The sequence below is a fragment of the Cuculus canorus genome, chromosome 16 (genome assembly GCF_017976375.1).
Source record: "Cuculus canorus isolate bCucCan1 chromosome 16, bCucCan1.pri, whole genome shotgun sequence".
Lineage (NCBI taxonomy): Eukaryota > Metazoa > Chordata > Aves > Cuculiformes > Cuculidae > Cuculus > Cuculus canorus.
Window position 1 is genome coordinate 16,951,679 of NC_071416.1, and position 228,513 is coordinate 17,180,191.

A 228,513-nucleotide genomic window follows, 5' to 3' on the forward strand; every position below is an offset into this window, starting at 1 on the left:
ATTAAAAATACAATTAAAGCATGTCACTTGTCTATACACATTGCATATGTATGCACAGGCATGATCTATTGGTACAATCACAACTTTCTGACTCTGTTGAAATTGCAAAGCTTCATCAGAAAGGAAGAGACAGAGAGCCCTGGCAGTTCTCAGATCTTTAGAGGGTCATTTATTGTTGCAATAAATTTCATTTTTCCATCTGAAGGGTAGAGTCTAAACACTGTAATAAAGTAATATCGAGGTATTTATTTTACTTCATTTTTTCTTCAGCCGAAATGCTAGCAAGGGAGTGTTTTTCAGCTTGGCAGGCAGCCAGCCATTTCTCAGTAAATAATGTGAACCCTGTCCCACAGTGTAAAGCTATACATCTTTTCAAAAATTCAGTCCCCTGCTAGATTCTAAGGAACTTTTGCTTACAAAGTGTGTCTGCAGAAGCTTCTACAGCAAGCAACTTGGCAGAGATTTCTAAACTATAGAAAGTTCTTTCTCCCTCTATCTCTTTTCCCCCCATGAAATGACTTTGTGTATTCTTTCTCCTTGAGGTGCTTTTCCTCAACATAACATAGATAGAAAAAAAAAGCCTTCTATGGCATAGCTAAGGTGTCTCAGGCTTTGCCCTCCAACCAGACTCTGAAATCTGCTCTGTAACATCTAGTGCCAGATTCACTGCTGTATCAAATCAGATGTGCGGTTCATGCAATTGCTCACAGCACCATCAGCAAGACTGTATTAGAACTGTGTACGCTTGGAGTACAGTGTGAGTCTACTACGCATTTCAAATTAAGAATTCTGGTTTAGTTACCAGTGGCTGATGTAAGCAGGCTCTTAAAATGGTGACTGTTGATAAATATCACTGAGATATCTCAAGCTAACAGCTGAGAAAGAGAGGATTAGTGTTTTTAGACAGCAACTGTATAAGGTACAAAGCCAGCCCCCCAATCTTACCTGAACTGAAAGCAGTCAGTGCAAGTGAATGCATCCAAACAGCTGTGTCTTGAACTGGACTGAAAAGCAAAATTCCACATTACAAAGGGATTGCAACTAAAATTAAATCCATTCTAGCTTAAATATAGAAACCAATACAATAAGTTTTGCTTTTACACATATGGAAAGTCAGAACCAAGATGCATAAGCACGCATTGGTAGCAGAAGAAGCTTGATAGCTGTGATACTTGCATCAGCACAGTAACTTGCCTTTATGGATAACACATCAAAGAAGTAACCTAACCTGTGAAAATAGATAATGAGGCTTTTTTTTACCTCTGTATCTTCTGGCACCTCCAAAAAGGAAAAGATTTACAGTCATTACTGTGACTGTACCTACCCCTTGTAGGTACCCAAACGACATCCCTTCAGCAGCCTTCACTCCAGCATTACCCCTTTACACACGCTCACTCACCTGACCCCACAGCACAGTTTGGGCTTTAAAGGCCAAACAAAGCTCAGCTGTTTAGTGGGAGGATTGCATGCTTCCCCTGAGCTGAACACAGGAGAGATTAATTAACCAATGTTTGCAAAGCCTTTTGAAACAGAAAAGTGCTCTAGAAGCTAGATTGTTATTGCAGAACACTTCCTTGTTAGCACTGGCATTATAATCCATTTCCCTTAATGTGTTCTGGATAAGAAGATAGGAAATATGAGATTGCAGTAATCAATTACCGCAGTCATCACAGAACATGGAAAAACTCACAGTTTTGATAGCTGTCTTTACACGGAAAGACTAATCTTGGAGTCAAACAGACAAGTGCCTTATCTTCTGAAATTTAGACACCTGTTTCCTTATGTACTTATTGTATCTTTTGTTGATATTGTTGGGTTTTGGTTTTTTTCCCCCTCCTCTAACAAAGTTGTTTGCTAGCACAAGGCATGGCCATGTGGGGTAGGAACATAACATTTCACTTACCATCCACTGGCATTTTCAGTGGTTGGCACTGTCCATCCATGTTTTTGTTTTCCCAGTAGTGTCAGCACCTCAGTGATATTCCAACTGGTTTCAGATCTGCAGCTTCTGAGATTAATTTGTTTGTTTAGGTAAATAAGCTACACTATATAAATCTAGGCTAGGTCTTGCAACATTTGAAATAGCACATTCATTTTCGTAACCGTTCCTGAGTCATGACTGGCACACAACCAAAATAAAACAACCTCCAGCTTTCCACAGATGATAAAAAGTGGCAACATTCCCACAAATGTGTTTTGTCTTTATAACAAAGCAACTTCTTTATGACTAAGGGTCTAAGGTATGTTTCTGATTAGTTTATTCAATTCTGAGTGTTTTTTTCCACAGGGGACTTAACGTATTTCACATGGAATAAAAAAAGAGTGTTAAAATTCAAACTGTCTTTGCACTCATATGCTGAGTTCCACTTTCATGGTTTTGGCTGGTTCACTTCAGAGAACAGCTTGCTGCAAGATCTGGAACTAAATCAATGGCCCAAATTTGCACTATTTGAATTGTAGGGTTTGTTTTTGCATTTACGCATGTACTTAATTACTGATGCTATTAATGCAACTTGATATGTCTTTATTTGGAAAAGGGCAGTTGGCAAGCACAATCAGATGTGTTGGATTGATTAATGTTAATGGATCTTCTAAGACATTAGGGATTTTAAAAAAATTGATTATTACAGCAAATGCACATCAATACTTTTAACTCTTCTGAAAGCGTCAGCCTAATGGGTCACATTTCACCCAGTTTTGTGTAAAGAAAAGTTGTGGGAAGAAAGTAACAGGGTAAGTAAATGTAACATGCACGTACAATCTCTTGTTGGAGGTGACTTGAAAGCACCCACTAAACCCAAAATTCTTAGTGCAAACACGTAGAGTGGGAATGGCAAGAGATGTTGTTTTCCTAGTTTATTGCTGTGATGAACACCTGCTGCACATGGAAACCACACCAAAATAGCTCGTGAATAGTTTTCTTGAAGTGCCAGACCCTAGTCCCATTGAACTCTCATAATTAGGCACTGCTATCTTTTTTCATGAAGAAAACATAAAGCTTTTCAGGGTGCTCTTTATCATGAACTCTGTGGAAAACTGTTCATTCTCCCTGTCTTTAGTCTCCTGAACTATAATTGCTTGCAGCTTTACCTCTGCACACACTGCCAATCTACTGTTTGACCAATTAGGAAGATCGGCTTACTCTCTAAAAGACTTTCACACAGGATCTTTGTCCATTTTAAGTCATTTGCTATGATACTTGACAAAATATACTGCGTAGTTTGTAAACTTTGTTTTAAGAAACTTCACTGCCAAGTATATGCCACTTAGTATGAAGCAGGAGAAAATACTGTTACAATGGGTAACGATTGGATGCCTATATTCAAAGATGTCATTTACTAGTTCATTTGTCATGGATAAGTAAATTCACAAAATATTATCACTGGTGCACTCAAATATGACTCTCCCAGATGTCACAGATGAAAGAATGCTTCACATGCAAGTTCAACAAGTTGCCCAAGGTCACATACCAGGACAGTAGCAAGCAAAATTACAGAAGAAAATCTCTGCACTGATGGGATGTAGATGGTCTGTCCGAAACTTTCCCTAATCACATCCATGACATACATGGTACTGATAATGTTTACATATAGAATTTGTCATATTTTTAACCTATACCAATAAGCAATAAAAACAGTAACAAGCCAGAGGAAAGAACACCTATTTTAAGAAAAGGTAAGCAGCTGCCTTCACAGTCATCATTTTCCTTTTGAAACAGAAGTCTTCACAGAGAAACCTTCTATTTTGAGACTTAAGGCATATTTTTTTTATACTTAACAGCAGTGGATTGAGACACCACTTACCTGCATAAACTTTTGGATTCTTCCAAGGCTTCTTGTACAACTGAACAAGTTTTTGGTATTTTTACTACTTCAGAGTTGCTTGCCTACGGATTGTTCTAGTTCCAGCTATCCTTTGTTTGACTTCTATACATGATGATGCAAGACCATCCTTTTATGTATATATTCGATACCTAGGAGAATTGGTTTAAGACATTAGATAGAATTTCTATGTATTAATAAAATCAATAACATTCTTAGAGTAGTAAGACAAAACTTTGTAGCGATGGTAGAAACAATAACTCATAAAATTATGATGAGCCTTCATTAGAATATATATGGGAATAACTTAGGCCTGAGAATAGCTTTGTGAGATTAATGGAAGATTCACTAGCTAATTTGTCATTCTAGTAATTATGACTATATATAAATCGTTCCTTAAAAATATCTTATAATGACAAATTCTCCCGTCAGATTTATGGGCATTCTACATGCAGACATGAGGCAAAATTTCATCCATTTGGAATGTCATAAGAAAAATCAGAATAATTTAAAGGAATTCTGAGTATTTTTGAGCTTTTTTGTAATAACAAGATAAATGTCAGCTATGTTGAGATCCTTTAATGCAAAGATAAAGCCGTCCTAGTGGGTAAGAAATGCATCTCATCTTTTAAAGTGTCTGTGTGAAGTAATATATTTTTATACCATTTAGAAGCCATTTTATAACAGCATTGGTATGGAACACAGGTGGCTGACTTTATTTCCAGAAATTATACTTTTTTATAACAAAAGGAAAGGGTCTGTGATTAATTTAGCTGCAAGACTACCCAGCTACAGATAACATACATGTCAATGAGAAAAGATAACCTTAAAATTTGCATAATAATACATCTCATATCCTGCAATCTTGCAAATCATATCTGGCCCATACTCTGATTTTAAACCCATAATTTAAACTGCTCTGTGAGAAATAAGAATCTAACAGTTACACCGAATGACAAAAATGCCTTTAGAACTTGTGTCAACACAAGCAATAAATGCCCGTCTTTTCTTTCCACAGCACGCACCTTCAGACTGTTTTGCTAACTGAAAGTTGTTGAAAGTTGAAAAGAATTTATATAATTTTCTTGACATATCTTCATAAACATATTATCCTGGAACCCGTTGGAATAAAGTTAGGTTCTTGTTCCCTGGATTTTCTGCACAGAATCAGCTGAAAATGTAGGGACCTGATTAAAAAGCATGTTCAGGGGAAGTCTGTAACGAAGGAATTATTAAAAATATCTCTTCTGGTTGATTTCTTCTCTCACAACTCTGAAGGAATGGATGGGGGGGTAAGGGAGAGCAGTAATACCCCGGGAATTGGGGCTTGGGGAATAAACTTGGGGAAAGTTTAGACACACACTGAAAACACCTATATGATTATCACCCGGGGTGCTCGCCTCCCCGCGGGCACCTGCGGCGGGCCCGCCCCCAGCCAGGGGAAACCCTCCCGGGCAGGAATGCCAGAGGCTAAAACTCGAACCCCTTAAACGGTGAAAGGGACTTTTGCCTATTTTGGAGCAGCTCCTCCGCAGGAGGTGTCTAAGAGGCCCAAACACGGATTTTAGCTCCGCTTTACGCCCGTTGAGGCAGGACGGGGCGCGTTTCTCCCCGCACCCCCCGCGCACAGCCCTGGTGGGGGAGCGGCAACGCGGAACTCACCCCAGGCCCCCCGCCGACCTGAGGCGGATCGCACCGCACGCGCGCGGCGCGGCCCCGGGCGGAGCCCTCAGGGGGGAACAGCCCCGGCCCCGCTCCTCGCGGCGAGCGGCGGCGGTGGGCAGGGGATGGGTTAAGCGCTGAGAGCTGCGGGGAGGGGGGCAGCGTCCTCCTGGAGGCGGCAGCGCTTGGAGGAGGCGCCTCGCAACAGATGGTTAAAGCCGGCTCCTCGCCGCAGCACGCTGGCCGGGAGGAGGGCGGGCGGCAGCGGCGCTGGAGCGCTCCCCGCCCGCGGCTTTCGCCCCTCGCCGCCCGGAGCAGGGGCCGCTGCCAGCCCGTCCCCGTGAGTATCGCCGCCGCCCCGCGGGGCAGGGAAGAGGGGAGGGGTGGGGAGGGTGTCCCCCCATGTCCCCCCGTGTCCCCCCGTGTCCCCCCCTGGGGCTGAGCCAGTGCCGGGGAGGCTTTAGCACCGGGGAAAGCCCCGCTGCTGTTCGCCCCAACCCTTCCCCTCAGCCCCGCCGCGCGGTGCGGCTGCCGGTGACTCGGTACCGGGCGGTGGAGCGGGAAAGCTGCGGAGGGGCCGCTCGCGAAGGCTTGGAGCGACAGGCGAGGGGCAGTGGGTGTAAACTGGAGAGGGGCGGGTTTAGACTGGACATAGGGAGGAATCTCTTCACACTGAGGGCGGTCAGACGCTGGCACAGGTTTCCCAGGGAAGTTGCGGCTGCCCCATCCCTGGAGGAGTTCCAGGCCAGGCTGGATGGGCCCTGCGCAGCCTGAGCCGGGGGGTGTCCCTGCCCATGGCAGGGGTGGAACTGGATGGGCTTTAAGGTCCCTTCAGCCCAAACCATGCTATGATCCCATTCCCTGTCTGGGAGCGGGGATGCAGGGAGGGACCTGCACAAGGTCACGCAGCGGGCTGCGCTGGGCGGGGACGCGCTGGGCTGGAGCCTCGGGGTTCGCAGCCTGCGGGGCTCTCCGGGGAGCTCCGCTCTTGGGCAGCGCCCCGGCTGGGTGTGACCCGCGAGGGCAGCGGCTGTGCCGTCCCTCTGCCTTCCTGCAGCTGCCAACGTGAGCGAGTGCATCTGTGCTCTTGCGTTTCTGTGAGTGGTGCGAAGTTCAGGAGATTAAAACCAGAAAATCTGAGTCCAAGTATGATGTTTTCACGCATACCGTGGCAGTAAGTAACGTCTTTGCTGTTAACTGTGAAAAAGCCCCTTAGCTGGTCAGGTGTCAGCTGCATTCCGGCACTGATCTGCAGTGCAATAGCTTTTATGGTCAGTGCATCAGAGATGTAAACCGTGATGGGCCGTGCTTTAGAACTCGGGCACTGGAATATAATGTGGATAAGAGTTCTCCACAGTATGCAATTGGAGTTTCAGCTCTAGATAGATGTATAACAACTCTCTCCTTCCCTCTCCCCACTCCAAATATGACTTTAATGCCTTTATGTACGCATAATCTGCTGTAGTTTGTCCCCACTAGTGTTCAGTTTCATATTGTGTGGAAGTGAAACTGACATGTGTAAGGATGTTGTTTTCATCAAACACATTATGAGTCAGTCTTCTTCATAGGACTTGATCAATCCTGGCATTTCGTGGCGTGTCCTGCACCAGTGTGACTAAAACTTTTAAGTGTGCTGTCCAAAATCTAAGCTGACCTCCCCACTGTCTTTCTCAATTTTATCGTAACTGTTTTGCGTTGTTTTGGGTTGTGAGGAAATGGAATATAAGATAAGTTTAGGAAAACGCTCAAAATATTTGTGTGAGCAGGACAGCTTAATTTTTATTCTGTATTGGGGAGTTCAGGTGAACTCTGGGCTCTCTTCAGCACAAATCCTGGAACTCAAGGCAAGGCTCCTGGCACCGTAGGTCTTTCCTACTGTAGATACTTTGTGGCTTAAATGTGAAGGGGTTTGCTTGTGTTTCTTTTAATCTCATTTGGAAAGTATAGGGTTATTCTCAAAGTATTCAATGGACAATTATTTCATCAATTTTGATATTTGAAAAAAAAAAAAAAGTTTGTTATGCTTGTGTCTTGGCTACGTAACACTTTTTCTTCTGCTTTAGATTTCTTCCATGGCTCTTATTTTGGGTAATTTCTAGCTGAAAGTGTTTGCCCTTGCTGTATAAAACTGTCTTGATTAATCTGGTCTTTCAGTACCTGATCCTCCATCATTTCTTCTAAAGGGATAGGAAAATATCTTGTAGTTTTTCTGCCTAAGTAGCTAATATTACTGTTAATTCATTAAACAATGTTAAGTTGGAATAGGTGATGCTTTGCTGTGGCTCTGTATAACATGTTTTTAAGGAAGTCTGTCTATTCCACTGTGGTGACTTCCTTTCAAACATCTGTTATGAGGATCCCAGCTGAGAAGATTTAGGGCTGTTCCTCTACAAGAATAGAAATTCAGACTGCCTTGGTGATATCAAATTTGCAAATATAACTGGTTTAGATATGAGCAAGAACACTTTCTGTTGTGAATGAGAGAAGTTATGGAATAAAGGAAATACTTTTGCTATGTATCAGGAAACTGAGTGAGGAAAATTCCTTCTATATTTTTGCTATCTGCAAGTCCTGATAATTGTTCCATTATATAGATTTTCTTAGATCTGCTTATAGATTTAATATTTTTCTTCTGGCTTCTGTGTGGTTGAAGTTCTAACAATACGGAGTTCTTTATGCATCCTCTTTGCAGTGTTATCCCTGCATGTTACCCCAGAGTTGTTACTGTCATTCAGTGGAGAGGAAGAACACTGGTCAAAAAGACAGAAGGATGTTTTTGTGGGGGGTTTTTGTCTTGTTTTCACAGCTTTAATATAAGAATCCTAATCAAATACAACTTGCTTCTGTGACTGTGAAAGGAGAAAGAGTATACAGTCTTGGGAATGGCAGTTTGCTTCTAAGGGAAGTTGAAGTACAGAAACCATAAAGCTCAATGCACACCCGAGAACTAAAGGTCTGATCCTTCTCCCACACCAAGTAATTGGTAGGAGTCTTAAAAAATGATAGGTATTAACATCAGCTGATCTTCACAATGCTTTATCGTTCAGTTTCATTTCTTCCTTTTCCACTACGCCCTTTTTGTCTGAGTTAAAAGTAATAACAAATTTATGTTGTGTTGTTATAATATTGCTAATTTGCAGCTGGAGTATGAAGTTATCTTATGCCAAAAGTAATAATGAACTGTATGAATCTTCTCTTTTTATAATGACAAGATCCTGTCATCTGAATTTAAGTCTACAGGAAGTGAACAATGAAGCATTAAATGTCCTTGTCTGTCTTGCCCACTAATAAAAACCTTTGTGCTTTCCTAGTAAGTCATGTACCTGCAATCCCCAGTGACTCTGTAGAGGACTGCTGTGAGAAGTATGAAAGACCATCTTTATTTTTCTCCCAGCAGTGTTTAAATGGACATTCCAATACCTGGTTTTGTGCACAGTATCCTCTTTCTTCTCCTTGTATTTAATCTGGGGAATAAATCTCTTTAATCCTAAAATTACTTCTGATGAATCTAGTTACATCTAGTTTACTGAGCGTAATCTAGGAAATGATATTACTTTATTGGGGAAAAAATGGTTGGTGTAAAAAAAGGAATATGTAAAAATGCCTTTACTTAAAAAACCTAGGGCCTTGCTCTTCCTTGAACTTGTTTCTTTTGCCTAAGTTATCTTAGGGAGGTGAGGAAATAGCTCAAGTATTTGAGAAAGTTGAGATTTTGTGTGTATGCATGAAGCAAGCTGAGAGCTTCTTAAGGTGCAGACTGTTGCTAGATTGTGCTGATTCAGGACCATTATTCTTTAATTACACTGGGATTTGAAATCATTTTAATACTGTAGGCTTCTGTATCTCACTGTGCCAGGCACGTGATGTGTGCCTTGAGCGTCACTTGTTGGGATTATGGGTGTTTAGTTACTCTGGGAGATACAAAGGTCTCAGAGAAAGGTTCATGATAAGGAAAGATTAGTACAAAACTAGATGGGTTACCTGATGGACTGTTTGCTTTCTTTGGCTCAGTCCTCAGTTTAGGGTGTTCTGAAGAAGCTGTTCAAGTTACTTTCTTGTAATGTTGATGTATTTGTGCTAGACAGGGAGTCAAATTCATCACCAATTTTCGCCCTTCCTGTGGTCTTGCAACCAGATGTACAGCTGGTACCTTTCAGTGGAGAAAGAACAAAAGTTTTTTCATGGATAATGTGTGCAGAGACAAATTAATTTAAAAAATGTAACTGAGTTGTGCATAGAGAAGAGTGAAAAGGCATGGCTACTGCTGAAGATAACACTGTGATGTGTTTCCTGCCATCTAATTCATTGGGTAAATCATTGGATCTTGCTGTACATCTAGAAATACCATGATCCACTTGAATTCTTTTCTGACTGCTCCAGATCTTAGCACGCTGATAGAAGTGGAGGTAGCTGTAAGACTGTAGATAAGTGAGTTCCAATTAGTGCTTATAAATCTCTATCAAATGATCTGTCACTAGTCACAATTGTCTGGCAGTCTAACTACAGCATCAAAGCAGTCTTAAAATTTTTTTTTTTTTTTGCATGTGGTATTTGCGTGGGTTATCTTCTCAGTCCTGTCTGCTGGAGAACAGACTTGGAGCCACTCAAGCTTGGTGATGATACAGGACCTTGTAGGTTCACAGTGTGATACTAATGGTGCTAAATTAGCAACATCAGCAATATTAAGTAATTTCCTCATTCATACTGTGACTTTTGTTTGGTAAAAGGATCATTAAGCCTCTGCAAACATCCTGTGTGCAGTAAAAGGTTTTGGGGACTTGACAAATGATAAATGGGAAAATTACAGGTTGTAGGAAGATGCAAATAACATTCTTTGGAAATCTGTCCTCTGGCAAGATAAAGTTTCCCTCTAAGCAATGAAGGATTCATTGTATTCTTTCCACATCCATAAAGAATGCTGGAGACTATTTTACATACTTAATGTATGTCTTGATGTTTCTTCCTTTCTTTCAGACACTACTGTTGAATTGGGATTTGTCCTGGTTTCGTTAAGCAAGTGCTCCAGCAGTGTCCTGTAGAAAAGTGCTGTTGCATTAGTTAATTTCTCCAATAATCTTCTGGATAATTTTGAATGTTGTTGTTATTATTATTAACTGCTTTAGGTCACCTTTTTAATGTTATGTGAGAGTTTAGAGTAGGGGCACAAATAGTAAGTCCCTTTCCATCAGATGACTACATGGAGTACAAACTTGCATGTTAACCGATGAATGCATTTACTGTGGCTTTAGGGGAAGTGTTAATCTAGTTTCCGATGAAACTTGTGACTTTCTTATTCTTCCTGTCTGTAGCTATATAAGGATTTGTAGTGTCAGGTTAGAGTACTAACATCACTGCTTCAGAACATAAAAGCTTCAATAATGTGATGCACTTGTAGGAACTTATTACCGAGTGTGATTCACGAGTAAATTCTCTAGCTTCCGTACCAATGTTACAAAGTGTGACTGAGTAAGGTACTTCAGCCACTGCTCTTCATCTCATTAAAGCTATCGCCAACGTTACTGTGCTATCCAACATTAAAACTGAGTTGTGAATTCATTCTGCTTTTATCTTCTAACATCACTGTAGTTTAAAAAGAACCAGAGAGACTTGATAGTTATTGTCAAAATGACACAAATAGGTTTCAGAGACTTCTAAACATTTTGCCAATCTCTGCAAGAACTCCAGTGATCCCTTATTTTTGAATCATCCCTCTGTAATCAGGTTGTACATTGTTGAGGTGTGAATACGTAATGCTTCCCATATTGTTATTTAGAAAGTGTGGTTACTTGTTAGAACACCATATCCCTACCTAACACTAAGTTCAGCTGAGTTGTGGTTTGAAAATAAATACTTTCCAAGACTTTCCCCATGTATCGGTTACCACTTAATCAAATTTCTCTACAGAGTTCCCTGAATAAGTATTCTTCTGAATCTTTTGATATATTTTAAGTATTTCTGCTCTATGTGTTAATGGAACTCCTTCAGTTGTGAAGGACTTATTTTAGCTTTGTTTCAGACCAAATTCAGTTAGCCCCGATTTCAGAGTGCCACTGCCAGGATACATATATTTATACTGTGGATTCTGTTTGTGTCTCTGGTTACGTGTTCCTGATAAAGAATAGAGGCAGTTGCAACTGAGGTGGCAGAGATGACAGCTACCTGAGATTAGATTCAACATGTTGATTTTATAGCACTTAACAGGTAGTGCAACAGCCAGCCACTTAAGTTGTAGAATTGAACCGTTTTGAAAACAATGAATTAGCAAGGACTTTGCAGAATGGGAAAGTGAGAGCCTCCAGCAGAGTTCTGAGAGGATGGGCTTAGGTGGTATATGTAAAAAAAACCGCCACGCACTCTGTACTCAGACCTTAGAAGTCTCAGGTGACTTGCTAAAGAACTGTGAAAATAATGCACTCTTATTAATATTCTTTGTCTTTTTATATTAGATTACTGCTTACTTGGCAGATGTTCCACGACTGAGAACAGTGTGGCGTGGAGGACACTGCACTAGACGTGTTCAGTCTCCCTCTCTTTGGTATGTGTTCTCTCTACATATCAAAATGTGTTGCATTTATAACAAGCGAGTTATTGGAGATGTATCTCTGAAATAACAATGAGATGCAGGAGTGTGGGGCTGGCATCAGTAGAAACCATTATTATTACAATGCAAAAAAAAAAAAATCAGCTGTTGCATTTCTTTCACTTGAAGGCTTATTTAAAATAACGTTGAACAGGCAATGTGTGAAGCTTTTGCATTCATTAAATAATTACGATGTTAAGGTAAGTGCTATAAATCCAGTGTTCGAGCCCTGAAAGTGTTTTGCCTTATGAGTTTACCTGTAGGAGACTTTCTGCTTCTTCTCAAGGCACTGAAACTTGAATTTCTGCTTTGATTCTGAGGAAGGGGACTGAGTTCCAAGAAACTTCTGAAATTCTCATACCCATTGTTCTGATATAAAAGTATGTGCATTAATGAGGAAGTATGTGCATGTCTTGCATTTCAGCAAGAGTGCTGCTGTGGAGGTTGTCTTAAAATCAGTCGTCTTTCAGTGTGGTCTAGTTTTCTAGAGACTAAAATATTTGCTTCCTGGTGCTAATAAAATTTTTCAATTCAGAAAAGTCTGAACTCCTTCATTAACAGGAAAACTTCATGTATGCTTAAAGACTCTGGGTGAGTTTCAGACTGCTGATTTTATGGGTTCAGAATAGTTGCCAGAAAGATTCCAAGTTCTGCTGGGTACAAATCTTACAATATAAAAGTCTTGAACTTACATCGGATGAAATGGACCTTAAATACATGGGCACCCAAAGGATAAGCATGAGTACCCTCTCTGAAAGGAGTTATTTAGATTTTGTTTTCAAGTGAATATTGGGTAGTATAGTATTGTGGAGGTTCAAAGAAACCCTTGTCATAGGTGAAGCCAACGCTACCAGAGGAAAATTGTGTTTGGTGAAGTTTCTTTCTTTGCAAGAATCCAGCATAGATCCAGTTTTCTCAGTTTCATCCATGAGTAGAGTAATATTTACATTTGGACAGTCAGCTATCTGATTTGCAGCCAAGATGACCTCTGCCCATCAAGTAGTGAGGCGAATTCCATTAGGATTTAGGAACTTCTTGAGCTCTAGGATAGAATTTCCTTGCCTGAAGTCTTCAATTCTGCTGTGCTTTAAGGCAGTAATTTCTGAGCACTGACTGTTTTAAGCCTCATGCTGAACAGCAGGGCCTTTTCCTCCTCTTCCATCACTGATACTTTTACTTGGATTTGTTAGGGCAGGTTCAGAGCCAGCAGCAGAATATGACTGGATTAAGAATGACAGGTGACTGATTTTTGCTTTTTCTATTATTCAAATACTTCTGAAATAATTACCTCTAGGCTGGATGCTTGGCTATTTCCAGTCCCCTGCCTATTCTTGTTTTGCTTTGAGGCAAGAAACAAGGATTTCCCTTGCATAGAGAAATGTCCAGCATAGATCAAATGCAACATCCCCATTTTGGATCTGCTGCCCCAAATCCTGTGTCCTGATTTGCCACAGATACATTGGCGTATCGGGGGAAAGGACAAAAGTGTTGTGTGTTTTGGTGATGCTGTCTGCTAAAAAGTCCAGTTAAGGGGAAGGAGGATATCACCACCATTTTCAATTGTAGTATGTCCCACTGCTATTTTCTGTGTGTTCCACTCTGCCTCCACTGTTGCTTGGATACTCCTGGGAATCTAGCCTTGGATACTCGGATACTGTTTCCCATTTAGCATGTGGATCGCCAGAGATACAGCTGCTCCGCATGGTGCAATTTAACTAAGCTAGCTCCAAATGGGATTCCTTAAGTACTATGTTAGGGACCTGAGCGGAGCGCTGCATTTACATTTTTATGGCAGACGTTGGTGCTAATGTGGTTAAATTACTTTGAGTCAGTTTGGGTATCTCTAAACTGAGCTATGGTCTGCAGAGACAGGTAGTCTGGATTTTCTATATATTCTGCACTATTGGATTTTGCTTTTAAACAGCAGCTTAATGTAGTTTCATACACTAATAAATACATTTGGATATCTGCTTAAATTTGAGGAGAGTTGAAGTATCAATAAAGTTGTATTGATTTCCCTGGAAGCAGAGTGCTCTACAAATTGGACCAATTAGGTGTCTAAATGGAATTTCAGAATTAAGCCATCTTCAAATTAGTATCTTTTTTTCTTTTAATACTGTCCTTGAAGTCTTTTGAATATGATGTCCATAGTGTTCTGAAAAGAAGTAAAACCCTGAGAGGGTATTGACTGGAAACTGGTTGAATAGTAAATTTGTCTTCAGGCAACTAAAAGATAAAATAGGTCTTTTCTGCCACTGTAACAAAACAGAAAACAATATTTTTTTTTTTTGGTGTATAAGGCAGTGTTGCAGTTGTCAACTGTTGACCCTGCCTTTACACTACAGGAATTTTGGAACTGTGAGTGAGCAGTCAAGCAGAAGCCAAGCTGAAGCAACAACTCTGCTGAATGATGGCTCAAAGCAGAAAGAATGTTATTTAATAACTTAAGGCATTGCCTGTAGAAAGGGAAAACAAAGGATTTGCAGTCCGTTCATAATTTTAGTTTCTGAAGGAGGTGTGTGCACATGTGTATGTGTGTGCACTTTACAGGTTTGAAGTTATTTAGAGAACCCAGAGAGGAAACATGGTGAAGCTAAAACTTCCAAGGCTTCCAAAGTTTTCTGTCACTACTGTGGCAGACAAGCTTCGTTACTCCCACACTTTAATTGTATATGTGAACAAATTTAATGGAGACTGTACCTGTTTGGCAAAGGAACTGTGTGTCAAAACTAGAGAAGTTATTAACACTAAATTTGAGCTCTTGATTTACATATTAGCATGTGCTAAGCTGCTTCATCCTTCAACAGCTACCTGTGGCTAAGTGCCATTCTGTGTTGCTAAACAACACAACATAAGCAGCCCTGTAGAGCAGGATTGTTGGTGCTGAGCACCTCACATCCATGCTACGTATTTTGCAGTCTTTTTCTTTATACCAATTCTAGTGTGGTGCTTTCAGCTGAATTTGAATTAACATTTGTAGTGGATTTTAAATCCAAGGTAAATCTTTGAGCTTACTTTCATGCAGAGCATCCCGTTTGTATGCTTTGAGACAGCTGTGCTGCATAAGCCGAAGTGCAGAATGCTGGGGCAGCTGTGAAGGTTGTAGTGCATGGCAGATACATTTTCATCTGAGTTACATAAGAATTTCCATTGGAATAAATCACAGTTTTCACATACGTTATTTTGCACTGAAACCATTTAAGAATAGGCTCTGTTTCTTAAGAGAGCAGCAAAATCGTACCAGACATGCTAACTTGTAGAAGATACTGACTTCTAAAAGAGAAGGCAGCCAATTGATGATGTCATCAATGAAGTGAGCAAAACCATTCCAGAAAAGTTGCATTAAAAATTAGTTATGCTGACAATATGGAGATAGTTTGTTTTAATTTCTTCAGTAGCTTTGAGATGACAACAGCTGTTCAAATGTTGAAAGAGAGAACACCAGAATAACATTTTCCCCTTCCTCTGGTGGTATGGGGCCTTTTCTGCACACAAGGTGACGTGGTTTAAGTAACAAGAATGATCAAATGCCCTGGAAAATGTGACTTATGAGGAACTGAAAACTGGTGCTTAGTCTGGGAAGGACAAGACTGAGGGTGGACATGGATTTTCAGATGCATCAAATATTGTAAAGAGGAAGGGAATAATCTTTTCCTCATTCACTGGAAACAGGACAACAAATAATGACCTTAAATTTCACTAGAAATTAAGACTAAATGGTTAGAAGAGCTGTAGATTTGCAAATACGGAATTTTTTGAAAGAGGTTTGAAACCTGTGGAGATTGAAATGATAGGTAACAAACTGGCCAGAACGGCTCAGTGTAGCTGGGCATGCCTGGGAGCTAGGTGGATTGAACCATTTCCTGAAGAAACCTCTCTAGATCTAATTAGTGATGGGTAATAAAATGTTAATCTGTCTACTGTGAACAGTGATCCATGCTTTTAATTCTTGATATGCAGTGTGCAGTAGAAACAGGGTGCCACTAAAATCTTAAAGGCAGGCAGACCACAGTCGGGGTTCAGTCAAGTGAACTAAGAAGCTGATTCCTTTTTCTGTATCTGACGGATTCCAAACTATTGGAAATTGATTTTGATTTAAAACAAACCTAAACTAAGGTCCACATTTTCCAGCATGCCGATTGCCTTTATTGACATTTTCTTGTCAGCAATATAAGTTTAAGTATCTTGTTGACACTGGTGTCTAACACATATATATCACGAATCCGAAGGAATGTAGAAGTTGGGTGGTGTAGTATTAAGTGAATTTCTGTTATGCTTTTAAATTAAAAAAAGCAACAAAACTGAAATCTGAAGTAAAAGTTGAAAGCTTCATGGGTAAAAGCATTTAAATGGCTTTCAAATGTCTGTTCTCTTGTAAAATGCATTCCAGAAGTTGATTTTAAAAATCCACTCTGCGGATTTGTCTTAGTGACTCAGTTCACTTGACTACTGATTACACATTTATTTTACTTTTATTTGTTGGTGAGAGAGTCTCTGTTAGAATTAGCTAAACCCATTTGCAGATCAAGATTTAAAAATGCTGAACCGTAATATGCCAGTTTCTATAATCTTGAGTTCTCCTACTCACTATCCCTTCCTTATATGCTAAAAGAAAATGATCTGTCTAATTTTGGTTTATTTTGCACAGCACAAACTAAGATTGTTACGTCCGAGTCAATTCTAATGAAATATTTGAGCATGTGTCAGGTTCCCAGAAAATTGTATTGTGTAGTCCAGCACTTCACTATTCTGACAAGCTGAAGAAACGTTTCCAGTAGAGGAATCAATAAGAAGCAATGAATCCATGGGAAGGGGGGGGGGGGGGAGAGGAACAAAGGCCAAAGTATTGTCTTGTATGAATTAGACTTAATTTTTTTGAGTGAACTCAGGTTGCCTCTAGAAAGATTATAACCTAGAATAGCCCCTGACGTTGCAACCCAGTGTTCAACTTGTTTGTTGTATTCGCCTTCTGTGTTTGGCTGACATGTGGAAAGATCAGCAGCTGGGGAAGTAACTTCCCCTGAACCTTTGATCCCAGATTTTGTTGCTGCTGCTCAATCTTGGTAGGAGTTATCTCACTTTCTTGTACAGCAGCCTCAGGAAGAGTAACTGTCAGACTTCTGTAGTTTAAATGTATCTTTAGTGTTGCATGGTGTTCTGAAGGAAATAGTCCAAGTTTACTTGTTCCATTATACTATCTTTTGTTGAAGGAAAAATGTTGAACTTTATATTATCCTCTTTCCTTTGTGAGCAAGTGTTCTGTGGAAACGGCTGATAAACAAGTTACTGCACATGAAGTGAAAACATCTGAAGATGATGTCAACTGTCCTTTGTGATAGGAGTCTTAAATACAGTTCCAAGGTGAAACTATTTACTGCAGATCTGAACTTGTCATTGTATTTCTAAAGTAGGATCTGATCACTAGGTTATTGTAATCCTATTCTTGGCACGTAAGTTGCAGAAAATAATCGGGCTGAGATCAAAATCACTTTCTATACAATGTAGTTCACTACAAGTTCTTCAGAGAAGTCAAGGTTTAGACTTCTACTCCAATAATTTAATTTGCCTTTGCTTCTTTAGGTTAACTTGTCTTGTGTGAAAGTGGTTGGTCTCTTTAAAGGATAGTGAAAGAGATTGGTAGCTCAAAGTGGCTGCCATGGCATCCTGTGTTCATATTTATGTAGTTGAGAATGGGGAAACATTATGCATTTCTGCCTTACTAAACAGGGCAGAATTGTCATGTATTTTATTGGTCTACTTCTAAAATATCTGTTTAAGGATCTCAAAGTAAAAATAGTACTGGGAGCACTGAAGATAAAAAACACTCTGGTCTAATTCAGAATTCTCATTCTCAGGCAGTCGCAAAGATCTGTCAAGCTTAGTGTTTTCTCTCTGGTTGCAGCCAAAAATAGACACTGAAGTGTGTAAGAATGCAAATGTAGAGAGGTATGCTATTGAGAAGTCCCTCTGGCTCAGTGAGCTTTACGAGTTGTACTGTGCAATTAATAAGCCTTGATAGATTTTTCTTTGCCTAGAAATATATTTTTTTAACTAAATTAAATCTGCTTTAGTGTTCTAACAATTTTTGAGCATTTGTGTTTGGATTATTCTTTTCGCGAAGACTCCTGAAGCTTTCTTGTGGAAGGCAGTTTGTGGTTCTGAGCACTTCATTGAGTATGAATCCATAAGGTAGTAAGAAGAAAAGGGAACTGGCCTCAAGATAGTTGAGTAAATGATTAGAATAAGATTGTTCAGAAAACAAGAAGATAGCAGCTGAAAAAGAGGAAATTCTTGATTAGTCAGTAGTGGGAGGTTGAATGATAACATTTTCGGTGAAGGAAGAATCTTAAAGATTCTCTGTGACTTATTTTTTTTTAAAAAAAACTTGCTAACTTAAAACTATATTCCACGTAAACTTTGTATTCAGAAGCAGCAATTAAAATTGTTTGTCTGATGACCTACGATTGTGTTTGATATATTGTGAAGATGATTTTGTTCAAGTTGGAATAACGTAAGGATTCTTTGGCTCTTAGTTGGCAAAGAACTGAAGTAGTGAATAAAGCCTTTTTGTAAACTTCATTTTACAGGTTGATTTACTACTGTGTTGTAAAAAGGTGGCTCAGAAGCATAATATTTAGTTGGCTATAAATTTATTGAGCATTAAACATCATCTGTTGAAGGAGTGGGAAAACCAAACTGTAAACAATGACACTAAAGCAATGACAAGCATATGGTGTGGAAGCCCTGTTGTGTAGGGTGATGATTTGGTTAGTAGAACTTCTGATGTCTAACTGCTATTGCGTTTCACATCTGCTGTAGACACCTTGTGCTGGAGAAATCTTATTTTCCTATGGTTATGAAGCGAGAACATGTAGCGCTGAAGAACTTAGTTCAGTTAAACACTGATTTCACTGATCTTATTGATGTGATTTTCAGCAAGAGAACTGAGCTGCGTTTCTGCAAGAAGTGGAGAAGGAAAATGCTAGGTTTACAAGCTCCTAATGCAGGTGCTACATGTCTCTGAATTCTAGGCAAGCTTCGTACTTGGAAGAAGCATTAAAAAGTTTTACTGTAGAGAACTAAAAGAAAGTAAGTCCTGAAGTTCTAGCGTTGGTTTTATTTATCTATTTATTCCATCTCATCCCATTCCAATACCTTAATATCAACCTACTTAACAACAACAAAGTTAAATCAAGTATGAAATCCATTTTACTGAAGTGCTAGTGTTATTTTGCCTTTGTTCTTTGAGCTGTTTAGCTACAGATTTTTTGAGCTTCTTTATAGTTGTGCAAGATAGAACTAAGTGGTTAAAGAGATGAGTATTTCATTATGAGTCTTTGTTACTTTCTAGCGGTGGAACTTCAAGAAAATCACCCTACAGTGATATAATATGCCTTTGAAACAATAAGCAAACCTCTCTGACATAAAGTAGGGCTGCTGTCTAATTCTGGACTGTTGCGTGACTGCTTTTTTTCTGCAGTGTTTTGTTACTGTATTAGCTGCGCAGGCATTTTGTTCGGCAAACCATTATCTCACATACATACGCAGGCAGGTTTTTTCTCTAGCAAATTGCACCTTTTGCTTTTTGCCTTCCGGTGTATATATCTTGGTGTTCTACCCATGGCCACATGAAGCTTTAAATAGAACTTGCTGTTTGTCTCTCATGAATCATGCATTCATCAGCATGTGTGATACATTATTAATCTTTAATCTGAGGATCCAAGTGTTGTCACGGAAAATGTGCATCTTAGCCTACTTTAATATTACCAAGACATGGGAAAAATACCCAAATCATTCATTACACCTGAATTTCTTATGAATTATTTACATTATAATGGAATTGCTCTGTTAGTATTTTTGAAAGCTTATATACTAGGACACAGGTAGAAAAATAAGGAGGAAGATTAGGTACACAGTTACTTGATTTTAGCATTGTTCTGCCTGTAAGAAACCACCGTGCCATCAGTTAAAGCTCATGCAGTCATGCACCTTTTGATTTTCTGGGTGTGTTGTAAGCAGTGCCAACCGTAGAAGGAGTAAAGATTGTTTGTATTTGGGGAAGCTTCAGTAGAACATGTTATGGTGTACCAAACTGCAATAATGATCCCTGAAGTTAACGTGATCTTTGAGAGCAAATATACGAAAAGAAGTGCTAAAACATACAAAATGATTATAAAACTTCCAAGAAATAGCTTAGACCGTTTCTAATTCTGATCCTTAGTCTAGGTTATTCATACTTTTGTTTGTTTTCTGTGTGTAATTAGTAGTAATAGAAGAGGAGAAAGTGTAAAGAACAGGAGACTGGCTACAAACATGACAGCAGCCAGTTTTAGCGCTCCGAACAGACCAAGCTGGTAGTCTCGTAATTAAACTTGATGCAGCTACAAGTTCCATGATAATTCATGCTGTCTTTATGAACCCTTTTCTTTAGTGGAGACTTTCCTAAGATGATGCAAATATATTGGATACAAAGTGGTCCTAAATGTTTCGTCTGTTTAGTATATTGCCAGTTCTTGCCGGTTTGGGCTGTTGGGCTCCTCCTGTTACAGCTGTTGAGGTATTTTGTTGATAAAATATTGTATAGAGGCAAAATACTTGTGTTACTTAGTTCCTGATCAAACTCTTATTAGAATTTAATGTTTTCAACTGCTTTTCAGCCCATATAATATTTTTTAGGCTCATCGGTTAATCACTTCCTTGTCAGCCCTTTTTGGGGGGAGGAAAGAAAAACCAAAACAAAGTAGACATTTTGCAGTGTTAAATATACTGTACTTGTGTATGTTTGCATACTTTGCATTCAGAATCATTTAGATTTTATGCAGCTCTGTGTATACGCTGTACTTTGTTTCTTCAAAATGATGTGAAATTAGTTAAAAATTGTATGAATCATAATGACAGACTTAGTGCCTTGGTATCCAAGATACGTTAACATGCTGATAAGTTACTTGTTTTCCTGCTGTGAGAACTGGTTGCTGTATTTGATTCTTCAGCTGAATACAAACTAAATTAAATCTGTACTGACCTATATTGTGCTCTAGCTAATGACCCAGTTAACCTCTGGTTAATTTTCTGTCTCCTGGTGTCCTGGGAACAGGGACATGTTTACTTCAGTTGCCACAAACCTTTAGAAATGTGCCACTGGCATTTATTATTCCAGAGCTGTGTGTTTTAATAGAAATTAGCTAATGGGCCATGGGGGTCTGCAGAAGTTGTAGAATGCCAATGAGGAGTTTTCTTTCATTTTTCCTCCACCCTGATTTACATGACTAAGCTTCTAGCTTTTCTTGGTTTTGTTTTTGTTTCTTGAGTATTGATCTGCCTCCTGTGGCGGAAACAAACTATTTGTTTAATGTGCAGGAGGACGTTATTGTTGGCAGCTCCCCAGAGACTCCCCTCTTCTGCACGCTTTAAATTAAACTAGAACCAGTACAGACAGTGGTAGGGAAGTTTGTAACTAATGCAATTTTATTGTTGGATGGCTGTGTTATGCAAATAACCATAAAAATAATAAAAATGGAGATCTTGTCTAAGGGCAGATCTGAATACCACTCTCTCTGATGCAAATAGAGTTCTCTGGCAGCTGGGTGGGCTCAGCAATGAAGCATACATGTATTTTGTAGGAAATGATGTTACGTTAGTACAACAACCAGCAGAGCTAGGTGGAGATGTTATCTACTCCCATTTGTAGTAACAGTCCATATTGTTTGCGTCAGGGATCTGTCAAGTATAGTCCAAAACAGCCTGAACGCTTTCTGACACGTAAAACACCTAGCTTACAGGTTGAGGCCTTGAGAAATGTCTGTTCTAGAGCCAATCCTTTCTACTCGCTCTGTTCCAAGAATTTCTTACTGCAAATTTGCTTTGGAAATGAAATCCTTCCTTTTTGTTTCACCTGCAACAGCAGGAGCAAGAACAGGTAGAAACAGCTCACTGACTGCTGAGCCTTATGCTGTGGTGTAGCTGCTCCGCAGAGAGTGGAGAGCAATAGTTCTACACCCACCCCGAGTCCTGTGTTGGCCAATTAAACAGGTGGGTTTGGAGTGGGGAAGCTTGGGCTGTTCTGCTGAGCTATTGGACGCTCACTCAGACACTTGTTAGTTTGATCTGGGGACTGGTTTTGACCTAAGAATCACTGCATGATGATGATAACTTTAAAAATATGCAACGCTGAGAGGGAGAGGAGAATTTTCCATGAACAGATTCTTGGGAATTGCTCTGTTCAGCCAGGTGGCATAGAGCACCACACAAACATAAGCAGTGTCTGTGCTGTGTGTGCGCCTTGGGTATATTCTGCAATTTTGCTAGCGATCAGCTATGTCCACCAGCTGAGGAGACTGGCATTCTCTTTTTATCTGTCCTCATTTCTTTGTTACCTGTGATAAACGTTAAGTACAGAAAAAAACATTCCTGAGATGACTATGGGGCACTGCAACCCTTCTCCTCGTTGTAAGGGCAAGCTGAAATTGTGACTGTAAAAATAACACTGAAATTGTGGATTGTTGTATCGTTACAATGTGTCTTTGTCCCTAAATTTAAATGATTAGAAAGTGCCCTTTGTTTTCGTGTTTCTTTTGTTTGTTAGTGACAGAGAAAGAAGCAGAATATCAACTCCTGTGTTGTTTTGTTTTTCTTGAAAATTAAGTCTAAACAAAAGGAATTTAAAATTACAAGAGATTAATTCCTTCCCTCTTTGCTGGATGGAGCATCTTGAAAATGAAAACTTTTCCTGTCAGTCATCGGAGAGTACAGGGAATTTGATGTACAAAGGGAGCTACAGTGCCGCACAGCTTAGTCCCTGGTCTTTTCTGTTTATGAGCTTATTCTGTCAGGGTCTGTTAGTTTTGGTATTGTTAGCAGTTTAACAGGATTTCAAACTTGGTGGTGGTCTCCATGGGTGCTTTCCCTATTTCACCTCTAAGTATTCCTACTGCTAGAGGAAAAAAAAAGCAGCTGTGACTGAGACGATTGGAATTACACACAGTGTAATTCCCTTACTCATAAATTTATAAGGGAATTACCTCTTTGGTTAGTGGTTGAGAGGAAATGAATTGTAAGCTTTTGTAAGAGAGGGAATATACTTCTCAAATAGTTCAAATCCTGAGCTCAATGGTATCTCTGTGTTGTGTTCTCACGTGTTTAAAAAGAAATCAATGAAAGAAGTGATTCCTGTGTAATGTATTTCATGTTTTTGTTAATTTGCACAAATCTGCAGTCAGTGCTGTTGAGCCAGTGTAAGAAATACATGTTCAGATTAAAGGCCTAACCTGTGTTCCTTCAAGACCAGGTAAGAAAACATACAGAGTGTTTTATGCTGTGCTCTGGATAGTGTTCTCCTGTGGTCTGTGTTCAGATTAAGCTTTGTGATTAAAAATAGTTTTGCTCTCTTGTTGATGGGGCAATCAATCTGACATCTCGTGTGCATCTATCACAAATGGTTTCTGAATATCTTGCAATGCAATGGCTTGTGATCAACTACCTAAGATTAAAGTGTGGTAGCATAAGAAAAATGAAGGAAAAAGCTAAAACATTTCTAAGAACGCGTTTCAGAAAGAAATTTCAGAAATACTGTTCACAGAGCACGCCTTCTACTGTGAGTCTGTTTGCAAAAAGGAAAAAGGTTTTTGAATTATCACAAGAGTTTTCATATAAAACTTGATGAATATCATAACAAATAATCTCTCTGAACTGCTTTTGTTTGCAGAAACTAAATGAGCCTTCATAGTAGTTTTTATTTCAAATACTTATCTGAACTTTGCAGAGCTTCTGCTCTTGGGTTTGATTTCCTTCTTCAGTGCACCTTTACGCTGACATGTATAGGAAACTTAATCTGACACTGCCTGCAGTGCAGATGCATAAGGAGAATTTAGATACTGCCTGTGTTTGTCTCAAAGGACTGAAAATATTCTGCCTAAGTATTCTGTAGTATAGGTATGGTACTAAGAAGCTCATCTTGCATATTTGTGCCTTGCAAATTATTATCTTTGAAGTGTAAACACCATAAAGGAAAAACGGTACTTTATTTTTGGATTCTCTCTTTATTTAAAGACAAATGTATAAAAACATGATTAAGTTTTGTTCTTGCTACCATGACTGTCAAGGGTCTCTTAATGACATTCATGAATCTGCTTGTTTAGCCTGATGGATATAACTTCAGAAACCTTCCCAGAAGTTAAAATCTAAATTGCCACATACCTCTGGGTGTAAGGAATACAGGATGTTAGTGCTGGCTGTTTGCAGATACTGATTCTGTTACTGTCCCCAAGACTTAAACACCTAGTTAGTGTACTGGAATCTGTTGCTGTTTTCTTTTTAAACAATGTACCTATGACCAATGAAATCAAATACCAAACTTTTGATTACGTTCTACCTTTTTTCCTCTTTAGTCTCTTGGTGTGCCCTAATTATTGTGAGCACGATAACAGTTCATTTGCCAAGTAGTTTTCAACGCAGAGTGCAAAATTCAAATAATACTGTTAAGATGCTTTTTTTCAAGGCAGAATGCTCAAGATATTATGTCCTCTCCAGGTAGTGCAGATGCTCAAGATAACACTGACTAAGGAAACTTATCTCAAGCTAGTGTTTTCCTACACCACAGTGTTGCAAAAGCAATATCTTCCTCAAAATGTTTATAGAAAGAATAAAGCATGACTATGTCAAATTTTGTTGAATTAGTTTCCATAGTTTGTGTGTGTATATATATATAGAAAGAGATTAATTTGATTATTTTTTTCCCTTATCCAACTGGCTTGAAGTCTGTGAATATCCCTCTTCCACCTGACTGTCAGAGTAAAGCTCAGCAAATGGAAAAAGAAGTATATGAAAAAATATTCTTTGTTTAGAAGATGGGTCAGGGGGAGAGGTAGCCATTAAGTCCATGAGTTTAATACCAAGTTTAATTTTTATTCCATATTCTGTTCTTGCCTTGCTATTAATTTGGAGTTACTTGACTGAAGTACAGTTGCACTAGGATACATCAATATGAAAATAAGTCACTTGCTCTCACCTCTTTAGACCATTAGTCTCTGAAGATGTCTTGTTCACCATTCAGGAAAAACATTGGCATTTAGGCAGGTATACTGTATTGTGTTTGTTGTTGCTTGTACCACAAGCCAGTCTATTCCTCTGTGTGTATGTTGCAGGAGTCTTTTTGAGTTTTGTTTTTCACATGTGTTAAAACTCAAGAGGTTTAATGCAGGGAATAAAGCTTTTTTTTTTTTTTGAAAAAAATAAATCAAATTGCGAGTCTTGAATCATCTGTTAAGGATGAATATGCCACACATCCAGCCGCATGAGCTATAGAGGAGCTCTGCTGAAAGGGCTCTGCTATTGAAATGTGTGGCTTTCTAAAGGAATGCCTAGTAGATCCAAGGAGGTGCACTGCTCCCTTGCTGCTGCGTGGTGCTTCTTTTGTTCTCGGAGGCTGTTTCAGATGCAGCTGGTGAATTTTCTGAACAGCATAGGAAAGGAGACTCTGTGATGTACTATAAATGAAAGGTCTGGGAAGCCTTTGCTTTTAGTTCTGTAGGCACTGAGTTGGGATGCTTGAGTGAGCCTCAAGTGAATGTATGCATGTGCTCCTGGCATTTAGCTGAGGCATGCTTAGTGGAGGGGATCGCCTTGTCAGTCTGTGTTGCTCTGGTTGTGGTGGTTTGTCCAAGGGATCCATGTGTTTCAGTTCAATGATATGTGTTACAGAAATTTGGAATTCATTATTTTGAATTTACTGTGAAGTGTTATGAAATGAATGCACAAAGCCTATAAACAATTAAAATGCAAATGCTGATCAATCACTTCTGTGTTGAACTTCAAGTTTGAACTCTGTCTTCTTTATTATGTGTCTTTTTCTGATGTTGGCTGCAAATAGAACACAGAGGTTTCCAGAATTTTATTAAAACGTGGAATCAAACATTTTTAGACTGGTGGCACTGGGAGCTTCCTTAGTGCTCGCTTCAGATATGGCTGTGCCATGCCTAACGTATTAGATACACGCCAATAGAGAGAGAAGAGCTCCACATTCAATATAAATGTAAAAAAGCTTTAGTCGCTGCTGATTATCTGTTGCTTTGCATGAATAACTACAGCAGCTTGCAAATACATAGGATTTGGCAAAGAGGCCAGAATTGCAAATCCTTTGCAATAGCACTGCACTCAGATTAAGTTCCTGTAAAATCTTTCCTCAGTCACTAATTTCGTACTCTAGGGATGGAACCATGAACAGTTCATACCATATAAATCTTGTTTTAATAACAGCTTCCTTGAGCTTTAAAATGTTTTTAGGAACTGTTGCTTTTTGATAAGAAAATAAGTATATAATACCTCTGTAGTAAATATCATAGGTTGTTAGGTGTTTTATTTTTGTAATTGTAGCATTCATGCCAATTTAGAGAATGCTGGGAGAGTAAAACCCAAAACATCTTATTCTAACAGTGCAAATTCTATTTACTGTAGCGTTTATGAGCAAGAATAACACTTAAGGTTGCTTATTAGCATCTGCTTCATCTTTATTTGGAAAATTAAACTTGATTTTGCAACATCTTTTTATATGCAAGAGGAAGAGGATGGAGAATAAGCAGTTTGAAAATTTTACATAAAAATATTACACATCAAAAATTAGTATTTGTCATATGAACCTTCTGCATCCTTTTGTTTGAAGAGGAGATTCTGAGGTGGGATAGGACCCCTGCCCCTGAACTCAGACAGCTGGTGAGGTCTGTTCTGGTGGATCTAGCAGCCACACAGAGGAGGAAGGAAATGTTCCACCTGGTATGTGAGAATGGTAGAACTGAGACTGGAGTTTTTCTTCCCCTCTTTAAACATTTGCCACATCAGTTGGGTATTAGAAGGATATTTGATGCCTGTCACCCAGCAAGTCTTGCTCTCCTCCCATTCCCCTGCCTAGAAGGTCTTGATTTTCCTTTTATGTTCGTTTTGAAGTCAATATTTTCTTGATGATGAAATGTAAATCTTTAGCTAAAAATAGGTGGAAAAGGGGAAAGAATTGGTCATGGAAAACTGGGTTTGTATTTGGTTTTAATGAACAGAAGTAGTAGATTAATTCTTCTGTCCTAGAAATATAGCACTATATTCTTTGTGAGGCAACAAGAGTTTACTGCTGCTGGACATCCAGTTGACCTTGACTTCAGTCAGAGTAAAATCTTGATCTGGCTTCCTCCTTCACTTGTTACAAGGTGAGGAAATGGGACTTTGCAAAGTTTATATTTGACGTTCTTCATGGGTCAGTTGCCTTATGGCTCGATAGTGTAGCCTTTTACTGGTTTTGAATCAGTTTCTTACCTCCTGCTACTTGGACTGGAGGTGTAGATGTGAGAAGGAAAGAGCACTCGAGCTTCTAGTAGTATGTGGCTACTAGGAGAGACTGATGAGGTTATGGGCACCAAACTGGCTCATAATCCTCTGAGATACACGTTGAAGCTTTGAAAAAGTGGCATAATGGAACTGATTAATCTGGACTATCTGTATTTACCATTTCTGAACGATGTTTGATTTAGCCCTTCATCTGTGTTTATGACCTGCTGTCTGCAGCTTTTCTTTTGCTTTCTTGTTTTTCACTGTTGTGCTGCACATTTATTTTAGGAAAACATTCCTTCTAAATCAGCTGAAAAATTGGCTGTAGGCTTCAACTCTCGCTTCTGTGGGCTGTGGGACTGTGATCTGTTTCCTGATGTGGTGCACGGCTGATAAATTTTAATGTTGCTTCTGTTAGCAGATGTTAGATGGGGACGGATCTTGTAGGGAACTAGATGTTGAAGTAGATATGCCATTAATGTTAATGGCTGGGTGTAAATGACTTGTCTGTGAATGAAATCCCTCTCAGTCTGCCTTTATTTATTTACTTGGATTTTAAATAGAAGGATTTTATTTTTTTTTAATTTGTTTAGTCTGAGCATTTAATATTAGGAAGTGATGAGATGTCTAAGAGTGAGGAAATATAGGATGAGACTTTCAGAGAATGTACTTCTTGCTGTTTGTTGCTTTGCTAACAATATTAGGATGATGGGGGAGCTGTGTGGTTTGGCATTTTGGGGGTTTTTTTGTACTTACTGTTCCCCATCCCCCAATATGAAATAATAGACGTGTGGGTTTCACTGCATGTTTATTGCTGGGTAGATCGCTTTGAATTAAAATGCCTTGACTGTATAAAGATTGCCTGACTGCATTTTCTTCAAGCTTTTCTGTTCACTAGGAGTATGAAGTCTAAGGTAATTTTGTGATAACTTCAGAAATGCTCTTCGGCTGTTTGTCTCCTAGCATGGGCTCTACCCGCACCTTTGGTTAAGAACAAAGGTGAAACAGATGAACAGAGAAATGACAGGAAGGAATGCAACTTGTTACAAAGTCAGTAAAAATGTCTGAGCACCTTTGCAGAGTCTGTGTTGTCGGGAGATGCCTGGCAGAGAGTGCGCATACATGGGGTGCCATAAACAAGGTGCATCTGTTTTTATTTATTTATTATTTTGTATCATATGGCTCTTATGCCTCTTTTTTAAAATTGGCATTGCAGGTGCACGCTGTATGTATGGTATAGCATGGCAGCTTAAAGTGTCCAAAATACAAATATGCTTTTAAGGCAATTCCTTTTAAATCTGTTACTTTAAATGGACCCAGTACCAACATTTTTATATATAGACATGGATGTAAATTTAATCTATGTATTCTGCAGATGATGTTACTATGTGTACGTCTGAAAATGCAGTAGACACTTTGATCACTTGATGTGAAATTATGTCTTGCAAAGTTATCGTAAGTATGAATTCATATGTGAGTGTGGCTGGAATGTCTTTAGTCTTAAGCAGTAGCTGTGGTTCAGTTTTGTGCTGCCAAGGCAGCCCCCAACTAAGAAGCAAGAATGTTTCAGTTTTAAGAGATTTCTTTCAACTAGAGATTTACTTTCGCTCCTTACATCCCATGAGTCTGTGACAGTTTTGATTCTGCTTTTTGCTTGTGCTATGTTTAGAATGACTACATAGAAATACAGAGAACTTAGTCTTTAATAAGAACCTATGACATGCTGGTTTCTGTTTTCAACAAAATTCTTAAGAGGAGTAGTGTTTATTTCTTAGTAAAAGCCTGAAGCAAATTCCATCTGTAAATTTGTGATGCCACCTTATAGCAAAGGAAGCAGCACTGGCACGTTTGTGCCAGAAGTCTGTTCTTCTTCATGTTAATTCTTCGTGGGCTTTGAGACCTTGACTAGTGTATGCCGTACATGATAAATTATTAGAGTCAATGAACTCTGCTTCAAATATAAGGTGTGTTTAATTAACTGCATAAAAATGTGAGAGATTAGAGAAGCCACCTTCTTGGACACCAGATCTCTTCAGAATTCCTTCTGAGCATTCTTGTAATGCTATAGAAATTCTTTGAATACTGCTAGTGACAACTAGTAGTAAGGTTTGGAAATGAGATGCACTGAAGTCTACTCTATATATCTTTGCATCTACAAAAGACTTAATGCTTGTGTTGTGCTGTACATACCACCAGAAGTAACAGCTTTCAGTGATTTTATGGTAAACTGAAATCTTACATAGTCCTTCTTGGCTATGCTTCTCTATCTCAGGATAATTTAGACTAGAAGGGGCCTGTGGAGGTTGTTTAATTGAATTCCTTCCAAGAAGGAGATGACTTAAAAATTAAATTGTAATTTATTGCTCCTGTCTCTTGCTTAAATATAGTCTCCTTCCAGGTGAGGTGCTGCTGAAGGACTATTAGGTCTGCCCTATTAATTCTATCCAGTCAGCTGCTGTTATAAAGATGGACATCCCTGGTGTCTTTGATATCTCTTCTGATGCAGAGTGCAAGAGATGCCCAACTGCAATGGAGAGATGCCTTCATTACAAATACACCGCACAGGCTACTAGGGAAAATCCAGAACACTTCCTGACTTTGTGTACAGCACAGTTCTGTGTTCTCTGGAGTCTAGAATATGCTGCAAGTATCATCCACTCGCCAAAGCATGTGCCAAAGAGAATGAGGACAATGTGTCTTATGCGGAGATCTCTGCTATTACAGCTAATTTATTTTTCCAAGGTGATTGTGTTGCGCCTCTAGCAGAGATGGCCCGTGGGATAGCCTAGCGTAGGACAGAGGCAGTTTCTGTGAGTTATTACCCAACCTGAAAAGAGAGAGGAAACTGAACTAAATGCACTATGTGGGGCAAAAAGAGAGAGGTATTTGAGCTCTCTGGCTCGTTGTGACTGGGTGGCAGTTATTTACTGGCTGAGGGGATCACACTGAGTGATCTTGTCATCTGTAACAAGGAAGATGCTTAAGGTGGTTTGGGCTGTCTGAGTCAATGGTAAAGGCTGCAGGCTATTTTGTCTGCTTTGTCCTTGCTTGAACTTATGTCGTCTTTCCCTGATAGCTTGCTATTCTCCTCTGCTAGTGTTGCTTCAGCTTTTACTGGTTTAAGGGAGAGCCTGTTCTTATCGCAACTTTATTTTGTACTTAGCTAATTTAGCCATCAAACATATTTCATCCAGGTGGCTAAAAAAGGAGTTATAGCTGAAAATTGTTGGCAAGGATAAGAGATTAAAGAAGACGAGAATAATGTCTTTTCTATTCAGTTATTCATACAGAAGGGATGTGGTGACTGGAGTGAAGATGGTGGGGGAAGGAATTTGGGCTTTGTACTTTATAGATTGTCCTTACTGGTTCTGATGTGGGGGTCTAGATTATAACTCTGCTCTTCTTTTTAAAATAAAACAGGTTGGTTTGTTTATGGAAATATGTCAATCAAAAGCTACAAATTATCTTTTCTGCCTGGTATTAGGAACTTTGAAGCTAGAATCCCTTTCTTTACTGTTGTTATTTTTTTGGTGTACTCTGTTGCACTTTCCTGTTACCACCATCAGTTCTGAAAGTATTGAAAGTAACTGCCTTTCACTGCAGAGAATACTGTATTCCAAGTGATCCCCAGAACGTTTACAAAAATGTGATTTGTGATGCAGTTCGCTGCCTTCTTTTCTTCAAATGTTATATTGGAGAAGTTAGCACCAGGCTTTTGGGAGCTTTACGTTGGATCTTATAGTATAAGCACATTCCAGTTTAAACTGAAACTTTGCAATAACGATTTAATGACAAACCACAGACAATTTTGTCCTGTACTAAAAATATATCTAATGGTTTTCTGTTTTGGAAGACAAATATCTGCTTAAGTTGTAACGGTTGTTGTTACAACTCATGGAAAATATGATAAACATTTGTTAATGTCCACCAAATAATGTTGAAATTTTTTTGAAAACTAACCTTTTTCTCAAAGCGGTTTTCATAGTAAAAATATATTCCATAATTCCTGTTTATATCAAAATCAATATGCAAAGCATGTGATTAAAAGACAAGCACAGTTGGCATTTGAACATCAGTTTTAATTGAGGCTGTTCCTACATTCTGTACACTTCAAGGAAATTAATTGCAATGTTGCAGTCCCTCAAGAAAAATCAATTATCCCTGCTGATTCTCAGTTTCCATGCTTCCTTCTTAACCCTGTTTTCTGAGAGCCCAGTAGGTTTGGAGAGCCACTTTTTATTTATACGGAGTATTTCATTGCTCTGAGGGGAGGGTGTGGGCACTTCAAAATTTACCAGCTGTTTCAGGTCACTTAAAGCTTAAGCAGTGCTTTGGTTTTGAATGATTTATTTAGTTGGCCTCTCATTGAGTTGTCAGCAGTTTGCAGGGACTGTAACCATGTGAAGAAGAAAATCCTAATTTCTCAGCTTGAGAGAAAGGTGAAGTTGTTTATAGTCAGAGAGAAAAAGGAATTAGTTCATTTTGTGTCTCTTGCCATGTTGGCTTTCCCCAGACGCAGCACTGCATGAAAGGTGGCTGTCAGCCATGCATTTGTGATTAGGGATGGAAAAGTGAAGAAGGGACGAGTGTCTGAGGCTAAAAGAAGGCAGCAGAGATTGGAATAGGATATTTCTGAAAAATGAGAGAATATGCGTGTGCATGTTTTATGCCTCAGGAGAAAACTAGACAGTTATCAGAACTATAAGCAGATATGAACAAGGAGCTGAGCTTTCCCCCAGCTTGAGAATGCAATAGTGTTTGATGTTAAAAAGAAATAACCACAAACTGACTCGTAACTGACTCGTCTGCTATGGCAGTTTGTGACGCTAGGAAGTCTGTTGGATATATGGCACAGTTGCTTCAAAAAAAAAGCAAAACAAAAAACTCAACCAACCAAACAAAAAAAAAACTAAAAAAAAAATATTGAAAATTATTTGATAATAATGCTGAAGTAACTTGGGGCAATCCTCCTCTACATGTGTGGATTGATAATTTCTAGAAATAATAAAAAAAAAAGATGGATGTCATCTGTGTACATTGGCATGCTTTGACTGAACGTGTATTATTAAGGTGAGAAAGGGTATTGGACTGCCACATCTGGCACTTGGAACGAGCAAGACAAGAGCAGGAAGGTGATGATGATCCCACTGACATAATGCTTTTTTAAATGCCTATCCAGAAACTGTTTGCATTTCAATTTGGTGGTGCTGGTCCCAGTGGAAAACAGTAGGTATTGTTGGCATACTTGTAGAATGTAACTCTAGCAATGCTATTGATAGGTTGCATAGTTGCTATTTGTATAAAATTATATTTAATAATGCCAGTGTTCCATAATTGTTATTAATCCAATCAAAAGTCTCTCCAATAAACGTCAGCTTTTCTTGCACCTACAAATGCTTTATAAAAAATCAATCTAGCACTAATAAAGCAGACCATATGCTGGAAAAATACATTTTGGAACCAACCTCTTCACTATCTGTTTACTCGTGCACTCTGGGGGGATCTGAGATTTCTGGACAGTTATCACTTGAGTGCATTGTAACCACAACTAACACGATATGAAAATGTTCAGGCTCTTTTACCCATGGATTTTGCTATAGCCTAATCTTTCCAAACGGGTAGTAAATTTTGTGGATGTTATGTACACGCAGATAATGGTAGAGGCAAATAGTATTTAGAGTCTAGAATGGGTAGAGATCTAATCTGGCAGATACCTATGGTGTGTGTATATAATGCATTTTTTAATAGTAGCAGATTAAAAACAGAGGGTTTTTTTTTTCTTTAGATGTGTTTAAGTTTGTCTTTCTATGCTCATGGTACTTTGATCTCTAAGAATTGTTTCTTATGGATATTTGCAACTTCATATTCAGTGTTTAAAATGATTGGCATTAGTGATACATGCACATCTCTCTTTACAGCTTACTTAAGTTAGGGAATCTGTATTTTAGAGATATATAGAGCTTAGACTTTGCCTATAATTTTTGACAGTTTCAAATATGCAGGCCCAAAAATCAGTTTAGCAAGACTGTTCTGTATTAGGTATGCAAGAGCTGTAATCTTGATTTGCTTTGCTTGCACAAGCTTTCCGTTGGTTCCTGCTATGTATCGTATTCTCTTCTCTTTAATTGCCTGCCTTTTGTTCTTTTTCAGTCTGTTTAATGTTTTTTTTCTGCACAGCTCTGCCCAACATGTACTTTGTAAGCTTACAAAATGCAGATGAGTTTCAAAACTGAGAGGCCTTTAGGCCAGAATTAATTAGTATTTTTGACTTGTAACAGAAAGGTTTACAGCAAATATTATATTCCTTGCAATTATATGCTAACGACAGTGGTAATATATACGATTGCACTCCATCAGAGTGCTGAAAGCTTAGAAGGATGTTTTGGTTTGCCTGTAGGTATCGTGTGAAAGACACCATCAGTCATTATCAGAAACTTGTACTTTGTACGCGTCTCTGCCTGCTTTCTTCTTGTGTAAGAACTGGATGGCATTTCATTCATGAGTTGTTTTTCTTTGTTTTTGTACAAGGTCATAGTTTCTTTGATGACTATAGGTAATAATAGAGGAGACAAAGACAAAACAAAAACCTCAGCTTTACTGAATGATACACGTCGCAGTATACAGAAAGGACAAGGAAAGGGAAATAAACTGGTGTGCAGAAAGACAAATTGAAAACATCACCAATTAAATGTTTTTTTCATCTTTGAAAATAGTCTCATGTCAAGATTATTTTTTTAAGAAAATGCAGTTATCCTCAGGTATGAGTAGTATTTGTTGCACCAGAAACAATTTTTTTAGTAGTATGGCTGAAATAGATTCCTTGAACTAGCCAAAATAGAATCAATGTAAATGATTTTCTTCAGTGTTGCAATGACACAAAAAGAAGCCCAGTCCTGCATGGAAATTCCAATTAGTTTTAATGTAGGTTCCAGGTCAGAGCATTTTCAATAGAAGGAGAATCTAGAGAAAAATATTTACTTTTATAACAAGAGAAAAATAAAGGGTAGCTTTATGGTTTCTAAAGGAAAGCAGTTTTTAAATCCAAATACAGCACAAGCGTCAAGAATTTTCTATATGTAGGCCTGATATGAGCTTCTTTCAGCAGAATGCAGTGAGGAATTTTTTTTCCAGCAGGACTTTTTTGTATAAATAAAAAGAGATCAGAGTTTCATTTCAATATTTATTGAAAACTAAATTCAGGCCTTACAGTGCAGTGGAGAGTATTAGGTTCTGTGTATATAAATAATTGTGCTTACTCCAAGTATTGTGGAGTTACAGAGCGCACATTCTGAAACGTGCACAGAGATGTCTCTAGCTCTTGGCACCAAATTTTGCAGTGCTATGGTTGTATAACACGTGCATCTGTGGAAGTAACGGCTTTGCTAAGGAAATATTTACTTATCATTCTCTTGGCCCTATGTTTAACTGTAGTGTGTGTTAAACTACCATATTCCTGTTCTTAGATAATGGGGTGGTTTTGTTCTGATTAGATGTGCTATTTTCCCTTTACTCTTAATATCCTTCTAAGCTTTTCTTCATTGGTTATTAAGCTTATATATTTGCTCCTGCCTTCTTTTCCAACTCCAAGCATAGTTTTTCTCTCTTCATTCCTCTGTGTCTTCTCCGTCTCAGCCCTCCTGTTCTAAAAAGTGAAGACCAGTGCTTATGCTTGTTACTGTTCCTCTGGGTGCCGGGCTGTGTGCCCAGCTGCTGTTCTTTCCTGACTAGGCTCACAGCCACAGTCTGTCTCTGTTTACTGTCCTCAAACTGGTTCTGCTTTCAAGGAACAGTTTAACCAACACCCTTTGCTTCTTAGGAGTCGGAGGGGGAAAGTGGGAAAGTTTTGAAGTCCCTGCTTGTTGCATCTGTGCTTGAAATTTGCAGAATATCTGACAGGTTAGGATGGGAAAAGAAATTTCTTTCTTCCCTTCCATTCTCCTTAAAGAGTTTTTTAAAGGAATCACTTGATGGAATTATTTCCCAGATGATGATTGTGTTGTATTCCACATACTGAATATAGAAATACATCTATTTCAGTAAATAGTTTAGTTTGTTATATCCATTGCATGTTTGACTCTCTTCTTGCTAGTATAACTGTTTAGATTTGAAGAAAAGTACTTAAGACCTTCCATTAGGATAAATGAAAGAGGATATACTTCCTATATCCAGAAACAGAAGAATCCTATGTTTCTCCTTTCTGTTCTGTTGCTAGTATGCACAAAACCCACTGATAAGTGTTTCTTTCCCTAAGCAGAGGATTGGTGCCCCTTTGACAATGTACCACATCAAACCTTGGGGAAGTTATGCAGGCAAGATGCTGGTGTCTCCATAATTTTTTTTTCTTGAAAGGACAGAAGTATCAGCTGTAAATGTCTCCTTTTGGAAATGGGTGGTTGTGTGGTTCAGGTAAGTGACTTCTTTCAGGGAAAGGATCAAGATAAAAGCTTCGGCTGAACAGTTTTGTGTTAGCCTATTTTGTTGGCCTGTGTGTGTATTAATCAAGTAGTGCAAATGCAGCTTGCAGTTGGGTGTAGTGCTTCTGGTCTAGTTATAATTTGAGGAAATTAGGGTAGAGCTGGCACCAGCGCTGAAGAAGAATGGTGTGTTGCAGAGGGCAGTTTATGAACGGAGAAGAGAAGGGAGTGCTTGGATGTAATAGGCAAATCCACATGTAAATTAGTTCAGTTAATTTAATGGCTTACAAAAGAAGTTGTTTAGCACTTAAGTTCTACTACAAGACATGTAGACAACACTAATGAAAACTACTTAAACCAAGAACTGGCTTTGCAAATGGAACACCATGGTTCAATATATGGTTAAATTCTGTCACATTTCGCATTCCTGAACTCGCTTTGTGAAGGACCTGTTCAACATTAGTATGAATTAGTGAATTTCCTTTATGTCTGGCGTAATGGAAAAGTGGAGTCATATTGAGATGCATCCAAATAACATTCTGCAAAGAAGAAAATGTTAAAAACATCAGGAAGTAATGACTCTAAACCTAGCACTTGGTAATTGTGATAGCCTGGTTATAGCCCACCATACAGAAAGGCAGTGAGCAACCATTCCATTCCAAACGTGGCAAATAATCCTTTACGGTAATAGTAGGAGATAGCGAAGTATGCATATAGAGATGTTATCAGTTCCATCAAGTGTACCTGATTCCTAATTGTAGAGTGAGTTATGAATGCAATAACTGCAACTTAACAATTTTTGTAGTTGTGTGCTTACTGTGTTACTCTTGAGTATTTCCTGGCTTGTAAAATAGGAAAATGTTTGCATGTCTCTTCTCTCTTCCTTGAGGTTTTTCTTTTGTGTGTATAATACTGCTGTGACTTGTTAACGTATGAGTGTTCTGTGATGAAATTCTAGAGTGAAGACATCAACTATATGAGTAACAAGTGAAACTTGATGAGATTTATCTTGGGGTGAATATGTACAGAAAATGATTCAGAATCAAATTTCAAACCTGAAAATATCTTTCATTCATGACCACGAAAATGACAAATATCAGATTTGTCACATCTCACTTATCTCTATGCAAACTAATCACAGTGGATATGAAGGGAAGTATGCATTTAATTACTTCTTTAAGTGAAGCCTTCTGTAAAAGGTAGCTTGTAATCTCAAAATTATCCAGCTGCTGGAAGGTGTTTGCTTACTTGCCAGAGAATCCCTAATGACACAAATAAAAATGGTCAAGGGTTCTACCAGAAAAACCAAGTTTGGGTTCCAAATTTTGCATCCATTACTCTGGTGAGAAGATTTAATCAAAACTTATCAAAGTTATAAAAGTTAGTAGCTTATTTCCCCTTGATCATAAACGTGCTCTGCATACACAGTCTAGTCTGCTCTACAGAATCTGTCTTTGGAGCTAATACGCCATACAGAGTAGTTCTGGGGCAATCAACTGCAGCAGCTCATTTACTGGCTGTTGAATATTTCATATTTTCTCAAGTCTTAGCCACATATATAAACTTTATTTCTTGAATTCCATAGAGAGGACGTTTAACTGTGGCCACGCAGAATGAGGTACAGTTTTACTTGAATTAAAGAAAGATACCTTGGAAAAGAAAACAAAACAACCAATTTAGACTTGCCAACAAACACAATAAACCTATGTTCCCTTGGGGGGGCGGGGAAAGGGGGTACTGCTGTTTTACTGGAAAGGCCTTCATAATCTTCCTTGTTTTCAGAATTATGTGGGACTTGGCTGTAGAAATGTTGACAACTCTGTGAATTTCATGGTATTTCAGTAAAGCTTGGGGTTTATCCGTTTGGTTCTCCTGTGGCCTTCCGTTTCATCACTTCAGCAGAATTGTAAAGAAGGTGAAGGACAGCAAGTGTTTCTCAGTGCTGGATGAATCCCGACTTTCCGATGTTATAAATTTCCAATAAAAAGTTTATCTGAAAGGGAAAAAAAAATATGCTGCTTAATAATCTGGACTACAGCATTTTTACTAGACACAGCTTTGAACTGTGGTGCCACGGATGGGAAAAGTAGGATTCCTGAGATACCTGGCTGGTTGGTAACTTAAGATGGCACGGCAGGAAGCAGGAATTACTTTTCTTCCATAATCAAGGAGGGAGTGCTCTTCAAACCAGCTAGAAGGCAGAGGTCTTGTGACAGATATTTCAATTGCTTTAGTCTATAGCATCAAAAAGCTGTGTTGATTCTGGATCACAAGGAAACTGATAGAATGTGTTTGAAGTTGGGCTGTTTTGGCACCAATCTGCCACAGCACTGAAGTCTTGAATGAATGTTGCAATTTTGACAGGAGTGCTATAAATTACTAATCTGTAGCAGCAGTATATTTCACATGATGAAGGGCCACATAAGCAACAATTCTTTGGTATTTCCATTTTGTAATGCTTCCCCTTCCTCCTCACCAGGACTATGGAGATGACAGTGGGCAAGCAGGTAATGAAATGCTCGCAGGTTGTCTAGGAGGTGACTTATGTGTTTTTATTTATTTGTTTTGGTGTGGTATTTTTAATTTGATTACTTCAGACCAAGATATCAAGCAAAATTAGTAAATTCTGGTTCAGGTTGTCTTATCTCAGAGTCATCTGAAAGTTGGTGGGAAGGACAGCCGTTCAGTGCTATTAGAGCTACAGAAATGCAGGAGATCTGGGTATTTGTAATTCAAAGCAACATTTTTGGAGACTGATGTCAATGTGGGCTGTGAAACTGAAAAAAAAATATTGCCGAATGAATGCAGAATTAGGGCAGCATGCTTGAATTTGAATTTTCTGTGTGCTCAAGAGGATGGTAAATCTTTTTCACGAAGATTACTATGGCCCTGTGCTGTGGTCAGTAAAATATACAAGAATCTTAATCCACAATAGAAACCAGTTTTCCAGGAAAATAGGAAGTATGTAAAGGATGTACACCTTCTTTTGTGTGCATCTAAAAGATAAATGTGTTTAAGGGGATGCGTGTGGATATTTACAGATACATTTATACTTTGAAATACTTTCTAAAGATATTAATATTTCCTTCCGCCTTTCTTCTATGATTAGTGGAAGAGGCTTCACCTCTTAATGCTTTCAAGGACTGTTGTGAACTCTGTCAGTCTCTGAAAGGAAATTAAGATCCATGTCTCTGCCTGCCTACATGTCTGCCAAGCTATTTCGGCATACTCCCTTCCTGAGTAATGAATTGGCAGTAAGTTCTTTAGTGCTGTTGAGGCATACAAGATGACTAACCAGTAGCTGAAAAAAGAAGCCTTGTGAATGACAAGGCATTCTTCATGTATTGCACTTGGACTCCATTTCTTTGGTGTTTGAGGAGCACAGAGTAATATCTTGCTCTTTTTAATAGCTGAGGCATAAGAATTATTTTGTTGTTTGGGTTTTTTTTTTGCCTTAAATTGCCACCACAAAATAGATGACAATCCAATCATGCCTGTCTGAAATATTCCATTCCTAATTCTTGGTACTTGGTGAACTCAAGCTCTCCAGTATTCTGAGTTATGGTGCTGCTTCTGGACTAAACTGGCAGTATAATCCTTAACCGCCACAGTAATCCAGGAAGGCATAGCTGTAATGTACACTGAAAATTTATAGTTAACGCTATAACTACTGTGGCACTGTTCTTGGTGTCTGCTCCGTCTCCAGCCTTGGTATATTCCCTTGGTGATGTTTCTTACACTTGTCAGCACTCTGAGGGTATTTGGCCAGTGTTTTCTGGCTTAGTGTATCTAGTGTAAGCTACTAACTGTCCTTGAAGCTAGAAAAAGTGAGGTACTTGTAATTCTTGTACCAGTGTGTAGCTTTTGCACACCTGGAGGAGAAACAGGAGTGAAAGTGAGAAGTACAAAGGTTTACCTTTAAGTCAAGGAGGACAGATGGTTGTGGAAGAGGATTGTTTCCAGGTTACAGGAGGTCACTGTGCAAGAAGTGCACGGCAGGTTTGAATAGGAAAGAGTGTGTGTTTAGCTTCAGTTAATTATATGGGTAATTTGTTCTTATTATAACTTTTAGAAGTTTTAATGTTTAAAATTTCCTATAACTACAGTCTGGCTGTGATGCCTCAGAAAGAAGATAATGGCAGACCCACTGTTTTCTCCCCTAGTACATGCCTGAAAATAGCCACTTAGAATGGTAGGAAAGGAATGACAAAAAAATAGTTTACATTTTGGCAAAACAGAGTGATGGAGTACCTCCTCAGAACATTTCAAATGCATTTGATGTTCTTTTCCAGGTAAATAATACAACTTTCATGTAGTAGTTTTTCCAGTCTCTGTTATTAGATGCACTGTTACTCACCTTTCCTATCAAAATTTTTTTTTAGTTTAGGAATGGATACTTGTTGTGATCAATTTAAATACAACGGGCTTCAGTTCTGGTTACAGTCTGTGATGCCTCTTCTGTAATGTTTGGAAGTAGAGTCTAAAACCTTAAATTGAAAATTTCCCTTTGATGCTAAAGTACCTTTTCATACCTCTTCAAAGATGCAAAAGAAAGCAGCTTTCTAAAGGCTTGTGAAACAAGAGGAGGCTTAGCACTGAACTTAATTACATTAACACTCTTTGAATGTTAATAGTTGCAGCCCTCAGATGTCACCTATCCTGTGATCAAGAATATTGCTGAGAATAAAGATCACAGGAAGCCTCATTTTCATTATGAACTGTTTAATTTTTTTATCTTTATTTAGTTTATGTATCTTAATGAATACAGACAAATTTAGTTAATAAATTGTTTCATCTCCTTCTAAATTACCATTAGGAAAAGTTCTTGTTTTCTTCTGGAATGATTTAGCCTCCTTAGCTTGTATACAATAGATTATGTGCAACTTTCTCAGCTAAGTCCTTTCCTTTCCCCAAAACAGTTATTAATCTGAGATGACTACTTTTTCATCTTGTCCTAGACTAGCTGCAGTTTCTGTAGATAAGACCAGTGACATGCAGTATGAAAAATATTAGCTCTTGTGGATCGTGGGCAACATTTGCTTTTATCAGACATGTCTCAGACACGGCAATGACCAGATAGTCTTGCTTACTTGGAAATAAAATACCAAAAAGTAGAAATACCTACTCTTCTTAGCTTTCCACTTCTGAATTTTCTTCCATGTACACTGCTGAGTCAAAGGATGTGTACGTACAATGTGTTCCTTAGGGTGTTTTGGATGTGGATTTGGTAGTTCATAATAATTTGGAAATTACTTAGGTGAGTGTTTCTCCTGGTGTAAAGGCTGTATATCTCTTTTGTTTGGTTGGTTTCTAGCTCCCATTATTTGTATGGTTATAAGAATTCTAGAATTTCAAGACTTAAGGCTAAATATACATCCCGCCAAGTTTTCCAAATGATATTCAGATGTCACGTCCATACCCTTATGCTTCTGTACTGGAAGGTTTGAAAACTCTTATCTATTGTAGGAGGAAGATCTATTTGGAAAGTCATGCTTATACCTGCATTGAGATGTGAGCTATATGTACAAGTTAAGAACAGGCATCATGGGGACAGAAGGAGAATACGCGTAGCCGCTTCATTTTGTTTGCCACTACTCTTTCAGATACTGCATTATGGTTCAGTGCGAATGGTCGAGAGCTCCAGAAGAGGAATCAGACTTTGACCCCTGAGCTGAAGAGTCTACAGATAATAAAAAATGGGAAAACAGTGGCAAAGCTCACATACTATCTCCACGGGTACAGTGTGGCACAGAAATTAGCTATATGATATTCCATTTTAGGGGAAGTTCACGGAAGAGTGGGGAATCTTGGATTTTGCAAGTAGAGTCATCAAATCTGTAAGAAGTGGGACACTGTATTAATTTTGCCAGATTACAATGCCATCCATCTTGATACCAAAATGATACTATAGCATGCATTGAGACAGCTACGAACACTGTGTCATTCTGAGTCAGTCTTGATTCTCTGAGGTACCTTAGCTTTTCTTCTGATGCTGAGGGATTAATGATAGCCTTGAGAATGTCCTGAGAGAAAGGAAGATGAAAGATTTATAATTGTTCCATAAAAATGCAGTTCGACAAGTTTGTGAGAATCTCTGAGTACCTGTAAACAAATGCATTTGGGTTTATCATATTTCTGAGAAAGCAGGGCTTTTCCCCTGCCTGCCTTCTAGTCTCCGTTTCCAAAATGTCACCTTGTGAGGCGTGAAGGCTGACCTCTGCTGCTTGATTATTTTTCTGCTGACAGTTTTGCATGTTACCTTTTAAATCTCTTGTGGATTTGAAGTGTGGGATCCAGAGTTATAACAATATGATTTACTTCATGCTAACTGTATTTGCTAAGTGTGCAGAAACTTGAAATGCTACAGGAATCTGTGCAAAAGCTACTTGTGTTTCTTAAGACCCGTAAAGTGATAGCCAGAGCTTCCTTGCTTATGACTGAAATTTTCTTGTGACAAGCCCAGTTCTCTCTCAGGATATGGAAGAGATGGTAACTTACCTGTGGGGTTTGCCTCACTATCATGCAGTAAGTGCTTGCTGTTGGACCTAAAATTCTCTTCTGGCATTAATGCAGCTGGGCTTTTATTATCAAATTAAACTAGTATTTTCACTGTCAAGGTGTAAAACCTTCACACCTTTTTTTCTTGGGGATCATAATGCTCTGTGTAAATCAATTCTGATCATGAATGGCGTCCTGCTCTGAGAAGTTTAAAGATGTAGGTGCCACCTGGGCAAGACAATGGAAAATCGGTTTATCAGACTGTTTATGCTTAGAATACTGTGATCTGCATCATGCCCGGCAATTTTTTTAATGAAATTTATTTATAAAATGCTATAAGATGCTCTTCTCCTGTACCTCTCACTCTGCAAGTCAGTCTTGCTGCTAGATCTCAGACTCGGGAAAGGATGTTACGCAAATGACCATTACGAATAGGATTGTTACAACGCCTTGGGCTTAAATATTGGTCCTCATGGTAAATCCAGATGACAGATCAGTGTAATTAATATGATAGCTGAGCTCTTGGCCAGGTTGGAGTCTTTAAAGCATGTCCTATTTAAAGATCAGTTCATTTACCTTTTATTGGAGCAGGGAAGCAAACATCTGTGCTGCTTTTTTACTAATTACCTCTGATGTTTCTGTTTAGACAAGCTGTTTGTGTTCCCTCTCTTCTCTACCTCTTGATTTCTCTCTTGCATTTGGAGATATCTCTCTTATCTTTGTCGCTCCTTTCTTACTGTTTTCTGAATACTTTAAGATTCAATTTGGTGTATTTTATATTTCTGCATTTTGCGCTCTTTCCACCCTTCATCCAGTTAATCTGCAATTCGTTTTAAGCAACAACCAACCACTTTTCTGTGATGTTGATGTGAAAGGGTAAACGTACATAAGGCCGTAGAGGGGACCAGTGGGTGGATGTAACTGTCTGAGGGGGTTGTGCCGTCGCCAGTCTGAAGATTTGGCCACTCTTTTTTTTTCATGTTTAGAAGTGTTCTGTGACTGGAAGTCCTCACAGAAGGAGGAAAGGAAGCTGTCTTATTCAGAAGTAACTAAATATGCTGCTCAGTATGGGTTTGGTCTGTAGTTGCAAAATTATTCCAGTGATCTTGGGTTTGGTTTGTTTTTTTATGTTTCACATAGTAGTAGCATGTATCTATAAAGGAGAAACATGCCTGAATTAATAGTAGGGAATTTGGATTTTTTTGAGCACAATTATTGCTGTTGTGTGCCTCTACCCTTTGTACCGAGGACTTTTGGCATAGAAATTTTTCTGTTATGCTCAGTCATAGGGCATGACTGAGAAATTACTTAAAATATTGATTAATTTGGTTTTAGTGTCAATTTCAGGATTGTGTAATTTTGTTTCAACTGACTGTGTGGTGTTAGCAATGCATCCTTGTTGCCAAGTGTCTTTTATGGCATTGTATAAAACAAATCTCTTGCCTAGTGTGCAGTATAAACATTTGTGTGCAGATTTTTGGTTTGGTTAACGTTTTTAAATGAATCCTGTCGTGTGGTCATAAGAATTGAACATCTTACTCTCTCTCTACTATTTAAAACAAAAAAGTCTTCTACTGCAAGTAGTGGAATAAAGATGAACAAACTGTGCTTTTCAAAACTTATAGGTTCTGCTGTGAATGTTTTGCACAGATTGAGTAGTGACCGAGGAAGTAATTGCATGGCCTTTGAGCCTGGTTGTACTTAAGTATATGGGTAATAAGAAACACTGCAGAAGCTCTCTAATTAAAATAAAATTATTTACAACAGCAGCAGCTGCTGTTGTAGTGGCTGCAAACTTCCTTATAGCTGTTCCAATCTTAGGAATTTGGAGCATGGAGGATTTAGCTTTCCTACAATTCAGGCTTTTGGCGGTAACGGGGAGTTTATGCTCAATGCTTCAGGAGTTAAAGAACTGCAACAAAGCAGATTTAAGGGGCTTTTTTAGGTTTCAGGGTTTTTTTTTCTTACATAAAGCAGGGTTAGGCATTTTCTTTGGCTGACATACTTATTGCTGTTCCTGGTACGATACAGCAAGAGAGGAAGAAAAAACGCTTAGCAGTTCACATGTGAGCTACTATAGAAACCTATTATAAGCTTAATTCTGAATTGTAGAGAGACACCAGTCTGCTGACCTTGTTATTGTGTGTGGCTTTCAGTAGAACTACATCTTCATTAAGATTATTTCTTCCACTGTCCTAGGAATCTGGCTTTGTCTGCCTTTTTAAGAGGGAGTTTTAATGGAAAGCAGTGGTTTATTTGGCTCTCATCCTTGACTTTCTTCAGCCAATAATGTTGATAGCAAGAGTTACTGAGTTACTCATGGAGAAATGCGCTGCTCCTGCATGCGCAGATTCAGTTTCATTATTCTTGTGGCTGCTCCTTTACTGTGTTAAAGCAGAGTGTGTGGGCCTCAAAAGCTGCAACTTGTGCTCACTGGAAAATTAAGCTCAAATGGGTGGGGGAGTGCAAACTGGTTATCACCAAAGAGAGGCTGGTGAAAGGGGTATGAATGTCTTGATGCGAGAGTTGCAATTTTGGATTTAAACTGAGTATGAATGAGTGTCAACTGTTTTAACAGCTGAGGTTCTGCTGTAGTTAAATACTTAAATGTGCACCACTCCCTTTTGAAGTTAATTTTATGCTTGTGAAGTTGAGCACTCAAGTTTTTGTTTAATTTAATCCCTTGCACAAATATATTATCGTTTTATGTGGTCATGTCATAAAGGTTTATTTTGGTTTCCCTCATTCGATATGCAAGATAGACGGACCTTACTGCATCGCATAACTATAGTGCTTTCTTTCTACTCCCTTGCTGTCTGGCTTATCAGTCACTGTACAATGGTGAACCTAAATGCAGAATTATTAACTACTTTGATTCTTTTACAGTGACTATCAACATAATATCTAGATACTTTGTGATTATTGGACTAATTTCAAATTGGGTATCATTACTGCCACAGCTTCAGACAAGGGGAAGATAGGCTTGACACAATTTAGATTAGATTTTTGTGATTGTCTTAGGAATATGGGAGATTGATTTATCTAGACGACTTTGCATTTTATGGCATATCACAGCATAATTCTCATAAGCATATCTCTGGCTTCATTTGCAGTTTTGCAAATGTACAATGCTTCCAAGATGCACAGTTAAATGCCCAGGAAATGATGGCCATTGTAATCTAAGCTGTCAAGTGTGGATAAGTATTACTTCAAGTAATTTCTCAAGATGTACAACTGAAGTCATCAATAGCTAAATGTTAATGTTCTCATTTACAGTTAAACATGCTCTTTGTGGTGGAGGATTGTTTTGTTACTGCTTGTGATTTTTTCATTCTGTTTTGTTTGATTTTGCAGTCATGTGGAAGACTGCAGGCCATTCTGAAAGAAGAGTAATAAGAACTCGATGATCTCAAAGGTCTTTTCCAACCTAGGGGTTCTATGATTCTGTGAACCTTCAGGTTCATGCCATTGTGAGCTACTTCAAGAGTGTAGTAAGTGCTGTGGCAACTGCTTGTCATCCTCTGCATATGAGCCTGCTGTGTGAAAGCCTCGAGGTGCATCTTACCAGCAACCTGAGTTTCTTGCCAACAGAAAGGAGGCTTGAGCAGCTGAGGGCTTCTAGGTTTGCTTTCAAGTTTCAGAAAGAGGTATTCAGACGTAGTTAAAGGACCTCAAATTCTGTTCCACCCTACCTGTTTCTATCACCCTTTCATCTTTCTGCCATTAACAGCAAATGAGTGCCTCAGCTCAAACAGAAGAGAGGAAACAGGTTAAAGGAATGTGAAGTATTGGTTCTGTGCCAATAAATTTAAGGAGCATTTTAGATGAGTTCGGGGGCTAAGTATAAGAATATAGTTCACTAGAGACTAGTTAAGGATGTGTACTATTTCAAAGATTCATTAGTAGGCACTTGGAAGTTGAATGATGATAGATGCATTGCAAGCAACAATAGATTTCAGTTTTCATTCTGTCTTTCATTCAGTGATCCTCTATATTAAAAAAACACTATTTAAAGAGAAAGGATGCATTGAGGGTGACTGGGACAAATTACGTTCTCTGTGATGCTTCTTCTACAAGTGAATTTATTTAGTTAACAGGGTGCATATTTGTTGCATAAGAATTATGGTTATTGCTGTGCTTGAGAGCAATTATTTTGATGTTTTTGTATCCTATGAAATATAACAGTAGCACAAATAGCAAATTGTCCTGCATGTTTAGTCCAATTCGGTTACAACACTGAACCCAGGCAGGGTGGAGTAACATCCCAGTAATCTGCAATAGCATTATGTTTTGGTCAACTTCAAATACCGTGTAAACAGTTTGCTTCTGAGACAGCAGGCAGATTGGCCATTTGACGTTCTGTTCATGGATTTCTAATCCTGTTGATGTTGAACCTTTCATCTTGGGAAAGAAGAACTATGATCTTGTCCAAAACTGACATTTGTGTTTATTTTTTTCAATGGGTTTTGACTCACTGAGGGTAGGAAATATTCTAATACGGTGTGAGAATCTACGAGGTAATTTGCGTTACTTGTACTGTGCATAGTTAGCTGTTGGTTGTAGGGTATCTGAATGTTCTGTGTCCTTTGGAAGAAGAGTGTGTGCTTGAGGAGGATGGTTAGGGAGACTAGGGTGTCACGTGCTGAGCCAAGAAGGTATTTGGCTTTGGAGGAGAAGCAGAAGCAACTGGGATGTGGAACTTTATGGTTTTGACAAGGTGGATTGAAGGTAATAAGTGATGACAGTAAAAACAGAGGGACTGAACTTTACAGGGCTGTGGATCAAAGCTTAGCCATACTAAGTGAAACCCTGGAATATGATTTGTGAAGCATCCCTACTATTGGCAAGGGGATGAACTGAATAAAAATCTAATAGAGGGCAAACACAATTCACAGTTATGCCCTTCTTTTTCGGCTGTCAGTATAGCTGAGTAGAGATTAGTAATCTTTTTTTTTTCTGTGTGATTTTTGTACCCGTGAGCTTTGCAAGCGTGTTCTAATAAAAAGCTTAAGTTCGTCTTATGCATTGTCTCAGGCTTTAGGCAAGGAACTAGAGTGTTTATGCTGCAATCTAATAATACCTCAAAGGTAGTTATTCATATATTTCTGAGAATTTTTCTGTAGCAGTGCAGGCCTTGCCCTGTTAAAGAAGTGCAGAACCTCTGTCTTTGCTAATTTTAAATGAATTTTTACCTTTCAGAGTATCTGAGTATCTCCGTAAAAGACTGTCTGTGAAGCTGTAATTAATCCTCAAAGCCCTGCTGGTGAAGTCCACTCTGCTCCAGAACATAAAAATGAGCTGTTTGTTACCTGTAAAGTCATGACTTGTTTCCTTGAACAGTAATTGATGTCAATTGTAGATGATGTTTGTGAACTTGAAATTGTATCGTTTATCTGCTAGGGGCCTTGAGAGTGTAATCTTCTAACTCAGTCACGGGGGTATAGATTACATCTGTAGTGCAAGAATTGTCTAGGGACATAAATTACAGCAATTAAAATTAGCTAGAGGAGAGAGAATGATACATTATTAATTGGCATAGTCATTAAAGGACTGCAAAGAACCTAAAAGAGGTACCATGTCAATACTCAAGCACTAAAATTGGCAGGCGGTGTGCAGAGACCAATGACTGTATGCAAAGCCTAAGGTCGTTAAGACAGGCAATTATGTGGAATTTTATGACTGCAGGTTAAGATCATTCCAACATACTAACAATATGTTGAAATGGAGGTTTTTTTGAGAATGATAATACTCAAGTGACTGTTCTTCAGAGTGGAGGTGTGTGATTAATGTCTACCTAAAGAATGTGTAGCATTTTATTTTAAAGACGTTGGAACCAACACAGAATTATAAGGAACCCCATCAGCAATTTGGTGAATTTAAGCAGAAAATGGACATTTTTCAGCATTAAATATAATAACCTGAGCTCATCTAAAGAAAAATAAATCTTGGCACACTGAAAGATGAAGATTTAATTAAGAGTCTCTTTATACTACAGAAACAAAGTCTTGCCTGTCTGATGTTGAGAAATATGGCAATCTGAGTAAGAGGCTCATGGTAATGCAGCTGTATATCGGCTACTTAATTATTCATAAACCATCTTGTCAGTGAATTTCAGTGATTTACCTGTCTTAGCTAATTTGCCTTATTAGAAGTACTGCTTGTTTTATAAAATAGTTCATTTGTGGTGCAATAAATGCTGAAAAGGAAGTGTCTTTTATGAGAGAGAAGATTTAATAATTGATTTGCAAAGCAAAGTAAACTTTAAGTTCTGGAGGTGTTAGGACAGCTATGTATTTGTTTTGACAGCTATTGGAAGAATGTGTGTCTGCTGGGCAGAGAGTTAAAACTCCAAAGCAAACATCTGTTTTTTCTCATGTAAGGGGTCCTTGGAAAGTTTCGGCTTTTCAAAACTTACCAATGCTTTCCTATTCTGCTTGCTAAGTATTCAGGTTTCTGATTCATCTCACTGTCTCCCCTAAAGTTTAAGCACTGAATGTGATTAGCTTTGCTGTGGAGATGCCGAACTGAATGGCTTCTGTTGATTCAGAGAAGCTGAGTAGTGTCAGAGTTCAGTTACTGTGCTTTCAGGAAGGCCTCCTGTTGCCAAAATGAGCTTTCTTTTTTCATTTTCCAAGCTGCATGCCAGGGTCTGCATCAGCGAATAACTGGGCTCAAGAAAAGCATGTATGTATAGCCCCTGGAAAAGCCATACGAATGTACAGCTACCTCTTCTCTAAAAGCAGACACTTGCACATTAGTTGCACCGTTAGTAAGTTAGGGGGCTCTGTTTGCCTATATTAGATATAATATAGGTGTTATGTATTTGCTTAAATAAATCGTTTTGACAAGTTAGTGTCCTTTTGGGCACTGAGAACCAGATATGCCATGACTCTGGCTGTTGAGTCTTTGAGCTGTGGTTAAGAGCTAGCATGCAAGACAGCCTTTTTCCTGTTATCTCTGAGGTTATCCCTGTGTTCAGTGTAGTAGAAGAGTTGACTTATTCCAAGCATAATGATTTAGCACTACCACACTGAAATGTGTCTGCTCTGTTATACCCAGCACTTAATTATTTTGCCTTTAGATACTTTGCTTAAGTGTTACATCCTCAAGATTCAGCACTGGTTTGATTTAACTGCTTAGTAGTCAGAGCAGGTATCGTATGACATAGTGTACTTCATCGGTTCTATTCTCTTGGGTGTTTCTATGATTCAATACATGATGCCAACCAGGAACTGTGGAATTCAAGGTCTTTGGTGTCTAAGTAACTAACAAGCTTCCATTATTCCATTCCTGGCTTCCATTAATTTGGCTACTGCTCTTTTCAGACTTCTGGGCTGTGTGGGGAACTCATTGCTGGAAGCTACAATCATGTCAATCATTAGGATTGAACCAGAATGGTGAATGCTCATTTTAAGTCATATAGGCAAATAGGTTTGGCTCTTGTGTTCAAACTGTTCAATGTTGAATGAAAGAAGTTAAGGAGATAAGCAACAAGGAAACAAACAATTAAGTTAGCAAATTTTGAAGAGTTTGTCTGGAGCATGGCAGTTCCGGAGGCTCAGTGAAGCCCTATTTGCACGTTCAGCCACTGTGTAGAGATTGGCCATGTAGCATAATGATGTGTTTAAAAAAAAAAAAAAGTGATGGTGACAGGCTGGTTGCCATAGGACAGCAAACAACAAACCATAAACCTAGCTGCTTTTGTTTGCTTAAAGAAGCATATTTCTATTCCTAGGTATGAGTTCACCACCTTTCCCTCTAGCAGGCAGTAGTGTGCCAGTCTGGGAGAACCTGGGTGTTGTCTTGGGATCATGAAGATAATCACTGATGTGCATAACCAGTGGTTGCAAATGTTTTCAGCAGCAGAAATGCTGGGCAGTTTCTGTCATCTGAGCCTAGTTTATCAGAGTGTGGTCACAAAGCCGTTGTCAGAAGCCTTGGCTGTGCTCAGGAGGCCATTGACAGCTTTGCATAGCTGAGGTTCCACGTCCATCCTGTATGTCACTGATATAGCAGTGGTCTAGTCACACAGAAAAAGGAAACGTGCCCACTGCCTCGGTGACATTCCACCCTGCTCATTTGCCTTAGATTTTCTGCAGTGCAACATAAAATTAATTCAAGCAAACAAAAACAAACAAAAGGTTTTGCTATTTATGTATTCTGAAAAAAAAAATACAGAATAGCAGTCCAGATTAAACAGGGTTTACTGAGATTTACTGCTGCTCATTAGTGTGAGCACTGAGCATTTTACTTTGACTTATTCAAATTATTAAATAAAATAGGGAAATAATTGTGCTGTTATTGCAGTGCAGTGTACACTACAACATCTGACTGCAATAAAATGACACTGCTTTGCCACATAGTATCAGAAAATTAGTTACTGTAAGCATTGTCTCAGTCTGCTTCTGGGGCTGTTCTTGCTGTCCGTGGTGAACCGAAAATCATGCAGAACATGAATTGATAGGAGTATTAAGATGAAGACGTTTTTATTGAAAAAGTGAAACACGTGAATATTAGAAATGTCCTCTAGTGATTAGTGAGAAACATTTATATTTATGTTCCTTTTTTTAACTGAGGGCAAGAGAGGAATAATGAAAAATTACACAGAACTTTGTCTTTTCACAGTCAGTATTTGATGAACAGTGTCCTTTTGATCAGATTGCATACAGCTGGGGAGCCAGTTACTACTTCTCTGCCATTTGCTCCAAACTCCTGTGTTGATGTTGGTCACAGTGTTCCTTCAAGCAATGTGACTATCTAGACAAATTAAGGGAGCTCATGAAATTACTTGATTGAAGTAAGGTTGCAAGGTGATGCTGAACTTTTGTGATGCCTGTCAGAATGGTTGCTTATCACAGAGACGGGGCACCATATGTCTCTATTTGAGTAAACAGGAGGCCTGCTGCTCAGAATTGCTGTGAATAATGATCATACTTAAGAAGAAAGAGATATCAAATCAAGTCTTCGTATGATAAACGAAACATCTTTGAAAGTATGATTCTGATAATTATAGAATGCTATCTTACAGTTCTCTTGACAACAGACCACAGGAAATAGAATACATAGCCTTGTTGCTGAAGGAACAGGTAATGTCTCCTGCAATTATATTGCTTGCTCTGCCTGAGCTTGTAAGAGCTTTGCAATATGTGAAGGTCACTTTGGACTTTTTGTGGTAGTTTGACATTATTGAATTTGGGGTAAGTTTGTACCATTGCTGTCGAGGAAAAAATAGTTAAGAAAAAAAATTCTAATTGTACAGTTAAAGTGAGCATGCTGTACATGAATTGGAGTGTATGAAGAATAGTATTTCCTAAATTTGATTGCTTTCACTTTATATTTTTACTTTCCTTTCTGCAAGAGTTTTGATTTAAGAACCTGTAAATCTTACTGATGTTCGTGGGTTAGTATATATATAAAGTTATATACCATAACTTTATTTTCCTGTGTTTTAAAGTTCCATAGCAATGCGGCAGATTGTGAGAAACTGGTAGTGCAAGGAATCTGTAGGTATAACTGGGCGAGGCTTTAAGAGTCTACAGGTGATTTGGGTGTATGGTACAGTATTGATATATTCTATTTCAAGTTTATTCCAGAGGAACATCTTTTCTTGAGAGTACCTTTTGCCAGACATAGGAAAATCTGGCCAGGCAAGTTACCCCACGCTGTTTGCACATCTGTAGGCTTATGCATACTACATTTAAAGATTTATCATTATTGATTTCCTTACTTGAGCTTCTTGTGTCATTTATCACATTTAAAAGATCAACTTCGCTTTCATAAACAGTTAGTCGATGATCTCCATTCAATTAAAAGAGCCAGGGATCAGTAGTTCCCCTGCAGCAGTGCGACCTTTCATACCAGAACTACTTTTCCTGAATTCTTTGAGCCAGATTAAAGTCATGCCATAGATGATACACCTTGTGCGTTCCCATTTCCCATGACAAAATAAGTTCTACTAGAAAGCTTGCAGTGGCCTTTGACAAAGTATATTATTTTACTCATCACTTGGAGATACTTGAGTGGTCGCTGGTTTGTCGCTGCAGGCCAACCATGGCTTACAGTTGCTGACAGGTGAGTGGGGCAGTGGGGATTACATGACTGAGACTTCGTGGGTGCAAAGCAGTGACTTCCACTTCTTGCCTGTAACAGGAAGTAATATTCTCAGCCTTAAGAGGAGGTATTTTTATTAATGTACTTTTATATACTAACACTGGTTGCTGTACCGTTCTCCCCTGCTCCATTTATGGCCATTAGGTATCAAAGATGTAAGATCTGAACTAGTGAGGTGCTCAACAAAGAGGGGAGTTTCACTGGACCGTGCATTTTGGTCTCAAGAACATCTTTTGCCAGTATGTTACACATTTTAATAGCGCCATATGAGGAAAAAACATTTTGTCCTAAACATGTTGTTTGATAATTTCATTCAGTGTCCTCTGGATCTTATAGGACTAACAGCATGATGATATCAAGGACCACAAAAAAAAAAAGATGCTGGGAATTTCAGAAAAGAGCAATAGGAGCTTTAGCTCTTTTATTGAAGTTCACAAATCCTCTCACTTTTGTTTTTTCCTCTCTGAGGGGAGAGCATATATTTAACAGAGTTCTACAAGAAGATGGGCAATACTTACCGCTATCTTATGTATATTTTTTAATCTCTTTTCTAAAATATGAAACCGGCATTACCACAACATTGATATGGAGTTGATAACTGTACTTGTTTATTGCATAATTTGCTAGGTATCGTAGCAGAATTTGAAGAGTTTATCGGCACTTGTTATTCAAGGTACAAGTGGAGTTTCTTCGGCTTTCTTAAAAATCTGTTTTCTGGTGAGCAGAAAATAAGCCAGTTATCAAAATATTACCTGGTGTGTTATTCATTCTGCATGCTTGCTAGTAGGGTGCTTCGTGACGGTCTGTTTGATTAAAGTTTTATAAGCAACTGAGAATATACTTCAGCCAAGTTATATTATCTGACACTTCTGTAGCAAAACATGGCTTTGCATTTTTCTTTTTGTGGGAATTTGAAGTTGTAGATCTTCCTGCTTCTCGGTCTCCTCTTTCCCAGGAATGTGTTTTGCTAGGCAGAGGAGTGCTGTGTACTCTGTGGTCTCCTAGGGGTACCTACGATAACTTTCAGTTTATTATAACTTGCTTTCTTTGACTCTTAATTTCATTTCATCGTAACTTGGCACATTGTTTAGCTGCTGTTTCCCAAGGTCTGCAGCTCCCCTGCCCTGGTCGTGTCACTTTTGATTAAGCAGTCACAAAGCCCTTTGCCCAGCTTCTAAAGGGTAAAAGTCAAAAATCAATAGTGTGCCAGTCCTCCCCAAGTGCAGTAGCAGTCAGAGGTAAATGAATGATTAAACATGATGAATAACAGTGTAATGGAAGACGCAAAGTAGGGAAAAGTGCTCACTTTAGCCTAAACTCGGAGATTTATTGCTGAGTACTACAAATAATGGATTCATCAATCTTCCAAGGACTAAAAAAGGCATCTGCTGCAACCAGTTTAAAATGCAGTGAAAGAAATCTTCCCTCCTCTTCATTGCCTGTTGTGGTCCAGTTATTCTTCGGTATCAAATTTGTGCTGCACAAGGAAATCGGTATGTAAACGTAGTTAAAATTGGTTGCTTCTTGTACAGTTTAAAGTTGTTAGGACTCTTTGGCAGAGAAGAAAAAAATAGCCTATATCAATTAATATTAATATGAGTACAAGGATGCTGATATTCAAATATTTAAATGATGCCAAATGACTGATATGAATTAGTTTTGTAAGATTGGACTGAGATGGTAATTATACTTGCCCAAACAGGGGGAAAAAAAAGAAGAAAAAAAATTTTCAAGGTTATTAGGCTAAGAAAATTTAGAGCTCCTGTGGGATAGGGGGAATAATTTAATGATAGATGCTCAACAGTGCTTAGTGTTTCTAAGTTAATTCTTCTGTTGGCTATTGACAAGGGAGAAAACTAGCTAGAGATAAGCATTCTTTATGTTGCTCACCAAAGAGGAGGAAGAAATACAGGAATTGTGTGTGTCAGTATTGCATAATTAGAAAAGGTTTTCTGCATGTTTGTAGCTGTGGCTGCTCAGACTTAGAAGTAATCTATACTGAAAAAGAGAACTTCGCAGGACAGCCCTGCTCCTGCAGGAAACAGTGCAATGGATTTCAGTTGAAATCCTTCATTTTAAGAGGTTTACATTTGCAGCGTGGCAGAGTAATGTCTAAGGTATCTTCATGGCATCCCTACATACTGAAGTACGTCTGCATTTCTAAACGTGTGTGGGTGTGAACACACTCAAGGAAGAACAGAAATCTTTTCCTGGGGCAAAAACAATAGCAGGAAGTCCCTAAGGACTGTGAGGTGGAGCGCAGGGCAGCATTTCCATAAGTGTAGGGCTGTAGCCACCTCTTTATGTGAAGAAATCTCTTCTGGCAAACTGAAGATTTCCGAAGGCTTTTCATTCAGTGCAGTGTGAAGCTTCTATTTTTAATTTCTGTCTTTGAATAAACTAAGACTGAGTGCTGGGACTTGTTCTGACTTCAGTATGAGAAGCTTTGGGTAACTTCAACTATTTTGAATTCAAGAACTGATCATTATCTTAGTTTTCAGTACCAACTTCTTGCAGAGTTACACTCTAGATGCTTAAATTCATCCTGTATTTTTTAAGGGATGCAGCAATGCTGTTCAGGGTTTCATTATCACCATCGTATCTCTTGTGTATGCTTCCTTGCTTCTTCCCTGTAAAAAATGCTTTTCTTCACTCCTTATGTTTCTCATGACCTACTGTGACCTATTGCACTCTCCTTGCCAGAAGTACTTGCATGGAATCCACTTATCTTATACGTATGTATGTTTTCCATAACTATATGGGATCCATTTAACGTATATAGATCTTTTCTGTGTGACTCGTGTCTTCTCCATGGAACTCGAGAGATGCTGTACATTTCATTTTGTCTAGTGGCTCTGGTGTTTAATTCATTGGCACAGTGTGGTCAGCAAACTGGTGCAGAATGGCCTACAGCCACCTTGGGCCCCTAGACCCCCTGCCCAATGATTCTTCTCAGCAGTCTGGCAACAACCTCTTTTCATTTCTTACACATAATTTGCCATGGGGTCTGGTATTGATCTTGTAGTCCCATTAAAATCAGCTATTTTAAATTTAACCCTTTTTCCTTGGAAGAACAGAACTTGTATCCTGAGGTGTTTCCCAATTACTGTCAAGCAGTTAATCCACTCTTTTTTCTTTAACATTCTTGACTGAACTACAGTGCAAGAAATAAAAAGGGGCTTTCTTGAAGAGCTTGCAAAAGCACCGTCAGCAATGGTATTCTATCAGTGAAGAGAAAGAAGGCAGCGCAAACGAAGGCTATGACTGCTTTGCTTCCCAATCCTGCTGAGTAGGGAGTTATCTGTGATCCTGAGCAGTTCATTTTTGTTTGATATGATCGGTCAGGCTGCATCATTAAATTCCTGGGCCCATTTGAATGGGAGCTGCACTGTATTAAATTTTATTGCATGCAGTCTGTTGTTGCTTGTTGGCTTTCATTCTCTGCTTGATTCTTTCTCATCTTCTCTGCTTTTTTGCTGCCTTCTAATCTGTTTTAGGGGAAGGGATCTAACCACATGCATTTACTTATTGTCTATACAGACAGTTTAGATTTATTTGATCCATCTTAATTATTCCTGTCTTTCTGCCACTTTGGAACATAGCTGGGACAAATATGTTCTGGCAGATGCATTCTTGGGCTGACCTCTGTCAGTGAACAAACACCAGGATATTCCTGGTGTAAGATTATTTTTTTTAAAAGAAGTTAAAGCCAAATTTAGATTTCTAAGCTTGGGAGATGAAACTTACACTACAGCAGGATATGCATCTCGTCGCTTTTCCCTCATAGCGTAGCATTAGGAGGTGGATCAGTGTTGGTGCTAAGGGCTCTGAGAAAATGGCCCATGCCTCAGCTCAGGCCGTTGGATTTTCTGCCTTCAGCAGTGAAATAAATTGCCAGCTGGACTTCTCTCAACCATTTTGTCCTTCAACCTTCATTCATTTTAGTGAGTACTGACTTCTTATATGATCTTCAACCACTTTTCCTCTGATGTGAAGAGTGAGTAGAGAACTCTTTCTCCCCATTCCATGTGGTACCTCCCCTCTAGGCCTCACTGCGGCAGAGGAGAAGACGGAAAGGCATGGGGCTAAATCAAAGGGCCATGGACACTGCCAGGATATGGACTTTTAAGTTGGACATATAGAATTTCTCAAGTGTCTCGAGAACTGTAGCCCTGTGAGGTTTAACGTGGATGTGAAGATTCTCACAGAAAAAGCAGTTCCCTAAAACAAAGGTAACCCTTGTGACATTGGGCCCTGCAAAGACAGACCAGTGCTGCCAAGCAAGTGACGATCCAAATTGGACAGCAGATTCTGTCTTCCTATCATAAGAAAAGTTTCTGTGGCACTTCTCACAGCAGCTCTTTCAGTGTTCTCTGCCACAAATATCCCTTTTCATAAATGCTTGGACCCTTGTGAGCCCCCATGTTGGGATATAACAGAACAGTCCAACTTGCACTTTACAGACCCTCACTTGGAGGACTCAAGAGTCTGACCAGGCAAAAGGCATGTGTCTGCGTGTCTCCTCTCGATGGGTTTGCTCTGTATTAGAGTGCTTCAGGCAATCTGCACCCAAGTGAAACGCATATGAACTGTCTTCATTCCTGTTGCAGCTGAATCATCAAGGGATCAGACATAAATAGGAAAGCATTTCTTGTGTTTTAAAGTGGCTCTAATTTGTTGGGGCTTGGGTGAAGAGCATCTTGTCTGAAATTAGCCAGAGAGAACCCTGCACACAGCCGTGAGGGGGTACAACCCTGCACAGTTTTTCTTGGAGGGCTGTCAGTGCCTTGAGAGAAACTCTTTAAAACACCATCTTCTCTTTCAAGCATTATACAAGAAAAGGTTTGATTCAAACTCTGAGGATCTCATAATAGCTAAATGAAGATTTATAGTTAAAAAAATTATTAAAAATATTCATTAGATTTTGCATTCCAAGTTTGAGAAACAGGAAAAATGTTTTTTCTTTTCCTGAAGGTCACACACTGATTCAGTATGTCAGATGTGGGGAGAGAGGATGTCACACTGCAAAGAAAAGCATGCTCATCTCTGCCAGCAGCTCTGTATTGTGGGAATGTGTCTCTGTTCTGAGATATGATGTACTAGAAGGGAAAGAGACCTTTATCACCTTCATCCTGATGCTGCTTCCACCCCTTTTCACGCATCTGAATTCAGAGGGATACAGGGAAGTTCAGGGAAGCATTAGCTAGAAATGGAGGCAGAGCTTAGCCCTCACTGTCAAAGGCAGCGATGTGTGTTGCTCGTCCCTGTTCATCAGTCTGAGCATTGTGATGAAACCACCATTTTACAGGGGGGTCATTCTTGATATCTAGTGACTATGGTAAATAGTAGCAATAACAACTGGGTCTTATTAACCTTCTCTGTTATGAAAAATTGCAAATAAACAATTGAACATCTTGGAAACATGAAAATAGATTTTCCTTGTGTTCCTTGGGCAAACACGCATTTAAGACTTGGGTGTTGGCAGGTCAACTTACTCTAATCATAGATAAATTGTACCAAACATTATGATTATCATTACTTGTGAAAGGTGAATTTGATTCTTCCCTCTGAGCAGAAAGTATATTATGGCTTCTGTCTGCATAAAAGTTGCTTGACAGCAACTTTTTATCTCCTCAAGATAAGCTTGTTATATGCATATTGGGAAATAGTATCCACATCATGTTAGAACCATGACAGTTTGTTTGGAAGGCTTGGCTTCGTGAAATCTCATGGTAACCGTGCCAATCTTATCCTGTTCATATTGCTCCTTTCAAAATTACTCGTGGTCTTGGAATTGCTGCAAGGAAGATATTAAAATCACACAACAGGTGGCATACAGGACATCCTGGAAATTTATTACAAAGTATGAAACTAATTTCCTTCCTCGAAGTCCCCTAGTGGCATTCCAGGGAAAAGCATGAGATGTGATGATTTGGAAAGCAAGGTAAAAATACATCTGTGCTGGCATTGTTAGTGTGGGAAGTTGCTACTGGATCAGTTCTGGCATTGTTCTAAACAGTCTAAACTTCTGGTTCTCTATGAGTAGTATTGCTGTACACAAGAGGATGTTCTAGCAGCAAACTTATTAGATAAGAAAATACTGATTCTTTGAACATTGCAATTCAGCTCATCTGGAATAAAACTTCTGGAACTTCTGATAGACAAGGATCTTGTATTCATGTTCTCCATAGAGCAGAATGAGCAATTGATCTGTTTATGCTGTTCTGTCTTTCTAGGCAATAACATTTTATTTACTCAATATCTGTTTATTTATCTCACCTTACTAGAAGATTCTCACTCTGTGGACTCTTTATGAGCCAATTTCATTTTAGTTCATAATATTATTTTACTGATTTGCACTCATTTTCAGAACGAGGAAGAGTGCTACAGTTCCAAGCTGGATGCCTTCTGCAATTGAGTGTCAACTGCATCTTCACTACTGTTTGTCTCGGGAGCTGCTTCGGCACTTCCTAGTGTTCAGCCAACATCTTTCAGTGCTGACCTCAGCTGCATTAAAAACATGTTGGAACGGACATTGCTTCAGAAATCCTTAACAATGACAGCACCTTTTCAGAAATGCAGTATCCATTAATCACATAGTGGACGTTATTCCAGCGCCGAAAACTAGGAGAGGATGACCATACGTCTTCAGTGTTGCTTATCTGTCAGTGTCAGTGCACCAACATCAGCGGGTTTTGTTCAATATGCAACAGCAGGAATCTGTATCAGGAGGGGAGACTGTTCTAGGAATCTTCGTTACTCTGATGGTTATTCTCAAAGTTAGCTTGTCAAGTCTCTTATTTATTTTTAAAAATACCGTAGGGGTTCTTATTCTTTGAACATTATTTAGTGAATGTACAATTCATGTTAAGATCTTTTTTTTTAATCTTCTGAAGCCTTAAATAATGAAGAAAAATCATTTTAACGTGCACCTATTGACTTTCCAGCTACTACCAAATGACTTGAAATAAATAAATCATGAAAACAGCCGGATACTTCACAGACAAAAATGTGCATTGATGAGGAATGAAGGAGTTGATTCAGTTAGGGTAGCAGTGAATGCTGTTGGAAATGACAGGTATGTGCAAAAATGCAAGGCTGGCATATCAGACCCCACTCTAACAAATACCAGTTAAAACGGTATTAGAAATGGGTTGAAATCTTTTTAAAAGGGCATTTGAAATGAGTTTCTCTGTTTGCAGGTGCATTACTCCTTACCTCTGTTAGGAATTTTTTTGTGGTATTTTCTCTTCTAAATTATAAATTTATAAATCACAAGAGCCAAAAGAGGCTGTATTTTAATTAAGGCTTCAGGATTGTAAGTCCCACAGAAACAAATAAAAAGATGCAGCCCGTGCCCCATCTAATTTGATTAAACAATAAGCGCGAGGCCAGAGGATGAAGTATAGGTTGAATTATCCACTTTCTGTGTGGCTTTCTACATAAACCAGTCCCCTAACAAAGCTTTCTCTGTGTATTTTCTTTAAAGGTAACAAGACTCCTGATTATAAATGTACCGAGAAAATAAGGAAATAGTCAATATATAAAATGAATTTGCTATCTAAGTCAGAGTACAGACAACCGTCTGTCATGTAGGGCTTCGTAGGTGCCTCATAATGCCAGTATATGTAATATGTCTGGTTTTATGCCTGCTCACAGCAGCATGGTTTACAGCAGTATAAACAGATTAGTATCTTTTCTCTAAAATATCTGGCATGTATTCTCTGTACAGATCCCTAGAGTGCCTGATAAATATGCAATATCAGGCTCGTTTCTTTCAAGCAGCATTGGCGCTTACTCTGTGCTTCTTTGAATTAAAAAGCATTCCTCCTCTAGCTATTTAAGAAAAAATGACCTCAAAAAAACTTTTTTTTTTTTAAAAAACACATTTCTTAAATATATAAACCTGGCTCTTTTCTGACTTGTCCCTCTTATCCTTTCTTTTCTATTTCTTTTAGAAATGAGCAGTTTTGCTAAAGGGTTCAGTTCTTCTGTGCTGGAATTTTCCAAGATAGAGTATTGCAGAATATCTTGCATATAAACTTTGGCTCATTTATTGAGCTTGTCAGGGCATATTTCCTTTGAAAGCTCAAAAGAATCTTGTAGATGCCATACTTTCCACTAAGATAGTGCAGTATGCGGAGATATTTGTTCCTGGAGAGGTTCACAGGATGAGCTATGAATCACTTTTTAATTTCACAAGAAATGTACAGGGATTCTAGAGAATTTTTGAATTCTGCTTTGCATCAGTTGACACGCACCCCCGTATATGCTAGCATTAAGCTGCTTCTAAAGTAGGAAGTGCATTTGCAACCTATGTCTATATCTAGCTGTCCACCTACCTAAGGCAAAAAGGTCAGGATGGGGCTCTGAGCAATGTGAACTGCTTAAATATGTCGCTGCTCACTGCAGGGGGGCCTGGACTAGATGACCATCACGGTCCCTTGCAATCCAAACCATCCTGTGATTCTATAATTCTATGAAAAACCTTGGGCTCTAAAAACTCAAAGTTGTATCTTGTGACCTAAATGTACAGCAGTAGTAACTGAAAAAGGAAAAAAAAAAAATGCTACAGACGTGTAGCGGATATGCTTCCTTCTGTTACAGCAAAAAACTCTGCATGCCTGGCATCTTATCCAGTTGAGAATCATTAATGAAGTGACACAACAGCATACTACTTACCAAGTATAACCCAGCTGTACTTTCTGCCATTTAAAATAATAGCATGACCCTATCTACTTGGTCATGCTCTTCAGTTAGGATTGTCTGAGGAACCTGCATGGGTAAACCCGGATGTATTTGGTGCACAAGTGGGAAAAAGATAAATACAAGTAGACCTCTCTCTAAAGTGATGCTAAACAAAGTGTGTTGCTGTGCTCAATGCACGCAGCTGCCGTAACTGTTAGGATGGCCATCACTGTGACATCTCTCTATTCATGGAAGTTTAGGTGAACGGATTCCTGCATGCACTTGAGCTTTGCATGCTAAGCTCTACAGAGCTCAGAATAAAATAGTAATTACAGCCTTACTATTTGATTTCTGTTACGTGTTGAAAGTACCTTCTAGCATGATTTCTGCTTTTCAGGTGCTCCTTTCTTTGGAAATTAAGTGGTTGGGCCTTTTTTTCAAGCAGACGTGCAAGCAGCATCAAAGGTTTGAAATTTGCTTAGTTTTGAAGTATAATGCATACGAACGTGGAGGAAATCTTGTATTCTAGGAATTAGCTATGTGGTTCATTTAAAACTGTTTTATATTCATGTATAGCTCTAAAGAAAAGCACGTTTATAAAGGGCAGCAGCACTTAGGATGGCACATAGGTTTTCATATTAAATGGGTGACAATCAACTATTCAGAAACTGTAAGCTAGTGTTTCCCAAACTGCTGTAATTTGAAGGTCTGACTGGAAGAAAATGAGCTTACACAATGTGGGCTCTGTGTAGAATACTTTTTTTTTTCCTTCATTTTTTTTAAGGTGAAAGTTCATGGGTTCAGCATGCTCTGGGTGTTTGCAGTGTACCAGATATGCTGGGCAACTGTAGACGGAGAAAAGAATTGAAGAATTAGAATAGAAGGGGAAATGTGAAAGTACCTAACTAAATATGGATAAATGCTACTCAAGGCATTCTGATAAGGCCTTCGCTTTGACAGATAAAGATGAGAGAACGTCAGAGGAAGCAGAGTTGATATGAGCTTTGTGCTGCAAACAGACAGTGCAGCAATTTTGGATGTACTGTAAATTTATGACTTGTCTAGAAATCTGGAGCAAACGTGTTGGAAAGATGAGATCATTTTTCAGATCCCAGAACAGAGCAAGCCTGGTATTCATCAGGTTTGCTGACCTTAGGTGACTCAATTTTAGGAATGGCTTTCTTGAAGCACTGAAACCATTCTGTTTCTGTTTGGTTCTTACACCATTCAGATCAGCGTGATGTCTTTGTATGTTGCAGTATGCTGTCATGTAAGTAAGAGTTGTCCTTTGGGTTAATTCTTTTGTTCATTCTCAGTTTAGGCAGAGAAGTGACTGTGCAATGCAATCCTTGGTTTCAGTAGGTTTGTCTTTTTGATTTAAAGATACATCGGTTGAGATTTTTGTTATTAAAAAAAAGAAGTTTGATGTGCACTTTGTTCTTACTGGAGGTGAGGTTTGATTTATTTTTTTTTACCAGGGAAAGATTTTGTCAGAAAAAAACAAGAGGATATGGGAATTCTTGAACCGTGTTCCCTGTTGCTCTTCATGTGTACGTTTGTTTATGTTGGTATGTGTGTAAAATGAGCATTATGTGTGTAAAATTTGCATTACGTGCAAATGTTTTGTGCCCTGTTACTAAGCTGCTCAAAGCTGAGGTTTAATATTGCTGCTTTCTGATGAATCACACTGACTCTGGACAGGTGACCACCTTTTTACCCTGGTCACAAGAATACCGGAACTTGTAACTAGGTTTCTTCGCTAACCGGTAAACAAGCAGAAATGTGTAATTTCTGAGCATGAGTTTGAAATTGTCGAACTTGAAAGCCTAAGGTTAGTCGCCACTGCCAGTGTTTGTTTATAGGTTTGAGCTAGTTTGCTGAGGACCAGAATTTCAGAATTTTGAGATTCTGAATATTTGTCTCTGGGTTTGGGTTTTTTTTTTTACTGTTTGCCCCTGAAATTATTAATAAAGACACTGAATACTACTTACGAACTTCTAATCTTTAGCAGTGCTTCTTTAAAAACTTCACTGACAGAAGAAGATGGTAAGTCTCTAGATGCCTCTATATAATACTGTTGTATTGGCAAGATGACATCAGGTGGGCAGAGATATTTTATGAATGTCTTCTGCTATGCATGAAGTGTGTGAAGAAATACTGGCAGCAACATAAGCAGATGTAAACCAAGATGACACTTCATCATTCCATTCGTTTTCTTTTAAGTGCATTCCAAGTAGTCTAAAACCGTTGAGTGTGTATTTGATACTGTTTATTTCCCTAACCTCTTCCTTTCATAGAAGATCTTTAGTCATACATGTTATTTCAGTTGACTGAATTAAGGAAGATGGTTAACTGGAGGGAGGAAACTTGGGCTGCTAAATACTACTTCTACCTTCTTATCTAGATATAGTTGACCCCTCTGTCTAGGAATATTTATTTCTTTTTCTAGCCCACTTTTCCTGTTGCAATTGCTTGCCTTTAGTATTAGAACATCCTGTTTTCCCACTGCTTATAGACCAGCTGTGGACATGGGTCCAGTATCAGATAGTCAGACTGCAACCCAAAGAGTTTCTGAATTATGGGAAAATAGATGTGATAAGGAGGAAAAGTGAGATGAACAGCAGTGCTCATCGTGGTAGTATAAAATATCTTACATTGCAAGTCTAATTTTTTTAAGGAAGCTTTCAGAGAGGGAGGTGAAAGCAGTTTGACTTCTATCTGTTTAGTGTATTACTAATGGCTATCAACTTTGAAAATGATGTGTTACAATTATGTTTCTCAGATTTGCTGGTTGCTTTTGACTGTATTCAAAATTAATTCAGGGAGTACTAGGATAACAAGGTGCCTTTTGTGGCCGTAAGCATATGAAGCAATAATCTAAAGTCATAATAAGCAAACCCATATCTTCCTACTTGAAGATGCTCGCTGAGGTACCCACTGGGGCTCCATTCAGTTCCTCAGCATTAGTTACTTAATAGTCTGCTTGACCTTTGTGGTGAGGCATCGTCAAACTGTTCCCACGTGTATTACTAAGTCAGAGGAGGTAAAGAAAAGTATTAATAAAGTCATAAATATAAAAAGTGCTGGAGAGTATTTACAAGCTTTTGAGGATGCATCACTGTTGATTTATGGAGTTATTAAAATTTAATAGTTGCTAAGTGCATAGGGACTTTGTCCAAATTTTTGATAACCATTTCTTCATTGACATCAAGATAGTGTGAGACCTGAGCGCTGCCTGTGTTTGTCATGTAGCTTCATATGTGTTGAATATTGAATTGCAGCATTGTCTGAGTATCAGCATGTACAAAAGTATGTGCAAATGCAAGCTTCAAATTATACACATTTTAATTGTTCTTGGAGAATTCATAATGGTGTATTTACTGATGATTTATCTGTTATAGTTTAGTCTTTTTAACTTAAGAACTGCTGCAAAGCTATTCAAATCACTTAGGGTTTATTTTTAGAGCTGTAGGTCAGCAAGAGAACTTACAATGCTCTGTTACAGCAGAGAGAGTGGTATTATGCTTCATTGTAGCTACCAACATCAATCTCATACGCAGCTAATATTATGCCCCTAGGAATAGCTATCCTTACTGTAATCCTTAAATTTTACAGTAATGTGTCAGAATGGGGATAAAATACACCAATGCTTAAATTGCAGAAGGATTCATCATCATATAAATGCAGATGTAGAATGATCTGTAAGTCTATTTTTAAATGTTTTAGGTTGTAAGAATTAAAGAGGTTGGTTATTTTAATCTCACCCAAGTGCTGCTAAACTTTATAAAGATGTACACTGCCTCAGACCAGTGTGGTTAGACCATTTATATGATGATCCCTATTTCAGCAGAAGTGGTGTGGGAGAAAGCAGTGAGATAACAGATTGTTTATGTCACAGAGCTGACATGGAAGAGGGTCAGTCAGGGGCTGACGTGTGTCTTAAGTAAAAGCAAAAGCTGCTAGACAACATGAGGTTTAAAAATCCAATTGCAGCTAATAGTATCCGTATCTGCGCTGGAACTATTTGCTGCAGTATTTGATTGTTTCTTTCCATTAAACTGATCGAGCTACTAAGAAACTTAATCTTCCAACTTACCTTAGTTCATCACTGGGGCAAGTCTAATGAATTCTTCCCCAAATTTGTTTTTGTCAGACTCAACAGTGAGAGGATAAGGAGATCAGCACATTGCAAACTGAAGGAAGAGAAATATGAGCTGTAAAATTTTTGAGAAAGCTTGTTATGAGATTACTGTTGTCAAAGGCCCAAGGAGCTTCTGCCTGGTAATACAGCCTGCTAAACAGAGTTTGTCTCTTTGCCTTGTGTTAGATCTGATAAGCAACTGTTAACAGCCACACTCCTTAGCTCTGTTTTAAAGCAAGGAGATATTTGCAGATTGCATTTGTGATCGTTAAGATTAGATCTGTGCACTACTGGATTATCTGGAACTATAAACGAGATTTAGGTCTATCTTTTTGCTAGATTGAACCAAGTTGATGATTTATTCTGGTGAACTACAGGAGAAGCCATACCTGATCCAGCACAGTGTCTCTCAGGATGAAGGTATCCCAACAATATTTTTTTAACGTGTTTGAACTAACAGAATGGCTTGAAGTCAGCCCTCTTGTTACTGGTTTGATCCATCCAAGCCATCCTGAAATTCAGCGTAGTTTTTTTTTAACCATGGGTCCAGCTGCCAAGTGCTTTCTGTCTCTCAAGTTATTTGTACCTCTAGATTTGTCAGCCACGTGCTCACAAGTGGGAATGTGTGTGGAAGATCAGAGCTTGCAAAGATTGTTGAGAAGGGGAGGAAAGAAAATATGTGCTGCTCCAATAAAAAGATTCTAGTCTAAGAAAGAGGTGTTTTGAAAAGTCAAAACAAGCTCTTGAGGTTTCTCTGATGTTGAGATTTGATCACAGGGTGAAAACTGATGAGCAGTGCTTTCTAATTTCAGATACTAGTAGCAGTGGTGGAGTCTCTTGATGATTTGGATAATGTGCATGACACGTGTCACCATCCTCGAGGCAGTTTGTTGTTAGGTACAAACTAGTAAAGTGAGTGTTTCTGTTTTAACCTTAACACCAATTGGTGTATGGGCCTGTGTGTTGCATAGGAAGGTGGTTGTTGCGTTGGACATTTTATCCCACCGTTCCACTTGTCCTTTTCCCTCTCCCCTTTCCTCTGCTCCCTAGAAACCTACGTGCACATTGCTCATGGCAGTAAGTGTTGGAGTATACCTGTAGCTGATGCTCAACAGATGCCTGTGCACACACAAATGTACCCTGTTTGCCCTGTAGGCTTCTCCAGAGCATAGGGCAGTTCTCATAGGCTTGCTCCTCCGCAGCATTATTTGGTTGAGAACTGCCTCTAGCCCTCCGCTCTTGCTCTAGGGAGCTCAGTGGATGCCAGCCCAGAGTATAACTGCCTGAGACCTGCTTCACAACACTAATCCAAAAGGCCCTCCGTGCACTGGAGTACCCAGGAGCGCTGTTAGCACAGCATAGCTGGCATGATCTGATGAGTGTATAGAAACCGGTAAGCAAAGCAAATGATGACATATTATGTAGCCTAAAGATTGACTCTGTGGAGCCCCAGAGGTTCATGGGTTTCAAATTGGAAACCACCAGCCTAGTAAATAGAAGTGTTTTGGAGCCCAGGATATCTGTTGCTAGATGGATCACTGACCTGTTGAATTGACTCTGAGTAAGTCACTTTGCCTTTCTACAGCTCAGTTTCTCAATCAATATAACAAATATCCCATACCTAATTTGTAAAATCCTTTGAGATCTAATTATGAAAAAGAGTAGGTAAGAAGCAAAGTAGTTGTTAGAGAATGTAAAATATGTGAAGCCAGCTGAGCTAAGAATCTTAACAGACTTATAACTTTCATATTTTCATCTATTATAGAAAAAGCCAAAGATAGTCAAGTTAAATTAAACTGCAGGATGACCTTGCATCTGCCCCACTCTGCTGTGTGATAATGTAGCATCCTGATGCAGATGGCATCTCACTGTTCTGCAGTGTCAGCCAAAGAATGGGCTTAGGGTTTGGATTGCAGAAAATCAAATACAGTGGGGAAATGTCTGGCCATTCACACCTCATATTCCGATCTGGCAGTCTACAATAGCACCTCTGGAATAGTTTTCCTATCTTTTTTCTGCAGAATTTCTTTTGAAGCACCTGGATTCATCCAGGCAATTCTGCATGGGCTTGTTCTGGATAATTGGTATGCACGGTTTGTATGCTGATATAGGTTGGATTTACACTGAGCTGCAAAGGAAGAAGCTCAGCCCAAAACTCTCGTTCTAAACTGAAATTCCTGATCAGAAATCCATGTCTTAGAGCAGGGTGTAAGAAAACAAAACAAAAACCAGCCACTAAACAAAGCCCCACCAAACCAGCTCTAGAATGATACCAACCTTGGTGATCTGAATTCCAAATCTGAACTTTTTTTTTTTTTTAGGTGTATGGAATTGGCTGGTTTTTAGGAAAAGCTGCAAAGGTTTGTTTAGGCATATCTATAGCAGTTGGGATAAAAAAGGGGAATTATCAAGTGAAGGGAGGAACAGACGCAGGAGTTACCTGGGAGGCGAAGGTTCCAACCTTAACATTTTTTTCTTTAAGCATTGGAGCTGAATGTATCAAATGAATGTGTATAATTCATCTCTATGCTCTTCAGCCTGATTTTGACAAATTGCTGACCAAAATTTAAGAATGCTTTCAAAATGCTATTTTTTTTGCATATATTATTTTTAAACAGAACTATTTCCATATTTTGAAAGATTATCAGGTTGCTTTTGCTTTTGACTGTTTGGAATAGATTACCTATCTATCTAGATAAAAAAATGAAGTAAAAATAAATGTGGGGGGGTTTGAGACAGTACTTTATCCTAATTGTTAGTGAAAAGTCTTTCATGGTCTTTGGAGGGCGTAAAAAAAATATGTTGAAAGATGGGGTCAAGGAGATGAAATATTACTTATAACTTCTTAGCATTCAGTTTTAATGTGTTTCAAATAAAGATGACTTTTAAGAGATATTACTGTCCATAAAAAATTAACAAGTTTTCCACTGTTAGCATTTGAAGTGTTATCAGCTTCCTTCTGGCAGAGGACACACTGCTTTAAGTTTCAAACACCTACTAATTCATGCAGCATTTAAAAGCAAGCATTCTAAACAGGTGCTACGTGATACAGCTCATTTTGATTTTCACATGATGAGCCTGAGACTGGGATATTATTTGCATATATTTCTCCTTTTTCCGTCTCTTAGATACTGGAACCACAATGTTTTTGAAGATTTTTATGCCCATGATAGTTTTTAAAATTTTAAAATTGCCCTGGGCACTTTGCAGGTTTTAATCATAAAACTGGGACTCTTAAATAGATTCTTCTTTAACAAGTGCGTCACGGTGCTTTTGGTGAAGTATTTTTCTGTTCACTTACAATACTTTCTTCTTGGTAAAGTATTCTAGGCTGTTTCAGTTACTTTTGTGTTAAACTCATGCAAGTCAGAACAAAATTTAGTCTGTGATCTTGAGTGCATTTAGAAATATTCAAGCCAAAAATTTGCTGGTGAGAATAAATTCCACCTTGGAATTACATATCGCTACAGCCAGAGCTCTTTGGATAAAACATTCCACTTCACAAAAGATTTTGGCATTTAAGTTCACTCAGCTGCAAATTAAGCCTGAAGTCTGTCTTGACTTATTTCTTTGACAGTAAACAAAATTAAAACTTTTCACACTAAGTATTGGTTGGAGCTTTACCACCATTCATACTTGAAGGACAGTAGTTACGTTATTTGGTTCTACCACAGTAATTACTAAAATCAGCATGATGGTTTGACACCTACCTCGAGGAGCTTTTTGCTGATACTACATAGTTTTATTCAGAAAAACCTATGAGTCAAATGTGCAAAAACAAATTTTGAGTTTAAAATCTCATTTTAACTAGTTGCTCTGTATCTCCACTTTACATATCAACTTCTCAGTGTCTGGTAAGAACTTCTTCCAACTAAGAGCATCCAGTCTTGTCTTGAAAAACGGTCTCTTCAATTTCTGAGGAAATGCACTCAAATGTTCTCATGTCAGACACTCCTGTCTGGCAGGGGAGGTGGTTGATCTCTGTCACACTTTGGGACTAGCAAGGTTGTCAAGAATTATTACTGTAATCAACCATGAGAGCGATGAGGCACACAACTAGCGGAAAGCAAACGCAAGTGCAAAAAAGATTGCATTACCAAACATTGAGCATGTTCAGCTATGATTTTGGGCCTAAGGAAATCTACGTAAAACCTCATAACTGTTTCCTGTAGGTGCAGACCACTTCTGATCAATCAGTTTACTCCATTTTAGGTGCGTAAAGGAGACTTACTACATCAGTAAGATATCTGACCTATAATTTGTTCACTAGTATTGTAGAAGCTTTGCAGTGATAGAAATATAGACCATGCTTCAAGTGCGGTTGGTAATAAAATTCTCTGAATATCAGGATCAGCCATAATTTTCAACGAGTGATTGAAATCAGAAATAATACATATTCAAAGCCAGAAAGGGCAGCTGTCATGTTGGAAAATAAATAAATAAATAAGAGGTATGTCTAGAGGGACCAATCGGGCTCAATTTGTTCTTTGCCTAATATAGCTGTAGCCAGCAATGTTCCTACAATGGTGATGAGTTAGGGGTTTTTAAACGGCAAATAGAGAAGGCTGCCTCTTGTGAATCTAGAGAAAATGACACGGAGCTAAGTATTTTTCTGAAATGAAAAGAGAAATTATGATTACAAATAATAACTCAAAGTGACAGCATTGAATAGCAGAGGGCCTCAATTGGATCTTGTAATGTGCTGTGTGCTGTATGCATGAAGAAAACATAGATATAAATCACCTGGCATGAGTACTTCTGTTATAAAAAGAAACTAAAAGTTTGAAAGGAAGATAATTAAGTAGAAGACCAGGATGTTAGTCAGATTTCAGAATTGGAATCTTTTCTCTCGTTACATGAAGTATGAAAGAAGAATCTAATTGCACAGGACTCTGAACACAGACAGTAGCTGAAGACTTATTTTTAGTGCTTTAGACAACTCTATAATCAGCCTGAAATTTTTGAAAGATGAATAAAAATCAGATTCATTTACACAAATGTATTAAAAAAACTTAATACAAAAGATGAAAAGAGGAAGAAAAGGAGTTATAAGGCACATCTGACATCACTTAGTCAGTGGATGTTAATAGTAGGGTATTGTAGTCACTATCTAGGTTTTCTTGCACACAGAAATCTTGTCACTCCCTTATAGGAGATGGTAAACTCTACAGGTTGGGAAGTGATGCCAAAGGTAGAATCAACTCTATTTTTAGCTTTCTGGAAGCAAAAGTAAAGCATTCTTCACCAGGGGTGGGATGTGTTTCTGTTTCAGTATTTTTTTCATTGTCTTGAATGAAGCAGAAAGTATTTGGATGGCTTTGGCATCCTTTGGACATTGCATAAATAATTTCTGCCTTTGGTATATAGAGAGAAAATTGTACTTGTGGGTTAGTAATTAAAAAGCAACCTTTTTTGCAAGATAATAATTTATAAATTAAGAACATAACATATGCATTAAATCTTTCAAATGCCTGCACAGTACCTCTGCTTAGAGTAATGAAACTACCCTAACACTATCAAAGCTGCATATCTACTTGCTGATAGATCTCCATAGTGCCCAGAGGAAATAACCTGCATAACCAGATGCACACAATGACCTTATAGAAAGCAAGTCACGAAAGCCCCAACGTCCATGCAGGTGATCAATAGGTGCAAGATGCCAGTGACTGGCAGATAAACTTTTGTCATGAAGTAACCCCTCTATTTCTGAATCAGTCCTGGCCCTCAAAGGACATATACAAAGCACCTTCAAAAGATATGCCTCAAAATTAACATCTGTGACTTTGTTAAAAGGTAAAAGTGATAGACTTGTTAGAGATAACTGGTTTTATAGGTATTATAATCTTAACCTCTCTTCTGATTTTTTTTCTGTATCTCCCACTTCAATAATCTGTGTTTTTCAGGAGATGAGTAATTTTGTTTTAACAGATTGAGCTATATCTCCTCTTTACAAGCAAGGCTTCCTTGTGTCAGAGACACAAGCTACTTTTCTTTCAGGTGGCTTGATTAACACAAAAGTTAAACTCAGAGCAGTTCAGCTTTGAAGACTGCTGCTTCTGTTCCAGACCTGAAGAAGTGCTTGCTGTGCTTGTGGCCATGTCTGTTCCTTCCCATGAGTAGCAGCTGATCTGTTAACAAGTATTGCATCCCACTGTAAGCTTCACCTCACTTGTGCTGTTGAGGCAACCAAACAAGATGACTTTGCTTTCTTTGGCATGCTGGCCATTGTTTAATTTGTTCTCCTGAAAATTTAAATTGTGCATTTGAAGTTCAGTTTGGAAAATCTAAATATTCACTCAGATTCAGATATCTGTATTACTGTGAAAAGTATTTAAGGCAGAGAAGAACTGTTTAACAGTAATAATTAGAAGACATAAAGAAAATCAGTAAGCTGTAACTTTCCAAATGGAGATGAAGTCTAGTTACATCCCTTTGGACTTTGTTCCTACAGAATGGATGTTTATAAATGAAGGTAATTCTGCTGCAGGTGCAGCAAATTCACGTGAACCTAAAAACTGTTAAACCAAACCTTTTTATGGCGAGAAGTACATAACATGCGCTGTGTTCCTGCTCCAGTCTGGGAGCTGTTCAGAGACAGGATGTGAAGGTCCTATGCCCTATGTTCTGGGGCATTAGAGTGCTCTTCTGTGCATGGAAATAGTGTGGTCACACGGATAGATCCTTGACAAACGTTAAATGCACAGTGGGCCACAGAATAGAGTGGATGTTGTAGTGTTATATTAAGGTGAGGCCTACTGCTCTGTCTATTCCTTATCAGTTCATTATACCTTTTTCTGTTCCAATACTTTCAAATCAAGAGCGCGGTTGTTATTGCATGGGTGTAGATAATTAGACTATTTTATGGTTGCACACGTTTATATTTTCATAGGAATTATTTAAATAAGGCAATGGCTATTGACTCCACTAAGAGAAATTCTAGTGAAAGTGAATATAATGGTCTTTCACATTTTGCATCGCATCCCAACTTGTGCTGAGGTTGCAGCTAACCCTTAGTTAAACAATGCATTCGGTTGTCCCATTGCTCCATAGCCTCACATTTTCAACATCCAAGGATTGGAATATGAGGAAGCCTGGGCTCCCTACTAAAATGTGCTGGAAACCTACAAGAGAAACTAGATCAGGATGTGGAAAAAAAAAAATCTGAATTGTTTATGGAAAGAAAAATTCTTTATTAAAATAAATTATTAAATCATTCATCGCTTACAAGCAGCTGTTCTACAGGTAGTTTACAGATGGGGGAAAAGGAGGGCTGCTTTTTTCACTGCTGGTCTCTTTTTGTCTTTATACGGGCTGTGACCTGCAATGGTTCACTGAATTTATGTTCTCCAGATTGGTCTTCAGATGCATCTTTTAGCCTTAATAATATCAATGCTCAGAACATGTGTATTAATTTCGTAAGTGAACTTCAGGATCGTTCTAACGACGTTTTCTTATGAATATTTGGCTTTCCAGGAAAGATTGGGATTGAGTTTGTTGTCCAAATAGATAAGCTATCACTTTTATCAGTGCACGGGAGTGTAACTTTTGCTATTGTTACAACTTCGCTGTCATCTTTGCTGCTTCAGTATTTTGCCAAGTTGCATTCACTGTTGTGAGTTATGATCAAAATTAATTTGATTTATCTTAAACTAGAATTATATTATCTTGACACATTGTAAACTTGTAGTTGGATCTGAATTCCTACAGTATACTGTACTTAAATCTTCTTTTTCATGCTGAAGAGTATCTTCCATTTCTTTGCTTAGCATTTGGATCAAGCAAGCAAGGTGAAGTTTTCCCTTCTCCTTTGCTTCTTTTCGCTGTATTCCCCTTTTCCACTTTCTCCCATAATGTGAGCTTTCAGTAAATACAAATTCAACTTGACTTTTAAAGATAAGAGTGGAGCAATTGCCCACAAAATCACATTGAGCTGGCATCTGTGATATAAACACACGCGCTGTGAGGAACCAAGGAGCGGAGCATGTTGTGGTGTTAGGGCTTCCATTCTGGTTTGTTGTTGAAGCAGTATTTACACGTTATGCAGCTGAAATGCAGTTGTTTAGAGAAGTGAAAACTTAAACTCTCTACTGCATCGTGTCTCTGACCGTGTAATTACTATGACTCTGAACTGGTTACTGTAACAAGTTACACTGAGGAACAGGTCAGACTCATGTTCTGTTGCTGGCTTCAATTCTAGGTCTTTAAAGATGCTCAGAGCATGTGTGTATGCATTAAAAATTACAAAAGTAGAGAGGATGAAATCAAAATGACTGATGGTTTAAGAGGTTTACTGTGAAGATAAAGATTAAGAAGTCTGCAGAAGAGTTAGAAGGCATTGTCTGAAGTATGTAAAATGTGAAAGCCAGCCCTTTTCTATTTCATGTAACGTGAGAAGAGAGCGACATTTGAGCTCTGAAAGCACAATATATTTGGCAACAGTGAAAAAGTCATGCCTTGCACAGCATGTTGCCTATCTTCTATTTTTGGAGTGGGATTTTAATGACTTGGGACTCTCTGGCCGTCTTCTTGTTTCCCAGAAGCTGCTCTCTGTAGGGCTGACAGTCTGCTCTCCCTGCAGCGCTCCGGGGGGACACACAGTTCCCCAGGAGTGCTTGGTACACCCTGAAGGTTCAGCTGTTATCTCAGAACCCATGACAAGTTAACGGTGAGGATTCCCCTCTGTCTGCCAGCTGGATCAAAGTGCTTCCCCTTTATGTGCAGATCCAGTTTAGCCAAGAGTCCAACATGCACTGTACAGTACATTTTTCTGTCCCACACTACTTGAAAGTAAAATGGGTGGAGAAACTGTAGATGAAATTTTTTGAGGGATTTATGTGCCTAACAATGCAGATAGATGTGTGATGATATTCAGTGCCTGTTTTCTCCTAATCTCAATAGTCATATCCCATGATTTGTTTAGACAAAGTAATTAGGTAATAGGCAACATTTGTTATTTGAGGTACAGTAAAATAGCTCCAAGATGAGAGTAAAATAACTCCAAGATGCTTGAGAACCATCTGAAATTTTGGTGGTGATACACACTGAGAAAGCTCTGTTGTGGGAGCAAAAGTGAGTGATCTTGCTTCTTCATTTTATGTTTTGAACTCTTAATCAGTTGTGATGATCCACTTACACCAATGGAATCCTTTTCCATTAAGTAAATGCAAAGAAGTTGTTTAATTTAAAAAATAGATAACTCCCCATTGCACCAGTTAGGCTTTCAGACCTTCTTGTTTTACCAGTAATTTCACCTAATTTTGTTGCCCCAGACTTCAAATAAACCACAGCGGTTTAAATACATCTCTATCTCTTGAAACTTTGGCAATAGGAAAACCAGCTGAAATCACTGAACTGCTTTAACTTTGGAAGCTGTTCACCAAGTGTGCATAATGGTTGTTATCCATCCAGATTTGTAACAGTGCCAGAACAAGTTCTTTTGAAATGCATGCGATGGAACCCGCATTCTCTTTAGGAGGAAGCACCTTTCACTTTGCAGGGTTGCCTCAGACCGGGGGGTATGTTATCCTCTTAATGCACTTGCATAACTGCCATTAGCATTGATGGAAATTACATGCACTTGCTGTGAGGTGAATCCACCCTTTTGTTGAAATGAGAGATGTATTGCGACAGATTTTCCAGTGATGTTAAATCAAATTTAGATTGCTATACTAATGTCACTAACACTAGTTTTAGTATCTTTGTTGCTTGTAGTTTATATTAATGAAAATTCACAATGCAGCTTTATATTAGTTTGTGTGTTACTTGTAATGGAAACCCCATTTACAGTGTTCTATAAATTACATTTTAAACTGGGGAGCTGGTCCATTTCCTTCTCCAATGTAAAATGAGGACCGCTGTATAGCAAACTTTGTATTTTCCTTTTGCCTTGTTAGGTATTGTTTGCAATCCCTTTAGAGATGGTTTGTAGAAGCTGTGTAGCGCTAACTGTTGCCCTGTGGTTAGGACAGAGGAATGCTGGGTTCCTGGTCGTGTTCCTGACCTTGTTGCTGGAAGTCTGTCTGGCTCTGAGTGACTCAGCAGCCTTACCTGACTAGTTCATGTCTAAAATGGGCAGAATCAGGACATCGTGGCTCACAGGTGTGTTGTAAAAATTAATTGTCAGGAAATTGTTTTATTGTGAGATGATACTCACTAGCAAAAGGCCAACTGTTATCCTGGAAAGCAATATAACAATTTTATCAAAATGTTAGCCAGAACTAGCTGCTGTCTTACGCACAGCTTTTGTACCAGTGTAGCTCCCTGGTAGGGAGCGGTTTATTTATACCAACACAGTTATGCTGTTGCAGCCCCTAGTGTGGGCGCAGTTGTACTGACGTGGAGTGCTCTTGTTCTTTATTCCTGTCTGTCCAGGAGCACTCTTGGTACCTTAGTAGTGACATATTTGTGTTGGGAGGAGCTGTGCCACTTCAGTTTTTGCTGATTTAGGGTCAAATCTATGTGTAGCCAAGAATGCAGCCAACAATGAAATAAGATTCATCATGATTAGCCTTTTCCAGCAAAGTCCAAATTGGGTCACTGCAGGCAAAGCTTGTTTTAAAGCAAAAATTCAAACATATCTTAGATGGAACAGAAGAGTGTGTGGTTGTATACATATATATATAATCTTGCATTGTTTTTCAAAATATTTACTTCTGCAACTCTGTAGTTCTTTCTGTAAGTCTCTTCTGCGTTTTGGTTTTGGTTTTTTTTTTTCCTTAAGACTACAGCTGGCTATTTTCTTGTAACTTTTTCAGGAACCATCAAGTGTATATTTTGACTTGAGTAGGGATATGGTAGAATCTTCTTTTTCTGATTTGTTTCTTACTGCTCCTCTCCCATTGATTGTTGTTCTTGCACAGGGAAAATATATCCTGTCCATTTTGACCACATAAACAATTTTCACTGTAGCATCATTTTATGATAAAAATAGTGGCATAAAGTTCTTTTTTATTCTCAGATGTACATTTTCTAATGCGTATTTTAAAGATATAGATTAAAACTAAAGAACTTACAGGTCCACTGGAGTTTGTGAGCTATGGCCTCCTCTGTGGATAATTCAGCGCTGGGTGTGACAGAGTCAGGAGCCTGAGGTGACCTGGGGGATGTGTGACATGGGCAGCAGGGGAATGCTGGAAGAAAATGTTATACTTTAATATCTTTTTAATGTATTAATGGAGCAGTATATTTGAAAAATAGGTGTTGAAGATGTTCTTAAAGAATCTGCTGAAGATATTACATGTTAAGATATTAACGCTGTTAGGTTCCAGGAGTGCAGAGTAACTTGGTCTAAGCAGCGTAGGCAGCAATTGATGTAAATACATTCCCTACCTCTAAGACCTTGATGAAGCTTTTCTTAATTACTAATGAATATTGGATCCTTTGATATCAGCTGCAGGGATGGAATGGGATCGGTGTCACCACCACTGGGCTCTCTGTGGGGCCAAGGCAGCACCCAGACCCGCAGTGCCACGGGCACGGCCGCCCCCTCGAATTCTGGCAGATACAACAATCATAGTCTTAGGTCACAAAAGACCTTTAAGATCAAGTCCACCTGTACCTGTCCACTACTCTATCATAACCTAAGCACTTCATCTACCCTTCTTTCAAATATCTCCAGAGTTGGAGACTCCACCACCTCCCTGGTTAGCCAATGCCTGAGAAACCTTTTGGTGAAGAATTTTTTCCTGATGTCCAATCTGAACCTGCTCTGCTGCAGCTTGAGGCCGTTCCCTCTTGTCCTGAACAAGGATATAAGAAAGATATATTATAAAGATATAAGATATAAAAATATAAGGAAGGATATATTATAAAGATATAAGGATATAAGAAAGGATATATTATAAAATATAAGAAAGAAGCATAACATAGCATAGCATAACATAATTCTGGGCCTCTCACTACAAATAGGGTGTTGAGGCTCTGGAGCGTGTCCAGAGAAGAGCAACAAAGCTGGTGAGGGGGCTGGAGAACAAGGGTTACGAGGAGCGGCTGAGAGAGCTGGGGTTGTTTAGCCTGGAGAAGAGGAGGCTGAGGGGAGACCTTATTGCTCTCTACAACTGCCTGAAAGGAGGTTGTGGAGAGGAGGGAGCTGGGCTCTTCTCCCAAGTGACAGGGGACAGGACAAGGGGGAATGGCCTCAAGCTGCGCCAGGGGAGAGTCAGACTGGATATCAAGAAAAGATTTTTCACTGAAAGGTTCATCAGGCACTGGAACCCCAGGGAAGTGGTTGAGTTCCCCATCCCTGTAAGTATTTAAAAGACGGGTAGATGAGGTGCTCAGGGACATGGTTTAGTGGCAGATAGGGGTGGTTGGACTCGATGATCCAAGAGGTCTTTTCCAAACTAACGATTCTGTGAGTCTATAACGCTCTCCGCAGTCGCGGACGCACAGCCGCCTCCTCCCGGCGGGCGCTCCCCTCCCTCGCGGCGCTGGTGGAACAGGTTTCCCCCCCGCGCGCGGCGGGGCATTGCGTCAGTGGGGGAGGATCCTCGAGGTAAATGAACTTTTTAAACGGGAAAAGGAGAAGAAGGGAGAGAGGAGGAAGGAGAAGGGGGGGCAGCACCCGCCCCGACGCTTCCTCTGAGCGCTCTTCGGCCGCCGCTCGAGGATGCGGCTCTGCGCGGGGCTGAGCGCCGGGGCGCGGTGAGTGCGCGGGCGCTGCCGCAGCTGCTGCTGCAGAGGAGACGGGCGCGGCTGCGACCGAGCGAGTGAAGGGGGCTCGGGCGGGGGGATGCGGGGCCGGGGCGGCTGACCCCGGGGGAGCCCCGGAGCCGCCGCACGGCGCGGGAGCCCCGGCTGAGAGCGGGACGGGGGGATCCCCCGGCTGAGAGCGGGATGGGGGGGTTCCCCCGGCAGCCCCGGCTGAGAGCGGGATGGGGGGGATCCCCCCGGCAGCCCCGGCTGAGAGCGGGATGGGGGGGATCCCCCCGGCAGCCCCGTCTGAGAGCGGGATGGGGGGGGGATCCCCCCGGCAGCCCCGGCTGAGAGCGGGATGGGGGGGATCCCCCCGGCAGCCCCGGCTGAGAGCGGGATGGGGGGGATCCCCCCGGCAGCCCCGGCTGAGAGCGGGATGGGGGGGGATCCCCCCGGCAGCCCCGGCTGAGAGCGGGATGGGGGGGGATCCCCCCGGCAGCCCCGGCTGAGAGCGGGATGGGGGGATCCCCCGGCAGCCCCGGCTGAGAGCGGGATGGGGGGGATCCCCCCGGCAGCCCCGGCTGAGAGCGGGATGGGGGGATCCCCCGGCAGCCCCGGCTGAGAGCGGGATGGGGGGGATCCCCCCGGCAGCCCCGGCTGAGAGCGGGATGGGGGGATCCCCCCGGCAGCCCCGGCTGATAACGGGGATGCGGCCCCGCGGAGAAGAGTTTTCAAAGGCAAATGATGCCATAGCACTTAGCTTCTCATTTAGCTAATTACCCTGCGCATCCGCGTAATGTGTGTGTGAATGTCTATATCTGTTTGTGCATGTATATATATATATATACACGGCGTGATTTCTTTTTGCTATACGTGGCTAAAAGCGTATCTGTACTCGCTCGAGTGTATCTGTGTAATGGTTAACTGTTCTTGCTCACTTTTCTATCCTGTGGCACTTGAGATCATTCTTTTCTGGGGTTTTCAGAAGTGAAAGTCTGTGGTCATTACTGTACTTAATACAAGTTAATGTAATTATCCTTAAAGTCAAAGACTGCATCATTATTATTTATAGAATAGAATCATTAGGGTTGGAAAAGATCTCTAAGATCATCCAGTCCAGCTGTAAAATACATGAGGATAATAAGTATTATAGGGAAATAATTATTAATCTCTTTCAAGTTGTTATTGGGTTATCATTGCATGTGGTGTAGAAAAGTATGTTTATTGTTGTGGATTTAGGGGATCCAAATAGCAGTTTAACCGCTCTGAGAGCTACCTCATTTTGTGTGTATTACTGGGAAGATCTAATAATACGTGTAAGCAGTGAGCAGAAAGAATAGTGTGGATTCATGGAAAGTATATTGTGCTGTTCAGAACATTTATTAAAGTATCAAGTTCTAGGGAAAACTATAACTAGTTTATGATTCAGTTTTATTTAAAATAGACTTACAAAATAAGGAAGAGAGTCTCTCTTGCAAGTAAGCTTCCTTGTGAGAAATACTTAGTTTTGGTATGGAGCAGCACACCTGAATAGTAATTGAGAGCTCTGATAAGTTTGGAAGCTCTGTTCTGACTTCTGAAAAAGCTATAGATACTTACAAATAAAAATACTTTAGCTATAGTTTGTGTAGGTAGATCAGCACAGCTGTCATCTTCAAGACTCACATTTAGCACTGGGGGGTTGATTTTTGTACTTGCTTTTAAATTTTTGACTGCCTAGGGAGAAAAAATCGGAAAGTATAAAACTATAAGAAAACACAGCATGTTGCTAGATTACAGCAGTAGCATTGATACCAGCCTTCCCCCACGAACCCTGTTTGATTGTAAACAAGATTCTTCCCAGTCCACATATAAAAACGTGTTTATCTCTTACAAACAAAATTTAATGGTTTCCAATGACGGTTGACAGCTTCAGTGAAAAGGGAGTTATCGTAACCAAGCTGGGATGTGTGGGAGTGACTCAAGAGTTAAAAGAACAGCAGCACTGCTGAATCCATTTTACTGGCAAAGTGGCTTTAATTGGGTTGGTTGCTAGGGAATAGATCCAGCACCATGCATTTCAGTGAATTTGAGCACTGGACCAATGGCACACCTAAGCCTGCTTAAATGATACACCTGGCATTGGTTCCATCCCTGTCGAGAGCAGGTGTGCACTGCATTTTGCTGGCCAGTTCTCCCTTATTGTGCAGTCCCACTGTGTGGCTGACACACTGTTACCCTGTTCGTGGTGGCTGATGGACAAGTCAAACTTGCTGTACCAATTTTGTATTTAGTGTTTTGCAGTATGATTATTTTTAAAAAGAATCAGTTAATCTAAACATAACTAGGAACACCTTCCTGGAGTAGGCTTGAAGCAGGATGAGTTTATGTATTTGATACAACAAATATTTTATTTCATGCTTGTAGCTTTTCTGTTATAGGATGAGCCAGGCACTACTCTTGATTTTATGGGAATAATTTCATTATTTGGACTTGAGCGCAGCTGCACTGACCCCTTGCGTGGGACGGTTGTGCTAGGACTTGCACTAGGAAGGTTGGGAGTGCCAGTGTGTGCAGCCCACTGTCTGTTAAGAGTTGTGCACACAGTGCCTGTTACATCTGTGCCAAGCAGTACTAATCAATAGCATGTTAAAAATACCATCTGGGCTAGAACTGACACTGGTCATCCCTGTGCGTTCTGCATGTGCTGCAGCTGAATTGACGTTAATTGTTGAGGGCAGTATTAAAAAGAAGCCTTTCCTTGGTGTAAATGCTACTTGGGAACAGAACTTGGCTCTGTTCTTTTAAAAAATAGAATAAATGTACTGAAGATTGGCTTTATCTCTTCCACATTTATAATGTGACTTACTGTAATGTTCTGTGTTGCCACACAGGAGAATTAAGTTTGGCTCTATTCTCATTCCCCATACTAGCAGGCATTAAGAACAAAAAGAGGCAGCTGTGTCTAATTCAGGCTATGAAGGGAGTCGGGGAGTTGTTAAACTCCACCGTAAACTGTAGAAAATAAGAGGACCAGACTTTCTCTAAAGCAGCTTACTAGGAGGTTTCCTAGGTTTAATAAAGCTCCACTAGATGCCCCAGCTGAAGAACATTTCATAAATCTCTGATAGCAGTTTCCTGCGTATAAAACAGGAGTGGCCAGGCTTGTCAAGTTCATATGTGTAATCTGGGAGAAAATAAGAGGCATACCTAATTCTCATGAGAGCCACCACAGATTAAGCATCTTTAGCAGTGGAGGATGGTCTGTAGTGGGCCATCTGCACCACTCAGATCAAAATGCTTCGTTGGAGAGGGTGCTCTATTAAGAGTGAAGGCAGATTGGGGCACTGCTGTGGAACTCTTCCTGCTTTATCTATGAGTTGCAGATTAGACTTGTTGACAGAAATAGGGAAAGACCTGTTAATAGAGACTTTATGTCATATTTCTTCCCTGAAGTTCACTGATGACTAGGGGTTAAAAAAAAAAAAAAATCAATCTATATTTGACCACTGGCAATCCGTGTGAGAGACTCCTCTGTTGCTATTCTGAGAACTATTTAAAGCTGGGTTTTAGATTTTACTGCATATATACTGTTAGTTGTGGCATGTCTGTCTTTAATGAATACATACTTCCAGAAACAGGTTATTTTCTAAAATTGCTTTAATTTTCTTACCTAGTTATTGGTATGAGGTTTGCACATAATTACATACTTTGAGTTGGTTCCCACCAGTGCTCACCCTGATAATAATAGGAACGTAGCACATCAGAATAGTTGAAAAATCCTAATTGAGGAGGTGGTTGAGAAAGAGATAACAGGTTTGGTAGAAGATGCCTGTTGTACTTGACATAGAATTCTCTTCTCCACCCGCAGCATCCTCTCAGAGATAACTAGTTCTTTTAACCATGAATATGCAAGTGTGGATAAAAAAATACTGTGGAATAGCAGTTAATGTACATCCTCAAACACGCTGAGCATTTTATGGATAGTAAGCAGCACACTGATTTGGGTTCAGCTTCTGCTTTTAGACAGAATGGAGTGAGTGAGGGGCAATAAGCTGTGAGGAAAAGAGACTGAGAGGAGAGAGGCAATGAGGTCATGAAGTTACTTCCATGCATTTGTTTAAAAGAAGTCGGAAAAGTGCAAGGAAGACTGTTGTGTGCACAGCACTACAGTGACTGTAGTTATGAGCAGATCTAACGAGAACAGACAGCCTTCTAAGTGCTACAAGAAATGTCAGCAGGTGCTATTATTCCGAGAAATGATTGGCTAGTATAGAGCAGAAAAAACTCCACGTTGACTTTTAGACCTTCAGAAAAATGTTGTGTGTAATGAAAGCCCCTGTGATGTCAGGTTGGGTGTTTTTTTTAAACAGAGGTATGTATAAAGTAATTTCTGAAGAGCAGAAGCCTTTTCTCTACCTCCTCCCCCAAAGAGCTGGTGTCCAGGAATATGTGCGTGCTAAACTAACTTTTCTTTTTCCCTTCCCTTTTGAAACAGATCCAGATTTGCCTCTCGAGCCGCTTTTGACTACTGTGGACAGTAGCAACACATTGAATCTGACATGATTCTTCCCAGTTGTACTGCTTCAGGTGGAATTCTGAGTGCAAGGAATGAAAATCGATAGGACTTGTTGATGTTCCTTCTGCTATAGCCTGGCAAATCTTTGAGCAGCAGCAGAGGTACTAAAGCTGTATCTGTAAAATTAGGAAGTTGTACTTTTCTCTTTCCCTACCCGTTGGAACAAGTGCTAGGATATTTAAAGTCAATTTTTGTTTCTATGAAAAAGGTTAATTTCACATACCTGTGAAACTCACTGGAGACACCAGTGAGGAAGATGGATTTTTCATTTCCTCAAAACCCTATTAGTATACATTTTTGGAAAGCAGCCTTAATAAATATTGCATCATACTATAGCTGCGTATCTGTTCACTTCAATATGTATTTTTTTAAATAAGCATAGAAGCCGAGTACAATTTTTCAGACCAGTGGTTTTGCTATTGCATGAGAACTTTCTTAATCAAAGTTTATCTCAAAGAACAGACGCTGACAGAGATGAAGTAATAATGTGACTATGAAATAATCTGCTGGAGGAAATATGGTTTTCCCAAGAGCGTTTAGGGACAGAATAGCTGGTGTATTTCTTTGGGTAAGCCACACTGGGCTAGATTCTTTCTACTTGGGCATTTCTGGTCTTTACAAAAAGCAGATAGTCTCCCTTGTGTCATTTTTAATTGATTTTTCACTGCGTTGGCGCCAGTCCAGGAAAAGGCAGGCAGCAAGTAGGGAATTCATCAAAAACTGACTCATTGATCACTGGATCTGATGAAATAATTAGTACTTGATATTTTCAATGCAGTTCATGCTGTTATTTTGACTTCTGAAAGCAAGAGAAAATCCCTTTATACCAAGAGATCACAGAGCGAAACTGTGGTTTCAAAAATCCTTCAGCATGCTTATTCATTTTTTGGGATCTCCTTGTAGGATTTGCTAAGATTTTTTTATTGGCTCAAAATCAGAAGCAGTACGAGTTAAATGTGCTCTGTTTTGCAAACAAGTCAATTTTGGGGCATTGTATTTATGCTGGAGAGAAGTCACAGGCAGTGCAAATCATCTTGGTGCATCCATTCCCAAAGATTTGCTCTAATGGGCCTTCAGAGGTGTTCATTAATAATAATGATAGTTAAAAAAAAATCTTGGAAACCAACAGAAATGCTGACGGTCTATCACACTGACATCAAAGCTGTAGTAGACTTCAAACAGTATCATACCATAGTTCCAAGATCCGAGCAGCTCTGCTCTCTAATGAAATTTGTAAGATAAATCAGTGTGTAACAAGTCTTCTGTCTGAGGTTTCTCTATGAATTTGCAAGTGTGTTGTTAACTCAGTAAATTTTAACATAATCCTGTTTAAAAATATACATAGACATAGAGTTTTTTCTTCAATATCTGCATTTTTGATGTGACAAACAGAAATATCATCTAAAAACATCCCAGAACCATAAGGAAGAAGATTGCTTTTTATATGCATCAAAGCAAAAGTAAGAGTTTGATACCTTGCTAAATCCTTGAACTTGCTGCCAAATTTGAGAATATAGTGACATTTTTTGCCTAAGTTGATAATGGCTTATGAACTGTGAATTTTTCAAGTTTCTGCTCCTAGCTGGCACTGGGAAAACATTCAGTTGCATTGTTGGTTTTTTGGGTTTGTTATTTTTCCTCAGTAGTTAGATTATTTAAAGTATTTTGCTTTTTACTTCTTTGGAGAGAACCTTGCTGTTGCTTGGCGAGGCAGGGAGATCAAGGTACAAATAAATACTTGTTTCCCTCTCCCTTATAGGAGACCTGCAAACAAAAAAAGAAATAGAAGCCGTTAACACACTGTGTTCGGAGAGAACACTAAATCACCACAATATGGCACAGCATAGTATTGTCCTTGGATTATTCATGATGACTGTTTTATCACTGTTGGATGGAAGTTCAGCTTTCCTGTTAAATCAGCGTCTGAAGGGAAGATTTCAAAGAGACCGTAGAAATATCCGCCCAAACATCATCCTTGTTCTTACTGATGATCAGGATGTAGAACTTGGTAAGAACCCAACATAAAGAGTATTTTAGCTAATGAGTATGGTACTGCTTTTCCTTGAAGCTAGCTTCTTGTGTTCAAAATAATTTTCTTTTCAGTGTGAAAAATGATAGGAAGAACAAGTAACAAAAGTTTAAACATACCTTTATGTAGAAAATATTTTCCATCTGCATACAATTCAAAGACAGCAAAAGTTAGGCTCAACCTAAAATGCCAGACTTCCTGTTTCTGTGGAAATGTGAGATTCCTGCTTATCTGTCTTCATCTCCACACCTAAACTGTGCTTCTGGCAATTGCAAGTATGACCTAGGAAGCTACATGCCAAAGCAGTAGGTTTGAATTCATAAGTGGTGTTAATAACCATGTAATTACCCAATTTTTTGTGTAATTGCAGACATTCATTGCATATATACTTTTAATTACTTAAACGTTACCTAACGTAGTCCTGCTATGCTTGGTATTGTCCATTTAGATGCAGAGTTAGCTGCTGAACAAAATCATTTAGTATGAAAAGATTCTGCTGTGTTATTCAATGCTATGTTAATTGTTATAGAGAGGAGGTTAAGATTGCACACATGCTTTGCCTAATGATTTGGAATAATGAATTAACTGGCAGAGTCTGGGGTTTGTTCTGTTACCTGAACAAGCTTATGTTTAGCAAATGTTGTCTGTACTTAGAAGTGATTAACATGAACCAGTTCATATTAATAAATTTGCATTAGAAATATGCTTTTAAGTGAGTATGAAGCCTGGATCATCTGAAAGACGAAAGCTTGTATGTGTGTGTTCTAGTGGTTGGTTTTTTTTACAGGTACTGCACTGAATTTCTAGCATGGATGGGAAAAATTAGCTAACAGACCTCACAGAAGAAACAATGCAATAGTAAAGTTAATCAACTTGTATTACTTATACACTTCCTCGTCTAGTTGAGAAGTTAATCACAGCAACACAGCAGTATTCTTACAGATGCTTCCTTTTTATAAGTATTACTGTGTGTCTGCAACGTCATAGATGTCACATTCTTCTCAAAGGCGTCGAGAAAGCCTGCTATGGCTGTAACGTACCAAACACAAATGTAATTCAAGGCAGTAGGATTAGAAGATTTGTCTTTTTTTTTCCTTTAAATGCTTATTTGGATCACAAATAAAGTCATCTCAATAATGTATATCCAAAAGAACCTAAGTGTGCATTATCTTGAAACCTCAGGAGGTGGTTCTAAAAAATTTATCATCTGCTATTTTATGCCAGCCTGCTTGTTTCTGATGCAATTGTCCTTTGGACAGTATATTTCTTTACTCTGATAATCTGATGCTTTCCAATTTCAAGCATAATGGGCACGTGTCCACACAGATTAGGATCTAAGTAAGGAAAATGCATTTAAGGAAGCAGAGATTTTTATATTTGTCATTTACCACTAATGGCTTTATGAGACCAAATATTTGTTTGAATTAATTTTTATTCTTGTCTACTGTCTGGTGAGCTGTCCAAGTTAATCAAAATTGCCATTTGTGGGGTTTGTGGTTAATGCATTTAAGAAAGACGAAAGCAAGTTGTGAATTACAAATAAAAGCTAAAGCTATGAAAGTCTAGCAAAGAAAACTGCACACAAGTAAGATTTCAGTTATTTTTAAGAATATTTTGTAACAGATGTTGCAGGTGTCATTGTTCTTTTGTGGCTACTTTTGAGACAAAAGGGAAGACAACACAATCTATTTATTTGTTTATTTATTTATTTTAATTTGTGCTAGTGTTAGTCATGAGTTTTACTTGGGAAACCAGACCTCAGCCTTATATTGAACAAAGCCAGAAAGTGATGAGGGGCTGACGAAAAGGAAGCAGAATCCCCAGGTCAAAGGAGAACTAGTGTAAATTGTAGTGGATACAAACAGGAGAAGACAAAGAGAACACCAAGAACTACTGAAACATACACACGCAGTTGACTGTCTAATCAGGAGAGTTGTACTGTGAAGCATAATATAAAGAAGAGGAAAATACGGATGAGGAGAAAGAATTAATTAGAAACAAAGACTTTTTTTTTCCCCCAATACAGCCATGTAAGTCCAAGTTAGTATAATGCTGGTGTCCCCTTTGTGATGGACTTTGCATCTCCAGTTTAATTAGGTTTGCCTACCATATTGCTGTGGTTTAACAAACCAGCTTATTTCATTATCTTGTAGTTGGAGAAAGATCTGATTATTTAGAAAATATTTCAGCTGTGTTAGAGGAATCTGACTAGATGTGATTTGTATGTTCCTACATCTTCCACTGAAAAAGTACAAAAGTAATGTGGAAGGTAATTTTTCCTAGTTATCATACTTGGAGATAAAGGGCCTTAGAGCTTCTTTAGAATTAAGTGTGAGGAAAAAAGGAAATGAAGATGTGAAAGGGGTATCTAGTGAGACTCAAATAGAATAAAAATAGAAGGCTTGAGGGGGCAGTTAATTAACATTCTGGGTTTCAGTTAACTTATCGGTGTATGGAGACCACTCCTTAAATCGTGCTTCCAAGCAGACTAAGTCACTTGAGACATGTTACAAGTTCTTCAATAGCTGAAGCTCCCTAAAATGTAAATTCTCATCTCTGACAACAAAACACAACTAATGAGTAAGTCAGTATTATTTCATGAATGACTAGTATATTTTCTCCACTAATATTAATAAAAATATTGGCGTTATCTCCGAAGTGAACTGTGATGACACACTAAGCAAAGTTATGGGTAACACACAAATTTCAAGTGGAATTTCAATGTACGTTTTGCTTCACTTTGTTCAGTGAGCAGCTTGAATGCATCAAATTGATTCAACTTTCATATTTTCACAGTAGTCCAATGGATATTTTATTAAAGTAGTTTAGGAATTTCACATTTAACTACTAAATCATTTTTATTTATTATCAGTGGTTTATAGAGGGGTCACAAAACACTTTGTGAATTGAATATTGACACTTCAAAGCATGACTCCCTTTGGTACATCCACTAATGAAAACCCATAATGTTTTCCAGCTCAAAAGGTGATTTGGTCAGGTTTCCACTTGCTGATTAACAAATAACTAATCTTCTGCCACAGAAAGATCAATTTCTACTTTTGCTTACAATTCCATGTTTGTATTGGAGCCAAGCTGAAGAAAATAAGTGTTGGCTGGCTGGTTTAATGCTGTTTAAAATATTTAAAGCTGGCCTATTTAAGATTGTACAGAAGAGTGTGCTACATTTTTACCTTCCACTGATCTGTCAGCCTGTGTTAGTTCTCGGGCTGGGGAAGCAGATTAGATCATATGCTTTTGTATTAAAGACTGTTGATATATAGGGCCTTGTCATTACAGCAGTTTTATTAAAGGAGGTTACTGTCCCCAAGGGGAGTCTTAACATGTACCATTATTTATGTACAGATGTCTCTGTCATTTAAAAGGGGTTGTTAAATTGTATTTTAATATTGGGATGACAAAACATTCTTCGTGTCTGCCTGTTTATGCTTGGCCTAGCTCATGTGACAACACAGAGGAAACCTCAGGCTCACAAAATGTATAACGGACTGTTGTAATTGTTAATTGCGTTGTTAGAGCCTTTGAGTGCTAACACTTGCCTCACAGTTATCGAAACAAAAAATCTTGCTTTCTTCAGAAACTTTATTTTTCTATATGAAGTTTAGCAAATTCTAAAGGGAGAGTCCAATGTCCTGTCTTGGTTCTTGTCACAAAGTGGTGTGACAGAGATGTGCTTCGACCTGCAAAATGCACAAACAGATATTTTTTTAGGTATTTCTTTTTTATATTCATTCCAACAAAATGATCTCAACAAAACTAATGCCATGGCACTTTTTGAGTGAAATGACCCATCACTAGCAATTAACCTTCCCTCATGGCGCCAGAGAGTCAAGATTTCGTATCTGGCTTATGACCGTTTTCCCTCTAGCTTTTGACTCCTGGTTATATCAATGTGCCCTGTATCAAATCAACTTACTGTTGCAATTTCATAATGAAATGTCTCCCTAAAGAGCTAAGAAGAAATCTAAACCCATTGTTGTTGGAAACAACATACAGTTTGTGCCAGATGGTTGCACGATGCATTAAGGCTGAACTATTAATCCAAGCTTGGGTAGTTAGCCCCAACTCTACTCCAGCCTGAACCCATACCTTCATTTCTATGTTGTCTACTGGCTTTCCCTGCTCATAACAAGAAGGAAGGATTGGTGTTAGAAAGGCTTACTTTCTTTTGCAAGGTGACACTGATGACAGGTATCATTGCAAGTTCTCTGGAAAATGGAAATTCTCCCTATGAAGTATAACTCACTCCGATGCAGAAGCTAAATGTCTTTTTCTTCTGATCCTTGGTGTTCCTCCATGTAGGAGGAACTCTGGTATGGATTCAGATTTAGCTAGGTGAATGTCTGTTGCAAAGATCCAGTTCTTGCCCAAAGCCTTGTCTTAAATAGGAAATGTAAAAGCCATTTGGCAACAATGTGGCTTTTAGTAATAGTTGACAAAAATCCATTACTCCAGTTCATCCAGCACCCTGCCAGTTAAACTTCCGTGTTTGTTTTTAAGGTAATGGTTATAAACTACATGGTATTATCTGTTCCAAGCAGTCATCTAAAAATCTGATTATGCAGAACCAAGCCTAAGAAAATTTAGAGAGTTTTAAGTAACACTTATCAAAATGGATCGAGATAGAAATCAGCGGACTGGTTATGAAAATTATTTTGAGGGCTTTACTTTTTCTTTGGTTCAGTGGAAGTTCTAGAGATTAATACCTGCTAATACCTCACATTAGGAAAAAGAACATTTTGTCTAGAGAACGACTGTAGCAGACTGTGCTTCAGCAGAGGCTTGGGTTTAGTAATCTCCAGATATCTCTTCCAGCCTCAATGGGTCTGTCATTCAGTGATTACATCCCTCAGACTTTTGCAGAAGGCGGAAACAGAAGGCAGTGAGTGCATCAGATATCTTCTGAAACCAGGGATTCAACAACACTTAAGGAGTATGCAAACTTTACGGTCAGGGTTGCTGCACAAAGTGAATTTCACCCTCAGGCCACATTGTCTCAGCCTAATTGTTGCTGGTTCTTGCCTTCAGCTATGGAACAGTACTGGTGGCTCCAGAAAGGCTGTAGATAGTTACAGCAGTAAATCTTGAGGTTGTACAGAGAGAAATCAAAAAGCATTGTGATCTTTGTCAACAGGTTTGAGTTAAATCTTAGGTTAGGAATTAAGTATCTGCTCCTTCTTAAAACAATGGGAGAGCTTTGCTAGCAGGGAGAGAGTAATGTCTTTGGGTTTGGGTTACAGTGCCCTTACTACTTGTGCTTCATTCTAATCTCTGATGTAACACATGAGCTCTTAGTTAGCTCTTGTGACTGAAACAACAAAATAATTCTGTGATGGTTTTCTTCTTCCAGGTTCTATGCAAGTGATGAATAAAACAAGGCGCATCATGGAACATGGAGGTGCTCATTTCATCAATGCCTTTGTGACGACACCCATGTGCTGCCCATCTCGCTCCTCTATTCTTACAGGGAAGTACGTCCACAACCACAACACTTACACTAACAATGAGAACTGTTCTTCTCCATCCTGGCAGGCTCAGCATGAAATACGTACTTTTGCGGTGTACCTCAACAACACGGGATACAGGACAGGTGAGATGAAGGCTGACTCTGTCTGGAAGCTTCCTTAGATTTATTAATGGAGGTTAATGTATAGCATATTTTTATTTGTTCTTGTCATGGATTGCACCAGTGCAGAATGCCAGAGCTTCAGAAGCTGGAAGGATAAAAGAATGTTCATGCCTGACTCAAAGGCATAGCGCATGTAGAACACTTAAGGTGCACGGAACAGACAAGAAAGATGCTATGGAAAGGAACTAGTGATTAGAATTTTTCATAAAACAGATACATTAATCAAACTAAGAACACAAGATAAGGAACTGCTTCTTCTGCGCATTGGGGCAGATCTGTCAGCCAGGTTGTTTTTTCTAGGTAATCCATTCTCAGAAAGGTGTTTGAGATGAGTGAATACTTGAGGGGAAAATTGGCAAGATCAAATGTGCTCCTGAGAAACAAGTGATCCTCTTTGCATGCAGTGCTCCTTAGGAACAACTGTCCTGTAAAACGGAGTTCAGCTAATGCATTGCATGTGTTTCACACCTATTTCCTATTTGCATTCCCCCGACATGAGATTTTGAGGTTCAGGTCCTTGCGTGTTGCAGTGCTTTTGTTGCATTTCTTGCTAACGTCTTTCGTCGTGATGAGGAACAGACATAAACCTGATTCTGTTTGTCTTCTTTATAGTAGACATGCTACAGTATTGTAGTACAGTTATTATTGATAGTGTGCATTTTTTCTTTGAATTTTTAGCATTTCAGGCTTCCAGAAAGCAGTATGAATCTCAAATAACTCTAACGAGATCGTTATTTTCTTTCTCACTATTCATGTGAGGTTTACATGTTATTGCTGCAATGTCTTGGTCTTAAGACAAATAGGCAATTTCCTTGTTTTGTTTTTCTAAAATAAAGACATGAATTATCTGGAAAGAAATAAATTAGGGGAAGTGCACCTACCTTATTAATTGGTTGCTGTTTCCCTCCACTTATCATTCCTGGCACAAGTAGCAATGATCTTATGAATTCCACACCAAGGTTAATGGTTTATTCTTCATAGATTATTTGTCTTGTGTTTACCGGCATTTGTGTATTTTAACAATTTTTATATTCAATGACTCTATTTCAATCACCTGCAACTTCTACTGATTTGTGCAGCTGTTGCAAGTGTCCAGGTATTCGTATGTCATATATTTTTACGTTACCATTGTTTAAACTTAGACCCGAGATATTAGTGAATCTACATGTCATGTTCAGTCTCTTAATTTGCAAACTGTATTTATTGGAACACACAGAAACAGTACTTTTACAAACACGAAGATCCTTGTCCAGGTAGTTAAATATGATATGATATTATACAAATTTAAATGGAAATTCCAATCACTGGAGGCTGGTGTTCATTTCTGATCTCCTGTTAAAGTCTTGAGTTATCCGCTAGAAAGGAGGTCAGCAATAAGAAGGTATTTTTTTACCTTTTTTTTTCTAAAGATGGGATCAGAATTACCTGCTTCGGAAACAACAGGAAATTGCACTTTAGAACGCTCTTCAGTCAGTTTCTCAAGTTTCAAAAGTAACCTGCTAAGGAGATTGCTTCTGAATACAGTTTCTCTGAACTGGGGAATCCTCCTTGGACATGCCTGCAGTGAACAAAGGAAGATCTGGAAAGCACAGGAGTTCATTTGTAGAGTGGTTTATTATTTTGTGAGGTCCACGGTAGCTCTGGTTTGCCCTGCAAACATACAGTGTAGCTTGTTGATCCTTTTATTCTTTTTAAAAGAAGGAGAAGAAAAAGAGGCTGTGTGGAATAAAGCTTTCTGAGGCCTGCTTTTATATATTTAAGTTCACAACCTTGGAGTGAGAAAGTATTGTTTTGGAAGGGAGTTTGGGTTTTTTTTAAATTCATAAGCCAGGCCCTTCTCTCTGTTTTTCTTTCTCTTTTCTCTTTTGTTTAAACTTGAAGGAAGAAATTGTACTCTTATTCCACTTAACCTTCCCTATGTTTTTCTTTTCTACTGCTCGTTTCACATCTCCTTGCCCTCTTTTCTACTCATTGTGATCTCCCTGCAGTCTGTCCTGTTGCAAAAGATGATTCTGCTGGCATTCTTTTAGCATTGTATTATTTTCCCTGTGGTGGTGGCATTTGTGGTTTAGATCTACACAGACATGTGCTGCTGCTGATACCTTTGGGAAACGTGCTGCTGGTGCACAGGCAGGAGGGAGCTGTGTGGTGCAGGTTTCTCTTGCACAAGTTGCAATTTAAAAATATGATAGGAGATGGAAAAGGTGCCACTTTCCTGTAAGTGTCTCTCAGTTTCAGCCTGGGTTGTCAGTTTTACGATTTTGAACTTTGGGACTTCAGAAGGTTTGGTAGCTTTGTTAGGCACCAAACTTGGCAAAGTGGAGATGGAAGGAAGATTCTGAGCTCAAGGGAAGCTCTGTCCTCGGCTTAAACAGTCAGGATTTTGACCATGATGCATAGGGCTCACTGTCATGTGGATGAATTAAACTAAATATGACAATGAAAAGGATAGATTTTCCTTCTACAATGGAAACCATCGAGGCAGTAGGTGTTACAGGTATATCTTCCACTGCATTAACCTGTCTCTCAATCTAAAGAATGCCAGTGGGACTGAAAAGACTGAAAGCGACCAAAAGACTGTGTTCTCATTACATGGTCACTACACATAGGCAACAAGTTCCTATTCTCAGTATGTTAAGCAGCCAGTCCAATTTTGAAGAGCTTTCCTCATTGTTGTCCTACTACATATTGTGGGAAATTAGGCAAGAAGGACAATTTATGTAAATAAAGTCAACTGATGAATTAATCTTTAGAAAAGTCAGTGTAAGCAAGATCTGAATCATCACTCATTTAAAATAGTGGATGCTAGTACTTCAGCTTGGAGCAGAAGGTGATTAGAATGGAGAAGAAACAAAGCGATCTTGTGACAGCCATTTCTGAATGTCAGGGAATTTCTCTGCCAGAGATTCCTGTGTCAACATTTACAGAAAAAAGGTTCTGTTTTCTGTGAACATACACATCTCTTTCTGTGAGACAGCTTTTAAAATGCACAGTGCATTGTTGCATGCTTGGTCCTGCGGCAACAAATGCCAAGACATTTTATTGGAATACAGATTTAAACTTTCCGTTAGACATTACTTAATGAGAAAAGCTTCTCTTTTCCATTTGCCTGGCTGGCTGAATGGTTAGGTCTTAAAATTGGTGACTGGTTCCAGAATATTTTGTCAGCCTTATCTGCAGGCAGGAAATGAAAAGACATGTTTATCTTATTAAATTCAACAGAATTAGGCATTGTGGGCCAAATTCAGCCTGGCAGAAGGACACTTTTGCTTCAGTGAACCTTCTGAGATAGTTCTGTTAATTTATGTTAGGGCTTAACGCGGCTCAGTGTGCAGCAAATGAAGGACGCAGTTTGGCTAAATCACCACCCTTGTCCCTGTTGAGCAGGGACCCTATAGTACAGCAAACTCTCTTCAGTTAAATGAACCCATGAACACAGGAAAAAGCTACTTCTTGTTTGGTAATATGTCAGTGTCTTACTCTTCCGAGTCCATACCTGAATTATGCCAAGAATTTATAAATGCCATTTTGCACCAGTCGTGTATTTTGAACCTAGAGAAAAGTCGTAGGAGGTCCATTTATGCTATTACAAAAGATTTCATGGGAATAAAAATAATAATCATTCTTAGTGCTTTCACAGGACTTTACAATAATTAACTAATGAATTCATTAGAATTCAGTGACAATCTTCCATTTCCTCCCATTAATATTAGGCTAAGAAGATACAGTGGCTGACTGCATTAAAATAATTATTTTTCCACTGACATTTTAAAGTGATTTTAACATTAAATTGTAAAAAAGAGGAGAAAGGCTATTGGCAAATGTTTATTAAAGGACAAATGGACCTGAAAGGTGTGTAACCAGATTTTAATATGTAGGTACATGCCAGGAGAAAAATTCTCAGGTGGTAAGTTCACTGCTGTAGAATTTGCACTCCACAGTAATTGCTATTTTTAATTACAGAAATATTTAAAAACTTAACTGAAGTTGATCTCTGCGTGTAATTGCTTGGTAAGGAATAACTGGTGTCCTAAAGAGTCAAAGGGTAGGCAGAAGTAGAGACAGAATAGTGAAGTACTCCAAGGTTGCATTGTAGGTGAAGAGAAACACTAAGGGGAGGTGCAAGTTTTGGTTCACGTCCCAGCGCCTCAGCCTCTCTGCCACGCTGCACTTCACTCTGTCGTGTTATGTGCACATAAGGAAAAAACTTAGCCAGTCAGAATAAGCGTCCTGTTTGCAGGACAGATAACTTGGGCAGTGGACGAAGAGCTGTAGGCCATTTTTTAAAATGATAACCAAGTGATTTTAGAGTCAGACTTAATTTTTAGAAGGGATTTGCACTATTAGGAACTGAAGTGTTACGCTATTCACCTCCAAGACATCTACATGACTGTTCAAAACTGGATATCAGATTTCTGCATTATTTATTTTGAAAGTAAATTAGTTTCCTTAGACCTATTGCTCTCTCTATAGAAATATTTTCTTAGTAAGGTCTGTCAAATTATATCTGTTAGATGGTTTGAGACCATTAGGCTTGAAAATGGTGTGAAAGAAAGATTCAGCATAGTGGCCATATCATGAAAGGTGTTATTGCAAAAGGAATCCAAGGAGCTGTTCTGGAAAGGACGTAAGAAGAGTCCTGATGAATAGCCCAAATCCACTGACTCTGTCCCTGTTACTGCTTCTGGCGGGCTCAGTCTGTGGCAGTGAATTACTGAGCTGGAATATGCTGCAGAAACTCAGGAGAATGACGTTTGTGAACAAAAGATAGTTCTGGGTTTCCTGCTGTGTGCACACGTGTGCGTGTGTCTGTGTGTCTGTCTCTGTGCCTCCGTGTGTGTCCTAAAGACTTTTTTTACTTCCAGCCTTAACTTCACTTCTATACTATAAGTTGGTTTCAAGTCAAATGTGTATGTATCTTTTCCTTCTGTTTCTATGAATTTAGTTCTGCACCGGTAATTTCACTTTAACCGTATTATAATGTGTGGTAACTTAAAATGAGAACACATTAAGTAAAGTGTGGTCTCCTGGGGATTGCGCAGTGAGGTAGAAGTGAAACTTGTCGGTACAGTTACTGTTTCTTCACCTGTCTTTGGCATGTACCTTTATGTTATTTAATGCACATTTTAACTATGCTGGAGAGGAATAGATACACTTCTGGGAATAACTCATTGAGTGAAATCCGGAAGATAGCCTGCAATCCAGTAAAACTTTCCTGGGAGTCTGAAATGAAGTCATCCACAACTACAGAAATAAGCCTGTGCCTGTGGCTCCCTGATTTCCAGTTGTATAGCGTTTCCTTCTTATCTACTCTCTCATTTCTTCCCCTAAAACTATCTGTTTTAAACATAGAATGTTGTAGACTGTGAAAAGCACCTTATCTTTTCTTTCCCCGTACTATAGCGTACACTTCTGCGAGGATGCCAGTTCTAGCATTTAAAGCGTGATGGCTTTGTCATACTGATTCATTGTTTCAAGCAAGGAGTAATTCATAGCTTGATATTTCTTCAGGAATAGGATTATTGTTTCACAGCATTCAGAATAGCTAAAAGCTAAACAGAATATTTGCACATTATGAAAAAATTTGTAAAATGTTTGTTAGTTTAGATTTGTAGGATGGCAGTACTTAAAAGACCCTGTTAACTTATGGAGTTTTTCCTCTTCCAGTGCCATTTGTGTTCAATATTCGATAACTTATCAGCCAAAAATAAGGAGAGGTTGCTGCCTCCTCACTCCAGGTTGAGATTTTGTTTACCAGGCTAGCTAGATACCTTCTGGTATCTTCTTGCATTCTTTTTCCTTTGCCTTTCTGTAATGTTTGGTGGTGGTAGACATTTTTTAAAAACAGCAAATTTAACTTAGTGAGGTAATTTACGGAATAAAAGTTTCCTAAGTTGTCTTTCCTATATGCTTTAAAGCATGAGTCTTCTATGTGACCCACGCGGTTATGTAGTTGTCGTGTACTGCAGTGATACGTGGGTTAGTGGGCACTGGAAAGGTGTAGTGATTCGACAGTTCCAAGGCACAATAATAAGCTGCACCTCATCTTTTAGTGAAATGCATAAGCGAGAAAAGTGGTTATTTCAAAGACTCACCAATGTCTACAGTATAAAATTTGCAGATAGACTCTGGTTCCGGTTTCTAGAAGTTGAATTCCAGTTTCTTTGAACTGGAGCACTCTCATGTGTCTCTGTGTGTTTCAGTAGCCTGAGCACTGCCCTGACACCTTTATCATGTCTTCCACGTTAGAAATGAGAGCACTTCCTGTCCTCATGTTACACGGTTTTGAGATGGATGCTTTTCAGGACTGTGTGGTGACTGGTTATTGCCAAAAAAATGTGTCAAATGTGGGTTTTTTTTTGTCTGAAGTAGAAGGTAAATGTACAGGTAATAAACTACTGTAGAACCTAGATTTCTTTCCTTTCAGTGAATATCTTGTTGGAAGGAATTCTGTGGTTATATTGAACCAGGATTGTACTTTTTTTCTAATTGAATTCAGTATGACTTTATTGCTTTTATTTGTGAACTAATACTTTTAGCAGTGTTATTCCAAGTTTATTGCTAGTTGAAAAAAAAAAACAAAAAACAACAGCTTTGCTAAAATACAGCAAATATTTCTTCTTGCACAGCATTTCTCAGTAGCTCCCTGAAACTTGGCGATCAGGTTTTCTTCAAATCCTATAGACAAAATGGCTCTAAGTGAAATTCTGTTGGAGTTGGCCCAAGTAGCACGGCGCTTAGACTTTGGTATTTTAGTAGCGATTCAGCATTAAGCTAGATAAGCTTTTGCTTAGACTATTCTTTATTAGAAAGGGTCTGAGAATCTGCTGGTGGGGAGGTGGGGAGGTTTTGGGGGTTTGTGTGTGGAGAAGGAAATGTTGGATAAATCTAAAGGTTAAGATTCTTCTGTGACCATGATACATAAAAAGGAGGAGTGATACTTCTGGTAAATTTTTAAATAAAATGTCTCCTTGTGGTGATAGTTTTGACATTGGGAAACAGTTTGTGGAAAACCTGAATAGTCAGGGTTAGCCATCAAGGAATATGAACACCGACGAGCTGTGGTGTAGAGTAGAGCTCTAAACACAGAGCCAGCCAGCACTCCCGAGTTCTTGTGTGCTGCCCAGTAGAGGAGATGATGCTGTTGCAATACACTAAGTCATCTTTCCCGAATTGTAGTACAAACTGATAACACAAGGGTTACCAATTCTACATTTTTTCCTTTTAACTACCAGAGGGTCTGTGTGAGAGGGATGTTCGGAAAAATATTTGTGCCTTACAATTCTAGTTGTGTTTAAACTTCTTTAAGCTGTGCCATAGGCATTAGTGAAAGGGGGCTTTGGCTCCAATTCCACTGGGAATTTACTCACCTGAAAAGGGCAAGCAAGACTTGGCTCCCCATCAGCATTCTTCTGTTTGATTCCTCGTCGACCATTTCAAAATATTTGGTTTGAGCCCTTTTGTTTTATTTGGCTTCATCTACTCCCCTTCAATTCCCCTAATTCATTAAATAGATCCTGGCACTGATCCTTGGCCACAACTGAGGAATGTGCAATGCAAATTCCGGAAGAGGAACAAAGGTGTCATAAAGATTACTGTGCGTTGCCTTTGTCCTGCTAGGTATCAGACTAGTCCCCTGGCATAACAAGAAAGCCTGTAGGCTATTCTAACTGCAGTGGTTACCAGTTACTGTACAACATGGGTTTTACAACTATTATGTTTCATGAATTTTAATGATAAATTTTATTCCAGTTAGAGAGAAGAGCTGTGCATGTAAAGGCTCTTTCCTTTAGTACTGCCCTTTTTATGTTGCTGGGATGGTGAATGGAGCATGTGATCTTTTAAGAAAATTTTGTGATATCAGTGTACTCTAGACTAGAGAAAAATTGGGCTACCATGTGCTGTAGACAAAAATAAAATGTGCGTGTGTCGATGCATCTGCGCTTCCTTCCGTAGTCTACCTGATTAAGAATTTCAGTTAACTCATCATTTCAAGGACAGTTGCAGGTGTACAAAAGAAATAGCAGAAAAAGTAGTCAAAGCCCTGTCTTCCTTAGCATCCTGAAACTTAAGCCTCGCTTTTCTTCCTTAAAGCACTCAAACCTTTAGGCACTCACTGTGTTTTATGCAACTTATTAGATGTACTGCAGTTACTGAGGGTATTAATGCTAATGCTGTATCTCCTAATCTTTGCAGTTGTGTTGTATTTCCTGTTATTACTAAAGGTACCAACTGGGGCCACTTTATTCAAGTGACTTCGGCACTTACAAGTTACTGATTTTTGGAAAAACTGGTCCGTTGTTTTGATACCTAGTGGGAAGTGACAGTCCCTTGAAAAGTCGTACCCATGAAACCAAATTTAATGCTAAATTACAGGATTTTATCTCAGAACCCCCATGCTTCTGCTGTAAATCCGTCCATTCCACTGGGCTTAATCCATTGTACATTGTCAGTTTAAGAATATATGATGTGAATGCAAAGCTGACTTGATCTTTGGCTTGCTGCTTGTTACACGCGTACTTAACCACGCCGATAGTGCTTTCTCATCTGCTTTCCTCTGATTGTCTCTTAGAGGACAAAAAGTACTGAAAGCAATTTTTGCTAGACATACAGCAGAAATAGGATCAGAAATGCACACAGGTGCACCCTGCCCCAGTCCAAAACTAGAGGATCAAATGGTACTAATTGTTCAACTTTGAGCTGGGAAAAAGTAGTACTGGATACAGAGGTAAAAGGTTTTAGGGGGAATAAAAAAATCTGAGTAACTAAGACTTGCAGCTTGAAATGTAACAGAAAACCAGTGTTTTAAGTAAGTCTTTAAAGGACTTTAACCTGCATACAATTCATGTTAAAATGTAGAGAGTTAGTAGCTTAAAACATGAGTTTAACTTTGCAGTCATGGTGGTAAGTGCAGCTTAATGGGGTGCTAGTAGGTGGGTATAGTTAAGTAACATGAAGGATATGAAGAGAAGACTCCAGGAGAAGGAATGTGTGGTATAAATACTGGGCTTACTGTCCAAGAGTCATAGAAAGCTGAATTTTACTTTTTCTCACCTTCAGGATTTATTATGAGAGCATGGATATTTACAAATGTATCCCAGGCTAATACAGGTTGGAAGGGACACTAGGAGGTCTGTTTTCCACCACCTGCTCAAAGCCTGCTCCAGACCATGTTGCTGAGGGCATTATCCAGTCTAGTCTGCAAAAAAACCCACAAGGATTGGAGTTGCACAGTCTTTCTGAGCAACCTATTTCACTCTTGGACTCTTCTCTGTGAAGAAGCCTTTCTTTACATGTAGGCTGAGCCTCACTTGTTTCACCACCATGAAGAGCCTAGCTTTATCTCCACAATAATCTCCTTGCAGGTGAAAAAGTCATTGGGTCCCCCTGCAGCCAAGCTATCATTCTCCACAGGGTATATTTTTCTACTGCATAGCCTGAATTGGCTTTATATATAGCAAGAGCTTTATTTTTCACTGCTTCCCAACAGAATGTAATGTATCACTGTCAGGAAGTTATTACCAGTACTCCTCTCATGCATTCCTTTCTTGATTTCATCTTTTTACTTTAATTAAAATGAGCATGAATGATTAATATGACCGTATTCTTGAACAGATTTCTAGTGGAATGGGTGTGTGATCTTGGCCAGTAGTTAACAGAACTGTGTCTGAACAGATGACTGACAGGGTTACCATCAGAGCTACCAAATCGAGGAAACTGAACAAACAAATTCTTATCTTCTGGCAATTTTATGCTGGTGAATCTCTGTTGACCTCCACAGTGTTACTGGTTTTCATTTGAGAATTGTAAAATGTCCGTTATATCCAACTCCCGATCTTGGGCAGTCTGTATGGAACATAAAGGGATGAATTATCCCCTGCATCACTTTATTGTTGCATCCTGAATTATCTTAGTTTTCAGTTTAATGCAAAGTTTGGTGAATATCCTTTGTAGATGCATTTTAGTTGTGTTAAGAATTTTTAAGTAGATAAGGGGAAAACAATTGGCATTTAAAAAAAGGGGGGGGGAAGCTCATCAAACTTGTAGGGTTTGGTAGATGATCTAGGTAGATGATAGAACTAGCTTGAACGTTTCCAGTGGTGGCCAGTGTTGCCTTGATGTCTGTTCTTTTGATTGTGCTGTTAGACTAGATTTGACAACATGCAAGGTCTGCTTTTTAAGCAACAAGCTGTGGCCTTGATGTATCTGCAGTTGTGTTACCTTCAGAGCAGACCTTTGTATTAATTAATAGCAAAGGGAAAATTCTTTTGCGTGCTATTTTTTTTCCTTACAGGAAGAGTTTAAAAAAACAAAACCTCTTGTAAAAATTCCACTCTGTACCAAAGAATTTTCTAGGTGCTTGTCATTGAAGGGCAAGACGCTGAAAACAGAGCCTTAGAAGGTAATGAGCCGCTGCGGAAGTGGTAACAGTGTACAAAGGCCTCAATTCCTGTCTATCCTGTTTTCTGGTCTTAGGAGGAACTATGTTGTATAGTATTGAAAGCAAAGTAAAATTACATTCTTAATGCATTTATTAAAAGCAGCCACTTGGATGTTTTTTAATCATCATTTCATAGACTGGCTATAGGAACATGGCTGAGCATATCAATCAGCAGCCTCTGTGGATGTTTATTAATGAAATCTTGCAGTGGTTTGAAATTGGCTGTACCAACGACACGTGTGCTGTAGTGAGCAGCTGTCTCTGGTGATGGACTAATCTGGTGAGGGGAAGAATTGTATTAGAGAGAATTTTTACAATCCAAAATCAAAATCTTTCACCACAATCAAGAGAGATTTATTGTAACCCAATATTTTGTGTTGCAGAAGAGTGACTTTTAAAAATTCTTGACTAACAAGTTTTTAAACAGCTGAGAAGGAAGGGAAAAAGAAATATATGTGAAATGGAAGACTGGAAACAGCAGACAAAGTTATTTAAAGCACTTTGACATCCATGAAAGATTATAAAGACATCCTGAATTTACAATGGGGGATATGCAAAAGGTGCTGGAAGGAACTTCCGCCAGTCTTTCCTTGAATGCCTCTGCAGAATAACAATGAAGTAATTCTTTACAGAATGCCTCTTTCCTGAGTTCTTCAGCTGGCTCAGCCAAAGGTTTTGGGAATGGATTGGTTCCCGTGAGCTGAAATGCCAAATATGTCTCTGTTTGGATATAATATGTTGAATGGGGGACAAAAGGCTTTGGGCTGCCTGGTCCTTACCTACTCATGTAGGCAGCACTCAGTGTTCCAGTCCTGTGCTCTTTGTTACTGGGACAAAAAAAAGGCATGCATCCGTGTTGTTCTGTTATTCATAACTGCTGTGAGTTGCCTTTCATTCTTTAAAAATCAGAAGTTGTTCATAAAGCAAAATCATTTGGGAAAGTGCATATACTGTATGAATGCAGTCCCTGAGTAACATGGAAGTTATCACCCAGAGTGCAGCAGAAATTTGATTTGTTTTACTTGGTTAAAGAAGACATCATGAGGTAGTTTAGGGCAGTGAAACAAATTCTTTTCTGCGCTATGCTTGTCAGTCACTTGACGCTTTTTTAAGTGGCTCAACTGTAAAACGGCGTAAGACCTTACCTGCTTTTGCAAAATATTTTGAAAACACAGTGTAATTTTAAGGAATTTATTATGTTCCAACAGATGTTGCCTCCTCATCTTCAGTGATGTAAATCTTAATTTTGTCAGCACTTTTACCTCTCTCAAACAGTTCAAAAAATCTCTAACATTCACTTTCTCTTGACTCACCTTACACATTAATTGAATACGTTTAAATCTATTGAGAAGGAGGATTCAAAATATGCTTTTTCATTCTGCCTAAGCAGTGGTGCTGAATTGGGTCTTATGAACATTCAGTGTACAATGTACTTCATGTAATGTAATCTAATTCCATTCCACTGTATTATTGTGTTGCTAATACCATGTTTCCCATTTTTTTTAGAAAAGAAAAACACTGTCAGGGAATGATATGGAGCTCTCTCACATGCTCAGTTTCTCACTGCGTCTGTTTTTTTGAGAGATATTCAGGCTACTACAAATAGACGTAAATCCATGGACTGCAGTGAGGCTGGTCCTTCTTACATCGGCTGAAAGTCTCTTCTGCTCATGCCACAGTATTGTTCCTTGCATTTATATAAGTACAAGAAGGTGCAGGATCACACACTTTAGCTGCAAGCTTAAAGAAAAATATTTAAGAACCTGGGAACTGTGAATTGTGTGCTCAAATCTTGTAGGTTATGCGGCAAGGTTTAATCTAAATCTGAGAACATAATCTTAGATGTTCTGTTGTCCTTACAGAAGCACAGACATTCACTGATAGATGGCCAGTGTGAGATGCTGCAGACACTGGGTGCCTCTGGATTAAAAATATTCCTAATTACAAGTGGAACAAGTGTAAAGATCTTTGTGCTAATCACTATGGTAATGCTAAATGGTATTGCTGGACTATTTAAAATTTGAGAGCTGAGCTCTGATAATGAAATTAGATGCTGAATTGCAGTGCAGTCTGCAGACCCAAGAGCCGTATTTTGCCTTTAAGCTTTAAAAAACCTAGCTAGATGAATGGAGTCTTCCAGTATAATTTATCCTGTAATTGCATAGTGATGATACATAAAGTAATGCTGAAAAATATGTTCCTTTAAATTATTTAGATTTTTACTGGAATAGTGTGAAAGCATCATTGGGTACATCATGCGCTTTAGAGAATTTGTGTTCTTCTCGTAGAAATCTAATATTTTTCATTTTCTAGGAAAAAAAATTGTTTCTGTACAGTTGTGGCTTACAGAGCAAGGCTAGCACATACACAGCTCTGCTGGGAGGATGGCTCAAATGCCTACCCTGTCTGTAAGAATCTTTGTATTTATTCTGCGCTTGTTCTGCCAGACAGGCTGCTACTTCATTTCTTCTATACAGCAAGTTTAAAATCTCATCATATATATGATCTTCATTTATCATCGTTTCTCCCGAGCCAGCCTCCTGTTAGTGACTTCACTGCTTCTGCCAGTTCCTTAGGTGGAGATGGCTTAAGTGGGTGTAACCCAAATGAAAAAAGTAGCTAAATTGGGTGATTCAGAGTAGGATGAGGTCATGTGGCTGGCGCTATTTTAAGCATTCTCTGTTTTGTTCATCTGACTCTGAATGTATCGGGCACTAAAGAAAATATAATGGTAATTGTGGTCCGGTTTCTCTCACACGTAGTCAGGCTGTAAATGAAAAGATCCCCATTATGGAGCTCTGGAATAAAGAAACACAGGCAAACTTAGTAAAATGAAGAAAACAAAGCTCCTCTCAAACAAGACAGAAAGGGAAGAATATGGTTAAATATGGTGTCTTTGAAGTGTTTCTGTTATGCCTTCTTACTATGCTTCTGCTTTCTCTACCCCTAGCCTTCTTTGGAAAGTACCTTAACGAATACAATGGCTCCTATGTGCCTCCTGGTTGGAAAGAATGGGTTGGGTTACTTAAAAACTCCCGATTTTACAACTACACGCTCTGTAGAAATGGAGTGAAGGAGAAGCATGGATATGACTACTCCAGGGTAGGTCCCCTTGATTTGTTTCTGTTTTATTAGCAGTTGGACATGACTGCAAGAAAGCTGTGCTTTATGGTTTCAGTCTAACAAAAGGATTCTTTTTGTACTTGAACACTGCTATGTGTAACATTTGCTGCCACCCAATAGGCGTTGGATTTGGACTTTTCTTTATCTTCCATTCCGGGAGGGTCATGTTACTGCAAACATTGTTAGCAGCAATGGAAACAAACAAAATGTCCTGAGACTGTGTTAGGTGTTAAGAGCTGAAGATGTGAAAGTGGATTTAAATGCTGCGTGGTAACTATTTCTGTGCTTTGTACTTTAATTATTGTGTGCTGAATCTGATTGTCATCTATCCCCCTGGAACAGAACTGACTCCAGTGGAGTTACACAAGCATAAATGAGATAAGAATCAAGTTCCCTCCAGCTAGACTCATCTTTGTTAGTTTAAGGAACTCGTTTCACAGCCATAATATGATGGAGAATTCATAATATCTTGGTATATCTTAAGATAATTCTGAATGAGTAGAGAATTTAACTATTGAATTTATATCTCTGTGCATTCTTAGAGGGACATGTGTTTCCTAATATCCTTGCAACGATGTTATACCCTGGCCAGACTTACTGAAATGCTTGATAATTGTTGTCAAATGCAGTGCCATTCTTTTCCTCATCTAGCACAAGTTCTAGCTTAAACAGTTAACTGTTTGCAGTCAGGAGTATGTTTCTCTCAGCCAGAGGTATTATTACCTTTCAAAAGGAACCAGCTTTTGTGAATTCCTAAAATGGCCTGAATTGTCTGTGAAGGGTGATGATAGATGTCTGCATACACAGCAGTAGTTTAGGTAGTGTAGAACTTAGGAAGCTGATGCACTCTGCAGTGGTAAATATTTGTAAGGTATGTTTGCTTAACAGGGATTCGGTTCTTTTCCTCTTATTGAGCGTAAATCTTGCCTCCATCTTTATGTTTCATTAGCAGCATGTTCACAGTCAGTTTTTCCTTTCAAAGGTTGATTTCTGTGTGATTTCCCCCTCCCCCTCCTCTATTTGCTATTTTTAATTGAATGTACTCTGTGTTGAAGGAGAAAACTTAACAGGCTTCTAGGGATTCCTTTTCTGTCACCAGCCGCTAAGGGGAACGGGCAACTGATATATAGGATTATTTGTCTTTTATTTTCCTTCTGGTCTATGTAGAATTAGAGAGCTAATCTTTATATCTGTGCACCAACAATGTTATGATTGGAATATATCTTACATGAAATGTCAGGCAAGTGATTTCCTAGGGCACTGTTCCCCATTGTACCAAGCAGCCAACAGGAAACGTTACGTTCCAGAATCCCCAGCTCTGTTCTGTGTATGCAATACTTGGAAGTGTTTAGGTTTTCATTTAGTTTAGTTTTTCTTACTGAGTTTGGTAATAAGAGAATGTCTGATGAAAATACAGATGTTTTGATAATTCTCGTGTTCTTGCGTAATACACAGCTCTGGTAATAAACAGCTGATGTGTGCAGAGCAATGGCACTTCTTGGTGGTGACACTGAAGTTCAAATGAACAAACGGAAGCCAAAATACAAAACTGCTTCTTTTTCTGTCCTTCCATTTTTGTTGCTGGAAACTTAATTTTACATAAATGGACAATATAATCAGATTATTTTTAAGCCCTATCTACCTGATATAGTTAACGTGACTTACGTGCCAGTGAAAAAAACAGAAAGAAACATTACTGATTCTGTCCCCCAAAGTGACTGCTAAGCACTTATCCTCTGAAAATCGGATCACTGCAAATTCTTTCAGATTTTTTAACAGGATATATTCTACTTAATTTTTCTTTTTGGTTGTGTCAACTTTCAAGGCTGAATTTTTAGTTTTGTATACATTCACAGTCTACTACAGCATCCACAGTCTGGAGCTTTTAAACAAAAGAAATCCATTAAGGGAAACGTTTCTGTTCAGTCTTTTGGCCTGGTAAGCGCTGGATTTGCAGGGTTAAATTTGAATTATTTTCGCTGTCACCAAGTGACATCATCCATCTTCAAAATGAAATTTGAAAACTATGCTGTTGTAATGGCTAAAACAAAGATGATTTACACACTTAAGAGTGAAGAGCCAGCTGAAAGAACAGGTGCGTTTGAGGAAAATGGCATTGCTTTTGCTTCAGTTTTCTCAGCTAGGAGTACAGTCTTGGGTGCTTAAAGTATGTGCAGAAGTCAGTTTTGCTTTGGTCTCCCTCCCCCTGCTTATGCCTGTGAACGGAGTGCCTTCCATTAACTTCGATGGAATTACAGCTGTTTTCATGGGTGAAGTTCTTCTCTCAATATCAGTCAATCGTGGCAGTTACCCAACAGATTTGCTTCATGTTGGGACCAACATGTAAAATAAATGGAGACTTTGCCACCTTGTTCTGGGATACACAGGAAATAACTCGTGGAATGTAAATACAGTCAATATATTGTAGAAGGCTTCCTTTGGTGAATGATAAGCTGACTTCTCAGATCAAGGCCGTGCAGTGGTAAAGAGGAGCAAGTGGCTCAGCCATGGGCAGAAAGCTGTACTTACAAGGAGATGCAATCCATTATATAGCTCACCTTGTACTTGTTCACTTGACCAAAGGCAGATGTTATGTCTGATTTTACCTTCAGCTGTGACATGGCAGTTATTGTTATGTTTTTAAAGGTGCGGTTTCATCTCCTGCTCATGTTTGAGGGATATTTATATTTTCAGCATTTCATGATGCAGCCTAAGAGGGAACAAGGCTTGTCTTTAAAAACACCATCTTCAATCCACACAGCTCCAGCAGCTCTCAGAAGAATGCTAATGATAGTTCTTAGAACACAGAGTGCCTTCCAAGGGAAGTTTTCTAAATTCTCAGCAATTAATTTGATACAGCCCTATCTCTTACTGATTGTCACTGTGACTGTACTATTGAATGAAAGTTTTGGTCCAATTAGCCCGGCATCTTCTAGCTTTAGTGACTTCTGATTCAAAGGGAGGTTAAGAAAAACGAACAGCAAGCCATTCAGATTTTCAAAGCACTTTTATGATGTAAGGTCAGACTATACACCTTGAAGATATTGACACCAAAAAAATAGAAATTGACCTATAATTTTCTGGGTTTTTATTAATACCTGGTCATTGTATTTAGTATTCTGATCTTCATAATGTAATTGCGCGCTCTGGGAAGAAAGAGTCCTATTTGATCTTCTTTAATGTCATTCATTTCTGAGAGGAAGCTGTTGCTTTTCATATTTCTAGGCGGTGAAGAAAAAATGATTTGGTTTTAATTTCTGAAGTTTTAACATCTGTAACGTCCTCCTCCTCCTATTCTAAGTGAAGTCGCTTCTTTTTTCCTATTTCTTATGATACCTCAGACCTCCCTTCCCATCTCAACCCCCAGCTTGAAATTATTTTTCAATTATCTTATTATACTTTTACTTCTACTTGCAGGATTATCTAACTGATCTGATTACCAATGACAGTATTACCTTCTTCAGAATCTCAAAGAAGATGTATCCTCACAGGCCTGTACTGATGGTCCTCAGCCATGCTGCTCCTCACGGCCCTGAAGATTCAGCCCCTCAGTACTCGCATCTCTTTCCTAATGCCTCACAGCACATGTAAGGAAACATAAAATCCTTTCATTTCCAGATTCAGGAGAACAGAAGTCCTGGGTACCTCTGGGGGGGACAGTGTTTGCTTCATAACACTCTTGGCATGAGTTTGTCACAAATATCTAAGAAGAATTTCAATATTTTTTATTTTTTTTTTCCTCTTCAGACTAGTACAAGTACCTTGAGAATGGTTACTGCATCTAGAACTCGGAGTTGTAGTTTGCTGAGATAAATGGAGAGGTTCATGTTGAATTCATTGAACATTATTACCACTTATTTGGGAAGTAAAACGCTGTTTTCTTTTGAGCAGGGGGATCAAAAGCAGATTCTTGGGCTTTAATCTGTTCAAGGGGAGAAACTCTATCCTCCTGTCCTGTTCAAGGGGAGAAACTCTATCCTCCTGTTAGATATAAACTGTATTGTTTTATGAGTATTACAAAAAGATCAAATAGCATGCAATAATTATTACCCATTTCATATACAGAAAGAAAGGAAATACATGTCTGCATCACCAAATTAGACAAGCTGCTTCTGCGTGAGCTGCTATGTCAGTACAATGTGTTGAACGGGTCCCAGAAGCAGTATCACCTGGTTCCTCAGTTAACCTGTTCATTACCTCCATGATGAGAAGGTTCTTGTTTACCGCACAGAAAATTTACAGGTACAGCTCTGTAATCCTGCATTACAGGCAGCTCCTTGCGTGCTGATAAAATGAATCGTTCTCCCAAATCTCTTTTTGGCACAACTGAAAACATTCCAATATTTTTCTAATCACTGGTTTCATGCCTTCATTGGTGATCAGTGTTTTTAACTTTCTTCCTATGTGACCTTTTAAATTTGTTTTCAAGGAGAATTCTGTTTTATTTTCAATTTGTGAAGGAACAGGAAACTGGTGGAAAAATCAATCGGTAGGTGAAGCTGCCCAGGACTGGTCCAAAATCCAGTGAAATCCATTTGAACTTTTTTACTTTATTTTAAATTTAAATAGGGTCTGAGGGAAAAAGCTTCCTTTGTTCTGTTGTCTAGGTATTGCTCAACTTAAAAAATGTATTTCCTTATTTTGTGCTGTGCTACCAGAGAGAATCTGTGTCCTAGATCTACAGCAATGCAGTGTTTTATGTTTACTTGCTGTCTTATGCTCATTTATTTTCTTTGAAATGAAAATTTTAGAAATGCCAAATGAGCAACTCCTCATAGTTTACACTCGGTATTGACTTCATTCTTATTAGAAGTTTCCTTGGAAAGCATTCGGAGCTCAGATGATAATCATTTATCAAGCAACATTCTGCAGCAGTTTAATTATGCTAGGCAAATGGAAGAGAATAGAAGGATTTGAGGAAGGCCAGCAATGAAAAATATAAACTACACCTGTTTCTCTTTTGCTCATAGTGTAGATTTTATTTCTCACACAGACTAGCTTTATCTTCATTGTTATAAAGTAGTTACGCAAAACTGGTTTTAATTGTAGGTGACTTCTAACAATGACAACAATCACCCAGGAAGTGTCACTTCATGGAAACAAGTTTTGTTTGTTAAGAAACAAATTATTTTAGTAGATTAAGGAACTGTCCTTTTCTTTTGTACATGAACACAAAGTAGGATTTCATGTACATCTTGTGCAAAGAAATTGCTAGTCTTATTACAAACAATTTTCCCGACAGTATTTAATAATAATCCGTTAGGCTTTTCATTGGCCTGGGATTGTCTCAATACAAAAACACAGAACATGTATCTTTCTCTCACTGTACGTACAGATTAATTCTCTATTTTCTATTTTTCCCTTGTTACCACATTCCAGGGAATCCTGCAGTGATGGATAAATCCATCAATGACAAAAGGGTGTAGGCAGTTCTCACTGGTTTTTATTATGTGGGTAGAGTAGGGAAGGATCAGAACCCAGGTAGAACACTTCTTAAGAACTGCCCTAAAGCAATAAGCAACTCCCTGAATGAAGCTTTTGCCCAGTCCTGCAACCAGAAGGCAGCACACCTCATAGCATGTCTCTGCCTCTTCTGAGGCAACGCTGACATGGTACAAGCAGATCCTTGAGGTGCATCCACAAAGCAAGGTGAAGGAGTGACTGTAACGCTTACATTCCTGACGTACATACTGCTTTGTGTATCATTGCTCATGATAGCTAGAAGTTCGAGGCATGGTTTTAGTATAGGCTGACATGAGAGTATATCTTTGCTTGAGAACTCTGGTGTGTACTTCTGTTGCTGATTTACACTGTTGTCCTCTTCCTTCTGTTATTATACGTGTTAGCTGGTATGGCCATTCCTACCTGTGCTGCAGTCTCTCTCCATCTCAGTCTGTAGAGCTCCTTTTTGTATGCATATGCAGTCTTTTCTTGTTGGAAAATTACTCACATCAACCAGTGTTCACAAGGCAAATCCCTAGGCTACGTGGCTGGTTTTCCTTTTTTACTGCCTGTCCTGATGGCTGCAGAGAATGCAACAGCTGGGCAGTTTAACAGTGATCAGAAATGTTATTTCTATTGAGGGTATGTTTTACCATACATCATCTTCAAGGTCAAATGCAATCAGACTGGGACTTATCTTCTGAGGATATTTGAAGAGGTTATCTTAACCAACTTCTAGGAATGTTATATTTCTGTGTTTTTCCCATAAGACAGACAAATCTGTTAAGTGTAAGAGGGTTAAATTTGTAGTAATCAAAGAAAATGACGGGCTTTGGTTGGATTAAACAGCAGGAGGTTTCAAATCAGCCAGGAAATCACAAAGTAAGCTGAAAAGGAGTTTGCCAAGCATTTTTTATTCATTCTGGGCATCACATAGCAACAGTTTCCATAACTGTCAGCATTTTCAAAGGAGCAATGTCATTATTGCAGCCACAATAACATTCTGAAATTCAAGAGGCTATTAACAACACAGAGAGAATAAACACCAGCCCTTTCCTCCCTATATGAAGAAACCTCCATTTGCCACCTACGTGCGTTTTTCAGATAGCATCTAATGGAGTCTTCCGGCATAAAACATTTCACTGTCAGGTTATTAATTTTATATTTATATTAAAATTCTTAAAATTACCTGTCATGTTAAAAAATACATTATATACTCAGTATTTCAAGAAGTTTCAGCTTTTATTACTATTATTTATCTTAATAATTTACCTACATATTTGCCAAATAGGAGCTGAATTTATCAGGAAATTGTGTGTTAGGAAGAAGAAAATAACTGAATAGCTGCAATTTTTTTTCCTGTGTTACTGAGTTGACTTGCACATTCACATAGATGGAGTTTATTGCTTTGAATGAAAAAAGGGAAACCTCAACAAATCAGTTGGGATAAGTAGGTTTTAATACTTCGGAGAATGCAGGTGTGATGTGCTCACATGCACTTTGATACCTCCAGGTAGGGTGCCCGTGCTCCTCCGGGTACATGAGTGTGAAAGTATTCCAGCAGCCAGTTGTGTTGTATGGTAGAACCTTTTCAGCAAGCTCTGGAGTTATTGTTTAATAGCTTGCACAGCCTTAGTAGTTGGTGCTGATGGTGGGCAGAGTGAAAGCAGAGCAATTACATGAGCAGGAACTCTGTAGTGCATGCTTCATCCACGTCCTACTTGTGGAGTTAGGCTTCTGAGGCTGGTCTCTTGGTCTTGGAATGTATCCATGTTAGTCTGAAGACACTGCAAAACCGATGTATATTTACTCTTTTAATAGATCTTATTCCCCACAGGCTTGTGTAAGACTTCCATGCTAAGTCTATTATTTTCTTGTGCACTTCAGAAAGTGCCAATCAAATAGAAATTAATAGTATATGTTACTATAACTTTTTTCACACTGCTACATCATTCTGGTGTTGTCTCTGTTCCTTAGCACTCCCAGTTATAACTATGCTCCAAACCCAGACAAGCACTGGATAATGAGGTATACGGGTCCCATGAAACCTATACACATGGAGTTCACTAACATGCTACAGAGGAAGCGCCTTCAAACCCTGATGTCTGTGGACGACTCTATGGAGATGGTGAGATTTGTAGTGACGATTTTTTTGGCTAAACAAGTGCTTGTTTCTTGAGCTAAGCTCCAAGCTGTGCTGTATATGAAGATTGTGGGGAAAGAAGGAGAGGGAGGGCCGTGTCAGTTTTTCCATAGTGTGTAATCCTCTCACCTCTGAGAGATTTTCTCTCTCTGTGCAGTTTCTAGGGATCCCCATCGCCTAAAGACAGGTACTGTGAGTTGGGTGGTGTAAGTGAGCTGATTTGTTGCCACAGAGGTGCTACTGATTAAAGGGAAGGGATCACCTGAAAAAATATGTATCGGAAATTCTAAAAATGCGTCATGAAAAGTCACCCTACAACCTGTTGGAAATACAGACCTAACTGTGGGTCTGCTTTGATCCTGTGACACTGACTTTCTGAGAGAACAATAGTGGCAAAAAAGTGATGCTACAGGAGTCCTAACTGGAATAATCCATTTATATTTATAAAAGTAAATAAATATATAGGTAGATTTTTTTTCTTGATTAAATCTCCATACTGTAACAATGAAACCTTTTAGTGCAAGCTGGGTGTCTTGAGCAGAAACACCTGAATTTGCTAAAAGCGAGGCTGAAAAAGAATGAATTTCCAGTTGTAATAAGGCAGATATAAGGGTGTTGCAATTTATTGCTGATCTCTTGGCATTCATAGTCAAAAAAAAGGTAGAATATAAAATAAGAATTATCCTGTAAGGCAAAGATGAAATTATCTGGATGGCTTTGCACCAACTTGTTAGTAATGTCTTGCAGTTACTGGTTCAGGCAAGTATGATCTCTGCTTCATATTAATGAACCTGTTTAGATGGATCAGATACCAGCATTAGGGAAGTTTGGCTATTTTACTACACTATTTTGATTTTCTATTTAGTAAAATGGTTTCACTTTGGGTGATTTGCTGCAGGCAGAATTAGTTGTGTTGTTTTTCAGTTGTAATCACCAAGTTAGCTTGATCTTTTCTACTGAATGATAGGCATCTAATAGTCTTTCAAAATTAAAAAAAAAAACCAAAACCCAAAGAACCCCTCTTAAAAAAAAAAAAAAAAAAAAACCCCACTCAAACCAAACCAGCAACAGCAGAGTTTGTCTTCTGTTCTGGCATGTTCTGGATCTATGTGAGGCACCACCTTTGTACCTTTGCAAGTGAAAATATCACATAAAAATTGATCTTTGGTGCTCAAGTTCGTGCATTTCACATAAAGATTCTCATGTAAATCCATAGAAGCAACTACAAACAGATTTAAAACCTCTGTTAATTCTCCATGTTACTTATCCAGCTAGTGAGAGAGTATGACTGACTGATATTTATCTGGAAGAAAAATTTGTGAATATTCTGCATAATGGGGACTCAATTTTTGGCAAGGCAAACTCGTTGGGTGTGCTCAAATAGGTGTGAGATTCAAAATGCTGTCATTTTATTAAAATTGTTTGCTGCAGGAAAAAGATAAAGGTGGAGAGAACTTCAAAAATGCTTATCACCTTGAAACTTTTATCTCTGTTACCATATGTATTTAGTACTATCTCAACATGTCTCATGCAAAATACTGATAGGAAGCACTTCGGAAAATGTGGCATGCTAATGAGTTTACTTTAGGAGAGAAAACAGAAGTTTGCCTTGTAATAGCCTCATTATTCAGATAGTAAAATTATTATGTGGTTATGGATTATTCAGAATGGTTCACTGTGATAACTCAGTGCCATTCTGAACACTATTTATTTATTTATATATTACACATAAGCAGAAAATTATATCCAATATTCTACATATAGTACTCCTCAGTAGAATGAATTTCATATTTTGGTTTGCTTTTTTTCAGGTTTACAATACGTTGGTTGAAACAGGTGAACTGGACAATACGTATATCATATACACAGCAGATCATGGTTATCATATTGGACAGTTTGGGCTGGTGAAAGGGAAGTCTATGCCATATGAGTTTGATATCAGAGTTCCTTTCTACATCCGGGGTCCAAACGTGGAGGCTGGGTCCTTGTAAGTTCTCGATGTGTCTGTGTGTGCGTATGTAGTAACTAAAAATAATTCTTTACGTTGACATCTTCAGTCGTATTGACCTGGAGTCCAGCTGGAGGCACGAAGGCATCCTGGCTGACTCCTGCTCATCTTTGACGGAAAAATGTCTCCTCAGAAAGCAGAACTGATCGCATGTGCTGGTATAATATAGTCAAGGGCTTATGCCATTGTCTTTCTGCTTGTATAGGTGTGCACCACAAGCCACTGTGCTTTTGTGGACCTAGCTGAAAAAGCTGCTTTGAAATATGTCCAATCTAGGAAATGCTTATTTGCCTTCTTTTGAGGGGTGCAAATAGTACGCATAACTAACTGCCACAGTAGATAATTATTGCTGAACATTAAACTGAAACAAATGACCCGACTTTATGAAGAAGAATGTATGTAATAGTTGATATATTATCATCCACAACAGATGCTTTTCGGTTCATCCTTTGAGATTGTTTGGTTAGGGCTGTTTGTCGGATGCACGCAAGCATGCAGAATATGACTGTTAATTAAAATGGTAGCTCTGACCAGCTAAGAAGTTATGTAAATACGCTCCCTAAGCAATTATTTTGATAGCAAATATGTGCACTTAAGTAATGATTTTGGACAGAGTGCCATAATTTGCTGCCTTTTATTTGTATTAATGTGCGTGTTTTAGCATAATTAACACACACACAGTCTTCGACACACTTTTTCTTTACTGCAGAGGAACAGATATAGTGTGTAACACAGCAGCAAATAGTTATAAAAAAATTTCATTCCATTTGCTGGTTACGTTCACTGATTCACATTATCAGTAGGCACAAAAATGTTGAGTTCTGTAGATATTGCTCTGTGTGTCTAATTTATTTACAGCAGTTACGCATATGAAATAATATTACTTCTCTAAAAAGCAGGAGAGGGATTCTTTTGGTGGAATTAAAAATATTACCACAGCACTGAAAGAACTTTGTCTGCAGCAGCACAGAGTTTCAAATGAGTTGGGTTGGCCTTCTAAGAACGTGCCTTCTTTCTCTTTGACTGCAGTTTTTGGTCTTACTGGAGATGCAATGCTAATATCACCCAAGTGGATTGAGCTAGTTTTTCTGCAATGTGCAGTGCTAGCGACCAGCCACCTCATGTCTGCTCTAGTTCAGGGATCTCTACACCCACACATACGTAAAAGCTGTGAAACCTTCCCACTGGATTTTATTTTTCAGTGGCTTCTGAAAATGTAAAAAATATTTCTATTAGAATCAGAGGAGTCAGCCTGGCAGAGTCCAGCAGAACAGAGCCCGTCACAGTACAGCAAATGGGGAGAACAGGACAAAACACCTTGGAGAGGAAATACATCAGATAATAAATAGATCCTCCCTTTCAGCCCGATTTTCTTTAAATGGTAGAACTTCTATCATCTGTGTTTTGCATGAACCTTATGTTTTTCCTGCAGAGTAATTGTCATGGCTCCCTTTTGATACCAATGAAGATTTAATAGCAGTCACTGTAGCAAGTCATTACTAAGCTCTCATTTCTATTACCAAATATGCTACACCACAATTATTAGTAATTAAAATCAAATTAGGTACATCAATTTAATTCATCATCCATGCTCTTGTCAGTGCCTGTTTGCTCGCTCGCGCAAAAATGTAGTAATTTTTCAATGGTGTCTCATTAATTAATGTGAATTTAGCAGCTTGCTTCTGTCCTCTATTTTGAGCTAGAATTCTGCACTGACATGTACAGCAGCCCATCTGGTCCCATCCTTCCTTTGTGCCTGCAGATCATAGCCCAGTCGTTCTTTCTGTTCAGTGCTGTAGAACGCTGGCTGTATGCTCGCTTCCTTTTTTTCCTCCACTTTTAAGAAACTGAGTGCCTATCTTGTTTGATTTTTTTTTAAAAGGCAAGAAACAGTGCACAGCTGATAAACAGTGTGTTTATGTGTAATATTGTGAGTAATTAAACAACACTGTCATAGACATTTGAAACAAGTTTGTACAGTTCAGTATAAACTGACACACTTCTGCAAAACCAGACCCAGAGTAAAACCACATCGCATGGTCAAAGATTTGGGCATTTGTTTAGCTACTGAATAACGGGCTGAGCAACTGGATCTCTGATCCATAAACTTGGTTATATTTAGCTGTTGCCGTTCAAGGGGTTTGGGTATAGAAGTTGTCAGTATTCCTCTGGAGTTGATGCCGATGTTTTAAAGAAAGTGAGTTTAAATTCAAATATTGTCCTGTTTATTGTGGTGGCTGAAGAGCATATGCCACTACTCTGCTAAGTAGCAGGATATGCCTGTTTCAAAGTGTTTGCAGAATGCATAACTGTACACTTGGGAGAACTGGTATTATTTCAACTAAAGCTGTGCTTTTATTTTCTCTTGGTTTTTTTTCCTCTCCATAACTGCTTCCTCTCTGCTTTTTTTTTCCCGATCCCTTTCCTTTTCCTGTCTCTCACTCTACAATAACAATAACTTTGTTATTTACTGTAGTATCTACCAATTTATTTCTCCTGGTGTTCCCTTCATAACATGTGTGCTGTGATATGAGCTGAGGCACTAGTTTCTATCCCATAATTTGAAACAGATCGAGCATGTGCTATCTGCCAAATCTACTTTTTAATAGTCATCAGCATATTGGATAGACATTTTTATTCTATAAATCACCCAAGGAGTTTTTTCCAATGCTTTCTCATGTTGTGAGAGACTTTTGAACCCTCTTTTGCGTTAATAAACTAACTTTGCTTTATGAACTCCTTTGCTTTCTCAAAAATACTCTGTGCTAAAGTTTTAAATCTTCATATTAGTCCTTCCTTGAGGTTATGCAACTTTATCTGTATTTTACATTTTCATTCCCTTCATGGAAAGGAATTGGCCTGTGTCCTCTTTTCTTCTTTGCAGATCTCACAAAATAAGCTTTTTCAGATCCCTGGTCTCTGTGGAAGAGCTGGAGTTGCTTGGTATCGTTGCATAGACTTTAAACCAGGTTCTCATATATGTTTTTTCAGGAATCCTCACATTGTGTTGAATATTGATCTTGCACCTACAATTCTAGATATCGCTGGACTGGATATTCCATCTGATATGGATGGCAAATCCATTCTAAAGCTTCTGGATTCTGAGAGACCAGTGAATAGGTAAGACATGGAAATGTGTGTGTAAACATGCTTGTGTTTGTACAGGAGACTGAGCAAGTGTTCAGCAACATGCAGCAAATTTGAAGGAAAATATAATGAAATTACTATCTATATGAGTACATCATTCACTGGGAACCGAAAGACCTACTTGCCAATATGTGACTGACTTATTTTCATTTTGTCAGGTTCATGTACTTGCTATATGGCATCTGGATATACTAAATATAATCTGTGTAGTAGTGAGTGGGCTACACATGAATATCATTAGCTATTGAATTTATAACTTTTAAATGTGTCTGTGCTATCATTTGTAGCAAAGCATTTGGTATTGAATAAATTGTAGAATAATTGAGTTGAAAGGGTTGGTTGTGTATCAGACTGTAATATAAAGACAGGCTAGCACTCAGAATTGCAGTGATTATGTGAGACCTCCCATCAATACTTTAATTGGAAAAAGACTGAGAAAGAAAATTAGACTGGATGCTTGCTGGAGAAAATCAGCGGAGAAAAAGGAGGAGGGAGATTTGCTTTACAAGTAGTTGGGTGGAGGGAGAGGAGGACAGGAGCAGCTGCTTTAGAGTCAGATACTTTGGGGGTAGCATGCAGGTTAAGAGCCCAAACTAGAGTCAGGAAATCCTGATTTAATTTGCGATCCTTTGTGATCAAGGACAATTCAGTTAATCCCCTGCGCCTTAAACATGCTTATGTTGAAATGGCTTTACTGTGTGAATCTGATGTGGATTTTGTCCTTGTGAGAACAAAATCTGTCTTATATTTGTTCATGATTTGCAGCAAAGAGACATATGTGCCTGCTTTGTAAAGCTGGATGTCCCCTTGTGCAGTTATTTGTAATGTTTTTCATCTGAATTGGGGGTGGGAGAGAAAACTGGGGCATGACTTGATTACTGTGTTTGTGGGAATTGCTTCTTCCTCTCCTCACTTCCTCCTAGGTTCCATTTAAAGAAAAAGATGAAGGTGTGGAGAGACTCATTCCTAGTGGAAAGAGGGTAAGGAAAGTGTTAATCGCAAAGCCCGGTCTTCTTAAATAGAGGGATACTGAATAGCTAAAGCCAAAGCAGCACTCTGCCACAGACCTAAAGCCTTTTAGCCGTGCCAGCAGGGACACGGCTGCAGTGTGCCTGATGGCAGTGATTGTGTGATAGGAGGAAATGTATGGCCTTTGCCTGCAGCCTGCGTAAATGTGCTGCTGGCGTGGGGGAAGGGGAGTTTTACTTGGACTGAGAGATGGAAAGGCATCCCAGTGCTTTCAGCTGCTGCCCCCACCCTCCTGCTTGTATCATTGGAGTATGAGAACCCCTCTCTGTGTGTGCATCCATCCCTTCTCTGCCTCAGTACACAGCACAGGCCATGAAGGTTTCGCAAAGTGCAGCCCTGTAGAGTGAGGAGGGTATGATCTGTTCGTATCAACCGTTGTTACTGCCTGCCAATCAGACATGGAACACGGTCATGATTTTGTATGGTTTTGTACGCTTCCTGAAAGCATGATATGAATAACTTGTGTTATCGGAGATGATGGTAAGTGCTAGTTTCTACTGGACTATTAAGTTTTGGCCACCAGTTCTGCTGTGGACTTGGCAGATAACTTTCTTCTCTGAGGCTTTTCAGCGCACTTTTCAGCGTATTGTTATTAACATTGATGCAAAAAGAAAGCTTTATTTTTTTTCCAGTAAACTTCTGCATAAGAGGGAGAACGAGAAGGTAGATGCCCAAGAAGAAAACTTTCTACCAAAATACCAGCGTGTGAAAGACCTCTGTCAGCGAGCTGAGTATCAAACGGCTTGTGAACAGCTTGGCCAGGTACGGCATTGTACCCCTGACTGAAAGCAAGCAGTTGTAGTTGGTCTAAGCTTAACACCTTTACTGTGACAGTGTCCTTCCCCTTGTCACTGATGCCATCTGTAGCTTTTGCTCAAAGCTGCATTACAGCATTTATGAGATTGACTGTCAGTCAGGAAATTGCTGATTCAAGTGCCTCTGCATTGATTCCTGACTATTGCTAAGAGAACTGCCTACGCTGTTTTAAAATTTTATTCCCTAAATAGAATGTGGTTGGGATTCATTAGTAACAAGAAGCCACTATAAACTTAATGGATTGGCCTCCTCCAAATACCTATAGCTCCCTTTAAATTCTTAATTTAACTTGTTTTGTTGTTATTATTTGGAATTATGTATAATAATGGGAAACTAACATTCTGTGGAGTCAATACATTCCTCTTCTTAACAAAAACATGCCGTGAAAACAGACGTGCAATTATGACTGTGGGCAGTCTGTATGTATGTGGGCACAAAGCTCATTGATTGTGTGTCATTTCTCTTGTTGTTACATAACTGTGTTGGGCAGATAGGAAAAAATGTTCACTTTAGATCCAAGTTACATAGAAGTAGTTCAGGAAAAAAAAAATAGACTAATATCAATACCTGGTCTCAGCGCAGAAGGTTTTGTAAATATACTGCAGCAGTGTGAAGGCATAGCAAAGCTGTCTCCAGCATTTCCACCCCTGAGGAGATTTCCCTACTCTTGAGGGAATTCTGATCCTCTGGAAACATTGCAAACATTGACTTTGTGCCATTGCTTTCTTATCCAGGTGCCAGTCAGAGTGTACCCCCTTCCAAGGACTGTAACACATTCTGCCCATGGGCGTGTGGACAAAGGGTTGAAAATGGATGGGTCCACATGCTGATGTGTCTGTTATTAGACTGGCATTACCTGGTATCCTGGTAGCTGAGAGAACTGTTGGAATAGGTCAATCTGTGGAATATGACCACTCTTGTAGACATGATCTGAATGGCTGTAGTCAGTAATGGGCTACGCTGACCACAGTAGTTAATTCTCTACTGTCAGAGGCCATTGCGCCTGCTTCTCGCTCTACCCATCAGGTAGTTCAGTGCACCTGTGAAATAAGTCCATTGTTCCTTAGGTGTTTGTATCCAATTTATATGTATAAGCATTTTCCAGATGCTTTTTTCCTCCCGTGGCTTCTTTGCCAGATTTAGTATAGAGAGAGATTATAATGTCCTGTTCTTCCTAGAAATACTGAACTTGAAGTGTTTTGTGAAGTAGTTTATTGTCATCACATGTCTGGAGCTGAAATTTTGGATGGGTGGACACAAGCCATTGCATTTTGGATTTGTGGTGTTCTTTGAGAAACTGGGGGAAAAGTCATTGTTTCAGTACAAGATCATCCAGTAAGTAGTTTGGGGAAATAACAGCTTTTCTTTTTCCATCGGTATTTTCCCTTCGGGAGATGTTTCAACTTCTTCCTTTTATCTTCATCTTCCCAATTATTTTGAACATTTTTGTAAGAACAGAGGGGAAGAGAGACTTTGCAACTTCATGTTGTCGCTGGAGCTGTCTCTTTGCATAAGGTAGCTTAGCTACATTCAGGCTTTCTTACTCTAATTACCACATGTCTCAGTTATGGAAGAAAGGGGAAAGGCCCTGTATTGTCTACACACAATTGCAGACTTATGTTTTTTTCCCATGGATAATAAAATGTCTTTGACATCTGTAAGAAGTGGGCATAAAATGTCAACTCCGTACTCAGAATTGCCAATAAATTCCAAAGTGAAGGTGTGCTAATAAGAGCTGTGCGTGCTGCATCTTCATTGTCAGGAGACAGAGAAGAGAAGAACTGTTTTGAGCAGTTCAGTCAGACATAATTGGAAGTGATAGGATGAAATTGAGCAAAAAAGAAATTTAAGTTGGACATCAGGAAAAATTGCCTAACAATCAAGTCAATTAGAGTCTGGGAAGGGCTCTCAAGGGAGTCTCAATCCATCTAACCCCTGCTCTGGAGAATATGTCCTAGCAGTCTGTCTAGACAGCAGAAATCATGGGAGATGAATGTGCTTATTTGAGGATAAATTATGTCTAAATATGGGTGCACCGAAAAGTCTTTTCAGAGTGAAGCAAGACTAACTTCTCAAATGACGAATGGGTGTTGTCTGTTTGCTGGTGCTGTTCACATCTCTGCATAGTAAGTAGAATGAGCCCAAATGGCAAACATACCACTGCCTTGGGGGAGTTTATGGGATGCGGATACAGCGGTTCTTTAGCAGATGGCTCCTGCTCCTGCAGGACACTTTATTATTTTGCATTTGACAGAATCTGGAGTGTTCAGTGCAAAAGGTGAATTTTCACATCCTGATGCAAGGATGAAGAGAACTCTGGGTCAGAATTAGGTGAAAGCTCACTAAAGTCATCAGGACTCTTTCTTTTGACCTAAACAAGTTTTGGGACCCACTATTCCATGCACAGGGAAGTCTAAGCAGTGCCTGGGAATCTAAAGTGTGGACAGGAGTTGAGAAGCACAAATGCAGGACAAAGCCTCAGAAGGGGAGTGAATGAGAGGAGACAAGGACAGAGCTTAGAGTAAAGGAGAGGTAAAGAAAGCTTTGAATGTGCGATGGAGAATTTAAAATCCCACTTTGTGAGCGTGCAAGTTTGTGAATACTGTTCTATCACCACAAAATGCTCTTCCTTTGCAAATCTCTGTCACCCTCCTTGACCTATAATCGTTTTGATAAGAGAGCACCAGGCTCATGGAGATGAGGCTATTCATGCCGTTTAAAACCTTGTTTCAGAGTCCATTATGTGGGATTTTTTTGGCAACACTAATATATGTAAATTCTTCTGAGTGCAATGGGAATCTGTGTGTTGCCATGTTTTCTTTTTCAGTTAGTAGGGTTTGGTTGGTGTTAGTTATTTGCATCCAACAAAGGGTGACTGTAGGCTCAGATGAAAGAGCAGCTCAGCATTTTTATTCAAGGATTTAAAAGAGATGAGCTCTTTCTTCCCGCATGAAATAAAAAACATTTATCCTAGTACCTAATGGCTTCCACACAATTTTTTCCCTTCGGTGTAGTTCGGCCTTTCATTCTAAACTGGCTGGTGAGTGGAAGCTGACCCACTTTTGTCTGGCGGCCTGCATTAATGTGCTTTTGTGAAAGCCAATTATGATATCAGCATTTACTCTGTAGAGTATTCCCAGCAACTCCACAGTATCATAACAACAGCTGCACAAAATCTCCTTCTAAGTCATTTGCCAACTTTGTGCACGTTTGTTAAACGTGCAATACTTCAGCGCTGCTGTTAGCTGCAGGGAACCGACGCTATACCTGGGGGAAAAAAATATGAAATATTAATTTTGTCTTTATCAGGGCCTGGCATAGTGCAACAACATTGCTAACTTGTGAAGGAGAAATATTTGTCTGAATTCACATGATTTACTTTTCAAATCCTATTTCTTTTCGAAGCTCTGTTTATGTACAAATCTGACACAAATAGCACTACAAAATATTGTTTATGACATTTTTTTTTACCAGAAGACATTCAACATACAAAAATTTTGACTGTTTTGCCTTTAGATGTTCTGTAAACGTAAGGTAATGATAAGCAGTCTTCCCTTTGATTGCTTTGTCCTGTACCAGGTGCATGAAGGGCTCTTCTCTTTTGTTACTGGCGTGAAGGTATCATAAGCAAAAGTATATCACCTACTCGATTGGTCCCCCCAGTTCTGTGACATAGCACCGCATCGCAGTGGTGATAACTATTCTGATTAATGTGTGCTTTCCCTTAGCAGTTCCCAAGTGGTACCTCTAGATTGTATTCCTGCCACCATAATCATCATGAGCCATTTCCTAATGCCAAGGGTGGAGCAGGATAAAAAAATTACTTTCATTTTCTCCTTTTCTTCTAAGCTTGAACTCATGTTAGCGTTAGCCGGACATAAGAAACCCAAGTCGGGGGGGGGTGGGGTGATTTCTTTAAAAACAGAGGGGAAAAGTTTTGATCTGTGTATCTTTTGTGGCTCTCTGGTTCTTTTGTACCTAGCAGAGATATCCTGAGGTTACTAAAGAATTTAGGCTCTGTTGATAAGTGAGGCATAGCAAGCCAGCTAGAATCCAGATAATTTTAATAGTTCTTTAGGCAGATCTTTGGAGTTCCTGGATTCCAGTGCAAGCTGCACGGGCTCAGCAGCTTTCAGAATCTGGTTCTTAATCTGTGATTGCGACAAGAAATGACTTGTTGATAACTTCATACATTAAAAATTTTATCAGCCCCGCAACCTGCTAACATATAGGAGGCAACAACCCATGAAAATTAAAGTCATGATTTATTAAGAGCTGTTATTCAAGGACAGTATTCCTTATCAGGAATTATAATTAACAGAACTGGTTTCCTGGTTTAGCCAAAAGTAACCTGTAACGATTTCCAGAGGCTATTTTACCTATGGGGTTTTTTTGCTTGTTCTTGCTTCACAAAACCAAGAAATTTGCATCTCTTGTTAACTGAGATTTTTAAACTCCTTGCCATAGCAGTAGTGAATGTGGCGAGTAGCTTGCCAAAGTCAATACTAACATTTAATAGTCATGCTAAACTTTTCAAATATTGTGAGATGAGTAGCAGTGTAGTTCAGAAGACATCGAGCTGGAGGTCGGGAGACTGGCTTCAATCTCACACTGTTACAGGCTCCATGCGGGACCTCTGGTTTTCCTCCACCACCACTGTAATTTCTGCTTCATCTGTGCTCACTCCTTAGCTTCTGCAGTACCTAATACAGCAGCTGGGACCATCTCATACCACAATCCAATTATTGTATTAATAATGAATTATGCAATTGTGATCTTAAATTTAGCTGAATACCTGATTTTTATGTTTGCATGCTAGTTGATGGTCCCATCTGCCTCAGTGCAGCTCCAGTCTGGGGCATTAAAAAGCCGTCCAAATTTTCTGTCAATAAATCGTTCATCCGTCTTATAGTTCTGAGGTTTGAGTGATGCGTAGCATGTGACAACTGAAATTGAGCTGAGAGCCCAGCGCTCTGAATCTCAAAAAATCATGACCCAGAATAATGAAATAATGTCCAGCTGGAATGAAGACCAGGCACTGCTATTTATATACTGATGAGATGAAATAGAGGAAACTGTTTATCCTTTGCCAATGGATAAATTGGAAGAAGGTACAGAGGGAGGAAGAAAATCCCAACGAAAATTCTTAAAAGATTAAGAAAATAATACCAGTTGGGAAGAACTAGGGAACTGGACATGTTTAGTCAAAAAGCAGCTGAGGAGAGAGGAATCTGTCTGCGTGAGTCTAAGAGATGCTATACAGAACACACGAGCCGTTTCTTTTCGGTCAACAAGAACAGAGAAGTAGTAAGAACAGAGACAAACAGTGGGAGATCCAGGTTGACTGTCTCCTGAAACCTGTTATGCCTGAGCAGCAGGACAAGCCACCACCTAAGCAGCAGACCTACCGCTTGTAGAGAAGGGGCTTGCGGCTCTCTGGATTTTGCTGTTCTCTCAATAAAAAAAAAAACCAAAACAAAACACAAGGAGTGAAACAAAGCAAAGGAGAAGAACTAGCTAAACTAACTGTTTCATACTGGTTAAACTGTAACTGTACTGTTTCATACAACTAACTACCCATAGCTGAATTTAGACGGGAAGTTGGGATATTTCTGGGCATTAAATCAGTTTGTGTCTAGCTCACCAGCCAGTGTGGCAGCAAGGGTGAGGTTCAGAAAGCCCCCGCATAAACTACAGAAGATGGATATTGCTGAAGTGTTTTTGACGGGTTGCTGGCAGGGACAGGGTCTTTATTATCCTGCAGAAACTTTGATTCCTAGAGCCTATATTCCTAAAACTGTTAGGGAGTGAGCTTTGCTGGCAGCCAACTGATCAGACAGTTTCACTTTTCACTTCTCTGTAAAAGGAAATGGAATCTCTTTCGCTTAACAAAAAGAGGAGCTGATGAGACACAGCATGAGGATTTAAGGCTCAGCTCTGAAAGCTGTATGTTTCCACTGGAACCTTTTCTTAGCAAGGCTGGTGTGATCAGCCCTTTTCCCCCAAAGAAAACAATGGCAATTGAGAGAGTTTCACTGAGGGGAATGAGTGAATTGGAATCACAAATCCTACGGGGAAGGTCATGGCTATTTGTTTCTGATTGGGGCCTCAAGTAATGACTTTGAATTAACATCTGTGATTGCCATAGCAGTAAGATGTTCATGCACAGTAATGCAAAAAACATTTCATGGTGATGGGGGCTGTGAAGGAAATAATGGGGTTTTGACACCCAGAAAAATCCAACATGTCTTTTTCTGCTAAGGGGTCATTTGCATGTTCAAGGTGAATAGTGGTACTGGAGGGAAACAGGGCTTCTGTTCAGTGAACAGCTGCTGCTGCTGAGATTCATGTTTCGTAGATACTGAAATCCTGATTTACACTTGTTGATACACAGAGCAGGTAGTTTGGGCTGAAGGGGGGAATAGACGTTACAAACTGTCTTCTCTTAACCTTTGCAGTGTACCTTTGAACAAGGTCTCTGTTCAGTAACACTGATTTCTCCGTTAAACTAAAGCCCAGACTCCTCTGCTTTGCACACAAACAACTGGATAGCATGTGTTGTGCTGTGGGAGGTCGGGCAGAGGATGGAGTAGAAGTGTTAGAACAAGCCCAACACAGTAGGTGGCAGGAAGCACGAGCACAGCAGCTTTCTTGGCCTGCCTGAAGATGGTGGGAAACCTCCAGCTGGAACAGCTTTAATGATTAAATGAGGTGTCTGGAAAGTTTTTCACAACGTGAGCTTGATAGAGTTCAGGACGTGTTGCAGAAGCCATTTATTTGATGGCTTGAGTAGCTGTTCTGCAAGACTTTGCAGGAAGAAAGAGAGGTTCTTCCTTTGGAATTTTGATATGAGCTGGCATGAACTTCGCGGGGGAGTCTGGATTTTCCACTGACAGTTTATTTTTAAACTGCACTACCTCTCAGGGCGTAGCTCTTGTGAGATATTACAAGCTGTAGAACTTGACTTAGCAGCACATCTTTTGGCCTAATGAAAAGAAGTCATGAAAAGTTGGGGGCAAGTGATGAACTAAGGGCACTTTGTTTTCTGGGCTGGTTGAGTTAATCCACTACTTATGTGTAATTACGTTTTGCTACTGGATTGTTATCATTTGTAACTGCATGCCAAAGTATCTCTGGGGCACTGTGGAGTTCTTCATATATGGATTTAATTATTCAAGTGATTGCCTTTTCTAAAATATTTTAGTTGCTTCCAGGGGTTGACACGGGTTTCTGCATGATGGTATGTTGTGCACTAAATAAGATGCCAGAATTCACAGTGTTCCAAGCTTCTTGACTGTCAGACAGGCGGTTTGCAGTTCCCATACAGTTACTGCCCTTTTCCCCTTAGTTTAAAAGCATCCCGTGGAAATGACTACAACTAATATAGCTGTGATATTGACCTGAAGGATTTGTGTTTGTACTTAAAAGCAGACCAAGGGTAAGTTGTTGAATCCAAGACGCATTCATACAAATGCCTATATCTGGTTTGGAGGAAAAAAGTAAAAGCTTGGGACTTTTGAGTTGGTGGGGTTTTTGCCCTCCACGTGTGTTCAGCGTGTGCTTCTAAGGTCATTTAGGTAGTTCTGCACTGCAGTCATTCAGCAGTGGACCTGTTAATGCATACAATGTGCCCTTCCAGCAAAGCTGCTAAGATGTTTTCACTGTAGCATACAGCTGCCTCAGAAAGAATTAAACTGCACCAAAATCAGGGGATTTTTTTCCAGTTCACCTGGAGGGGAAAAATGAGCATCATTTTCTTGATGGGAGATGAAAGAAATAGAGAAAAAACATATTTGGGCCGTACATGAGAGCATTTATTTAGAGTAGTTCTCATCATGGCATTTAACTTGCCTTCTGTTGAATCTTCATTTTTCATGTATCAGACACCCACAGCATAGAGCTCTACTAAACAGAAAATGCAGTTTGTTCATGTATTTCAAAAATAAGATTCAGATGAATTGAAATGGGAAACAGCAACGAAAACATTTTTATATCTTTTTTTCATTGTTAAAGAAACTGTTGCTTGTTCTAGTGAAATAAGTTTTACTTATTTATTTACTTATTTATTTACTTACCTCAGTGTGTACATCGACCAAAGTTAGGCATTTACAAAAATAATTTTTAAAAAAGAGTCAGCAATTTATTCTTCAAAGGATACTTTTATTCTCCAGCCCATCTAGGTCAGTGTGTCTTGCTTTACAGATGAAGACAGGCAGAGCTGTCTGGTTCAAATGTCTGGCTGTCAGTACCTCTCATTGATTTCCTGTGATTCCTTATGCTGGAAGTTAAACCAGGTTTATCTGCGTCAGTCCAAGACTTGGATCAAACAGGAGGTTGGACACAATATCTACACTTAAAAATTAATTATAGCTCAGGAGACCTGGCATCCCATCTTCTGAGGAAATCAGTAAACACACCATAAAACTCTGATCGTTTCAAATGAGAGATCCCCCCTGGACTGTCACTGGCCAGTTCACTTCTGACTCCTGTTAAATTCTGTATAATAAAAGCCCAGTGATACTGTTTTTTCTTACTTTACTGTCAGGCAAACAATGGAGTGAATTTCAATAGAAAAATGTAGGCTTTGTTGTCCCAGCCTGGGCACTGCTCTCTGTGGGAATTGCAGGGACTGAATCTCCCTCGTAGAGCTGCAGGCTGCTGTAAAATGTCATCTCACTTGGGAGCTGTTGCTGTTTTTCCTTCTGTTCTTCTATTTGGAAAATTGTCAATATTCCAGTGAGTCCTGAGGCACAGACACTCAGGGGTTTTGTAACAGGGGAAAAAGAGGAACACTTCTCAAGACTCAGCAAAAGCTGAAGTGTTTCCTAGAGTCTCTATCTAAAGCAGCAGCAAGTGCTGCTGTGAGGGTGTTTATGCATCTGGAAGCCGAGCGCCGTAGCTAGTCGTGCGTTGGTAAATAAAGGAGTAGGTGAAATCATTTTGTGATGTATCTAGGAAGTGGGTAAAACTCCTGTGCCAGGTTGAAGGTGGCTAAGCTCCCTTGCCCTTGGCACAGCTCTGACAGCAGCACAAAGGAAGCTGTGAGCAAGTTACTTCAGGTTTTGAGTAACAGAAGGAGATTAGAGATGAAACATTCCCTGGTTTGGATGGGGGGGGGAGGGCATTCTTACTGCACATCCAGTGCCGCTCACCATTGCTAGTCAAGCCCCAGGGTGTTGAATGGGAAAAGCTATTAAGAGAAACACTCAAGATGGAGATAAGCTTGTCTGACTGCAGACTTCCGTAGCTGATCCAGGCCTACCGACCATTTGAAAGGTCAGTGAAGAGAAATAGGCACTTCTGCAAGGCAATGATTTTCTTGTCTAACTTATATGGCCACCTTAGGATGAAGGGAATTATACCCTGGAAGTGACTGCTCCTGTTCTTTGACTAGACTAGAACAAGTCCAGATAACCAGTCAGATAACCAGATAAAGGTCAGACCTTTACAATAAAGGAATCCGCAACCTGGATAAAGTCATGCCACCATCGGGTACTTCAGCTAGGAAAGAGGAGAGTCCTGTGAAGTAGAGTAGGGGATGGGGCTGAGATTATAGGCAGGCCTGGAGCTTGGCACTGTTTTACCGGTGTGGTAGTGGCGTAGATTCCTGCCAGCCTGATAAAACACGCTGGTAGGTGAAGATTCATTTTAATCCTGTGGATAAGGCTTTGAACATTCTTAGTTTATGCTACAGTAATGCTTCTGAAAGTTGGCACGTGTCACCTGCACGGTTTTAGCTGTAGTATTGATTTTCTTAAGAAATTTCTGTTGTTCTGCCTTCAAGAAACAAAATCAGAAGCAAATGCAAGAGTGTTCCAAAGAGTTCCTGATTTGTCTGGAAATGGAAGATTACAAAATGTCTGTTTTGGTAGTGGGTGGTAGATGAGCCCCAGCTTACTACCACGAGGAATCTCCGAGATCTGTGAAACTGGCCATAAGACAAAGCACAGTCGGAATAGGGGTTTAATGACCAAATTTTTCTTCCAGAAATGGCAGTGTGTAGAAGACGCCAGTGGAAAGCTCAAGCTACACAAATGCAAGGGGATGGCGAACCTGGCAGCTGCAGGCAGCAGCAAAGGCACCTCCAATATTTTGCCCAACTATTACAACAGGAATAGTGAAGGCTGCAATTGTGAAGAGAACGAATACAAACTCAGCCACATTGGACGGAGAAAGAAACTCTTCTCCAAGAAAAGTAAGTGAACCCACTGCATCTTCTGTCTCTGCCTTAGAAAACTTTTCTGATTTTGTTTGCTAACGCACGGAATTGTCCTGATATTCATGTGCATTGAATGCTGTCAGCATATTTACTGTGTATCTAACTGTGAAACAGTGTGCCTAGTGTTGGGCAATCAGATTTGAAAATATCTCTGTCTGGAGGAGGAGGAGCGTTGATACAAAATAGGGTTCTATGTTTGTCTTTCAAAACTGGGAAATGCAGTGCACAGACTGAAGCAGCAAGTAGCAGCACATCCTTACATGGGTCATGAAACATGAGCAGTGTTTTACAGCAGTTACTCCAATTTTCAGCAGGCACTGCAATGTTTGGAGCCGTTACTGCAGTAATTTATTTTTAATAAGGATGCTTATTCTTTGTTACAGAAGCTGTTTGCTTCTAACGTCCCTTCCTTGTGCTCAGTCAGCGGAGAAAAGGATGACTTTTAACCAGAGATCACGTCCAAAGGGGATGACTATGTTCCTAGTTTCCTTGGCACAGATCAGGTGCTTTTTCAGAAACCCATTCCACTGGCTCTGTATTAAACCTTAGTCAGACTAACATCTATATTTGAAGTACATACTCTAATTATAGATTAAAGAGGCAAACGGAGCACAGAATTATTATTCACTTGTAATGTTTCTTTCGTCTCACTCTACAAATACAGAGCCTTAATTATTTAGCAGATTAGTCTTTCTGTATAATGACCTGGCACAAGCTTCAAACAGAGAGTTTAAATTGATTTTCTCCCATTATATTTGCCTTGCAAGCTGATTAGTACCTACTAAGCTAATTTTTAGTTGAAAAAAAATTATTGGTTCCAGGATGAAATTACTCAACTATACTTGCTGTTTAAATATGTGGCACAGCAGATAATCTTTAAATAACACTAGAACTTGCAGTTCAATTAACTTTTTTTTTTTTTGAAGTCACACAGGATAAAGTTCAATCGTGGGGAGTCAAATAACAGGAGTAGATCGAAGGCACTTACTTTGGAAGAGGAAAACAATTTGAGAGGGCAACATAATGTCATCTGATAATACTTAACACTTACTTAAGCACTTTTCATCTGTCTTGCTTCCTAAACATTAACTAATTTTCACAACAACCAGAGGAGGTGGTTGAGTGTATAATTACCTTTAGTTTATAGGTGGAGGTAAAGAAAGGTTGCTTCCTCTAGTAGAGGGCTCAGAATGGTGATTTTCTCCCTATGCTCTGCTCAGAAGAGGCAGATTTTATACTGCAGTCTTCAGCTCATTTGCCTCATTGAATTGTATGATTTAGTGGCGTGAGATAGGGTCTTGACATTCATCTTCCTGTTGCTAATGTCTTGAGTAAAATAACTGAGTCCACAGATGCTTTGTTTGTCCCTCTGCCCGCATTCAGGTTGTGCCATGTAGTGGAAGAGGTTAACTCGCACCTGATGACGTAGATGCTCTGCTTGGTGCTTCACGTGCTCTTACCTAACGAATCACACGCTGAGCACAACGAGCACAAAGCAATGAGAGTCCAGGTGATAGAGCAAGGGGTTTTTTAAACAGCTTACCTAGAAAGCTGACGCTGTGACTGGTAAGAGGGTGACCTGAATATTGGTGATGGCTATTGGGATTTTTGTGACCTGTTTCATGAGACTCAGGATAAAGTGTGGTCTGTGCTGAGTTGCATACTTTTGAGGGCACCTTTGGGGTCTGCTACTCAGAATTTGAGAAGCATCATACTGCAGCCCCACTTGAATGCCAGTAAATGCTATTCATCAGACTGAACAATAGCTAAATAGAAAATAGAAGTTTCAAACTGGACTAGAGCCACATCCACATCAATGTTTTAGTTCACAGCAATAGTGTAGTTTTGAAGGAAACACCCTGATCGCTCCCTTCTGTTATGCACAATAGAGATGGATTTGCAGAGCAATTTTGTTGGATTCTAAGCTACAGTCATTTGCAGAAAACTGAATTGGGTGCCCTGCTTCTGGGGTGCATCAAGGGTGTTGCAAACCCTGATAGGAGTATGAGGATTGGTCTTTCAGAAAGATTAAAACCAGTCATGTGCAGTGAGAAAATGTAGTATAAAAAAAAACAGATTAAATTGCATATGGAGGGATCAGAGCACCAAATGTTATGATAAAATAATTACTTTCTAAGGTAGGCGTGGTCTAGATCCATTGTCAGGTGCACCAGTGCATTCAGCAGGCAACATTGTTTTCTAAATTGAGTAAATTCAGTTGCAAAACAGGGTCATGTCATTTACATGCCATTTGGACCACATACAAATACACAACTTGCCTGCAAAGGTTTTACATGCTAGAAATATCATCATTAATATTCAGTATATCTGGATTTGGGTGTCAGGAATCCTTACGTTTCTAAGTCCTCTCAATTTTCGTTACTATGTTTTGATTTTTCTACGAAAGATTAAGCAAAGCTTTGCAGTAGGAGGAAAGTTTAAAGTAACAATGAGCTCATAAAATCTTTGGCTGTGTTGTGGTCTATTGTGTTTTTCTTGCTCTGGATTTGATCTACTCCTCCTGTGATGAACAAGTGCAAGTGATTAAAGGAGTTATTAAGCTGCATGTAGAGAAATGATGACAGGCTGCATCGATTTGTAAGCAACAAGCAGAAGTGTATACAAAGGGGCTAGTGCATTTTTATTCCAATTTTCATGTCATTTGTTTTTCTGTTGAGGCATTGTCAATGCTGGAGCAAAATGACCATATTTGTTATTGAAAAGAAGTAGTCGTGAGCAGATGGATATAAGAAAGTTTTGGGTTTGGTTTTTTTTTTAATCTCTTTATCTATATCTAAGGACACAGATTCAAAATAGGATTTATAGAAATCCCTAGCTACGTAACACTCAAGAAAAAACACCTCTAAACCTTTGTCTCTATTTCTAGACAAGAGATATTTTTGAAAATTTGACTTCAAAGTGCCTCATTTTACTGTGATGTTATAGAAAAAAATGCTTCTTCTCTACAAAATTCAGCAAAATACCTACACCTTACTGGGAAATGTCAAGCAGGAGTTCGTGAGTCAAGTGGTGACTGTTTTCTTTGTGGCAAATGTAGAAGCAGAATCCTTGCATGTTACTGGTTTATTCTATGATCATTGTAAAATGCAATCAGATCCAAAATACCTGCGTAGAGTAAGTGTCACCAGGGAAGACCAGGAGTTCTCTGTCTTCCGCAGCGTTCGCACTGAGCAGCCACCCCTCTGCTTTGGGGAAATTGCCATTACAATAGTTATAGTTGGTTACAGCCTTCTCAGTTATCCCTGGGAGAACTGTCGTTTCCAAATGATCTCAGTTTTAATTCATGAATTTGGCGGCTTCAAAATAACCAATAAGGCTTGATTGGTGAGGATGGGAGAAGAGTTAAATGTCAACCCAAAGGCTGGACACGTTTATGATTTTTATAGTACAAAATTATCTTGCTGCTTTTGTGAGACAGTGTTGAAACCTGAGATGATACCAACACATAGTTGTGAAAACCTGGTGTGTTTGAGTCTCTGAGCTGTCTTGAGGAAACCTGGGTCAGAACAGCGTACTTCCTTTCAGGCTCCAGCAAACACCCACGTGCCTGTCAAGTGTTCCAAGGAGACACAGCTGGATGAGTGGGGCCCTCGAGCGTAGTTAGCTGTCTTAAGCCTAAATTTCTCTGGGCTTCCTTTCCAGGCTTAGTTCTGAGGATGCAGCTTTTCAGCAGTACCATCTCCGAGACAGGTGGCTGCTGGAGGACCAGGAGGGAGGCACTGGGACTCGTAGAGCTTACCAAAGCCAAACTTTAATAACTTGGAAAAGGGAGTACAGGTGTTTTGGGCCCGGTATTTAGCAGCCCTAGATCTGCTTTGTTCGTGGGTTGTGCACGTCGGTAAATGAATTGGAGAGTAAAACTTCATCCTGGGGGAGAATCGGCGGTTAGACATCGGTCTTTTTGCAGGTGGTAGGGCACAGCACAGATGAATATTGATCTTAGGAAATATTCCAACCACTTCCACTGAGAATAATGGAGTTGGGTACTAAACAGAGTGCTGAGTCAGCCCTGTGGATACCACCTTGCGATAAAGCGATACAGTAAGGCCTTCCTGAGCTGTCTCACTCCAGACCAATTTGTTCCTTGTGAGGCTGGGTTAGTTGGCTGCAAGGGAGGAGTAACTCTTGGCTTCTAATTCTTCACGGGCATGTGTGGACAACAGTTCCCTGCAGCTGTCTGCTGAGGTCCAACATGCTGGATGGGCATATTAGACTTGGAAGGAAAGTAAATTGTTAGTTGGCTCAGCTTAGCAACATGAAATGAGGGAACAATTAAAGAAATGGGAGTTTATACTTTGAATATAATTGTTAGGGTGTAGCTTTTTGGAGCATCCTCCTACTTCTGAAAAGATGGGAGTTCCTTCTCATTTAGTCAAACATTTCCTGAATGGGTGCCTAAAATAGGGTTGGTCTTTTGGGTTTTTTTCTTCCACACCCTTCGGCGGTGACTCACCTGGCTTAATATCAGCAATAAACTTTGAACCACAGGTGGAAAATGGCAAAGCCAGACAATCCAGCTGGTATTCCACTTACTGTGTGTGGCACTGACCAGTTTCAGGTGGGAGGAGATGTTTATTTGTCTTCCCACAGGCTGCAAAATGACTTTTGAGACTTCTGTGATCCATTTGGAATTCATGTAAGGCCTCTTGAAGAAAGTCACCGTGTGTTAATGCCAAAGCATGCTGATTGATATGAATGTTTCTTTTGTCAGTTCTGGTTGTTCAGCCTCGCATTCCTTTCTTTCCCCTGCTTATTTTTCTGGGTAAATTTTCTCCCACAGAGAAAGTTCACTTTTCTGTGTGGAGCTTGGCATTGCCAGAAAGATTGGCCATCCCATTTGGCACTCTGATTTGAGGTTTTCCCTTATCAGATTGCAGAAGGAAGCTCCCTTCTTGCAAGATGGGCTGTGTGTTTCAGCTCCGGGTACGGGAGAGGTGACCAGAGGAGCCAAGGGACTCGATTGTTTCCAGTAATGCCTTAGATGACTCCAAGTCACGTATACAGAGCTGGGACTGGACAGGGAGGGGAGAGGCTGTGGCACCGCGGCAGTACGTTTTTCTCAAGGAATGAGATGATTATGCTCAGTGTAATGAGTGACTCTGGATAGTCGCTGGCAGTGAGCTGGAAATACCATCAGAGGTGGGATCCCATCATACAGCAGGGAAGTTTAGATATGGATTTCGACTCCATAACTAGGATATATTTGTGCCATTCCAAACGAAAGAGGAGCTCTGGGGATTTGGATGGGGACAGAGAACTTTGGAAAGCAGTAATGGTGAAAACATCTATGGGAATCTCATACTGTGTAATGATAGTTTGTAGCAAGTGTTTCATTTTGCCTTTGGGCTGCAAATGCAGAAGCAAAGTGTGAGGGAGTGCATAGCACTAGAGGAGGATGCTTCAAGTAGAAACTCACTGACTGCTCTGGACATCAGGAAAAAAACTGTAAAGGATTGAAATAGATACAGGTAAAGGTAAAGAAGCAAAGGTTAGTCCCTCCCCAAAAAATCAAGCATTTTACATTGAAGAAAAAGCATAGAATCGAGAAAATGCTCAGACTGAACACTGGAGACTTCTTCAAGGGAGTGTTGCAGCAGTCCTTGCACTGGAGCGTTGTGTGGTGGACAATAGAAACCAGTGGAGAACCAGTCTGTGAAGATGACCAAAGACCTGTCTTGAATTGGTGTGGTTAGTAAGGTCTTACTGCCATCTTGTGACTCTGAGGGGAAAGAGCAGAGTCTCTCTGGATGAGCTGTTTGCTCTCAAAGTAATACTGGACAAGTACGTTTTCTTTCCCCCCTGCCATCCTTGTGTGTCTGCATTAGATCTGCCCCTCTCTCTCATGCCCAAAGCTATCTATCCACACCGAAGGTAATGAAGAAGCAGCTCAGGGGACAGCTGTAACAAACACCATTTGTCACCCAGTTAATTCCAGATGTCACAGTATGGGCTGTTCTTTTCTCCCAACCACAAAAAGGACCAAATTGTAACATGCTCGTTCTCCCTCTCTGAATCCTTTCACTTCCTTTTCCATGCAGAATACAAACCAGGCTATGTCCGGAACCGCTCTATCCGTTCTGTATCAGTTGAGCTGGATGGAGCCGTTTTTAACTTGGGTTTAGAAGATGGATACCAACCTGTCTTACCAAGAAACATCACCAAGCGGCACAAGATGCAGAGGACTATTCTTCATGAGGAGGAAGATAAAGATATGGGAGAGTACAGTGGCACTGGTGGCATTGCAGAGTACACAGCCCCCAACCTAATCAAAGTGACTCACAGGTCAGTGCCCATGGTATATTGCTAAAAGCTTTAGCAGTTAAGGGGCTGCTTTACATAAACAGGCACGTTAACCTGTGATGAGCACATCGTGTCCCTTTTGGATACCCAGATTTTCACTAAAATGCTTATTCTCATCTGTACAGCAGCTGTCAGTTTTGGTTTCGTTTTGTCCTGTACAGAGGGGTGTGAAGAACTACAGCAGCGCTCTTACGTCTCACGCGCTTTGGAGACACTAATGACTGATCAGTGCTTGTCTCCAGTGAGGACAAGCAAAACTGTTTGTCCTCAAAAAAGTCTAAGGGCTGATGATGGATCTTCGACTGTACTTAATTGGTTTAGTCACCATTTCTGCTTGTGAATTATCAGGAAATCCTCCAATCATTTTTGATTACATGCTTTCAGTTCTTTAGTGACTAGCTCACAGGAGCTTCACAAGCCCCTTGGCTGCCGTTGAAATCTGTGGTTTCTATTTGACTCTGTTTACAGGGTTGGAGACTCACTAACCCAAGGAAACATGGCTGGGTTGACACCAGAGAATCGTTCGTTCTTTCCCCAGCTCTCACAAATGTTTAAGATCCATAAGTCACTATTTATGCTTTTCTTCTGGAACAAATTAAATTGATTTTTGTTGCCTTACTGGGTGAATCCCAAATCCATACAAGGAACTGACAGGAAGGTCATGTGTAATTCGTAAGGAGTCCCCAGGAACACTTGCAGGAAAGAAGGCAGTGAGACAACACGCATGAGGTGGTTTAAAGAAAATAAAGGAGTATTGAAAATACTCAGCTTTAATTTAAGCAAGCATTGAAAAATGAATAAGTTGTATTTATTGACCCCTAATAAACTTCTCATGTATATCTGTCAATGGGGAGGAGGTGGGGGGTTGGAAGAATTTTAAAATCTGGATTGCAGTAGAAGTTAGTGAAACGTAAGCACTTAAGATTGTCAGAGGTTATTTTTGCCTTTGAAGTCAGGGTGATATCTTTGAAAAAAATATATTCCTTTTGAATGAAACAGCAAAATTTTTGTTTCTCTTTTTTTCTCCCCTTTTCCTTGCAGTGTAGGAATGCATCTTATAAAGAAGTACTTCATGCTTGCCCCTACCCCTGTATCACTTAATTGTGCATTGGGAAATTGCTTCTGAGTAATGCTTTCAGCGCTTGCTAGTTAGAAGAGGTTATCGATGTAGACAGTGTAATGAATAAGCAAGAACTATGCAGCAAAATTTACATATAGAAATTAAGCAGTCAACAGGTTCTGCTTAGTAGGAATATTCTCCTTGAATTTTCCCACTTCTGAAAAATTTCCATGGCAACTCAACGCCAAACTTCTTTCCTGCCTTGTAGCGCACTCGTATTCTTTTGAATGAACATTGGGGGCTTTAATTCTGCCTGTCATTCCCAGTCTGGCTGGAGTTGTGTTATTCAAACCAGCTGATTGCATTGCTCTGCAAGTGTGTATCCACTATAATCATCATTGTTTGCTTTCCCATGCCAAGGTGCTATATCCTGGAGAACGATACCGTTCAGTGTGACACAGACCTGTACAGGTCCCTGCAAGCTTGGAAGGACCATAAACTTCATATTGACCACGAGGTCAGTGGTGTTATCAGTCCTGCAATTCAGTGTGTGTTTTAGCATGGTTTTCTGTGGGCAGACAGGATTGTGCTGACTGTGTTTGTGTCTGGCTGCTTCTGGGTGGCTTTGTCCCTCCCTGGAGCCTTTGGAGCTTGCTGGCTGATTTCAGAATAGATATTTCAGAGGTAATTAAGTTACTACATGTTTGTGAAGTCAAGATGCTGAGTGGAGGAGAGAACTGCAGCTGAAGGGACAGCTGAGAAATGTCATAAGCCTTGAGATAAATGAGGGCGAGCATTCCATCCTGGGAAAAACTTCAGCTGAATCTTTTTTACATCTTATTAGCAATGCTCCCCGATGCACCTCTCCAAGAGAGACCTTCAACTGTCAAACACCAGCCCAAGGAAAAGTGAGCTTTTGTTAGCTTCAGTGGTTCTAGAATTATTTATTTTGCTTGCTTCTGTTTAACCCTTACAGTTTGGAATGCAATTAATTTTCCTAAGGCTTGTGGATATGAAGAACCTGGAGAAAATTTACCTTATGAAGTTTGCCTATACAATGTAATCTGACATTTTTGTCACTGGCGTTGAAGAATAAAGCTTCAACCCTTCACACATGGTTGTGTATGAAAGAGACGGTCTGTTAAGGACCAGATAATGGTGGAACAGTTGCCAAAGAAAAGAGTAAAGGAAGGTTCTACTGTAATCTCCTACCAAGGCACATGAATTCACAGCACAGTCTTATGTAAGAGCTTTTTTGACCCCTTTTATAATATGGATTGACACATATCAAGGCAGATAACACTGAAGAACTTACTAGCTCTGCTAGGATTAAAAAGGGGCAATTTCAACATCGCCATACTCTTCTAATTCATTTTTCTTCATAAAATGTATGCTATATGGAGCACCAAAGAAAATGAGAGCTCACTTCTGGCCTGTTGTGTTCCTGACTCGGGGTCGCAGGGCTGGATTCTCTGCGTGTTTTTCTGGAGCACTGGGCTGTCTCTGCTTCAGCAGCCGTGTGCTTCCATCAGCCTTCTGGTCACTGATGTCTAACGGGAGTTTTGGAGGCACTTTGTTTTCAGATTAGATTACTTTGGGTTTTCTGCTGTGTAAAGAACCAAGGTAGAAGTCTGTAATACTCATCTGAGTGGAAATGGGCCGCACTGTGTGTGCGCTGGACTGAACAAAAGCACGAGTTTCTTTTACTGAAAAAAATAGGCAGTTAAAAATAAACTATGTGAGTGGCACAATTAACTGCAAATCCATATCCCAAGCGGACAGACGTTGCTAAGGACTGCCGTGCACAATGACAGAGCCCAGCTGCTTTCCTTTCTCAGAAGCTCTGGAGAGGGGACTTCAGAGCACTCCCTCCCCATCCTCTTCTCAGGTTCTTAACAGGCTGAAATTTAAGGGCTTCGTTTTCCTTTGAGGAGCCTTTTTCCCCTTCAAATGTGCTGGGGAGCACGAGAGGAAAAATCACAGTGGAACCATCAGTGGTGCCTGCCTGAGGCTGTGCCCCCTCCCGCTGCCCCAGTGCCACGTTCCGCTGTCCCACGCAGTGATCAAGGCAGGCAAAGTGTACAGCAGGGCGTCCTTCTGCTGTGGTTTCCTTTTGGAATGCTCGTAGTCGTGGAAGGTGGGCAGAGGGAAGCGTTTGGGGACAACAGAAGGGGTTTGAGAAGGTTGGAATGTGACTAAGTCATGCTGTATTTTTTTTAACCTGTCTTTACTTTTTTTAGATTGAAACTTTGCAAAACAAAATAAAAAACCTGAGGGAGGTGAGAGGTCACCTGAAGAAGAAGCGACCGGAAGAGTGCAATTGTAACAAGATAAGGTATTTCTTGTGTACTTCAGAGTAATTACTTGTAGTGAACAACTGTCGCTGATTCATGTCTTCACAGGGGTGATCAGAGCCTGTTTTGTTGTTGCGTGCTTAGTGCGCTCTGCCTGTTGCTCTCTGGGGAGGCCCCTCGGGCTGCTGCAGAGGTACAAGACCTCTGTCGAGTGGTGATGGTGTAACAGGGCATGGGACATGGCTTACAAACCACTGAGCCGTGCTCCTCTACGGAAGGAGCTGCTATCAGATGCCACAGATTAAGATTTTACGCTGCAGGCTTTTTTCTGAACACTTGCTTTCCACGAGGGCGAATTGTCAATGTGCTACAGCGTTACACAAACCTGTTTTAAGAAGAATAGTGTATGGGGTGTTTGGAGTAACGGGGCAGGGAGACAAGAGAATTCCTTCCATTCAGTTTTTTCAAGGCTGGATGTATTATCACTATGATGTGATCATTGTGATATTTAGCAGCTGTGTCAGGTGGGAGAAGTAGGAATTTAATGGGTGATGCAGAGTAACTGCATTTTTGTAACCACCACTGACATAGTGCACAAGATCATTTTTCCATAGTGCAGTCAGCCTGTGGATTTCAAGTGCAAGAGGCAATACTAAAATAACGATTATGCATTAAGGTCTCTGCATAGCTGTTCCTCTTGCCAAATATTTGCAAAATGGCTGTCGGATCAGCCTGTGGAAAGAAGGTTCAGGCGAGAAGGGGAGTAAGAAAGCACTTGCTCCACAAATGAGCACTGCAGAAAGTCTTTCACAATCAAAATTGATGTTAACAACTGGGTTTATTTAATATGTGCTCTAAAGATGAAGTTATTTTTATTTTTATAGTGAATGTTTTCTACTAAATGTAAAGAATGTTACATTTTTCAGGCCAAATATAGGGAGCACTTGTGCATAGCATTATTGAGGTGAATAATTCCACTGAAATCAGTGAAGTTAATCATCTGAGTTCTATACCTCTAAGTGTGTGCAGAATGGCATTGAATAAGGATTTAGCATTTAGGTTTAGGTAATGAAATACCCGGTGTCCGTACAAGAGAAAATTGACTGAACATAGATTCTTTAAGAAGCTTATTTTGATAATTTGCTATAAGGATTAAATTTATCAAAGCTCCCAGTAGCAATAATAATTTAAAAGATTTGTTTTGTTTTGAAGGGAATTTTAGTCTGACAGCTAGCTGAATTCTGATGTGCTGTTTAGAAAATGACATTTGTTTAACTCGGTTTCTCTTTGCCGAGATATGTGTGTGTAGTAACTCTTACCAGTCAGAAAACATTGCCATTGACTGAAGCTGGCTCATCGTTTTTAAAACTTTGCAAACTACACAGAAAGGAAATTTCTGCAAAATCTTGTAAGAGTTTCTGGAGACGGAGCCAAAGCAGCGGAACCACCGGCCGGGACGCGCGTCTGCTCCCCGCGCCACAGCCCAGAACCCGGCAGACCCTGCTATTGCCAGCGCAGTTCCCTGCCCTGGTTAAAGTTTCCCCGGAACTTGTAGCTAGTAACAGTGGAGGAAAAAAAGAACCATTACAACTGGTATTTAAATTCTTTCATTCAGAAAGAAATTGCCTGGAAGGTGGTGTGAGCTTTTTGTCTTTTCAGCTGAACAGTGAATACTCAGTTGAAGAAATGTAATCGAATTAAAATCCATAGACTCACATCTGCCCCTTGTAGGGAAACAAGAACCAGTGACCACTGACACTGAAAACAGTGGCTGGAATGCTCTGTGGCCGTGTCCTGCAGTGCAGAACCTGAGCAGCGGGTGTTCCTGGGCACCAATGAGCCAAGGAAAGACAGGGGCACAGCAAGGCTCGGCGGCCCTGGCCCAGGCTGGCAGGGCTGCACTGCTCATCACCTGCGTGAATAAATGGAAGGGAGAAGTGACACTGGATTAAATCTGCTTTGTGTCCAGTATGACAGAGTGGTAAGAACAGGAGCAACCGTCTTTCTGTTGTTCATCAACAATGCTGGTTTTATTTTCCAGCTACCATAAACACAAAAGCAAGCTGAGGCACAAGGGATCTGGTCTTCATCCTTTCAAGTAAGTGAAGGCTTGTTCCTTTGAAAGAGGAAATGCAAAGACATTAACATTTTGGTCCATGCACCCCAGTTATGTAAGCAGAGGTAGTAATATTTCATTTATCCCATGTTAAAAAGAACAAAGACAAAGACACCTGGGCAAGGAACTAAGCCCACAGTGAAATGTGTGTTTTGAGGTAAGGTTCCTGTTTTGGGCGATGTCCCATCACAGGCTCCAGGCGAGCCTGTAAGCCCCTTTGGCCTGATTTTTTTCAGTGCTATTGGATTGCAGAGTCATAGCCAGAGCCATTTAGAGAAGCCATTTAGGTAAAAAATACCGGCCATTTCTTTCCCTCAAAGCATTTATTTTATTAGCTGCTTCATTTTTTTAAGGTGTGTTCAAGTATAACAGAGTCTGCATGACCCTGATGTTTTCTGTGTGCAGGAAGACTCTGCAGGAGAAAGACAGGCTCTGGCTGCTTAGAGAGCAGAGACGAAAGAAGAAACTGCGCAAGCTGCTGAAGAGAATAAAAAACAACGACACGTGCAGCATGCCTGGTCTGACCTGCTTCACCCATGACAACCAGCACTGGCAGACTGCTCCCCTGTGGACACGTAAGGATGCTAAACTAAGGAAGAGGTAGGCAGGTACTGGTGAGGCTGGGTGAGGATGCTGGGTCACCAGAATTATCAGCGTTAGTTATGAAGCCAAAGCCGCGCAGTCTTCCTTGCCAAGTCATCTCTGTTTCAGTGTTGGCATTATCCCTGCACAAAGGGCACGGGTGTTAAAACCAAAAACATCTGCAAATATATGTAGCATTTCACCACCTGGAATGTCCCAACCTGAGAAGACGGAGCAAGTAGGCAAGCCATTGCTCGGGTTAGCCGTGTCCTGGGGGTGGGTGTGCACAGAACACGCAGCCGGTGCTGGAAGATGTTCAGGAGTGACAGATTAACTGCCAGTGGATAAAGGGATTCCACAAACACAAAGCAGTAGTGCCTGAAGACAGCAGCATGCAGCTTATGGCTTTATAACTCTTCCATTTGCAGTGGGCCCTTTCTGTGCCTGCACCAGTGCCAACAACAACACATACTGGTGTTTGAGGACAATCAACGAGACCCACAACTTCCTGTTCTGTGAATTTGCTACTGGATTTTTGGAGTATTTTGATCTCAACACTGACCCATATCAGGTACTGTGCGAAAGAACAGCTCTAGAAATACATCGCTGTTCCTTATTGACAATAGATTGAAATAGCACAGTATTGGCACAGGATCATCAAACATTGCTGTGGCTTCTTTATTGTTACAAATAAACCACATCTATTCCATATATGAAAGTTACCAAACTACAGAGCAATATTACTAACAAGAACCTCTGTTTATTGCAGCTCATTAATGCAGTGAATACACTGGATAGAGACGTTCTCAACCAACTGCATGTCCAGCTCATGGAACTGAGAAGCTGCAAAGGGTATAAACAGTGCAATCCAAGAACTAGGAATATGGATCTGGGTAAGTGACTCTCCTGTTATGCTCAGAAACTCACGAAAGGATATGCGACTCTTACCATTATGAAACTTGTATTCGTCAAAAGGATTTATTGTTTATTTATAGTGGCAGTGTCACTGCATGCTCCAGATCTTGTATTTGCTCAATTGGCGTTCTGCAGTGTTTCTTAAATGAGGAATGCTCTGTAAACAGCACAGTGAGGAGCATTGCTGAGGTGCAGAGGAAGGAGATCAGGAAGGAACAAAACTGTTGAAAGAGGATAATAGCCTACTAGTCACTTCCAAGTTCATAGGACACTTCCAAGTTGGAAAGGACTTCTGGAGTTCATCCAGTCCAAACTTCTGCTTGACACAGAGTGAGCGGTGAGGTCTGACCAGGTTACTTGGTGCTTTATCCAGTCCCGTTTTGAAAACCTCCAAGGATGGAGACTGCACAACCTCTTCAGGCAACTGGTTTGGCAGTTGAATTCCAGCATTCCCATTGAAGGGGCAATTATAGAAATGCTTCTTTTGGAGACAGTGCAGTCCCTGCAGCCTTGGGGAAAACTGCCTTAAAATGACTTTAATTTCTAAAAGGACACCAGTGCTTCCACTTGAGCCATTTTCCCCTACCTTTGTTACTGCCACAGCTAGCTGTGAAATAACCACACATTTAAGAAGGGTTGCATTGTGCAACCAAGAGGTGTGTGCTCATAACTATGGATTTAAATTCCAGAAAGCCAAATGGGCCTTTGCTCCTCCTCCAGGTTAGGTTTTTTCATTTTCTGTCTCTTGAATTTTCTCTGGGTCTGCTCAATGGATCTGGGGGTTTATGCTGCTTGTGATTATTTTTTATGTTTGATGATGACAACAAACTAAAAGGTACAATTACTTCTATTTCTTTTAGAATTGCATTTTTATACCCCTTTCTACAATTAAGTTGACATGAGAAATGCTATTATTTTAGGAAATGTATAGCCTCTAAGACCCCACCCCAAAAATACAGTTTCTCTGCCTGAGTCCACAAAGATTATTTTGGTAGGTGCAGCACTCAGAGCAGCACATAGTGAAATCAGCTGGTTTGGGCATTGAAATGCACCCCTGAAGGACCCTTACAGAAAAGCTTCAAAGTTGCCCATCACAACTTACAACCCATTTTACCTAGAATAAGGAATTAAACATCGAAGTAATAGTTCCAGTTAACAGGTATGGAAATATTTATCATGGCAAGACACGTTAATCTGTTAATATTCTCGGGTCTCTTACCCATTGACACCTTATCCTCTCACAGCAATCGTTAGTAACGTTCCCATTTTTCTTTACCTAGGACTGAAGGATGGAAGCTACGAGCAGTACAGGTACATTTTTTAAAAAACTATTAAATTACTGTTCAGAAGTAAAGCACAGCCTTCGCGCTGCAGGACGGTGTGGGCTTGGGGACCACCAGGCATCTGCCAGCTCCTTCCACCCCAGTTACTTTCAAACACTGGAGCTACTTCTGTTTCAGTGTTACAGCATGTTCTAATCTTTGTACTCAAAATTAAGGCTCAGCTCTCTCCTTCCTCACCTTTCTGACTGTAGTGCTGGTAGTTTTCTTGGTGATGGTTAACTTTTTTCTCATTTCACTGCTTGAAAATTAGGCAGTTTCAGCGTCGAAAGTGGCCAGATGTGAAGAGACCATCATCTGCCAAGTCACTGTGAGTTGGGAGCAGTTCACAAAAAGCATAAGCTTTCACTTACCTCTCTTTCCTTCACTTCTCTTTTTGCATGCAGCACCTTTTTTAACATCATCATCATGTGTTCTCATGGAATGCTTAAGTGGGAAGTCCTCTAAATTATGCAAGAAATGCAATGCTGCCATCATTACCGACAACTACTGACGTGCAAAACCTCTTGGTACCCACTTTCTGGGAATCTAGGAGCATTATGGGTGAGACAGTTTCCAACTTGAGCAAAGGGGTTGCTCCACTGAGGAAACCAATTATGGTTACCTGCCATTAAAAATCAGATGATGGGACTGTTTTTTTCTAAATCTAAACTTGTAGCAGCGACCTTGTGGTTTCTCACACCATCCAAAAAGAACAGAACTGTAATTTCTCAGAGTAGAGCGACTACTGTGTATTTTCTTGCTGTTTATCCAGCCACAGCCTCACATGTTGCGAGCAAACAAAGCAAGTTAGGACAGAAAGGAGACGGCCAGACAGATCCGTGCATTTTCCTTTATTCTGACATTATACTAAAATCTAAGATTGCCTTTTGGTTACTTTACTGCCCTTTAAAACTCGAAGATGATACCCAGTTCTCAACCTGCCAGACCCCACAGGTGAGATACAAATCTGTAAGACATGAAAAACAGTTCCCTTTGCCACAGTTACTGCCTCTGTGTCTCCCCTTAAGAGTGTTCAGCTTATTAAAAATCCTAAGGTGCTTTCAAATTTTGCAGTGAAAAAATATGTATGAGTACCTTAAGAGGCACCACCCAGTGTTCTTGACTCGCCCAAGAGGACTTACGCACTTAACGGTAATACCTGACCGGCTTCAAAACCAAAATGAAGTCAGTTTGAGGTACACATTCTGTTCAGGTTGGAGTTTCAGCCCTGGCTGGGTTGTTTCTGGAGCGCACCCACTGTTTTTAGAGGCGGCCCACGGTGTCTCAGTTGTTTTTTCCTGCATGGAACCATTAAAAATCTATTTCTACCTGCTTCCTACAGAATGACATGCACTAAATTGTGTTTGTTTGTTTTATTTTGAAGGGGACAGCTGTGGGAAGGCTGGGAGGGGTAACCTCCCCCAGCTGCCGCACCTCTGTGAGGATACAAACTGGCCAGAACTTGGATCCCTGTACAGCCGAAATGACAATGTGTTTGACCTCAGAGGATCGGAACGTTGGCCTGGATAAACTGGGAGGCTGAAGTAGATAGAACACTTGCACTGGTGAGTGAATTAACTAGATGCAGTGGAACTATGTGAAATGCTGTCAGAAACACAGGTCTTCGAACTTCACTATTCTGCCTGCTTTTCGCTTTGGATTATACCTCACCTGCTTCACAAGACATTTTCCTTCAAGAAGACACCACTAACACTGATCCAGGAATTGACCGAAGAGGAAACAGCCACAGCCCAAAGACGACTGTCATCCCAGGGGACAACACTTACAAAAGACAGCAGAAGTAAACTTAAAACATTTTTCAGTTCAATTCTGTCTTCGGGTGTCCTGTGAAAAACTTCCAAGCCGAGGGTGACTCCAAAGCAAGGTTTAGAAAACACAGATGCTTTTGCTTCTAACTGGAGTAAAGGTAATGGTGGAAAATGACTTCTAAGAGATTGAGGAATTGAAGTGAACAGCGTTGAATATTCTTAATACCATGACATTTCTCCAGTCCCCTCTGAGGATTCGTTTTAGTTCCACATCTCCTTGTCCATCCTAGTGACACCTCTAGGAAAATTAGAAAGGATCTTGACCAAAAGGACACCGGATTCTTGGAGGGGTTGTGTAAATATGGATCAATATACTGTTTGCAAATAAATTCCTTCAGCTGTGAAGAATTTTGTTAATAAAAAGCGTGGAATGCCCACACTCCATTTCTCAAAATGTTACTTAACGTTGCAGAGTGCATTGCACAATTTATCCATTTTTAAAAATACTGAAATATTTCAGTAAATGTACATCTTAAATTTTAATGAAATCAGATTTGTATGAAGTTTTTTTATGTGGTGATATAATATTGTATGTTCAAAACCAAAACAGTTCCTTTGGGAAAGCAGTATTTGCTTAGTAGTGAAACATTTATTTGAACAAAAGTCAGCTCTGAGAAGTTCAGTACTTGTAGCCAATAAAGAATAACAAAGTTATAGTGGAGTCTACAGAAAAAGTAGACCTTGTGAGTGACAGTTAATGGTTAAAGGCTTTTAAAGGGAAAACCTCATTACGTTCCTAAGGAAGCATAGCGTACAGCGGTGAGTTGCGTATTGTCACGAGGACATCATTAAATACACAAACTCACCTTGCTCTTCCAGAAATCTAGTCTAAAAATACATCACGGAAATGAGGTTATACCCTTTCGGTTTGTGCACATTGGGAAATTCCAGTGGTATTCCTTCCTGAGGGATACAGCTCTGGTACCACACAGCCCGACTCAAAAACCTGATTTGAATTTACAAACTGAGCAAAAAACCCTCTCCAGAAGTGGCAGCAGGGTCTTCCTTGTATGTGCTGTATCATAAACCTAGGCCTGAGCTCGTGTTTGTCCTGCACTTGCAGAGAGAGATATACCCCAAAATTTCTTGCAAGTTTTTTTTTTTTTGTAATAATAGGCACACCGTATGATGGTCTGTTGGATTCCAGCCGTAGATTTCATTTATAACCTGTTATAGATGTCACAGCTTATCAAAGAAACCCCTGCTCAATGAGCAGATCCATGATCAAGTAAAAATACCAGGTTTAAACTCACCAACAAGAATGCATTTTTCCTGCTTTGCAGAGCAAAGCAGCAGCTCTGCCTGCCCCAGGGAGGACACAGAAAGAGTTCTCGGGTGGATTTAAAAAAACCTGCACTCACCTGTTTTGTGTTCAGCCTGTCATCCTTGACAAGAGGAGGGGTGAGACTCAAACTCCGGCGTGGCCACCACTCCTGCTCCTCTGGTGTATCCATCAGAAGATGGGAAAGTTACTGTGTCCTTTACAGAAATTCTTGGGCTGTGGGACTCCTACGTGACACAGCAGCAGCTGCTGCTTGTGAAAGGAAGGTTGTTACCGAGTTCTGGGGCAAGCTGCCCCCTCTTCTCCTTTCAGCACCAGCCCTGGGTTTTCTGACGTTCCTAGGATGAAGTTATCAGCCTTGAAGTACGAATCGGCTCATATACTCTGCCACCAAGTTCTGATTTTAAATAGAAACCTTTATTTACATTATTATTAACATCCAAACACAAAAATCAGAAGAGCAGTAATACCTTACAACCAAATCTTTTTATAAATCAGTCCCCGTGATTTTTCTGTTTTGCAACATAAAGATACAGATATTTCAAGCAATACTTAATGTAAACTAAATGTAAATGCAGTTCTCAATACTGTTTGCCTTCTCCTGAGAAGTTTTTAAAATATTGCTCTCAGAATTACGTGGTTTCACACTTGCTGCTCTATCATTCCCATCATCTCGTAGTCTGCACATAAACTCCAAAATAAACGTGTGCTAATTGGTACAACATTCAGACAGTTTTGTCTTATGACTGAAAAATGGTCCTGATTTTCTAACTTTAAAAGCACTATTTTAAGCCAAGATTGGAAAAAAATACATGTGAATTTTGTAAAAAAATGATTTCTGTGATCAGAAGAGTAACACAGACGTAGCAAAGCGGCGCTCTGCGCAGGAGGGATCAGCGGTGGCTGCACCAGCTCATTGTTCTGCCGGTAAAAAGTGTTACACAGTTTTTTTAAAAAAAACATTCAGAAAAATCTGCTGCTACAGAACCAAAACCCAATCTGTGCAGATACCAAATGGCAGCATATTTCAAGGTGAGTTTTATTTACTGCAGATTTTCAGACCAGATGCAGTATTAGGATCAGCGCTGCCAAGAGAGATAACATTGATGCATCATAAAAATGCCCCCCTCCCGCCTTAATCAAGTTTAAACTAAAAATCTTTGGATTCAGCAAAAAAGTAGTACTGGAAAGCTCCGACATTCTAAACAGCTGAGAAAATGATCCTTTATAACACTGGTCAGGTACCAGTTATACAGAGGTGTATAAATAGAATCACTCATTTAGAAGAATTAGAAGGGTATGATGTATAAAAGAGCTCACCTGGGGGACGCACAGGGGCTGCAGCTTCCACCAACAGACTGAACAACTACAAAGTGTAAAGATTGTTCTACTCTGATTTGATATAAAAAGCAAGGAACTGTTGCCTCTTGCCTTCAGGAGGCAGCACTCACTCAACAGATATGTTCTAAGGAATAAAAAAGATAAAACTTCCTTAGGCTTTTAAAAGTTTTGCATTAAAAACACACAAGCTGAACTGAAGGTCTCAAATAAATTCTACCCCCTAACCTATGTACTCAAGACTGATGGCAGAGACAGGCCTGCATGAAGCGGAGCAACTGACTCTACATTCCCTTCGGAACACGGGGCTGGGTGCAAAGGAGGAACTTTTGGAGACTATTTCTAGTTGAAGTTATTTCTATTAAAATGGAAGATCACCGAATATTCAGAACAATAAACCCACCTCTTGCTTACAGGACCAAGAAGAAGCAATCAAGAACATGGATTATTTTTTTCTCCTCCCTTGGGAGAGGTCAGTTCTCCATTACACAGTGAACAACAGAACAGAAGCACCGCACAGGTTCAACATTTCTGGGTTGTCCCTTTTAGAAGTTTGACTCGTAACTGCCTGAAACTGGAAAAACTCCAAAGGGATCTGCATTTCAAAGAACCAAAATAGAAGGGGGAAGGGGAGCCTATCAGCAAATAACATGAATAAAGTTGTGACCAGACTTAAATACTGATACGAGAGAAACCTGCTTAGAAAATACATTCATTACTGTTATAATAGAACAAACTAACGAGGTGCAGACGTTTGGTTAAAGTGTGGCTTAGTATCCTTAGAGATTTCTGGATGTCATGTAACAACAAATATTTTGCAACAGACAAACTTTTTTGAAGAACACTTAAGAGTTCATCGAAATCAACCAAAAAAGAGACAATCTGATTCATCAACAGAAAACGCAACATACTCTGGAAAGACACGACCGTCCTGACAAGTCTAACACCGTACAATGCAGAGCTTTTTGTCCAATTGCCTCATAGAAAAAGAAATGTAACAAAGTGCTCACAGGTGGAGAAAGCATTTAACAACTGGTCTTTTATAAAAAGCTACTATGTTAAGAGATGTAAAAATAAATGAAGTGTTGAAGACCAAAGAAGAGAAAGATGTGGGCCCAAGTCACCCAGTTTCAAAGTCATTAGAATTAATTAAAAAAAAAAAAAAAAAATCTATTTGGACCTCAACTATGCTGAAGTTTACAGAAATCAACTTTGTTAAATATTTAGCCTCACAAACTCTGCAAAAATGAGTTAGTGACCTACAAAAGTCATATATATAATACATTATCTTAAAGATCATATTTACAAAATTTATTCACAAGACTGCAAAATTCTGAGTCAGACTGCAGTGCCTTGCCTTGAGTTTTCTGAAGTTCTTTTCAAAAAGATGAGATTATTGCTCTGATTTCCATACACAGAAAACATTACATTATGCAGTCTTTTCAAATAATTCTTAAGAGATTGTGTTTGAGAAGGAACATGAGCACACCCGACCTTCATATTAAGTCCTTATCAAAGATATTGCATTCGTCCATTATATAGTCTTTTATAAAGTGCACTCAGCTGCACATCAACATGTAAATATTAGTCACAATTGTGTTTAAATAATTTAAATTCATTAACTTCTCTTTTTACCCCTTGGCTTCAACGGACAGGATTTTGGACCAGTCTGTGCCAATTCATTTTGCATTGCTACTTTGCTTGGGAAATCCTGACTCTGGGGGGTAAGAGATTAAAAGCAGCATTTATATTCAGGAATTAATATAAAAGAGTCAAGGCTAGGAACTACATTCTCTGTCAGATATTGTTACTCGAGAAATCAGAAAATTCTTACCACGACTTCTCCAGGCACTTTTGTCTGCCTGTAGTTAAAGGGCTCTGGGTGGCTACAGTGAATCGAGCAGGTAACGGGGGAGCCTCCCCAGCATATCTACTGACCTGCCATTGCCAAATTCACATTTCTAGAGGCAGAGCGCCAAAAATATTTATGACCTTTCTTGTACACCACAATATACAATAATACAGAGACTGCTTCCACTAAAATATACTTTCGTTGGTTTGTTGTTGTTTGTTGGGGGGGTTTTTTCCCCTCTGAATGAAGCAACTTAGAACATCAAGGTGATTGACAGGAAAAATCGCTTCCTTCCCTAAGGCCAGTACTGGTTGCCATGAAGAATGCGTAGCTCTCCGTTACAATACTAGTGCATCATTAATACAGCGCATTCTCGTTTGAAGATAGGATTCTAGGTGTCAGCAGTATTTCTGTTAAAGCAAAGAAGAAATAATCATCAGAGGAAATGAAAAACACCTTTGCTGAAAAAAAACCAACAGTCATTGTAGCATATTTGGAAGGAGAAATACTGACAGGCAGTTTTTATGTGAAGAACAGCATTTCAGTGCTCTGATTTGAAGAGAAATTTGTTGAAAAGAAATGCTGTCCCAGACTTTCCTGAATGTGTTATTTGGGTACCTCCACTGTACTGCCACGTGGGTTTGGAAGACCTGACATCTCACCTTTCTTTTTCCCTCTTTATAAAAGGCATTTTGTCACCTTAGTCCTCCAATACCTTTCTTATCCCCCAGAAGTCCTGAGATTTTGGATGGAAGTGTGGATCTGCTGGAGCATAGGGAGCTTATTTTCCCCTTAAATAAGAGGCCTAAATTTTCCAGTTTCTTGCCATGCATACACAAGCTATTCTAAGGCATCACAAGGGTAAGTATCAGCCGCAGCTTCTGCCAGAAGGAGGAGACCATGCCACCAGGATCCTTGGTCTGACTCACAAGAGCTATTATTTAGAATCTTTAACATCTGCTGAAAATGCTTTTCACAATCTCCATATTTGCTCTCTAGGGTTTCTCCAGGTTCAGAAGCATTTAAGCTTCCTTTGTGCAGTTTAAGCCTTGATCCTACCTATGATACTTCTAAGTCAACAGCTAATCACACCATGCAGCTCAGGTTCATCATGGGTTTGACTTAAAACTCATCAAAGTAAAGTATCTCTCGGGACATACAAATGGTAGGTCCACAGATGTGACTACGAACAGGATAAATGAGAACAGGATTGTGCAAAGGAATGGCTTGAAGCAAACTGTACTAAATGGGAAAAGAGTCAACAGATCTTTCATCAATCTTTATGTGCAGCTCACCTGGTCTGGACCCAGAGGCATCCCTGACATCGACATGGTATTAATATTCATCTGTCCAATATGGCCACTGCTGCCGTTCATGTGCATCATACTGTACGCTGCTGGATTTCCCTGATGGCTAAACTGCTGCTGTGGGAAAGAACTGAAACACAAAAGGACAAATAAAATTACCTTCCAAGTTTACAGGTTGATATATTGCCTTTCCTGCACCAGCTATCAACACATGAACAATAAAACCACTTCTACATTTACTTGCTCCTACCTAATCTCTGTTTAACATGGAAACAGAAATTGCACTCCCAAGAGGAATTTTGACTTTTTGGATACGCACAGAAGTAAATGTACACATTTCCTATCGTGACCTTTTTGGAGGCATCTGTTAGGGCTGAACCATCCATTGCAATACTACACTGGACCTTTGTAGTTCCCACCCACGAGTTATTGTTTCAGTAGTTTAATGCAGAATGTTGCTTCCACTTAACAAAGACTGCAGAGGTCCAATATGAGTTGACAGCGCTAAGCATAAGAAACGTTTAATCAACCAATTTCTTAAACAAAAGCAGGATCAAGGACAATATTGGCACCAGAGAAATAATTACTTTTCCCTCTTCTAAATCCTTTTCCTACTACAAGATACTTAACAGCTTCTATTTTTGAAAAAATGAAAGACAATGTTTGAGCTACAGGTTATAACTGCAAGGTTCACCTGCTCCTGGCCAGGCTTCCTGAGGGCCAGCCCTTCATCTCAGGGGATTGGTACATTGTTGCTGCCTGAGGATGCTGCATCATAGGATTCTGAGAGGGTCCAATTCTTGATGGCATCATTGGGTTGGGAGGGCTTGGTACTCTGCTAAATGCAGGATCAGGTTGTTGGCTCATTCCTTAACAGACAAAGGACAGACAATATACCAGTTATCATCACCTAGTACTTTTAGTTTATTTTCTTGGAATGATAGGAAGGGAAAAAGTCATCATTTTTTGTATTAGTATTAGACTGGTATTTAGGTAATAATAAATAATAATAAAAGAAGAAATGGAAAAGAACACCAGATAGAAAACAAATCCATGTTAATACCAGTACCGTAATTAGGTGGATAGGGAAACTGCTGTGGAGGAACCTGAGCCATCGGCGGGCCTGTCAAAGCACTATCCATGCTTCCAGAGGCAGTCACATTTGGTGGTGGACTGAAGGCCTGAGGTTGCTGTTGCTGCTGCATCATCATTGCCATCCTCTGTTGTCTAAAATGATGACTTATTAGCTCCCTGTTACGCTGAGCCACCATTTGAGCATTAAGAAAACCTTGCTGCTATCCCCCAAAGAAAAGAAAAGTCATATTAGAAAACACTTTTACAAATGAAATCATGTCAGACTCAAACCTCCTGTACTCCTTGTAAGACCCAGCATATCCATTACCAGAACAGAGTTAAGAAAACCCACAGCCAGTATAAAAATCATCAAAATATCAGACAAAGGTTTTCATTAAGTTGTCATTAGCACTAAACAAATGATAAAGTAGATGAGCTATCATATCCGACAGGGAAAAGACTAATGTCACACAGTATTGATAACAGCATGACCTAAGGAACAAATCCCTCTGAAATCTCATGAATAAACAACAGAGGCAAAAACCCACCCCTTTTTAATTGTATAGGCGAAAAAAACAAACCAAAAAGGAATGTTGGGGAACTATGAAAGAAGGTCCAGATTCTAAACTGTCATGTAAGAGATGTGTTCGTTTAAAAATTACTGTTTCCAGTGGTACTGTAATAGCTACTTACCTGTGATCCCACCTGTGGCTGCATAACTGGTCTCATCACTGAGGTATTACCACTGACTGGATTGTCCATTTTCATTTCAAGCGCTTGACGGGTCTGATTCATAAACTTGGAAAAAGATATTTTAGTACTATTAGCTTGAAAATACCAGTATCTGAGCACAGTAATGGCAATTCCTCCAAAAAAACATTCCTTATAGACCACTTGAATCCATGAAGTGCAATGGTTAATTTTTGCCTTGTTTGATGTACCTGAAGTACCAAACTACGTGGTTAAGCAGCTCAAACAGACACAAAAAGAAAAAGCCTCCAAACAGTGCAGCAATAACTGGGTTTGTAAGAATAAATACATAGCAGACTATTTGTTCCAAGTCATGTCTTGAACATAAGAGTATAACCACTATCTTTGCTTAAAGCAATAAAATTCTGTCTCCTTCCCTCTCCGTCACAGAACACCAAAGCCATACAGATTAAATTAGCGTCACAGAACAACCAAAAGAGAAAACAGCATCTCCCATGGATTAAACATATCCATTCCATATCACGCAGTACTATCTTAGTTTTTCTGAGTTTTATTTGTCTGTTGTATTTGATATTGGGGCTGCATTTTCACATGGGGAACTCAATGCTGAAATCATGCAGCAATTGTTTAAGGCAATGTTAAGATCTATGAGCCTGTATCTACTCTCTGACCTTTCATGCTAAGAAAATACCTAAAATGACATCAAATCAATAAATGGAAAGCAAACCCTTATTTCAGTAAGTCCAAATGATAAGTTAGAAAACATACTGAAAAAGAAGTAACACTTGATTTACAGGAGAAATGCAGCTGTCCATTTAATGGCATCAGAGATTCAGAAAAAATACTACATCTTAACATGGATAAAGAGATCATCCAGAGCTACGCCACACAAGAGCACTGTTTTCAAGTAGCAATAACGTTATGTGCTGCAGGAACCAATCCAATCTGTAGCTAAGAAGGCTGATGAAGGAAAAACGCTTGTCCTAATAAAGGTTCTTTCACTCCTACAGCCATTAGGCACTCAGGGTGAAAGGCACTGTCAAAATGAAAGATCCATCCTTTCAATCGTCTGCTGTAACGTCAATGTTCATATCTGTGGAGCAGCACAATTCAGTGTGCACCTTATTCCATTCCAAAACAAGAAAAAACGTAAATGCAGGACCAAAGATTACCTGCTGCCCCTGAAGCCTCTGCTGGAGCTGCATGCGGAGCTGCTTTGGTGTATTGGTTCGAGGTCTCATCACATTTGCTCTAGGATGCATGCTTTGAAGTGGAAAACTGCTCTGTTGGCTCATCTGATTCATCACTGAATTAAAAGATGGCTGTTGTCCCTGCATGTTACTAAAACCTCCTGGCATTGCTGCCCCTTGCCCTTGATAGGGCTGACCATACAACGAAGACTTCTGGTCAATCATAACTGAAGATTCCTGACCTTGAAATGAATCTTGTTTGGGTTCCAAACCTTGTCCCTTCAACAGATACAAAAGTGTTTTCACTAGCAGTATATTCTTTAAGTAGGAATTCCTAAAGAAACGACAAAGCTAACACAGCACACAACATCCAATAGTTTCTTGGGTAACATTGCATGGACAGATTACTATTAGTTTTGTCTCCACACAAATGAAATAGCAAAAGTTACTATTAATGATAGATTTTTTTTAAATCAGTTCTGCTGCACAGTGCTTACACAGGCAGACCAATATCCTTATTCCAAGCCCTTCTGCACTTTTAAACTGCTATTTGTACAAACAGCAGTGTAATTTTGTCTTTATGAGCAAGTTCCAAATTATTCATAGAATTCCTTTTTCCTATTTGCTAGCCATGCAAATTCAAACTGGAACTGGAAATGGAAGCATCCTACTCACGGACACATCACTGCCAGTCAAATATTCCACAACCCAGACTCAGTTGGCATTAGTTTACTAAAGAAACGCAACACAAATCTCTGCCTATAGAATTATAATGATTTATACCCAAAACCAAAACCCTATTATACCAAGGCATATTACAATGAACTCAGATAAGAAGATGCCATTTTATGTTTTCATAATGCACCGAAACTCACTACTCAGTGTAGAAGCTTCCAAAGGCAGATTTAGGTAAATGAAGTCAAGGAAGTGAGGAGACCCTCTTTACTTTCTTTTCAAGTAACAAAATAATACAGTTTTTTTGAAAATAAATGCCCAAAATTTGTGTTTCCTTACTTGGTTTACAAGATCAGGAATTCCTAATGCTCTGTCAATTTCTTCCAGACCTGTGACATCTGTATTACTCAGCAATGTGTGCAGCTGATCCAAAAGCGCCCGTTCATCATTCTGGCCTTCCATATTTGGTGTCGGACATAGGAGGTCATCCAAAGAACTTCTAACTAATTGTCTATAAATATAAAAACATTACAACCACTATGGACTACAAAGGCATATATGGAGTTTTTATATAAGATATTGACCTGGAGATCATTAAGCATTATAATCAGTGAACTTCAGTCCCAAATTCAGGTCCTAAAACGTATCCTTAGACACACACAAATTGGGTTTTCTCCTGGCTTCTGCATGTGCAGGACATGATTTCAGTTCTTCCTACCTCTTTTCTCTGTGCCTCACAACTGAAAGACTCATTGATTCTGTTAGCAATGCCTTCTGGGGAGCTGGGTTGAAAGACATCCAATGTCACATCATCAACACAAATGGAAACCTGTTGTCCCCACTGTATATGCCACATTAATTTTTTTTCCAGGTCTTAAATTCTTCTGAGAAACAGTGAACAGTTGTACTAAAGTTGTCTTAAAATATTCCTCAGTTCTACCTGTTTTGTGAACCCCTCGATGCTTGCTCCATGGACAGCATGTTGTCAGGCCATGATCCAGGCTGGTTAGATAGACCTGGTTGTCCATATGGATTGCCCCCCATGCCGATGTTTAACTCATTTGGCCCTGTGAGGTAAAACATTTAGATGGATTTTTAGAAGAAAAGCCGTCATTTTGCTCTCCCAGTGTTCACATGAAGCGTTATGACTGATCACACAAATTGTCAAGCAACTTCATTAACTTTCCATTAGCTGTGAAGCGTATACATACACAAACTCACACTCAAGATTAATTCAGAAGTATAATAGGTCATGGATTTAAATATGAAAATGATCTAAAGCTGCTACCCTGTTAGAGCAGCGTGGCTATTTCTAATCCTTAAGCCCCTAAAATAGGAATTGTGACAGATACAGCAACTTTACAACCAAGAAAATGAGTTTTCTAGCTGATGAAATCTGGGTACTAGCAAATATACATTGTCACAGTGATATCAACAACATCTGGCATTTTAAATTTCAAAACAGGGTGAAAATCAAAAGAAACAGCATTTTGCATTTTGGGAGATGGCTTTCCTTCTACCTATTCAGAGACACAGAGCACTATATAGGAGCACTTGTCTCACCTCATTATTTCCCAATATTTGTAGAAATGACCTAGCAATAACAATTTCTAAGAAGGTAAACTGAGGAATTCTGGCTCAGTCAGAACTGCAGAGATTTCCTCCCAATGTAGCTTTATATTCATATGTCCCACTGAAACAGTAAGTCTGTCTAAGAGAACCGGTAACAGCTCCAGTAGCGTTGCATGTTAAGAAAGGAAAAAAGGAATGCCACGGTCTATTTCAGCCCTTTGGGGGTATGTGGTTTTATGTGAAATTTGGATATTCCATGTGAGAAGAATTTTGAAATACTTAAGAAAATGCTTTAAAAAACCCTGATTACCAAGAAGGTAACAGAAAAAACCCAAAAACTTCTATATCAAGTACAATGAATTAAATTGATCAGAATTCTATCTTCCAATACAATCAAAGATGACATTTAGCTCATGGGATTTAGCGGAGAAGTACTGCAGTAAAGAAATACAGAGAAATTATCCCCCCAAAATCTAGAGACTCAGCATGAATCATCTGTGTGTGAAACACAGGTAGCACTGTAAGAAAACAAAAAGAACACCAAAAAGTCATCAAATGTCCCAGTCGGGGAACAGCAACAGTCTTTACCTCAAAAAGTCTTCAGATGAAAAGCTAGTATCCTACCCAAACCAAAAAGATTCTGATGATGAATTCTTACTAAGAACCTTGTAAGATTGTGGTAAGTAGGACAATAAAAAGTAAAGAACTCACTCATGTGAATCATTTGCTGCTGTAGCATTGGTCTTGTTCCAGGTAAGCTATTAGAGCGAACGGGCAGCCCAGACACAGAGCCACCCACCGTGGGCCTGGGAAGGGACGCACCAAACTCAGGTCCTGGTCTCAACATCGAAGCAGAATTTGTAGGTTCCAACCTGTTCACCTTGGAGTTTGGCAAACCCCAGTCTCCCGCCTGATGCTGATTCATAGCTACATTTCTGTTGGGAGCACTTGCTACAATGAAGAGCAGAAAATACAATAATTTTTCATTTAGAATACATTACATGTTCTGGCTTTAGAATTATTTTTATGTAGTTTTGTTTTTTTAAAAAGCAAGGACACCTGCCAATGACAGTACAATTCACTGAACTCCTACAGAAGCATCTAAAGCTTACCATGCCAAGTTCTAAATCAAATAACTATATTAATCTAAATATATTTAAAATATTAATGACTGACTGCCATCATGACCTGTTCTTGCTTCTATATATCAAAAATATACCTTAAATTCAAAACTCGACATAGAAAACAGTAATTTAGCTGCTAAACAAAAATAAAGTATTGTAAATAAATACAGGTGCTAAACAGTTATTTTTCTTTCAATTTTACCTAAGAGTAATAATGTAAAAGTATTTATATGCTGATGGCAAAATTAACATCCGTTAACATTAAAGTTTCTTCCAACCAAAATTCATATTATAATCTTGCACATATTTTACATAAAAGCATTTTCCTTTACAATGAGGTGTATTTGAACCCAACCAACAAACCTAGATTTGCTCCAAAATTTTCCTGGTTTTCAATCATTCTTGGACTTTCACCCATCAAGTTTTGCTTTTGTAACATGGAGAAGGCATTGACATTCCTCACTTGAGCACTTGAGCCCACAGGACTGTCCAAGGACATGGCTCTGGTGAAAGGTGGGCGGGCCGTCTGCACGGACTGGGGACTCCTCATACCTGCTGAAGAATCACATTTTTAGTACATAGTTAGGACCTTTTACAGGAAAAGCCAAACATGGTTCCCTTTTGACCTAGACATAAAAAGGCTCGTTTTAATGCACGTTCTATAATGAACCACGTTTTTAGCATTTGGAAACACACTAGTATTACAGACTCCTTGATATATACAAGTGACTTGCCCAGCCTTCGGCTAACTCCGACATGGAGATAGAAACAAGTCAAATGTTTTTGTTTGGAACATGTTGAATCCAGCAACAGTATGTTTCTGAGCAGAGTCTACACGGGCTAATTAACCCAGAAATCACTGTGCTGAACAGCTAATAGTGCCAGTGGCCTCCCATGTTCTTGTACTTGGTTTCACATTTGTCATTATCCATGTTTCACCTTCATTTCCCTCAGCAGTCTATTGCCTTATCCAACCAAGAGATGACCAGCGTCGTAAAAGAAAGTGGCAACTGCGGTGACGCAGGTCTGTTAGCAAGGTTATCTTTCCCTTCTACACAGCTTCCTGCTAAGGAAGGGCGTTCCTTTCAATGTCAAGGAGGAGCACAGATTAAAATTTGCAGGCCACAAGATGGTTTTGCTCAGAATAAGTAGGAATTCAAAAGCTTGCCACCAATCCCATACTATTTCCCTAGTTATCTGTAAGGAACAAAAATTCAATTTTAATTTACTGAGAAATCTATGTTAGGCAAACTCAGAAGAAACCATAAAATAAAGAACTGATGTTAACCTTATTCATTGTGTAAATAGCAGACCAGTGCTGTCAAGCGAGTCAGTGATATACATAATAGCTTATGAAAGCATAAGTATCTATTTTATATTACCTTTGTCCTTGAAGATCTAGGAGATCAAGAAAGTATTCTCTAAGGATTTGAGGATGCATTATGTTTACACCAGGTAAGAAGAAAATCCTGATTTTAAAAGCAAAGAGGTATTAAATGAAATTCCTTACCCAATAGGGCATTTCCTTGAAATAATGCTTGCTTTGTTCCAAGGTTATTTCCATTTGCAGACATAGCATTATTGTAAAACTCTGAACTAGTCAGATCACCTAGAATTGCATCCAAATTATCCAAGTCTCCACTCATCTGAAAAAGAAGCAGTAAAATAGCAAGGTGATTCACTACCTTATGGCTGTTCTTCAGCTTTCATTTAGATCCTTGTTAATCTTAAACGGTATAACTGAAAGACAAATGTTTTAGTTCACTGACAGTACCTTGGGCTATCTCTCCAGATATCATTTAGCTACGTTTTTAGAGTGTTTTGCTTAACTAATTTTAAGAATTGGAAGAAACTGGAAATACACATAAATAATAAGAGAAGTACTTTACAATATAAACATTTCAGTCATTACAAATTACAAACATAAAAACACTAATGATGGCAAACAACATCAAGAACAGGTACCATTCAGTGATAAGCAAGTTATTAGACAGAAAAAGCCTTGTTTAATCCCTGGTAAACAAAACACATGGAAAGTACCCACAGATTTTTGTGGTCAAGGTAAGAATTAATCTTTCAAAATTTGTCTTTAAATCAGATGTGATTTTAACAGAAAAAGGACTGCCTATATAGAGGACTCATATCCCCATAAAACAAGATCCTCCAAATAAGTTAATTAGACCTCAGGAGCAACTACCACAACTATACTCTGGGTACTGTAACACAGTTGATAGTAACTTTTCTGTAAGTGGTACTCCAAAAAGAGTTTTAGGGTGTTTCATTTCTAGCCAGCCATTAGCTATAAAAATTGTGCTGGGAAATCCCAGTTCTAAAATCTCAACACATTTTCATTAAACTCTGCCATATTGACCAGTATTATGTACTCTGAAGCAGATCAAAATGTGACTTGGGAACTAAACACAAAAGAAGTATTATCTATGCATTAAAATTTTAAGAACAAGCATCCCTAACAAGTGTACCACTGCTTTCAGAGGTGGTGTTCCATGGTGATCTGATTTGCGATATCATGGCGTTTCTTGGAATTTCAACTCTACAAACACTGGAACAAATAAACAGACCTATATTTTTGAATGTTGAATATCTATGTATTTGGAACAACTTTCTCCCTCACTTAAGGAAAAAAAGAAATGTTAAAACCAATGACTGAACTAAAACCAATCTCTAGCTATTTTAAGTATTACACATTTTTGTGTATTCTTTGTATTTTCAAAACAAAATCATGTAAGTTTTACCTTTTGATATCAGAAGCAGTTAAAGCTCCACTTCCTAATAAGCCATAAAAATAAGCACGTGCTATGTGAAATTCCAGGTTTTAAAGATCTGATTTTAAGGAATAATTTGCAAATATATGCTACCTTAATCATACCATACCTTGATGATGACCTTAGTCCGGGACTTCAGTACACCACATCTGCTTAAGTAGCAGTTCTCTTGATTTGTGCTTTTTCAGTCACAGCAAAACCTGAGTATATCCTTTCACACAATTTACACAGAACTTTCTTAGAAATGTTTACACACACATACTAAAAATGTTCTATTCCTAGTCATTCACTGTAATGCTGGATTGTTCACTATCATCATTTTACATCATACTGTACCTCTTCCGTTGGCTCCATTTTTATTTTCATCTGTTTTTCTTGACTCGAAGTAGGAATTGTAGAACTACTGCACTGTCCCATTTTATTATCCACACTTTCTACTTTAGGTTTCAACTCTTTGGAAAGTGGATCCTTAACATCATCTTTATCCAACAGATATCTCAGTAAAGCATTGTTTTCCTTCTTCTTTGGGCTCAGTTGCTCCTGTTTGACAGTGCCTTCCCCACAGGGGGCTGTATTACTAGCATCATGATAGGTGTCTTTACCAGTAGCTTCAGCTGTGATCTTGGCTACCTCTGCAGGAGAATTACCATTCTGCAACAACTTATGCAAAATCCTATGCTTCTCCTGTAGGAGTGAGCCATGCATGTTTGAGGAGGAAGATACCCCTCCAGATGTCGATGAGGAAACTCCTGAAGGACTGGTAACATTGGTAGAAGATTCTTTACAATTGGAGTCTAAAGGTGAGTTTGATGCTGTAGAATGTCCTCTTTCATCTGAGGAGCATGTGAGTAGCTGAAGCAGTTTTTTATGCCCTTTGCTTTCAGATGGTCCTCTCTGACTTTCAGGTGCCTCCAGATTTCCCTCTTTACTATCTTTTTCACTGAGGAGATCCCTGCTGTTTGACTGGCAGATGGAACTTTCCACTTGGTTCTGTTCACAGTACAAAGCAGAAGGGCTTTTGGAGTCCTGGGTACTTGTTTTACTTTGCTGAGCTATGTTCATGTTTGGGGAATTATCCAATTTTGGACCCGGTGAAGAAAGTGTTGATAAAAGCGAAGTTCCAACACCCTCACTAATGGCTTGAAGAGCACTAAGAGAACTGCTAGAGAAGGTGCTGTTGCCGGTGTTGCTGGCAGATCCCATTGGAGAGTGCATACCTGTATCACATGACAGATATCAGACTTATTAGATTACAGTATGGTCTGTGTCTACCTTTCCTTTGATTATGCACAACTGCCACACTGGGCTAATTATTTTAAAATAAATGTTTACAATGACATAAGGTATACTACCTTTAAGTAACACATACAAGGTCATGAAAAACTGCTAGAAAGGATGAAAGACTGAATTCAGATAAAAGTGAGAAAAGATAGCTTAAAAAAAAATACAAGCTTATAACAAAAATAAAATACCTGTAACTGGAGAAAACTGGTGTGAACTCATTTTTGGACTCCCTCGATTCCTAGGAGATATCATTAGATTCTGTTGGTTGGAAGTTAAACCAGGACTGCCATGTGGTGGACTATTTACGTTTAACCCATAGGTGTTGTTCTGATAAGCAGAAGACTGCATTCCAGGTCCAGAGCTCACCGGCCCCATACTACCAGGGCCTCCATATCGAGTGCTGCTCAGCTGACCCACCGCATTGGCATCTCCCATCCCATAGTTCCTGTTCTGCACTGGCATGCCTTGACCAGGTGACACATTCATAAGACCACCAACAGAATTTGTGTTTCCAGCCACGGGTGTTCTGATGTTTTGCCCAACTGCGTTAGGAGTTGACCGATATCCATTTTGTTCTCTGCAAGTACAACAACATCCCCAGAATGCCCAAGAAAACAAATTAAAGCCTTATTTGTAATCAAGTGTTTCAAAGACAGAATAACATTATTAATTAATTTCCCAACTATTTTTTCAAAAAGAGCAGTGAGAATTCAAGCTTCCACAAGAGCAGAGCTAAGTACTGCCACTTATTTATTCATTAGAGAAGCGCTCGGTCCTTTAGGTGATATAAGTTAAAGTACATACAGTATTGCCCGTTCAAAAGGCTTTCAACAGTCATCAGATTTATCAGTTTAAACATCTTCCTTCTTTTACCCCCTTCCTGAGCCAATGCATGACAGCATTCTACTGTGCACACTAACGATGCCCTGAACAACCTATTTTTCAGCATCTGGAGGCACTTTAAATGCCAGAAGCAGATAGATTCTCTCCAGAGTGGCATTTCAATTATTCTTGTAATCAACGAGAACAGGTCACAGGAAGTGCTATTTAAGGTATGTTTAACTTTGAGTCACCAATGATGCATCTGAGGGGGTTTTGTTGTCCTTTTAATTGGTCTGCAATTAAAAAGAGTAAGATAAAGCATGTAACTGAGCATTTCTATTTTCCATGTTTCATCACTATAAATGCTAATTGAGAAACATAATGAAGACATAGTAGAGGCTCCATGCAGGTACTGAGGAAAAACCTCTCTTTTGACTGCAACTGCCTTTCTGCCACACAGTTAAGTTGGGAGTGTCCTATTCGTGACACATTTATTCATACGCTGTGCTAATCTGCTTGCCAAGTTATTATTCTTCTGTTTGAGGTTTAACCAGATAAAATATTTTGGTATCCTATTTTTTTTGGGTATCTTCAAGGTCAGGTATATTTTTAAAAGCTATGACACTTAGATAACAGATACCACTGATTTTTACCTTTGAAGAAAGTGGGTAGAGACAAATCCATGGCGGTCATTAGTTACAGGATTTCGAAATAGTTTACTCTTTGTTTGCGCTGTCACTATAGTACCATCGGCTAAAGAAAACCGATACAATGGTGTTTCAGCATGACCTTGGGTATAAGCTGTAAAGGAAATATACAAATATAGTTCATATTTAAAACCAAAAAAAATTATTAATATGCACTCTACAGAATTTTAACACACAGTCTTTAAAAAAAAAATCAAATACACACGCACAAGATAGATATTCAGAGAAAGGAAGTATTCCACATTTTCTGCTAAGCAGACAGATAATAAAAGCAAACAACATTACTTTTGTGCTGTACTGTTCTGTGCTCACCATGCACGGCTGTCAAAGTTCCACATTTGTTAACAGACTTCCACAGCTAGGCTAGTAGGTTTCCATGGTTCTTCTTCGAGGAGACACACTAATCAACACTTAAATATTAATTGTACTAAACTATACAGGCAAACTAACATGAAACAGAAATGAAACTTGGAAGCCTTCAAATGAAGTGTTTTAAAGTTTAAATGCTTTAATTCAATCAAAAAGATGTAGAATCCGTTGCTTTTAATCTGAGCTCCAAGTTTCTCATTAATTTAGGATTTATTTCATCAGTTAAGTAGAGTACTTCCAACAGCACAGAAACTCCATTTTCTATCAGAATGAGTTTCTTTTTATTAAACATCCCTTCTACTTGAAATGCTTTGTGAATCCTACAAAAAGACTGGAGTTCAAAAAACTTAGAAAATGCTATCTTTCTTACTGAAGACAGTGGCTGCACTTCATTTTATCTATCAAGGTTATCAAATTAGCATTTCAAAATACATAACATAGGAACACTGAAAATATTATGTCTTTGTGTCTTGAACAAGAAAAAGGCATCAATACAATTGTTACCACTTTTAGTGAGCTAGCCTTTAACAAAAGAAAGAACAAAGTAAAATTAAAAGAAACTCAAACTGATGTTAAACAAAAATAACAAGCTAATGATAATTAAGGATTACATGTTATTACAGAAATATAGCTGCCACTGTCATTACTATATCCATCTGTGGAAAAACAGCTTGCTTCAGGCTCCCAGATCATGTCTCTGATATGTTCCATGAAAATTATCAAAACAGACACATTAAAAAACCAAATTAATTTCCATCAGAGTTCCTATTTCTCAAGGTCATCTTCCTTCAGCTTTTAAGTATGAGTCACAGCAATTAACACTAACAAAAAATGTGAACATAGGCAGAATTTAGCATTATTTTTTTTTCCAGAAAAAAAAAATGTAGTCATTAGGAAAAGCAGCAGGATCAAATATTGCAAACAGATTTTTACCTTCATGATAGTGGCGTTTGTTTGACCATGACTGCCCATCATTATGGCATAAGAACCTCTGAATACACCGACGAATTATATCTTCAAAGCCAGGTCTCATGGAAGACCGTAATGAGTTTGTATCAATGTTGACAAGTTTGCCTGTAACAGGAAATAAAATAGACCAGTCTCTGATTACAGGCACCCAAAAGATGCACGCACAGTAAAATTTTCAAGAACACTGACCACAAACTACATCCACAAATGAACATCATAAACACTAACTGGCACCTGAAAAAGCTGCACCTCGATTATATAAGTATTTTAATTTAAACAGCATAAACCACTTTAAACGTTAGCTCATGTACTGTATAAAAATACAAGCATTCTAAAGAACTTTCATCGGCTTCAGTTATGATTTAAAATATTTCTTATGTGTAAAGGAAAGCACAATGACAACCACTTGAAATGTTGCCAAGCTAAAACACAAGTAATGCTTTATGCCAAGCTGCCAAGCAATTGCAAACTAGCACAGAGACAGAAAACGTTTCCCACAGTTGTTATTATACACCACTGCCAACACGGGTTTATTGCAAAAACCAACTGGGAATTCTCAGTATGAATTCTGCTAGTCACTACAGAGACACAATGTATACACACATACTTGATTCATTTAAAACAAGAGCATGCATGCAAAAAAAAAAAAGATACCTTCATACCTTCATCTTGGGTACACTTCTCACCTGAAAGATCATGTCTTGTAATAAAGCTCTCTGGATTTGCTGGAAATACCCTTTCTGCAGTAGTGATACGACGTGCCACACAAATCATACAGGACTGCAAATCTGTATTTAAAAAAATGGTTTTTCTTTAATTTCCCTCTTGTTTTATTCTATTAAAGCATCTAATAAAAAAAATCTAATACCTGGTGTCTTCCACTGTTAAAATGGAAGTATACACAATAAAAATTGAAGTTTTTGCATTCTGTTCCTTCTTACTCGAAAAAAAGAGATTGCAGAAGCTATAGATTTCATAACACACATCAAATACCAGAACACTTTACTCAGAGATTTCTTTTGAGCACAGCAATTCCATAATGTTTCCTACCTTCCCCCTCTTCCATCATAGCTCTTGGCTGAGATAAAGCAAAGCACTGCATAGTTTCATATCTTTGACGTAGATCCTGGTGGCTGCCTACATCTTCCAAAAGATCATGAGAGGTTTTCACCATCATCCGGCAATTGAATGTATGACTCTTCTGCCTGGGTGTTTCATTGGTCCAAGTAACTCCATTAACTTAAAAGAATGCAGTAAGAATTACTAAGGATTTTCAGATAAAATCAATCCATACCTCATTTTTCTTAATTTAGATACCCTGTTCCTAGCTTAGAGAGATTAAACAATATTTTTAAGGTGCCTTCTCAATATACCACCTGTTTTACACCTTGCTATAAAACAACCAAGTAAAAAAACCTCTTTCCCTTATGTAACGCTTTCAGTCACTTGAAGGAGAGATGAAAAGTCTTTCACATATTTAAAAATAATCAGTACCCTCAGCCGGTCTTGTGGCATTAGCAAACATGTTCCTTTAGTATCTTTGGTTAAAGTTACAGTTCAACAAATTGCAAAGGCTAAACACAGCGTGAATTTCCAACACATATATTTGTGGTGCTGTGCTTTAGTAAGAACACTAATGTCTTTTGAGATGAATATATTTTTCTAGTCAAATATTCTTTGGATAAGCATTTGTTTTGAAAAGTTTTTTTCATCTCTGATTGTTTTCACCAGTAACAGTGCAGTAAGTCAACTTTTATTACCTGAAGATTTAGGTAAGTTTTTAAGAAAGTCCTTCCGGTCCTCTTCATGCAAGATGCCGTAGACACTTGTGTTCACCAAATCTTCTTGTTTATATTGCAGATACTGGGTAACATTTTCTGACACAAATACTATGTTCCCATCTCGATTTACAACAAACAGGAATCCATCCAATGCCTAAATATTAACATGACAACAGATCATATAAGACACCACCTAACTGTGACCATAATTTAGTTTAAGAACTATGTAGGTGATAAATGTCCAGTTGCAATACATGCATCCTTTTCAAGGGTAGAGCTGTAGTTTTACATTTTTCTCTGAGAAAAACTGTGTTTGGCAAGGAGCGATTTCAGTATTAAAAATTAATCTGTTCATTTGTTATTCCATTGAGCTCTTTCGCTGTGCTAACCAGCCTTCTTGTTTCATTCTTGCTTTATTTGAACACAAGATAATGAATTTATAACGTTATTTCAATAGCTGGCAAATTGAAACAAGAAGAAATTCAGTATGAACAAGTAGTAAAACATGAAGACATTTCCTCCTGCAAGCAATAAGAGGGTCTATTTATATCTTAAAATACCATATTTTCTTTACTCAACAAAAAAAATATCCATGTAAAACAAGTAAGTTACAAACATGCTTTTCAAAGGACTTGTAAATGTGGGACTGGTTTTCAAGGCTTAAAGAAAAGGTATCTGCTATGCACCTTTAAATACAATTATTTTCAGGTTATTACCTGATGGCAACGCTTGTTTAGAATGCTTCACAGTTTAGTAACACAAGCCCCAAGACACATCACAAACCTCTAGCCTTTGCAAAACCTCATCCATTTATTTTAATGTCTATGCCCTAAAAAAACTATTCCTTGCGTTACAAAGCACTGCTTCAGAAGTAGTTTGCTAATGGCTACTGGACACTGGAGAAAGTAAAGCACAAGAACATGAGAAAAAGCAAAATGTTTTTCTTCTCTTTCCTTCAGAGAACTTCAGCAAAATTGAGAAAACCTCATAGATTTTATTCCTGACCCTTTCAAACACAGTCCTGTATAGTTCTTGCATACTATTCCTTACTATAGGATTGCAGGCTTTGTTGCAACTTTTTCACCTGCCGTAAGCATTTGCTTCCATAGGGATTTACTAGGGTCTAATTTGTACTTGCCTGTAATAAAAGAGGTCCCAACGAATCCTTATCAATAACTCCTTGACCCGTAGAAGATACATCAGCTTTCTGAACATCATCATCATTAGAAATTGCTTTTCCTGAAACCCAAAAGACACATTTCAGTAAAGCAATGTTTTACACAAAGACTACATTTCAATATTACAAGCCGGACTCTAGGAAGCATGCGAATAAAGGCAAAGAAAAGCACGAATGAGAAAGGTGGTGTCTATTTAATTGTTTGATCCCAAACTAAATGTATTTTAAGTATAATAGAGTCCAATACTGTTTAGGAAGGGTGTCTTAAACAGCACAAGAAAACAAAGCGAAGTGCATAAAAACATAATAGGGGAAAATAGCGATAAAAATCAATATATTTGATTGGAGGTGTGCCCTGTAAGAATCTATGTATTTTTAAAGAAACTAGTCCAAAAGTATGAAACTCTCTTTAAGCATGAAGTCCCTTCAAATAAAAGACAAGAGAACGTGCCTTTCATAGCAGTGGGTATTGGGGTATTGTACCAGCAGATAGTATTAGTTTGGCTGTGGCCTAGCCTAAGCTTTCCTACCGTTTTCAGGAAACTGATAAGAAAGGCCATGCAAAGTTTTAAAGCCCTTATTTCCAATAAAAGTAGTGGTAAATACTTGCTTCTTTTGAAACGGAAAATTATTTAAGGCATAATAAAGGTCTGGGGTAAGTCAGAGTCTGAAGACTTTCTCAGTTACACGCTGTTGTGAAAAACCCTACTCGATTTCCCAAGTAACTGCTACTTTGGAAAAGGAATCACAAGAAAATTACATTATTTTGGCTTAGCAGGGAACCGTACCTTGCTCCTTTATCTGTCGAATCTGTCTCACAGTTTCTTTTAAAATAGCACATTTGTCTGGCTTGACATTGAAGTTGTCAATGTCACTGAGATTAGCAGATATCAGTTCAGCCAGTTCTTCAATGTATTTGCTTTCCTGCTCACGTCGACGCTTCTCACCGCTGCAGGTCAGACTAGGAACCAAAAACATCATTTCTTATACTTACATACCATCATATGCAAAAGCTGCGCTCGCTCTGTGAACTTTAACATACTGCATGTAACACCTACCTATCATACCTAGGTAATAGTTATTCTTCCAGCAAACATAAATCTGAACGGCATGTGTTATTTTACATTGTTGTTTGTTTTTTCTGGACTTTAAGAATTTTAAGTACAAATTTATCTTAAGAGGATGTGGGAAAGTTATTCATCAAAAAAATCCTCTTCTGATTATGACCAAATGTAATGAAAATAGTAATGCTGATACAGAAAGTATATTTTAACCCCAAAAATTACTTTAAATTTGCTCATAATTTTTAGATAAATGAGAGTGAATTTTAAAATTCTACAAAATCCTTTTGGTTTGCTTGCAACAAGATGACTACAGAAGGTGATACCTCAGAAATTTCTAGGCATCAGGAAAAAAATCCATTCTCAACGTCAAAGAAAAGCAGAATCCCAGACAACCTACTGCCCCTAGATAAAGCCTCCCTCTGAAATTCCTCTTCCCCCATAGATTAAAGACAGTCCCCACAGCCTAAACCAACAGAGAGAACAGTGTCACACACAGAGTATGCCAAGAGCAGGAGAAGACAGACTCAGGAGAAAGGGAAGAGGCAAGAACGGGCACACTGAGAGAACCAAAAGAGAATGAATATCCTTTGAGAAGAAACGACGGGAAAGAGTTAGGAAAGTCTGCATGGACCAACACTGGAGAAAATAAAAACATGACAAAGCAGGGGCTTGAAAGATAAAGCTAATGAAGGGTAAGTTACAAACTGAAAAGGAGAATTCCTGAATGGTCAGGGAGCCATTGGAGAAAGGGAAAGAGAAATCGGAATGGAGATAACTGGGATACAGTGGGAGAATTGAGGATCTCATACACAATCTATTGCATATTGGAAATAATTAGCATGACACAGTGAGGATGTATATAAAAGGGAGAAATATGAGTACATGTGACACCTGGTATTTTGTTGAAAAAAGACAAATTTAATGAAGTTTAATAATCTGTGGGAACAATGAAAGGATAATGCAGAATGCTTAATATGCAGTGGAAAACAATGAAGTTGGAGGAGGACAGAAAACTGAGTCCTTCAGATAAGGGTCTCCGTCAGAGTTGAGTGAGGGGCAGGAAGACAGCACAGAATGCCAAAACACAAGACGAACACACATAGAACTAGTCTAGAGAAAAGGAAGTCAAAGTAAGCGCTCAATCTATTGCAGTGCTCTGTGCTGACCACAACCACCTGAAATGAGACCTGCTCAATCAGCTACCAGACAGAAGACACTGCCTTTGAAATTTCTCTGAAGCAAGAAGCTTTTCTTTTTCTGGTTTTCAATCACAGCTTCCATCTGTATTCCTTATGTGTTCACTCTATAAGACTTCCACAAGAGTCTAATTATAGAGCTTAGTTCTTCAGCTTTGGCACAGCTACACACACAGCAGCAGTGTAGCAGCACAACCAAAGCTGGCCTAGAGAATTTTTAACAAAATGATTAGTTAGAACTTAACATTACATTGCAAAAAAAGGTTGAAAAATATTTTTTAAAATTCATAATACAAAATAGGAGAGAGGTCTATATAAACCTACCTTGCACCTGGTGTATCACAGGGCAATGGCTTGCGCTTCCTTGACTCATTGGTCAAGCTATCCAAGGAGTTTTCTCCTAACCCACTCATCTTGACCACGCATCAGCAACTAAAAGAAATAAAATAAGAATTGTTAATGAATCCCTCAAAATAATTCAAAACACAGAGAACTTACCCAGGTAATTATTTATTTCTATTTACAAGTATTTTTACTGGAAATCCATTCACCTTTTTTACCATTAAATATAGCATTTGGCTACCATTTTAATCTATTTTTTATTTTGCCAAAATATAGGTTTACAAAGCTTTCTATCAATGTAAGCAAAAATAGAAGTAAAAATGCATTTAATTTGATTCAGAGGTGTTTAAAATTTTGCTCAAATTTGTCTGAAAATAAGGGTTCTCAGTATTTTAATGTATGTTAAGATAATCAGAAAATAAAGTGGTAAATTCATATGTTATGTCAAAATGTAGTTAAATACTAAGGATAAAGTTAGATGCCATTAAAGAAAAAAATCCAAGTGATACTTTAAGGCAATGAAGGACAGGTGACCAGAACACCGAAAATACAAAAATGTTTAATAGAATTTCCTTTTCTGTATGTTCTCTTCTTTTCACATAATCTGACCACTGCAGCTACGAGTAACTGTCATCTTCAGAAGTAAATTAGGGGGTTTACAGAAGTTCCACAACAGTTGTAAAGAAAAAAATCTTGCATTTGAAATAAAGAATTACAAAGACTCCTAGCTGCATAACTACGGTCACGGACTGCACAGGTGAGAAGTTGGGTTTACATCTAAATACTCGATAAAAAATCAGCATGAATAAGACAAAACCCAATGCACAGAGAGACAGAAGAGCAACCCTGAAGATTTTTATTCACTCATATATTCCTCCAGGGCAAAACCCCCTCAAATACATTTATAGCATCCCATCATACATGAAGTCCAAGACGAATAAACCGTGACACCACTAGATGACAGTGCAGCACTGAACAACTGCCTTTTTCTTCAATTAAGCAGCTGAATGACAAAATACTCACTGAACAAGTAAGCACTTTCAAAAACAGATTACAGAAAGAGGCTATGATCATGCAAAAAGCAGTTGATTGTCTGAAGCTGACACAAACAGAGCGGATGACTCCCAAGGTCTCACACCCACAGCCCTCCCCAGAGCCGTTCTGTAGGTGACACACGCACACACTCCAGGACTGGCACTTCCCCCCTGTCACCGCATTCCCATGCAGAGTGGAGAGCTGCAGCGTTAAGAGCTGCTGCAGAAAGGAAGAGCTTAAAATACAAGAGGTAAGGATAGCTCAGGAAGGGTGTAGGCATGGCAAGGATGTCAGAAGACAAGAGTAAACTCTGTTTCAGAGGAGGAAAGATTTAAAATACATTAAATAGTTGAAAGTTTGAGCTAGGACAGGCATGTCACCAAAATGTATTTTTGCAGGCAACAGGGCTGCATTAAATGATTTAGAATGGAAATGTCATTTCTGGTTTAACACCTACCTGCACCGACAGATAACTCAGTGAAAAAAAAGAAAATTAAAATTAAAAACCAAAAGAAAACCAAAATTACTATACTACATCTCAGAAACATGGTATATATATCAGGGAACACAACCCTCCTATTTAAGAAAACCTTTCAGTGCCCTAATATAGACCCTTGGAGAAGGAAGGACGGGAAAAAAATCAGGTGATTTGTGCAGGTTGCTCCCCTACTATTACACCAAGTAGCTTATGGGGATTTATTCAGGCTTGAAGATGCTGAGCTCCTGCCCATGCATTTGCCTTTCCCCAGGAGTGCCATTACAGGCTGAGAAGGCATGTAATGCCTAGAAGAACCCTGTAACTCCTTAGCTAAGGAAATAACAGAAGCTGCTTCCCAATACAGATGGATTTACAGTACAAATTGTTAACAACCAAACTACTTTCCCTGCTACAGGAAATATTAGCAAAAGCAGGCATTATTGAGTGTGTTAATCATGAAAGAAATCACCAGTTAAAACGTACCAGGTGTTATATCTGTCCACTGTATTTGAACTTATGATTTATAATGGGCTGAAAAGACGTTCCAGAAAGAAATCCATTTTGGGGGTTCAAGGGAGTCTTCCTGAAGCCTATCATTATTTCAAAACACAGCTCCAAACCATTGCTTTCAAAAGTTAAAGCTCTGATGCATTTTTATATTAAAAGCCACAAAATTTAACATAGCCATCTTCACAAACTTACTTTCTGAGCTATCAGGCAACAGCACTATTTCTGGCTCATGAACCTACAATGATGGCTAGAAAGACCCCTCTGCCAGTTACACTGCACAGTGTTATCTACCTAAGCAAAGCCTATTCCCATTTTTAAGGGAAAGAATTACAGAGTTAAATTCTTTCTATTAATTGTGTAATTAAAATAAATCTACAAATTTGCTTTATTTGACTCAATGAATTGGAGCTGCATGTACAAGCTCAAAATGCAGATGGCAAACCTGAGGCATAGAAGGATCACTATCAGTGAGACTGCATTGGGAACTTGAACTATCCACACATACTATTATTCACCTTTTAACAAGATTTCTATGCAAGTATTTGGTTAAAATGCAAGGCACCACAGCAGATTGATTACACATGAGAATGAAGAAATGCAGAAACTAAATTCTATCCAGTGAGAAACTATTAGGTCTTTCAAAAATGTATCTGTTCCTAGTTTATATAACTTATAGAGAGAATTTTTTGGGACTGCCAAATTTGACACCAGGTGCTTTATGAAAAATAATTCTTATGTATATAATAATATGTAAATTTTTCCTACTCTGATGTCATCAGCACCAACAACTAATTTTAATTTCTCAATTAAACAGCCCATGTTACTCCTGTCTTAGAATACTTTCTCGTTTTCATCAAACATTTTAAAAAAATAAAAGCATTTTATGCTACACTTCATTTAGGTATTGAGAACAGATTACAAAGCCACATTTTGTTCTGTCCAATGTGATTTTCCAGAAAGTTATTTGGAAAAATAAAGCCTTAGCCCTTGCCAACAAATTTAAAGGTAAACATTCGTATGGAATAGAGAATGTTAAAAGTTGAATAGAAGCAAGGATGTCCAGAGTCCTCCAAAGTTCATATTTGAAACAAATTTGAGAAAAAACAAGATGACAAAAGAAACGGTTCAAAGTCTTCAAAGCAAGACATTGTTTAATTCCATCAGCTGTAGCAGTAACGAGCCACTGTACGCTGGTGTTCCTAACCCTCCCAGTGGAGTGGAACCGAGGGGAGCAATAGCTGGAGAAAAAGTTCCAAACTTTCCATTCAGGAACTCCATATTCTTAGTGAAAATTTGTTATTCCAAACTTATACTTCCCTCAAATACACACATATAAAAGGCATGATAGCTTTCCAGTGAAACTTCTGATTCAAAATATTCTTGAAACTATGAAAAGATTCTTCCATTATAAGACTGGCCACAGAAATAACTCATGTATTTACATAGACAGGAATCCACAAGAAAACAAACTTGGAAAACACACTTTCTGGCAGTAGTAAAGTCAGGTGGTTTTGGTTTTTTGTTTTTTCTTTTTTTCCCTCCCCTCCCTTTGTAAATTGTAGTTTTCAAAATGGTAAGGGAATAACTACGTACAGTCCAAATATGAAATCGGTTACTTACTTGTCCTTAGCAAACATTCAAGCACAGCATATTTTTCAGAGGACCTTCAGAATGAGAAGTCATTTGAAGTCACATCCTGAAAAACAAAAAAGGCTGCACTTTAAGTGCTCACTTTTCAATTTTTCTCATCTAATAGTAATAATCTTACCAAAAAGTAAACACTTGATAGTGAGATATTTTTATGTTAATTGAATTTAAAACTTGCTTATAACTCTATCTGTCATCTCTGCTATATGCTGAACAGCTGAGAAGTCTGTATGTTAACATCACAAACGCCACTCAGAAAGCCAGAACTCCTTTCACAAAACATACCTTTTTTTTTTTTTTACTTTAGAAGAATTAACAAAACTGTTGCAGACGCTTGATCTTAGTAACTTCAAAATCTTAATATAAAAGCTGCAGCCCCGAATCCGCTATTTCATAATTTATACTTGCCAGTCCTAATTTTAAGTGTGAAGCCACGCTAAGCCAGCCTGCGCACACTGCCTGGCACTGAACTACTACATGAAAAACCAGCAAACTGCTTTCAGAGCTATGAACACTCAGGTTTCTGTTACTTTGTTTTTCTATAAAACTCTAGGAATGACTAATCCATATTATCAAGCATTTTATAGAAGGTATGATTAAGTGTACTAATTAGTGTGATTCGGGGGTCTCTACAGAGAATTACAGTAACTTAGGAAAAGTTTTAAACAACAGCTGTGTAATTGAATTGATTTACTGAAAACTGCTCTAAGCACTATGTAAAGCAGAGGCTGTTCAAGCTAATTAGAAAAATAAACTGCTCTTGGGAAACATATGAGATGTTCACATGTAAGCACACACCATAGTCCTATCCAAAATCAAAAGTTTCAAAATTGATACTTCTACCCAGACTACCTACTAGGGAATCACTTGCAGGCAGGTAAAGGGGTTTTATTCAAGTAGCTCATTTCTTCAAAAATTAAACTTAAGCTTTTTATGTCAACTGGTGGCATGTGCATTCATCTGCTGTTTTAACCACCTCTTTGACAATGCTGATGGTAGCTTTATGTATATGCACTGGAATTACCAGTTAGAAGGTTGATTGACAATGTAGTCATGTAAGAGTAAGCATCAAGAGTAAACTGTCTCCTAATTAAAGACTTTGATAACACCATTCTATGCTAAACCAACCTCTGCTAATCATGGGAATCAGAACAAAAGCACAAAAAAAAAACCCTGAAAAAATAAGAAAACTTAAGATGTGGTATCAGAAACATAATGGAATATTTAGTCCTTCAGCTGTTCATTTCAGCAAAAATGCCGAACCTGACCTATGCTCAGCTCTACTGCTACTTATCTTCGCTGGGATGGTCTAGTACCCTGCAAAGGCTATTTTCTGACCTCTCCACCAGATAGAATTTATGAAACAAAACAGGAGTGTAAATTACATTCACTGTTCAGTTTCACATGTAGGGGTTTTTCCTCAAATTTATACAACTTGATAAAACAGTGCATGCACCTGCACAAAAAGAGGCTCGGTTCACCAGAATCACAAACGAGTCTCACTGAGAAGCTGACCTATGCAGGGGAAATGAACAGCACAAAATCACTTTCAGGTGAGAGACTATCAAAAGGATTCTGTACAACTGGAAATGTAAGGGAAAAGAAGAACCCTGAAAACGCATAAAACCACATCAAAATCTTAACACTATTTAAATTTGTTTTAGAACATTCCCCTTATTTTCCTCTCAAGTAAATATTCATTCCATGGATATCAGTATCTGAGCTGTTCAAACAGAAGGTGGAATCCAACTTCTCAAAGAAGTACTACAGGAAAGTAACTAAATAATAATTTTCTGGCTATTCCAAAGGCTCTTGAAGGGTTAGAAAAGCATTTAGAGTAGCATTTGCACTGATTTGGTCTGGCCAAGGACTGCAGAGGGCCATCCCGTTATGAGAACTGTCAACTAGCAGGGCAACCTAGACAGATATTCTAAATTCTGTTCTACAGAGCAGGATGAAGTTAAACCAACCTGAAGTAGGGATGAAAACCCTACTCAGTAAACAAAATAAAAAGTTAATACCAAATACGCTACTTCATATTTTTGCCATATATGAAAAGTAAATTAGACCTCGTTACTACTACTATGAATAAAACAGGATATTAAAATTCTCTAATCTAATAAGTCATTACATTGCTACCATCTATGACATTTAAATGAAAAATAAAGCACATGCCTCTGGTTCAATAACACTCAGTCTTTTCTTACTAAGGAAAGCCCACACTCTTACATATCGAAAGCTAACCATTCAGCTCTGTTTTCCCTGTTCTAAACCTACATGCTTCCTCTTCTGAGCGCAGAGGTAGCAGCCAACTTCTTAACTTTTAAAATACACAACTATCTTATTTCAACACCGTTTTCTGTTCTACTTCACGCACATTAGTTCGGGTTCCTAGAGTGCACAGGCCTGCACTAATCAATTGCCAATGTCAGAGCCAGTAGTCCTCTAAAAAGCTGGTGCTTGGGGTTGCGCAGTCAGCTTCCCCGTCAGGTCTCACAGCAGCACCACTTTCAACACACGAGTGTCCCATTTCCTGTCTAAAAACTGCTCAACCAAAAAACAAGAGTGCTCACACAGAAGCATCGCTCGGCATGTTTTGATCTCAATGAGCTCAACACAGCGACCTTCGACTGATTTCCCCACTTCCAGGATGAGCTACAGAGATATGCAGTGTACATCACATAGAAACTAGGCATTCAATGTAGCCTGGCCACCAAATTGTAGCGTGCATACGGTCCAGTTTTCAATCCAGTTTTTAAAACACATAAAAGAAAGATTACATTAGTGTCTGGATGGGATAGCTAAGTGACAATCCATATTCTTGCCTGTGGGACAGACAACAATGTGACAGAGAGCTAAAGCCAGACTGGTTTTAAGGTTAAAAGTATCTTGTATATATAAATACATATATTCATAGTTAAACATGCCAGATATGGTGAACACAATTACTTTTTGAAAGAAGACATAAAAGGACTGTATTTGTAATCGTCCTTAAACATTTTAGAGATAATGAATGTGTCTGTTTAAAATAGAAATTAAATACAGTATACTAGACTCCAAACTACAATACATAAAACCAATCTGTATTTAAACCTCTGAGGAAGGGGAAAAACGCAGCAGCCAAAAAATGCCACTGACCCTTAAATACAGCTTTATGAATCCAAAAGTACGATGTACCAGACTACTGAAACAGATAAGGAGACCCAAGTACAATGAATTAATAAAGAGGTTTTGGTGTACTATAACTATTTTGTACCAAAAAGTCTCATCTTTTCAGACTAAAGCAGCTATACTCATACTAGGAGTCAATCAGCAAACTGTATTAACTGTACTGACACATCGTTATCCTAATCTAGCACTTCCATTAGTACAATAACTAAGAAAATACCATTCCAAACCATACTCATGTGATCATCCTCCTCAATTTGTTTTTCTCCACCCCCTCAGCTAAAAAGGTCATTTACCAGATAATAAACAACTGACTCAGACAGAGCCTTCACTGAATCAGGGCTGTCAGGGCGTTTTTTAAAGAAGGTGCCATCTATAATCTGGGAGCCAGTGAAGCACACCTTGTTGCAACACGCTAAATAATCTTAACTCAGCACACATCCTTTTTATATTATACGTTCCGTCTTAGGGAGACTATAATTCTTCAGGCCTTGTCAGGTTTCATTTACCAATTCCCCTGCAGTGTTTAGTAAGCACTATGCACTCCTGGGCTATTTTTCAGATATGACAATTAACTTGAGCCTTGTTCACTTTGCATGTATTAAAATGACAGCACATTTTCAGTTAAAGGATGGACAGAGGTGGAACACATTCAGTGTGTCTCCTGTTTCTCTGATAAATAATGCGTGTGCTCTATTTTTGGAATGTCATTACTTGTTAATGTGTTTCCTATACGTCGCTCGATACTGGTCTCAGTAATAGACATAGGACCCTGTTATAATGAATTAAATGTATGAAAAAGAGGGGCTCCAGCAAACTCACTGCTCTAAGAGAGACCACTCTTTATCCTTCTGCCTTCACCGCACGCTGACCAACACATGAAGGAGTGTCACCTGCCAGCTTCTGCACAAAGCACAAGGGTGCAGTGGTTACTGTATCTCGTGTGGGTCCAGAGCCACAGCCTATGCTCAGAACAAATGCTGTCCCCTTAACCCAGCTCCAAAAAGGCATCAAACTTATTGGGCAATATGTGTTTGTCGGGATATAGCTCCTGTAGGTATAAGGCAATGGGGCATGACGCAACCCCACGTCTACTTGCAGGACACTGGCAACAAGAACTGGTACACTCAGACACAGCTGATCAAAAAACACTGACGGTGGCCTTTAATCTTGACTAGTTTTCGACCTGCTGTACTGGGAGAGGTAATTTGGATTTTCAATACAGCTGATGGCACTGGTCAAGTGTTTTAAGAATCACAGAATCATAGAATAGACCTTAAAGATCATCCAGTTCCAACCCCTGCCACAGGCAGGGACATCCCACTAAATCAGGCTGCCCAAGGCCCATCCAACCTGGCCTTGAACAACTCCAGGGATGGGGCAGAATACAGAATATATTTATAGAATACAGTTTTAGAATGCTTCTAACACAGGTAAGTCCTTACAGACTTGTGCCCATAAGAGTCAGTAAACAGTTATTTTAAAAAATAATTTAAAAATTAATAAATACATATAAAATCTTTTCTATATATCCAGACACTTTAACAGCGGAAGAAACTCTCAGAAGTCAGTAGCTAACTGAAATACATACGGTCTTCTTAGGTTTCATATTAATATTTAATGAAGTTTTAAAAGCGGAAAACCCTTCTTCCCATCGTCCTTGCCAAAAACAGCAGGTACCATGGAAAAAGGACTGTACTGACCAGCGCACAAACCTTTCTACTATTACTAACAGCAGTAAAATTCTAAAAAACTAGCGAGATTTATATTAAAAGCATTCAATTTACAAGACAAAACACCTTGCCAGAGCTCACAGAGAATACCAAGACAACAGTACTCAAGAGTCACTTTCCAGCTCTACGCACATCTAAATTCAGAAGTGACCCCATGCCGTTTGACACATGACATAACCTACGTTTTAGTAAGGAGAATGTAAGCTGTACAATGCATCTCCACATACTGTAATATCACCTTAATTAGGAATTGCTTGAATTAACATATTTTGTTAACATGGAACTACATCATTGTCAATTATTTAAAGATTATTCCAAAGTACAAAATGTCTCTAAACTAGAAAAGGACATCAGCTAAGAGCCTTTGAACATAAAACCAGCAGTTTGACCATATAAATCTGAAAACATTTTTTAATCACTTCTAACTGTTCATGTTTTGGTTTTAAGTGGATATATTAGCTTTCCTGACAAAAGCCTGTGTCAAGCCTTACCAATATGCAACTTCAATTCTTACACGTTTTTGACCACTACACATTACAATAACATAATAACCTTTTCATTACCAACTTTAATCACTACCATTATCAAGAAAAAGCCCAATGCAAAGGGATGGTTGCCAGAAATGGAGTAATACTCATCTCAAATGCAAATACAAAGTGTTAACTACTAACTACTAGTAGATATTACACAGGATTCGTGGCACAACTTGTAAAATTGGGAGAACTGTATTCTATAGGAACAAAATCACGCATAAATATGGGATTTTTTTTTTTTTCTTACAGAATACAGTAGCTTCTGTGAGAAAACAGAGTGACTGAGATATTTTCCTACATGTTCTGGTAAAGATATGAGAGGTCTAACCTTAACAATAACTAAGGAATTAGTTTTCCCTTACACGGGAAGAAGCAACTTCCCAAAGACAGTTTCAATATAATAAGATTTCAATCTGAAAGTTTTCAGTAGCAACAACTATAATTTTCTTTAAGGCAGCTTTGCATTAACTGACACTGCAAAAGCAGAGAGTACTTACGCCATTCTTGGTGAAAACAGGAAACGTAATCGATTAAACTGCGTTTATGTCACTAAACACACATCATCCCTCTCCAGGCCATCAACAAGTCCACTCCCTTTCCAGAAGCTCTGAATGTGCCATCAGCAAGTCCATTCTCCTTCCCGAGTCTCCAAATGGGTTCACATACATCTCTGTACATTATACACATGCAATTTTTTTTGTTCTGTCGATCTACCCTACCAGTGTCTCATGAAAGAAATGTCTGCTTGCTGGATTTCTAGAGAGAGAGAACTTAAACACAACTATACTAATACAATTAGCATTAACTCATTTAGCACTATAGCATTCTTATAACTGCATCAGGCCCCATCATGCCAAAATCTGACTCATTTTACAGAGAACACAGTCTATATAAAACACATTTAGAGTGAAAGCAGTTCAAAATCAGAGCTTTCTAAAGCAGCATTTAAAAAATGGGCAAAATACCAGCTATTTCCTTGTAAAAGCCTGTCTATTGCAGGTTTAAATTTAGAGACAGAAGTCTTTCTACATTTGGATCAAAATCTCTAACAATACCAAAATGCCTTCCAACAAAGGGAAAAAATTACTGGTTTTGACAGAATGAAACATTTGCTGTACACACTATCAGTTTCTGACATGTGATCTCAACCAACTAGATGCCAAGCTTAATGCCAGCTTTCGAAGTTCTGCAAGTCATACTCAGAAAAGCATTCAAAACTGATGACTGTTGCATTTTCTACCTCTATTATCAGCAATAGATGTTCAACCCCAGTATTTCCAATTTAGTCTTTTAATCTTGTAAGTGAATTAAAAGTATTCATCAATTTAGCAGGTAAGGAGGCTGCCTTTAAGAAAACTGCTTATCTGAAGAAATAAACAATTCCAAGTGTCAAACTGCAGAGCAAAAAATATTTTTCATTAGACTTTCACAGCTGAAAAAAACCCATTCTAACTATACTGTTTGTATTGGCATATTTAAGAAGCAAGTATCTCAATTAAAAGCTGTATGCAACCTAGAATTTTTTGCAATCATTTAATCATAGTTTTGTTTCCACTGTTCTACTTTGGGCAACTGTTCATCTCAGGAAATCAGATGTGATCAATTGATGCTCCTGTGTCTTACACAGCATTGTCATTCATCATCCCACCATACCTTCAGTCTATCAGCCTGTTCACTTCATCTGCCATTTCCTAGCACCTGAATAATCACAAATTATTAAGAATAACAGAAGTTTATCAACAGCTGGAAATCGCAAATCCTTGAAAAGAACAGACCTGATGCTTGTATTTCTACACAGCTTTATCATATTTTGCCTTTGTGGAAGTACTGATGAACAGTAAAATATAATTGTTTCTCTACTCTTAGTGAGCCTCCTGGCAGATACTGTGAACTTCTAACAAAGCTAACCTTTGTTGGGTGGATGCTAGAAAAAAAGATCATTTTCAGCCAAGCTGACCAAATGAGATAAGTTCTTGCCATCAACATAAAGTGAAAACTCTTGAACATTAACTACATCAGATCAACTTCAACATTTACTGGAATGTCATGACCATCAACAGAAAGAGCCTCTTTGAGTCTGACCAATAAAAAGGAAACTTTCACTTTTATGAAGACCCCAAAATTGGGTCTAAAAAGCAATGCAGTGCTATAGTTCCAAAAATCTTTTATGTCAGTGTCTATGCAATAATCTTTTGTTCTGCATTTTTAAGAACACAATTTGTTACAGAATTAACAAATTTGTTTCTCATATTAACCTTGGAAAATTCCAGTCTCTCAAGACTTCTACAGCACAAATACCAAGAAAACGACCCAATATAATGCTTAATGAAATATTTTGGTTCCAGTCCTTATGATGCTTCAAAGCCAGATTTTATATTAGTAGCAGTTAGAGACAAGCAAATTAACAGAGAGAGATAAACCTTGCCAGCAGTGCTCTGGGTCAACAGCAGATAAGCTGAGACACAAGCCACCAAAAACATATTTAATGTAATTTCTGTCCCTCTTCCTACATACTCAAAGCCAGTTCTACAAAACGTACCATCGTCCCAACACTACCAAGTCTCTAGTACTGGACACAAGCATTAATTATCCTCTTAAAAAGAGCATGCCTGCTGCCATGAATTCACAGCCAGCTGAAATACACAACATTTCCACCGGCACAAATACTGAGGGAGCAGCGTTCTGTTGTTACAAAACAATAACAAAGTAAAACAACAATGAGGAGCAGCTTAAATAACTTCAGTAACATGTTTAAATTTAATCACAGCATCCTGTAAAACAGGCAGGAATGATGCTGTGTCTGTGGATTTTTTACCATTTGACTGCTCTTAACTCAAAAAATAGGAATAGGCAACAGGCAAAAGTCAGCTTACAGAAGTGATGAAGAGTGTGACCTGCTAGTATACTTTAAACAGAACACTAGTTTAACTGGAAAATAAAGCAGCTAACCATAAAAGGATGTTGGTAGGAGACAGTTCAGATACGTAGTGCAAAGCACAAACCAGTTTCCTGCCTCTGCAAATGCTTGCTTTTTCTACACATGACTAGGATAGGAGCATGTAAAAAAGATGAAAAATCATTCTTAACGAATATAAGACCACTGCCACTGCCTGCTCAACTACCATCTGCATATCTGTGCAACTAATATGGTCCACGAGCAAATGCAAACTGCCTACCACAGCACCTCGGTGCAGGGAACCAAGAAGCAAAACTGATATTGGGTTCCCAGTACTTCAGAGAAAGCTACAGCCCTGCTTAGAGCTAACCCCCAAATTCACTGTCCTCAGAGACAGAATCCAGCATTCAGGGTAGCTAATCTCAAAATAGAACAAACACATCTATGTTAATTTTGAAATGAAAATAAATAAAAATAAAAGCATCTATTTAAAATTAGTTTTTCCTAATACTCCTGGTTGTTTTAACAGCACAGGTGAACGTACCTGATTTTAGTCCCTAGGAAAAAAAATCATAAATATAGCTTTAAACACTTCAGTTGTACACTCCTATTGCACAATAAAACAGCGCACTTCTTCGGTGATATTTTTAAGTCAATGATCTCTAAGACGACAAAGCATTATCTGTTGGATGAAACTAAGTTTGCCATATTTTGTCCCATATTTCTGGTCTATACAAATACACAGTCAGTTGAGTCTTTCTCTTACTCAAGTAGAATAATTTCAAGAGTGTGACCTAAATTTCTCTTTGTACAGCCTATGCCAATTTGCCTGAGAAAGGAATCAAAGCAGTAGCGGTCATTAGAGCCGCAAGAGAGAAAAGAGCCCAGAGGAGCACACACATCTGTGACATCTCAATAGGAATAGAGACAATAGACGCCTTATACAGCTATAGGGGAGGCTGGGGGGAGGAAGGCCAGCAATCCTTTCTTGTCCGTAGCATCGAGATGTGAATAATTCTGTAAAATGCAGTTAGGAAGCATTATTGTGCCACAGCTAGTCTTATTTCTTGCTAGATTTCTTAGCAGAATCCAGTTTTTGGAAGAATCAGCCGTAAGTCATGAAAAAGACTCACATGCAGAGAAACAGGAAAAGAAATCATGAGTCTTTGCAGGAGAAGGAGAAGTAAAAGTACCTAGCTGGGTATGATGGACACATTTTCTAAAAGCCATCAAACAAAAGGCAAATACATGGAACAAATAAAGCCTTGCATTTCTATGGACCTCAACAAGCATTACTGCCTGGCTATCAGAGAAACTAGACCAGAACCTCAGAGAAATACTGAAGTAAAGACAGCAGAAAACCAAAAAGACTAAATTCTTACTAGAACTCACCAGATGTTCATAGATTAAAGCACAGAACACTTTCTAAATTTAATTCCAGATCTGACATAGTATTTAAGGGATCTTTATCAGACCAACAGGAGTACTACTTTAAATAGAATTAATCTGCCTTGAATACATCAACTCTAAATTCAAACAGGCCTTTCATGTCTTAAACTTCATTTTTAATGTGATTTTTTTTATTAGAAATACACATTAGCACACTAAAAAGACTGAGCAATACAACTCCCACAACCTTCAAGCTATTTAGGATTTAGTAGTCTTGAGTTACACTATATGAACTGAGTGAAGATTTCGTTTTCAAAACCACATAGAATTCTGCCAAAACACTTTTCCACATTAAACAAAGACATACAGGCTGCATGACACATGCATTCTAAAATTTCCAGCACATTATAATATAGTATTTAGTGCTTTGCATCTTTTGAAGCTCCAGTTCAAACTATTAAAACCAAATATCTTAAATAGTCTTAATAGGGGAAAAAGGGAAGGCAGCGCATTCATTGGTTAATGCCTGTGCACAGAAACCAAAGACCTTCTCAAAGATCTCCTATAAAGTCAGTTGTGTTTAAAAACCAATATGCGGCGTAGGAGCAGGCAGGAATATTAATTCACGCATCTCTAGTGACATACCAGGACATCACCACACATCCCCAGCCCTCAAGACAGAAAAGTGATTACACTGACACTGTATGACTGTACCACGATGACAACAGTGAGAGAGGGAGAGAGACAAAAAGATGCTGGTTCTCAGTGAATTCTGGATAATAGCTGCTACACCTACACAGCTTTTGAAGCAGAGAACAAAAACATCAAAAATACCTATGTGGCTCCGTAACAAGGGGAATAACACAGGGAAGAGGGTAGCATTTAAAAACTGGAAAGCTTGTCTGCATGGGAAGAACAGAAACACCCACAGAACACGGTAAATTGAATGTAAACAGGAAATACAGGACTAAAAAAAGAATGAGGGGGGTGCCTTGCACCAAACTCCAACTGATAGCAAGAACATATTTAAACAACACTTCAGAAGCAAGAAGCCAGCCAGGGAGACAGTTGGACCTCTTCATGGCAAAGGTATAAAATGGGCACCACTCACAGAGGATAAAACCCACAGCTCTAAAAGTCAGTGTTGGTCTTCAACACTGAAAATACTGGAAAGACTTCCACTTCCAGCACCTCTTTGCAGAAAAGTGGTCGGAGAAGCAAAATTAATTTTAAAAACTAGAGGAAGAATTAAACCAAACAGACACATGAATTGTTCATCAGTCACCAGGACAGCCTTCATCGGAGAAGGTGTTCACACGTGAATCTTCAGAGCTGCTGGTCGAGCCGCACAATCATGACAAATGCCTGCTGCATCAGGGGGGCCGGCACGCGTCCGGGCAACTCCTTCTGCCATGAAGGAATCTAGAGTGATCTCAGGAGCTATGGACCAGTGAATCTGATGCTCATGCCTTGATTGACTTCCATCCATAGTAAGATGGTAGAAGCTACCCTAAAGAATAACACCACTGAGCTCATGAGCAAACAGTCTGCAGACAAACAGCGCACATGGCATTACTTCTGAACGGGCAACACTTATTTGAGGAAAAAAAATGAAAGCTTCACAGAATTATCTTTTAACTTTTATGATCCTCAGAATGATTTAATGTTTTTTGTCATTTTACACTTGTTAAAATTTGTAAGAAGGTTTCTTGATTTGTTTTAGTTTTAATATTCAAATTGCTTTAGTGCAGTGGCAAAAATATATTTACCCATACAACCTGTTTTACTCAAGGAACGTGTATACATTCCTTCACCAGTATGAGGCACAATTTTACTAAGGTTTGTTGACAGCTTTACCAGGAAGCTTCCCTAGTAAAAGATTAAACCCAAGAAAAACTAGTGGGATAAACATGGCACTATCATTCTGAACTTATAGCATTTTCTAAACATTCAAAGCTTCAACCATTTCTGAGCCAGAGGTCAATGAAACAGGAGGACGACTGAAGAGAGCTCAGTGAAACCCTCAACTGTTCTACTTGGGGGTTTGGGTTTGTTTCCCCTTTACAACTACGTACAATAAAAATTCACTTCTCTCTCTCTCTCTTTAAAAAAAACAACAAGGTGGCTCATAGATTTAAGCTTCTAGCACCTCTATTTTCTTCAGTTAAGACTTCAAGGTAAATTGTCGATATTTTCAAATTTTCTTTTACAGTGCTGGGGGAATGGAATTCGTTTATCTTTTTAAATGAAAAACAAGATGCTTTGCTAGTTGTGTCTCTATCACAGTTGGGGTTTGAAAAGAAAGAGCAAATATAATGAGTTTTGAAAAATAACCTGGCAATACTGCAACAGAGGTATAAAAATGTGAAAAAAAAATTGTGTCTTTAGCAGTAGTTAAAACAATATACAGATTATTTCAAAACCAACAAGGGCAAGGAAGAGAAGCATTTTCTATAGTCACCTCACTTAGACTTGTTTGTTGCTGTATAACTTTTAATACGTGGTTATACATTAGCAATGCCTTGAAATGATCCAACAGAAGTAATTCCACGTTTTAAATTAATCAAATAAACGGAGAGGATTTGAGCGTTTCTACAATTTTAGCTAAGGTCAATCCAAAACAACACAGAAAATACAGTGAATCAATTCTGCCTCTTAAACTGCTGCTTCCAAACTGGAGCAAAGAAATCCCATCTTGACTCTCCAATTTTAACAAACTGGTGCAGTGAAGTCTGAATTCCAGATTACCTTCAGAACTCAGTTTATCTTTTGACTCTAGCAATCTGGATACTATTTAAAGAAGACAGAAAATTATTTCTTAGGTCATCTGAAATTCCTTTCATGTAGAAGAGACAAACCAGAGGTATTTGGTATGGATGATAGCAATGTTATTATGAAGTATCTAGTAAGAACATAAGTAAAGAGAAAAAAATGAGCCTCACACCACTGATCAATTAAAATGATGCCAATCACAATCATATTCTTCCCCTTTCTCCTTAGGAGTCACCTATAGTTTCAAGTTACCTGGCACCAGAGCAGTGGGATCTGTTTCACACTATACTGAGTTACTGAAGTAACAGGAAACGACCAGTCTAAAACAAACACTACAGCAGCAAACTACATAGAGTCACAGAAAATTTGTCAAATATTAAAATAATCAATTCTTCAATTCTCTCTTTAAGAAGATGATTAAGCAAGAATAATTACCTACAGAGTTTTGAACATTTCAAGACAATCACGTAATCCTTTACAGCATTTAAAGCAAGTAGAACAAGTTTTTCATTATTAGGCCAATGCATACAAACAGTTTCCTGAGAGATCAAAATGCCTAGAGACAATTTGTTCATCACAGAAATGAAAATGCATCTTCTTTTTTTTTCCTCTTCCAAAGAGGAGCTTTAGCACTTTATTCTAATAAGAAATAGCATATTGATTGAATTTAATTTCATTATTTCCAGGAAATATATGCTTCTGGAAGAGCATTCAAAATTGAAAGTCTGCTCTAAAGTTCACTTAAACATTTAATAGGGCAAAAGCATTTTTAAGTTTTAAACATTACTCTTACTGTTTTACATTATAGTGCCAGTTTACAAAATGTTACCATTGTGACTAAGTTTGATAAACAAAAATCATTATGGCTTTATAGTCTGGATTCTCATCTTAATGAGAGTCAACATCTTTAGAACAAAATGTTCAAAGCTGCAAGACATATGCTGAACATGTGTATACATGTAAAGCTTTGAAAGCTGTTTAAAAATGTGAGAATGAGTAAAGCTCATGTTACTCTTGATAAATGTCAGCTGTCAGGCATCACAGCCCAATATACACTATTTTTTCCACAAACTAGAGCCCAGAAAAATGTAATTTTTACTTCACCAGCTGAATTTAATACATTATACATGGCAACATCTACCCAAGGTCAAAAGTTTAGTGTTTTCAAATTTTAACTTCCAAAGCAGGGTACTGTTACACAAAGCCTAAAAAGTCTTGTGTAAAGCTACATATAATGTCGTAATACACACATTCTACCAAATACACACATTCAACATCAAACCCAGTCAAAAAGAACCTGAAAAAGCCAGTTTTTCCTGGATCCACTAACAGCCCAATTCTACTTGAACACTACTTTCTCTGTAGTAAATCACTCATCATAAATTTCTAATTTTATCTTGCAGAACTAGCCCAACAAACTGAGCAAAATCTTGGAGCGCAACAAAAGGGTGGGACAGACTGGCAGAACTTTCCATTAAGAAATGTGATTTTCTAATATGATACAAATACATCAGTCATCCCTATCTCCTTGCTTCTGAGGAGTCCACACAAAAGCAGTTCATTCCTTAGCTCCCCCATTTGAAACCACACATAATTTACCATTCTGTGTATATGAAAAAATACTACGCTGCCATTAGCATGCCAAGCAGTGAAACATACTTTAAAAATTTTCCCTGTGATTTCCATGTTAAGAAGCAGATTTTGTCTTCCGCAGCCAAGTCTGAAGCATTATGACAGTCTTTCGTGAATTTTTTTAAAGGTATTAGCTACTTTTCCTGAGCAGGTTAAAAGCTCAGTGTGCTGAAAGACTGTGAAATACCTGTGTCATATCAATGCCTTTCCTTCTCAGTGTTTAAGTAATAAGTATTTTGATCCATTGAAATTTAATCTGCTTCAACTGAGATTTTCAAAGCACTTAGCATTGGTCTAAATCTGTTTCTGTTTCAATGAGAATTCTATCACCAATTCCAGCAGAAATACTAAGGCTGAAAGTAATAACTCTCAAAAATTTATCTTCAGTAGGGGAAAAAAAAAATCTTTTACCTGAATATTTTTATTAACCTCTAGTAAAAAGATACAGTAAATGCGTTCTGTGCTATCGGAAGACCTAAATTTTATCTAGAATTATTTCCCAAGTTGTTTAGAAAAATAGGTGTGTACTCTACACAGAGCCAAGAAAAACAGATAAAATATCTCTGTTTGCTCAACAGACATCTTCTAAAAATGTTCTGGTACTATGATCTCTGTTAAATCTGGTGCCTGAATTGGAGGAACTCCTAAATATAATTGTTATTCCAGTCTACTTGATATTCTCCAAGACTGTCAATGATAGCCTACAGTGTTCAGATTTTCAATTTTAAAAAGACAAACTTTTTGCACACTAAATTTCCTACTTAGTTACTATAACTCATTTAAATTAGCTTTAATCAACCACACTGAGCATCAGTGTTGCAGAAACAGAACAGCTCCTGAAAGCAGTAGCAAGGTAACTGCTAGACTTATTATAGCAACTGCATTATTTGTAGCAATATGAAGATTAAAATAACCTCCTTTACCTGCAAAAGTGAATACAAGCTCTAATTGGCACAAACCATCAAGTTGCAGAATATAGAACTCTTCAGATCTTTTACAGCAACAGAAAGAATGTGAAATATGAAAAAGTCCCCTTACACATTTAATTTAGAGCATTAATTGCATCTGCTCTGCAACCAACACTGGTGACATGAAATGAGAGTTGAACAATCAACACAGAAAATCAAATGAAAAAGCTGTAACCTAAAGTAAGTTGCCTATTAATACCCTCCAGAAGATGTATAGTTCTGAAGAGCAACATTTATGTGTTCTGCTTCAAAATAAACATCTAATATTACTTACTTCTTAATGCTATAGTCCTCATATTGACATTTGAAAGTAGGTACCTTCAAAGAGGCAGATTGGTGAAGGTATCCCATGTCAGCACGACAGACATATAAACAAGGAAAGGGGAGGTGCTAACAATGACAAAAACTATCAAATTAAGGACCACAGCATACCTACTAGTGACCAAGGAAAATGCCACTTGAAATGGAAAACGGTTCGTTCACGTTAGTCACAACCAGTTAAGTCATAAAGCATTACAGAAGATGTACAATACTTCATTGACAAAGTCTAAAAATTCTCTTAGTTTCTAAATTACATATTTCCTCCTGTCCTCATACCTTCCAGGAAGATTGCTATATGATTTCATTCATTCTAAAGAGAAATCTGTCACTCTTAAAACCAAACAGACATTTAGTCTAGATGAGAGGTAAACTTCATCCATCTGTGACTGAAGAGTGAAATGTTGCTATCTGGGAATAACAACACTGCCTTGGATTACAGTTAATACCGCACAGTTAATTTTACTGCTTTACACAGGTTTCCTAGCTCTAGATGTTCTTTAAAATTCAAGGATCTTTGCAGACCTCTGGAAAGTGAGGGGGATTTCTTACTCTCTTTGGGCAAGTGAAGGGGCTTACCTTACTGCCCTGCCATTATTGCCCGGCCAGCCACTCGCTGACAAACTTGCTCCATGTTACCCACCAAGCTGTCACACATCACAGGGCAACATTTTAAGCAGAATGAAACTGGTATCTTAAAACATCATTCTGCAAATTGCAGCGGTTCAGGATTGACAAATAACTGTCACACAGCAGAAGCCGGGCAGAAGTTCTTCAGTTTCTAATCAGAGGTAAAAAGCCATATCGAAAATTGTCTTAAGGCTGCTAGTTTATAGGACTGGAAGACAAAAAAAAAAAAAAAAAAATCTCTAAAACCACCTTTTTAAAAGGCTGATTTTTAAATGATTGTAATTCAAAAAGAGAGTTGTGTTTCCTAAAAGCAAAGACTAGGTTTGCTTTCGCAGCTAAGCAAGTCAACCCTTCCCTAGCTTTTTGAGCCAATGAAAGACCAGCAGCCCTCAGAGTTTCTCTGAAACTTTATGAAAGCATTAATTGAAAAATTCTCTGAAAACAGCATGAATACTGTACTACGTAAAACAGTGCCACCAAACAGTGCTACTCCTGCTGACAGACTATAAAAGCAATCCAAAAGAATTACAGCTTGGAATGCTTTACTTCTAGAAATATCAGAAATGTCTTCTACATTCCTGAAAAGACATAATTAACATTTGTATTATGTACCCATAAAATAATAAAAAAGCAATAGAGAAAGCTTATTTCCTTCAAATAAAGATACCACTTGTGGCACTAAGGTGTTCATTATCAATACCTGTTTGTCACAGAAACATAGAATTCACCACACCACAGCATATCAGAGCCTCACCTTATTCAGTAGTGAAAAAAGGTGAATTGACCAAACGAAGGTTAAGCTTCCAGGAATCAGTACAAAACTTATATACCACAGAATACCCTCATCAATATAAACTCTACTAACTATAACTATATACATTCTCCTATTAAGAAATACTACATGCATTTTAGTATTCTAAAAACTTGCCTGGTATGATGTGCCTGCTAGCTGTACAACTGAATTATCTTTAATCAATTTTAAATGGTTTTGCTTATTTAACAGGATGCCCTCATTGTCGTCCGCATAAAACAAACAAGACTCCAGTCTGTTCTTATGTATCATGCTCTGTTATTCAGCTTCTGAAGAGCTCAAACATTTATTCTCTCTCCAAATGTTCTCTTCTGCCTCATTCAGTACGCTTAAGCAAGCTTTATACTGATCTTAATTGTCTTTATTTTCAACTTTAGGATATTTTAAACTAAAATTCCTCTGACTGAAATTCTCAATACTAATCCTGTCACAACAACAGGCAGGCTACATTGACACAGGACCCAAGAGGACAACATTATACATAGATGGTAGAGAAACAAGATGAAAAAACAAAAGAAATCTAAAACAAAGAGACAGATCCGCATTTCCTTCTTTAGCTGCATTGTGGCAAAAAGAAGAGGAACGACAGCTTTTGAAATAACAAATCACCTAATGAATATTCTATACAAGACGCTGGAAAAAGAGAAAAAGCTGCATAATTAAATTTATCAATATATACAATATACATAATTTTAAAGTACTAATACAAAATTCCTGAAATTAGTAGTATCAGAAACGTTGCCATCTGCACAGGTATTTTTCTTATGAACAACAGTCACAGATCAATTAACAAGGCTACGGTGGCCATCACAGAGCCTGCAATTCCCCCTCCTCCACCATTCGCATGGCCAGAACAACTCTGTTTTGCCACATCAACTTATAATTGTATTAAATAGGCACTGAATAAAAAGCAATATTATTTCTCCTACTGCAAGACAAATAAAATAAACTTTCTGTAATTGTTCATGTTCAGTACACTCAGCTCTGTTTGCTCCCTGAGACAGACAAAGCTTAGGTTTTGAAATAAATTTAGAGAGGCATCACTAATTTTCCTGTTGTTCACATCACAGCTCTGAGCGTTATTATCAAAGAATGCTTACAGTTGCCTGTTTCAGTACTGGAAATTAGAATAGACTTAAGTAGTAGCATCCAAAATGAAAAATACTGATTCTCTATTTTCACAGCAGCATTACCAGAACACTACAATAGCACATGAAGCCAGCAAGGTAAAAAAATACCATCTTTGCTGGCATATAATTTTTGCTCTTGAATCTATTTATATTTGTATATTGAATCTATTTCTATTTATATTCCTTGGTATTTGTACCTCAAGAACTAAAACTGTACGCTGTAAGGATTCTAGTGTGATTATTATTATAAGGATTATTGTTTTGTGCTTTTAACTTACTTATCTTGAAGAAAACAATGCATTTCTATTGCCATCTGATTGGAGAGAGGGAACAATGGGCACAGTGTAGTGATACATTGAAAGAAAGAAAGAAATTTCAATACCATGAACTGTAAAACTGATCCCTTTCGTTGTCCTAACCTTACAGATCCAGATTTCAGCAGGCTACTGTAAGGATGACCACATACCACAAATGAGCGAATGCAACAGTTCTGGAGCACTTCAGACAATCTTCTGTTTTCCTTCCTCCATCTGTTCAGGGATGCAGTCTCTCTACTATTTAAAATGTATGTACTGCTCTCACAAATAGCCATATAGGTTATATTCATTATCGTCCTAAGGACAAGTAGTATACGCTGAATAAACATCAGAAGGAGAGTTTAGAAAAATCACGGCTAATGACAAAACAGGACAGGAAGAGCTTTCCAGAACACACGTACAAAAAGCTGAATATGAACAGCAAAGAGAGCTCTGCATTAGCACATGGAACTTCTTTGAGGAAACCTGTCCTGTTATACGCTCATTCCCAAAACCCTCACCCACACAAGCAAGCTACGAGCAATCTTAAACTGTGCTGGAAATAAAGCAGACTCTTATAAAATAAGACTACAGAGTAAATATCCTGGTCTGGTACTTCAGCAGAACCGGTAAGAAGCGCTACTTTCTACTGTCCTTGTGGCCTGGAAGATGGAGCAGACTCCAGCCTGCAACAGAGGCTAGGAACAATGTGGCTATTAGGGCACACCAACCCGGGCACATTTATGAGCGACAGCTGTACAGCTAATGCAGCCTACAGAGATTATAAATGCATAATGTCCTTTGGGATATAGCAACCCCTGCATCTACCACATTTTCCAAGAAAGCACAGGAGACAAAACAGAGCTCACAGCAGGAGGTCTGCTTTGCTGCAATCACACCACTTTGTTCTACCTGAAACACCTATGCCTTATACACGCTGGTTTGTATATTAAAACAGGGGGGAAAAAAAAAGGTTTCTTAAGACACTGATTCCTGAATTCCAGTGCCAGAAAAACAAGACAATAGGGATGCACACACACCCTTAAAGAAATCAACATGTCTGCAGTTCAATTTTTTTTTTAATCTATTCAGTTTCTACATCCTGATGGCACGCAAGTGAACTTCAAAAAATTATGGTGCTACCAGAAAACATGAGATAAAGAATACATTCATTTTTTTTTACTGTCTTTTAAGAATTCATTGCTATCAACCTACTCCAAGGCTAGAGCATAACTGGACCTGAAAGTTGGTTGAAAGTGTTTGAGGATCTCTAGATCTGATCAATGTATTTCTTAGAAAAAGGTACGTCTCCACACATCTAATACAGCTCTTCAAAGAGGGATTTACATTCCAGAGACCTCTTCTCTTATTGTTGCAGAGGACTAAGGGTTCACTCTTCACTGCAGATCTGCAACAAGGATGCAGACAGGACAGCTTTGAGACCAACATATTGATGAAGAAGCAGAGAAAAAACTGCTTATTGCATCGGTGATGAAACACTTGGACTCGAAATAATGTTTCATCGCCAACTGAAACAGAAATAAAAGCAGAAAAGACAGAGATACAGTGGTAAACTTTTAAAAAGCAAACAAAAATCTAAGTTCCAACTACTACAGGTCTGCTCTTTTTCAGCATCGTTTGTGCCAGCGTGACAGTTAAGAGCCGATTTGGGGAGAAATGGCAAGCTTTAATATTAGATGCTAGAGTTCAGCTCACCATACAACTTCATGATCAGAGCCACAAGACTAAGGAGAAATAAACCAGTAGAAATTTGAAACACACAATACAAATACTGATGAGTTTTGAGTTTTGGAATACAAAATAGTGTTCCAAATTGAGAGGCTGTGCTCTAGAACTTCCTCTAAATCATCTTTCCATCCTTCAGTAAAATATGATAATAGGAACTGCTTTCTCCAGGTAACACAAAGAATAGATGAAAAGACCTTGGTGTAAACCTTATTTTAAATTTCTCATTCACAGTTCAGAAATACTGGGGCAGGAGAAAAATCTAAAAGGGCAGCTCCAAAGCAGCTGGAACTTCCTCCCTGAGGGAAACTGGGAGATGCAAACAACCTCAAAATCTACTCTGAACAAACACAAAATACTCTAGAACTCTAATAGTTTATTTTCAGTTGGTGACTGCTCATTCCATGCTTTCTCGTTGCAAAATGCATCAACAGTACCCCTGATATCCCTCTTTCTAGCGATTTTCATCAGAAGTAAAGGTTACACCATGGATTTTCTCCTTATCAGCAGTTAGCTCTCAATAATACCGTTCAGTAACGCTCACCCAGAGTAGGATACTTTGAAGCTCTAAAATTTACAAATCTGGTGAAGTTTGTAAACTTCTTTAGCTTGAGAGTCAGTGTTCATTTTTTTTGCCAGTTTCCCACCCTATCGGGGGATGCAGCAATACTTTTGGAGATCACCCATTTCTAACGCTAAAACGCATATGCACCCAATGTCACCACCATGCAATCCTGCAACTGTTCAAGAGAATGCTTTCAGACACAGACATTTAAAATGATACTTCAGAAATGGACCTCACAAGTGATTCTTGGTTCCTAGGAGTCGTTACTCACTCTCCTTCCCTTTAGAAGAGCATTTATCCCATTTCACTGTGCTAAGCAATAAGATTTGCAACTTCAGGGCAGCTCTGCCGTGAGGAGGATGTGGAGAAGCCGACAGGACGCATACAGGCACAGGGAGGGCAGAACAAAGAATCACAGGGAGTGGAGAAAAATAAAATATATTAATAGCTGCTGCTTGGGAACACTCGCTGGAACAAACAGGGAGGCCACCAACTCTCATTACAAGCGCATGTTTCTTTTGCAGTTGCAAGGACAATCGCACACAAGAGGGGGCAGGGGATCTGCTATTAATCATATTACAGTCATTGTTCCCTTGATGCTGCTGGCAGTGCTACAGGAGACTCCCTCCGCTCCCAGATAAAACTAAAGCGAGAGCAGCCCACGCTGCACCTCCGCAGTTTTGTTCTACAACACTAACACTGCCCTAAGCTAAACGCTTCTGAGCCCCCAAACTGCTGCCTTGACTGCATTTTTAAATAATCCCCGTCACGGCAACCGAGGGTTCCTCCCCACCCTAATCTCTCATTAGGAAAATGAACACACCGCATAAATCTGATGAAACTATTTGCAAGAACAAGCCACTAGAGAGGTGAAAACATCAGCCTGAAGTAGTCAGGAATCAAGTTGCTTTGTTGAGGAAGAGTTATGAATGTTATCTCCGAGGAAGGTGCTGAGTGACTCCCTGACTAAGAGGCACTTAACATTCAGTCCGTTCAGCGTTCCGGGAAGCGCTGCAGGCCGGTACCTGCACGGCAGCGGGGGAGGAGAGGAGGCAGCCGAGCTGCAAAGTAACCCGTCAGCTATTCTTTTGTCAGTGAACAGACAGACGTGTTTAAGGGGAAAAAAACGTGGATTAACTAAATCTCGTATTCATACTTCATGGAAAACGTCATGCCTCTTTAATTTGTCTGGATTGGCAAAGCTGCAGAGGGGAGGTGAATTCTCTTGACCACAGATTTTTTTTTTTTTTTTTTTTTTGACAAACCCTGCATAGCATGGGAGTGACACACACTCTTAATTAGGTCCAGAATTTGTTAAAAGTCACCCTACCCAAATAAAAATTCATACCATTGGCCAGCATGGGCACCGACACTTCGCGGTGAGCTCAGCTGGCAGGACTGGTCGCAGACCGAGCAGATATATTCTTTTGTTTAAGGGAGAGAAGGTACAGACAGACAGTTCTGGTTAAGCCGATATACTTTTTAACACACCGACTTACAAACTAAGCAACGATGAGACGTTTCTGCTGCGGAATCCAGCGAGGCCCACGCCGCCCTCGCCGTGGGGACTCATCCCCTGCCCCGCGTTCCAGCACCAACGGGAAGGGGGGGGGGGGTAGGGTTAGTGCTTTTTTGCGCGCACTAAACGCCCCTGGAAGCGGCAGGGCGGCCTCGCCCCCGCTCGCCGGTGGGTACGGAGGCTGCCGTCCCCTCCCCGGCGGGGCCCATGCGGCACGGCACGAGCTCACGGCTCCAGGAAAAGGGGGAAGGCGGCGCTGGCTCTTGGCAGGGAGAAGGCGTTCCACCAGGACGGCCACAGGGTCAAAAGTTTACGGTGGTTTCCAGTTCACCTTTCCGCAGCCAATCAGCGCGGCGGAGCGGCGGCCCGGCCCTTAACCCCTTCCGTCCCGGCGGGGCGGGGCAGGAGAGCCCCTCTCTTCCCCTCCCCGTCCCGTCCCTTCGGGCAACGCACGGAGCAGAGCCCCCGGCCGCCTCCTGCGGGCTCAGCGTTTCTTTGAGCGTGGAAATGCTGTGCAGCAGCAGTAAGGCAAGGAGGCAGAAGTTGGGAGCTGCAAAGCGGGCCCCCGTGCCCCTGTCTGAATTGAAAACCAGGGCAGTTCACTGACACTGGGCGGTGTGGAAGCAGCGCTGCGCTCTGGAGCTGTGAACGGGAGCAGCGAGAGTGCTGGCAAACAGGAAAGACTGACCTTGCGAGAGGAGAGGGGGGGAGAGCACCAGAGAATTGTCGGAAAGGATTCCGAACGCGCAGGCCAGAGCTGCAGTGATTTATGCTGCTTCTGGTCAGACAAGGAGTCGGCGTTGCCCTGGCATAGGGCTGGGCAGCCCCAGGAGTACTGCTGGCCACCATCCAGGCACCACATTCCCATTAATAATGCTCTGCCTCAAGATGCTGACTTCAAAGCAAGTTACCATCCATCTACTCCAAGAAGGATGGGCATCAAGTTTTTGGCTCTTAGGTGGAAAAATGGTCAGCTCCTCACAGTCTTGCACAGGAAAACAAGTCATACATAGCCACAGAAGTAGAAAATGGTGACAGGACGTTTGTAATGGATTCTCTTGCTTCGGCACAGAGACAACTTGCATTTCTTTAGAAAGGGATAACATGCATCTTCATCTCCACTCATTTTAAGATTACAGAACTGGAGGAAGGACATGGAACAGGCTTCTTGTTCCACTGTCTGCCTCTGTTCCATATTGATGGTTCCAGGTCCTGTCATCTCCTAATCATTAGTTCTGGTTTAAAATTTTAATGGAGAGAATTACAACACAAGCTTTCCAGAGCCAAAATACCATCACACACAGTTTCATCTCAGGGACTACTGACTAAGTGCATCAGCCTATGGTGGGGTATCCCAAAATCTGTGCTGGGACCAGTTTTATTCTCTAGGAGATCGATGAAAATACTGACAGCACCAAATATTGAATGACACAATCTACAATAGCGCTTTGGCATCCACTTGTTCGTGGAAAGTCAGTGTCAACTACACTTAAGCACAGGGAGCAACAGATTTATCACCCCTCCATCAGCCCTGCAGACTAAAGGAAAGATGACTAAAGCACTCAAGTGAAGATGGGGATGAAGAGTTCTTAGTTTAGTGTAATAACAGACAATATAATATGGAGCAGCATGAGGAGACTGTATAAAGCATGTAGTTATAGCAAATTTAGTAGCAAAATAACCTGAGAGTATATTTAATATAACAGAAAGGGATAAGGTTACATAGACTTCTTCAAGTGAATGATTAGCAACTCAGACTCGATACCAAGTAGAATGACAAGTCATTGCATACATTTGCAAGGTAAATGACATGAAATGAAACCATTCCAAAACAGGCAGCAATCAAGTTGGGAAACACTTGAGGACACGTATGTTAGCATACGCAGATCTCCAACACTGCAGAAAGAATTACAAGAATCTCAATATCATTCTGAAGAGGTAAAATGAGTAAATGTGCCATCAAGATGCAGAGGAGGTTTATGCTGAACATGCCAGTTAAAGTAGAAGTCAGTTTCCCAAACCCTGAAACCAACCATATGGTAGATTGTTCAAGATAATGCACATGACAACCTAAGGGAAAAAAAACATTAGTCAGGCGGCAGCTATTACTAATTCTCTAGAAAGATGCAGTTTGAAAATTGGTAAGTTATCTTACCCCAGAACCCAAAAGGCTTTCATAGCACTCTAATGATGAAAGATATTCTGGTCTCAGCACTCTGTGTAGGTCCTGAAGAAGGGTACAGACAGATACTCCTAGGAACAGCTATGCCAGCTGGAAATACTGACAACAATATTCTTTTTGTAACTCAATTCACAAAACACTTTTGGGCAAGAAGATAATCATGTAAAAATCTTAAAACCTGTGTCAGGAATAGTCAGCCACTCAATTTAAGAACAGCCAATGAAAACCACTTTCCAGCTGGTGGGCAAGGTCAGAAGTGATTTCTTGAACGGGCACTGGTAGACTCCTTTCTTGATCTATGCAAATAGGCACAACAGCTCAATACAGCTGCTATGAGGTGTAGCGCCTTGAGAGCTCCTAACAAAAGACGCAGTAAGTGATTAAAATATATCAAGTCAGAAAGTTAAAGACATCATAAGAATCTTAGCTGATTGAGATCATGCCCTACTACCAAGCTTTTTTGCTCTAGTTCAAAAATGGCAACACACTCATGAAAATGCGATCACATAACACTGTGTTTTCATAGTTTAGCTAGGCTGAAATACAGTTTTGCCAATAGTCATTTAAGACTTAATTACATATATGAAAACCCATTTGCCTCTCAGTAAAAAGAGCATTTGTTGTTTTACCTTCTCTAAATACCATGGCATTACAGAGAAATTCTTTTAAATTGAAATATCATAAATAAATTCCCTTTTTATAAGATGGCCTCATTTTAAAAGAAAATGGATGCTATAAAATTTTACATCAAGTCAGCATGTTACCAAGAAGCTTTTCTGTGTGTTCTGAATTTGATTAATACAAGCCAAGGTCACTTCCTGAAAGATGCCTACCACTGCAGCTGTGAGCAGCCCAGACTGCTCTGCGCTCGCTCACTGGGGGATGGGAAGACGGCAGCAGCAATTTCTAACACCGTCTCCAAAAATAGACTAATTGCAAAACTGGAGTAGTATTTAGAAGTGTTTAGTAGATCACCACGTAAGTAACCTATTAACTAAAGCCTAAGTCTGTATAATTACCTTTTCAAGCAAAAGATTCACAATGATGCACCAGCACATCTGCAAAAAATTACTAATTCTGAGGATCCTTTACTAAACTTTATGCAATTCCCTTAAAAATGTACTTTTTTTTTTTCCCTACTGTGTATGTTTTTTTTACACAGCTCATGAAGCTAGAAGAGACTGCCCTTGAATTAAGAGTCTGGCTCAGTCCTACTGAGACTGTGAGGCTCCACCCAATCTACAGTGGGTCCTATTCTGAAGCCATTTAGGAAAAACATATTTCAGGAGACCATGTGAGCTCTTTCCAGGTATCTACAGCATGCATTTTTCCAGTTTCTGAAGAGGACACCTATTGTTTACAAAACCAAATAGAAATTAGCAGTGTTTACCTGTAATTTTAAAGATATTTTAAAAGTTATATTAAAAACATGCCATATTTACGTTATGCAAAACAGAAGTCATTTCTTCCATTCCTGAGCACATTTAAAGCTTACAATTCATGAAAATAAGACCCATACCAAACCTGCTTTTTGTGTGCAGGAACAGGTTGCTGAAGAACATGTAAACCCACACACTAACAGACATTTCCACAAGGGCATCTTTTAGTCTGGAAAAGGGGCCACACTGACTTTATCAACGCACACATACTCTCAATTTTACATACTTCATCTTTAAAGAGCCTCGATACACCCAGCCTTGCACTGAAAGTTTCATACTAGGCTAAAATTATGATGATCTACTGAATGAAAGTTAATTTTGACAAACTGGTGCACACTATAAACAAAAGGAACGTTGCTGAGTTTGGGTGGACATCTTTGCCTGAAATAGACAAACACACTAAAGCTTATTACTACCTATGCAGGCACAGCTCTGTCTGTGGTTAAGGATGCCTAACATTTTCCATCACAGAGCCTGTTCCAACTCTCTAATGACTCTCTCTCACACTCCCCTCAGAATCTTTTGTGAAACACTTGCATAAAATTTGTTCAGACATTTAAAAACAGAGTGGAGAATTCAGCTGAACAAAACAGAGCTTTTTATTCAGTCTGAGAAGTTAAAGCTGTAGAAAAGAAAATGATTTAATGTCTGAATAAGATAAACTTCACCTTGCTGCTCCACTGAAGGTACCTGTAGAGACAGTAAGTGCCTTTGAAGGCTTTGAACATGCTCAGTTTTGTTTTAAACTGCTTGCCAAGACCCTCAAGTATTTTATCTCACCAAGTAAGTAAGCTTTGTCACTGCACAGCTCCTCCACACTGACAGGACAGAACATGCTTTATCACCATATTATAAGGACCAAGAGCAGCTTCTTTATAACCCTGCCAGCTGTGAAGCAGTTAGAGAGCCTGGCAGCACAGCAGGCAGTGAACAGGGACACTTGGGTAGTTGACACTGCCCCACCCATACACAGCACCCACAAAACAAGAGGCAGCAGTACGATCAAGGGCTTGGCAAAACCACCTTCCTTCCGCGGAGTTCCAGATCCCAGATGAAGCCAGTAGGGAGGCCAGTGGTGCCGGGAGGCAGTGCTCCTCCCCTCCAGTGGCTAAGCCCATGGAGAAAGCAACCTCAGGCCCAGTGACCAAAGGGGTCTCCATCTGCTCTGTGGCATTCCAGACAACAACCTTGCTGGCAAGCAGAGGAGAAATTTCCTTATGGCAAATGACACTATTTTTTCTGTATGCTTTTTGAAGACATACAAAAAGTTACACTGAAAATACTACCGTTGTGAAGTCATTCAAAAAAACTTAAAATAGTATTGTCAGCTCCAACTCTCAACACTTCCTTTAACTCTCGCTGCACGTACTTGAAGCAGCACATTGCTTATTAGCCTTTGTGTGGGACTGGCACCCCCCAGCTCACAGAACAGTACTGTAGGCTTATGCCTGGGGTATCATCTCCACAGCGCACTCCTGTTTCAGCAGCCACGTTCGCTTCACTACACAGTGATAGACAACGGTCACAAACCAAGAGCTGAAGTCTGTCAAGAATCTGCACCCTGACCCAGCCTGTGCTCAGCGCAGGCACATAGGGAGTTACCGCGACATTCAAATTGGGACATGAGTTTTTGGGTTTTTCCTATGAAGGGTAAACACAGCTGATACGTAACTGTCTCGATTATGACATCACAACTTCCAATTAAGAACACTCATTTTTAGCAGACTTTAAACTAGCATTTAAGCCACTGATTTAAATGTTGGAAATATTTATGCCCATCAATAAGGAGGAGCACATGAGCAGGAAAGAAATACAGTCCATAAATCACGTTGACTTGCCTTCAGCACATTGTGCTAGTCAGCAGATGCAGTACTTACAGATATTTATTCATGTGTTTGCACAAGAACTAAGCTACAGAATTCATATCAGTAAATATATTATTTTACACTGTTAACCAACTAATTTTAATCAAAGCTCTGTATGCATTACCATTTTAAAAATGTAGATTCATCTTCTGAAAAAGCGTTGGAGTGCTGTGGGGAGAGGGCAGGGGAAAGGCAGCTATTCCTAGGGGTTTCCGTATTATATATGCACGGACTCACAAACTGGCTGCAATGGGAGTTAAATGCCTGCAGTGTCAGAGTGCTTTTGAGAATTCTACTTGGTATCTCTTTTCATCAAAATAGATATTTTTTAAAACTTATTGAAACACACACATCCCCTTTGCTTTTAAAATTAGACCTTGTTATCCTCTGATCTCATAACAGTAAAAGATCTGTTAATGAAGTTTCCTGAGTTTTTGGCATAACTAGACTGTAAAATTTGAGAGTACAAAATCAGATACTAAAACCAAAGGAAGTTACTGAAGAAAAGAAATCAAAATGGTTTAAATTTTCCATGCACAGTATCAGTGCTTGCATGGAATTTACTTCATTGTAAGGAATAAGTACAGCTACTTAATACGAAGGTGACATTTCTAAAACAATTTGACCTTGAAATATGGAAATGTTCCTAGCTCAGTACTGTAATTAAAGTCTGATTAAGTTTGAGTGTATCCAGGTATACTTAATATGGCTGCAAGACGTGTTCATATAGTTCAACATAAATGCTTACGATTCAAAATTTGAGGTCACAGTTGTGTGTCTATAGTATACCCACAAATCTGAGCATGTCATTAGTTAAAAATCCCTTTTCTTCTTTTTTCCATACACCTTACTATATTTCATATTCATAGTGACCAGAGTTTAATACAGTACCTTCAGGTACTCTGCAAAATAAAGGCAGAACAGAATCAATTCCAAATTAGTTTAATTTGTCTCTATGGTACAGTCAGGTTATCTTTTACATTACAAACGTTGTCCATCTGCCGTGTGCCAATGGGTATAACAGAGATCCGCTAAAATCCACTGCACAGTACTGAAAGCTGTAACTGGAAGCTTGCATGTCACTGCTAGACTCAAATCTTAGATAGCAGGGGCAATTACATAAAAATTAAGCTAAAATGGGGGAGGAAAACACCCCAAAGATTGGGTGTTAAGATTCCTACAATAGGCAGAAAATAATTTTCTCTCATCGTGGAAGGTTTTATACAAATGGCACTTCTCAAACACTGATGTTTATCTGCAGAACTCTCCAGAACTACCACCATTAGCATAGAAATTCCATGTATTCTTAGGAAGATTTGCAGTCATTCTAGAAGTTTGTAAAAGAGGTCTGTGACTGCCAAAACCAGAAGAAGGGATACGGGATCACGTACTTCCCCTTCAAGCGTCAAAAACATTTCTAATCCAGTGGCTTCCTTGTTTGCCAATAAATGGCTAAGTAGTTGTATAGTTCCACAATGCTGGGAAGCAACTGTGTGTGGTTTTGTATAGTGCACTGGGGGAAACACCAGGATAGAGCTGTTGAATATTTTTTATTATTACTTTTTCTGAAGTGCATTGCATCTTTGGTTCCGATACAAGTAGACCAACTGAATTACCTTACATTCAATAAACCCTTGAGCTGGAGAACCATTGTTTGAACATTTGTCCACTAATGAGGTATCCAAGAAGCATCCACTATGATTTAAACAACTCAATTTCTCTTTTACCAGACTTGCAGGTCATTTTGCAATGATTTTCCTTCCATCATCTCCTTTTGTTTTCTTCATTTTGCTTTAACCTTACCTTACTCTAAGACAGCTCACTTGAATTTTTTTTCAGGGCACTTGCTAAACTGCAGAGCAAGAGCTTGATCTTATCACAGTGGATTATCCTGAAGGAGGGGCTTCCTTTCCAAAAGGACCAAAATCCCACTGAATGGAATGCCAGACAAGTTATCAGTTTCACTACCCTCCAGCAACAGGTACAGAACTCATATAATTATCTGTTTGAGTACTGAAGGCTAGATTTGTTACTCCAGAAGTTGTATTAAAAACTCAATCAAACAAACCCCAAACCCACCAGCATCATGTGTACTCGGGGCCCAAACCAGCTGTACCTAAGAAATCCCATTTCACAGTATCACAGAATGACCCGAGTTGGAAGGGATCCAAGAAGGATCATTGAGTCCAGCTCGTATCCCTGCACAGGACAACCGCACCGCTGTTCTATCACCATTGTTCCAAGGAAACTGTTCTGAACAAAGTAGTCACGTTATCGGTTAATTCAGAAAACTCTAATATTGGCAACACAGAGAATTAATAAATAAAGGCAGATCTGTGCACAGGAATATGCTACCACTCTATCCCACAACTTTAAAGACTAGCATAATTTAATCGGCCCAGGTATCTCCTCAAAGCCTGTTAGCATTAGATACTATCATACATAAGGAGGTCAGGTCATGCCATGCGTTTCCTCAATTCTAGGGTGGTGAAGAGCAAACAACATTAATATAGAAGATTAATTTCAATTCCCTTAGAAAAGCAAAGGTATTTTTTATTTTCACCCTTTTTCCTAAAGCCCTAAATAGCAGTGTTTTGTCTGGATCAATTATCATAAATTGCCCTGGACAATTAAGTCAAACAGAAGATTTACCTAGCACAATGTTCTGTTTCAAACAGAAGCAGGTAGGAATGCCTAGAAAGAAAAAGGTAATTATATGAACGTGTTTCAGCACACTCTCAAACTTCACAATTTACAGCTTGGGAATTTCCTGATTCTAAAGGACTAAATTTCCCAGCAGCTGGAGTTCTCTTCTATAGAAGTTTCTTTTTGAACTCATGAAAATTAATACAGCTAGAATATTCTGTGGCAGTCAGTTCTGTAGTTAAGTTCTACGCTATGTGAAAGTATCAGTTTTTTTATTTTTAACTCTGCTATCTGATAATAAGGAGGAGGAAAATAAATGAAATGACTGGATAGCAAAACACTTTCTTCCTGTTGATTTTCCATGACACTTGTGGTTATTTTGCATAGATCTGCCTTATATGCTCAAGCCAAAAAAAAAAAAAAAAAGAAAAAAGGCCGAGAAGTGCTGGCAAATTCTGTTTCTCATTTAAAAATTTACCTTTGATCTTAAAAAAAAAAAAAAAACACCAAAACAAAGAAAGATTAAGTCCACTATATGCTTTTTGATATGGCATAGACTAGAATTACTTATATTCAGGAGGAAGGCATAACATAGCTGTATAATGATATGGTATTGGGAATTTTGTATCTTTTTCTTTACTGCCAACTCACAACACACCACTTTTTGAACACCAGTTAGCACTGGTCTGTCATTTTGACAGAATAATTAATTCAGCAGGCCTGCTTCTCCTTGAAGTCGTACTGTAGTTACCAAATCTATATTCTTAGAGGGCAAGAGGAAAAGATTAGAGGTAAGCAAGCCACTATTATGACCTGCTCCCAGAACAAGCAGTATTAGAGATGGATGTTTTAAGAGGTTACCCAATCTTCACACAATAAGCTGTGCAGAATTGTTTTAGTCAATGTCAGTCTCATGTCTATAAGGTAATTAGCAAGCTTATCAGTTAAGTCAATAAAGGAATTCACAATAAGCAAAACAAAGAATTATCTACATAAAACCAAGCTCAAAGAACACTGAAAATTCTGTAACAAACTCAACACAGTGAAACATCTGATCTGCCACACTTGCTTTATCCAAAGCCCAAGTAAACAAACAAAAACAAGTTTGATTTAGGCTTTGACAACAAACACATTTCAGTTGTCTTATGTCTTCAGCAATGTGTCATCTTTAGGGGTAAAAAAACCTAAAAAGTCTTGGTAAGTCTTAGCAATCCCATCTCCAAGCTTGAACTTTGCATCAAATTTGTGAAGTAACATTTAGATAAGTTATCCAAAATGTAAACAAAGCAATGGCAGCAGCTTTATTTCACAATACACAGTTTATTTCCATACTTTTAATCAGTGAGAAACCAACTAAACAATACACAATTCACAATACAATCCTTTTAAAAGCTGGAAAAGATATTAAGGTTCATGTCAAGTTCAACATGCTCTATTTTTAGCTTTAGTCAAGTCCCTTCTCATTAGCAGTAATTTAATAGTTGAGAAAGGACTGGGAGTAGCTAGGAAGTCAGTTTGATATAGAAATTTATGTATTTAAAAAATAAATCTTTAGCCCAACAAATAATTCTGTTAAAGTTACTTAGATCTAACCAACTGCCATAATCCCACTGTCACGGGATACCAAATTCAGGCTTACAGATTGCTTTAGAAAGTAGTAATTAATTGCTTGCTATTATTTTTTCATAAACATTGTGTGCTTCGTAAGTTTCATTCTAAAACTTAAGACCACCAAATTCTGGGCTCTCCTTCGCTCATAGAGAAATGTAGTCTTCACGTTTATACAGTTTGACATTAATGGAACAATTCTTTTAGCACGCGTTTTTAGTAATGAAATGTAGGGCACTGCTGTAAGACCTGCAGCGGACACTTTTTAAAGCACTTCACAAGACCAAACCAACCCCAACAATCTCATTATTGACTTATTAGAAAAGAGTAGAGAGTTTACATTACAGAGAACTGGAAGGCAGACAACGCCTTTGAAAACAAGCCCAGTATTCCTGCATTTCAAGGATACTAACAAAGAGGGAAGAGGCATGAGCATCTGCTTGTCTTTAAGAGATAAACTGGTTTGGAGCAGTCTGGGATGTGTGAGCATCCATATCACATGAGAGAGAGCCTTGTTTGGAGGCTAATACTCCCTCAAGAAGTCCAGGGCATAGGTTTTCCCTAGAGATGAGCGTTAGCACTAGCAGAGAGCACGACTATTATATGCACATGGTAGGTACTGAAACCTTTTCAGATGACTGCTAGAACAGTGAATTAGTGACCATCCCCATGTTATTTTACTGCGCATAAGCAGTAACTTCCTCTGGGAGGGTTAAACTAACTTCTGCTGTGTAGTGGTTAATTGTAACTAATACAGAATTTAACATTTCCAACGTGACATTCCTTGTAGCTAGAGCAATAGGAAAAGTGTTGTGGTAAACGTTTGCCTGGAGACAGTGTGGTCACATCTGGATACATGGCAGCAAAATGAAAACAAATACGTTATCCCAAATGGAAAACAACCAAAACATCTTAATTCTAGGAGCTGTATTTTATGCTTATCTATAATTATTAAAGCATTTAAGTATTCTTTGTTTTATCTGACTCCAGATCTGTGCTTTGTCCTTCTGTTTTTCTAGCTTTTCGACAAACAAAGATAAAATCTAGGACTGCAAGCTTTGAGCACATGGAGTGAAGCAGATTCAAGATAATGCCACTTCCAGCAGACTTTGTCAAGAAATTCTTCTTGTACTTAGAATAAGGAAAATTGCTACTAAGATAGCTACCAGGGGAGAAATTTAGACTTGATTAAAAATTGAGGTAAAGAGCTTTACACCTTAAGCTTGTTCCAGACTTGCTTCAATAAAGTGTCAATAGTACAATTTTTCAGGAAACCTAGCTGCTCAGGCTGTCTTCGTAGTGTATCCTCACAAAAGGGTTAATGAAGTTTTAGTGTTAAAGCTGCTTCATCTGTTCTACAAAATGTGTTTACAATATTGTTTTATGTAACAAATCTTAATGCAAATTCCTCCAGCTATGAAATACAAGCTATAAACTAACTGATGGTGGCCAATCTTCTATTAAGAACTTAAGCAATTGCTCAATTGTGTTCCATGCCCCAGCAAGTTCTTGACAGTAATACTGAAATGCAGGAGGGCTTCCCATACAAGTGTATGGAGATAACTCGGAGCAGTTTCCAAAATCCCCAGTTCGGAGTCAGAGCCTTTAATTTAGCATGAATATGCTAAAAACACTACCTTACTATACTAAACAAGTTAGAACAAGCCACTTTTAATCTATATTCTTCTGTGCTGTTTTGTGGGTGGGGTTTTGGTTTTGTTGTACACTGACCAATCGCCCTAGATGTATCCTTCTTCCAGCTGATGCAGCTGAAGTCTTTCCAGGACTATTACTTTTTTTTTTTCCACTGTTGATGCTATGGAGCCGGTGTAACTTTAGAACAGAAACATTCCATTCCATGCACAAGTTTTTTTGTTGGCAGGGTACATTTTGTTGTTATTTTTAACAGTAACAGTGCATTAAAATCTTTTCTAAATTCATCAATCTGCAGTGAAGTGCCTTGCTGACTTTATTTGGGGAGGAAGAACAGCCTGGAAGATTTGCAAGTTTTTTATTACCCCAGAAAAAACAAGTCTAGACTGGATTGGAATTACTAAACAGCAAGGCTCTATAACAGAAGAGATTTTCAGGGGAGTATGACTATAGGAAAGTGTCCAACCTTTTGTTCAAAATATTACATTAGCAATTTGAAATAGCCTTGCTACTGCAAAGTGGCTGAGGCAATTAGTAGAGCTAAATTTGAGTGTGTTTTTGCTATAGTCAGTACCTGTACTCAGAATAAAACATTGTCACTATCTAGGATCTTAGCTCCCCTGCTTTTGTTAAAAGTTATCAACTAATTGCATCCTCAAGAAATCTCTAACAGCCGCGGAAGATCACAGTTGCTCTCATGAAAGCTCAGACAGTTCTTAAATAGGAATAATATACTGTAAAATACCATGAAAAGCACAGGTTTAAGGCTGACCCACAAGTCTAGACTGCTCACTTTCAGAAAACCCATGAGTGCACATAAAGTGAAATACAAATCTGATTTTTCTCTTAAGCAGAAAATAATTATTTCTGCTCTACAATGGTTGCTTTCAATGAAATTTTCATGAATATGCCTTAGGTAATTTTGAAGTTACCTTTTACCAGGAGCATAGCCACGATTTTAGTTTACAGTCGGGATAAACTTCCTTAGAGCTCAGAAGAAGCCCACAGAGCAGTGCAAGCAGCCAGCCATCCTGTAGTGGCAAAGCAAGGGGATTGCACCAACAGCTTCATGGTGATAAGCCTGCACCTCAGGCTCCAAGCATGTCCCTAGTAATTAGCGAAGCAGATACCAGCAGCGTGGCTCAAATTATCTCTCACTAAATACTTCCTTGTGTGCAATTTCTTAGTTGCCTGTGTAGGACTGTTTATTTTGTAGACAGGGAAGATTTGTATACACCACTATTCACATCAGGTGGAACCGACTTGTGGATCAAGCCCTGGAAACCTCTGCCCTGTGGCATAGGTGAAAATTGTTCTCTTGCTATGGCCTCACACCACACCAATGGGTACACCAGTTAAAATCTGAAGAGCCTGCTTACTTTGGAGAAAAAAATGCACCTAACATGAATGCCTCTTAAAGGCCAACCTTAATGAGGTAGAGATTTTTCTTAACCCCTTTTTGTTAACATTTTGAATGTACAACTTTTTTCCAACCTCTTACTGTGGTCTAAGCTTGCTTTACTGAGTGCAGAAGGAGACTGGATTACTAACCTGATACCCTTAACTCTGTTTTCATTCCCTCATTCAATGTACATATACCCTGTTAATCTAAAGACAGAAGTACCAGCTCACCTGTCATTTCTGCATTGTACTAGTACTACTCCAAGGATGAAGTTCCTTGGGTTCCATGGACAGCTGCTATTGAACCTGCTTGTACGAAAATTCCAGGCTATCCCAACTGCTAAGGTTCGCAAAGAGAAGACTTAAGCCTTGGTTCTGTTTAAAATAGACTTTTCCAATTCCAGTTCTAGAGGATGGCATCAAATCTAGCCCACACTACAGGAAGTGGCTCGTGGCCCACAGCTCCAGAGATGTTAACAGAAATGATTCTGAGGACAGTTCTGTAAAGGATTTCTTAGTACGAGATATAAAAGTCATGCACTGGGGAGACAACAGTGTTCCTCAAATGCACAAGCTGCATTTGGTTTTGGTCAAGGTGTGGGGAAAACCAGCTCATATGTGGTTTTGAGAGGAAGCTTGAAGAACTTGGTCTGTTCAGCCTGAAAAGCAATAGGAGGAATTAAATTGTTGTCTGAATACATTAAGTTCTCAAAACAAAAGCTTATCACTTTGCGAAAGAGGTCTGGGACATATTTAGCCTATCAACTGCTGAATCTAATGGCTGCTTCTGTTGCTATCATACTACTATTTTAGTACATGAAATGATGCAAGAGGAAAGAGCAAGTTTAAATCCAAAAAGGAAAAACAAACAATCAAAAAGCCACATAAAACACGGTAGCTATTTACTGGTTAAGAGCTATCCAAACCAGGGAAATAGCATTTTGTCATTCTAATCAAGTTTTAGTCTTGTGGATTCTATTTTATGCATGTAGTATAATACACTCTCTTGTAACCTCAGACATAAGATCAACCTCATGAACAACCCCTTCTATAGCCTTCTCTGGATCACTGTGCATTATACTGAAAATGCTGCTAAGTATATTTGATATTAACTACAGCCACAAGTATTTAGATGTAAGAATGTATCTAGCTGTCTCATAAAAGAAGCCCTTAAGAAGCTCTGAATTCTCAACTCCACATAAGTTTTCACCATCTTGTCTAAATTATCACCAGTGTAGGCAGTCATTTTTGCACCATAAACCACACACTTGGTCACCAATATCTATCCAAATTCTTCAGCTTCTACAGGTTCTTTTTTTGGTTTGGTTTTAAATAAAACAATTTTCACATTATGGATACTAGATTATTTATAATTTACATTTCAACTAAAATCTGCTCCTCAATTTTAAGAGTCTTCAACTATCTGATGGATACAGACTAATTAAATATAATCTCCTTCCTCTCAACCCAAAAATAAATTACTGCTTTGCATCTCTATTGTTGCTTTCTCAAAGCCAAATGATCATTTCCTGAATTGTTTAGTGTAGATATTTTGCTTAAGCAGCAAGCACTTCAGGCTACAACTGATGAGTGACCTTGAGACAGCTCTTAGAAGGCAGTTGCCATAGTAACACCACCACAAATGTGGTACATCCTCAGCTGACACCACCAATCTGGTGTAACAGATCCATAATAAGTACATTTATCCTGTATTAGTGTCTCAATATTTAAGGAGGAAGCGAGTAGATTATTTTTTCAGAATTGTTTCAAAAATCCCCTGTGCCGTGGCAGACTCTGGAGGCTCGTGCGCAGTACGCACTTGTGTGAATACAATAGACTAAGGCTGTACAAGTCCACAGAGTGCAAGAGTTAAAGTACCTTAAAATAACAAACTGAAAGTTGAAGCTAATCAGAGTGTTAATCCAGAGGGCAGCCCTTGGTCCAGGAAATGAGTCTGCTGAAGAAATCTTGCAATAGCACATAAATTTAAGAAAGACTGGTTTGTTGTCTTTTCTCAGGTTCTCTAATGCGAAAAAACTTCATGGAGCCCTGCTGTGTCAAACTGATTCCAAAATGGGAGCACAATGGATTATTTTTGCATGCCAGAATATTCTCAGTCTCACCTGTGCATCACCTTGAATAAACTTTCAGACCAACTTGGTACTAACCAACAGTCTTGCCCCAAAGGGGTTTTCTCTACATAGCATGCCAGAAGTCCTTGGGAGTTCTGGAAGAGGAGTGCTAGTTAACAAATGTTCAGCAGAACCATTTCTGTTTAAAGACGAAAGATTAAAGAATAGATTAAGACAGTTCATTGTAACAATTTAGCAGTCAAGCATTAAATTTCACTTCAAAACTAAACCACAGTTTCAAGATCCATCTTTTTCTTAAACTCAAACCAACAGAAAATGCCAATCAGATACATTTCATTGTTAATGTGCAAGAGATTCCATTATAGGCAAAACATTTGTGTATTCTAATTAGAAACAAGAATTAGGACTGTTCTGCCTCTGATAAATTCAACTCACTTCATGGGGTTTCCCTTATCATAAAGGAAAGCTTTTGTTGAACCTTCATACCAGCAGAAACTGTGTGCCAGCTAAGTGTTAGAGGTAGAAGTGAAGTCACATGTTAAAACAGGCTTTTGGACACTCCAGTCTAAAGAGTCTGGTCCTTACTTAATTCAGTCAGTCAAGCATCTGCCCTAAAACTTGGCTGAGGAGCTCCTGCATCCATTACTGTAACCAAAAGGTAGATAAAAAAACAGGAAGCAAGTTCCCAGAGAATACTAAGTAGATGTACAATAGGGCCCTAAAATCCAAAATCCATCAATTATTTTGGTAACTGCATGTTACAGTGCCCTTACCAAATCAAAAGGGTTCAGTTATGCTTCTTTTGGAGGTCTGGAAGCACTGTCAAGGAATCTGTCAATGCCTGTACACAGATTGCTAGGACACAGTCAATTTAGAATATAACAATTTGTCCTGCAACGTCACAGCAGCGATGAAAGTTTAGAGTGGCACATAACAGTGATAGATATCACTAGGGCAATCTACTCTGCAAGTTCAGTCAGAAACAAAGTATCACTGTTCTTAGTTCTTAACTGCACCTAGAAACCAGGAAGTCCCATACCACCTGTGAAGGACAACTAATTACAAGAGCATAGGAGAAACAAACTATAAGGAGCTTTTTACAACAAGAAGCGATATATTCTAAATCTACGGTCCTGTTAAAAATCTTTCAACCCTAGACCAAATAGCACAGGGTTGCTCATGGTCTGCATCTCTACAGAAGTGATCCATTTGATAGATTCATTTACTCCAAAATAGAATTACTGCAATACTTACCCATTTCAGTAGGTTATTCTGCCCATCAACATGTATATGCACTACATTACAGTAACAAAACCACATTAAATGTCTGCAGGTTTCTCAACATCAGTTTCCAGAACAGCACTCAATGTATCTACTGAGTCACTATTGACTGTAGTGAAGTTACTTTCCCCATGCAGATACAACAGGTAATGAAAATAATACATAACTACTAACTCCAACAATTTTTTCTAGATACAGCCCCAGGGTAGACAAAGGGAACTCCATCCAGTTAAAATTTTGACTGTGATTGCTTTAGTTCCAGCCCACCCCTTCGCACTGATACCAATGTTCCTGCAACTCATCGTAAGCTGACAGCCAGAAGGCATCTGGGTGGTTTGGTTTGGCTTTGGAGTATAGGTTTTTTTGTTTGCTGACTGCAAGGACCTCAGTTCCAGAAAAAGAGGAGGAGCGGTACCCAGAAAGCAATCACAATAGCCCTGACTTTGCTTAAGAGATGAGGAAGTGTACCATGCTGTCTTGGAAAGAGAACATTCCACAGGAATGCAATTAAGGAGTTCTGGGTTTATATTTTGAATTATTAGTGAAAAGAAGTCAGTTTGTTGTGATGTTGCTTGCTTTTTGCACAATACACCACCTTAGCTCCCACCCCAGCATTTAAGCAAATAAACCTCAACCCATTATACAAAGGCTTCTTTAGTCTCTAACCCAAAAGAGCATAAGTCAACAATACATATCTGTAGTGACAGAAAGACAAGGCACACTCAAAGTACAGAGTCCTCTAGATCTTGGAGAAAGGTCAGGGAGCCTTTTGGTAAACAAGAACAACTTAAGTAGAAAAGAGCTTCAAGGTAGACAAATGAGGTTGAACCTGTAGATGCCTTCAGTTTGATTTTAAGCAATGTATCTGAAGCTACAATAATTTTATAAACAACCACTAAATAGATTTTGAAGTTAACCATTTTACAAAAGAATATGATTAGAAAAGGATATGTTTCCTTATGTCTGTCTTCCTTTAGTATATCAAAGATACAACAATTAAGTTTTCTAGTTTGGCAGCATACAGTCATCATACAGCAAGAAAAGATGGATTGTCACCTGGCAGTGATCGTCTCTTCACATTTAGCACAAAGCATAAAACAAGAAACCACAAGCAAGACCTGTAGAATCGATAGCTGATCACCAACACGAGAGTGGTTTACGCCCGTTCTTACAAATGAGATCTTTATTTCTTGACAATTCATTTTAAGAGAGCATTTGCTCACCAAGTAGCTTGAAGTTTTAGTCAGAACAAGACTTCTAACTGAAATTCCAGCAATATAAGCATGCCTGCATGTTATTAAAGGAAATAGTGGAAAATTTTGCAGGCTGACATCCAGAATGTCTGCGGTTCCTTTTCATATTTCTCTCTCTTCTTGCAAAGCAGTTATTAGACCAGAACTTCAAAACTTTTTATCTTTTTTTTTTTCTTTCTTTTTTTTTTTTTTTTTTTTGGTGAAGCCTGGAAATTTCCACTGCTTTAAAAGATTTTTAAGAAGCTTTCTTAAATGTACAGGTCAAACGTTACACTTCTGCCTAGACAGAACCTTTAGTTTAAGCAAAATTTCACTGATACAAAGCAGTGCTAAGATGAGGGAAGTAAAAAAACTTGCTCAGATACCAAAAGCATTGCATGGCCAATCTGAAATATTGTGCTACATATTCATCCCTTAATAGAGGTTATTTGAAGTCCAGCGACAAAGAAACAGGTAAAAGACGACAGAGTAGTTCAAGATAAAGGTACCTTGTAGCTGTACATTTGAACAAAAAATACAGTGGATGACAGTGCAAGCTATTGTGTCCATATCAAGTGATGGCTCTCCCCGAGTTTCCTCAAATCTCCCCTCATTACCTCTCACTGAATCCCACTTGTCATTCCCAGTCCCTTCTTATGATCTCTAACACAGCCAATACAAGTCTGGCAGGATCACTGGCACTGGTTCTACACCTCACCTCTACAAGTCTTGTTTATGAGCTTCGATCATACATCAGCAGAGGATTACGAGCTTCAACAGAACAACAGAAGTATGTGTCAGAGAGAAGTATGCAAAAGCTACTCCAGCCAGTGTAGATGGGGTTTTTTTTCAGTTTTCTGTGCACTGATCTAAAGAAGTGCCTTCCTCTTAAGAGGGGATCAAAAGGACATTCTAGGGTAACAGAGGTGCTGGTTTTGTTCCATTTTAATCAAGAGAACAATTTGCAGATAAAGCAGTCTTGCTATTTTTGCCTTTAGCGCAATCTATGACTAGATAAACAGTTCAGATACTGAAGGTGCAAGACAAGCCATAATTCCCTATTTCTGTTTAAACCTCTTTAGCCCCAACTTTGGGGGAAAGTGGGAGGTATTACAGTGGAAGAAGCCTGGAAAGTTTACCGTCAAAAATGAAGTTGCAAATTTTCATTTTAAATCATCTTCTTAAGATTTAAGCTGCTAAGACTGGAGAATCACTGTGAATAAGAGAAAGAAATTACTTTTTGAACCTTTACTACTTCTTCCATAAGCTTCCAAGAAACAATACTGCACTTCCACATACTGATTGATTGTGTGTGCACGTGTTCCCACTCGACGGTTGTATGAAAAGCTTTAGAAAAAGTCTACCCAACTAGACTACATAAACTGCTACCCACTCACACGCTAAGAGCAGCGAAAAGCATGCAGCACAGAAGCTTCCTTTTTCCTGCGACTCAGGAGCCTCAGGAGAATGTGACAAAACCGGCAACATTAAGATGCTAATACACTCCATAGGGTGATAAGGGAGGTGTTAGAATTACAATTGGAGTGTACAAGGCAAAACTAGGGGAATGCTGCCTTTGCTTTAGGTTTTACTTCTTCAGACTGGTGCAGAAGGAACACAAAATAGCCCTCTCGATTGACTGACTGAACAGTGAGAAGTTCAGAGTAGAGAACACGTTTCATTAACATTTTTTTACCGCAAATTGCTTACTCTGCCTTCTACTTAACCCCTCCATTAAAAGATACTGCAGCAAAAGCCACCCAACTCACTGCCTGCTCTGCTACCTGTTCTATCAGGTCAGCATGTTTCAGTGAGGCACAGCATTTTTTTTATTAGATATAAGGTAACCATAGAGAAAATAAAGTACTTTGAGCAACACAACAAAATTGTTACATTTTCTATTCTTAGGTGTGCATGTACAACAACTTCTAACTGCATTTTATTAGACTTCCCAGAATGATTTCCTCCAAGTCATGCTAACTAAGGAAGCATTTGAAAGACACTTATTATTTCCAGGATCATTCATGTAAGGATTAACCAGAAGCTGACTGATGTAATTCAATTTGAGCAAGTCTGTTTATAAGTGATTTTATAACCAAACTTTTGACGCTGAATCAGCACTGGAAGTTGGATTTGACTTCACACCATTATCTAGATGTAAGTTACCCAGCTCAACAATATTTGGCCAAAAGGAACTAATTAAAAAAAAAATTAAACCCATACAGTCTAGAAAGGTTCATTTCTAGACCTACAGCAATATTTAAGAGTCTTTTAAAGATAAGAGGTCTAAAGAAAAAAGTGAACTACTACTTATGCAAGCCAAGAAAGCAGCTCATCTGTCTGTATACCAGAGATTTTGTAACTTCAAAATCTTGTGAGGACATTTCAGCAATTTATATACAAAGTTAACAGTAGAATAACACCTTTCCAGTTTACTAATCCCTTGCCAATGGAAGGGAGAAATAGCTGCTTAGTCTTATGCTACAACACTTCATGCCTTGGACTCTAGCTAGAGCTCAGAGCAGTACCAGACCTGCCCAAGACTTAAAAACCAAAAGTTTAGAGGCTTTCAGATGAACAAAATGGAGAAAAAAAAATTTACATCATTACTGTAAGCTTCCATTTCTTAGTCATACTTTGGCAGATCGAATCTCAGAAACAGTCCCATTATTTTTCACACTTCTTCCCAAGATTATGCTCCTGTTCTTTTAAGTCTTAAAAAGATGAGTCTCCAAAACAGTGCATAAGAGTACTACAACAGTAGTTCTGTGGTATCTGGTGCTAGTGAACCAGCTTTGGGTTGTCCTTGTGTAACAAGTATGTCTATTTACCTGATCCCTTTGTGCGGTTCAGGAAAGCATGGGACAAGAAGTAGTCTACTTGATTTTACCATGCAGCCAGTCCATTGCTAACAGACTTCAATATAGCAACATCTGGTAGACTGGGAACAGCAAGTTATAGCTTTAAATATATATACACACACACACACACACACACACTAATTCTTAAGTTTGTCACAACAGTTATGAAAGTTCAGGGTTCCAGAAAAGCAAGAGTTTCAAACATCCACGCAGGTTTTAACAGAATCAAGACCTGGGGGGTTGAGGGGTGTTGCTTGTTTTTTAAATCTCCCCCAGCTCCTCCACAGGGACTTGATGTTGCATGACTTACTATAATATAAAAGCCTAGAGGGAAAAAGCACAATTTGTATTTTAATGCACTACCTGAAACCATTGAGTTAAAGCTATGATAGAGCCAACATACTTAACATATAGCTTCCATTGTGAAGTTCAAAATTACCTGTTAATGAGTATAGAGAAGGAAGGACATACACCACATCTATGTTCATATAAAGGTAACCTCCTCTTTCCTCCGAGAAAACAGTAATTTAATACAGCATCATGATCTCATCACAACTACACCTGCAACTTGGTTCAGGAACAGGAAGAAAGATGCTTCCTTACACACAACAGCAACAAGGCTGCCTAGCTTGCCATCAACTATAGAGATAAAGGGGTGTTCTAATACACCTGGAAGGGCAATACTTGAATCAACAGCTTTGCTACAGTTGCCTTAGGAAAAAAAGGGTACTGTGTTACAGTCCTGTTGCACAAATGACCCAAACCCTCGCACTGACAAGAAACACTTAACATTAAGTAACTGGGTGAGCTTTCTAAGTCTTTGACAATGGTTTTGGACACGCAGGCAGATCTGCTTTATTCTATACTGGTACACTGAAAGTGGCAGGCAAACGCCTAATCTGCCATTGTTTTCTTCAGCAAAGACAACTGGCAAATAGTCTCTAGTCAACAGATTTTGACTTGCTTTTTGCTAGTCTGGGAGGTTTCTTTTAGAATCACTTTTTCTTCCCTTTCCCACATTCCCCAACTACTCTTCTGCGTGTATTTCTAACTATAGTAAAAGCCAGGTTAAAGATGTTAGAAAGGATTCCCATTAGAAATAATTTAAGAAGTAACTGTATTTGTTGAAGGGAACACAATCCATTCTTAATTCTTTGATATTTTTAGTGCCGTTCAAAAGCATGTTTGTATGGCCTAATGATAAAATAATCCAGAAAAATTATTTTTTACCATTTGTGTTTGCTGAGAGAAAGCTACTGGAATCACAAAAGACAGCGCATCTTGTTCTATTCCACCTCACCTAAAAGTTCACAAGAAAAAGTACACGCACAGCCCTGTGAAAGTTCTAGGCAAACAAAGACAGTTGTGAAGAGCAAGTTTCATCCATACATTAACTAGCCTAACAGACTGAGACCAGAGAGCAAAAAGGTACTTCTACCTTCTCTTTCTGCCCCATTCAGCTCAGTCCCCTTCCTACCACTGCCGAGGAGGAGAAAAAAAGTGTAACACTACAACAACCTACATGAAACGTGTTATAGTGATAATATTTTTAGCCATGCAATCCATTTCAGTGCTGCTTTTAAAAAAGCAGACAACTCATTTTCTTACTTCCATGCAGCAAAGAACAGGAGGAAAAGAATCTTCATAACTCGGAAGTCGCATACAGAATATTCCATGCAACTATACGTACAAACCTACCTCAAAAATGTGCCTCTAAAAGGCCCTCTGGGTATACCTGCGATACTAGGCTATCTCGTTCCATGGCTGTGGCACATCTTGACATGCATGAAAGTGTGGAAACAGGAAAAAGTTCAGGCTTTGTGACAAAACTGCAGGCTCAGGCGAGGCTAATGCAGGTGCTGGTCATCATGGCTAGCACTATAAACAGATACATCGTTCTGCAGCCTTCCTCTTCTCCCTCCTCCCCCATTTTCAGGTGCACCTAATAAATCAGGGCAAGATTGCTGTGTAACTTAGCCACATGTGCAACAACTTTGATGAAAAATTGCTTGCCCTGACCTAATAATTATCTTTTACAAAGAACTTTCACTGTATTTTCAGGTTTCTATAAAGATCTCTACAATAAAATCCAGTTATGATGGTTTCAGACTTCAAGCGTCAAGTCGTGACACTACTATTGTTTGTAGTCTTCAAATAAAGAACTTAACTTGATAGTAAGAAAGCCTTTAAAAATAAAATTTCCAATAAAGCAATGATCCATAACCTAACAAAGACTGTTTGGCAAGCAATTTAACTACACCTGAACTGAATAGGCTTACATTTAACAGTGAAGGTGGCAAAGTGGTGGCAGGTAGGGAAAAAACCAAAACCAAACCAAAGAAACAAACTCCATACGCACACAATGCACAGCAAGACAGAGAATGCTTAAAGGTAGACAGATACCTGTAGAGCTGACCTTATCACCTCCATTCTTCTAATATGCTGCAAAAGCAGTCACAACCTCAGAAGCAAGCGACTTACATCATACCCCAAGCTTATCAGCAGCAGCAACAAGCCTGACTTTCCAGGGTATTAGCAAAACGAGCAGTAAAATCAATGGTAGCCCACTTGCTGTCCTCTCCCTCTCACTTAGATAGCATGCTGTCTGAAGCAACTGCCTTGTCCTTAGCTCTGTACAGTGTGAGAAATAGGGCTGGCTCTAGAGAATGAAAAGGAAAAATTGGCATCTACACCTAAAGGCATAAAACCTCACCAACAACAATTCCATACCGTGCACACAAAAGACTGAAAATCCCTCATGAGAATGAGTTTGGAGGCAATTTCATTTTCTTCTACTTCAAAGCCAATCAGCTTATGGATAACTCAACTAAAAGTCACCAATTACATTAAAAGTATTTTTAAAGTAAGAAGGTCCATCTGCAGCATACCTCCCATTTAAATGGATGAAAAAGGATTTCATGTACCTTCTCTTAACTAAACGTAGCATATAAAATCAAAGTGGAAATATATTCCACAGCAGACTTAAATCAGTAGCCATTAAACTATTTCACAATTGCCTTGTCCCTAATACACTACATCTAGAAACATCAACAGATCTAGCTGGAGAAAAAAGCACAGGGGCATGCTGCCCCAGCATTCAGGTTTAGATATTCTTCGTCACCCACTCATATCCTCGGCATAAATGATACCAATTCTCCGCTCCCTCTCCCCTCCATTTTTTAGTATAAAAACAAGGTGGAAGAATGTTTAAGGTATTTCTAAATACTCAATGAAAAAGCTTCCATGAACATAATGAAGAATATCCTGTATCATACAGCCATTCCAGATCACCTCTTTCACAGAGGCTCATTTAAATGCAGGAGTTGAAGCAACCTCCAGTGTCAGACTGTAGTGTCCAATATCATTTTATATGCTACCAATGGCTTGATTTTGCAGACAATATAACCAAGACACCCTTTCTTTCTCAGAATCCTTTAAAAAAAAATACCACACCACCCTTTTCAACGCAATTATAACACAGAAATTAATCTTAAAGGCTTTGAGTAGGATTTCTTGTCCATTATTAATGAAAAAAGAAAGCCCACGATCAAAAGATAATGTTCTATTGTAAAACAGATTTCCTTCTCCTTCTTACTCTGCATTTTGTCTCAACTATACATTATTCTCAGTGATGCTATGCAAGAAATCGATAAGCAGACAATGCAAACATCCAGGTTAATAAATCCAAATCCAGGATGAACAGGGGTTTCAGGTGAAGAATTAAAAAAACCAAATCCCACACAACTCATATGCCAAATAAAAGCAGACTGAAACCAGCATGCTGTCATCTGGAAAGGTACTTAAAGCAAGGTTGAATACTGGGTTTATTCTGTCTGCTATCACTTCCAATGTCCCCCAACCTCTCTTCATATCACAGCAGTAAATCCATTGGTATCAATAATAATAAAAAAATAGTAGTGACAGAGTTGAATGAAATTCTGAACTACAAACAGTTAAACAGCCCATTACAATAACTGCTAACAGCAAATACAATTACTGTATGTTATCATGCACACTCTAGAAGGAAAAAAAAAAAATATCAAACACAAAAAAACACCCACAACCCGCAACTCTGTCCGTTTCCTCTAAACCCAAGCTCTTGTGCTCCAGCTTTCACTCAGATACTATTTGTTACCACGCAGCTACCTTGTATTTATATTTAGAACACACACATCTTTATCTCGGTGCAGCAGCTTATCGTTGACCGAAATATTTAATGAGACAATATTTATTTTTATAATAGTAACGATAGAATGGTTAGCTTATTTTAGGTGTCCGTTCTAACTGTACTACAGACAGCTAGACATCACTGGCTCTCAACCTCCAGATTTATTTTAGTTTTGTGATATTATTCCAGAAAGAATCCAAAGTATTTTACGATAACTTTCAAATAAAAGGTTTAAAGACTGAATCAGATTTTTTTTTCCCTAACAGGTTAAAGAGGAAGGGGAGACTGCCCGAATAAGAGATGGATTTAAAACTGCATTCACAGGTTAAGCTGACAGAGCGAAGAGCTGCTCTTTTAAGAGAAAACCTGACCACGCTAAAGAGTCGGAGCAGAAACCACAAACAGAACCAACTTTAGAACCAAACAAAGAGGACTCTGGGAATTCTCTCAACCTCAGGCACCATCCTCACCCACAGTCACCCCATTTAAACCCCAGAATCATCGACACCTACACTGGAACGTGACACCAGGGAAAGAAGAAAGAAAATCCTCATCTCCACTCCTCACGAGCCCGGTTTCATCGCAGCCACGGGGCAGAGAGGGATGAAAGGGACGGAGATCCGCCTGGTCGGAGCGGTATTTGGCGCCCGGGAGAGAGAACGCGGCGCCAGACGCGCCCGCTCCGAAACTCACCGCGGGCGGAGGGCGAGCAGGGGGAGGGGGAGGGGGAGGAGGCAGCCGCGGGTCCGGCCCCGCCTCGGCCCGGGGGGAGGACACAGCCGGAGCCATCCCGGACGCCGGCGCTCCTCGATAACTGCGGCCGAAGTTACAATGGCCGGGATGCGGCGAAGGCGCTCGCACACCGCCCCCAGCCCCGGCGACGGCCTGCCCGCCCTCCCCATCCCGGTCCCACCCCAGAAGCGGGTGAACGAGAACTCTCCTCCCTCCCAACCCCACTCACCTGGGAAAGGAGCCAAAGTTCAGCTGCGTCTCCTTCGTCTCCCTCACACTCAGCCCCTCGCCGCCATTTTCCTCTCTGCCCAGATTTAAATAGGAACCAGGCGAGCCGAGCAGAGCCACGGGGGGCGCGGGGCATTGTGGGACCTGTAGTCGGCCCTCCGCAGCGAGACGTTATGGGACTTGTAGTCCAGTCCCCGCCGCAAGTCACTGTGGGGCCTGTAGTCCGCTCCCATCACGGAGCACTGTGGGACCTGTAGTCCGGCCCGCCGCCGCGGGGCACTGTGGGACCTGTAGTCCGGCCCGCCGCCGCGGGGCATCACGGTACTTATAGTCCAGCTCCGCCCCGGCAGTGTGATGTCTGTTCTTTGACAATTCCACTTCTTCCATTGCAGATAATCTTTTCCTGCAAGCTGCTCTCTTCTTCTAGAGCATTTATCAGGCCAAGACCAAACGAGGCATGCAGGGAGGAACAGGTTAATGAAGGTCAGCGGTAACACTGCTATTTAGTTATGGGTTTTTTTTATTTGGGCAAACCGCACATTATTAGTATTTCTTCAGTTTAAACCGTAAGGTCTCAAATTATACTTACATTGCATCTATGACACCTTGGACTCAAGACTGATACAGAATTTCCCGTGTCAGAGTCTAAATATTGTATATCTTTATTTCCCTTGTAACCTTTGGTTTCTGTTACAGCAGTTATACACAGATTACGTCAGTTAGCTCTGGCTTTATATAATGAAGGGTATGGTATAAAGAGCTTTCATTTTTCGTTGATGTTAATTTTTGTAGGGTATCGCCTAAGACCCCTCCCAATTTCTGTACTTGTCTTAAAAACTGATCATAGCGTTGTAAGCAGCTGCAGAACCACAACATCTAACATCTCTATCTATTTGCTCCACCTGCTGGTGCGTATTCCTTTCAAAGCAGTCTGAAGCCTAAATGTCTTTAAAAATTCGCTAAAGGTGTACACAAGACATACTTGCCTTTAAGATGGATTTATTTACCATACTAATTAAATCCAACCTGATCCCGAAATTTTCTCAGTCAAAAAAGGCCAACAGAAGAACAGACTAAGGGAAACATGACCCATAGCTCACTTTTTGGACACTGGCATTCATTTTTCTTGTGACAATAACACAGTCAGACATCATTTTCCATCATCTGTTATTCTTCTCTGAAAATGTCTTCTCTTCCGTATGAGCATTTTTCTACGTAACTGATTTGTATCCTGAATTTTCCAGTTTCTGTTTGGGCAATTAGTGCCAGAGAAACGTCCCATTTCTTCAGCGCATTTAATTGTTCTCTGCTCAGAGACAGAAAAAAACCCCACTGCAATCAACAAGCACTCTTTATAAAAAGTTTTACAAGAGCTTAGATTTCTTTCCATTCCATCTATTGATGAGATTTAAAAAAAAAAATAAAATTGGTTTTGAAGTGCTTTGCAAGGAAATAGTAACAATATCCCCATAAGAAACACCAAAACCAAACACATGGCTTCTAGGCTATGATATTTGCCAATAATACTCTGGGACAGAAGTAGCTTTACCGTCCTTTCCTCCCTTCCCAAATTAGAAGCAGACAACACAAAAGAAAACAATCCACTCTGCTCCCCCAAACCTAAAATTCTCCCCCTCAAAACCCATTATATTGGATCTTTTTTATATTCATAAATATAATTTATATTCATAAAGAAATTTTATTTTTGTGTTCTCTGGTCGGACTAGGTTAAGCAGAACTAAGGTTTGTCACACTACCACTTTACATACCTGTAAAGTAATTACACTGTGAAATTTGCAGGAAAAGTGTTTAAAATAAATCAAAACAGACATTTTGTTGCAGTTTTCTGAGGCATGTTCATAATAACAAGCCTAGAATTAATTTAATACATTTGGTGTTACTGTCAGTATATATCAAAATATTTAATATACAATGATTTTCAGTAAAAAAACCCTCTGATATAAGGAGATTCTTACATCAAATATATGTGTACATGGAATACAATAGCTGTATTTGCATTGTATTTCTAAAAGAATAAATAAAATAAACTATCTTTAAAGGAAAAAGTCAAGCTTCGTTCAAATGGCCGTCATGAGCGTCATGCAATAGAAGTATTTAAGAGTGGAATAAGTTTACTCAAGTGGCAGTATTACTGACATGCTTTCTGCTAATAGCGACAAATCCCTCCCCCCCGCAACTAACATTCAAAATTGTGTAGTTTTACGTGCCTCGAACTGGATATTGGCACCTAAACCACTGTCTGGATTCACTTTCGAAAGCCTGATAACCTAGGTTTGCACAAATTGCATCTCCTGTTGCAGTATACATCAAAATAATTGTCTCTGGTGCAGCATGCTAAGAAATAGTTGAAGGCTAAGCATGTCTCACCCAAACTGCTCAGAAGATTATATTTTTAATCAAATGAGGCACTCATTATTGTACAAGTTTATTAAAAAATTAGCAAAGGTATTCAGTCCCATCGTAAACATTTCCAGTAGAAACTTACAGGCTTACATGAATCCATGCAATATTCCTACAATCCGTTTGCACAGGGAGAAAGTTCTGGCAATAAGAAAGCGAGTTAATTAAACATCCAACATTGAGAAACCAGCCTCAGTGCTTACAAAAAAAAAAAACATTAATCCTTATATAACATAACCGGATCAGAATCAGATCCAAATAAAGTATTCACATAAGAAGCAAATTAATGCCTTCATAGACATAAGACCCTTCAGTCAGACTAAAATAAATAATTATCTACAGGTCAAAGAAAGAAAGAAAAAAGCCTTTAGGTTATGCTAAGTGAAACATTCATTGCAATATTGTTTGAGAATCTCTGTTGAACATCATCTGAGCAGACTCAGAAGTTTAAAACGTGTAAGTTATAAATTAAACCAAACAAACAACAGTTGATTTAAAAAAAACAGTCCAGAATGTGATTGCAAGCATGAAATCCCAGCTATTTAGAAATAGTTGGAAGTTTTGTCCTTTATTTCAAAAGGGCTAAGATGATATTGCAGATTAATTGGCAGCTTTTCCTCCCTCCCACCTCTGCCCCACACGAGACAACACAATCCACTGCGAAATCCAACAGGCAGTCTGGCATTTAACAAACGCACATAATTTGCATCTTCAGTAAAAAACAGTCTCACCTTTATACTGAAAGAAGATCAGTGATGTCCCGTCAGAATTTGCCCTCTCTCTAAATCTGTAATTTTTAAAGAAAAATCAGGTACAGAACATTTCTGCTCTTTTGCCAGGCTACTTCAGATATACCACTTACTCCACAAAAGATGAATAAAGACAAAAATCTTAGGGAGGGAAGAGGGGGGAAACAAGACAGACGCAGTGAGATCTTTTTGGTATATAATTTTGATTTTATAAAAAACAAATGAATGGACAGATAACTTACATGTAGAGAGCCTTCTGAAGTTCAAACTGATTCATCTGCTTTTATAATTAAGCTAAGGGAAATCTGGAGACACTTACTGCGATAAGGTGGATCAAGGACGATTTTGTCATAAATGCAGGTTATTTAAAAAATATAACCTGAGCGTGTTCATTGAAATAATAGGACACCTAAATCATAGCTCTGCAGTGTCAGTTTTCTAAGCCACAGTCTTCTGTCAAACGTTGTCTTCTGATACTAGCTTGTATCTCATACGTGTTTTGATTTTCTTATTCTTGGCAATGCTTCATCTTCTAATGCTGCTGCTCCATTGACACAGTTATCTGTAAGTGTAAATTAAAGTACAGTAAACAAACACAATTTTGCTTCGCACGATAAGGATATAGAAATTAGATCAGGAATCTTAAATATACATATAAAGCTTCAGCTGAAATTAACTTAGAGTTAGGTACTTAAAATGTTAAACAACCCTGATTATACAAAGTTGACATGAACAGGACACAGACAGAAGTTGCTTCTAAGTCTAGTGTCCTACCTCCAGGAGCAACAGGTGCTTTATGAGGAGTATTGATTTAAAATCTTTCATGAGACAAACGATAGTTTGAAGCCCATTGTTGTGTACATATAAACTGTTCCCTTTTCTCTCCCTCCATAATACGCAGCACTTTGAGTAGCTCTGAAAGTTAGGAATTGCATTGCAAATTAGGAATTTGTCATTTTTTCGCTTGTTCCGTGTTTGCAGAATCTTTCTGCAACTCTGCTGTAAGAAATTCAGAATAATTCCTAAGCTCTCTTCATAGTGCAAACTGACCATTCTAGTATTTTGAATAACTACTATTTAACTAAATATTAATCAATGTTTTTTCATATCTCACATCTTAGGAAAACCAGAGAAGAGAGAGCAGCAATCTGAGGAGAGTGAGGGCAGGGGTTTCCCAGAGAGAGAGCAGGAGGTGGCAAAGAGACCCGAGGAGGGAAGGCACCAGGAGTACCCGAGCTGGGGCAGGACAGAGACGGGAAACTTGCCGTTCCCTGAAAACACACGAGACATGAAGAGGAGGGTGTCTGACAGGGCATCCATACGAGAAGGAGTTACTATTACAAAAAGCTGCATATTTAAGCTAGAGTTAAGTTTCATTGTGTTCTTTGAAAGTCAGACAGAATGTCCCTCTGATAACGTTTTCTTTCAAACAGTGTTTTTCCAGACACTGTTCATTCTTTGAAGATGACAACGTCTCGTGTTCAGCGTGACCTGTGCTGAACAGACCCACCTGCTCTGGAACCACCTCTGTGTGCGGTTTCTCTGCCTCAAAGGCAAAGCCAAGCGAAGAGCTGGAGCCAGCTCCAAATGAGCCAGCGTTCTGGCTGTCGGGAAGTTCATAGTAACGTTAACTTATCCTTGGAAAGTAACAGAATATGCATAAGGTTTCAGAGAAAATGTACAACTACGCGTGCAAGGAGGGAACGTTGTGCCCCAGCGCCGCCCCGCCGCGCCCCGCCCCCTCCCGCCGCCCGGGGCTGACCACGGGGGTTTGCTTTCTAAAACTCCCAAACGCGTCCTACAGAGATTTGTTTGCGGGCATTTTCAGCATCAGCAGTACCGGGCAGAGGAACAGGGACAGAGGAGGGAAACGCAGACGGAGCCGGAGGGACGGGAGCCGGAGGGCTGCCTGGCGAGGCCGAGGCGAAGGGGAGGATGCCCCGGGGAGGGAACGGGGAGCCGGCGGGGAGGGAAGGGACGCGTGGGGCGCCACAACCGCTACCTCGACCAGGATCCCCGCGGCCGGGCCGGACGCGCACCCGCGCGGTCCCCGTGACGCGGCCCCGGCTCAGCGCCGCCGCGCTCCCAGCTCCCCGCGGAGCCCCACGGCCCCGATCTCGCCCAATCCCGAGGGCGGGGGGCGGGGTTTGGTTCGCGCCCCGCTGTGAGTGACGCTGAGCTCGTCCAATCGCCGCCGGGCGGGCCGGTACGGGGCGGTTCGAACGGCGATCCCGTCCGGTGTTCAGCGTGGTCTGTGCCGAGCAGGTGTGGGTACGAACAGAGAGGATGTGGAGCTGTTGGAGCGGGGCCAGAGGGGCCTACGGGGGTGATGAGAGGGACCGGAGCGGCTCCCGTACCGCCACAGGCTGAGGGAGTTGGGGTTGTTCAGCCCCGAGAGGAGAAGGGTCCGAGGAGACCTTAGAGCGACATTCCAGTGCCTGAAGGGGCTGCGGGAAAGCTGGAGAGGGGCTGTTCACAGAGGCGTGTGGGGATGGGGGTGAACTGGAGAGGGGCGGATTTAGACTACACATAAGGAGGAATTTCTTCACTATGAGAGTGGTGAGGCACTGGAGTTTCCCAGGGAAGCTGTGGCTGCCCCATCCCTGGAGGTGTTCCAGGCCAGGTTGGATGGGCTTTGGGCAGCCTGAGCCAGGGGGAGGTGTCCCTGCCCGTGGCAGCGGGTGGAACTGGATGGTCCCTTCCAACCCAAACTATTCTATGATTCTCCGTGTCTTCTCCTGTACTCACCTCCGTTTGCAGTGTTTCCCTGTCTCTAATACAAGGTCAGGCAAAGAGCTGGGGCCGGATCCAAGTTAGCAAGAGTTTTGACTGTAGTGAAGTTCATAATAACTTTAAAAGTAGTCCTTGAGAAGTAACTGAATATGCATAAGATTTCAGGGAAAATTTATACATATGCATCTAAATGAGAACTGTATCCTTGTCTCGCTGCACACGAGTGATGGAGTTCGCTCTGGCGTTGCCCATTCGCTTTCTAAAGCCGCAAAACAAGTCGTAAGAGTTTTGCCCCGCGGCAGCCGAGCTGTGGTCCCCTCCGCAGCCCAGCAGCGCCTCAGGAAGGGAAGAGCTGCTGACAACCCCTCCTTTGCTTTTATTCCCGTTCAAACGGAATTCAGAGCGCTGTGAAGTCCTAAAAGTGGGGCTCTTTGGCTGTAGCCGCGGCTCGGGGGGGCCGTACCGAAGCGTTAAAGCCTCAGGGCAGGGGGCGGAAATCCCAGTCGCCTCAGGGCCTCAGCTGGAGGGGTTAAGGGATGGGGGACCCGCATCCAGCCGCTAAAACAGCTCAGCTGAGCAGCGGTTCTGCTGCCCGGTGGTTATTGAATAGTTGCCGCTCTTTACCGCGCCCGAAGGCGCTCCCTGTTAGTGTCCGCTTGGCTGTGCCCATCGCGCCTTTCCCCACCCTCTCCTCGGGTTTCAGGGTGATGTATTTAAAAACTACGTTAAAGTTGAAATTAAGAATTGCTACAGAGCACAGACCCTTCTTGGGACGTTCATCCGGGAAAGAGCTGCCACGCGCTGCTGGAAGGTGGAATGCAAAATAAAATACCTGTAGTAAGTTATTTACTAATTATGACTATTATTTTTTTTTAATGAAAAGGAAACAATAAAATTGAAGTAACTTCATCATTGTTTAGCACAGTTCCTCTTTTTTAAAGGTACAAAAATAATCCTGACTGAGAATTAACTGTGCTTCAAAACAGTTTCATTTCTTACTGGAATATGTTAGAGAAAGTGGCAAGTAATGCTGAATAGGAACCAAGAAACAGGGACTTGAAATGTCATTTTGTAATGCAGAATATACTGTTCTGATACAGTTTATACCATTCTTTTTGTACCATATCAGAGTGAGCAAGCTAACTTAGATTTTTATTGACTGGGAATACGGTTTTCTAGAAGAACCCTAGTGTAGCGCTTTAAGAATTGCTCTATATTTGTGCACCTCTACATTTGTAGTTTTGTAGATAATTTTACTTTTAGCATAAATTCCAGCTCTTATAATTGCTTAAGTTCCAAACAAGTAGCACTGAGGTTTTTATTTTGTAAGAAAACTAAAGCCATGCAGGAGCTGATGACTTCCATGATTTGTTACTCACATAAATGCTTACTTTTTTAAGACAAGGCAAGATTACTTAAGTTTAAGATTCACAATTAACCTAGTAGTTGCACTATCTTAGCAAAATGAATGTCGAGGCACGTTTGCTGGCTAAAAGACTTGAAGATTTAGACCAGGAGATGCAATGAGACCATCAAACATGATAATTTATGGTAATTTAAACTAGTGTTCAAGCTCGCACTTCAAGAGGTATCCAGTAACTTACGTTCATATAAATATATACACTAGCTTAAGTTTTTAGTATAAACACATGCTGTATGCTCAAGAGGAGATGGCAGTTATCTAAACTGGCTGTTTCAATTGACAAATGCTTGAACCTATTTTTTCAGTAAAACATTGTGTGTAGGAGGCAAGAGAGAAAAAAGATGTGATGCTGCAGACCACAGTTTTGCTCTTTAGAACCCTGTGGTCAGGTTCTGGCTTTCCTCCTCCTGTAGTTGATGACAGCATCATGTTAAGTCAGTGAAGTGTCTGCTTTCACTTACTTTGTGTATTATACGATTTTTTGATAAATCTCTAGTGTGCTGAGCTCT

The 228,513-nt window shown here is 39.3% G+C and overlaps 2 protein-coding genes and 1 long non-coding RNA gene across 25 annotated transcripts; 1 reads left to right on the top strand and 2 right to left on the bottom strand.

Moving 5' to 3' along the window:
* The first annotated feature begins 5,671 nt into the window (after window positions 1–5,671).
* Window positions 5,672–144,589, top strand: SULF2 (sulfatase 2). 5 transcript variants are annotated; one of them, XM_054081805.1, is made up of 23 exons: window positions 5,672–5,823; window positions 11,930–12,018; window positions 82,331–82,512; window positions 84,171–84,419; window positions 89,809–90,048; window positions 103,479–103,630; window positions 107,069–107,238; window positions 111,071–111,221; window positions 113,048–113,223; window positions 116,236–116,364; window positions 117,315–117,371; window positions 118,053–118,182; window positions 128,224–128,431; window positions 134,515–134,758; window positions 136,257–136,353; window positions 138,077–138,171; window positions 140,172–140,228; window positions 140,652–140,821; window positions 141,257–141,399; window positions 141,598–141,721; window positions 143,024–143,054; window positions 143,337–143,393; window positions 144,450–144,589. In XM_054081805.1, exons 4-23 carry the CDS (start codon window positions 84,245–84,247, stop codon window positions 144,478–144,480), a joined length of 2,637 nt encoding a protein of 878 aa, XP_053937780.1. In that variant the 5' UTR covers window positions 5,672–5,823; window positions 11,930–12,018; window positions 82,331–82,512; window positions 84,171–84,244; the 3' UTR covers window positions 144,481–144,589. The 5 variants fall into 5 exon arrangements, with proteins under 5 accessions (XP_053937780.1, XP_053937781.1, XP_053937779.1 ...); XM_054081806.1 differs by lacking the exon at window positions 11,930–12,018 and having other exon boundaries at window positions 5,683–5,823; XM_054081804.1 differs by lacking the exons at window positions 5,672–5,823; window positions 11,930–12,018 and adding an exon at window positions 77,726–77,862.
* Window positions 140,834–220,799, bottom strand: NCOA3 (nuclear receptor coactivator 3). Of its 17 annotated transcripts, none has more exons than XR_008452650.1 (26): window positions 220,680–220,799; window positions 173,157–173,232; window positions 169,496–169,603; window positions 167,700–167,872; window positions 166,873–166,973; window positions 165,714–165,888; window positions 165,004–165,192; window positions 164,640–164,741; window positions 163,918–164,058; window positions 162,562–162,709; window positions 161,275–161,663; window positions 160,139–161,019; window positions 158,530–158,665; window positions 157,383–157,574; window positions 156,607–156,846; window positions 155,264–155,390; window positions 154,663–154,834; window positions 153,631–153,927; window positions 152,441–152,545; window positions 151,743–151,968; window positions 151,368–151,542; window positions 150,662–150,803; window positions 147,497–149,776; window positions 146,256–146,514; window positions 141,777–141,964; window positions 140,834–140,971 (listed from the first exon to the last, which is right to left on the bottom strand). XR_008452650.1 is itself a non-coding variant. In XM_054081801.1 (23 exons), exons 3-23 carry the CDS (start codon window positions 169,582–169,584, stop codon window positions 149,765–149,767), a joined length of 4,206 nt encoding a protein of 1,401 aa, XP_053937776.1. In that variant the 5' UTR covers window positions 169,585–169,603; window positions 173,157–173,232; window positions 220,680–220,799; the 3' UTR covers window positions 146,582–149,764. The 17 variants fall into 17 exon arrangements, 8 of the variants coding, with proteins under 8 accessions (XP_053937776.1, XP_053937775.1, XP_053937774.1 ...); XR_008452652.1 differs by having other exon boundaries at window positions 140,835–140,971; window positions 141,777–141,900; XR_008452654.1 differs by lacking the exon at window positions 141,777–141,964 and having other exon boundaries at window positions 140,866–140,971.
* Window positions 220,800–221,196: 397 nt separating this feature from the next.
* LOC128853831 (uncharacterized) lies at window positions 221,197–226,005 on the bottom strand. 3 transcript variants are annotated; one of them, XR_008452632.1, is made up of 6 exons: window positions 225,851–225,991; window positions 224,623–224,763; window positions 224,168–224,410; window positions 223,831–223,886; window positions 223,185–223,240; window positions 221,197–221,984 (listed from the first exon to the last, which is right to left on the bottom strand). It is a non-coding gene; the product is annotated as an uncharacterized LOC128853831 (long non-coding RNA). The 3 variants fall into 3 exon arrangements; XR_008452633.1 differs by lacking the exon at window positions 224,623–224,763 and adding an exon at window positions 224,963–225,119 and having other exon boundaries at window positions 225,851–225,985; XR_008452631.1 differs by lacking the exon at window positions 224,623–224,763 and having other exon boundaries at window positions 225,851–226,005.
* Between the last annotated feature and the right edge of the window lie 2,508 nt (window positions 226,006–228,513).

Excerpts from the sequence above, each read along its gene's own strand:
- NCOA3 (XM_054081795.1), bottom strand. The coding sequence starts at position 169,584 with ATGAGTGGGTTAGGAGAAAACTCCTTGGATAGCTTGACCAATGAGTCA. Across the intron at positions 165,193-165,713 it reads AAACTTACCTAAATCTTCAG|TTAATGGAGTTACTTGGACC; the intron begins GTAATAAAAGTT and ends CATTCTTTTAAG. Across the intron at positions 155,391-156,606 it reads GCAGCAAATGATTCACATGA|GGCCAAATGAGTTAAACATC; the intron begins GTGAGTTCTTTA and ends TTTACCTCACAG.
- SULF2 (XM_054081805.1), top strand. The coding sequence starts at position 84,245 with ATGGCACAGCATAGTATTGTCCTTGGATTATTCATGATGACTGTTTTA. Across the intron at positions 113,224-116,235 it reads AACGTGGAGGCTGGGTCCTT|GAATCCTCACATTGTGTTGA; the intron begins GTAAGTTCTCGA and ends ATGTTTTTTCAG. Across the intron at positions 143,394-144,449 it reads CCATCATCTGCCAAGTCACT|GGGACAGCTGTGGGAAGGCT; the intron begins GTGAGTTGGGAG and ends TTTATTTTGAAG.